General features: G+C 55.3%; 4 protein-coding genes and 1 long non-coding RNA gene across 16 annotated transcripts; 3 read left to right on the top strand and 2 right to left on the bottom strand.

Moving 5' to 3' along the window:
• Nucleotides 1-10,762: 10,762 nt before the first annotated feature.
• TPM2 (tropomyosin 2) lies at nucleotides 10,763-40,201 on the bottom strand. 9 transcript variants are annotated; one of them, XM_005288848.5, is made up of 9 exons: nucleotides 39,997-40,201; nucleotides 38,813-38,938; nucleotides 22,810-22,943; nucleotides 19,094-19,211; nucleotides 18,431-18,501; nucleotides 17,901-17,976; nucleotides 16,719-16,781; nucleotides 15,253-15,322; nucleotides 10,763-11,065 (listed from the first exon to the last, which is right to left on the bottom strand). In XM_005288848.5, the coding sequence occupies exons 1-9, from the start codon at nucleotides 40,108-40,110 to the stop codon at nucleotides 10,983-10,985; spliced, it is 855 nt and encodes a 284-aa protein (XP_005288905.1). In that variant the 5' UTR covers nucleotides 40,111-40,201; the 3' UTR covers nucleotides 10,763-10,982. The 9 variants fall into 9 exon arrangements, with proteins under 9 accessions (XP_005288905.1, XP_005288906.1, XP_005288911.1 ...); XM_005288849.5 differs by lacking the exon at nucleotides 17,901-17,976 and adding an exon at nucleotides 17,001-17,076 and having other exon boundaries at nucleotides 39,997-40,195; XM_005288852.5 differs by lacking the exon at nucleotides 10,763-11,065 and adding an exon at nucleotides 13,432-14,695 and having other exon boundaries at nucleotides 39,997-40,196.
• A 38,016-nt stretch (nucleotides 40,202-78,217) lies between these two features.
• On the bottom strand, nucleotides 78,218-221,895 carry TLN1 (talin 1). 3 transcript variants are annotated; one of them, XM_065598567.1, is made up of 58 exons: nucleotides 221,759-221,895; nucleotides 166,674-166,837; nucleotides 148,174-148,271; nucleotides 147,604-147,733; nucleotides 146,765-146,917; nucleotides 146,345-146,487; nucleotides 144,603-144,730; nucleotides 144,120-144,180; nucleotides 143,506-143,610; nucleotides 143,082-143,237; nucleotides 142,545-142,646; nucleotides 141,767-141,843; nucleotides 135,828-136,008; nucleotides 134,774-134,887; nucleotides 134,126-134,234; nucleotides 133,425-133,633; nucleotides 133,218-133,316; nucleotides 132,925-132,975; nucleotides 131,441-131,608; nucleotides 130,331-130,625; nucleotides 129,439-129,605; nucleotides 127,189-127,317; nucleotides 126,525-126,638; nucleotides 123,775-123,888; nucleotides 123,376-123,510; nucleotides 123,134-123,262; nucleotides 122,805-122,907; nucleotides 122,121-122,329; nucleotides 121,567-121,686; nucleotides 120,786-120,983; nucleotides 119,069-119,208; nucleotides 116,385-116,478; nucleotides 115,761-115,850; nucleotides 114,548-114,670; nucleotides 113,923-114,066; nucleotides 112,559-112,720; nucleotides 109,655-109,795; nucleotides 109,133-109,314; nucleotides 108,204-108,336; nucleotides 107,207-107,308; nucleotides 106,849-107,019; nucleotides 105,795-105,944; nucleotides 104,189-104,290; nucleotides 103,877-103,996; nucleotides 103,420-103,566; nucleotides 102,675-102,841; nucleotides 100,987-101,170; nucleotides 100,697-100,822; nucleotides 98,314-98,430; nucleotides 97,561-97,746; nucleotides 96,767-96,874; nucleotides 92,461-92,566; nucleotides 89,174-89,298; nucleotides 88,638-88,763; nucleotides 82,702-82,764; nucleotides 82,007-82,189; nucleotides 80,566-80,694; nucleotides 78,218-79,400 (listed from the first exon to the last, which is right to left on the bottom strand). In XM_065598567.1, the coding sequence occupies exons 2-58, from the start codon at nucleotides 166,801-166,803 to the stop codon at nucleotides 79,269-79,271; spliced, it is 7,680 nt and encodes a 2,559-aa protein (XP_065454639.1). In that variant the 5' UTR covers nucleotides 166,804-166,837; nucleotides 221,759-221,895; the 3' UTR covers nucleotides 78,218-79,268. The 3 variants fall into 3 exon arrangements, with proteins under 3 accessions (XP_065454639.1, XP_065454640.1, XP_065454641.1); XM_065598568.1 differs by lacking the exon at nucleotides 221,759-221,895 and adding an exon at nucleotides 169,800-169,932; XM_065598569.1 differs by lacking the exon at nucleotides 132,925-132,975.
• LOC135984164 (uncharacterized) lies at nucleotides 92,947-95,583 on the top strand. The gene is made up of 3 exons (XR_010602063.1): nucleotides 92,947-93,006; nucleotides 94,958-95,062; nucleotides 95,447-95,583. It is a non-coding gene; the product is annotated as an uncharacterized LOC135984164 (long non-coding RNA).
• A 6,599-nt stretch (nucleotides 221,896-228,494) lies between the features above and the next one.
• Nucleotides 228,495-236,007, top strand: CREB3 (cAMP responsive element binding protein 3). 2 transcript variants are annotated; one of them, XM_065598565.1, is made up of 10 exons: nucleotides 228,495-228,635; nucleotides 230,905-231,042; nucleotides 231,149-231,446; nucleotides 231,628-231,737; nucleotides 231,923-232,015; nucleotides 233,128-233,234; nucleotides 233,863-233,931; nucleotides 234,140-234,224; nucleotides 234,355-234,439; nucleotides 234,750-236,007. In XM_065598565.1, the coding sequence occupies exons 2-10, from the start codon at nucleotides 230,905-230,907 to the stop codon at nucleotides 235,151-235,153; spliced, it is 1,389 nt and encodes a 462-aa protein (XP_065454637.1). In that variant the 5' UTR covers nucleotides 228,495-228,635; the 3' UTR covers nucleotides 235,154-236,007. The 2 variants fall into 2 exon arrangements, with proteins under 2 accessions (XP_065454637.1, XP_065454638.1); XM_065598566.1 differs by lacking the exon at nucleotides 231,923-232,015.
• Nucleotides 236,008-250,275: 14,268 nt separating this feature from the next.
• Nucleotides 250,276-252,978, top strand: LOC135984163 (uncharacterized). The gene is made up of 2 exons (XM_065598564.1): nucleotides 250,276-251,252; nucleotides 252,247-252,978. The coding sequence occupies exons 1-2, from the start codon at nucleotides 250,676-250,678 to the stop codon at nucleotides 252,720-252,722; spliced, it is 1,053 nt and encodes a 350-aa protein (XP_065454636.1). The 5' UTR covers nucleotides 250,276-250,675; the 3' UTR covers nucleotides 252,723-252,978.
• Nucleotides 252,979-257,932: the final 4,954 nt, after the last annotated feature.

The following is a 257,932-nucleotide window of genomic DNA, read 5'->3' as shown; positions in this document are numbered from 1 at the left end:
GTGGGGACTAAGGCCGGTGGGGGGAGTCTGGGGTCAGTCCTGGGGACGAAGGCCGGTGGGGGGAGTCTGGGGTCAGTCGTGGGGACGAAGGCGGGGGGTGAGTCTGGGGTCAGTCGTGGGGACAAAGGGGGGGGGGGGAGTCTGGGGTCAGTCGTGGGGACGAAGGCGGGGGGGGGGAGTCTGGGGTCAGTCGTGGGGACGAAGGCCGGTGGGGGGAGTCTGGGGTCAGTCGTGGGGACGAAGGCGGGGGGGAGTCTGGGGTCAGTCGTGGGGATGAAGGCGGGGGGGGGGGAGTCTGGGGTCAGTCCTGGGGACAAAGGCTGAGGGGGGAGTCTGGGGTCAGTCGTGGGGACGAAGGCGGGGGGGGGGGGAGTCTGGGGTCAGTCGTGGGGACGAAGGCGGGGGGGGGGAGTCTGGGGTCAGTCGTGGGGACTAAGGCCGGTGGGGGGAGTCTGGGGTCAGTCGTGGGGACTAAGGCCGGTGGGGGGAGTCTGGGGTCAGTCCTGGGGACGAAGGCCGGTGGGGGGAGTCTGGGGTCAGTCGTGGGGACGAAGGCGGGGGGGGGAGTCTGGGGTCAGTCGTGGGGACGAAGGCGGGGGGGAGTCTGGGGTCAGTCGTGGGGACGAAGGCGGGGGGGGGAGTCTGGGGTCAGTCGTGGGGATGAAGGCGGGGGGGAGTCTGGGGTCAGTCCTGGGGACAAAGGCTGAGGGGGGAGTCTGGGGTCAGTCGTGGGGACAAAGGGGGGGGTGAGTCTGGGGTCAGTCGTGGGGATGAAGGCAGGGGGGGAGTCTGGGGGTCAGTCGTGGGGACGAAGGCGGGGGGGGGTCTGGGGTCAGTCGTGGGACGAAGGCGGGGGGGAGTCTGGGGTCAGTCGTGGGGATGAAGGCGGGGGGGGGGGAGTCTGGGGTCAGTCCTGGGGACAAAGGCTGAGGGGGGAGTCTGGGGTCAGTCGTGGGGACGAAGGCCGGGGAAGCTGGGGTCAGTCGTGGGGATGAAGGCGGGGGGGGGGGGGGGAGTCTGGGTCAGTCGTGGGACGAAGGCGGGGGGGGGGGAGTCTGGGGTCAGTCGTGGGGACTAAGGCCGGTGGGGGGAGTCTGGGGTCAGTCCTGGGGACGAGGCCGGTGGGGGGAGTCTGGGGTCAGTCGTGGGGACGAAGGCGGGGGGGGGAGTCTGGGGTCAGTCGTGGGACGAAGGCGGGGGGGAGTCTGGGTCAGTCGTGGGGACGAAGGCGGGGGGGGGAAGTCTGGGGTCAGTCGTGGGGATGAAGGCGGGGGGGAGTCTGGGGTCAGTCCTGGGGACAAAGGCTGAGGGGGGAGTCTGGGGTCAGTCGTGGGGACAAAGGGGGGGGTGAGTCTGGGTCAGTCGTGGGGATGAAGGCAGGGGGGGAGTCTGGGGTCAGTCGTGGGGACGAAGGCGGGGGGGGGGTCTGGGGTCAGTCGTGGGATGAAGGGGGGGGTGAGTCTGGGGTCAGTCGTGGGGATGAAGGCGGGGGGGGGGGGGAGTCTGGGGTCAGTCCTGGGGACAAAGGCTGAGGGGGGAGTCTGGGGTCAGTCGTGGGGACGAAGGCCGGGGAAGGCTGGGGTCAGTCGTGGGGATGAAGGCGGGGGGGGGGGGGGGAGTCTGGGGTCAGTCGTGGGGACGAAGGCGGGGGGGGAGTCTGGGGTCAGTCCTGGGGACTAAGGCCGGTGGGGGGAGTCTGGGGTCAGTCCTGGGGACTAAGGCCGGTGGGGGGAGTCTGGGGTCAGTCGTGGGGATGAAGGCGGGGGGGGGAGTCTGGGGTCAGTCGTGGGGACAAAGGCTGAGGGGGGAGTCTGGGGTCAGTCGTGGGGACAAAGGGGAGGGTGAGTCTGGGGTCAGTCATGGGGACGAAGGGGGGGGTGAGTCTGGGGTCAGTCGTGGGGACGAAGGCGGGGGGGGGGAGTCTGGGGTCAGTCCTGGGGACTAAGGCCAGTGGGGGGAGTCTGGGGTCAGTGGTGGGGACGAAGGCTGGGGTCAGTCGGGGGGACAAAGGCTGAGGGGGGACAAGGGAGTTGGGTCAGGCCTTTTGGATCCTCCCCCCCCAGAGCAGAGTGCTGAAGCCCCCTCCCTGAGCTCAGGGGAAAGGCAGGGTGGGAGCTCCAGGAATGAACTCGGCCTGCCAGGAAGCCGGGACTCCAGCCCTGCCACAGGGCACAGAGTTCAGCCAAGCCGAACCATGTGCTGAGCACAGAGGATGCACCTGTTTCCTGAGGTGGGTGGGTCTGATCAGCCGCTTGGGCCAGGCCTTGCCGCTCTAACACCTCAGGGCTGACCCTGCCATGGACCTCACAACCGAATCGGACGTAACCCAGCAAGGGGGCCAGCCAAGAAAGGAGGGAAGCAGCATTTAAACCAACATGGCTGCCCTTCCCCCTTTTACAGGGAGATGATTTCCCAGCCTGATACACATGCCTGGCAGGGAGCTTCCCTGAGATTGCCCCGACTCCTCCATTCCCCCAAGTTACCCCATCCTATCAGCCTAAAAAAACCACACCCCCAAACGCCAAAAATTTTACAGACAAAAAGCGCTGGTGTGAACAGCGTTTTATCGGCAGGAGAACTCTCTCCCGCCAACAAACAGCGGCTACGCTGCACACCTTTTAGTGGCATGGATGTAGCAAAACAGCTGTGTTGCTAAAAGGTGCATAGTGTAGACATAGCCTGTGTTTACTGTCTGCCTTAGCCTGGAGGCTAAACCTGCTCCCTGCTCTGCCCCACCCAGAGGGCCACAGCTTCCCTTATAGACTGTTAATTGCTGTCTGCCCTGCCTGGAGACTCTGGGCTAAAGACTGCTTACTGCTCTGCTGTGCTCAAGGGGCTAGAGCTCCAGACTGTTAATGGTTGTTTGCCTCTGCGAGGAGGCTGCGAGCTATAAACTGGCCCCACCAGCAGGACCAGAGCCCGAGTGCTGCTGCCTGATGCAGTGAGGTGGGGTGGCCTCCCTCCCCCCTTGAGAGCGAGAGACCACTACAGTCCTGGTGAATTGGTACAGCCTGGATGGGGTGGTGAATGCAGTCTTCTCCCTGGAGCTTGGGTCCTGTGGAATTTGCCAGTACCCTTTGGTGAGATCCAGGGTGTTCATATACTGGGCATCACTGAGTCGGTCTAGCTGCTCATTGATCTGCTAGGAAGCAGTTGTGCAGAAAAGGACCTAGGGGTTACAGTGGACGAGAAGCTGGATATGAGTCAACAGTGTGCCCTTGTTGCCAAGAAGGCTAATGGCATTTTGGGCTGTATAAGTAGGGGCATTGCCAGCAGATCAAGGGACGTGATCATTCCCCTCTATTCGACATTGGTGAGGCCTCATCTGGAGTACTGTGTCCAGTTTTGGGCCCCACGCTACAAGAAGAATGTGGAAAAATTGGAAAGAGTCCAGCGGAGGGCAACAAAAATGATTAGGGGGCTGGGGCACATGACTTATGAGGAGAGGCTGAGGGAACTGGGATTGTTTAGTCTGCAGAAGAGAAGAATGAGGGGGGATTTGATAGCTGCTTTCAACTACCTGAAAGGGGGTTCCAAAGAGGATGGATCTAGACTGTTCTCAGTGGTACCTGATGACAGAACAAGGAGTAATGGTCTCAAGTTGCAGTGGGGGAGGTTTAGGTTGGATATTAGGAAAAACTTTTTCACTAGGAGGGTGGTGAAGCACTGGAATGGGTTACCTAGGGAGGTGGTGGAATCTCCTTCCTTAGAAGTTTTTAAGGTCAGGCTTGACAAAGCCCTGGCTGGGATGATTTAGTTGGGAATTGGTTCTGCTTTGAGCAGGGGGTTGGACTAGATGACCTCCAGAGGTCCCTTCCAACCCTATGATTCTATGATCCATGTCATCGGGTAAGCATCAAATGTAGAGATGGTGTTGACTCTTTGGAAACTGATGCAGAACCTAAGGTCTCATCTGGTCTCATTAGGGACCAGAATGATGGGACTGTGCCACTCACTTTGGGATCTCTTGACTATGCCTACTTCCACCATTGCCTAGACCTCCTTGTCAACTACTTTGGGTGTTTGGCGCAGCAATGGCCTTGTGGTCTCTCGGACAACTTCTCCTGAGTTCGTCAATATTCTGTGTTGTACAAGTGTAGTCTGTCCTGGCTGGGCCATGAAGGTTTTAGGGAATGCCTTCAGCAGGCTCCTGACTTGCTTCTGTTGCGCCTCGGTCAGGGTATCTGCCAGTTGTGGCCCTTCAGAGTCCATTAGGTCAGGAAGTTGGGGCCCTAAGTCTGGCTCCAAGGGATATGGAGCGATCAGCAGTCCCTCGCGTTCCTGCCATGCCTTTAACAGATATGACAGATTTACCATGTCATTTTCCGCAAATGATCTCATAAGGCCCCTGCCAGCGTGCTAGAAGTTTCGATTCCTCGGAGGATAGGAGGAGGAGAACCCTTTCATCAGGCTCAAAAGCCCCTTCCCTGGGCTTCATTGTTAGAAGTTCACTCCTGTGCTTTCTGAGCACAGTGGAGGTTCTCCTTCGATCTCCGGCACTGGCCAAGCACCCCTGAAGTGGCAGGACATACTGGAGGACATGATGGGGACAGTGTTGGTTCCCAGTTCTCCCCCATAGGGTCTAGCAGTCCCCTTGGCTGCTGGCCCTTTAACAGCTCAAAGGGGGAGAACTTTGTCGAAAATTGGGGTACCTTTTAGATGGCCAGTGACAGGGGTGGGATAAGTTGGTCTCAGTAGTGAAGTTCTTTCAGAGGGAACTTCTGCAGCATCTCCTTAAGCATCTGATTAAAACGCTCCACAAGCCTGTCTCTGTGGATGGTACACAGATGTTTTCAACTTTATCTCCAGCAGGTGACCGACCTGTCGAAGAAGCTTTGATGTAAAGTTGGTGCCCTGATCAGTCAGGACTTCCCGGGGGAGGCCTACCTGGGCAAATATTATCAAGAATTCTGCAGCAATGGTTCATGTGTTGTGATGTTTTGGAGAGGGACTGCTTCTGGGAAGTGGGTGGCATAATCTAAAACCTAGATATACCTGAATCTCACGACACTCTTCGTGATGGGCCCCCAAGAGGTCCATGGCGATCCTCTCAAACAGGGTGCCAATCACCAGCAAGAAAACGAGGGGTGCCTTCTGTACTACCCAGGGGCTGCAAGCTGGCATTCGGGACAGGAGTCGCAGAAATCTTTCACCTCCTGGTGCACCCCGGGCCAGAAGAACCAGGCCACAACTCTCACTAGTGTTTTCTCATGACCCAGTGGACGACTGCTGGAACATCATGGATGAGTTGCAAGATTGCATGTTAGTGCCACGAGGGTACCACGAGCTGAGCTCAGGTTGTGTGTGTTCACGGATCACAGTTGATCCGGTAAAGGTGGTCACTGGTCAGTTTGAAGTGGACGGTACATCGTTATCCAATTGGAACTATGTCACAGTCCCATTGATGCAAGCCAACTGTTTGTAGGCCTGACTAAGTGTTGGATCCTCACTTTGGTCCTGGTTGACGTCTGCCCCCAAACTAAGGGCCTCTTCCGGAGGGTCGCAGTCAGGGTCTCTGTTTCGTTGGCCATTCAGGTCGGGATTCTCGGGCGCCTCGTCCGCTTCCTCAAAGGGCTCTCCCTCAAAGGCTACTTCTGGATGATGGGACCCCAGGTTTGCAGCATGCAGGACCTCCACAAATCCCCTCTAGTCACAGCCCAAGATAACAGGGTATGCTAGCCTTGGTGCCGGCCTACCGTCATGGTTCGTGCCTCCCCTTTCACCATCATGGTGACCTGAGTCTTGGGGTAGGGCTTCACCTCCCTGTGGCTGCATTGCAGCCGAATGACTCCCAGTGGTGGATCTGGGGGCTGGATGAGGTCCTGGTGGTCTGCCTGCATCCAGAGTCAATGAGGGCGGACACTCAGACTCCGTACATGTCAAGGGGGACTATCCGCTTACCCGGAGGGCTGCTTACGGGCCTGAGACTCCCCAGAGCAGACCCAGCTGAAACTACAGTCCATTGTAGGGCACTCGCATCAAAGGTGCCGAATCAGCTGCAGGTGAAACAAGGGCCAATTTTGGGGTGCCTGGGCCCATCTGTAGAGTTGGGTGAGGGCATTGGCTCACCTGCAGTCTGGGGCTTCCTCACCATGTCTGGGTCCTCAGGTATTCCCTGAGATGCATGGGGTGGATATTGAGGATTGACGGTGTTGCATCCTTCAGGGTGTCTTGGGCTAGGCCTAGGTTAGTTCCTTTGGCTCTAGGTCCTCTTTTCCCTGGCGTCTTTTCACAGTCTCCATGGCCAAAATTCTGCTGTTGCTTCTCGGCAAGCCATTTGATCAATTTCTTTACCTCCATCCTTTCCAGACCAGGTGGGAGCGCGTCCGATTTAATGCTGTCCTAAGCTCGTCCCCTTATCTCAGGGGATGGATGATGCCCACATTCTCCACCAAGTATAGTGGTCTCGTGCTCAATTGGGGAAGGGAGGCCACCCCACTTCGCCGCATGAGGCAGCAGCACTTGGGCTCAGGTCCTGCTAGTGGGGCCGAGCCGTAAGCAGTTTATAGCTCGCAACCTCCTCGCAGAGGCGAACAACCATTAACCGTATGGAGCTCTCGCTCCCTTGGGCAGCGCAGAGCAGTAAAGAGTCTTTAGCCCGGTGTCTCTGAGCTAGGGCTCTGACCCTCTAGGAAGAGCGGAGCATGAACAGTCTTTAGCCTATAGCCTCCAGGAGCGGGGCAGACAGCAATTAACAATCTATACAGGAAGCTCTGGTCCACTGGGCGGGACAGAGCAGGGAGCAGGCTTTAGCCTAACCTGACTACGGCAGCCAGCAAACACACAGTCTGGGCCCACAGTCTCCTAGCTCGGGCATAACACGAATAATGCACAGGCCTTCTGGCTTAGGGGTGAATAGGCCAGCACCCGAGGGGCCTGGGCCCACCACACTCCACTGGGTCACAGCCCAGGGCCCAAACAGTGGTGAATGGTTCTGTCGGAGAAAAACACAGTTCTCACTCTTGTTGGGTGAAGCAAAGTCAGATACTTTATCTCTAGTAATTGCGTGGAGGGAGAGAGTGCACTAGGACACAGAGTTTCCCCCTTCTAGGCAGGTCTCTCTATAGGTAAACAGCAAGCATTTAAGTGGGAATCCTACATCTGGTTTCCCTGGGCTACTTCCTACCACAGTGTGGGGCGGGGCGGGTGCCTGTAGTCTCAGGGTCCTCTGTCTCCTCAGGGTACAATGCGGATGGCACTCCCAGCAACTCATCTCCAGGGAGGGTGACCAGACAGCTAATGTGAAAAATCAAGACAAGGGGTGGGGGTAATAGGCGCCTATAAAAAAAATGCCCCCAATATCAGGACTGTCCCTATAAAATAGGGACATATGGTCACCCTATCTCCAGGGTCGGTGTTCCCCAGGGGCACAGTGTAGTGTAGTGCACAGGTTCAGCTCTGCAGCAGGGTGGAGACATCTGCCTCCTTCCCTGGCTCCCACTCAACTGAGCTGCAGGGCCCTCCCTTTATACTTCCTGTCGCGTCGCAGTACTTCCTGCGCAGGGGGTGGGGCAGTTTTGGCTCCGCCCAGCAGGGGGAGTGTAGTGGACTCTCACTTTCAAGGCCAGAGGGAGGCCACTCTGCCGCACTACAAGGACACACCAGACCCTGCCAGTACAACAGATGCCAAACCTGCAGACATATCACCATGGCTACAATCATGAACACCCGCCCAACACACCTTTCCAGCTCTATGGGTCCGACAAGCCTATCCCAACATGTGGTGTACCTTATCCAGTGCCCCAATAACAACTATGTGGGTGAAACCAGAGAATCACTCTGCTCTCGAATGAACCCTCACAGGAAAATGATATGGTTGAACATGTTTCACAAAGTGATCACTCAGGCCTTAGCCTCAAAGGAAACCTGCACAATACTTTCAAAAGATGAGCCTGAGAGCTTAAATTCATAACTTTGCAAGCCCCTAAAAATCATGGACTGACCAAAGACACTGGATTTATGGCTTATTACAACAATCTGTAACCCACTAACAACACCCCCCCCCCATAGGCCGCACACACAACTTTCTTCTGATCTCCCCCTTTCCTTTCCCTCCAGGATTGGTCCCTTGAAATATGTTACTACTTATGCTAAACAATTTCTTCCACCTTATATTTAGCTGTGAGTTTCCCAGACTTGAGGAAACTGTAACTGCGAAAGCTTGTCTCTCTCACCAACAGAAGTTGGTCCAATAAAAGATATTACCTCACCCATCTTGTCTTGCCCAGCTTTGCAATACTTGACCAAAGGTGTGAGGGAGGGTCACGTGGTTTCTGCCGAAAGCTAAGCACTAGCTGATCATTGTGGTTATTGCCAGACGTTTCCATGGGAAGTATTTTATGAGCTCTGTAAAATGTAGGCTCTGAGGTTCCAAACAACTAGAGCTGAAGCAGGTGACCTGAGGTATGTGACAAATGAAGGGGGGGAGCTTCCTTTTATGGACACCCAGCCAGCCAGTTAGCTATAAAATCCCTCTTGGTAGCTGGTCTCTACTTGCTTTACCTGTAAAGGGTTAAAAAGTCTCACTGCTCTGCATAGGTAAAAGGAAGTGAGTGGGCACCTGGCCAAAGAGCCAATGGAAGGGTAGAATTTTTTTAAATTGAAACAAGACTCCCCTTTTGTGTGTCTGGTGTTGTTCTCTGGAGCGAGGAGACGCAGAGCAGGAACAGGGCTGAATTATGCTGTAGGAAGCCTTAAGCCAGGTATGAAAAACCATCAGATCATACCTAGAGACTACTTATCTGAAACCCCAGATATGTAAGTAAATCAAAGAATGTCTAGGAAGATGCGATTAGGGTTATTTCTTTTATTTCTTATTGGCTTGTGGCCTCCTCTGTGCTAACCCCCAAATGCTTTTGTTTTGCTTGTAACCTTTATGCTGGACCTCAAGAAAACCATTCTTGATGCTTAATTATATTTGCTCTTTTAAAATATAGCAATAGCGCACGTTCCAGATGTATTTTCTTTCTTTTTGTTTTTAATCAAATTTACCTTTTTAGGAACAGGATTGGGGTTTTCTGTCCTAAGAGGTTTGTGCGTATGTTGTTTAATTAGCTGGTAGCAACAGCTGAGTTCCTTTGTTTTTCTTTCTCAGCTCTTTCCCGGAGGGGGGGTGAAAGGGCTTGAGGGTACCCCACAGGAAGGAATTCCCAAGTGCACCTTCCTGGGTTCTCAAAAGAGGGTTTTTGCACTTGGGTGGCAGCAGCATCTACCCAGCCAAGGTCAGAGAGAAGCTTTAACCTTGGGAGTTTAACACACGCCTGGAGTGGCCAGTATTAATTTTCAGAATCTTTGCGGGCCCCCACCTTCTGCACTCGAAGTGGCAGAGTGGGGAATCAGCCTTGACAGGCGGGTTAGGGCTCAGCTAACTCCACCAAGAGTGAGAACAGCATCTGTCCAGCCAGCCCGGTCCTGGGTTTCCATCTGGCCCAAACACAGGCCTGAGCAGTGACAAAACCAAAAGAACCCCAAGAAAAGACCCTGAGAGCTGCGCTGAAGTGAATGAAATGCCCGGGTTAGGAAACGAGCCCAAACCGCTGGGACAGTCCGAGCGAGGAAGCAAGGGCACAAGGCATTAGCATTATGGAGGGGACATGCAGCCAGTATGCGTCTCATGGAAAGCGGACCCAATTCTCTGGCCTGGACAGGCGCTGTGGGGACTGATTGGGGGGTTAGAAATACTTTAATAGACAGGACAGGCACTTGTTAATAAGTACAGGCCACAGACTGGGTTTTATTGTTTTTCTTTTACCTGTAACCTTATGTTCCCAAAGCCTTTTACTTGCTTGTATTTGAATCTTTATCTCAAGCTCCATTGAATAAACTTCAATCTGGTTTTACTAGAGCCACGCCCCAGTGCTTTGTGCTAAGGCATGTGTTGAACTGGGTGAAGCCAGTGACCTGGGCTGCCCTGCTTCCACAGAGGCAGTGGATCGGTGGATGTTGCAGGTGTCCAGAAGACAAGGAAGTGGGTATGTGACTGTAACAAGGTGGGCTGGGTAAATTGCTAGCCTGCAGCAGGAAAGAGTGGGGCTTGCAGTATCCCAGAGTGGATCACCTGTATTGCCTGCAGCCTGTAGCTTTGGGAGAACTTCCCCTGGTGGGCACAGACAAGATGCCCTCACACCATAAGCAGGTGGTAGCAAGTCACCCTGGACTCCTTCATTAACCCTGAAAAGCGTCACACTGGCTCCAGCTCCCTGCACAGAATGATTGTGAAAGCACAGACCTGCAGAATTATGTCAGCCTCTCAGCAAATCCAGACTCAGCGACCGTGCACTGGGGGTGGGCGGGGGAGGCACAAAGCACAAAAAGCGAGGAGCGACAGGGCAGCCAAGGGGACAGAGAGATTCTAGCCCAATGTCCCACATGTGACGGAACAAGATAAATTTATTTCCTCGAACTACCAGGAATCCTAAGTGATGTCTCTTCAGAGCGAGAAGGAAAAGCTCCCTGCCTTTGGGAGATGGAGAGAGATGGCTCCGTGCCACGGAGGTCCCTGTTCTAGAGCAGGGACAGGCAGCAATGACAAATTGACGCAAGAGATCAAACCCCAAAGACAGGAAAGCCCTGATGTGGGCAAGTCCCCCCTCCCCTCAGCAACAGAGACCGGAGGGGGCTGGCTCCTATACTTTGGCAACATCTGTCTACCCAGTCAGGCCAAGAGCCCCATTGAAATGAGCTGGTGGGGGCAGAGGCTCCCGGCTGTGGACAGCTTCTCCCCACCCTGACCCCCCTTGACTAAGGACCAGACATCTGTCCATCTTGTTAAACTTGCTTTAATATTTGGACATGAAGACAAGACAGAGCCGATCTGGCTGTGCACAGACAAGATGCCCCAGGGCCAGGGTATGGGCCGCAGGGTTTCCCTTCTCATGGATGTGTGGCTTTGGCCATGACGCAGTTCCCTTGGTGACCTCCAGAGGATGCCAATGGGGTTCAGGTGCAGGGGCAGGCGGATAGAGTGGGGCTTGTCAAGAGGCTCAGAGGTTGTTCAGCTCCAGCAGGGTCTGGTCTAGAACTTGGTGAATGCCAACGTTCTCCTCTTTGGCACTGGCCAGATTCTCTGTAAACGCAAGGGACATCCAGACACACATCCAGACAGACAGACGCAGATGCCAGCCACACGTGATCAGCCACACAGACAGACACAGATCACACACACACACACACACAGACAGACCCGCCCATGCACAGGGACAGACAGACAGAGCCAGACAGGATCAAACCCAGACACACAGACACAAGCACACAAATGGACATTTCAGTGTCGCTGGGGAACAGCGTTTCCACACAGCACCATAACGTACCCCAGCTCCAAGCCAAGGCCCTACAGGGACACGGCCCGACCTCACAGAGCAGCAATAGCTCAGAGGCCAGGTAGGGCGCCTGGACCAGTCAGATCCTTGCAGCCTAACTTCACACCCATTGCGTCTGCCTGTGCTCCCTGCAGGGTGCTCCTGCCCATGGGGCTGTCAGATGGCACAGCCCCATTTCCGCAGCCATGTGCTTCCAGCAGAGCCAGGTCCATCCCCAGCGAGTCCTGCCCAGCCACTCATGAAAACCTGGGCGGATGAAAGGTGCATAGCACTGACCAGCTGCTCCGAGACTCAGCGGGGAGCGGTGATCCATGGAGAGCAGGAGCAAGGCAGCAGCTCAGGAGGAGAGAGGACAGCACAGAGGGAAGAGAAACCAGCACTAACGAAACCGCAGGAGCCAGTTCTTCTAGCCTTCGTGTACAACAGGGAAACCTGCTCCCAGCCAGCACTTCTGCGCTGTCCCCTACAGCACTTCTGCTGGAATGAGACTCGCCATGACACCCTCAGCTGGGAGACACCGGGTCTGGGAGTGGAGTAGCTGAGAGCTCCCCCTTCCAGTGCCTCTGTCCTGCTGCCTACCAGAGCCCTTGCTGGGACAGGTATTTCCATGAGGTCACCTGCAGCCAACGCTGCTGCCCTGCTGCCTAGAGCACCTGCTGGGAGAGGCTGGGGCCGGAGTAGCTGGGCTCCCGCCCTGTTCCTGACAGTTCCTGGAGCTGGAGAAGCTGGACCTGTGAGAGCAGTCTCCAGACAGCCTTTGCCTGCAGCAGTTGGGTGGTTTAGGAAGTTCCTGGTAGAGCCGGTAGGAGGCTGGCTGTCCCCTTCCCTTGGGGAGCTCTATGCTCTAGGGAGGGAGTAGGCAGGGTTCATGTGGCTCAGCCCATCACATGGGCACTCCCTCCCCAGCCTGGGCAGCTGGCACCGGCTCAGCAGTGCCCCCGTGGGGAAGGTGGGGGCTCTGGCTATTACAGGGGTTGTGACGGCAGCAGGCTCTGCCCCTGGGCAAATCAACCAGCTCCCCAGCTGTTCAGAGCAGGCTGGTCACTCTGCACTGCAAGGCCAGGGGGTGGGGTCCATGTGCCATGTACCCAGCAGCAGGGAGAGGGCAGGGACTCCCCAGGGCCCAGGCCCACCCGGCCTGGTGGAGCCTGTTCCCAGGACTCAGGGCTGCAGGGAATGTCCTGGGCAACGGAGGGGGCGGGTGATGGGGCTGGAACACTCCAAGAGACACAGGCTACGGGACATAAGCATGGGCTGAGGCTGGCTCAGTTGTTAAGTTCGTTAAGGATGACCCGCAGTTCGTTAGTGAGAATACGGTTTTTCTCCGCCTCCTGCTGGGAGCGCGCTATAGAAAACAGACGTCAGCGGCAGCAGAGGGAGAGAGAGAGAGAAAGGAGAGAGTTAGTGCAAAGAGAAAGTCAGGTGAGCACAGAGACGCTCTCAGTGGACGCTGAGCCCTGGGGGGCGCACGTCCCGCAGCCTGTCTGCCCAGTGCAGGAAGGAGAAATGAACTCAGGTCTACAGGAAGAAGGGGAGCAGGCCCTGGCCTGGCTAGGGGATGGAGCAGCATGGAGGGATTCGAGAAGGAAAGAGGACATGGGTCCAGGGGATGGGGAGATTTGTATCACAAACTGGGGTGAGTTCTGACCCGGAAACATAATGCTCTTTGAAGGGGAAAGCCAATCACCGTTCCAGGAAGGAAAGTGCTGCCCCACTCAGCTAAACACAAGCCAGGAAGCCAGGTCAGGGCTGTGAAATGGTGTGTGCGCTGGGGCAAGTCCAGGCAACGAAAGAGAGACAGGGTCAGATCTAGCTCAGTTCAGGCTGGGACCTGGAGCCCGAAAGGAGGCCAAGGACCAGGCGAACTTTCCTCGCAAATGGAGCTAGCTGTGCGCTTGTCCCTCTCCCTCCCCCGGTGTACAAAGGGGGAAGGTCGCCCTGACAGGCATGGCTGAGCTCAAGGGTCTGCCCCGGTTTCCCCCGTAGGGTCCAAGTGGCGGTGGATGTCTGCGCTGTAGAGCACACCTGGCGGGAGAACCCCCCATAAAGGCATGAAAATGAGAGTGAAGGTGAAAAACCAAAGCAGCATGAAGAAAACAAAGGAGAAACCAAGGAGAGAAAATGTTTTATTGAGACCAACGCATTGACCCAGAAGGACAGAAAAGAAAGTAAGTCATGAAATGTGAACTCAAGAGTAACATGCGAAGGACAGGAAGAACGCAGCACAGGGACAGGGGGAAGCAGTAAGGGCTGCCAAGCCTCCGTTTTCCTTCTAGCCCATGAGAGTGACCCTCTCCTTTCCTCCTGCCCTCAGCTTTGGAGGGGCTGTTTCCAGCCGGGGGGAATCCCCTCCAGGGGGGTGTCAATGGGGAGCGGAGCCCAGGCAGATTTGGCCACGCTGCCCCTCCCAATCCCAGCACTAGCTGCTCCCTTCTTGTTCCCAGCAGCTGGGCTAAATGCGCCTGCCTCTTGGGACCCAACGTAAGTAAAGCTCCCCTTTGCACCAGGGCACTCCCCTCCGTCTCCTCCCCGAGGGTCCTGGCCCCACACCTGCCATCTTCCCCAGGCGTGTTAGAACTCGGCAGCCCTTTGACACAAAGCATGCCCCATGGAGCAGGCGAGGCAGAGGGGAGCCAGATGGCCAGTAGCATGGAGAGCCCTGGCCTCTTCTCCTGGGCTGCAACAGGAGCTTTTCTCTATTTTACCTTCGGCACCAACTGCTCTTAAGGAAAGAGAGAAATCCAAATCTGCAGCCGTCCCCCTGCCCATGCCCACGGAGCAAGGATCAGCCGAGGCCAGCAGACAGAGACCCAGCGTGTGGGGTGAGATGGGACCATGCACCTTCCATCCTCAGACCCCACCCCCAGGCGAGGGGTCAGTCCCTGAAGGCTCACCCCCTGCGTAACTGGACACTTCGCTGCAGCTCGGCAGATCAGGCTAGCTGGCCACACGCAGCACCTGGGCAAGGCCTATGCGTGGCACATTGCAGACAGGCTGATCCTGGACCAGGGATGCTCCCCAGTCTGGGTTATGGGCTGGTCAGTGCTCAGGGACCCTCCTCTCCTGCAGCTTTCACTGAGCAAACCACAGCCACCCAGCAGCACTGGGCTTGTGGGGACGAAGAAGGGATGGACAGACAGACAGACAGGCAGTGGAGAGCAGAGACCAAGGGATAGACGGACGGGCAGGCAGGCAGGGGCAGCCATGGCGACTGAGGTCACAAGCAGGCAGGGTGGGAGGGGGCGGGCAGACAGCATGAGTGGAGTGCCATGGTGCTGGGACCGCTCGGGGGGCTCAGAGGGAGGTGATGTCGTTAAGTGCATTGTCCAGCTCCTCGCTGATTGCCTTATACTTCATCTTCTGAGCGTACACTTCGTCTGCAGGCAGGAGGGAGTGCGGGGGGCGGCCCGTGGCAGAGAGCAGAGCAAGGCAGTGAGGGGGAGGGAGAAAGAGAGAGAGTGAATGTGAGAGAGAGAGAGAGAGAGAGAGACCTTGCTGCCATGGGAGGGTGCCAGGTAAGACTCACACAGGTGCATGGGCCTCTGATAGGCCAGGCTGGTTCCTCCCACCCCTGCCCTTACCTCGTTGCTCCTTGGCCCCTTCTCACCAAGGACTCTCCTGGCCCGGCCTGAGCTCCCTGGCCACTCTTCATCCCCTGCCTGCCCCCTGTCATGGGACCCCTCCTGGCCCATGCCCATTGCACGGTGATCCTGCCTCCCCTCCCTTCAGACTGGGATTCCCACGCAGGGGGGCAGCTTGTTCTGTGATACCCACCCGGGCTCCCTGTCCCGCCCTCCTCTCCGGATCCCAGCACTCAGCCACAGCCCCACGGCCGGAGGTTTCGGCTGGGCAGACCCTGAGGCACGTCCTGGGCCTCTTAGGCTGTCTGCGCTCTGTGAGGAGGGGGGCCAAAGGGCAGGCAGGGTCTCTGTACCTTCTAAGTCGTCAATGGTTTTCTCCAGCTTGGCTACGGATCGCTCAGCAAACTCTGCTCGGGTCTCGGCCTAGGGGCAGGAAACGGGGTGTTAGCTATGGTACCGACTGTCTGATGGAGAACTGGTCAGGAGGTAGCATCTCCTAGGCCAGGACTCTCCACGGGCAAAGGAGGGCCAGAGGCTACCCCGCTTGGCCCCATGGAGGGCCCCTTACTGGAGCTGGGACATGGCGAGCAGCCGAACCTCCTGTTGGACTCACCCCCCAGCATTTCCGCAGGGCTCAGCTGTCTGCTGTGTTGTATCTGAAGTTGCAGCAGATCTGGCCGACCTGTCAGCTGCTCTGCAGCGACTCCAGCTCCACAACACGGGGCCAGGCCATGGCTGGAGGAGCACCAGCATTCAGAGCCATGCGTGGGTCCAAAGCAGAATCTGCCTTTGGGCTGCTAATTTCAGCTCCGCTCCAGAAATGACTGTGTCTGCCCGCCCCCACCCAAGCACCCTGGGGCCCTCACGGTCTGAGTTTGGCCCCTTAAGTGCATCAGAAACACGTAGCTGGGCAGGGGAAGGGCGGTGGGGATGGCTCGTGTTTTGGGGCAGGGTGTTAGGGGAAGCCGGCTGTCTGCACAGTCCGGGGATCCTGTCCAGGCGGATGGTGGTTTTAGCCATTCAGAGGAGCGGGCAGTAGACTCAGCGTGGGTCAAGGACTAACCCAGGGATTGTGCCCACAGAACAGGCACCAACTCTACAATGTGCCAGGGGGTGCTCGGCCCCGGCTCTGCCCCAGGCCCTGCCCCCACTCCACCCCTCCCACAAGGCCCAGGGCCCCACCTCCACCTGGCCTCTTACCGCCCCCCGCCCCGCCTCTTACCGCCCCTGCCCCGCCCCTGCCCCTTACCACCCCCCCACTCCACCCCTCCCACAAGGCCCAAGGCCCCACCTCCACCCCGCCTCTTACCAACCCTGCTCAGCCCCTGCCCCGCCTCTTACCACCCCCCCCGCAAGGCCCAAGGCTCCACCCCCTGCCCCGCCTCCGCCCCTGCCCCCACCTCTTCCCACCCAGTTCCACCCACTCCCCCCGAGCACGCTGCATCCTCGCTTCTCCCCCCTCTCCCCCAGAGCCTCCTGCATGCAGTGAAACATCAGTTCGCAGTAGGAGGAGGTGCGGGGAGGGAGGGGGAGGCGCTGATCCATGGGGTCCGCTAATGGGAGGGAGGCCCTGGGGGGGGGGGGGGGGGGAGAGCTGATGGGGGGCTGCCGGTTGGTGCTCAGGGCCCACCATTTCCCCCCGTGGGTGCTCCAGTCCCAGAGCACCCACAGAGTTGGCGCCTATGGCCCACAGCCAGCACAGCCCATGGCCAGGCCCACTCTGAAGGGTGGCAGCAAACCTGTGCACCCTGGGAGGACGGGGCGATTACACAAGGTCTCTGACTTCCTGTCAGGATCTCTGATTCTGGGCGTCTCTCACCTCCTTCAGTTTGTCTGTTAGCAGCTTGATCTCCTCCTCGTACTTATCTTCCTTGGTGGAGTACTGTGAAGAAAGACACGCCTGAGTCGCTGCACAGTCCCTGTGGCAACCACTGGGTCCCTCTCTTATAGCGACAGGCTGGCGGGCCCACCCCGACGTGCCCCACCGTTGGCCAGATCCCAGGGCCTCTCCCAGGAGAGCAGAACTCTGCCCCGCTCACTTCTTGGGCCCTGCTCCTTGCCAGCCCCTGGGGGCTGGGGGCTGCACTCCTCCGGTTCCTACCTTATCGGCCTGGGCCTCCAGGGACTTCAAGTTGTTGGTGACAATTTTCAGCTCTTCCTCTAGGTCCCCGCATTTACTATTCCCAGCAGGCCAGGGCGCGCGGAAGAGAGAAGGGAGAGGAAGGGGGGAGGAATGAAGGAAAGGAGAGAGAGAAAAAGCTCAGGAGAGAGAAACAGCAATTCAGATGGAGAGGATGCAACAGCCAGCCTGGCCCAGGACCTCAGACAAGCCACCATCCCCGCTGCCCTACCCCGGTGGTAGTCACGCAGCTCCTAGGAGCATCCGGCTGAATGGCTGGGATGTGAGAGGCAGGCTCGGACACCCAGACTGTGCCCAGGCAGTGAAGGGGTAGAGTGAATCACCGGCCTGAGCAGGTAACTGGATCTAAAGAAGGGTCAAAAGTCCAGACCAGAGATGCCAGAGTGACAGGACCAGTCAGCCCAATTTGCCTCTGCCAGCCCCTCGCGGGACCATGAGAGCTCCTCCTGCACAGTGGAAAGTAATTGGGACAGAGACTCTTGCAGTACCGAGAGACAGATGTAGACAGGGAGTGGGAGAGGTCTCACTCCCCACCAGGGCCTGCCTCACACCTGCAGGGCCTACCCTGGGGCCTCGGGCCGCGGCCAATGCTCAGCTCGCCCTGTGGCACAAGGAGCGGCCCTGCAACGCAGGCAGCCAGCGAGAGGTGAGCATTGGCTCCCTCCAACCCCAGTGCATCGAGCCCCATCTGTCTCAGCCCGGGCCCAGACCCAAAGCCGCCCAGGATGGCGAGGGAAGAAGGAGAGGGCTCAGAGTAGTCTCATAGGAATGATGGAAAGGAGACAGCACGTCCAGAGGGTCGGAGAGGCAGAGAGGGACAGAGAGGAAGCTGCGAGTCTCCCCAGTCCCCTGCCCCAGTACCTCTTCCTCTGAGGCCATCAGGGATTTGAGGGTCTGGTCCATGGTGCGCAGCTCCTCTTCCAGCTGTCTCACTCGGCTGGGGGGAGCGAGAGGGGGCATCCCAGGGGGAGCATTCAGCCATGGGAAACCGAGCAGAGAACAAGATCAACCATTCCCACTCCTTGCGCCCCTACCCCCCCGGGCCCGGTGGGGACAGCGACGGGGCAGGAGCGGCTGCATTCAGCCTGACTAGAGACAGAGAGCCAGGGGCCCCCCTAGGATCAGACCAGCTGCTCCTCAGCTCCATGGGAACTTCACGGCGCTGCGCCTGGATTCTGTGCCTCTAACGGGGTCAATGGCGCCCCTGCTGGAGAACCAAGGGAAGGCCTCACCCCAGCCATGGACTCTGGCTACCCACTGAGTGCTCCCCGAGGGCTGGATCCCAGCTCAGCCTCATGGGGGGGGAGGGGGAGAGGGGAAGAGAAGCAGGACGTAGGGGTCCGAGAAACCCCGTCCCTGTGCCCTCCCGGGGGGGTAGAGACAGCACTCACCTTTCTGCAACCTCCGCCCTTTCCTCCGAGCGCTCCAGCTCCCCCTCAATGATCACCAGCTTACGGGCAACCTGGCAGGCCCAGCAGAGGAGAGACTGTCAGCTTGGCACAGGGCGGCAGCCGCGGGGACACAGCTCAGCAGCAACCCCCCACCACAGGGGTGGCCGCAGATAAAGGCCGGGGGGGGTGGGGCAGCAGGCAGAGGACTAGCAGGGAGATGGATGGTGGCCCCCAGGTGTAGTGGTGCTGGGAGGCGGAGGACATGGCACGTGGGGTGCTGCCCAATGTGGCAGCAGGCAGAGAGCCTGGTGGGGGGCGCCCCCAGGGTGGCAGTGGCAGCAGGCAGAGGAGACGCCCCCCAGAGACAGTGGCAGCAGGTGGGGGAGGGGTGCCCCCCAGAGCCAAGAGGGCAGAGGGTGGCGGGAGGGCAGGGCCTCAGCAGCAGGACCCACTATCTCGTGCTCCATTCTCCCAGGACCTCTCCTACGAAGGGGGGTGTTGCTAGGAGCTGCCAGCCCCCCCGAGGGCTAGCCCCCCCCCTCCATGGCAGCACTCCAGTGCCCGAGCGCGTCCTTGGTGTGAGCCAGACAGAGCCACGGATGCTCCTGGCGGTGTCAGCAAGAACCCCAGGGATGATGGTCGTTGGGAAGGGCTGGTTCTCACCTCCTCGTATTTGCGGTCGGCCTCCTCAGCTATGTGCTTGGCCTCTTTCAGCTGCATCTCCTGGAGCTCCATTTTCTCCTCATCCTTCATGGCCCGGTTCTCAATGACTTTCATGCCTCTGAAGAAAACCCAAACCACAGTGTTACGGCCACGATCTAGACTGGCCCAAAATGCAGCCATGATCTAGAGCACCCAACTTGCCTCGCAGCAAGCTAGAGCGCCCCAGCTCTGCCCCACGCTGGAGTACCCCACACCTGCTCCCTCTCCTTTTGCAGCCCTGAGCCCCCCCCCTTCCGGTGAATTAAACCATTCCCATGTTCTAGATCATCTTCCGGTCTCGGCCATTAGCCTCATGCTGTTATCCCAGTGCCCATCCTGCCACATCCCTCACCCTCTCTCAGATCACGGCCACATGGAGTCAGATGCTCCTAGCAGCCCCCTTCAGCCCCATCCTAGCTCACACTCAGTGCTAGTTCTGCGCCCTCTGTCCTGCCACCCATCACCACAGCATCTGAGCGCCTCCTGCAGAGTCAGTAGCATGGGCCCCTCTGGGACAATGCAGATGATGGAGCCCAGCCCAAAGCCTGGGAGAGCTGGGGACAGAGCGTTCTCCATCAAGGGGAGCCAGCTACGGAAAAACCTCCCAGTGGAGATCAGGGAAATTCAGTCTGACCATCTTCAGGACACCCTTACACCCTCCTCTCCCGCACCGAACCAGTGATATTCACAGCTCTGACACCCCGTCTGCCCAAATAGCCCCCACATAGTACACAAAAGCCTACAGCAAAGGATCAAATCACCAAATGGAGGGACAGGAGCAGGGGCCCCCTATGCACATGGCCAGCAGTAGCCCTCAGCTGCGAGCCTCTGAGCCGGGTCGACACGCCTGGGCTCACGGGGCCCCTGCTGCACTTGGAAGTTGCAGCTCGGGCTGTAGCGTGGGCTTGAAGCCCAGCCCTGTCCTAGGCTTCAGAGCCCGAGCTCCAGCTCGAGCCACATCGACCAGCTAGTGCTAGCAGGCAGCGCGGACCCCGCCAGCCCAGGTCTGCCGACCCGGTTCAGCAGCTCGCGGCTGTGGGCAATGCAGACAGTTGCCTGGACCATGGAGAGGGCAGGCAGCCAAGGGAGCTACAGTGACCCAGCCTCGGGTGAGGAACACAAGGGTCGTTGGGCCCAGGCCCTCAGCCAGGAGGAAGGGACAGAGATTCCTAGTGAGCTGGAGGTGAAATAAGACATTTTAGACAGATACTCCCTGGTTCCCCCAGCTTAACGAGGAGTTAAACAGGACCCCAAGGCTTTGCACGACTCTGCCAAATGGAAGGTGGGGACAAATTCTTTCCAACAGCATCACTTTGGTCTTGTTTGGGGTCTCCAGCTGCAAGCCAACTGCCCTCCATCCAAGAGCCGATCTCTGGGACGTACGGCGAGTGACATCTTAGTCGTGGTGGTGGCTGCATCGGCGGTGAACGAGATTGATAGTTGAGTGTTGTTGGCAACTGAGCCCTGGTGTCTCCCTCTGTCTCCCAGTAGAGTCACATAGACATTGAGGAGAAGCCGGTGTTGCATGGATCCCTGCGGGACCCAGCAGATGAGAGCCTTCGGCGCTACCCATCATCACTCCCCCAGTTCTGCTGGAGAGGAGCAATCACCCACTGGAGTGCTGTGCCATCGGCTGCTCTGTCAGGTAGGTGAATTAGTACCTGTGGTCCACTGCGGTGCAGCAGCAGGAGCATGGAGACCTTACCTGCGTCCGTTGCCCAAGGCCGTCTCTCGGTGCCACTAGAGCGGTCTCTGTGTTGGGCACTAGCCTGAACCCAGAATCTAGAGCATCCACGGTCACGGCGCAGGTTGGACCATTGATTATTTTACCCGGGAATGGGAGGCTGGAGAGGTCTTCAGGGTTGACTGGTGGCTTCTGGAGGACAGGGCAGACTCCTGGGCTTTCCAGGAGACTGCCCTGCGCTACACTAGTGCTGCATTCGCACACCTGACCAGCTCCCTGCTTTCCACGCTGGTTTCCCATAGAATAGCGAGTCACGGCTTTGGTCCTTATGTCCAAGATGCTCAATGGCCTGGGCCCAGCATATCTAAAAGGGCCTGAAGCTCCAGGACGAAGCCCTGGTCACCAGTTCCGCTCCTCGGCACAAGGGGACTCTCCCCCGGAGGGTACAGCGCATCTGGGTGCGAGACAGAGCTTTCCAGGGCCAGCTGAGCCAGGAACGAACTCCCGGAGGGGCCTAGTACCATCACAAACTCCCTACCTTCCAGTCCCAGGGCCAGCATGCTTCTCCAGCTATCCTTTGCTGACATAGACACAGGGCAGCGTGGACGTGTTCAAAAACCTAATAGCCCTATCAAAATCAACCCTCCACTGCACACCAGGGTCCTCACCTGGGGAGAGGACAGGCGCGTGTGACAGATGTTAGCCACAGGGCTTAACGCGCAGCTGGAAGGTCCCCAGAGACCTCAGCGATCAGCATGGGGAAAGAAAGAGAGTTTCAGGGCTGATGAGCCCTGCCTGAGACAACGAGTATCACCTGCCGCAGGACTGTCACTTACCCCCTGGGGAAGGCCTAGGGTTAGGGTTAGGGTTAGGCCCACAGGCTGGGTAAATATGCTGAACTCTCGACACTCTGCCACGAATGGCGGAGCCCACTCAGGGGTCACTAGGAAGTTGCATAGAGCACGGGGGAAACTGTTTGTTATCTGCTCAGCGCCTTACAGCCACAACCAGCATCACCCAGCGGGAACGCGCTTCCTTTCAGGATCATTTCTGGGAGCTATTTCTGTCCTCTGCGTCTCCCTTCTCCAGCCTTGTTTGCCATCCACTCCCTTTCACTACCTTTGTGTGTGTGTCTCCCCATTACCTCCCTTCTGCCCCCTTCTGAAGGCCAAACGATTAGCAACTGACTAGTTAATTAGGACATTGCAAAAGTGTTATCATTAGGCTTTAGAGTCAACACCTTGACAAGGTCCCCGGGGAGCGGGGCAGTTCACAGCTCCAGTCTCAGTCGCTGTCTCTGTGACACTTGAAGTCTGGAGAGCTAAACTCTAGCTTTTGAAAAGCCCCATGAAATCTCAGTGCTGGCTGAACCTGCTCCAGGGGCCACGTGACCCAGCCGAGCAAGAGAGAAGGGCCCTGAGGTGCCCCTCTTTGACAGCAGTAACTGGCACCTTCAACAGTCCAACTCACTGCTCCTGGCAACCTAGAGCACAGCCGGCCTCGGACAGGCTGCTGCAGCCTGATCTCCTGCCCCAAACTGCCCCCATCCAGGGGTGCCAAAATGGGGGAGGGGGGCCTAGGGGGCCATGGCTATGCACTTCCACAAAGTGAGAGAGTCGGGGGAGGGGGCTGAAAGGAGTGGAGAGGAGCAAGTGGGGAGCGGGGCCTCAGGGGAAGGGGCGGTGCAAGGGCAGGGCCTCGGGGGGAAAAGTGCCTGTGGGCCCTCCACCTTTAGGGCACTTCCACTGCTCCTGCCCCCATCCCTCCCTGACATGGGGCTCAGCATGGGGCCCAGCTGCCCGTTGCTGTCGTGACACCAGCAGGACCCCAGTTCCATGGGATGGGGGCTTGGAGCAATCCCACAGGGCCCTGGAAGAGGAGCCCAGCACCCCATGGGGGCAAGAGGCCACATCCAGGCCAAACCCCCCCCGCCTCCCCCCCGCTGCCAGGCCACATTCCCCTCCGCACTCCTTCCTTCCCACCAACCACACACCTCTCGCTCTCATCAGCCGCTTTCTCCGCCTCCTCCAGCTTCTGCAGCGCAGTGGCCAGGCGCTCCTGGGCTCGGTCCAGCTCCTCTTCCACCAGCTGGATACGGCGGTTCAGGGAGGCCACATCAGACTCAGCCTGAGGGAGAAGCAGCACCAGAGTCAATCCCACCCCACAGCTGGAAAAGGGCACGAGCCCCTCAGCACTGGGACCTGTGCAGAGGCCATAGGAACTGCTGCCTGGATCAGCCAGGGTCCGTCCCGCACAGCAGCCAGCCTCTGACAGCAGCAGATGCTTCAAAAGTTCGCGCAAGATGCTCACAGTAGGGAGAGGTGGAATAATCCGCCCCCACACGACGTCTCATCCTGGTCTCAAATACTTCGAGATTGGCTCAAGCCCCTGAAGCATGAGGTTGAATATCCTTGCCAGAATTTATGCTAGCAGTAACTAGGATAGCCCTGAATATTCTTATCTATATAAGGATCCAATCCTTCTTTGAATTGGGCTACATTTTGGCCTGAATGTCTTGTGGCAGTGAGTTCCACAGTATAATTGTCTCGTGGCAGTGAGTTCCACAGGATAATTAGGAATTGTGTGACAAAGCGTTTCCTTCTGTTACTTTTTAATTTGCCACCTTTAAATTTCTTTCACTGTCCCGGGGTTCTGGGGCAGCAGAAGTTCCCAGTCTACATTCTCTAGACCAGCGGCTCTCAAACGTTTGTACGGGTGACTCCTTTCACACAGCAAGCCTGAGTCTGCCCCCTTATAAATTAAAATCACTTTTTTTATATTTCACTCTATTATAAATGCTGGAAGTGAAGCGGGATTTGGTGGATGCTGACAGCTTGTGACCCCCACATAATAACCTCGTGAGCCTCTGAGGGATTACGCCCCCGGTTTGAGAACCCCTGCTCTAGACCACTGATTGTTTTAGATGCTTTTGTCATGTCCCCCTCTCATTTGTCTCTCTACGGTAACAATCTTGATCAGTTCACTCTCTCCTCAAGGAGCTTTTCCAGGCCCCTGATCATTCTCATCACCCTTCTCTGAACCCCTCTAATGCTGCAATATCCTTTCTGAGACAGGGTGTCCAGGGGAGGCCGGACCATCGATTTATATAAAGCCATTCAAAATTCTCCATCCTATTCTGAATTCCTGACCTCTCATCTGGGTTTTGGACCACACAGTCTAGCCAGGGCCTGACTCCAGTGACTCCTGCACCTCTCCCCAGAGTCCAGCTCAGCACCGCCCCAAGGAACCACCCCCAGTGGACCCTGCACCGTTCTCCCAGACATAGGCGCTGACTTCTAGTTTTCCTGGGGGGGAGGGGCTTTCGGGGGGGCTCTCCATCCCCGCTCCGACCCAAGGCCCTGCCCCCATTCTGTCCCTTTCCCCAAGGCGCCACCCTCACTCCACCTCTTCCTGCCCCGCTCCGCCCCCCTCCCCTGAGCTCCCGCCCTTGCTCCGTCTCTTCCCGCCTTGCTCCACCCCGAGGCCAACACCCACCTGCTGCTCACTGCTCTCCGCCCTCCCCCAAGCCTCTTCCCCAGCCATCAAACAGCTGTTTGGCAGCGCTCCTGATTAGCTCATTGGGGTGCTGCCAAACCGCCGACTAGCGCTGGCGGCACTGCACAGCTGAGCACCCACGGAGTCGGCACCTACGCTCCCAGAGCCCAGCCCAGTCCTAACAACGGATCGACAGACGGCTGGATGGACAGATAGACACATACCCCCATCCCAAGCCAAAGCCCAGTCATTCTGGCAAGCGAGCAGACAGACTTGTGTGAGCAGGGCCGGAGCTGGCACGCGCGGCCGACGCTGGCTCTGAGATCGGGGGCTAGCCAGAGCTGCTAACTGGGCTGCAGTGTCCACACCGCTCGTTTTAGTGCACTACCTCGGGCCCCATCCGCGCGTGGCTGTCCCGGGCTCGGAGGCTGGCTCCCCACTGCAGTGCGGACACAGCCCAGGAGCCCCGCACACTCCCCTCCAAGCCAGAGCCCAGCCTGGTCAGTCCTGGCTGACCCCCTCACCGGCCGCTGAGTCCGGCGAGTAGGGTGACCAGATGTCCCAATTTTATAGGGACAGTCCTGATGTTTGGGTCTTTTTCTTATATAGGCTCCTATTACCCCCCACCCCGTCCCGATTTTTCACATTTGCTGTCTGGTCATCCTACCAGCGAGGGTGGTGTGGGGCAGCATTTGGGTTTGCAGAGCGGTGAGTAAAGGAGCAGGAATGCCCGGCACAGATTCGCTCCCAAAAAGGAGATTGGAACAACTTGTGGATTTCCTGTTTACTGAAGCCAGCGAGGCTGTCCATGCGGGGTCCCCTCCCCCGCCCCGGCTCCCTACGCCAGCCAGGCAGGGCGGAGGCAGCACTGGTCAGGCTGGGGAGGGGACCTCGAGGCTGGGGGGGCCTGCGGATACCCCCTAAGCCCAGTCACTCTCTCCCACCTCTGACCAGCGATTGGCTGGGCTCCGTTACAAGGAAAGGGAGCCGCTCTGGCTGGTACCTTCTCCCGGCCCCTCCTCAGCCTGGGGGGCTCAGAGCTGGGCCAGGCCTGAGCCCTCCCTGATTTACAGTCCCCAGGGGAGGAATCCAGCAAAGCGCCTCTATGGGGCTGGCCCGCAGCCAAGGCCAGGCTGCAAGGAGCCCCAAGGGCCAGAAACCAGCATGTTCCCAGGCTCCAAGCACCACCCCTTCCCCAGGACTGGGTTCCCTGGGGCGAAGGGGAGGGGGGGAGGCGAGCCAGGGCTGAGGACACTGGGGAAAGGGGGGGCAGGGAGAGGGATGAGAGCAGAGACAGTGGTGGGGCAGGGGAAGAGAGGCCAGAGACAGCTCTTGGCAGGGGGTGTGGGGAGTGCAGGCGCTCCGGGAGCCGGAGTCGTGGACTGGGAGCCAGACTCTCGCCAGCCCCATGTCAGCTCCCCTAGCCCCACACCAGCCTCCCATGCCATATGCCAGCTCCCCCAGCCCCAGGCTAGCTCTGCCAGCTCCCCCAGCTCCATACCACTCCCCCCTTCCCTCCCCACAGCATCTGACCAGCTTTTCTTTCCATTTGGTAATTCTCGCATTGCTCCTACTCTCACAGGCCTGAGCTCAGCCCCGGAAATGCCTCCAGCGGGTGCAGCAGCCCCCAAGGGCTGAACTCTCTGGGGGTGGGGGGGTGGGGAGAGGAGAGCGTGGCTAGGTGATGAGGCCAGGCTGAGAGCAGGGCCCAGGGCCCTGTCCCAGCACAGGCCACTAGACACCGTCACCCCGCACTGTCTGGCTACTGAGTGCCCTGCGCAGGAGGCTGGGATCTGTGCACCGGGCCCCAGAAAGCAGATCACACAGAACAGGGGTGAGCCTGCAGAGTTAGGGACCCCCTCATGCCATGATGACCCTGCCCTACATCCCCTTCCCTGTCCTCCCACGCCTGCAGGAAACACACACCCCCCCCGGCAGGGATGCCAGGACTAGGAGTGCTGGGGGGGGCCGCACCCCCAACTTGAAGTGGTTTCCATCCATACAGGATTACAGTTTGGTCCAATGGCTCTCAGCACCCACACGATGCAAAGCATTCCAGCAGCCCTGCCCTCAGGGACGGACAAACCCCCCAGGAACCTTGCCCTCGCCCCAGTTACAGCCAGACCCAGACCTGCCCTTCGTTGGCTGTAATTCTGCAGTGCCATCTCCTCCCAGGCCAGACACCAAGGCAGCAGGGAAAGGGGCTGGGCTTGGCTTTAGAAGGGGCTTTGGGCAGAAGGCCCCAGGAAGCACACATTGGGCTGCTTTCCTACCCCAACCCTCTCCCCGTGGAGCACTGTGCTGCCATGCCGGGGTCCGGGCTGGGTTCGCTGGCTCCACATCATGCCACAAGGACTGGGAAGGCTAACAAGAAACAGTCCCTGCTAGGCACAAGGCACAGCAGTGATGGGATTCCAGTGAGGGCCCCCCCAGCACCAGCAGAAGGCGTTAGCCAGGCCGCAGAAAGCTACCTGACCCCACAGAGCCTGCAATAATGTCCTTGGCCTATGTTGGTTACAGGGACACGGGGGATGGGCAAAGCCCCCTTCTCCCAGCTGGGGCCCCCTTCCCCTCCGGCCATGCTCACACCCCGGCAGGCCAGGGTTTCCCTGCAGGATGGTCACTAGAGCAGAGGAAGCTGGAACGGGGCAGGGCTTAGCACACACTAGTAAGGAGATCAGAGGAGACAACCCTTGGCCCACCCACCACCTGGCCAGGTCCAGCCCTTGGGACGCACAAGCCAGGACCTGGCCCTTCCACACTGAGGTCTCAGGTCCCTTCCCTCCTGGAGTCAGGGCAGGAAGCCACACAGCGTAACTGCTCTATGGAGAGTTTCCGCTGGTTCCTGGACCTCAGCCAGGCCCGGCGCTGGAGTGACCTGCCAGGCTCTCTGGTGGAGATCAGGTTACTGGGCAGGGTGGCCCGGCTTCCCCTGCAGCCAATGAGCACCAAAGAGTGAGTGGGACCGGGGCTGCGGGAACAATCGGAAGCTCCTGGCAGAGTCTGCTCCAACCAGCCTCAGGTACACGCTCCAGCCAACACAGCCAGGAACAGGAGCAATTGGGCCTGCCAGTGCCGCCCCAGGCAAACAGCCTCTAGCCCAGCCACACCCAGCCAGGGAATGCCCTCCTCCCCCGCCGCCCACGCTGAACTCCTCCTAGAGCCAGATTGGATCAGCAAGGCCCAGTCCTGCATGTCAAGTTCCCTGCTGGGACCCCCTCCCAGGGGGGCTCTGCCCAAGATACCCATAACCCCCCTATAGGGCTCTCTCTGCCCGAGATACCCACCTATAGGGCTTTCTCCTCCCTTCCTCATTCTACTTATGGCAGGAGCAGCTTTCCTGAAGAAGGCCTCTGCGGTACGGCCTGAAGCAGGCCAGACTCCTGATTAGCCAGACTTCCTCTGGGAATACGAGCTCCCCATGTGATGCCGTGGCAAAAAAGGCTACAGCAATCCCTGGATGTATAAGCAAGGGCTAGCAAAGGGAGTAGGGAGATGGCATTAGCCAGACCATTCCTGGATCCCATGGCCAGTTTCGGGGGCCACACTTTGCTGACAAATTGGGAAGGTTCAGAACAAACCTACGAGGATGATGCGAGGTCAGGAAAGCTAGCCTGACACGAGAGACTGAAGAAGCTCAATCTAAGAGAAAGTCAAGAGGCGACTTGATCATGGTCTACAGCTACCTACACGGGACAGGGTTGTCTGGTAGCACAGGGCTCCTTCACCTAGCAGACAAAGGCAGAGGGAAAGCCAGCGGTTGGAAGCTGAAACGAGACACAATCAGACTAGAATTAAGCTGGGGTTTTAACTGTAAGGGCTCGGTGGGTTCTCTCTCCCAGACCCGCCCCACTGGAAGGGACGGGCTGGAGGTGGCAATCACTGGCTGACATTCTCTGGCCTGTGCTGTGAAGGGGGTGAAACTGGATGCTCATAAGGTCCTCTTTGGGTCCCCACATCTCTGACTGTCTGAGTCTAACCCTCTCCTGGCAGGCAGCACTCCACTCCCCAGCAGTGGGGATACCATGGAAATTATTTGAGGCACCTGTCGCTCTGGCATCCGGATGGGCATTACAAATGGAGCCCCTTTTCCGCACACACCCTACTACCCTTACAGGGCGGGGCTGGGGAGAGCGCTCCCAGGGCCTCCAGCCAGCGGAGGCCTGGACACCTGCGTCTCACAGCCTGCTCTGGAACCGGCCAGGCTTGGCCACAGACATATTTCCAGTGGTGAGGATCCCAGAGGCAAGGACGACACCCTGAGAGTGGCCGACAACCCTCCTGCAAGTCCCACCCTGGGGACAGGCAGCCTGAGTTTTCCTGTTGAACACAGGTGGCCCATGGCAGAGAGGGGGCCTCTGAGATCACTGGGGCCTAGGCCAGCTGCTTTTGGGTCCTTGGGGGTCTTTCTGAGCAGAACCAGTCGCAAGCTACCCCTTCCCCCAGGGCTTGTCCCTACAGCTGAGTCTGCAGCACCGAGGGGGTGGTGGAGTCGAAGGCTGCTGGGAGAACCAGCAGGGGCAGCTGGTCTGTTCACTGCTGTGAAGGGACAGAGAATCAGAGACTATCAGGGGTGGACGGGACCTCAGGGGGTATCTAGTCCAACTCCCTGCTCAAAGCAGGGCCAATCCCAACTACATCATCCCAGAGCTGACAACCAGCCTAACGCCATTCCCAGGGATGAGGCCTAACTGATCTGGGTCGAGCACAGGGCCCTGGAGCTGGTCCACTCCCACCCGACTCAGGGCTGGGTCAGGCAGTTACACCAGCATCCTGGGACGGCTTCCCAGGCCAGATCCAGCCCAACAGGCTTTCAGAGCTGCCTGCCCCTTGCCCCCCTGAGGCGGCCCAGCACTGCTCACTGCCTATCCCCAGCCCCACAGGGCCTCTCGAATCCCTGCTCGAGTGACTGGCTGTGACTCCGCCAGGGAGCACAGCGGGACTGTCCCGAACCCGGAGCCCGTCTCGGGGGAGGCGGTCGACACTGAGACCCGGTCGGGTCAGCTTGGGTTAATCAGGGCGACACAGGCGCAGCGCAGCGTGGGAGAAGGCAGCTCCTGCACCCTCCCTACCTCATTGCCAATCATCCATCCCCCACTCCCACCAGCAATGCCTCTTGCTCTTCCCCTCACCTCCTCTGCCCCCGGGCAAGGGGAAGCCCAGTGAGCCCAGAGGGAGGGAGGGATAGATGGGGACACAGCTTCGCATCCTGTGTACCATCCCGGCGGGGCCAGGACAGCAGAGGCTGCAGCTTCAGCCTGGAGCAGGAGATGTTCCCTCCCCGACAGAGAACCCACTGCACCTCCAGCCAGACCCAGAGCACGGCCACTTCTGGACTTGGGGCTCTGCAACTGACCGAGGTGAGCCCGTGGCTGCACGGCCCAGGCAGTGAGTCAAAGCTGCCGGAATGGGCACCCCGTCCGCCAAGATGGTCAGCTGGGGCAGCCAGCGGTAGGCCTGAAACTGACGCCACGGTGATGGGGACCCCAGAAGCACCCGGGGGCAAGAAGGGCTTCATCCCTGCTGGGGGGCACTTTCCCAGCTGGGTCTGGCCACTGGCCTTCCGAGATGCAGGCACAGCCGAAGCTGGACAGAGAAACTGAGCCACACAGGGGCTGCTGAACCCACAGCCAGGTCAGGGGGCGCATGGGTGGGGCTGGGCCTTCCTGGCAGCCAGCTGCATCCAGGTGCCACGAGTCTGGCGCTTGGGTTGTTCTCGGCTGTGGCCCTGCCCTGGCATCACCATAGGGACAGGCACCAGATACCCACCTACTAGACCACACACCTGGGACCGGCCTGCTCCAGCCCGTTACCATGGGGAAAATCCCCCTCCCCCCACCTCTGTGTAACCCCTAGACCTGAATAACAGCACCAGGCCCCATCTCCCAGCTACTTCCCAGACCCCTCCCCCCAATCCCAACCTTTCCCCAGTCTGCTCCCCGCCTTCCCCAGCTAAACCCCAGCAGCCTCCACCCTGGCCCCTCACTGGGTGCACCCCGGACCCCCATCCCAGCTCCCCCTGCTGCAGCCCAGGCCCTACAGCCAGCTGGTTCGTTCTGCCTGGAGCAGGTGAGGGGAGCCCTGGCTGAAGAACTGGGAGGAAGTGGATCGGAGCCCCTGGCCGCCCTTTTCTTTTCCTCTTGCTCTGCCCCACCCTCCTGTGAGGGATGAATGGAGAAACCTCCAGCGCTGCCTCTGAAACCCTTCAGCACCCACCCCGGAGCCCAGAGGTGATCCCTGCTGGGGGGCCGTGTTTGCATCGTACCCAGAGAATTTAATCCACACACGCTGGGGGCTCCTGGGCAGCCTGGGTCTGATCACTGCCGTGCCCAGGGCTGGGGTCACCACAGAGCCAGCTTGGGGGAGACGAGGAGAGCAGGGGGACAGGCGGGTGGTGGGAGGCTGGGACGGGGCCAGATGGGGGGTGAGAGCAAGGAGATGCTCCCTGGATGGGGAGTCCAGCATCAGGCAAGGAGGGTGCAAGGTGAGCCCAGCTTGGGGGGGGCTGACGGGGCCTGCCAGGCCCTGCCAGCCACAGGGAGCGGAAGGGACGTCAAACCCAGGCTGGCACCCAGACCCCTGTGGGAGCAGGGCAGGAAGGGCATTGGGAGGAGCTGGCTGGGACCCTCCAGCCCCGGAGCACCTTACCCGCTCCCTGGCCTGTCTCTCAGCATCCACCTCCCGCTGCAGCTGCTCCGCGCGCTCCTCTGCCTCGTCCGCCACCTGCTGCAGGGTCTGGATCTTCTTCTTCACCGCATCAATGGAGGTGCTCCCGGCCATCTTCCCCCGGGGCACGAGGCCTGAGGGTGCTGCTGGGGACCTGAGCAGGACTTGCCTGGGGCAGGGTCTGGGGCGAGCTTCAATGCAGCCTGGTTCCAACCCACTGGGTCCTGCTGGCTGCCCCTAGCCAGCTCTGGGCTGCAGCCTGAGCTCGCCGGGTCCCTGGCTCTGCCGGTGACAGCTCCGCACCCAGCTTCGGCCCTTTGTGGGACTGCCACTCCCGCTCCAGCAGGAAGAGCTCAGGATGCGAACTCTCCCCTCCCCGCCTTCATCCCCTTTCCTGCTCCTCCTCCCCCTCTCCTGCATCTCCTCCTCAGGAAACTGAGTGTCAGAGCTTGCACACTTCCCTCCTCTTAAAGAGGCAGCACCAGGCATCCAAGCTGCTTTTCCCACTGCCGCTACAGGGCTCCTCCAGGGAACCAGCCCAGGGAGCACTGCAGCGGGGTGGGCCCACAAGCGCCTGCTCTGGGTGCCTGTGTGTCGGGGAGCAGCCTGGCCTGCAGAGCCCAGAGAGAAGAGCCCCAGCAGGGGCTTTCCTGTGTCTCTTTCAGGTGGGGCTGAGCTGAGAGGCCCCTTTTTGCATTTGCCACTGCTGTAGCCACGGGCATGGCTTCGGGACCCTGCTTCTGCTCTCCACGGACCCAGGGGGCTGGGGAATTGGGAGGGCTCCTTCCTGCCCCCTGCTGGGTCCTGCACACAATGCTGAGTCCTGGGGGGTGCGGAAGGGGGAGCGGGGACGTGGCGAGAACAAAGTTTCCCATAAACGTATGTTCATGAGTCAGGGTTTGTGATGTGTAAGAGGAGCGAAGCCCGGGCAGGGGGGGCTGGAATGGAGGCCCAGGCGCAGAACAAGGGAGACACATCAAGGGAGCTCCTGGCAGAAGCAGCACCTCCTTCCCCTCATCCAGGCGGTTATCGCTAGAATCTTTCTGAAAGGTCTCTAGCTCGCCCACAAGTGAGGGGCTGAATGCAGGAGTCACCGGGTCAGATCTCTGGCCTGGCGGGTCCTCATGGGCCCTATGAAATCATTGCAGAGCCTCGCCATCCGACCAGGGGCTCTGCCCTTAGCCATGAGAGGGGCTGCTGAGGCTGCAGCCCCACTGGGGTTCTCACAGACACTCGCCTTCCTTTCTCCCTGGGAGCTGGGCACCCTTGGATGGAGCTGTCAGGCTGCAGTGGGTCAAGTCCAAGAGCCAGAGCCAAGATGCATGGCTGCTCCAAACACCAATGGAAGGGAAGGGGGGCTGGGAGTTTCAAGCCCCATTTGCCCCAGGTTCCAGAACTATTTCAGCATCTCTTCACAGCGGAACAACTGTGGCAGAACCCAGCGACAGGCAGGAACCACAGGGCATGCAGGTGTGAGCCACGCTACAGCCTGCTGCATGCAATGAATCCTAGAGCACAGCTGGGCCTTTAGGGTCAGCAGCCAGATATGAATGACTTAAGCTTCTGCCTGTGCTCGGAGCGCATCTCCATGGGAAAGGGTCTCCAAGCCCCAGGGTCCTGACACCATCCATCCCATTGCCTGGGATCTACAAGCCCCTTGGACAGACCTGATGATTTCATGTCTGCAGCCTCGGTCTCTACTCTGCACCGGATATAAGAAATCGCACACACAACTCCCCAGTGCTCAGACACACTTGCTATCTTCATCCCTGCTTATCTTGGAGTGCAACACAGATGCTATCTGGTGTCGGGGATATGCCCTGGTGTCCCATGCTCTGGGACACGGTCTGATCCGTTACAAGGGGAGCCCTCAATCCCTCCTTAATGAGCAGTGACAGACAGCAGGCAGCTCCGGCTGCACTTCACGCCTGCATTTAAAGAACACAGCCCGCACAGGGATTCCTGGGCTCTATATGCAACAGCTGAGCCCAGCCGCTGACCCAAGGCAGCGCTTGAGGGACCCCAGCAGGGCCTATGTCTTCACTGCGGAGAAGAAGTCTGTTTCCCTTGGGTACAACCACAGAGCCTTGGCTCCGCTCTGGTTTTACAGCAGGCTAGCTCACGCATTGTCACCCGGTCCTCAGCAGGGAAGGCAAGGCCTGTGCAGAGCCCAGCTGCAGCCGCAGGACAGGGCAGGGAGTCAGGCCCTGGCTGTCAGGAATGGGGCAGGTTCAGGGGCCAGAGAGACAGTTCTTTGAGCAGTTGCTCTGCTAAGTGGCCTCTGTTCTAGCCACACCCTGGGACGCCAGCCAGCTCCCTCCCACTGGCTCAGGGAATCACCAAATAAGAGCAAAGTCTGGGCTAGGAGGTGGGCTGGGGCGGATCCTGTCACAGCCTCACAGGGAGCTTTCAGGATCACAGTCCTGGAATCCAGCAGCTTCTTTCTCGGCACTCTCTCTGCATGCCCCAGAGACACACACCAGCCCTGCTACTGCGGCTCCTGGCACAGCCCACGTATGGGCACCCAGACCAGCGCCTGCCCCAGGGACTGGGAAGTGGAAGAAACTGGAGCAGCAGTTGGGTGCCTCCCACACGGCCAGTTCCACTGCAGGGTATTGGGCTCGCAGTGTTAACTACAGAACAGGCAGGAATAATTCCCTCCACTGCCAGAGTCACTGGGTGAGGTTCCCTGGCCCATGCTATGCAGGAGGTCAGCCTATAAAATCTATGAATCAGTGCTCCTGCCCTGCACCCACAGCGCCTCCTGCTGGGAGAGGCTGGCACTGGAGAAGCCAGGCACCTCCCCCCCATGGCCAGCACCCCTACACCGAGCTCTGACACACCCCACTCTTGGGATTGGAGAAGTCAGTCCCCCCTCCCTCCATGGCCAGCACCCCTACACCGAGCTCTGACGCGCCCCGCTCTTGGGATTGGAGAAGTCAGTCCCACCCCCATGGCCAGCACCCCTACACCGAGCTCTGACGTGCCCCGCTCTTGGGATTGGAGAAGTCAGTCCCACCCCCATGGCCAGCACCCCTACACTGAGCTCTGACACACCCCGCTCTTGGGATTGCGAGGACCCGTGAATCCCTGAGCCTGCCACACTTGGCTTTATGCTGGAAGCTGACACCCCTTGGCGGGTGTGCGGGACGGGGCTCACATTAACACCCGTTAGCACAGACCCTTGTTACATTAGCATGTTGTAGCCCCATCTGCAAGCAAGCCACACTCCCGTCTCCAGACAGGCTTGTCAGCTCAGGCTGTGGGCCAGGGGCACGTTCCCGTTGTCCCCAGACGAGCACTAGAGAGGGTTAGTTATTTTAATGTATTTGTTGATATTTCTACAGAGAGCAGCTGCCTCTCTGGCTATCGGGGCCCAGGGAGCTTGGAGCAGCCCTGCATGGGTCAGGCGCTCCTGTCTTGCCCTGCTAGACTCACAGGAATGGAGCATCTCCCCATCTCTGGAGGCGCTGGCTCCTAGATTCTCAGCCTGGAGGTTTATTCTCCTCCTTTCCCAGGTGCCCTCCAGCTCCTGCTGCATCTGCCCCACCAGCTCCTAGCACCGTCCTGCCCTGGGATTCACTCGCTGGCAATTAGGCAATGAGAGATCCTGGAAACAAGCTCCAGCAGCCACGGAACAGGGTGCTCCCCTGGAATGGGGCTCCCCCAGAACAGAGCTCCTCAGGGGCTCACAGAGAGAGACCCTGTTCAGGCAGGTTTGGTCCCTGCACTTCATTGTCCAGGGTTCTGGCCAGTCCTGAGCAGTGGGGTCCCCAGCCGGGTTGGTCCATCTCTAGCACCCATCCCCACAGGGCCTCCACTCTTCAGCTCACTCCCAGCAACTTTTTCCCAACATTTCTTTCTGTTTTTCCTTTTCTGAATGGGACCCCATTCCTCCTGGTCTCTCCCCCAGGTCCCCGAGCAATTCTCCTCCCTCCTGGGGGGTCACATCTCTCAGATATGTGGAGAGAGGTCATAGGACCCCACCTCGCCCCCGCTGTCAAACTATGTAGGTTTGTCCAGCCCCCCTCGAGCCTTCCTGTTACTCTTCTCTGAGCTCCCTCCAGTTTGCCAGCACTGAGCACAATATTCCAGAGGTGGTCACAAATCAGAGCCACATAATGAAGGACTCCTCCCCCCCGGAGCGTGCACTGCACATCACACTGCCAACTACACTGCAAACTCCGCATCCACCCAGCCTATATAAGAAAAAGACCCAAATATTGGGACTGTCCCTATAAAATCGGGACATCTGGTCACCCTAGTTGGACCCCCCCGCCCACAGCCATTTGTACTCCACGCTATAATCTACATGCAAATTTGCACCACTTCAGTTAAAGCAGTGCTAACCCCTCGGTGGACACTTAGGCCACATTTACACGGAACCCCCCCCCCAAACTCTGCAGCGGGAAATCTCAGAGTCCCGGAGCACAGCCCCACTGCTCACTAGAAATGGCAGCGTAGATGTTCCCACTCGTCCCGGAGTTTGGGCTCTGAAACACGGCGAGGGGGTAGTGCTCAGAGCCCAGGCTCCAGCCTCCGGGGGAACGGCTCCACCGCTATTTGTAGTGCTGTGCCGTGAGCCCCGGGAGTTTGAGTCTGTAGATCTGGGTTCGAGACGCGCTGTCGTAGGGCTTTATAGAGTGGAGACTTACTTTAAAAACTGCTCTTAATCTACGCCAGCCGAACTGAAACAAGCCTGTTTGGAACCAGAGTGTCTGTGCACTCGTTGCTTCACTGGCTTAACTAAATCAGCATTCAGAAAAGCCCCAGGCCCCAGGCAGACCCATGTCCCGGAGGCCCCTTCCCTCTTCTCTGCCAGAAGAACAACTGATTAATAGCTTCCTAGAGTTTCAGGGTCCCCTGTGATCACCTAGGCTGCCCCCCTGTGGAACCAGGCCGGAGAACTGCCCTGCATTAATTCCCATTGGAACTACAGCAGATCAACATCGTGTCTTGATTTTAAAACTGCCAGGAATGGAGAAGCCGCCCCGACCCTAGGTCAGTTGTTCCAGTGGTTAGCGACTGTCACTGTGCGCAATCTGCGCCTTGGTTCTAGTCTGAACCGGGCTAGTTTCGGCTTCCAGCCTTTGGGTCGGGTTAGACCTTTGTCTGCTAGAGCCGGACAAGCCCATTAGCAAATATTCGTTACACACTGGGATCAGGTCACCCCATCACTTTCCCTTTAAGCGAAGCAGATCGAGCGCCTGGAGTCTCTCGGTCAGGCAGGATTCCCAGTCCTTTCATGCTGCACAGCCGGGCTCCGGCTGCCCAAAGCCCAGGGGAGCCTCTGCCAAGAGCCACCAGGGTGAACTCCAGGCTCTGGCGAAATCAAGGGCAAAACTCCCATGGATTCACTGGGCCCAGGATCTCACCCCAGCACCCAGGGCAGCTGCCTCAGGGTAAAGGGAGGCAGAGGCCAAGAGGAGCTTCTCCTCGTCTCAAGTGCCTGGCGGCAGATTTCGCCCCCAGTTACGCTGGGCTCTGATGCAGGGTCTGGCTCATGCTCCAAATGGAGCAGACGTTAGGCCTGGAGAGCAGAGCGTCCCAGAGCAGCCAGCGAACAGGGAGGAGGGAGGAGGGAACAGCCTCGCTCCACACCGCCTTTACACCTGGAGCGCTTGCTGAGAATGGGGCCTCTAGGCCAGCACCCTGCAGCCCTCCTGGAGAACTGGCACCAGTGCCTGGCCTGTACGGACTCTGCCAGCTGGTGCTGGTTCGAGTGACAGGAGTAGGTGCAGGGCACTTGTGCGTTGGGTGGGGCGGCTCTATGTTTTTTGCCGCCCCAGCACGGCAGTCAGGCGGCCTTTGGCGGCACGCCTGTGGGCAGTCCGCTGGTCACACTGATTCGGCGGCGTGTCTGTGGGTGATCTGCCGGTCCCACGCCTTTGGCGTACCCGCCGCCGAATTGCCACCGAAGCCACGGGACCGGTGGACCTCCCGCAGGCACGCCGCTGAAGGCTGCCTGACTGCTGCCCTCACGGCGACCGGCACGCTGCCCCCCGCGGCGTGCCGCCCCAGGCAAGCCTTGCTGAGCTGGTGTCTGGAGCCGCCCCTGGCGCTGGGATTGTAAGCTTCGTGAGGCAAGGTCCGTCTCCCTGTATGTTTATGACTAGGGGCTCTACTGGACTATCAATATATTTGTGGGATGGGAGGGTCCTTCTGCCTGAATTCAACCAGGGCTTTTTGCTGCCCCTGGGAGGGGGGAGGGGACGTATCGCACTCCCACAGCCTTGTCCTTGTCCGGACTCCCCTGTCCTTGGTGGCCGCCTCGGAGATTTGACACATCTCCCCCATTTAGCTCCACAGACCAGCTGGGACTGAATTTTTGCTCTTGATCCTAAAAAGCTTGGCCCTTCCCCCGCTGGCTGTGCTCCAGATGGCTCCCTTCAGCTTCTCCTCCACTTGTCGGGGGTGGTTTTCATCAAAGAAGGGCTGGCTATGAAAAGGAGGATTTATTTATAGGGTGTCAAATACCCTGGGTGGCACAGCAGGTCACTACACCCCATTCCACTCCCTGGAGCAGCCGGGGGCTGCACACAGCTGTTCCTCACTGTGCCCTGCCCGGACACAATGTCTTCCCCCAGGCAGGAGCTGCTGTCTCAGGAGAGAGAGAAAACCACTCCAGGCCTGTCCTTCCGAGGGGCCTGGGATGGAGCCCTCAGCCCCTGGAGCTCATGGAGGAAAAGGATTTCCCCAAGCACAGCTACAACCTCCTTCCTTCCAGCCAGCCACCCTCCCGCCTCCCCCAGCCTCCCTGGCCCAGGGTTTCTTTCAGATGCACAGACACCTGTTGTGCCTGCTCCCTGCCCCTGGCTCCCTGCTCTCCTTGGCTTTCCCAGAACAGGCTAACAAGCGTCCTGGAATTTCTCTTGATGTCTGAACTTTATGGGAGGCCGATGAGCTGGTCTATGCCCAGCAGATACCAATGGCCCTTTTGAAGATACTCAGTGTTGGCTGGTGCAGTCACAGCTCCAGTCCTGGCAGGGCCGTATCACTACTAGAGAGGTGGGTCCAGTCCACTGCAACAGCAGAGCTGCTCTGGGGCCTGCAGAGCTCCCCGTGTACCTAGTGTTCTCAGCAATGCCCCCCAGCCAAGAGCAAACTCCAGACAGCTTCTCACCTCCCGCAGGTCAGAGTTCACTGCCCACCTCAAACTGCACCGCCTTCCCCCTCCTGACTGTGCCCTTACCTCCCTATCGCCTGCCAGACTGCACCCCAAACTGTCTCCCCGTCGTCCGTCGCTCGCCAGACTGCACCCCAAACTCTCCCCGTCCTCCGTCGCCCGCCAGACTGCACCCCAAACTGTCTCCCCGTCGTCCGTCGCTCGCCAGACTGCACCCCAAACTGTCTCCCCCGTCCTCCGTCGCCCGCCAGACTGCACCCCAAACTGTCTCCCCGTCCTCCGTCGCCCGCCTGACTGCACCCCAAACTGTCTCCCCCGTCCTCCGTCGCCCGCCAGACTGCACCCCAAACTGTCTCCCCGTCCTCCGTTGCCCGCCAGACTGCACCCCAAACTGTCTCCCCGTCGTCCGTCGCCCGCCAGACTGCACCCACCCTCGCCTCCTCCCTCATCAGACTGCACCCCCTTGCCCCATCCCTCCCATCGGGCTGCACCTCCCCACTCCAGGGGTCAGACCCCTATTGTCCATTTTCTAGTGTTTAGTCCAGTTTAGTGTAAGTGTCCCAAGGGATGGGATTTCGACTGCTTCCACCAGGAGAGGTTTCCCAATGAGGCTCCCACCCCTTAATCCCCCAGTGACAGGGCCCCCACCCCTCCCACAGGAGATGCTTCTCCCGTCTCATGGGGAGAGGGGCTGGCAGTGGGTACGTACATCTGCTGCCTTCTTCTCCGCCTGCTCCAGCTTCTCCTGGGCCTCTTTGACGGACTCGGAGTATTTATCCACCTCATCCTCAGTCCCCTTCAGCTTCTTCTGCAGGGCCTGCTGCTCCTCCTCCAGCTGGGAAGGGGGATCAGAGCAGGGGGGTTAGGGGCCCGGACAGAGGTTCGGCAGGGGCCAGGCAGCATGCTAGACAACAGGAAAGGGGCAAGGCGAGCTTGGGGGGTGTCCCAGAGCGGCTGGCCCGGACACAGCGCTCGATCCTTGGAACCCGAGGCCAGCGGGACAGTGCTTGCTCCCAGGAATGGCTCCTTGGGCTTCCAAGGACCAGGGGAGCCCAGAGCAGCCTCTGCCCGGTCCTGGGCACAGCCGTGGGGGAGTGATGAACCCGCTGCGTGGAGGGGAGAACCCCAGACTCAGCTCGAGATTCTGGCTCCATCCCAAGGGCCTGAGCTGCTGAGGCAGGCAGCGTCCAAGGGGGTGGGGCAGAGACGGTCCCTACCCCAATGTCTGGATGTACAGGGGGGGCAGGATGCCTGTTTGCAATGGGCCCCCTACAAGTCTAGCTCCAAGAGGGGCCAACATGGTACCTGGTCAGGGGATGGAACTGGGGGTCACTGGAGTGGTTCCCAACAGTGTGTAGTGACCCCCAACTTGGTCCTCACTCTATCAATGGGGGTGTAAGGGGGAGGTGTCCTGAGGGATGGGGGTATCGGTCTTCACCCTGCTTAATCTGTCACTGGATGGGGATACTGGGCAGGGTTAATCCTAGCTGGGGGGGCTGGGCAGGGGGCTGCCTGGAAACTAGGGCACTGCTGGGGGGGGGCATTGGAGGGAGCTGCCTAGGTGTGTGCTGGGGGGCTTCCCAGGGACTCGGGGTGGGGGGGAGGGAAGGAGCTGGGGGGTGGCTGCCTAGGGACTCAGAGAGGTTGTGCCCAGGTGTAGGGTGGCCTGGGGGGACTGGGGGGGGGGTACGGACAGGGTGCTGGGAGGGGCCCCGCTGGGGGTTGATGCCCAGGGACTTGGGGGTATGGGGGGTCCCGGGTCTGTCTGGGAACTTGGGGGGCCGCTGGGTGGGGAGGGGGCTTCCTGGGGACTGAGGGGTGCAAGGGGGACTGCCTGGGGACTCGGGGGGGCGCTGGCAGGGGGCTTCCGGACCCCCCCCCCCCCACACACACCTGCTTGCAGCGATCCTCCGCCTGCTTCTTGTCCGCCTCCGCCTGCTCGGCGCGGTCGATCGCGTTCTCCTTGTCCAACTTCAGCATCTGCATCTTCTTCTTGATGGCGTCCATGGCTGCGGCGCGGGGCGGAGACCGGGCTGGGAGCGGGGCTGGAGCGGGGCTGGAGCGGGCTCTGGGGCCCGGGCGCCGCCGCCGCGCCTAAAAGCCGGGGAGGGGACGGGAGGAGCCGCGGGACCCGGACCCTCCCCCGCCGGCCGCCGAGCACCTTTTAGGGACAGGCTCGCGAGCCGAGCCGCAGGGAGGGGCGGGATCGGCGAGCAGCGGCAGCACCCCGGGAGGGACCGGCCCGGCTGCGCCCCCAGGGACCCGGAACCGGAGACCCCCCCTTGCGCCCCCACCCCAGGGACCCCACTCCCACTGTGCTCCCCTGAGAGACCCCAAACTCCACAGGGATCCCCAACCCCACTGAATCACATTGATCTCCCCAGAGACCCCCAACCCCCCTCTCCAGAGGGACCCCCAAACACCAGAGACCCCCCATCCCCAGAGACTCTGGCTGCTACCCCCAGAGATTTCCATTTCCCAGATACACGGGAAACTAGTTAAACACAAATCAAAAGGAAAAGTCACATGAGTGAAATGCCTGGAAGCTGCTTGGAAACTTTTAAAAAATACCATAATAGAGGCTCAAATTAAATGTAAACCCCACATCAATAAAATGCCACGGTGGCTAAGCAAAGAGGCAGTTAAAGGCAAAAAGGCAACTTTTAAAAATTGGAAGCCAAATCCTACTGAGGAAAATAGAAAGGAGCATAAACTCTGGCAAGTGAAGTGTAGAAGTATAATTAGGCAGGGCAATAAAGAATTTAAAGAGCAACTAGCAAAAGACACAAAAACTAACAGCAAAATGTTTTTAATTATATCAGAAGTAGGAGCTGCCAAACACTCAGTGGGGCACTGAACAATGGGGATGCCAAAGGCGCACTCACAGAAGACAAGGCTGTTGTGGAGAAACTAAATGAATTCTTTGCATTAGTCTTCATTACAAAGGAGCAAAGAGTCCTGTGGCACCTTATAGACTAACAGACGTATTGGAGCATGAGCTTTCGTGGGTGAATACCCACTTCGTCGGATGCATGCATGTATTCACCCACGAAAGCTCATGCTCCAATACGTCTGTTAGTCTATAGGGTGCCAGACTCTTTGCTGTTTTTACAGATCCAGACTAACACGGCTACCCCTCTGATACATTACAAAGGATGTGAGCCATACTTTTAGGTGATAAATCTGAGGAACTGTTCCAGATTGAGATGTCAGTATATTTGGAATAAATTGATAAATTAAACAGTAATAAATCACCAGGACCAGATGGGATTCATGGAAGAGTTCTGAAGGAACTAAAATATGAAATTGCTGCACTAAGAACTGTGGTATGTAACCTTATCATTTAAATCAGCCTCGGTACCAGATGATTGGAGAATAGCTAATGTGATGCCAATTTTTAAAAAAGGTTCCAGAGAGGATCCTGGTAATTACAGGCCAGTAACCCTAACCTCAGTACCGGGCAAATCGATTGAAACTATAGTAGAGAACAGAATTGTCAGACACATTGTTTAGCATGATTTGTCAGGGAAGCGTCAACACAGCTTTTGAAAAGGGAAATCATGCCTCACCAAGCTATTTGAATTCTTTCAACAAACATGTGGACAAGGGGCATCCAGTGGATACAGTGTACTTAGATTTTCAGAAAGCCTTTGACAAGGTCCCTCATCAAAGACTCTTACGCAAAGTAAGCTGTCATGGGATAAGAGGGAAGGTCCTCTCATGGATCAGTGACTGGTTAAGACAGGAAACAAAGGGTAAATGGTCAGTTTTCGGAATGGAGGGAGGTAAATAGTGGTGTCTCCCAGAGGTCTGTACTGGGACCAGTCCTATTCAACATATTCATAAATGGTCTTGAAAAAAGGGTAAACAGTGAGGTGGCAAAGTTTGCGGATGATACAAAAACTACTCAAGATAGTTAAGTCAAGGCTAAATCACAGAATGATAGAAGATTAGGGTTGGAAGAGACCTCAGGAGGTATCTAGTCCAACCCCCTGCTCAAAGCAGGACCAATCCCCAACTAAATCATCCCAGCCACCCATTCCACCACCATCCCATTCCACCGCCTCCCTAGGTAACCCATTCCAGTGCTTCACCACCCTCCTAGTGAAATACTGTTTGCTAATATCTAGGGTGACCAGATGTCCCGATTTTATAGGGACAGTCCCGATTTTGGGGTCTTTTTCTTATATAGGCTCCTATTACCCCCCACCCATCCTGATTTTTCATACTTGCTGTCTAGTCACCCTACTAATATCCAACCTAGACCTCCCACACTGCAACTTGAGACCATTGCTTCTTGTTCTGTCATCTGCCACCACTGAGAACAGCTGAGATCCATCCTCTTTGGAACCCCCCCTCAGGTAGTTGAAAGCAGCTATCAAATCCCCCCTCATTCTTCTCTTCTGCAGACTAAATAACCCCAGTTCCCTCAGCCTTCCCTTGTAAGTCGTGCCCCAGCCCCCTAATAATTTTTGTTGCCCTCCGCTGGACTCTCTCCAATTTGTCCACATCCCCTCTGTAATGGGTGGGGGGACCAAAACTCCGGGTGTGGCCTCATCACTGCTGAATAGAGGGGAATAATCACTTCCCTCAATCTGTTGGCAATGCTCCTACTTATACAGCCCAAAATGCCATTGGCCTTCTGGGCAACAAGAGCACACTGTCGACTCATATCCAGCTTCTCGTCCACTGTAATCCCCAGGTCCTTTTCTGCAGAACTGCTGCCTAGCCAGTCGGTCCCCAGCCTGTAGCGGTGCATGGGATTCTTCCGTCCTAAGTGCAGGACTCTGCACTTGTCTTTGTTGAACCTCATCAGATTTCATTTGGCCCAATCCTCCAATCTGTCTAGGTCACTCTGGACCCTATCCCTACCCTCCAGTGTATCTACCTCTCCCCTCAGCTCAGTGTCATCTGAGAACTTGCTGAGAGTGCAATTCATCCCATCATCCAGATCATTAATAAAGATGTTGAACAAAACCGGCCCCAGGACTGATCCCTGGGGCACTCCGCTTGATACCAACTGCCAGCTAGACATCGAGCCATTGATCACTACCCATTGAGTCCGACAATCTAGCCAGCTTTCTATCCACCTTATAGTCCATTTATCCAATCCATACTTCTTTAACTTGCTGTCAAGAATACTGCGGGAGACCGTATCAAAAGCTTTGCTAAAGTCAAGATATATCACATCCACCGCTTTCCCCATATCCACAGAGCCAGTTATCTCATCATAGAAGGCAATCAGGTTGGTCAGGCATGACTTGCCCTTGGTGAATCCATGTTGACTGTTCCTGATCACCTTCCTCTCCTCCAAGTGCTTCAAAATGAATTCCTTGAGGACCTGCTCCATGATTTTGCCGTGGACTGAAGTGAGGCTGACCGGTCTGTAGTTCACCGGGTTCTCTTTCTTCCCTTTTTAAAAGATGGGCACTACATTAGCCTTTTTCCAGTCGTCCGGGACCTCCCCCGATCGCCACGAATTTTCAAAGATAATGGCCAATGTCTCTGCAATCACATCAGCCAACTCCCTCAGCACTCTTGGATGCATTAGATCTGGACCCATGGACTTATGCATGTCCAGCTTTTCTAAATAGTCCTTAACCTGTTCTTTCTCCACAGAGGGCTGGTCACCTCCTCCCCATACTGTGCTGCCCAGTGCAGCAGTCTGGGAGCTGACTTTTTCTGTGACGACCGAGGCAAAAAAAGCATTGAGTACTTCAGCTTTTTCCAAATTATGTGTCACTAGGTTGCCTCCCCCATTCAGTAAGGGGCCCACACTTTCTCTGAGCTTCTTCTTGTTGCTAACATACCTGTAGAAACCCTTCTTGTTACTCTTAACATCTCTTGCTAGCTGCAACTCCAATCGTGCCTTGGCCTTCCTGATTACACACCTGCATGCTTCAGCTATATCTTTATACTCCTCCCTAGTCATCTGTCCACATTTCCACTTCTTGTAAGCTTCCTTTTTGAGTTTAAGCTCACCGAAGAGTTCACTATTAAGCCAAGCTGGTCGCCTGCCATATTTGCTACTTTTTCTGCACATCGGGATGGTTTGTTCCTGCGCCCTCAATAAGGCTTCTTTAAAATACAGCCAGCTCTCCTGGACTCCTTTCCCCCTCCTATTAGCCTCCCAGAGGATCCCGCCCATCAGTTCCCTGAGGGAGTCAGTCTGCTTTTCTGAAGTTCAGGGTCCATATTTTGCTACTCTCCTTTCTTCCTTTTGTCAGGATCCTGAACTCGACCATCTCATGGTCACTGCTGCCCAGGTTGCCACCAACTTCTACTTCCCTTCCCAATTCTTTCCTGTTTGTAAGCAGCAGTTCAAGAGGAGCACGGCCCCTAGTCAATTCCTCCAACACTTGCACCACGAAGTTGTCCCCAACACTCTCCAAAAACTTCCTGGATTGTCTGTGCACTGCTGTATTGCTCTCCCAGCAGATGTCAGGGTGATTGAAGTCCCCCATGAGAACCAGGGCCTGTGATCTGGAAACTTCAGTTAGTTGTCCGAAGAAAGCCTCGTCTACCTCATCCTCCTGGTCTGGTGGTCTATAGCAGACGCCCACCACAACATCACCCTTGTTGCTCTTGCCTCTAAACTTAACCCAAAGACTCTCAACAGACTTTGCTCCAGTATCAAACTGGAGCTCTGAGCAATCATACCACTCTCTTACATACAATGCAATTCCTCCACTCTTCCTCCCATACCTGTCCTTCCTAAACAGTTTATACCCTGACTGCGAAGAGTTACAAAACGACTTCCCAAAACTGCATGACTGGGCAAGAAAATGGCAGATGAAATTCAATGTTGATAAATGCAAAGTAAAGCACATTGGAAAACATAATCTCAAGCATATCTACACAATGATGGGATCTAAATGAGTTGTTACCACTCAAGAAAGAGATCTTGGAGTCATCATGGACAGTTCTCTGAAAACATCCACTCAGTGTGCAGTAGCAGTCAAAAAATCTAACAGAATGTTAGGAACTATTAGGAAAGGAATAGATAATAAGACAGAAAATATCATGCCACTAGCTAAATCCATGTTATATCCACACCTTGAATACTGTGCACAGTTCTGGTTGCTCCATCTCAAACTATATATATTAGAAATAGAAAAGTAAAGAGAAGGGCAATAAAAGTATGGAACATCTTCCATATGAGGAGAAATGAAAAAGACTGGAACTTTTCAGCTTGGAAAAGAGATGACTAATGGGGGTATATGAGAGAAGGCTATAAAATAATGACTGGTGTGGAGAAAGTGAATAAGGAAGTGTTATTTACCCCTTCACATAACACAAGAACCAGAGGTCACCTAGTGAAATTAATAGGCAGCAGGTTTAAAACAAACAAAAGGAAGTACTTTTTCACACAATGTACAGTCAATCTGTGGAACTCACTGCCAGGGGATGTTGTGAAGGCCAAAAATATAACTGGATTAAAAAAAGAACTAGATCAGTTCCTGGAGGTCCATCAATGACTATTAGCCAAGATGCTCAGGGTTGTAATTCCATGCTTTGAGTGTCCCTAAAGCTCTGACGGCCAGATCCTGGGAATGGGCAATAGGTGATGGATCACTTGGTGATCACCTGTTCTGTTCGTTCCCTCTGGGGCACCTGGCATTGGCCACAGTTGGCAGGCAGGATACTGGGCTAGATGGACCTTTGGTCTGACCCAGTCTGGTCGTTCTTATTTTATTTTAATTTGTATGAGGTCTGTTGCCATAGTGATGTTCTTCTCTAACCCACTAGCAGAACCTGACCATGCCCCTTGACATCCCACTCCTGCTCTTCAGCCTGGTTGCCCACTTCTCACACCCTTCACTAGCTCCCTCCTGAATCCCAGCCTCTGACTCTCAGAGCCCAGCTTCTCATTCTCTCCTTCACACCCCTTGCCTCCCTCCAGCCCAGGTCACTAGGCTGAGCTCCCCACACAGCCCCTTCCACAGCACCACACGGCCCTACATGCCAGAGACTCCTCAGCCCCCTCCAAGGAGAAGCAACACCGGGGCTCGTGTCCTGGGGAGGGGGGGGGCAGCAGGGGTCATTGTTGCTGTGTTTCCATGAGGGGGCCGGGCCCTGTTTACATCTGGCAGAGTCTATGCTGATGGTGTCACAAGGGGCAGAAGCCAGTGTGGCCCACAAAGCTCACTGCACAGCGCTCCGTGGCTGCATTCTGCCGTGGACACGCTTCCCAAGGCAATGCAGACGCCGCGGCTGGGGTTCAAGGCACCCAGGATACATTCTGCTCAAAATCAAGAATATGCAACAGGCTACACATGTAAAACCCTCAGATACAAAAGCCTCTAAAAATCACACACACTGAACAGTTCATAAACGTGTCCAGTGTGAGCCAGGACAAGCAAGCGCTCGGGCTGGGTGAGCGAGCAAGGAGGGGCTGGGGCAACAGCAAGAGTGGAGGAGCTGGGCAGGAGGCTGAGGGGCAGGACCTGATTGGGCTGAAGGGTTATGGCAGCCCTGGAGCTGTTGCTGGTAGAGCGGGCTGAGTGGGGGTTACTGGAGGGCTGGAGAGGACAGCCAGGGTGCAGCCCTTGGGGATGGGAGTGGGGTGGTGATGCAGTAGACGCAGCTAAAGTGGGCGGGGAGAGGAGCTGTGATGGGGTTAGGTCTATAACTGGTGTTTGTGAGCATAGAACAGGAACAGCCCTGTCAGGTTCCCTCCAGCCCATCTCCAGGGCCAGGGCAGGAGTCTTCCCTTCAATCCATTTTCCAGGGCTCTGGCCCGTCCTATGCTGTGGGGTGCCCCAGCTGGATCCATCCCCCACCCCACAGGGAGCAAGGGGCTCCTGACCCCTCCCGGAAGATGATTCCTTAGCCTGATACATGTCGCTGCTGGGGAACGTGACCTAAGATTCTGCCTACACGTCCACTATTCACTTTTAATTTCAATTTAATTTCATTACGACCCCTTGTACCAACCGTGCCTCACCCTTCCCAAGGTCCCTGCCCCTCTGCTACAGAGTAACCCCGTCCCCATCCCTTCAGTCAGTTCAGCTATTGGTATTTACCTGCCCACGGCCTGTGCAAGGAGTACCCTCCCAAACCAGCATACCAGGCTCCACCCCTTACCGCCTTCCAATGCCCCCTAAGAAGTCACGTCTGCCACGAGGGCTGCGGGGGAAGGAATTAAAATTAAATTATCCACTGAGCAGCACATAAGCCACTCCAGTCACTGCACTGTCTGATGTGCAGCCCATCCGGCCCAGCCCACCCAAACCCACCTGGGGTGTGCTCTCCCCTGCTTGGGCTAAAGGCCAGTTCCTACGGGCGATAGGGCAGGGCCTCCTCTTGCTCAGTGCGTTGGGAGGCACCTGGCACAGAGACGGAAATCCAGGATTGGTTCCAGCCCCAGCATCATGTTAGTTGCTGGTCCCTCGCCAGGTGTTAGCACACTTCTGGTACGGAGAAGCCTGGAACCGAACACTGTTTTCAGGGCAATCATCACAAAACTGCATGGCCGGGGGCTAGCATGCTGCAGACTCCTGGCTCATTTGCTGTCCCCTCTGCCCAGGCACACAGAGAGGGGTGGGCAAGAGAGACGTTGCTTTCCTGACTGATTTACTGGCACGCAGTCACCCAGCGATCTGCCCCCATTTCTCACCTTGCCAGGTCCCTTTGGATCATTTCTCTCTTCTCGGTGCTGGTCACTGCTCAGCCCTGGTTACCAGCATCCGTAAACTCCATTGTGGTGGTGGGTCCCCACTGTCCCAGGTCATTGTTACACACGCGGCAGGTGTGGCTGGCTGCCAGCGCTGCAGAGGTAGCGGGGAGCTGCGTTTTGAGGCGAGATGCGGGGGGGGGGGGGGTACAGGACAATGGAAGATGGGGTGATAGTGAAAGAAGCCTGAGCTAGTGCTGGGTCCATGCACAGTGCAGACTCGAGGCTGACCGGTTACTGTGCTCAGAGCAAGCAAGCAGGCAGGAGGAGGGGGTTGTAAATAGGGAAGCTTCACGCCACATCACACATTTACGGTCAGATGGTGAGGGAAATGATCCAGGCTATTGCTGTGCGAAAGGAGGAAGCTGTCTCCTCCGGAGCTCTGCAAAGAAAGAAGCGTTGGGGCGGGCAGGCGAGCAGAGGAGCTGGTTTTAAGACGGGGATGGAGAGTGAACTGGAGCAGACAGTGAGAGCAGTGCAAGGAGCAATGGGGATGGACAGACACATCAGCTCTGGCAGCTCCCTTCTGATGCCCAGGGAGTTACAAAGACCAGGGGCTCAGGCTGGAACTTGTCACGCAGCAGGAGCCCTGAGGATCACACTGAAATAATGCGATCGCTCTCTCTCATTAACACCCACGCCACTGGAGTGCCCAGAGCAGGTGCACGAGAGAGCTGGGACCGTAGGGATATTGCCACCACTGGCGTCTCGCTATACAGCAGCCTGCCCGGAGCAGAGCCCCCACGACTCCGGCTGCTGCAGGGCTGGAACTGCAGGGTTATTCTCAGCACAGGAGCCCCAGAAACCGAGCTTTAAACGGCACCACATTTGTCTGGAAGCTCCAGCTGGCTGTGGTGATCATGGGGTTGCAAGGGCAGTTGGGATTTCTGATCCTGGCACATTCCTGCTCTGGCTGTAGCAGCCATTCACAGGCTGGAGTAAAAGCTGCTCTGAAGGCCAGTCAAAGGGGATAATTGAGAATGACCTGGGGGGTCCTTCCCCCCATGGACAGAGCCTGCTACCCCAGCCCCTGCCAGCCAGGGAGAAGTCAGAAGCCGGGCTGGGATCCTACCCCTTCCGTCACAGCGCCACCAGAGGCAGGAGCTTGCAACCTACTGGTCTTCAAAATAATCAGTACCCTGAGGTTGAAAGGGACTGATGGGGGCTCCGTGCATGCACCCACCCCCACTCAGTGCAAACACGTATGCGCACAGCCTCCCTCCCCACACATACTCCAAACAGTGCAGCACAATTCAAAGCTTCACTCTTCAGAGAGAAACGGGACCAAGGTTTCCAGCAGCGGGGCCTAAAGTGAGGCTGCATGGCCCATATTTAGGTGCCTGACAGCAGGTGATCAATAGGGACTTAGGAGCCTAACCTGCGGCACCTGGATTGGAACATCTTGGCCACTGCAGCTATTCAAACCCACCCACAATTCACATTCACTCGAGTGCGGGAGCTTTATGGGGATTCAGCTCTAGCCAGAATGCAGCATTTGCAATGGATGGAAGGGCAGCTTGTAGCAAAGTATTGTCTTGTTTCCTGGCTGCAGGGTTCTTGTAGCCATGTTGGCCTCAGGATACTAGAGACATCAGAGAGACAAGGTGAGTGAGGTCATATCTTTTACTGGACCAACTGACCTCACAGCCTCCTTGTCGTCTTTACTGTCGTATTTATTCCTGTTTCCTTACGGTGCCCGGCCCCATAATCTCTGGGTTCGCTGGACAGAGCCGAGTGACACTCGGTGCCTGTGGGTGGAGAGTGGCTGGAAAGGACAAACGGTTCGCGGAGAGCGGCAGGGGGACCTGGAGCAGCCTGTGGAGAGCCTGGACAGAGCAGACACTCCTACAGCATTGGGAAGCCGGTGGATTTCTGGGGTGCTGAGCGCCAGAGGGGACTGTGCCCTGGCCCTGCTTCCCTTGAATGTCCCAACTGCTCATTTGGCCAGACCCGTTCTGTGCTGCCCATTCGCCTGGTGTGACGAACTGGGACTGTTCTTGCTGGGGTGTGTGAATGCTGACAGGGGAGTGTGACTAGGATGGTCTGCATCGGGGGATGGGAGCCGGCCCAAGGGAACATACCTGAGCTTGTAACATGAGAACCCAGGAGGGGGTTGGAGGTCAGATGACTCCGGGGCCCGGGAAACTGAACAAAGGCTGTGGGAGGGGTCGCGGAAGGCAGAGTGCTGGAAGGAGGCTGGAAGGAGGCTGGAGAGATGGCTGGGAGGCAGAGATGGCTCTGACCCCCCAAGGGGGTGGGCTGGCATGCCCTGGGACCCCAAGCTGGACCTAACTGAGGGGGGCCCTGTTGTCTGTGCCTGCAAGACCTGTCTTGGACTGTATTCCTGTCATCCAAATAAACCTTCTGCTTTACTGGCTGGCTGAGAGTCATGGTGAATCGCAGGAAGCCGGGGGTGCAGGGCCCTGAGTTCCCCAATACTCCGTGACAACTGGTGGCAGCGGTGGGATCTACTGCACCCCGTGGACGGCGCTTCCTGCAGTAAGTGACTGGGGAGCAGTAAAACGAAGGGGGATGGACGGGAACCAGGCCTGCTGAAGAGTGGGAGAGAGACGGTTATTACCCCTGGGAGTGTGTGACCAGCGAGAAGGACTTTTGCAGTAACAGGGTCCCCCGGGGGGATCGCAGCGAGTGGTCCCAGGGGCGGAGGAGTCTGCAGCTCGACCCTGGCAGAGAGGTGGTGACCTCGAGAAGGGCTGGCACACTAGGGGTCCCCCTGGGAACTGTGGGGAGCTGTGAGCACACAGGCCGGTGAGTGGCCAGCAGGAAGATGTATGCCAAGCGGCTTAAGAGCGACCTGGTGGAGCTGTGCAAGCAGAGGCAGCTGCGCATTGGGAGGCTCACCAAAGAACAGCTCATTGCCCAGCTGGAGGCGGAAGATCGTGCGAATGAACTGATCCCTGTGTCTCAGGGAAGCAGCCTGGCAAATGCAGCGCAGGCACCAGTGTCTGTCCCAGCTGGGAGTGGTCAGCCGGCTGCTGAGGGCTTCCCGAGACCCCTCCTTCCTATACCTAGGGGAAGGGTGGGGAGGAGCCCAGCAAATACCGAAGGCGCCGTGACCCCCCCGGCCAGCAGGGGGTCCCCCCGGCGAAGCTCGCCGGCCAGCAGAGGATCCTCCCGGCGACGTTCGGCATCCGGGGAGCGGAATTGGCTGGAATGGGAGAAAGAGCTAAAACTGAGAGAGCTGGAGGATCGTGAACGACAGAGACAGCATGAACGGGAGGAGAATGAGAGACAGAGACAGCATGAAGAGCGACAGCGTCAGCATGACCTGGAACTGGCGAGATTGAAGGGCAGCGAACCCCCGGCTGCGGTGAGTGAGGGGGGACCCAGGACTGCACGGAGCTTTGATAAGTGCATCATGGCCCCATACAAGGAGGGGGAGGACATGGATGACTTCCTGGAGGCCTTTGAGACGGCCTGCGAGCTGCACCGGGTGGATCCCGCGGACAGACTCCGGGTCCTTACCCCCTTACTGGACCCCAAAGCCGTGGCATTGTACCGCCAACTGGGAGAGGCAGAGAAAGGGGACTACGAACTATTCAAAAGGGCCCTGCTACGAGAGTTTGGGCTGACTCCTGAGATGTACCGGGAAAGGTTCCGGGGTCAAGATAAAACCCCTGAGATCTCATATTTGCAACTAGCCGTCCGCATGGAAAGATACGCCAGCAAGTGGGCTGGTGGGGCCCAGACGAAGGAGGACCTGATTAAACTGCTGGTACTGGAGCAACTGTATGAGCGGTGCCCATCCGACCTGAGGCTGTGGTTGGTGGACAGAAAGCCAGAGAACCCGCGACACGCCGGGCAGCTGGCTGATGAGTTTGTAAAGAGCCGGTCAGGGGGTGGCAGGGAGGAGCCCCAAAGGAACAGGCCCGCCGCGATGCAGAGAGAGAGTCACCCTGGGACCTCCCAAAGAGGGAATATGGGGAATCCCCCCCCACGGGGAATGCCCAGCGTCAGGGACAACCGACCGGCTCGAGGGGACCCACAGGACATGAGCTGCTATTACTGCGGCCGAAGAGGCCACGTTCGGGCCCAGTGCCCCAAGCTCAAGGACAGACTGAGCAGACCGAACCCGCATAGGGTTAACTTGGTAGAGGCCCAGACGGACGAGGGGCAGGCTTCTCACGCAAGAGGGGCTGGCAGCTTATCAACTGCTCAAGAGAGAGAAGGGCCCCAGGCCAGCTCCTCTAGGGGGCTGGATGCCCCAGACTCAGGGTTTTTGGTTTATACGGTGGGCGCGGGGCTGTCCCTCCGGAGAGAGTACCTTGTTCCCCTGGAGGTGGATGGGAGGAAGGTCAATGGATACTGGGATACGGGCGCAGAGGTGACGCTGGCCCGGCCCGAGGTGGTGGCCCCAGATCAGGTGGTGCCCCACTCCTACCTGACCCTGACGGGGGTGGGCGGAACACCAGTCAAAGTGCCCGTGGCAAGGGTACACCTGAAGTGGGGGGCCAAGGAGGGCCCCAAGGATGTGGGGGTACACCCGTATCTGCCCACTGAGGTATTGATGGGGGGGGACCTGGAGAACTGGCCAAGCAACCCCCAAAAGGCACTGGTTGTGACCCGCAGTCAGAGCCGGCGAGGGGCCCTGCGCCCTGGCCTTGGGGGGGGTGCCTTGCCTGAGGCGCAGGACCCTAACCTGGTGGGGAGGGAACGCCCAGGGACGCGGCTCAGGGAGGCTGCAGCTTCGGACCCAGCGGGCGAGAAAGAGCAGGTGGCCATCCCTGTCCCAGCTGCTGAGTTCCAGGCCGAGTTACAGAGAGACCCCTCCTTGCGGAAGATAAGGGACCTGGCCGACCTCAATGCGGTACAGACCATGGAACGAGGTGGCCGGAAAAGGTTCCTGTGGGAGAAGGGGTTCCTGTACCGAGAATGGGCTCCCCCAGGGAAAATGGAGTCAGGGGGGATCAGGAGGCAGCTGGTGGTACCCCAGAAGTATCGCCGCCAGCTGCTGTGCCGGGCCCATGACATTCCCCTCTCAGGGCACCAGGGAACCTGGCGTACCCAGCAGAGGCTGCTACGGAGCTTTTACTGGCCTGGGGTCTTTGTTACTGTCCGACAGTACTGCGGATCCTGTGACCCCTGTCAGAGGGGGAGGAAGGCCTGGGACAAGGGGAAAAGAGCTTTAGGACCCTTGCCCAGCATAAAGGATCCTTTCCAGAGGGTGGCCAAGGTTAAAAGGGCGGCTCTAAACCAAGAGAGCCCAAAGCACAGACCTCCAGACTGGAGCGCTGGGAGAAGACCACAGCCCAGTTGGAACCCCAGAGGTATGGGGGTGGGAAAAGGGCACAGGCCGCATAAACCTTCCCACATGCGAACTGCGAGTGCCATCAAGCACCCCCGACCTAAGGGGGGGCGTGGAACGGAAGGGGCCTGGTGTAATTCTCACCAAGGAACTGGAGGGATGCGGGGGCATCCATGGGAACGGGGGTAGGTTCGAACTTCCCCGGGTCACTGGCTAAAGTGACCCTGCTCAGTTCGGTCTCGAAGGGGGGAGAGATGTGACGAACTGGGACTGTTCTTGCTGGGGTGTGTGAATGCTGACAGGGGAGTGTGACTAGGATGGTCTGCATCGGGGGATGGGAGCCGGCCCAAGGGAACATACCTGAGCTTGTAACATGAGAACCCAGGAGGGGGTTGGAGGTCAGATGACTCCGGGGCCCGGGAAACTGAACAAAGGCTGTGGGAGGGGTCGCGGAAGGCAGAGTGCTGGAAGGAGGCTGGAAGGAGGCTGGAGAGATGGCTGGGAGGCAGAGATGGCTCTGACCCCCCAAGGGGGTGGGCTGGCATGCCCTGGGACCCCAAGCTGGACCTAACTGAGGGGGGCCCTGTTGTCTGTGCCTGCAAGACCTGTCTTGGACTGTATTCCTGTCATCCAAATAAACCTTCTGCTTTACTGGCTGGCTGAGAGTCATGGTGAATCGCAGGAAGCCGGGGGTGCAGGGCCCTGAGTTCCCCAATACTCCGTGACACCTGGGTCACCCGCTCTGCCTCCGGCTCCACACACTTTGCCCTTGGTGCCGTGAGCGGCACAAAGATCGCGAGGCCAGCGGGAGCCCGGCTCACGTCTGAGGCATGTGTCTATTACCTGCATGACGCAGCGTCAGGGCAGAGCAGATTGCTGGGGACAGCTGGGGAGCGCTTGGCATTCCTGACCAAGAGGAGAAAAATCCCTCCTGCAGCCAGGCCCCTGGAGAGCGTCCCTCAGCTCTGACAGGCAGGAGCCCACGTCAGGCCTGCTGTGCCTCCCAGGGACCAAACTGGGGCAGGTCGGGGGGGGGAGAGGAGCCTTAGCTCCCCGCCTGCGCCCCACCTTGCCTGTGGTCACCTCCCCCCGCCTGGCCCTGGCTGCAATGCTCAGAGCAGAGGCACACGGTGGCAGCCTGTCAGAGGCTCCCTTGACCGGTTTAGATGAGAACAGTCGCCATCCCCCTCTCCCTGGTATGCAGACCATTGACTAAGTGACTACTATGCCGGCTCCGGGCAGCTTCAGCTTCTGCTGCCTGTGCACCAGCTGCGTGGCAGAGTTACCGTCTCCTCGTTAGGTCTGGGAGGCCAGACCACCCCCTGCTCCTCTCCCCCGGAGGGTGTTAGACGGACTCCTCAGGGCTCGCCCCTCGCAGCAAGCCATTGCTGGCCCCATTCCCTGTCTCCCTGTGCTGGGGGGGCAGCGTGTCTCCTTGGGGGCTCCTCGGGCAGGACCAGCCAAGCCCTCCAGCTGGCCGGCGCTGCTCTCTGACGGACAGATCTCTGGCCCCGGTTGGGCTTTGTTGACTGAGTTGTTTCTCCAGGCCCAGATTTAGCTGCCTTGGCTCTGCAGGCCCCCATCCCCGGCTGCAAGTCAGCTGAGTGCGGACGGCGGAAAGACGAGTCTTTCACTGCCAGGGGGCTGTTTCAATCCTCGGTTATGTCTAAATTAGAGTTCTGGCCTCTGGGCAAGTCCGGGAGCCACCTGCAGCAGCAGCAGCTCCCGTTCAGCTGGGCATTTCATGGGCATGTTCTCGCCCCTTGCCTTCCCTTCACCCCCTTCTTCCGCTCCGGCCTCTTTCTGCACCACCCTGTATGCCTGGGACACCAGCCTCCCCCCTCACCTCCTCCCCACCAGCCACTCGCTCCTGCAGCATCATGGTCTACCAACCGGGTGGGACTCAAGGACCTGGACTGGCGGGGGGGAGGGGCGAGGATACTACGAGGATACACTAGTCAGCCCTTCCCTAGATCATATGCTGTGTAGGGCAGAGACCTGGCTCCTTGGGGCTAGGAAGGTGTCTAGCATGGCCTTGGTTGCACTGCAAGTGATAATTAATTAATGCAGCTTGCTCCGGGGCAGTGCTCCTGCCCAGCTCTCTGGCTGGACACAGTCCCCCTCCTGCCTGGGAAAGGGCCCAGAGCAAGGCGAACACTAACCCTGCACCTCCACACCCAGGAGTTCACACCTGCCAGGGCAAACGGGAGACAGGTCTGCTGGCTGCAAGCTGCCCACCAGACACCCCTGGACCAGGCAAGGGCTGGGGTCGCGGTGTGTGGCCATTACGGGCAGGTGGATTGGAGCTAATCTGTGCCTGATGGGCACAGCGAGGGAGGCCCTGGGGTCAGAGTGGAGGAGAGTTGGCAGATAGGAAGTTGGGGGGGGGGGGCCAGAGGGGGGATGGCAGGGGGGGAGATGGGGGATGGTGGGGGTTCCAGGGGTCAGAGCAGAAGGGGGCTGCGGGGGGAGATGGGGGTCGGTGTGAAGGACACGAGGAGGGTGCAGAGGGCGGGCGGCAGACCGACAATGTGGAGGGCGTCCAGAGACGAGTGGCAGAAATATTCCGGGGGCTGGGACCTGCGTTCCGAGGCAAGATGAAAAGAGCTAAATCTGTCCAGCTTAGCTAAACCGTGGCTAAGGGGGGTGAGACCAGCCTGCAAACGTGGGGAAGGTGCAAGGCCCGAGGGGGGAGGGCAGATGCGGGGGATACTTGGGCCTGGGCTGGAGTCAGCAGGAGATACCTGAGCAGCTGGCACAAAGAGCTCCCCAGCGGTGCCATGTACCAGACTGGGGAGCAGCCTCCTGGGGGAACGGGTGGGTGCGCCGGCTCGGGGCGGCAGGTCTCTGGGGGAGAACGGGTGGGTGCACCGGCTCAGGGCGGCAGGTCTCCGGGGGGGGGAACGGGTGGGTGTGCCGGCTTGGGGCGGCGTGTCGCCTGGGGGAACGGGTGGGTGCACCGGCTCAGAGCCGCGCGTCTCCGAGGGGAACGGGGGGCTGTGCCGGTTCGGGGCGGCGGGTGTCCGGGAGGAACGGGGGGCTGTGCTGGCTCGGAGCGGCGGGTGTCCGTGGGGGGGGGGGAGCGAGGGGACAGCACTGGGGACTCCTCTTCCCCTCTGGGGTGTGGGGAAATCATCTTGTGGGGGGTGGCTCGGTCGCTGGGGGATCATTGCCCAGACTGAAGGGGGAAGGGCTGCTGGCAGGAGTCCCGCTGCTGGGCCCTGGATTGCTGCACTGGACGGGACCATGGCAGGCGTGCTGTGGGAGCGCTCCCACCCAGCACTAGCCACGCTGGGCTCTCAGCCGCCTGCAGGACGGGTGGAAACATCCCCCAGCCCCGTCTGCCTCAGCGCCCTGATCCCGCGCCAATCAGCTGCCATCCCTGTCCCCAGGGAGCTAACCACAGCCAGGCCTCCCAGCTCTCTGGGCAGCCTGGCGGGCCAGTACCCCAGCAGGGACGGAGCCCTGTCCCACTCCAGTGAGTGGCTGGGTTCGACACTGCAAAGGCCAGGTTGGGTGGGCAGAGCCATCCTGCTGGCCTTAACACCACGAATCTAGGCCTTGGTGTGGCTGAGCGTGGCCTGTTGGCTGGTTTGTGACCAGCGGGGGCGTATCAGTGGGAATGGGGGTCAATGGGAGGAGTGCGCCAGGTGACCAGCTGGAGGGGTAAAAATGGGAGGGGGGGCCCCAGTGACCAGTCGGGGGGGAGGTGGGCTGGCGACCAGCGGGGGGTGGGGGGTGGCAGTGTCTATGGGGGGGTGACCTGCGGGGGGGGTGTAGATGGGAGGGGTACAGTGACCAGCGGGGGGTATTAATGGGAGGGGTGGGCCAGTGAACAGCATGGGGGGTGTCAATGGGGGGGGGGCGGTGACCAGCAAGGATGGGGTGTAAATGGGAGGGGGTGGTGACTAGTGGCGGGGTGGGCCAGTGACCAGCGGGGGTGTGTTAATGGGAGCGGGGCAGTGACAAGTGGGGGGCTGTCAATGGGAGGGGTGGGCCAGTGACCAGCGGGGAGGGGTCTATGGGGGGTGACCAATGGGGGTGGGGGTAAATGGGAGGGGGGCAGTGACTAGCGGGGGAGGCCTATGGGGGGTGACAAGCGGGGGGGGTGTTAATGGGAGGGGGGCAGTGACCAGCGGGGGAGGTCTATGGGGGGTGACAAGCGGGGGGGTGTTAATGGGAGGGGGGCAGTGACAAGTGGGTGGCTGTCAATGGGAGGGATAGGCCGATGACCGGGGGGGTATCACCCCCAAGGGCCTTGGCTCAGCTCATGGGGTACAGCCCAGCTGCCCTGGGTGCTCACTGCCAGCTGCCCCCTTTGCAGGCCCTGCCCTTCCTCCTGCCATCCTCCCTGTACCCCCGGGTCTCCCTCTCCACAGCTCCCCCCTCCCCAGGGCCCGAGCCGCCTCCCTATCTCCTTACATTTCCCATCCAGCGGCTACCTGCGGCGGTCCCCCCGCCATGCCGCACCCCCCGCCCGCCCGCCCTCCAGCAGCAGCAGGGGACAGACAGGCCAGAGCCATTTGGGGAACTTCCTGCCTCCTGTTCCCTCTCATTCCCCAGTGACGGGGTGGGAACAGGTGCTGGGCAGCGCTGCCCTTTCTCCGCAGCTGCCGGCCGCCAGGTTGGCCCCTGGGCGCTATTTCTAGGCGTGAGATCAGTGCAGGCAGCCAGGGCAGCTCCGGCCCCACATTCCGGGCCCCTCGCAGGCCACGTGGGTCGCGCGCAGCACTGGTCCCGGCTGGCTCGGACCTGCACTTTATATAGACAGTTCGTCCTGAGCTTCACAACAGGCCAGTTGGGGGGGCTGCCTGCTCCTCTCCAACCCCCCCCCCACAGAGAGAGGGGCCCGAGTGGGGCCCGCCTGCTCCCCTCCCCCCACAGAGAGAGGGGCCCGAGTGGGGCCCGCCTGCTCCCCTCCCCACAGAGAGAGAGGGGCCCGAGTGGGGCCTGCCTGCTCCCCTCCCCCCCACAGAGACTGAGGGGCCCAAGCGGGGCCTACCTACTCCCCCCCCCCGACAGAGAGAGAGGGGCCCGAGTGGGGCCCGCCTGCTCCCCTCCCCCAGAGACTGAGGGGCCCAAGTGGGGCCCGCCTGCTCCCCTCCCCCCGCAGAGAGAGAGGAGCCCGAGCGGGGCCCGCCTGCTCCCCTCCCCCCACAGAGAGAGGGGCCCGAGTGGGGCCCGCCTGCTCCCCTCCCCCCGCAGAGAGAGAGGGGCCCGAGCGGGGCCCGCCTGCTCCCCTCCCCCCACAGAGAGAGGGGCCCGAGTGGGGCCCGCCTGCTCCCCTCCCCCCGCAGAGAGAGAGGAGCCCGAGCGGGGCCCGCCTGCTCCCCTCCCCCAGAGACTGAGGGGCCCGAGCGGGGCCTGCCTGCTCCCCCCCCCACAGAGACTGAGGGGCCCGAGCGGGGCCTGCCTGCTCCCCCCCCCCACAGAGACTGAGGGGCCCGAGCGGGGCCTGCCTGCTCCCCCCCCCCACAGAGACTGAGGGGCCCGAGCGGGGCCTGCCTGCTCCCCCCCCCCACAGAGACCGAGGGGCCCGAGCGGGGCCCGCCTGCTCCCCTCCCCCCACAGAGAGAGGGGCCCGAGTGGGGCCCGCCTGCTCCCCTCCCCCCGCAGAGAGAGAGGGGCCCGAGCGGGGCCCGCCTGCTCCCCTCCCCCCACAGAGAGAGGGGCCCGAGTGGGGCCCGCCTGCTCCCCTCCCCCCGCAGAGAGAGAGGAGCCCGAGCGGGGCCCGCCTGCTCCCCTCCCCCAGAGACTGAGGGGCCCGAGCGGGGCCTGCCTGCTCCCCCCCCCCACAGAGACTGAGGGGCCCGAGCGGGGCCTGCCTGCTCCCCCCCCCCCCCAGAGACTGAGGGGCCCGAGCGGGGCTTGCCTGCTCCCCCCCCCCCACAGAGACCGAGGGGCCCGAGCGGGGCCCGCCTGCTCCCCTACCCCCACAGAGAGAGGGGCCCAAGTGGGGCCCGCCTGCTCCCCTCCCCCCACAGAGAGAGGGGCCCAAGTGGGGCCCGCCTGCTCCCTTCCCCCCCATGCGGGGAGGAGCTGGAAAACAAGGGCCCAGCGCCTTTGAAATTAAACACATGGGGAGATTGATGAGCCTGGGCTGTGCCGAGTCCAAAGATGGTGCTGCTGCATGGGGCGGGGCCGGGGCCGCAGGAATGCAGTGCCGGAGTCCAGCTCGGGATCCTGGCAGCCGCTCTCCCTCAGGGCTGGACACTGGGGTGATGGGCACATAGGGAAGGCAGAGACAAGGGAGATGGTCCCCAGCACTGCAGGCAGCTGGGGAGAGGAAGCTGGGGAGAGGGGCCCTGAGGGAGCCTGTAGCCCCCCACATTCCTGTTGGGGAGGGGACCAGGGTGAGGATGGGCCTCCAGTCCCAGCTCCCCCGGTTTGAGCGTGGGAGGCTGCCGGGCAGGGAGCGATTACGCCCTCCTCGCACTTACCTCACGCTTATTCACGGCCTTTCCGCTGGCACAGGCACCTGCTCACGCGCCTTCCCGGCTCTCCCTGCACCAGGCAGGGCTGGCACTGAGCTGGGGGCCCAGCCCCCTAGGTGCGCACCCCTGGGTCCCTGGGATCTCTGCAAGGCAGCTGGCTGCCAGCCAGCGAGGTGCAGGGCCTTGCACCAGGCCTGGCTGTGAGGCTGGGCAAAGTGGGGGGCACTGGACATGGGCTGCTGTGCACAGCCTCAGCTGGGGCTGTCGAGACCCCCCACACCCACCCCAGGTAGAGCTGCAGACAGCACGGGCTGGTGCACGGAGGGGGGGGGGGGGAGGAGGGGCAGGCAGGCCCCACTCGGGCCCCTCTGTGTGTGTGTGTGGGAGCAGGCAGGCCCCGCTCGGGCCCCTCTCTCTGTGGGGGGAGGGGAGCAGGCGGGCCCCACTCGGGCCCCTCGCTCTCGGTGTGTGTGGGAGCAGGCGGGCCCCACTCGGGCCTCTCGCTCTCTCTGTCGGGGGAGGGGAGCAGGCGGGCCCCGCTCGGGCCCCTCGCTCTCGGTGTGTGTGGGAGCAGGTGGGCCCCGCTCGGGCCCCTCGCTCTCGGTGTGTGTGGGAGCAGGCGGGCCCCGCTCGGGCCTCTCGCTCTCTCTGTCGGGGGAGGGGAGCAGGCGGGCCCCGCTCGGGCCCCTCGCTCTCGGTGTGTGTGGGAGCAGGTGGGCCCCACTCGGGCCCCTCTCTCTGTGTGTGTGGGAGCAGGCGGGCCCCGCTCGGGCCTCTCGCTCTCTCTGTCGGGGGAGGGGAGCAGGCGGGCCCCGCTCGGGCCCCTCGCTCTCTGTGTGTGTGGGAGCAGGCGGGCCCCGCTCGGGCCTCTCGCTCTCTCTGTCGGGGGAGGGGAGCAGGCGGGCCCCGCTCGGGCCCCTCGCTCTCTGTGTGTGTGGGAGCAGGCGGGCCCTGCTCAGGCCCCTCTCTCTGTGGGGGGGGGGGGGGAGCAGGCGGGCCCCGCTCAGGCCCCTCTCTCTCTGCGGGGGGAGGGGAGGAGGCGGGTCCCGCTTGGGCCCCTCTCTCTCTGCGGGGGGAGGGAGGAGGTGGGCCCTGTTTGGGCCCCTCTCTCTATGGGGAGCAGGTGGTCAGAGTCACCTGGGGTGAGGGAGGTGGAAGATGAGTGGGTGTCCAGCGGAGATATGTCTAGCGTGCCAGCATCAGGGTGGGTATCGACACTCCCAGCACAGTCAGTTGGAATTGCAGTGAGTGGGCCATGGCAAAGGCTGCCCTGTTCTGCCTCTGGCCCCAGCTGCTGGGCTCAGCTCACTTACCCCCATAGTCTAGGAAAACAGGGTTGTAAGGAACAACCAGCCTGGCTTAGTCAAGAACAAATCATGCCAAACCAACCTTGTTTCCTTCCTGGACGGGGCACAGGCCCGTGGCTAGGGGTGTGTGCTGGTTATGCACCCCAGCCAGCCCTGGGAGGGTTAATGACACCCTGAGACACCAATTAGGTGAGCAGGCATCACCTGCGCAGGGTTAAGCCGCACTAAAAGCAGGAAGCTGAGGGCTGCAGGGAAAGGGGCCTGTAGTCACTCCCTGGGAGGAGGCTGGCTGGCTGTCGGGGGTGAGCCCAGGGGAAGAGTAAGCATTGGGTACCTGCCCCGGAGTAGGGCATCTGAGCTGAGGGTAGGATGGGTGCAGTAGCCACGGGGGTGGCGTAAGCTCCAGGGGTAAACCCAGAAGCAGGAACGAGCATATAGGGAGGCTTGGTAAGAAGGAGCCAAGGGAAATGGGGACAGAGGAACTGAACTGTTGGGGACAGGTCCCTGGGCTGGAACCTGGTGTCATGGGTGGACCTGGGTTCCCCTGGCAGCCACTGATATAATGGCACAGAGCCCGAGCTGAGGCCAGACGTCACCTGGAGCCGGCATGTGGACAGGGGTCCATGTTACCAGAAGCAAGGCTATTGCAAAGCGAGCAAGGAAGAGCAAGGGGGAACCCGATGTAGCGAGAGCTCCATTCCCCGACCGAGCTGCAAGGAGGAGCTAGTGGTGAGTGGCAGTGCTGTTACCTCCCATCTCCAGCTTCCCCAGTGCCTTGATTGTAATAAGGCTTTTGATGCAGGCCCATGTGACATTCTCATAAGTAAAGTAGGAAAATGTGGTTTAGAGGAAATTACTATAAGATGGGTGCAGTTATCAGTGGTATGCCGTCAAACTGGTGGGGTCCCAGGGGGTCAGTCCTGGGGCTGGTACTAGTCAGTATTTTCATGAATGACTTGGATAATGGCATGGAGAGTCTGCTCAGAAAATGTGTAATGACACCAGGCTGGGAGGGGTTGCAAGCACTTTGGAGGACAGAATTAAAATTCAAAACAACCTTGACAAACTAGAGACTTGGTCTAAAATCAGTTGGTTTGGCAAAATGTGCAGATGATACAAAAATTATTCAGGATAGTTAAGTCCAAAGCAGACTGCGAAACGTTACAAAGGGATCTTACAAAACTGGGTGACTGGGCAAGAAAATGGCAGATGAAATTCATTGTTGATAGATGCAAAGTAATGCACATGGGAAAACATAATCCCAACTATCCATATGAAATGATGGGGTCTAAATTAGCTGTTACCACTCAAGAAAGATCTTGGAGTCACTGTGGATAGTTCTCTGAAAACATCTGCTCGATGTGCAGTAGCAGTCAAAAAAACTAACAAAGTCATTAGGAAAGGAATGGATAATAAGACAGAAAATATTATAATGCCACTAGATAAATCCATGATAAACCCATATCTTGAATAGTGTGTGCAGTTCTAGTCATCCTATCACAGAAAAGATATATTAGAATTGGAAAAGGTACAGAAAAGGACAACAAAAATAATTGGGATCTGAAACAGCTTCCATATGAGGAGAGAGAAAAAAGATTGGGATGGTTCAGCTTGGAAAAGAGATGACTAAGTGGGGATATGATAGAGCAGGGATCGGCAACCTTTGCCACGCGGCCCTCCAGGGTAAGCACCTGGCAGGCTGGGCTGGTTTGTTTACCTGCCGCGTCCGCAGGTTCGGCTGATCGCAGCTCCCACTTCTCCGCGGTTCGCCGCTCCAGGCCAATGAGGCCCCTCAACTTCATTCTCCGCGTGTCCCTGAGTCTCTGATTGCCAGATGCTAGGACTGGACGACAGTGGGTGGATCACCTGATTCCCTGTTCTGTTCATTCCCTATGAAGTACCTGGCATTGGCACTGTCGGAAGACAGGATGCTGGGCTAGGTGGACCTTGGTTTGACCCAGTGTGGCCGATTTTATGTTCTTATAAAGAGGACAGTGATCAGTTGTTCTCCATGTCCACTGAAGGTAGGACAGAAGCAATGGCTTAATCTGTAGCAAGGGAGATGTAGGTTAGATATTGGAAAAGCTTTCTAACTCTCAGGGCAGTTCAGCTCTGGAACAGGCTTCTGCTGGAGGCTGTGGAATCCGTCCCTGGGGTTTTAGGGGCCTGATGCTGGCCCAGACGCACAGGGAAAGAACTGGCAGAGGCAGCGAGTGCTGCTGGCCTGCTGTTGTCAAGCTGCCATGTTCTGCGTGTGGGGATTTCCAGGCTGCCGGCCCCAGGGGCAGAGTCATAGAATCAATCATAGAATTACAGAATATCAGGGTTGGGAGGGACCTCAGGAGGTATCTAGTCCAACCCCCTGCTCAAAGCAGGACCAATCCCAACTAAATCATCCTAAAGCTCCAGCCAGGGCTGCAGGGATGCAAACGGACAGGCCACTGGGCTGGGCTAGATCCTCTCTGGGGAGGGGGTCCGGCCTGGAAAGAGGCGTCTGGCACCGTTGATGTTATCCGGGTGTCTGGGATCAGCACTTTGGGCTCCTTTGGTGAGTGGAGGGAGGTGTATTGGCTGGAGTCTCACCTATTCCCTCCCTAACAGCCTCAGTCCTGCCTAGCTGCAGTTTGCAGGGGGTGCGAGACACCCTTGCTCGCTGGCCAACCTCTTCCTCCCCCAGAGCAGGGATATTTTGGGACCCCTGACAGGGCTCAGGCTCTATTCCAGGCAGCAAGTGCAAAGTCCCCAGAGTTTAGAGAACCCGGGATGGTTGCAGCAGCCCTGTCAGGCCTCCCCACAATGCACTGTGCTGGGAGACTCCGTAACAACAGAGATCTTCCCTGCCATGCTCGCCCTGGCCACGGGCTGCTGCCCCCATCATCCACATCAGCATGAGGGTCTGGCAACGTGGCTGGCCGAACAGGGTGCAGGGCATGCCTGGCATACTTTCCATGCTGTCCAAGCACAGGTGATCATTCATGCCCCTCCACCCACTCTGCATAAGGACAGTCTCCTATAAACCCGCCCCTGGTGCTGTGTGGGGGAAGAGCGCCCAGGGGTGGGGGAGTGGGAATGTGATGGGGGAGCAGGGATCGGGTGCATTTCCCCCACACACACCAGGGAGAGGATTTCAGTGGGGGGCCCCCATTCTCAGCTGTAAGGTGGCTCCCATGTGCCGTGCGAACAAGCCAGACCCCCGAGGCTGCATGGCACAAGCAGAGCACTCGGGCCAGGCCTGGACAGAGTCCTGGAAGCACCGTGCAGGGGACTGCAGGGCCGGCATCTGTCACCACGTGTCCCATGCAGGAAGGGGAGGGCTGGGCAGGGCAGCCCGGGCCAAACCCCTAGCTCCTGCTGCTATAAAGGAGACAGCTCTGGCTGGGGCAGGGCAGGACTAGCTAGAAAACTGGTGGTAAGGGCAGTACTGCTAACCCAAAATGTGCACCAATCAGGAGATGGGCTTTAAAATCATGAGATCCTATAAAGTACTAGATGGGGGACTCTATTGCCTTCTGCTTTTTGAGCCTTTGGGGGGCCCTGGGGTCCCATTTTGAAGCTTTCTCCATGGCCACGGGGGCTAGAAACTTACTTTTTCTTTAAGAACAAAGGCTGAAATCATCACAGACCCACAGACTCCAGGAGTTGGGGCTTTATGGAAAACAATAATTATTATGAGAATTGGCAACACTGCGGAAGTGCAAGGCTAGGGGGAAGCCTTGTTTGTCGCTGTGGGGTGGGAGCTGGAGGGCAGAGGGCACAGCTCCCCTACAGGGCTGGGGGTGGCTGTTAAACTGGCATCTGTAGTGCAGCGAGGAGCCCTCAGGTGCTGCTTAGGGGGATGTGGAGGAGCTGTGTCTAGGATACGCACAGAGGGGGCGGATGACCAGGGCACTAACCTGGGCCTTGGGAGACGTGGGTTCCAGTCCCCGGGCTGCCAGACTCCCTGTGTGACATCGGGCAGGGCCCTTCGTCTCTGACCCAGGTTCCGTCTGTACAATGGGGTAGCAGCCCTGCTGGCTGGGGGAGGGGGACAGGCAATCACAGGGAGGCGTGCGGACACCATAGTGCTGCGGCACGATGAGCAGCAGAGCTAGCGTGAGTCCCGGGGGGCGGGTTAGGAGACGCACCCGTGGAACGAGTTACAGCCGGCACCGGGGCACGGGGTGCTGCAGGGAGCAGGTGGCGTGTGCTCTAGGACGAGCAGCTCTCTCTCTAGCCCTGGGGGAGGCAGTTCAGGGAGAGGGGCCTGGGAGATCCCTGGGGGGCACATTAAAGTGAACAAGGAGGAGTCGGGGAGCACCTGTGGGGAGGGTTTTGGCTGAGCGTGGGGGGCACATGAAGGATGCTGCTCTCTAGGCTCCAGTGCTGTGTGCATCACTGTAGAGCCCTGGGGGGCTCGCCTGGGTGACAGGAGGGAGGGGGCCAGGAGCTGTGAGAAACACCCTTTTGTTTCAGGCCAAGGGGAGGGCTGGTTTGGGGAGCACCCCAGAATTCACAGGGAGGACACCCCCTCACCAGGGTGATCAGCTGGAGAGAATTTCGAGTGAGGACACACTTGAGCCGTGTAGAGTCAGCCCCAGCGTGTGACTTTAGGGTAAGTGCTGGGGGGACCTGAGAACGCAGGGAGGCTTCACTGAGAAAGCTGGCAAATCTGGGGGAGACCTGCCTGGGTGAGGAGCCGCCAGCTGGGGGGGGGCATGCAGGGTGCAGCCGTGTACCATGAGCACTGGTGTGTGCGCTTGGCTCCATGGGTGCGAAGCCTGGAGAGCAGCACCCGGGGCTGCCAGTTAAAGGGAATCCCTAGGGGGTATATCTAGGGGGATGCACGGCACGTGCTTACTAGGAAGAGCTTCTTCACAATGCTGCTGTTAACTGCCTGCCTTCTCCCATCATGTGCACATACGAAATTCCACCCTAGCAGCCCAGCTCTGTGTGTGTGTGTGGGGGAGGGGGCTCAAGTTTAAGGGGATCCCAAATCCTAAATGAACCCTGATTGCCTCCCACTGGGCCCAACTGCCCTGGTTACCTTCCACAACCCTTAGGAAAACAGGAGCTAGCTCCAGGCACAAACGCTGCCCTCACCTGTAACCCAACGTGGCTAACTGGGGTAGCTTAGGAAGAAGTGATCACAACTTGGTCACATTTGTTATGTGCAAACAGAATAAAGTCCAAACCATTATTTATTTATCCACGCCCTCTCCCTCACACACCCACATCAGCTTTGTGACACTGACCCTTTAAAAGCATGAAGACAATTATGAGCCAAATCAGTTGGGAGAGACTTTAGACAGAAACAATGCAAATGATACACCTCTACCTCGATAGAACGCGGTCCTTGGGAGCCAAAAATCTTACCCTGTTATAGGTGAAACTAGGGTGACCAGACAGCAAGTGTGAAAAATCAGGACAGGGGGTGGGGGGTAATAGGAGCCTATATATGAAAAAGACCCAAAAATCAGGACTGTCCCTATAAAAACGGGACATCTGGTCACCCTAGGTGAAACCGCGTTATATATAACTTGCGTTATATCGAGCCGCCGGAGTTTGCAGCCCCGCCTCCCGGAGCACTGCTTTACCGCGTTATATCAGAATTCATGTTCTATCGGGTCGCGTTCTATCGGGGTAGAGGTGTAGTTGGGAATTGTTTAAGAACATTTTACTATATGCCCTGAAGCCACAGTCAAGAAAGAAGACTGTACTGGTTTCAAACACACAAACTCAGCATGGCTTAGAGGGGAAGTGAACGCAGCTATAAAAAAATATATATATAACAAATAGAAGAAAGGGAAAATTGACAGTCATGAATATAAAGCAGAAGTTAGTAATTGTAAAAACTTGATAAGGGAGCAAAAAGACAAAGTGAAATCTGTGTCCATCAGCGTTAAGGACAATAAGGAGTTTAAGTTATTCGAGACAAAAAGAATGCGGACAATGGTAGTGGTTTCATTATTAGATGGAAATGGTAGAATTGTCACTAATACAGAAATTGCAGAGGCATTCAATAAAAATGGATGATGTGGCTATATCACATGATGGTTATGAAACACTTTCTATTCCAACAGTAATTCAGGAGGCTGTAGACAACAGTTACTAAAATCAGACATTTTAAAATCAGCAGGTCTGGATAACTTGCCTCCAAGAGTTTTAAAAGAGCTGGCCGAGAAACTCACTGGACTGTTGATTTTCAATAACTCTTGGAACACTGAGAAAATTCCAAAAGATTGGTAGAAAGCTCCTATTGTGCCAATATTTGAAAAGGGTAAAAGGGATGACCCAGGTAATTACAGGCCTGGCAACCGGATATTGATCCTGGGCAAAATAATAGAATGGCTGATACAGGATTTGATTAATAAAGAATTAAAGGAAGGTAATCTAGTTAGTGCCACTCAACAGGGGATCATGGAAAATAGCTCCTGTCAAACCAACATGAGATCTTTTTTGACGTGATTACATGTTTGGTTGATAAAGGAGGTAGGTCTCAAACTGTAACCAGGGAATCAGTGTTCCTAGTGCGGTCCCACAGGGACTGGTTCTTGGCCTTACACTAGTTATGTTTTGTACCAGGTACAAATATTAAAATCATCACTGATAAAGTTTGCAGATGGCCCAAAATGTGGGGGCCGGTAAATAGTGAAGACAGGTCACTGACACAAAGTGATTGGATTGCTCGGTAAGCTGGGAACAAGCAAAGAGTGTGATTTGCTACCACTAATTGCACAGATCTAGGATCAAAGAATGTAGGCCACACTTACAGGCTGGGGGACTCTGTCCTGGGAAGCAGTGACTCTGAAAAGAATTTGGGGTGGATAATAACTGGACAAGAGCTCCCTGTGTGACACCGTGGCCAAAAGGCTGCTGCGATCCTTGGCGGTTGTTCTTCTGGGGTTGAACCAAGACCAGTGGGAGGTTGTCACCACCTGCCCTGCACCTCTGGGTGCCTTCAATGCTGTGCTGCCATGGCCCACAGCTTGGACACCAGCAGCCAGCCAATGTCCCTGCATGGTCACACCCTGGCTCCACTGCCCAGGTACCGTTTGCAGAGTGACACTGAGACGCTTCCAGTCCCAGGATTCCCCTAAACCAGGGGTGGGGCAAACCTTTTGGTGAGAGAGCCACCTCTGGGTATGGAAATTGTATGGTGGGCCATGAATGCTCACGAAATTGGGGTTGGGGTGCAGAAGCAGGTGAAGGCTCTGGCTGGGAGTGCGGGCTCTGGGGTGGGGCCAGAAATGAGGAGTTCAGGGTGTGGGAGGGGGCTCTTGGCTGGGGCAGGGGGTTGGGGGTTAGGAGGGGGTTAGGGGTGCAGGCTCTGGGTGGCGCTTATCTCAAGCAGCTCCTGGAAGCAGTGGCATGTCTCTTCTCCGGCTCCTACGCAGAGGTGTGACCAGGTGGCTCTGCGCGCTGCCCCAGCTGCAGGCACCGCCCCATCAGCTCCCATTCGCCGCAGCTCCCAGCCAACGGGAGCTGCGTGGGTGGTGCTTGGGGCGGGGGCAGCGCACGGAGCCACCTGGCTGCCCCTAAACGTAGGAGCCGGAGGGGGGGACATATTGCTGCTTCTGGGAGCCTCGGCACGTGCACATAGAGCTGGAGTGCAGGAGCAGGGCAAGCCCCAGACCCCACTCCCCAGCAGGATGTGCCCCACGGGCTGTAGTTTGCCCACCCACCTTAAACGGTCTCCCAGCCTCCTCCAGGAGCACGCAGAAGTTAGTAAATTTGCTGCTGCTTTGAAGAGGCAGAAACAGAAGGTTGTTCTCTTGACTGGAGTTATCCAATCCTGTCAAAGCCGTGCGGTGGGTCAGATACAAAGTCAAACAGGTTCATTCAATTAAGAAGTGAGTTGAGGTATAAATGCTAAAGGTAGAAAGGGTTACAAACAAAAGCAAAAAGATGCTGGGAGAGCTAAGGCAAGCTCGAGGAAACTACCGTGAGCAATTCTCCTTTGCCAGCAATGGCGGACTAGCTTTTAGGCGAGGTCCTCCCAGAGTCCAAGGAGCTGGTTTTCCTCATCTCCTCAGATGAAAGATCACGTAGGGGTTCGTTCCAGTGAACCTTTGCAATGTATCCTTTGAAACGTATCCCCGCTACATTCCTTTTCCCTGCCAGGCTGTCTAGTGGAGACTGCAGGCTGTCTTCTCCCCACGTGTGATTTTTTACAATGGACACAAGCTGTTCCTACAATAGCCCATGGAATTTGGTCACCCTGTGCTGGAGGTATTGGCCTCTTTCCTTTGTCTGGAGAAAACCTATTTATGGACTCCAACATGCCTGACTGAAGCACCGTTGAGTCACATAATTTCAGCCCAGCTGCATACTGCTTGGTATGCACATCCAGCAAGAATGTTAATGAGCAGTGAGTTAGGAGTTTTCCAGTGACGTAACACCTTTTAGATCCAGAGTATAACAACAGAGAGTTGGGTACACAGAGCAGGTTCGGGCAGCTGGAACTCACTGCTACATACCAGGGAGCCCCTAGCCTTCGGCATAGGCCTGCTCTTAGGGTCACAGATGTGTAGTGTGTGTGTGAGAGAGAGAGAGAGAGAGCCACCTCTGTATTTGGCACCGGTGAGACCAGTGATGGGATACTGTGTCCGGCACGGGTGGGGTGCCCACACTTCAAGATGGATGTTGATAAATTGGAGAGATTCAGCAAAGAGCCGCGAGAATGATTAAAGGATGAGAAAACCTGCCTTATAGTGAGAGGAGCCAGGAGCTCCATCTATTGACCTTAACAGAGAGAAGGTTAAGGGGTGACTTCATCACCCGAGCTGGGGAACAAATATTTGCTAAGAGGGCTCATCAGTCCAGCACATATCGGTATAACAAGATCCAGTGGCTGGAAAAAAACTGTTACTATTCCTTCCATAACTGTAGTTCTTTGAGATGTGTTGCTCATGTCCATTCCAATATAACCGGGTGTCGCATGCATCGTCACTGGAATGTTTTTCCCTCAGTGGTGTCTGTTGGGTCGGCTCTGGTGCCTCCTGGCGCCCTCATGGTGCGGTATATAAGTGCTGCCCCGCCACCCTCTCCGTTCCTTCTTATTGGCTATTCCGCGAGAGGGGCAGGAGGACAGGTTCTGGAATGGACACGAGCAACATCTCAAAGAACAACAGTTATGGAAATGTTAGTAACAGTCTTTTCTTCTTAAAGTGCTTGCTCATGTCCATTCCAATGTAGGTGATTCCCAAGCAATTGGTCAGGAGGTAGGATTGGAGTTTCGCTGAGAAGCAGACTGTAGCAACACTCGTCCGAAGCCTGCATCAGCTCTAGCGTGCTGGTGATGGCGTAGTGTGCGGTGAACATGTGGATTGATGACCAGGTCACTGCTCTGCAAATGTCCTGGATTGGGGACCTGCACCACAAATGCCGCCACCAATGCTGGCGACCTCGTGGAGTGAGCGGCCACGCAAGGAGGTGGGATTTTTGCCAGGTCATAACAAGTGTGGATGCAGGATGTAATCCAAGAGGAAATTCTCTGGGCAGAGACTGGACTGCCTCCCATCCTGTCCGTGATGGCTACAAACAGTTGGGTGGCCTGTCTAAAGGGCTATAGAAAGCCAGCGCATGTCTCATGTCCAGCACGTTGAGCCTCAGTTCCTCCCTGCTAGCATGTGGTTTCGGATAGAAGGCTGGGAGAAAGATGTCCTGGCTACTATGAAATTGTGAGACAACCTTTGGAAGGAAAGAAGGGTGTGGTTGGAGCCACATCTTGTCCTTGAAGAAGACCATATACTGTCTCTCAGAGGTGAGGGCCCGGATCCCTGAAACCCTTTTGGCCGAAGTGATGGCCACAAGGAAAACCACCTTCAAGGACAGATAGAGCAAGGAGCACGTTGCCAATGCCTCAAATGGAGGGCCTGTCAGCCTTGCCAGTACCAAATTCAGGTCCCAAGGGGGCAGAGGCTGGTGTACTAGTTGTCACGGAGTGTGGGGGAGTCAGGGCCCTGCACCCCTCTTCCTGAGATTCACTGTGACTCTCAACCAGCCAGTAAAGCAGAAGGTTTATTTAAGGACAGGAACACAGTCTCAAGCAGAGCGTGTAGGTACGACCAGACCCCCTCAATTAGGTCCCTCTGGGAGGTTCAGGGAACTTAGACCCCAGCTTGGGGTTCCCTGCGTTGCACCACCCAGCCCCCCTTGGGAGGTCAGAGCCATCTCTGCCTCCCAGCCATCTCATCAGCCAGCTTCCAACACTCTGCCTTCAGCGACCCCTCCCACAGCCTTTGTTCAGTTTCCCGGGCCAAGGCGTCACCTGGCCTCCAACCCCTTTCTGGGTTCTCATGTTACACGCTCAGGTATTTTCCTTCGGGCAGTCTCCCATCCCCCAATGCAGACTATCCTAGCCACACTCCCCTGTCAGCATTCACAGACCACAGTAAGAACAGTCCCAGTTCGTCACACTAGTGAGTACAGATATTCCAAACCCTTCAAGAAACGGCAGATTGGGTTTGAAAATACGGCCCAGCCATACGCTCCAGGGTGAAATGCAGAGATCGCGGCTAAATGAACCAATGGCAGAAGTGTGATCACCTTGTCCAGAGAATGTCGGTCCGGTACGTACACCGACACCCACCATAATTGGAGTGGCCTCAGACCGAGTCATGTGTGTTGCACCACCTAAGTACAAGACACAATGTGCCCCAGAAGCTCCAAGCATTTTCCTGCTATGGTGATGAGGAAATCTCGAAGGCTGTTTCTGAGAGATTCAATGACTCTGAATCAGCTTTCCAGGAGGAAGGTTCTGGCCTGGTTTGAGTTGAGAACTGCCCCTATGAACTCTATTCTCTGAACCGGTGAACAGGTGGACTTTTTCTTATTTATCAACAGCTCCAGGTTCTGAAAGGCTGACTATCCGTTCTACGTGCGCCTTCGCCTGACCCCTGGATCGACCTTTGATCAGCCAGTTGCCCAGGTAGGAGTATACCTGCACCCCTCGGCTCCTGAGGCAGGCTACCACGACTGCCAGGCACTTCGTGAACACCCATGGGGCTGCTGACAGGCTGAAGGGTAGAACTGTGAATGGATAGTGTTTGTGGCCTACTATGAACTGTAGGTATTTTCTGTGTGTCCCTGAAAGATGGCGATGTTCTTTAAGTCGAGGGCGGTGTACCAGTCCCCCGGATGCAGAGAGGGAATAATTGAGGCCAGGAAGACCATGCCGAACTTCATCCTTTTCATGGGTCTGTTGAGGTTTCGCAGGTCCAAGATTGATTGAAGGTCGCCATTGGCTTTTGGGATTAGGAACACCCAGCTCCTTGATTCCCGTGGAACCTCCTTCACTGCTCCCGCCCGTAGGAGTGACTGCACCTCCCAGGCCAGAAGACTCTCGTGAGAAGGGGCCCTGGAGAGGGACAGGGAGGGAGGGTGGGAAAGAGGGAAACAACGGAACTGGAGGGTGTATCTGACTTCTACCGTGCGAAGTACCCAGCGGTCCGTAGTAATGCGAGCCCACGCACAATAGAAGTGGGACAACTGGTCCATGAATGTAGGGGAGATAGGATCCGGAAACTGTCCTGGTATACCATCCTCGGGCATACCTCAAAATGCCTGTTTTGAGCCTGTTGCATTCCTCAAAGGGGCCTGTGTCTGGGACGATGCAGAGTGAGGCGGACGCCTCCTCTTGCAGCCTGTTTTTCCTGCTGCCATACTCGTGTCTTGGTGGGTGGGGTTGTGCGGTTGAGGCTTATAATGTTTCTCGCTGGGGCTGGCTTATGCCGACCCAAGGACTTCGAAGTAGCCCTTGAGTCCTTCAGCCTGTGGAGCTTTGAGTCCATTTGCTCCAAGACAAGGGAGCCCCCTTCGAATGGCAGGTCAGGAAGGGCTGTTGGACCTCGTAGGGCAGCCCTGAAGCCGTGAGCTCCGTCTCATCACCACCGCTGAGGCCCATGCATCTAAAGCTGCCTGGAGGGACGCTTTAGCAACTACCTTCCCCTGCTCAACTAGAGCTGCAAACTTGCCCCTGGACTCCAGAGGCAGGAGTTCCTTGAACTTTTCCGTGGCTGACAAGGTGTTAACGCCAGAGCAGTCTAGAAGGGCCGGATGGAGAGCTATTCTCACCGGAGGCCCCTGGTTGCGTATACCTTTCTGACAAATAAATCCTTGGCTTTTGGGGATGGACCTTGTTGCCCCATCTCTCCCTCTTGTTGGCTGGAGAAACAACCAATGAGCCAGGTGGTGGGGGGCTCTATAGAAACTCATAGCTCTTGCTAGGGACAATGTATTTTCTCTCCATCCGCTTAGCCACAGGCCAGAGATATGCAGAGGTCTGCTAAAGCACTTTAATCGGTCCCAGAATCGCGTCATTTAAGGGCAAGGCCGCCCGCGATGGCCCTGAGGGTGCCCATATGTTCACTAGGGAATGTGAGCACTCCACTACCTCTTCGGCTTGTGGTCCCAGATTCTGGGCCACCCCGCATAGAAGTTCTTGATGTGCCTCATCACAGGCACTGACTTCGCAAAGTGCCGGGGGTACTCACCCCCAGGCTCCATCCCCACTCCACCCCGCCCCACCTCGTCCCACCCCCTCCCAGAGTGCACCGCATCCTCACTCCTCCCCTCTCCCTCCCACCCTCCTGCACGCTGCGAAACAGCTGATTGTGCAGGTGGGAGGCACGGGGAGGCGCTGATCCCACAGTCATCCTATGTAGGCACTAGAGTGGTCCCTGCCATTGCCTCGTCCAGGGAGGAAGATGACAAGGTTTGTATTGGCACCGGGTTATGGACTGCCTCCTCTGCAGATGGGTCCCTTGGTGGTATGTCCTGCCCCTCACGACCCACTTCGGCCTGGGGACGATCCCTGTTCTGAGGGGGATGGTGGGGGAGCTTGGCTCGCTGATGCTGCCGAAAAGGAATGCCACGATTGACACCGCAGAAACTGCTGGAGCCCCCAAGGATTACACATTGGCCAATGCCTTGGCATCTGCCGTTGTACTGGTGGCTGTGGTGTTGGCACCATACTTTGCACTAAATCCATTGCCTGGTATCTGTGGTCGGATCGATGTTTACTCCTATCGGAGGCATAGGATTCTACCTCTGAGTCTGTCTCAGGAGAAACACTTCTGGATGAGCACGGTGGAGCTGTGCGGATCGGGGCTGCGCAGGAGAGCAGCTATGCCGCGCCATCATCGCCGGCTTGCCCCTTGCAGGTGCTTGCTTTGGTGCCGAGGTACCCATGGTGCCGGAGCTGCTGCTGACAGCTCATGGCCAGCTGGAGATGGTGGCATCGGGAGGAAAAGGAGGTTCCTCACTACCTCAGACACCTCCATGGCGTGGCCAGGGTGGCACCGGACTTGACAATACCCTTCCAGGGGCCGGCGTCAACGGTTCTGTGTGCGCCGAAGGTGCTTCCGAGTGGCCTGGCCTGGGTCGTGTTCTCTCTGTGATCCTATGACTCCCTGGTCTTGGGGTTGGTGAGTGTCCCCAGTCCATCTGCCATTGTTCCTTCTTTGGCACCAGTGATGGTAAACAGTGCGAAGGAGTCAGTGCTGGAGTTGTCTCCCCATGCACCAGAGAAGAACGATGGTAACCTTTGGCATGGAGTCTTTCTTTGGGGCCGGGGAGGCAGAGCAGCGCAGTGCCTCTCTCAATGACAGCAGGGTGTTTTTGACCGAGACCAAAGTGCTCGGTTCCACTTCCCCCCTGCAGCTCCGAGGGGGTGTGTGTGAAGTGCTGCCTCCATCAGAAGGAATTTTAATGTTGTCCCTCTACTTTTTGATCTTGGGCCTGAAGTTCTCGCAAATGCGACACCGTTCTTGTACGTGTCTCTCCCCCCCACCCTCCGCCCCCCAGGCACTTAGGCAACTATCAGGCAGCTCACTGACTGGAATGGGTTTGACAAGCTACACACCGTTTGAAGCTCTGGGACCGAGGAACACCCTGGAGCCCAGGATGGACTAGCCACACGGAGCGGGGAACCTACTAACTATGTCCTAACTGAACTCTAAGATAATAACTGTGTACAATTTATTTACAGAAAGTCCACTGAGAACAACACTTGCAAGCGCAAGAGACCAGCAATGTTCCAGTGACCGTCACGGGCAGTACGGAACTGAGGCGGCGGCAGGTCCCTATATACCATGCCATGAGGGTACCCATCCAGGGGACCCCAGAGCCAACCCCATGGGATAGCATGAGGGAAAAATGTTCTGGAGAGGGAGCATGCGTACACACACCAGGGTGGAATGGACATGAGCAGGCTAGGCACCGGAGCTAGGTCTCTGGGAGGGCTGCAGGGTCCTGGCCTTGTGACCTTGTTCCTAGCGAGCGCTCCAGGTGTAAACGCAGTGTGGAGCGAGGCTGTTCCCTCCTCTCTGTTCACTGGCGGCTCTGGGATGCTCTGCTCTCCAGGCCTAACGTCTGCTCCATTTGGAGCATGAGCCAGACCCTGCATCCGAGCCCAGCGTAACTGGGGGCGAAATCTGCAGCCAGGCACTTGAGACGAGGAGAAGCTCCTCTTGGCCTCTGCCTCCCTTTACCCTGGGGCAGCTGCCCTGGGTGCTGGGGTGAGATCCTGGGCCCAGTGAATCCATGGGAGTTTTGCCCTTGATTTCGCCAGAGCCTGGAGTTCACCCTGGTGGCTCTTGGCAGAGGCTCCCCTGGGCTTTGGGCAGCCGGAGCCCGGCTGTGCAGCATGAAAGGACTGGGAATCCTGCCTGACCGAGAGACTCCAGGCACTCGATCTGCTTCGCTTAAAGGGAAAGTGATGGAGTGACCTGATCCCAGTGTGTAACGAATATTTGCTAATGGGCTCGTCCGGCTCTAGCAGACAAAGGTCTAACCCGACCCAAAGGGTGGAAGCCGAAACTAGCCCGGTTCAGACTAGAAACAAAGCACAGATTGCGCTCAGTGACAGTCGCTAACCCCTGGAACAACTGACCTTATCTGCTCTAGTTCAAACAAATTAATTGGGGGCAGTCACACAGCCTGTGTTCGTCTAGGGCTGAGACCAGACGATCAGGGATCCATTCTGGACTTAGACGCTAGGAAACTGGGTAGCGACAAAGAAGGGCCCAGTGAGGCTACGACCCATGGCAGCCTGTGCGTGAGCCTCCAGCCCGGGCAGACAGACTAACCGGGCTCAAGCCAGCGTGCAAAAATAGCTACGTGGGCGTTGCAGCGCCAGCGAAGGCTCAGGCTCAGGCTCGCCACCAATGACCACCTGCTAGTGCAAGCTGCTCTACCCGGGTTGGGTCCCAGCGGCAGGGCAGCTCCCTGGGGTGTCACCCCCCCAACAGAGCATACCACGTCCCCACGGTCTGGCCATGCAGCCGGATGCTCCTGCCCTAGGCACTGGGCACACGGCCAGCTCAGAGGGTGACTCCCCAGGTCGGCGGTACCACCTGGTGGCCAGGCCTGGTGTCCTAGGCTGGGCAGGACGCCCAGTCAGGATCCAGGCCCCTCACTGCAGGGTCCGGCTGCACTTGGGCCTGCGCCCTCCAGCAGCAAGTCCAGCCCCGCTCCTGCCCAGCCGGAGGGGGTGGGAGGGCAGGAGTGCAAACCCCCAGTAGGTGTGTGCACGGAGCTGCCGGGGGCTCCGGTTCAGCTCAGCAGGTAGAGCAGGGCCATGGAGTGCATGGGGGAGGCGCTGCAGTGAAGGGGGAGCACCTGGGAGACGCAGGTACAGGGAGCAGCCCCTAGGGGAATGGCTGTGGGGTTTGGGGTCTGGCGAGTACCCAGCTGAGCAGCTGATGGGACAGGTGCTGGAGGGGAGGGGGCAAGTTCCAGGTGAGCACAGGGGCAGTTTAGGGCCAGGATTCTGGGAGCTGTCTGTGAGACTTAGTGGGACGGGTATGGGGTGATGCTGGAGAAGGACCCACATGTTCAAATGTGACTTGGGTCAGGCCCTGCCTTGGACCAAGGGCGGGTCCCTGCCTAGAGCAGGCTGCAGCGCTGGGACTGCACCCGTGTGGGGAAGTGGGGGGGGGGCAAGGCAGGGATGTGGGAGCCCAGTGTCTGCTCCTTGCTATTCCTTTGAGTGGGGTGCTGCCTGGGAGCTCAGGGGGGAAAGAGGGAGGGCAAAGGTGGCAGCCCTGCCCTGGGATCTGGGCACTTTGGCCTCGCCCCTCTCCCCGCACAGTCTGAAGGGAGATGGGGAAGGCCCCAGCTGGTGCAGGCTTGGAACCCACAGGCCAAGCTCAGCCCAGCCCCTGGGAGAAGAATGAATATTAGGCTGGTGGCAGGAGAACCTCCCAAGCAGCAGGACCTCGCAGTGGGGGGCCCCCATACCCTGTTTCCCCGAAAATAAGACAGTGTCTTATATTAATTTTTGCTCCCAAAGATGCGCTAGGTCTTATTTTCAGGGGATGTCTTATTTTTCAGAAATGAAAAATGCCTTATTATCGGTGGATGCCTTATTATCGGGGAGGTCTTATTATCGGGGGGATGCCTTATATTACAACGAGAGGCAAAACTGTAAGTAGGCCTTATTTTCGGAGGATGTCTTATTTTCGGGGAAACAGGGTAGCAGTGATGGGCCAATGCCCAACAAGCAGGCAGGCTGCTCCGAGGGGCTGGTGCTGAGAGCAGAGTCTGCTGCCTTCCCCTGCTTCCTTGGCTGAGAGCAGCCGGCCGGGGGCTTCAGGGGCAGCACGGGCCCAGCTGTGTGACAGGGAGTGAAATTCAGGCCCTGCTCTGCGAAAACCGAACAGCTGCTGCTGGTTCCGGTGGGCTCGAGCCCCAGCTGCCTGGGCGAGGGGGCAGGTGTTCCCGCTGCTGCAGCCACCTGCTCACTTTCCCAGGAAAGCTGTGTCATGGGGCTGCTCGTGGGACCAGCCCACGCCTGCTGCCCTGCTCTAACCCTTAGGCCAGGCCCATTCCCTGGGGCTGGCGCTGCCCAGCAGTGATGCCACTCCGCAGTCACTGCCCAGGAGGCCTCGCCCTCCCCCTCCCCCTCCCCCCAAAGCCTGCTGGTCCCCCTCAGCCTGCTTCCCAGGGAGCTCCCTGCTCTGGAGGACTTACTCCTGCCCAGCTCCCCGGGGCACTGCCCACTCCTAGCTGCAGCGCCCCAGTTCAGTGACATCTGCCCATCACCTTTTGCCTTCCACCCTTCACGTCTAGACAGCGCCAAACTCTGCCCGGCTCCCTCCCTTTTCCAGTCTTGGCAGATTATCAACGGTGTCCTGCCTCTGCCGGCCCCTGCTTCCCCAGGCCGGGCAGGCCTGGGCCCACTGAGCTTTTCAGAGGGGAAGGTTTATAATGGGGTAGGTTGAGCACCAAAGGGTCTGAAAACTCTGCCACCTCCATGCTTTGGGTCTAAAAGCAGTGGGGAAGGAGGGGGCTCCAGCAGAGAGGAGGGTCTGGGAGAGGCCCCTGGGATCTCACACACATGGAGGGAGCAGCTGCCCCGAGCCAGCCCCCCCAGCAGGCCACTGGGGTCTCTCCCAGCAGCCTGGGGAGAGCGGACACAGCTGAGTGTGGCCACTAATGCAGACCAAAGAAGCAGGAAAGCCGGTTTTATTGATGAAGAATCCTTTGCAAGGAGCCGTCCCGTTCCCCACCCCGGGAGTGGCAGGGCAGCCGCTTTCCCTTCACGTTTAACAGTGGAAGCTCAGAGTATCAAAATAAGAGGTGAGAAGCCTCAGCGAGTGCAGGGGGGGTTCAGGATCCCAGAGCGGAGGAGGGGTGGGGGATGTAGGGCTCCAGGGCCCAGGGCAGGAGATGCCGGGGAAGGGGGGTTAGTGGCTGGGGGAGCAGGCGAGTTCAATACTTCAGAAATTCAACACTACAAAAATACTGGAGCTCTCGGACGCACGACGCAGGCACTTGGGAACGAGGAGCAGCAGGGGGCGCTGGCTGGGGGCTGCTCCAGGGGCAGGCAGGTCCCTGCAGGTAGGAGGCACAATGGGGCAGGGGGGTAAACCTAGAGATTAACCCCTCGCACCCTGGAGCAGAGGCACTGGGCGACAGGGAAGGCGCAGCCAGCAATAAGGCATCAGAGGTGAGGGTGGGTTGGTGCAAGAGTCACCAGGGAAGCAGTTTCTGTCCCCCCCATTGCACGACTGGCCCCGGGGCAGAGCCGGGTGAGAACCCGCCTCCAAGCTCGACGCCCAGAGACGTGGAACCCACAAAGGCACAAAGGAAAACGCCTGAAAGGTGTGTGGGGGGAGGGGGAGCTTGGGGGGTGGGGCAGCCCCAGGTCCATGGGGCTTGAGGCAGCTGCATAGGTGAGCCCCAGCCCAGGCCTGCAGAGCTCCAGCCTCCTCGTACCCCGCGGAGCACCCGGCGCTGTGGCCGTGCCCAAGCAGAGTGGAGAAGCGTGTGCCCGTGGCGCGCTGGCTGCGCGGTGAAGCAGAGAGTTGCTGGTGCAGCACCCGCTGGGGGCAGCGGTGGGCAGTGTCAGGTTAGTCCCCAGTGCGCTGGGCAGCAGGCGAGTCTGGGTGATCCAGACAATCCCTGCTCAGGGCAGGCCTGTCTTAAATAGGCGGCGGCGGCAGCAGTCTCTGTGGTGAGATGGGGGGGGGCAGGCTCAGCTCATGGCCACGCTCCCCTCAGTTCTGCCCCTCGTCCCGCAGCTCCGAGGGCAGGAACTTGTACTGCTGCTGCCGGATCATAGCCAGCTTCTTCCGGGCCTCCTCCAGCTCCCGCTCCTTCCGCAGCATCTCCTCCTGCGCTGCAATGATCTGCCAGGGAGAGACTCTGGTGAGAGCCCGCCCTGCCCATGGGTCCTGGGGCCCCGCGAGCGCCGGCTGCCGGGTCCTGGGGCCCCGCGAGCGCCGGCTGCCGGGTCCTGGGGCCCCGCGAGCGCCGGCTGCCGGGTCCTGGGGCCCCGCGAGCGCCGGCTGCCGGGTCCCGTGGGGCCCCGCGAGCGCCGGCTGCCGGGTCCCGTGGGGCCCCGCGAGCGCCAGCTGCCGGGTCCCGTGGGGCCCCGCGAGCGCCAGCTGCCGGGTCCCGCCCTCCCCCAGGTTACGGACAGCTGGCGTCAGCCACCCTAGAGAGGTGGGAATGTTGGCTCGCAGCGAACCAGCTCCAGCCGAGGGCAGCAGGCTGGATTCTTATTCCCTCATCCTGACCCTAGCATCAGATGCAGGGCTACGCAGTATTCCCAGGTTTACACTGAACCTCTGACTCCCCCACCTGTCCCTGTGCCCCATGGCCGGAGTCCCCCATGGGGACAAACATACACTCCATGTCTCGGGCATCCTGTAAGAGCTGAGAAGTGGGACTCTCCCCACAGAGCTGCCTTCAAGCCCAGAGTCTCTCCTCGCGGGCCCCGCAGAGCTGGGCCCTGTTATGTACCTACCACGACTATCCAGCTACACCAGTCCCTGCTAACACTCTGGCAGGGATATTAAACCTCATGCTCAGGGCTGGAGCCAGACTAACGGTTAGAGCCCAACAGGAGGTCTGATGTGGGGCAGATTATCCTACTGCAGGCGTCTTGCACCCGCCTCTGAAGTGTCTGGTGCTGCTGTTCCAGGCACGACAGGACCCCGGGCCACACCCTGTCTGGCACTTGGCAATTCCTATCCTGACATCCAATGCCATGTCTCACCCCAGCCCCATTCTCAGCACCCCCCGGGGGTGCAGGCAGCGTCTCACCGCAGCAGAGACGTTTCCAAGGGGGAAGGCAGAGGTTTGAGCAGCTCTTGGCCCGGAGGCTGCGAGGGAAGCACATTTTCTGGCTGTATCCACTTAACTAAGCAGCAGTGACACAGTTAAGGGATAAGGTAGAGTTGTCGTTAGGTTTCAGAGGCAACACGCCCTGGAAGGAAGGGGCATTTCCTCTGCTCAGGGCTGCTGTTTCAAGCTGCCTGCAGCCTCCAGGCGTGACCCCCTGCTCCTCACCTGTGCGATTCCCCCGACCATTTTCTCCTTCACCACCACCGTCTCATTCTCCTGGTCCTGGAAGGCGGCTGCTTTCTGGGCTGCCTTCACCAGATGGTCGGATGCCCTCTTCACGGCGTTGCCAGCAGCCTGGGCAGAGAGAAAGGGAACGTGGCGCAGACTCAGCAAGGGGCGCGGTTCTGTGACCTGCGAGGGGGCAGCCACTGCCCAGGATGGCAATAGCAGGGCTTACTGGGCTCCAGGGGGAAGGTTGGGGTAGGCTGGCAAGGGGCCACGACGGGGGCCAAGGGCTGGTGGGGGCTCCAGGCCCCAGTAAGGGGCAATAGGACCTGTGCTGGTGGCTGAGAGGACGGGGGCAGCTGGTGGGATGTAGTGACTGCAGGGGGTGGGGAGATGCGAGGCTGGGGACTCCCTGCAAGTGCAGGGTCAGGGCACAAGGCGGCGGCCTGGGCTGCAGCCGTGAAGGGGACTCTTCTCTTGTACCCGCACCCCCGAGCTGCGGGTCGTGCAGGTGTTGGGAGCTGCCGGGGATTCCTGTATGTGGCCAGCAGTGCAGAGGCAGCAGAAATGCTGCTCAGGGCCCAGGGAGGGACAGACCCAGAGCCCAAGCCAGGTAGAACTGGGCTCCCAGTGGGGGCAGGGCAGGACAGGACAAAGGCCTCTGTACCCTGGGAGCGGGCTGGGGTCACAGGGCTGCCAAGAAGGCCTCTGAGCCGGACGACAGGCACCCCGTGCCCCAGCGCTAGGGCCCCACTGCTCCTTAACGCCTCGAGCGCCAGAGCCAGGAGCTGCCTGTGAGCAAGCACCAGAGTCAGGGGTCTCACTCGCCCTCCCCAGGGGGCGTGCCAGAGCCTGTGTCCCCCCCCACACAGCTAACCTTTTCAGTGCCACAGCCTGAGGGTTTGCACCCTTCCCCTGAGTTAACCTCGCGTCCTGTGCTTGCTGGAGCAGATTTGCTCCCAAGTCACCCAGTCGTCATTAACCCTTAGGGTTCTAGACAGCGTGGGGTAAAGCAGGCATCACCCCAGCACTGGTAACCCTGGAGTCCGTGCTGTGGAGCAGGTGATCCGGCGCACAGTTGCTGGCAGCAGCCTTGGATTTGGTGCCCTGGGGGTGTTAATTCCCCCAGGATTAATCGTGCTTTATAAATACACGGGCAAGCCGGGTACAGTGCAGCAGGGCTGATATTTCACACCCCACTCCTGGGGGGGAGGCACAAGACCCTGACTGGGGGGGGGGGGGGGGGGGGGGGGGTAGCTCCACTCACCCCACACTCTGCGGTGGGAAGGGCCCTGCCAGCACCAGAACGCCAGCCCGGCTTGGGATGCCCCATCCTGTGCTGCGCATGCGCCCCAGCTCCGGAGCGCACCCCCTGCTGTCCCTAGGGGAGCCAGCCCCCCCCCCCCCCCCCCCCCGCCCCAAACCCGACCCAGGGACTCACCTGCAGTCGCTTCATGGCCTCAGAGTCCTGGTCAGCCTTCACCTTACAGGCCACCAGGAGCTGCGCTGTGGAGGCGGCCACCTGCTTGGCGGAGGAGATGAGTTTCTCCTCGCTGGCGTGGCCCTGCACTGCTGCGTTCGCAGCCTCACACAGATTGTTGGTGGCAGCAGCCACCATGCGGGCCTGGCAGGGAGAAGGAGATGGGGGTGAGTGGGGAGGGGCCTGGAAGGGCGAGATCCTAGGGGAGGGGGGGAGAGCAAGGAAGGGGTGGGGCATGTGGAAGGGTGAGGTCCTGCGGGGGGTGGGGATGGGGCACATGGAAGGGTGAAGTCCGTGGGGGAGGCGGGGCATGGGATGGGGCATGTGGGGGGCAAGGTCCTGGGGAGGCACGTGGAAGGGCGAGGCCCTGGGGGGGGAGGGGGGAGCGTGGAGGGGGCCAGGAGGGAAGGCGATGCCCAGGGTGGGGGGCAGATGGGAGGGAGGGAGAGGAGCCACCTCTGTGCCCTGCTGCAGCTGGTGTGAGGAAGGAAGGGGAGCGAGGGGCAGGATCTCACGGGAAGAGGCTCCCTACAGAGAGGGTGACGGCCCCCCCAGTCCCAGGGAGGGGGGACATCAAGCAGGGAGGAACCTTCCCCCCACTCCGGGGCAGGGCCTGGGCACAGTGACTCCGATACTAAAGGGCCTTTGATACTCACGGCTGAAATGAGCCCCTGGGACCACTGGCCGTCGTCCACTGCATTGGCGGGGATGGCACCCACCTGCGGGAGCAAGGACAGGGTGAGTGAGCCCGTGGTAATGGTGCGGGGCCCAGCGAGCGGCTGCAGGGAGCACGCAGCCCTTCTCTGTCCCTGGCCCCGGGACCCCACGGGCACGGCAGCCCTGGGCCTTGTCCTGTGCTCCAGAGCATACAGCACCCAGGGGGGGTACCTCTGCGGCAGGGCACCCCACAGCTACCTGCCCCCTACCACTGAAGGCAATGGGCCTGGACAGCGACTCAGAGCCAGACGCTCCAAGGCCAGATGGGACTATTGTGAACATCTTGTCTGATCTGGATACCACAGGCCCTAGGACCGGTCCGAGCCCCCTGCACGGCACGGGGCCCTAGGACCGGTCTGAGCCCCCTGCACGGCCCAGGACCGGTCCGAGCCCCCTGCACGGCCCAGGGCCCTTACCGGACTTCCTTGGATTAATTTCTGCTCCAAGGCCAGGGCTTGAACGAGAGCAGATTCTTTAGAAAAACACTCAACCTTGATTTCAAAAGTTTCCAGCAATGGAGAATCCACCACAGCTTGGGGTAAGTTGTTCCAGTGGTAACTACCCACACCGGCACCTTATTGCTGGCTTCAACTTCCATCCACTAAATCTTTTGTCTGCTAGACTGAAGAGCCCTCTGTGACACCCTGGCACTCCCTTATTCACCACTGTCAGGTAATTAGGATATGTTTTGCACAAACTATGCCTTGTGAGGTCTCATTCTAAAAGTCTTGATCTGCTAGACAGTAATATCTCACTGGATTGTATGTGCCATCATCGTATGTGAAGTTTGGCTATGTATGCGTTACTGAAACATGTTGTGCGGTTGAAAACACCCACAAGCAGCCTTTCAGGTATAATAGTAAAAAGGCCAAACAATGTTAATGGGGTTAATGGTGTAAAACTCTAATTAGGAAGGCCATAAAAGAATTTGAAGAACAGCTAGCCAAAGACTCAAAAAATAATAGCAAAATTTTTTTAAGTGAATCAGAAGCAGGAAGCCTGCTCAACAACCAGTGGGGCCACTGGACGATCGAGATGCTAAAGGAGCACTCAAGGACGATAAGGCCATTGCGGAGAAACTAAATGGATTCTTTGCATCAGTCTTCACAGCTGAGGATGTGAGGGACATTCCCAAACCTGAGCCATTCTTTTTAGGTGAGAAATCTGAGGAACTGCCCCTGATTGAGGTGTCATTAGAGGAGATTTTGGAGCAAATTGATAAACTAAACAGTAATAAGTAGGGCTGCTGATTAATCGCAGTTAACTCACGCGATTAACTCAAAAAAATTAATTGCTATTAAAAAAATTAATCTTGATTAATCGTACTTTTAATCGCACTGTTAAACAATAGAATACCAATAGCAATTTATTAAATATTTTTGGATGTTTTTCTACATTTTCAAATATACTGATTTCAATTACAACACAGTATACAAAGTGTACAGTGTTCACTTTATATTATTTTTATTACAAATATTTGCACTGTAAAAATGATAAACAAGGAAATAGTATTTTTCAATTCACTTCATACAAGTACTGTAGTGCAATCTCTGTCGTGAAAGTGCAACTTACAAATGTAGATTTTTTTTGTTACATAACTGGACTCAAAAAAAACAAAACAAAGTAAAACTTCAGAGCCTACAAGTCCACTCAGTCCTACTTCTTGTTCAGCCAATCGCTAAGACAAATAAGTTTGTTTCCATTCACAGGAGATAATGCTGCCTGTTTCCTATTTATAACGTCGCCTGAAAGTGAGAACAGGCATTCACATGGCACTTTTGTAGCTGGTATTGCAAGGTATTTACATGCCAGATATGCTAAACCTTTGTATGCCCCTTCATGCTTCGGCCACCATTCCAGAGGACATGCTTCCATGCTGATGACGCTCTTTAAAAAAATAATGCATTAATTAAATTTGTGACTGAATTCCTTGGGGGAGAATTGTATTTCTCCTGCTCTGTTTAACCCATATTCTGCCATATATTTCATGTTATAGCAGTCTCGGATGATGACCCAGCACATGTTGTTCATTTTAAGAACACTTTCACTGCAGATCTGACAAAAGAAGGCACCAATGTGAGATTTCTAAAGATAGCTACAGCCCTCGACCCAAGGTTTAAGAATCTGAAGTGCCTTCCAAAAATCTAAGCGGGACGAGGTGTGGAGCATGCTTTCAGAAGTCTTAAAAGAGCAACACTCCAATGTGGAAACTATAGAACTGAACCACCAAAAAAAGAAAATCAACCTTCTGCTGGTGGCATCGGACTCAGATGATGAAAATGAACATGCATTGGTCCGCACTGCTCTGGATCATTATCGAGCAGAAACTATCATAGGCATAGATGCATGTCCTTTGGAATGGGGTTGAAGCATCAAGGGACATATGAATCCTTAGCACATCTGACACGTAAATATCTTGTGATGCTGGCTACAACAGTGCCATGAGAATGCCTGTTCTCACTTTCAGGTGACATTGTAAACAAGAAGCAGGCAGCATTATCTCCTGCAAATGAGAACAAACTTGTCTGAGTGATTGGCTGAATGAGAAGTAGGACTGAGTGGATTTGTAGGCGCTGAAGTTTTACATTGTTTTATTTTGAATGCAGTTATTTTTGTACATAATTCTACATTTGTAAGTTTAACTTTCATGATAAAGAGATTGCAGCACATTATTTGTATTAGGTAAATTGAAAAATACTATATCTTCTGTTTTTTACTGTGCAAATATTTGTAATAAAAAATAATATTAAGTGAGCACTGTACCCTTTGTATTCTGTGTGGTAATTGAAATCAATATATTTGAAAATGTAGAAAACATCCAAAAATATATAATTAAATGGTATTCTGTTATTCTTTGACAGTGCAATTAATCATGCAATTAATTGCAATTAATTTTTGAATCACATGATTAATCGCGATTACTTTTTTTAATCGCTTGACAGCCCTAGTAATAAGTCACCAGGACCAGGTGGTATCACCCAAGAGTTCTGAAGGAACTCAGATGTGAAACCAAGAACTACTAAGTTAGTTTGTAACCTAACACTTAAATCAGCTTCTGTACCAGATGACTGGAGGATAGCTAATGTGACGCCAATTTTTAAAAAGGGCTCCAGAGGTGATCCTGGCAATTACAGGCTGGAAAGCCTGATCTCCGTACCAAGGAAACTGGTTGAAACCATAGTAAAGAACAGAATTGTCGGACACATAGATGAGCATAATTTGTTGGGGAAGAATCAACATAGTTTTTGTAAAGGGAAATCATGCCTCACCGATCTACTAGAATTCTTTGAGGAAGTCAACAAGCATGTGGACAAGGGGGATCCAGTGGATACAGTGTACTTAGATTTTCAGAAAGCCTTTGACAAGGTCCCTCACCAAAGGCTCTTAAGCAAAGTAAGCTGTCATGGGATAAGAGGGAAGGTCCTCTCATGGACTGGTAACTGGTTAAAAGATAGGAAACAAAGGGTAGCAATAAACGGTCAGTTTTCAGAAAGGAGAGAGGTAAATAGTGGTGTACCCTGAGGGGTCTATATTGGGACCAGTCCTATTCAACATATTCATAAATGATCTGGAAAAAGTAGTTAACAGTGAGGTGGCAAAATCTACAGATGATACAAAACTATTCAAGTCCCAGGTAGACTGCGATGGGCTACAAAAGGATCTCTCAAAACTGGGTGACTGGGTAACAAAATGGCAGATGACATTCAATGTTGATAAATGCAAAGCAATGCACATTGGAAAACATAATCCCAACTATTCATATAAAATGATGGGGTCTAAATTAGCTGTTACCTCTCAAGAAAAAGATCTTGGAGTCATTGTGGATAGTTCTCTGAAGACATCCACTCAATGTGCAGCGGCCGGCAAAAAAGCGAACAGAATGTTGGGAATCATTAATAAAGGGATAGATAATAAGACAGAAAATATCATATTGCCTCTATATAAATCCATGGTACGCCAACATCTTGAATACTGCATGCAGATGTGGTCACCCCATCTCAAAAAAAAAGGTATATTGGAACTGGAAAAGGTTCAGAAAAGGGCAACAAAAATGATTAGGGGTGTGGAACGGCTTCCATATGAGGAGAGATAAATAAGATTGGGACTTTTCAGCTTGGAAAAGAGACGAAAAAGGGGGGGGATATGATTGAGGTCTATAAAATCATGACTGGTGTAGAGAAAGTAAATAAGGAAGTATTATTTACTCTTCCTCATAACACAAGAACCAAGGGTCACCACATGAAATTAATAGGCAGCAGGTTTAAAACAAACAAAAGTATTTCTTCATAACACACAGTCAACCTGTGGAACTCCTTGCCAGAGGATGCTGTGAAGGTCTAGACTAAAACAGGGTTCAAAAAAGAACTAGATAAGTTCATGGAGGATAAGTCCATCAATGGCTATTAGCCAGGATGGGAAGGAATGGTGTCCCTAGCCTCTGTTTGCCAGAAGCTGGGAATCAGTGACCGGGGATGGATCTTGATAAACTTGATGATTACCTGTTCTGTTCATTTCCTCTGGGGCACCTGGCACCGTCCACTGTCAGAAGGCAGAATACTGGGCTAGATGGACCTTTGGTCTGGCCCAGTATGACCATTTAGATGTTCTTATTGAGGAAATACACACTCACAAGGATCACTCCAGGAACTGCATACAACAGAAACCTCTCAGAGACAGCACTACACAATGGGAACTGTCGACCCAGGTCACAGCGGAAGATCTTTCCAGCAAGTTGGAAAAAGATATAAAAGGAGGGAATGACATCATGACGGGACCTCCCCCCACACCCCAGAAGAGAACACCTGGAAACACCCAGGGAACAAAGACTGAACTGGGGGAGGTGCTGGTCCCAGGCAGGAAAGAAGGAAGCCTGTTGATGTAGAAAACCTTGGTGGACTGTTTATGCTATGTAACAGGATTTGAATTAAGCAGTGTCTCACCCTATCTAGTATATTAGGCTTAGATTGTGGTTTTATTTTATTTCTTATGGTAATCTACTTTGATCTGTTTGATCACTTCAAAGCTCTCTTTCTGTAGCTAATAAATCTCTTTTATATTTTACCTAAAACACTGTGTGTTGTTTGAAGTGCAAAAGGGATAAATCTCAGCTCACGAAGAAGAGCTAGTGCACATCCACTTTCTTTTGTAGAAGTGGTGGACTGGGTAATAAATTCATACTGGTCGGGTTTTGACCAGAGCCAGACGGTACAGCTCTGGGGTCCTAGGCTGAAGAGCTGGGGGGTATTTTGGCTGTAGCCTCTCCATTGTGGGTTCATGAGTAGCTGGCTAGAGCCTGCATGAACACAGCTTGTGGATGTTGGTGAGAGTCCAAGCTTGGAGGGCTTTGCAGTTTGTCACAAGGTCACAGTGCAAGAGGGAACCCAGACTGGTAAGACAGAGGGCTCAGCTATACTCCAGTTCCAGGTGGCACCCTGGGAGGACCTGTCACACCCTCTATGATCAAATATTTGTTCTTCCTGGAGGTATTGACACTGTGGGTAAGTCACTGTAACCTTGTTGAGAGGCTAAACAGACAGCTCTCTGAGCAGGTCTTCTACTCCTCTGATCATTCGCGTGGCTCTTCTCTGAGCCCTCTGCAATTTATCAACATCCTTCTTGAACTGTGGGCACCAGAGCTGGGCACAGGATCAGTACTGGTCTCACCACTGCTGTGTGCAGAGGTAAAATTCTCTCCCTGCTGCCCTATTTGTATACCCAAGGATCGCACTAACCCTTCGTGCCCCAGCATTGTGCTGTGATTGTGCTTAGAGAGGATGTTTGTGCAATACCCAGAGCGGGGCTCAGAGCCTGGCCCGGCTCCTCCAGTAGCAAGTGCCACAGCTCTCATGGCCTCTCCCCTGCCCGGCGGTGTTACCTTTCCTTGAGCCACCAGCTCTCTCTGGGCCGCTGAGGCTGCCTTCACCAGGGCACTGGTTGCAGCAGCGATGGATTTCGCAGCCTCCAAGATTTGCTCCTCAAAGTTGAGACTCTCGTCCGCCTGCTGCAAATGGAGACAGAGGGTGTGAGCCCTGGTGGGAGAGGAGTGGAGCGCCGGGGACAGGTGGGAGGAGAGCTGTGCTGAGAAGTGGCAGAGAGCAGGCATGCGTGCAACATGGATGGATGGAGGGGAACCTGGGAGAAGGAACAGGCAGCACTGTGCCCCAGGGAGGGAGCCCTGTGGTGCCGGGCGAGGGGGGAGCAGGAGCGAGTGACACTGGAGAGCTCTCCCTGGGGAGGGGGTGAGCCCAGCTCTCCCCGCAGTGAAGGCCTTGGAGCCACAGAGGTTGATGGGGGAGCCCTCGGCCCGGTCAGGGCACAGCAGCCTCCAGAGGGCCTGGCAGGGCCTGGCGAGGCCCCAGGACCAGATCCTGGTCTGCCAAGCTGGGCGCAGGTGGGGGCAGGGCAGCCTACCTTGGGTTTGGCCCTCGGCTTCAGCTGCTCCAGTTTCTTGGCTGCAGCCTCAATGGCAGCTGCTGCTCCCAGCAGCTCATTCTCAGCAATGACGGTGGGATCCTCTGGGTCGACCCACTCGGTCCCTGTGGTGGGGAGAACCGAGACGTGGGCCTGAGACACCAGTCCCAAGAACACAAGCCAGATCGCACAACGCCAGGGTCTGGAGATAGGACCCCAGAATCCTGGCTCCCAGCCCCCCTGCTCTAACCCACTAGATCCCACTGCCCTCCCAGAGCTGGGGAGGGCATCACAGGAACAGAACAATGGCCAGACTGGGTCAGGCCAAAGGCCCATCTAGCCCAGTCTCCTGTCTGCCGACAGTGGCCAAGGCCAGGTGCTCCAGAGGGAATGAACAGAACAGGGAATCATCCGGTGATCATCCCCTGTCGTCCATTCCCGGCTTCTGGCAAACAGAGGTAGGGACACCATCCCTGCCCATCCTGGCTAATAGCCATTGATGGACCTGTCCTGCATGAACTTATCCAGTTCTTTATTGAACCCACTTATACTTTTGGCCTTCACAACATCCCCTGACAAAGAGTTCCAGAGGTTGATGGTGTGTTGTGTGAAGAGATACTTCCTTATGTTTGTTTTAAACCTATTGTCTATTAATTTCATTTGATGACCCCTAGTTCTTGTGGAGAGAGGAACACTTACTCAGTTGCTTTCAGTTAAGCTTGCAGTTTCTGGGTCTGTGTTTGTGGCTGACAAGCGTGTCTGGCACAACCAGGAAGGGCTCTGGAGTCCCGAGGTGGCAGAGAAGGCAGGGGCAGAAGTAGTCTTGGAACACTGTTGGCAGCCCCAAGGGGTTTCTGTGATCCAACCCGTCACACCCACAATTAACCTTTTGCCATTGTGAAAACTGACCATTTATTCCTACCCTTTGTTTCCTGTCTTTTAACCAGTTACTGATCCACGAGAGGCCCTTCCCTCTTACCCCATGACAGCTTACTTTGCTTAAGAGCTTTTGTCAAAGGCTTTCTGAAAGTCCAAACCACACTATCAACTGGATCCCCTTTGTCCATGTTTGTTTGACCCCCCTCAAAGAATTCTAATAGATTGGTGAGGCATGACTTCCCTTTACAAAAGTCAAGTGGACTCTTCCCCAACGTATTGTGTTAATCTATGTGCCTGATAAGTCTGTTCTTTACTGTAGTTTCAGCCAATTTGCCTGGTACTGAAGTCAGGCTTACCGGCCTATAATTGCCGGGATTGACTCTGGAGTCTTTTTTAAAAATTGGTGTCACATTAGCTATCTCCCAGTCATTTGGTACAGAGACTGATTGAAGTGATAGGTTACATACCACAGTTGTTAGTTCTGCAATTTCATATTTGAGTTCCTTCAGAACTCTTGGGTGATACCATCTGTCCTGGGGACCTTTTACTGTTTAATTTATCAATTGACAGTCTGTATCCCCATGTTTACCCTTTTTACAAAGCTATCATGGATTTTGTACAAAGTATGCCTTGTAAGATATCATTTGAAAACTCATAATTTGCTGATCATTATTGTCCTGGTAAAATATGAACGTCAACATTGTATGTAAAGTTATAAGGTTCTAGTGTTTAACATTATTGAGACATATTCCAAGTTTAGAAAAGCAGGCACAAAACAGTTCCTCAAAGACAAAGGGCAAACTGATGCTTCAGCCAGGTGTCAACAAAATCAAATGGACTATCACCTGGTTAAGTGGCCATTCCTTTGAGGAAAAAAGAGTGTGAGCAAGAAATTTAAATTGGCAAATAAGTTGCCATCTCCCCAGACTTTCTGTGCCCTGAACCCCAGCTGGAGATGATTCTCAAAGAAGAGAAAAAGATATAAAAATGGGGAACAGATACCCCAAATCATCTCTCCTGATCCCTCTAGTCATTGTATTGATAACACTTGAAGGACAAAGGAAGCACCATTGGACTGGGGGAGGGATTCTAACTGAAAGATTCTGCCACTAAAACTGCTGAAATGGGGTGAGAAAGACTTTTTGCTTTGAATTTACTTAGCTTGTTAAGTTAGGTGTTAATTACATTGTACCATTTATTTCTTTGTAACCAATCCTGACTTTTATGCCTCATCCCTTGTAATTACTAAAAATCTATCTTTCTGTAAAGTATCAGAGGGGGAGCCGTGTTTGTTGCTTTTTACAGATCCAGACTAAGAGTCCTGTGGCACCTTATAGACTAACAGATGTATTGAAGCATAAGCTTTCGTGGGTGAATATCCACTTCATCAGACGCAAGCTTATGCTCCAATACTTGTTAGTCTATAAGGTGCCACAGGACTCTTTGTTGCTTTCTGTAGTTAATAAACTCATTTTATTGTTTTATCTAAACCAGCGTGTTTGGATTGAAGTGTTTGGGAAACACCATTTGTGATAACAGGATGTGTGCACATCATTTTCTATTCATGAAATAAGACTTTCTATGAGCTCGTGTTGTCCAGAAGCAGAGAGCTGGGCAGTACAAGCTGCACATTTCTGGGGGAAAGTCTGGGACTGGGAGTTTGCTAGTGTTGCCCTGCAGAGTAATTCACGGGTGGCTGGCTATCGCACTCACACAGTAGAGCTGGGAGTGGTTTATGTGCTGGAGGCTGTGTGTGAACACACCAGCAGTGGTTGCTCTCACAGCGAAGCAGTGTAAAAGGCACCCAGGCTGGAGAATTGAAGAGACACAGCTATTCAATAGTCCAGATTGTACCTTGGGGATGTCATCCGACTCCTCATTCTGGGACAGTTCCTCAGATCTGTCACCTAAAAAGAATGGCTCAGGTGTGGGAATCTCCCTCCCACCCTCTGCAGTGACGACCAATACAGGGAATTCATTCAGCTTTTCCGCAACGGCCTTGTCTTCTGTGAGTGCTCCTTAGCACCTCGCTCGTCCAGTGGCCCCGCTGATGGTTTAGCAGCTTCCTGCTTCTGATGTATTGACATTTTTGTTTTGTTTTGCTGCTAGTCTTTGTGCTCTTAACTAGTTTTTCTTCAAACTCTTTCTTGGCCTGCCCTGTTGTACTTCTACACCTGACTTGCCGGAGTGATGCTCCTTTCTATTGTCCTCGCTAGGTTTGGACTCTCAGTTTTTAAAGGGCACCTTTTTGCCTCTAATCGCCTCTTTTACTCTGTCGTTTAGCCATGGTGGCCTTCTTCGGCTCCTCTTACTGACGCCCAGCTCCCTCCCAAGCCCTGGTTCAGAGTCCCAGCTGAGATCCTAGCCGCTGAGCAAAGACTGACCACAGCTCCGGAGCTGGACTTTACCTTTCATGGCTTCGGCAGCCTGGATGAGCTCGGTGACGGAGCCAGCCACCCGCTTGGAATAGCCAGCCAGCTGCTGCTTCAGCTCGTGACTTGGCTTCTGCAGAATCTGGGGAGGGAGAGGTCTGTGAGCAGAGGCAGGCGGTGTCCCCAGAGAGCCCCCCGGGGACATGGCTGGCAATATCTGGCATAACTCCATCCAGACCTTTCACAAACCTAGGGCTGTGCCAACTCCCACCCTCCCTACCCGCAGGATAATACCATTGGGAACAGGAACGGGCAGCCCAGGGGCCCATCTATCCCTGTCTCTGGTCTCTAACAGTGCCCAGGACCAGCTGCCACAAGAACCTCTCAGTGGCCATTCTGGAATGACAGGCCTGTAGGCAAGTTTCCCCTACTCCTGGCAGGTGGGGCTGGCTTGGGCACTGAGGTATCATGGCCATTGTTTTAACCCTTTCTACAGTGACTTTAGTTGGTCTCATTCTCCACAGAAAGCTGATCGTTTCCTGAACCCTGCTGAGCTGCTGGTCTCAGTGACACCTTGTGGCGGTGAGTTCCGCAGGTTAAGGTGATGCCCCCTTCCTCCACGGTGGAATTACCCAATCCAGAATCCCTTCCTCCGGGAGTCATTTCACCTCCCCGGCCCTGGGTTCCTGGAGCTGAGACCTTGTTCCCTCCCCCATCCCGGTCTGTCTGCATGCCAGGGAAGGCTGACGGTCCCATACCCGGAGGCACTGAGGTCTGGCCAGGCAGGTGCCGAGCTGCCACATTGCAGGAGATGCTAGGCTTCGGCACTGCAGCCAGGGCCCAGCTCTTCACATGCCCAGCCTGGCTCTGCAGCTGCTGGGCCAAACCGTGGGCAGACGCTGCACTGCGAAGGGCTGGGCGCTGGCCAGCCACACACCCGTGGTTAATGCACATGGCCAGGTGGCTCAGCAAGTGCTGTCACCAAGGGAGGGATCTCTGAGGGGCGACGTCCTGGAGAATAGGGCTCACAGAGCCCTGCAGTGACCCCCACGCAGACACTGGAGCATGTGCGCGTGCACACACACACACACACACACAGCATGTCCCTGCCCCCGGGTGACCCAGCGCACACATGTGCGCACACAGACCATGCCCCAGGCCCATGGCACCTGGAGCATGTGCACACGCATGCACACACAGCACCCTCCCAGACCCACGTCACAGGGAGTGCGTGCACACACAGCACACGCCTAGGCCTATGTCACTGGGAGCATGTGTGGACACACATAAATAGTGCGCACACATTGAGCACACCCCTACCCCTGTCACGCAGAATGTGTGCACATCAGTATGCATGTGCACAGAGAGCACACCCCTGGCACGTGCTCTCACATGCACCGGCAACACAGCCCTAGTCCCGGTCACCTAAAGCATGTGTTGTGTCCCACAGCCCGCCCCACTCCCACCCACCCCAGCTGTGGCACTCGGTGTGAGCCTACTGCCATTTGGGCACACGCACACACGTGGGCAGTGACCAAGGCTCATGCTGGGGCAGACACACGGGGTCACTCCAAGCACCACTGTACTCACCGGCTGAAAGGGTGGAAAGAACAGAATATAGAAAAGAAGAGAGTAAAGCAGTGAACAGCCTGCAGGGGCAGTGCCAGTCAAAGGTCCCGGGGGGCTCTGAACATGCATGTGGAGCCTGAGGGGCAAGGGCTGGGATTGCCAAGGGAGGAAGTTGTGTGTGCAGCGGAAGTCAGGGAGAGTTCTGTGTCACGGATGAGCCATTCGGACCATCTAGTCTGACTTTCTGCACCGTGAGCACCAGAGGGAACCCCCCCGGGATTCCTGCATCAAGCACACTTCCTGCTTGAGCTGCAGTGTGCCTTGGGTGGGGCGGGGGGGCGGCTTTGTGTGCAGCCTCGGCAGCTAAGGGATGGAGAATACACCACGGCCCTAGGACACTTGTTCCAGTAGCTCCTTATGCTCACTGCACCTTATTTCAAGTCTGAATGAGTCTAGATTCAGCTTCCAGTCACTGAAGGTGGTTCGCCTTCATTAGACTGAGGAACCCCTGGCTAACAACCATCTCCTCCCCAGGCAGGTAACTGGACAACGGTCAAGTCATCTCTCACGGAAACTAAACAGATTAGGCTTCTTCAGCCTCTCAGTCCAGGTTCCAGACCCACGCAGGGTTCCAAGAGGGTCTGAGAGTGACAAAGGCAGTAGCAGAGGCAGCAGCAGGTGTCCTGAAGACCCGGTTCCCCGTCCAGCCATAGGTCTTCACAACCTGACTCCCCATTGATAGATCTGAAGCGGTGGGAGTTGGCACTGAAAGCAAAGGACCCGCTTGCGGCCCAGTCAGCACAGAGCTGTGGCCCATGTAACATCCTCAGGGCCTCCAACGAGTGCAACTTACCAACTGATCCTGACTGCTCTGGATAAACGACCAGTCCCCAGCAGCATTTGCCAAGCCCCTATTTTGGGGCAGCTCCTATTTTACCAGTCCTGATTTTATATTTTCTTCCAGATCACTGATACAGGCATTGAATGGCACTGAGGCAAGAACAGATCCCGGCAGGACCCACTAGAAACTCCCTCACTGGATGACATTTCATGTTTCCTGAACTGATAGGTCAGTAGACCACTTCTTAAAGCAATTTCAGAGGGTGTAACAGGGTGCTTGGAGGATTGGGCGGCCTAGTGGTTGACGCGCCTGCCTTCCAGCCCCTTGCTTCCCTGGCCAAGGTGTCTCAGTCCTTAAAGGACCCGGGTGCTCCCTCTCCACTGGGTCCCAGCCCAGGGCCACGCGTGAAGCTGTCCCCAAACAGGGAGCTCCCAGCAGAGAGTCCACTGCCCTGGGCTACTCCCTACCGCTGCGGTCTCTCTAGTCCAAACCATTTTAGAGGCTTAACTCAAGTAGCGCTCCCCCATGGACCTTGGGAGTCCTGCCATGGCCTCAGGTTCCTCCGGGCAGAGGCCTGTAAGTTTGCCAGGTTCTCTTTTTCTTCCCCTCCAGGCCTGGTGTTGGCTGCAGCTACAGTGGGGCAGGCCTAGCTGGGCCCACAGGCTCGCCCGCTTTTTCTGTGCTCGTGGGAGGTTTCGCAGCTTCATCACACGTGGGCTACACTGATGGTGCATAGCGCTGGTTTTTAATCCGAACATTGTGTGGGCCTAAGTCCAGCACCTTGGAGAAGTCTCAGTGCGTTAACTTACAGTTACCTTTAGCATCCAAACTTGTGACCTCAAAAAACACAAGTCTGTCTGACCAGACCTATCTGCCATAAAACCATGTTGATTGGTGTTAATCATGCTATGGTCCTTCAGTTCTTTACTGACTGTAACCCGTATCAGCCGTCTCATGATTTTTGCCCAGGATCAATGTCAGCCTATGGTTACCTGGGTCATCCTATTTACTCTTCTTAAATCCTAGCACAACACTGTCTGTTTTCCAGTCCTTTAAAAAGCGACAGAGTCCGGTGGCACCTTATAGACTAACAGACGTATTGGAGCATGAGCTTTCGTGGGTGAATACCCACTTTGGTGCTTCCGAGATTTGAGAAACAACATTCATGGTTCAGAAAACTCCTCAGCCAATTCTTTAATACTCTTGGACACAAGTTATCTGTCCCTGATGATTTAGAAATGTTTAACTAGAGTAGCTGCTGCTTAACATCCTCTCTAACTATTGATGGAACAGAAACTATTTCATTGTTACTCTCATGTACGACTAGAACATCCTGCTTTTTCCCAAATACCGAACAGGAACAGCCACTGAATACTTCTGCCTTTTCTGCATCGTGATAGATTGTTATGAGACAAGGATGGTAAAATGACCTAGACCCCTGCTAGGATTCTGTTTGTTCCTGGTATTTTTTTTTTTTAAATATTTTTTTTTATTTCTACTGGACATAAGCTTTTCATGATACTGTTAGCTTCCTTTATCAATTGTCTGCCTTTCCTCACTGCTACCACGAGCTCTCCATGGGGATGATTCATAGATTCACAGAGTTTAAGGGTCCATTAGATCATCTAGCCTGGCCTACTGTATATCACAGACCAGAGAATTTCACCTAGGTACCCCGGCACTGAGCCCAGTGACTTGTGTTTGACTAAAGCATAACCTGTGGAGGGTGAGGACAGAGTTCTGGGTGTACGAGGAGAGAGCTCCACAGGAGGAGGGGTGGGGAGAGTCTAGGCGGGGATGGGGGGGGAAGGATCCCAGAAGAAGGTGCTACAGAGTGACCCCTGCATCCACGGGGCAGCGGAGCATCGTGTGCCTGGGCTCCCCTGGAATGCTGCCAGGAGATGGAAGCTGGGAGGGGGTGGGGTCACTCACCACCAGCACGTGCTCCAGCAGCTCCAGGTACCCGTTGGCACACTCCTTCCCGTAGCGCAGCGCCCGCAGCCGCACGTCCGCGTTCACCTCAGGGTGGTAGGCGGCCTCCTGAAAGCCGGAAAGAGTGAGCATTGCTGAGCCCTGCTCCACAGGCAGCACCGGCCACACAACCCTGCCCATCACCTAGGCCACTGCCATGGCACCCACACCTTCCAGTGCCTGAAGGACCCACTGCCCCCTAGTGCCCCCCCTGCAGCCTATCGCCCCCCTGCCCTGCCCTCCGGTGCCCCCCCTGCAGCCTATCGCCCCCCTGCCCTGCCCTCCGGTGCCCCCCCTGCAGCCTATCGCCCCCCTGCCCTGCCCTCCGGTGCCCCCCCTGCAGCCTATCGCCCCCCTGCCCTGCCCTCCGGTGCCCCCCCTGCAGCCTATCGCCCCCCTGCCCTGCCCTCCGGTGCCCCCCCTGCAGCCTATCGCCCCCCTGCCCTGCCCTCCGGTGCCCCCCCTGCAGCCTATCGCCCTCCTGCCCTGCCCTCCGGTGCCCCCCCTGCAGCCTATCGCCCTCCTGCCCTGCCCCCTCGGTACTTCCCTGCAGCCTATCGCCCCCCTGCCCTGCCCTCCGGTGCGCCTCCTGCCCTGCCCCCCGGTGCCCCCCCTGCAGCCTATCGCCTTCCTGTCCTGCCCTCCATTCCTTCCCCCGGAGCCTATCGCCCACCTGCCCCCGGGTGCCTCCGCTGCAGCCTATCGCCCTCCTGCCCTGCCCCCTGGCAGCCCAGTGCCCCGTGTCCCTGCTGTACCTTGCAGGAGCGCAGCATGTCAGCGATAGCGCGGCGGCTCAGGTTGGCTGTGGCGATTACGTCCTCTTGCCGACATGAGTTGCCAGCGGCCACGGCCTTGGCTGTCGCCATGGTGATGCCTTTGGTCATGCGGATAAAATCCTCTGGCGTCGAGGGCTTGGCTGGAGGCACCTGGGCACAGAAAACCTGAGACACAAGAGGTGGGGATGAGACCAGGACGGGTGGTGGCGGGGGGGCAGGAGCAGGCTGGGACCGGGGGCACAAAATTAAGGCTGTGCAGGTACCGCAGCGTGGTCACTGCCTGACTTCAGGGTGCATCGCCGGCAGTGTCAGCTCGACCGAGACTGACACGCGACTTCCTGATCCTGGGAGGTAGGCGGCTTCCTGAAAGCCAGAAAGAGTGAGCAGTGCTGGTCCTTGGAGGCAGGCTCTGCTGGCACGCAGAGGGGTCGCGTGGTGTGTGCGCACGTGTGCGCTGCCAGCACACAGAGGGGCTGTGTGCCCCCAGGAGGGTGGGGGGGCAGGTGCTGCTGGCATGCAGAGGGGCTGTGTGCCCTGCGGGGGGAGAGAAAGGTGCTGCCGATGGGCAGAGGGGCCGCGTGCCACCCCCCCAAGGGGGGAGCAGGTGCTGCCGGCGTGCTGAAGGGCTCCGTGCCATTTCACTTCACCCTTGGGCTGGGTGCTGGGTGCAGAGGCAGCTGGTGAGGAAGGGGCAGCTCCTAGCAGAGGGGCGCTGGCCTGGCCCGTGCTCACCGCCAGCTCCTGGCGGATGTGCTCTATCGTGGCCTCCAGCGCACGGGTCCCCTTTGTGGCCTCGTCCTCCACGGCCTTCACCGTCTTCAGCAGGGAGGTGACGTTGGTGACCATCACCTGGCAGACAGAGAGGAAGGCTCAGTCACCCGGTCTGGGGAGCGCTGGGAACTGACAGCCCCAGGCCCTGTCCCCAATCCGCCTGCCACAGCCCATGCCTCATATCCCTCCGCCCCCAGCTCTCCTCTGCAGCCCATATCCCTCCGCCCCCAGCTCTCCTCTGCCTGCCACAGCCCATATCCTTCCGCCCCCAGCTCTCCTCCGCCCGCCACAGCCCATGCCTCATATCCCTCCGCCTCCAGCTCTCCTGCGCCCGCCACAGCCCATATCCTTCCACTCTGCCCACAGCTCTCCTGCACCCTCTGCCCGCCACAGCCCATATCCCTCTGTCCCCAGCTCTCCTCCGCCCGCCACAGCCCATATCCCTCTGCCCCCAGCTCTCCTGCACCCTCTGCCCGCCACAGCCCCTATCCCTCTGTCCCCAGCTCTCCTCCGCCCGCCACAGCCCACATCCTTCTGCTCCGCCCCCAGCTCTCCTCCGCCCTCAGCCAGCCACAGCCCATATCCCTCCGCCCCCAGCTCTCCTCCACCCGCCACAGCCCACATCCTTACGCTCTGCCCCCAGCTCTCCTACGCCCTCTGCCCGCCACAGCCCATATCCCTCCGCCCCCAGCTCTCCTCTGCAGCCCATATCCCTCCGCCCCCAGCTCTCCTCTGCCTGCCACAGCCCATATCCTTCCGCCCCCAGCTCTCCTCCGCCCGCCACAGCCCATGCCTCATATCCCTCCGCCTCCAGCTCTCCTGCGCCCGCCACAGCCCATATCCTTCCACTCTGCCCACAGCTCTCCTGCACCCTCTGCCCGCCACAGCCCATATCCCTCTGTCCCCAGCTCTCCTCCGCCCGCCACAGCCCATATCCCTCTGCCCCCAGCTCTCCTGCACCCTCTGCCCGCCACAGCCCCTATCCCTCTGTCCCCAGCTCTCCTCCGCCCGCCACAGCCCACATCCTTCTGCTCCGCCCCCAGCTCTCCTCCGCCCTCAGCCAGCCACAGCCCATATCCCTCCGCCCCCAGCTCTCCTCCACCCGCCACAGCCCACATCCTTACGCTCTGCCCCCAGCTCTCCTACGCCCTCTGCCCGCCACAGCCCATATCCCTCCGCCCCCAGCTCTCCTCTGCCCGCCACAGCCCATATCCTTCTGCTCTGCCCCCAGCTCTCCTCCGCCCTCTGCCCGCCACAGCCCATATCCCTCTGTCCCCAGCTCTCCTCCGCCCTCTGCCCGCCACAGCCCATATCCCTCTGTCCCCAGCTCTCCTCCACAGCCCATATCCCTCTGTCCCCAGCTCTCCTCTGCCCGCCACAGCCCACATCCTTCCGCTCCACCCCCAGCTCTCCTCCGCCCTCTGCCAGCCACAGCCCACATCCCTCTGCCTCCAGCTCTTCTCTGCAGCCCATATCCCTCCACCCCCAGCTCTCCTCTGCCCGCCACAGCCCATGCCTCATATCCCTCCGCTCTGCCCCAGCTCTCCTCCGCCCTCTGCCAGCCACAGCCCACATCCCTCTGCCTCCAGCTCTTCTCTGCAGCCCATATCCCTCTGTCCCCAGCTCTCCTCTGCCCGCCACAGCCCATGCCCCATATCCTTCCGCTCCGCCCCCAGCTCTCCTCCACCCTCTGCCTGCCACAGCCCATATCCCTCTGCCCCCAGCTCTCCCCCGCCCTCTGCCAGCCACAGCCCACATCCCTCCGCCCCGAGCTCTCCTCTGCAGCCCATATCCCTCCACCCCCAGCGCTCCTCTGCCCGCCATAGCCCATGCCCCATATCCCTCCGCTCTGCCCCATCTCTCCTCCGCCCTCTGCCCGCCACAGCCCACATCCCTCTGCCCCCAGCTCCCCTCCGCCCCGAGCTCTCCTCTGCCCGCCACAGCCTATGCCCCCTATCCTTCCGCTCCGCCCCCAGCTCTCCTCCACCCTCTGCCTGCCACAGCCCACATCCCTCCGCCCCCAAGCTCTCCGCCGCAGCCCATATCCCTCCGCCCCCAGCTCTCCTCTGCCCACCACAGGCCCACATCCCTCCGCTCCGCCCCCAGCTCCTACGCCCTCTGCAGCCCATATCCCTCTGCCTCCAGCTCTCTCTGCCCGCCCCAGCCCATACCCCATATCCCTCCGCTCTGCCCCCAGCACCCTCCCCCACATCGTTTCCCCCAGTGACGTCCTCCTCCCCAGCACCACCCCCTACCACCTGCTTTCCTTCCCTTGTGCACCCTGTTCCCTCCCCTCCTGCTATGCGCCCAGCTCCGCTTTTCCCCCAGCTGCCCACACACTGACCTTGGCCGAGTTCTTCAGCTGGTAGACGGAGGGGTCGTCCCCGGCTTTGCCGGCCGCCGCCTTGGTGGCACTAATCAGGTCCCCAAGCGCCTTGGCCACATCCTTGACTGCATTGATCAGAACCACCTGCGAAGGAGTAGGGCCAGGTCAGCGGCTTGGCTGGTGCCCCGCAGTGACGGACAGGGAGGGGGCAGGTTGAGAAGGGAGCAAGCTGAGTGTGCCGGGGCACCAAGGCCAGGCCCCACCCCAGCCCAAACGCCGTGTGGTCCCAGATCCCAGCCCCATCTGACCTGAGTCTCAGGGTCCTCGGAGCCCAGGCTGGCAGCGCCCAGCTTCACCACTTCTGCGAGGCGGGTGATGGTGGCCACGGAAGACTGGGCAGCCTGGGCCAGCTTCTCCTGGCTGGCAGTGGCGTTCTGCACCAACACTTTGGTGTCCTCCACCAGCGCCTTGGCTGTCTTCAGGATGCCCTCCCTGTGGGAGACCCAGGGGTCAGAGAGCAACAGCCTGTACCCGTCCTCTGCGGGTGAATCACAGAATCTCAGGGTTGGAAGGGACCTCAGGAGGTATCTAGTCCAACCCCCTGCTCAAAGCAGAACCAATTCCCAACTAAATCATCCCAGCCAGGGCTTTGTCAAGCCAGGCCTTAAAAACCTCTAAGGAAGGAGACTCCACCACCTCCCTAGGTAACCCATTCCAGTGCTTCACCACCCTCCTAGTGAAAAAGTTTTTCCTAATATCCAACCTAAACCTCCCCCCCTGCAACTTGAGACCATTACTCCTTGTTCTGTCATCAGGTACCACCGAGAACAGTCCAGCTCCATCCTCTTTGGAACCCCACTTCAGGTAGTTGAAAGCAGCTATCAAATCCCCCCTCATTCTTCTCTTCTGCAGACTAAACAATCCCAGTTCCCTCAGCCTCTCCTCATAAGTCATGCGCTCCAGCCCCCTAATCATTTTTGTTGCCCTCCGCTGGACTCTTTCCAATTTTTCCACATCCTTCTTGTAGTGTGGGGCCCAAAACTGGACACACTACTCCAGATGAGGCCTCACCAATGTCGAATAGAGGGGAATGATCACGTCCCTCGATCTGCTGGCAATGCCCCTACTTATACAGCCCAAAATGCCGTTAGCCTTCTTGGCAACAAGGGCACACTGTTGACTCGTATCCAACTTCTTGTCCACTGTAACCCCATGGTCCTTTTCTGCAGAACTGCTACCTAGCCACTCGGTCCCTAGTCTGTAGCAGTGCATGGGATTCTTCCGTCCTAAGTTCAGGACTCTGCACTTGTCCTTGTTGAACCTCATCAGATTTCTTTTGGCCCAATCCTCTAACTTGTCTAGGTCTCTCTGTATCCTATCCCTACCCTCCAGCGTATCTACCACTCCTCCCAGTTTAGTGTCATCTGCAAACTTGCTGAGAGTCCAGTCCACGCCATCCTCCAGATCATTAATGAAGATATTGAACAAAACCGGCCCCAGGACCGACCCTTGGGGCACTCCAATTGATACTGGCTGCCAACTAGACATGGAGCCATTGATCACTATGGGTGTGTGCGACACAGAGAGGTGGGGCCAGAGACTGCCCCCCATGGCCTGCCCCAGCCTTTCTGGGGGGGAAAGGGGGTCACAGAAAGCACGGCCTGCCCTGTGTGTGCATGTGTTACAGCTGGTAGGGGAGTGCGGGTGGGGGAGAGAACACAACCACGCAGCCCGCACCCGCTGTGTGTGAGTGTGTGTGTCAGAGTGTGTGAGAGAGTCAAAAACAATGTGTGTGTGGGGAGGGGCCCGAGAGTTGTGCCCGGCCTGCCACTTGCATCCCCCCTTCCGTGGGGGTGGAGTCAGACAGCATGGCGGGCACCCAGCCCCGCCCTCTGGGCAGAGCCATGCCCAAGGGACATGTGAAAGGTGGATGCTATAGCCAGCCCCTGGCGGCTGTGTTTGGATCGCCCAGCAGGCTCCCCGTCCACCCTGGTACCGGTGGTCGGCGAAGGTCTCGGCATTCTCCCGGTTCAGTGTCCCCGCAGTGGCGAACATGATGGTGGTGTCGAGGTCGGCGATGATCCCAGAGACGGCGCTGGCTGCAGTGATGCAGGCCTGGGTCCCGCGGTTCCCGGCCTGCAGGGCTGCCAACACGTGGGACACCTGTGGGGAGGAGGCTGGGATGACCCTGAGACCGATGGTGAGGGCAGAAACCCGCTCAGTGCTGTCCCTGTCACAGCCCATCACTGTTACTGCACCAGCAGGCACCACTCCGGCAGATATAACCACGGCTGCGCCCTCCCACCACTTGGCAGCAGCTGAAGCCGCTGGGCATCCATGCTCTGCCACGCAAACTAGACCCAGTGCTGGTCTGGAAGGGCAGCAAGCAGCTGGCACATACCAGGGACCAGAAAGGGACTCTCATGGACAGAAAACATGAGGGAGTCCAGAAAGCAATGCAGAGGAGCTGGGGGCACACGCCAGGTGGGGGCACATGCCAGGTGGGTACAGCAGGCATGGGGTGGGGGCATGCGCCAGGCAGAGGGCTCTGGCGGGTATAGCAGGCATGGGGTGGGGGCATATTCCAGGCACAGGGATCTAGCGGGTATATAGCAGGCACAAAGGGGCTGGGGGGTACATGCTGGTCCAACTCCACGCTCCGTCCTCCCACTAGTTTTTCTGCCCATGGCCCCTTCCTCTCCTCCCTGCCAGCCACTCCACGCTCACTCCTGCCCAATCACCTTCTCGGACACTTTGCGCGCACACTCGATCAGCTCCTTCTTCGTGTAGGCGTCGCTGGGGCTGCACTGCAGGGCTCCAGCCTTTGTCACCAGCGCAGCGCAGCCGTGGCCCAGCTCCTGCACCCGGTTCTTGATGTGGGAGCCAATCTAGGAACCAGCATAGGGTGAGGTGACCCAGAGCAGAGTCAGCACCGCCCTCCACAGGGGAGCTGACACACCCTCGATATCCAATGGGAAATCCCAACTCCCTCCCCCCCCCCCCCCCCCGGGACCCCGCCCTTCTCCAACCCCCAATGGGAGATCCCAGCGCTGCCCATTCCAACGCTCCCCCTGCCCCAGTCTCCAATGGGAGATCCCAGTGCTGCCCATTACCCCCTCTCCAGTCCCCAGTGGGAGATCCCAGTGCTGCCCCCCGCCCCAGTGGGAGGCCCCCGCGCTGCCCCCCAGTGCCCCTCACCTCGTCGTTCTCGGCGGTGATGGCAGCAGGCTTGGCTTGGTGAGCCAGCTGCCCGTAGTCGCTGGTGAGCTGGTTGGCCAGCGTGCCCAGCTCGTCCGGGTTGGTGGTGGATTTGGTGACCTGTAGGCAGAGGGGGAGTGAGAAGGACCCATCACACCCAGGAACCACTAGGCCTGCCAGCCCTCGCGCCCCTGGAGAAGGCCTTGCAGGGTCTCGGGCGGCAAGGCTGCACGCGGCCACCACCATCCTCCCCAGACACAGAGGGGGTGTAATGGGGAGGCCCAGAAGTCACTGTCTGCCCCCAACACTCACCATCTCCTGTACCGTCACTGCAATGGCCTTGGCTGTCTTGACCATGGTGGTCTGGTAATCCACAAAGGTCCCCTCCGGCTCCCCCATGGGTCCCTCATCCAGCTGCCAGAGAGAGAGAGAGCCATTAACGGGAGTCAGCCTGCTCCCAACCTCCACGAGCCTCCCACAGTGCCCCAGCCTGGGCCTGCCACCACATTTCCCCAAAGGCTCCCCTGAACATGCCCTTCCCGGACTGTGCCACTGGGTACTGTGGGCAGCCTGCTCTGGACAGCGGCGCGCGTGGCCCTCCCTGCCCCTCCTCATTCCCAACCACGCTCAGCGCCAGGGTCACAGCCGAGTCTGAGGTTCGTAGGTTCCAAGGCCAGACGGGACCATTGTGATCATTCAGTCAGACGTCCAGCAGGGTACAGGCCAGAGGCCTGCCCCGAAACAATTCCCAGAGCCCATCGCCTAGAAAACCATCTGATCTTGAGTTAACGGTTGTCGATGGTTGAGTTAACGGTTGTCGATGGATGTCCCCTGGGTAAGTTGTTCCAATGATTAATTACTCTCCCCGTTAAAAATGTAGCCCTCATTTCCAGTCTGAATTTGTCTTGCTTCAACTTCCAGACACTGGATCGTGTTAGACTTTTCCTGGCTAGACTGAAGAGGCCATTAGCAAATTTCTGTTCCCCATGTAGGGATCCAGTCACCCCTTCACCTTCTCTTTGTTCAGTAAACAGAGTGAGTCCTGGAGCCTTTCACTACGGGTATGTGTGCATAGCCCGCGGGAGCAGCCTCCCTGCCTGGGGGACAGATTTGGGTTGGCAGGGCTCGTGGTAGTGCTCTAGACCAGAGCGTCTCAAACCAGGGGGTGCAGAATGTATTCGGGGGGGGGGGGGGGGGCAGGAGAAGCCGTGCTGCCTTCAGAGCTGGGTGGCTGGAGAGCGGCAGCTGCTGGCCAGGCACCCAACTCTGAGCAGTGGAGAAGGGTGGCAATACCATAGCATGCCACCCGTACGTCTGCGCTGCTGCTGGCAGTGACGCTGCCTTCAGAGCTGGGCGCTCTCCGCTCTGCCTTCAGAACAGGGCAGCCGGGTATGTACTTGTGTGGCAGGAGCGGGTGGAAATTACTACAGACGGAAAGAAGGGGGCACAATCCAATCAATCTGAGAACTGCTGCTCTAGGCAGAGCTGCGTGGACAGACTCTGAAGCTGTGGCGTGGGCCCCCCTGCCCCCCTAGGACTCAAAGCCCAAGCTCCTGCCCCAGCTTGAAGTGCTGCCTCCACAGCGATTTGTCGGGTGCAAGGGCGAGCCCCACTAGCCCACATCTGTTGACCCGGCTGGGACACTTCTGCCGCGGGCTGTGTAGACGTACACTAAGGTACGTTTTCCAGTCCTTTAACTGCTCTCATGGCTCTGCTCGGGAAGGAGTGGTGCCTGGGATGAGCCCATCTCGTTCCACGGGATGGAGGAGGCAGGGACCCCAAATATACCCAGCACTTCATCCCTGAGCCTGTGGGCTGAAGTCCCTGGATTCTAGGGCACAAGATGGCAGCCATCAGGAAACAGCACCCGCCCCTGCCCAGGCCAACCCCTCCCCGCCCATGCGATGCTCCCCCTTGCCTGGTTTATGGCCTGGGTGATGGAGTCCACCATGCCCCCGACGACCCCGGCAGCGCTGGCAGCCTCATTGAGAGTGGTGGTCAGGTCCTCCACAGCTTCCTTCATCATCTGCACAGCCTCCTCCAGTGCCTCCTGCGTGTGTGCGGCTTGCTGCAAGCACAGGCCTGCGTCAGGCCCAGGCAGCCACCGGCAGGACACGGTGGCGGATGAGAGCCGGCGACCGGGAGCACTTGGGCCTGTGCTCACGGAACCCTCCTCGGTCACCTCACGTGCACACGACCCACCATCGTGTTACACACGCTCGTCGCTGGGGACACACCTACAATGCCCTGCTGTGGGCCGCCCTGCACAAGCGCACACCACCCCCGCACAGGTTCTCACCTGGCACACGTCCCTGAAATCACACACCAGTGCAGCGTGTGAGCCTCGCACGGGCCAGGAAGGATTAACAAGCCGTGGTGCGCTCCACCGACCCTGTCCCTCGCCCCCACATGAACGGTCAGGCGTGGAGGGGGCAGTAAAAGGGGGGAGCTGGCTCTAACGGCTGGGCAGTGACCGGGAAGAAGAGCAGAGCAGTCTGGCTGGGTCAGCAGCTGGGTGAAGGGCCGGTCTGCAAGAGGTAGGGCTGACCCCGCCGGTTCGTCCGCTTTGCTGTCAGGAACCCACTGGCGGGCTGCAGCTGGGCCTGCCTGAAAGGATGCGGCTGAAAGCTGGGGATTTCTTTGGTTTGTGTTTATGATGGACTCTGCCAGAGCGGGCTGGCTCCCTGCACCCGGGCCAGGGCGAAACTACGGTGCTGAAGTGTCCACTGGGGAAACCGAGGCACGGCTCTGCAGTGGTGCACTGTACCGTGAGGGGGTGCACAGGGATGGCATCTCTGCTACACACGCACACACACGCTGTACGGGACCCTGCTGCAGGTGTGCACACCGCCCTCACACACATGCACACAACTGGAGACGGGCTGCACCCCCCCTACACTCAGACATGCTGCCCAACACCCTGCTTTGGGCAGCCCCCTTTCTGCTCTGCACGGAGTGCTCCCCGCACGCACCTTGGGGTTCCCGCCGGCCTCCTTGGCCGTGTACAGCATCTGCAGGGCAGACTCAGACAGCGTCTTGGTCTGGTCCAGGAGGTTCATCTGCTGCTGGTGGTTGAGCGTCTTGGAGGCAGCACCGACAGCGGCCAGAATGAGCGGCTCGAAGTACTGAGCCATCTGGGACACCTGGGGACGAGCAGCATTAGTCCCAGGGCGGCCTGAGGCTAGTCCTCCTCGCCAGGCACCCCAACACAGGCCCCATCCCCCATATCCGGCAGACACAGTACGTCCTGCCCCACAGCACCCCGGCCCCACAGCACCCCAGCCCCACAGCACGTCCTGCCCCACAGCACGTCCTGCCCCAGTCCGTTACCTTGTGTCCCAGCTGCGAGGCCTCCGCCCTGGCGGCGCTGGCCACAGGCTCTATCAGATTGCTGATCTCCTGAACAGCAGTGATCATCTGGTTGTGCAAAGCCTGCGGGGGGGAGACACTGAGAAATAAGGCTGCCCCATGGCCCGGATCCCGGGGGCTGGAGTCACAGGGCCTGGCCAGAGGACCTAGAAGGGGAAGGGGGATGAAAGCCCAGGCCACAGGCCTGCCCCAGGAGAAGCAGGTGGCAGCGATTTGGTCACCGGACTATCCCAGCAGGACTGGTTTGGGGGCTGAGAAATTAGATCCCCCACTAGGGGCCTGTCTAAACCCCATCCTTTGGCATGTCAGGGCAGCCAGGCTGGTGCTGGCCACTGCCTGCCCTACACAATGGAACCTCGCTTCACGTCATCACTGGGGCGCACGAGAGCGTGACCACGTGCCCCACACAGGAGGGGGCAGTTGGTCCCCACAGTCACTTGGACAGGGACCCAAGAGAAGGGCAGGTCCCCATGGGATCCACTCTGCAGGGTGCCCAGCACCAGTCATGCAGGGCGGGGAGTCAGGCAGGGGCTGCGGGGAACTGGTGTGTGATGCCAAACCCCAGCATCTCTCATGGAGCAAAGAGGGGCTCAGCCAGGAAGATCCCGGGATCTGCGGGTGCAGGCGCAGGGCAGGGTTCCAGGAGTGCTGGGGGAGCAGAGACCCATAGGGGTAAGGCAGTTTCCAGACTCCGTGCTGATTTTAACAGCGCTTTGGTCAGTTTCCCCAGGCGTCAGGCTCCTGCTGGGAAGGGAGCCCCTGAATTTGGGGGGTGAGGCTGCGCAGGGAGCTCTCTCTAGAGTGCCGCCCCCAGCCCCAAGCATGGCAGCCACTTGTCTCTGGCTTTTCCCCTAAGAGCTGGGACAGAGGCCCCCTGGTCGAGAGGGGCTGGGAGCAGCCTGTGCTGGGGGAGCGTAGAGCCCCCAGGCAAAGAGCCCATGCTGCCCCCCAGACTCACCTCCTGGGAGATGCCCTCTCGGGGGGCCAGCTGCTGGCTGATGGCAGCCAGGGAGGCCTGGTCCACATCCCGCATGCACTTGTTCAGCACTTCGATGGCCTCGTCGCACTCCCGCTGCCCAGGAGCCTTATCCCTGTGTGACAGCCCACTGTCAGCAACGCCCGGGCCGGGACGCAGCCTTGACTTCCCCCTGGGCAGTGTGCAGGCACCAGGGCCCCCAGGGAACCCACGGCCCAGGGGAAGGCCAGGCTAGTGCCCCAGGCTGTTCACCCCTTCACTGCCTCCTCCCAGAGCCGCAGGGAGCCCAGCCCCAGGCCTGCGTCTGGGCAGCTGCCCGTCCTGAACCAAGACAAATGGCCCTGGCCTTGCTGCGCGGGAGCAGGAACAGGAGCGTGGGACTGGAGGTGTTCATGGTTCTCCTCCAGCTCCATCCCACCATGCACCACTGCACTTCACTCTGACTGGTCTCCCCATCTCTGGGCCAGCACGCCGCCATCCTCCTCCCTTGCCCAGTGGCTGCTGTGACACTGCCAATCACACCCTGCCATCTCCCTGCCCCTCCCGCACAGATCCCTGCCTCAGCGCCTGGAAGGCCTTGTTCCCACCCAGGCAGGCGCTGCCCAGCCCTGCACAACCGGCCGCCACGAAGACGCCCAGCAGGGAAATGGCTTGTGAAGACGTTCAGTCCTGGGCTGGGCTCCAGCAGTAATGCCCAGTGAGATGAACGTGGCTGCTGCCCGTTCTGGAGCCCAGCTGCCTGCAGACCCAGGCAGACGTCCCTGTGGACCTCCCACCTGTGGCATGTTTCCAAGACAGGCTCGAGGCTTTGCCTGTAAATGAGATCTGAGCAGCTCCGGGCAGCGGTCTGGGGGGACGACCGACAGCGCTGGGCAGCCGAAAGGAGACCCCAGCCATCGGCCTGCACTCACCGCATGTTGGTGATCAGCTTCTTGATGGAATCGGAGACGGTGCGGGAGTGACCAGCCAGCACCGACCACTTGGGCGGGTCCTTGGGGTTGACAGCCAGAGAGCGAGCCGTCTGGATGAGGCCTGCCGAGCTCTCCAGCATGGTCTTGGCAGAGGTGACGATGGGCTCCATGGCTCTGCGCCCCTGCCAGGGAGAGACGATGGCCTCTGTGACCCAGAGGCACTGCCTACTCCCTGAGACCAAGGCCCCCTGTCTTCAGCAACCTCCCTCCCCCTCCGATTCCCCCCATATCTGACTTCATCACCCTCTCCCCATATCCCCTCCAGTTCTCTGAGACCTGCCGCATCCCCCCGCCCACATACCTGATCCAGGAAGCCACCCCAATCCCACCCCCAGGGCCTAGGGCTCTCGCCTGGGCCATGCTTCCCTCCTCCGCAGTCTGAGCTAGGAAGGAGCAGTCCTGGACACTCCCCCGGTGCCCTGTGCAGGGCACGCTCCATGCCCGCCCCGTGGCAGCTCTCACCTCAGGGCTGATCTGGGCTGGGATGGTGGCGAACTCCGGGTTGGAGGCGAAGGCCGTCAGGTTATCCACGGCCTCAATGAGGGGGGCGGTGGCTGCCCGGCATCGCTCCCGGTTGTCCTCGTTAAAGGCTCCGTCCAGCGCCTGAGGCAACGGGAGAGACCAGCTGGTTACTGCAATGGGCCCAGTCGCCAGCCCTGCTGCACCCCCAGCTGCCCCCTCCCCAGTGCGGTCGCTGGGGACCCCCTGAGCAGCCAGCCCAAAGGATGAAAACCTGAGAGTCTCTGGATAAAGTTGAGAAGTGGGAGCAACAAGGGTGATGTCGTGGTTGGTGTCTGCTATAGACCACCAGACCAGGGGGATGAGGTGGACGAGGCTTTCTTCTGGCAACTAGCAGAAGTTGCTAGATCGCAGGCCCTGGTTCTCATGGGAGACTTTAATCACCCTGATATCTGCTGGGAGAGCAATACAGCGGTGCACAGACAATCCAGGAAGTTTTTGGAAAGTGTAGGGGACAATTTCCTGGTGCAAGTGCTGGAGGAACCAACTAGGGGCAAAGCTTTTCTTGACCTGCTGCTCACAAACAGGGAAGAACTAGTAGGGGAAGCAAAAGTGGATGGGAACCTGGGAGGCAGTGACCATGAGATGGTCGAGTTCAGGATCCTGACACAAGGAAGAAAGGAGAGCAGCAGAATACGGACTCTGGACTTCAGAAAAGCAGACTTTGACTCCCTCAGGGAACAGATGGGCAGGATCCCCTGGGAGAATAACATGAAGGGCAAAGGGGTCCAGGAGAGCTGGCTGTATTTTAAAGAATCCTTATTGAGGTTGCAGGAACAAACCATCCCGATGTGTAGAAAGAATAGTAAATATGGCAGGCGACCAGCTTGGCTAAACAGTGAAATCCTTGCTGATCTTAAACGCAAAAAAGAAGCTTACAAGAAGTGGAAGATTGGACAAATGACCAGGGAGGAGTATAAAAATATTGCTCAGGCATGCAAGAGTGAAATCAGGAAGGCCAAATCACACTTGGAGTTGCAGCTAGCAAGAGATGTTAAGAGTAACAAGAAGGGTTTCTTCAGGTATGTTAGCAACAAGAAGAAAATCAAGGAAAGTGTGGGCCCCTTACTGAATGAGGGAGGCAACCTAGTGACCGAGGATGTGGAAAAAGCTAATGTACTCAAATGATTTTTTTGCCTCTGTCTTCACGAACAAGGTCAGCTCCCAGACTGCTGCACTGGGCAGTACAGTATGGGGAGAAGGTGACCAGCCCTCTGTGGAGAAAGAAGTGGTTTGGGACTATTTAGAAAAACTGGACGTGCACAAGTCCATGGGGCCGAATGTGCTGCATCCGAGGGTGCTAAAGGAGTTGGCGGATGTGATTGCAGAGCATTGGCCATTATCTTTGAAAACTCCTGGCGATCGGGGAAGGTCCCGGATGACTGGAAAAAGGCTAATGTAGTGCCCATCTTTAAAAAAGGGAAGAAGGAGGATCCGGGGAACTACAGGCCAGTCAGCCTCACCTCAGTCCCTGGAAAAATCATGGAGCAGGTCCTCAAGGAATCAATTATGAAACATTTAGAGGAGAGGAAAGTGATCAGGAACAGTCAGCATGGATTCACCAAGGGCAAGTCGTGCCTGACTAACCTAATTGCCTTCTATGATGAGATAACTGGCTCTGTGGATGAGGGGAAAGCAGTGGATGTGTTATTTCTTGACTTTAGCAAAGCTTTTGATATTGTCTCCCACAGTATTCTTGCCGCCAAGTTAAAGAAGTATGGGCTGGATGAATGGACTGTAAGGTGGATAGAAAGCTGGCTAGATCGTCGGGCTCAACGGGTAGTGATCAATGGCTCCATGTCTAGTTGGCAGCCGGTTTCAAGCGGAGTGCCCCAAGGGTCGGTCCTGGGGCCGGTTTTGTTTAATATCTTTATTAATGATCTGGAGGATGGTGTGGACTGCACTCTCAGCAAGTTTGCAGATGACACTAAACTAGGAGGCGTGGTAGATACACTAGAGGGTAGGGAGCGGATACAGAGGGACCTAGACAAATTAGAGGATTGGGCCGAAAAAAACCTGATGAGGTTCAACAAGGACAAGTGCAGAGTCCTGCACTTAGGACGGAAGAATCCCATGCACTGCTACAGACTAGGGACCGAATGGCTAGGTAGCAGTTCTGCAGAAAAGGACCTAGGGGTCACAGTGGACGAGAAGCTGGATATGAGTCAACAGTGTGCCCTTGTTGCCAAGAAGGCTAACGGCATTTGGGTCTGTATAAGTAGGGGCATTGCCAGCAGATCGAGGGACGTGATCATTCCCCTCTAGTCGACATTGGTGAGGCCTCATCTGGAGTACTGTGTCCAGTTTTGGGCCCACACTACAAGAAGGATGTGGAAAAATTGGAAAGAGTCCAGCGGAGGGCAACAAAAATGATTAGGGGTCTGGAGCACATGACTTATGAGGAGAGGCTGAGAGAACTGGGATTGTTTAGTCTCCAGAAGAGAAGAATGAGGGGGGATTTGATAGCAGCCTTCAACTACCTGAAGGGGGGCTCCAAAGAGGATGGAGCTCGGCTGTTCTCAGTGGTACCTGATGACAGAACAAGGAGCAATGGTCTCAAGTTGCAGTGGGGGAGGTCCAGGTTGGATATCAGGAAACACTATTTCACTAGGAGGGTGGTGAAGCACTGGAATGGGTTACCTAGGGAGGTGATGGAGTCTCCTTCCTTGGAGGTTTTTAAGGCCCGGCTTGACAAAGCCCTGGCTGGATGATTTAGTTGGGAATTGGTCCTGCTTTGAGGAGGGGGTTGGACTAGATGACCTCTTGAGGTCCCTTCCAACCCTGATATTCTATGATTCTATGATGCTTCTCTCCCAGGCCGCACGTTGCGTGGGGGCAGAGAGGTACCTTGATGGTCTTGACCAGGTTGGCCGTGCTGTTGGCCACCTCCTTGGCGGACTGGACGAACTGGCGCTTGGCGACGGGGTTCGCGGTGCGGGAGGAGGCCAGGCGGCAGGTGTTGCACAGGGCCGAGGTGTGCTTGGCTACGATGGTGGCCGCCGACAGCACCTGCAGAGAGGGACAGGGGTCACAGGCTGTCCTGTCCAGCCCTAGATCCCAGCTCCGACCCCCTGCACCCCCGCCTGCTCTCCCCCCGCCGTCCTGTCCAGCCCTAGATCCCAGCTCTGACCCCCTGCACCCCCCTCCTGCTCTCCCCCCCACAGAGCGGGGGCAGGGGTCACCTGCCATCCTGTCCAGCCCTAGATCCCAGTTCCGACCCCCTGCACTCCCCAGCCTGCTCTCCCCCCCCGCCGTCCTGTCCAGCCCTAGATCCCAGCTCTGACCCCCTGCACCCCCCTCCTGCTCTCCCCCCCACAGAGCGGGGCAGGGGGTCACCTGCCATCCTGTCTAGCCCTAGATCCCAGTTCCGACCCCCTGCCTCACCACCGCCTGCTCTCCCCCCCCGCGGTTGTCCAGCCCTAGATCCCAGCTTCAACCCCCCACACGCCCCTCCTGCTCTCCCCCAACAGACTGGGGCAGGGGTCACACGCTGTGCTGTCCAGCCCTAGATCCCAGCTCCGACCCCCTGCACTCCCCTCCTGCTCTCCCCCCACAGAGCGGGGCAGGGTCACCCGCCATCCTGTCCAGCCCTAGATCCCAGCTCCAACCCCCTGCACTCCCCTCCTGCTCTCCCCCCCGCCATCCTGTCCAGCCCTAGATCCCAGTTCTGACCCCCTGCACCCCCCACCTGCTCTCCCCCCCGCCGTCCTGTCCAGCCCTAGATCCCAGCTCCGACCCCTCCTGCCACTGGGGGAGACGGGCCTCCCTGTATTCCCCGCCTCACCCCTGCCCATCCCCCTGCGCCCTGCTCCTCCCCAGAGCAGGGACTCCCTGCACCCTGCTCCCCCACCCCCACAGAGCAGAACCAGAGAGGTCACCCAGCACCAGCTCCTGGACCAGCCCCACACAAAGTAGGGCCAGGAGGTGCCTGGAGAGCCCATGGCCACAGCCCCATCCAACCCCCCAGCGACAGACAGGGCCCGGCTCAGCCAGCAGGGACCCACGGCCAGCACCTATAGCAGGAAGCGCCTGGAGCTGCGTCATTAGCCAGCTTGGCTCTGGCCCCAGCCTCCCAGCTGCAACCCCCCAGGGCTGGTGCCACGCCATGCCCAGGACTCAGCCCTTCCAGCTGCTCCCACCTTCCCCGCCTGTGAGCGCAGGAGGGAGCCTGGTGCCCAGACAGCCTGCTCCTTCCCAGCGCCCTCACCCACCTGGGACTGCGTGCAGGCCGGGTCCACCAGGTTCTGGCAGGCCATCTGGATCGCTTGGTTGGCTCTGGCAAACTGGGTGGGGTCCACTAGGCCCTGCTGTCCGGCCTGGCTGTTCGGGTCCGAAACAGCCACCAGATAGGCAGCCTGGGAGCACCAGAGAGGGGAGAAGTTGGGAACAGCACCAGGGCCAGACAGGCCTAGGAGTGGGGGCTGAGGCAGCGCGGGGAGGGGCTCTTGGGGATGGCACAGAGGGGAGGGGAGGGGTGGGGGGGGCGAGGCAGCGCAGGGAGGGGCTCTTGGGGACCGCCTGGTGGGGGTCATGCAGCAGGGGAGGGGCTCCGGGCAATGGTCCAGAGGGGAGGGGTGAGGCAGCAAGGGGAGGAGCTCTGGGGGATGGCACAGAGGGGACGGGTGGGGGGGCGAGGCAGCAGGGGGGAAGGGCTCTGGGGGGGTGAGGCAGTGCAGGGAGGGGCTCGGGAGTGGCACGGAGGGGACAGGTTTGGGGACGCCGGTGGCAGAGTAGGGAAGGGCTCGGGGTACGCAGCGGCAGTGCAGGGACAGGGTCTCTGGCAGCCGGCCCCAGGGCAGTTGTGAGGGGCTGAGGCCAAAGGCCGGGCTCTCTCACCTGAGCAGCGGCTTCTGTGAACCCACAGAGCGCCTTGGAGGCTGTGCTGACTGACTCCCCGAACTCGGACAGTTTGCTGTTCTTGGCATGCTGGGAAATTCCAGCCATGGCTTCGCCCAGGACCTGCAGGAGAGAGAGGTGTCCAGAGACAGAAACCCCACAGTGCCCCCGCGAGCGAGCCTGAGATGGCTTGGCGGGGTGGATGGAGAGACAGACAGACACGCTGCCCCCTGCTGTGTCAAAGATTTAGCCGCATGCACATTGTCCAGCCTCTCAGCACCACCCACCTTGATTCCTGCAGCCTCTCTCCACTCACATTGCTCATACCATGGCCCTGTTCTGGCTACCGCCCCCCTCTGCTCCCCATCTCAAGGGCATCAAGTTCAGGCTTCCAGGCCCTTCACGGCTCATCTAGCCCCACTCACCCACTCTTCTGCCTGTGAGCCAGCAACCTGGCTGCTCCTCCCACAAACCTCTCCGCTGCCCTGGGAGGCCAGACCGTCTCCCCTTGTGCCCTGATGGGAACCAGCCTGCTAATGCGGGGCTGTGACGGGCCCAGGAGGAGAGAGAGGCCTTTAGCACAAACTTCTGTGCAGAGGTCTTATCCCTCCCTGCACTGCAGGGTACCAGGCACACTGTGGGCATTTCAGGGAACAGCAGGGACAAGATGCCCTGGATAGAGACGTGCAGTCCACCTAGAGGAAAATGCGTCCCTGCCCCGGAGCTCAGCCAGGCCATGGGACCAGCAGCCCAGACCCTGTGTTCAGCAGGGTGGAAGGGGTCCGGGCACCCAGGAGCACAGGGCAGGAGAGACCCCAGACACCGACAGAGACTGGCACGAGGAGAACAGGAGAAAAAGCCAGCCCTGCACTGCGGCTGGCCCAGGCCACGAAGGGCCAGAATCCTGGAGGGGTTGGTCTCTGCACAAGAACCCGAGCCCCTGGAGCATTCCCTGGGCTGCCAGGGACAGGCAGAGCGAGCACGGGCGAAATGGCAGATGCCTGGACATAGGGTGAGAGCAAGTCACTGCACCTGGCAAGCTGAAGGGAGCAGGAAACCTGCTGGGAGCAACCAACACAAAGGGCCTTCCCAAATACCCACCGTCCAGCTCCAAGCCCCAGCTCCCCCCGAATCACCTGTCCACCCCCCACACCCCGATCCAGCTCCATCCACGCACCATGTGCCCCCTGTGCCTCCATGTCCCCAACCTCACCTTGGAGTTCTCCATGACGCTGTCCAGGCAGTTGAAGTAGGACATGTCGTTGACAGCCTGGGTGGGGTTCTCCAGCAGCTCCCGCACCGTCTGCAGGGGGAGACATGTCAGAGCGAGCAGCAGGGGGACAGAACAGAGAAGCTGAACGTCCCCCCTCGTCCTCCATTCCTGACTGTTCAGAGCCCCAGCCAGGCCCCCCCAATGTGATCACTAGTACAACCTCTTCCAGCAGGAAGGACTCAGGGATCCCATGCTCCGCGCCACCCCCAGCTCTCCCAGCGCGTCCCCCGCCTCAGGCATCCCCCCGCCACCCCCAGCGCGTCCCCCCTGCCTCGGGCGTCCCCGCCACCCCTGCTCTCCCAGCGCGTCCCCCACCTCGGGCGGCCCCCCCACCCCCAACTCTCCCCTTGCCTTGGGCCCCCCCCCCCTCAGCTCTCCCCCCGCCTCAGGCGACCCCCCCACCCCCGCTCTCCCAGCGCGTCCCCTGCCTCAGGCGACCCCCCCACCCCCAGCTCTCCCAGCGTGTCCCCCCGCCTCAGGCGCCCCCCCCCACCCCCGCTCTCCCAGTACGTTCCCTGCCTCGGGCGGCCCCCCCGCCACCCCCAGTCTCAGGCGGCTCCTCACCTCCAGCTCCCGCAAGGCGTTGTCACACTCCTTCTGGCCCGGAGCCTGCTGGGTGCACATTGTGATCAGCTGGTTAATGCTGTCGGTCACGGCTCTGCAAAAACAGAGAGACACACACTCAGGGGCCGCCTCAGCACCATCAGCAGGGGGCACTGCAGATTGGGGGGCAGGAATCCTCGCAGCAGGAGGCACTGCAGATTGGGGGGCAGGAATCCTCGCAGCAGGGGGCACTACAGCACCACAGTGAAGAGACTGGATCGGGGTGAGCCCAGGGCAGCTCCAGACCTGACTGAGCCCCACGGATGTCAGGCCTGGCCTCGGCCTCACACAGAGGGGCCCATCCCTGAAAATCCTTCGCTGTTTGCTAAGCTTTGCGTTGTCCAGTCCCCAGCACCAAGCGCATCGCAGACAGAACCTGCCTTCGGGAGACACACCAGTTCCCTTTCTGCCAGCCGCCTCGCAGTAAAAGTCATCACCTTGTGAGCTGCTCTGCGGAGAGCAAACTGGCCGTGGCCACGTACGTCAGAGCAGACCTGGCTGAGGCGGGACTGCTCCATCGAACTCACATCTCTGGCACACGGGGTCTGGCATTTCAGAGCGGTGAATGTGTGCAAAGCCATGGCCTACCCAACATGTTCTTCCTAAGCTCCCCCAACCAGAGATCTGGGGCTACAGAGTCAGAGCAAAGTGGAGTTGAGCTTTTGGACTGAGCTTCGCTCCATGACCTTCACCTCACCCATGATCCAGAACAAGGGGGTACTTTTCATTCTGCCAGATGGAAGCAAGACTGCTCCCTGAACCGCACCGGGCCCACCAGCACAGGCCATCATCCACTTCCCACATCGTCAGCATTGGCCAGTCCTTCCCAAAGCTGGAGTAACCATCCCTACTGTGAGCACCAATTAAACCCTCACTGGATGAGCAAACTGGCCCAGCTGGACGCAATTCTCCGACTGCTACAACACTGGGATCCCGCACGGCGTCTCTACCGAAGCAGCTTACTGCGGTTCACAAAACCACTGACAAGCTGCCACCAAGTCCCTCCTACGAGGTCGTTACAAGACCCACACTCCCTGCCTGGGTGAGGAGTGTGCAGAACTCCTCAAGCAACATGAAGCAAGTGGCGATTCAGATATCCCCACGCATCTTTAGATGATGTGAACGTTCCTAGCAGAGCAAGGTGAGAGCAGGGTACCATGGGATGGAACACGTGATGTCCAGCTGCAAAGGGCACCATGAGAGAGGCTGGCGCTGCTCAGAACCCTCCAGCTAAATGCCACCACCCAGTCTCTCCAGACAGCTTTGCACACCCCGCCGAGCTGGATAAGGACAGGAAGGCTGAAGGAGGTGAAGGAACAATGGCGGCAATACAAACAGCACTACCGCAAACCGAAGGCGACTCCCAGCCTTTCACCGCAGCAGAAAGAGAATGGGTGATCCCAAACAATGCAAACAGGTACATCTCTCCTGAACTCCTGGAGAACCTGGGGAAAGCTATGGCGAGCCAGCTTCATATCTAGAGTCAGTCAGCAGAACAAAACACTTGAAAACTGGAGCAGAAGAAAAGCAACAGCCTTGCCAACACCGGAGAAAGATCCCTGCCTTGCCACCACTTACTGCCCCGCCTCTGCTAAGCCGCAGGTACAAATATCCTTCACAGAACTGCCCCCACCCTCGCTATCCTGGGTGCAGATCAAGCAGGCTTCAGCTCAAATTGCCGTGCCGGTGATGAAGTGCTGGCACTCAGCACCGGCACGGAGAATGGCTTCCAGGCCCGGCAGAAGACAGGTGCGGTGTGATTCCTAGATTTTCCTGCTGCCTAGGACAGGATCTGGCACACAGGCCTCCTGTGCAAACTGTCACTAGTCCTACAGAAGTGGGTTGTGTGACTGTGGGCCTGTTGCTGTGAGGCAGTCGGTTTCAAGATTCACTTGGACAAAAACACAGCTTCTGGGAGTCCAATAATGGTCTGTCCTCAGGGCCCAAGTCTAGCACCGACACTTCAGTGACCGTCCCAGCACCACCCCACGGCATTGTATTCACAGAGAACACAGCCGTCTGGCAGTGCCGGACAGGGACTGCAGGCGTCTAGAAGTCCTAAACGCTAACATAACAGGGAGGCCTAGGGTTGTGGAAGGGGGAGACAACCTACTACCAAAAAGACAGTTTCAAGCTGCTTCCACCTACACCAAAACAGCCAACGAACGGCTTCCTGGAGGGGGACAGGCTGGTCTATGACCCAGAGCCTGTGTATCTAGGTGTTACGATGGCCTGAACCAGGACTGTCAAGGAAAAGCTCACCGAGACTCACTGAAAATACAAGAAACAAACTGATGAGCAGCCAGTTGGTCTATGCGGGAAGCCCAGGTGCAGCCCCTGCCTTGTGCTGTCCCGGAGCAGAGTTCTGCTCCCCGCCGTGGCACTAGCCGACACACTGATGAATGAAGCCAGCAGGCTGCAACTGTCGGCAAGGGCTGCCTGGTCTCTCGTAGCCTTGTACGATCCCTTCTCCCAGCGATTCAATGGCTCAGACAGACTGACTGTCTATGTAGATGCAAATGCAATATATACACACAGGGTGCCTGATTGCCCAGCCAGAGGGCCCTGGCTCTGCGGGCACTCGCCTGTCTCCCTCCCTATGGGGCTGGACAGCCGGGCACCAGACTGTGAATGGCATCTCCTACCGTGCAGCGGCCGCCAGCTGGTTCTTGAGGTTGGGGGCAGTGGGGTCTGCGGAGAGCGCCTTAGCTGCCAGGAGCAGCTTGCTGGAGGACATAGAGATGCTCTTCAAGTTCGACACCACCTGTGCTTGGTCCTCCTTATTCTGCAACCAGCCAAGAGACCCACCAGTCACCCTTGCAGGTCACTCAGAGCCAGCCCTGCTCAGCCACACCTCCTGCCCCTGCCCACACCCCCAGGAACCCCTGCCCGGCTCAACCCACCAGCTGCCCTACCCAATTCAAGCAGAACTTGCTAATGCCCTCTACCACCAGCCAGCCACCCCCTTCCCAACTCCGCAAACAGCCCAACCGCCAGCTCAGCTAACCCACCAGTCACACCGCCATCCGGCCCAGGGACTAAATAGACAGCCAAGCACTGCATCAGCCTCTCACACCAACCCCCCAGCCATCCCACCTACGGCCAAATGGCTCTTCAGCCAGGCACTGGAGAGCCAGCCAACCCCGCAGCCAGTCACTGCATCAACCACCCACGCCAACCCCCGAGCCAGCCAGCCAGCCACTCCCGCCAACCCCCCAGCCAGCCAGCCAGCCACTCCCGCCAACCCCCCAGCCAGCCACTCCCGCCAACCCCCCAGCCAGCCAGCCAGCCACTCCCGCCAACCCCCGAGCCAGCCACTCACGCCAACCCCCCAGCCAGCCACTCCCGCCAACCCCCCAACCAGCCAGCCACCCACGCCAACCCCCCAGCCAGCCAGCCACCCACGCCAACCCCCCAACCAGCCAGCCACCCACGCCAACCCCCGAGCCAGCCAGCCACTCCCGCCAACCCCCGAGCCAGCCACTCACGCCAACCCCCCAGCCAGCCACTCCCGCCAACCCCCCAACCAGCCAGCCACCCACGCCAACCCCCCAACCAGCCAGCCACCCACGCCAACCCCCCAACCAGCCAGCCACCCACGCCAACCCCCGAGCCAGCCAGCCACTCCCGCCAACCCCCCAGCCAGCCAGCCACTCACGCCAACCCCCCAGCCAGCCAGCCACTCCCGCCAACCCCCGAGCCAGCCAGCCACTCCCGCCAACCCCCCAGCCAGCCAGCCACTCCCGCCAACCCCCGAGCCAGCCAGCCACTCCCGCCAACCCCCCAGCCATCCCACCTACGGCCAAATGGCTCTTCAGCCAGCCACTGGAGAGCCAGCCAACCCCGCAGCCAGTCACTGCATCAACCACTCACGCCAACCCCCGAGCCAGCCAGCCACTCACGCCAACCCCCCAGCCAGCCACTCACGCCAACCCCCCAGCCAGCCAAAGACTGTATCAGCTGCTCACGCCAATCCCCTACCCAGCTAGCCACCTATGCCAAACCGCCAGCCATCCCACCTACCTGCCAAATGGCTCTTCAGCCAGGCACTGGAGAGCCAGCCAACCCCCCAGTCAGCCACTGCACCAGCCAACCCCCAGCCTTCCCACCTATCTGCCGAACACTCTTCAGCCATCCAGCCCAGGCACTGACTAGCCAGCCAACCACCCCCGGTCACTGTAACAGCCGCTTACACCCCAGCCACCCACTGCCAATCAGCACAGCCAGCCAGCCGCTCACCCCAGCACCCAGCCCACCCCAGCCAGACACCTACTGTACCAATTGCTCCCACAACCCCTCCGCCAACCAACCCACCCATTAAACTCCCGCTGGGCCGGTCAGCAGCAAGGCGCCTGCTCTTACCGGGGACTGGCCAGCCATCTCCACGCCGGCCTCCAGGAACTCATTGAAGTCCTGCCCGAATTTGCCGGAGGACCTGGCCAGGTCCTGGGGGGTGCCCCGGGAGGCCTGCACCAACTCGTTGGCAGACTGGTTCAGCCCAGCTGCTGCCTGGTTCAGCTGGCTCTGTGCCTCCTGGAAGCTCTTGGTGCTGGGTGGGAGCTGGGAGCAGAGACAGAGGTGTTGGGGGGGACGACACACAGGAGGGGGAGGTCACAGCCACAGGTATCCAAGCCCTGCTCCCTCTGGGCAGTGCAGGGAGTCCTAGAGATGGGGCACACCTCGATTCCAACAGCAGGGGTTGGCGGCAGCACAGACAGCTGGCCAGTGCCCACGCGCTGCCACCGCCTGGCGTGCCAGGAGCATGTAGCTGTGCTGGGCAAAGCAGCCTCGCCGCTCAGACGACTGAGCAGTGCCTGGCCGGGGGGTCTCAGCAGGGCACGTTGCTCCTAGTTCAGGGAGCTTCCCGCTGAAAACATCCCCTGAAACGTGGCCTAGGGCAGCGTTGGCTGGTGCGAGGGGCCCCACCCCGCAGGACCTGGGCTGGGCACTTCAGACCGCAAGCTTCTTGGTCGCTGTGGAGGGGAAGTGGAGCTGAACCTCGGGGAACGCGTGTCAGAGCGAGCAGCCAGCTCCCCCCGTGGGGCGGGGGCCCCTCCTGGACTGGCCTGCAGGGAAGGATCACACCCAGCCCCATGGCAGGAGGGATGCAAGGAGCATCTCCAGCTCATCTGGCTGCACTCACCGACTCGGCCAGCAGCTTCTTGCTGGCCTCGCTCACGGTGCGAATGGCAGCGTCCACGTCCCGCTGACCTGGGAGGCAGTTCACGCAGCGGTTCAGGGCCTGAGACACGGCCTTGGCCACCTGCCAGGAGACAGGGACAGTCAATTGCACATGCGCATGCCTGCTCCTCCCTGGTACCCCCCTTCTCCGCAGACCTGTCCCTCGAGGGTGAGTGGTGGGCACCTTCCCTCAGCCCCACTGCTGGGGACAGGGAAACCCTCAAGCCCACCAGTGCCTGGGGATTGGGGCTGGAGGGGCTTGCTGGGGGCCCAGGACTCCCCTGGGCCAGGCGCTACTGGCTCTCGGGGTCGCCCGGCTTGGGGGAATGCTGGGGGCCGGGCTGGGGGCCCTGCACTCCCCTGGGTCAGGCGCTGCTGGCTCTCAGGGTCGCCCAGCTTGGGGGAATGCTGGGGGCCGGGCTGGGGGTCCCGCACTCACCTGGGCCAGGCGCTGCTGGCTCTCGGGGTGGGCGGGCTGGGGGGGATGCTGGGGGCTGCTGGGGGCCCCGCACTCACCTGGGCCAGGCGCTGCTGGCTCTCAGGGTCGCCCGGCTTGCCCACGCCCTTGCGCGCCTCCTCGATGAGGTTTCCGGCTTTATCCATGACGTCGCCAGCGCACTCCAGCATGGCACTCTGCACTTGGGGGTCGGACGTGTTGGCTGCGACGCCGCGGGCAGCCTGGCTGAGCGAGCGCAGGGCCTGGGCCACATCCCGGGCAGCGATCCCTGGGAGAGACGCGAGGCATTGACCCAGCGTGCAGAGAGCCTCCCTGACCCACAGCCACCAGCGGACCCCTCCCCTGCTCAGACATCCCTTGTGCAGGCAAGGATCGGCCCCTGCCCTAGGCGGCCCAGAGCTGGACAAGCCTTCCCATTTCCAGGCCACGGGGCCAGCCCTCCCTCCCTCCCTCCCCCATTTCTTCCATCCGGGCCCACAGGGCCGGCCCCTTTCCCCTGCCTCCCCCATCCGGGGGGCTGGATGGTACAGTATTCCTGCCCACAAGCACTGGTCACAGCCATCACATTTACCTTCCTGCTGTCACCCTACGCTGCCACGACAGGCTGTCACCCCCAACGTGAGCCATCGAGGGCACATGTGCACAGCACCCATCACTGGGGCAGGGCTGTACAGGGCCACGAACACAAGGCAGGCCTGGGCCTGCTCCCCTGCCCCCAGGCGTGGAGGGCTCTGCCCTGGTACCTGTATAGTTCTCGTTGCCCTGGGCCACCTCCCCCAGCAGCTGGGCGATGGCGGAACTGACGGCCTTTGTGCTGTTCCCCAGGTCCTGGGCGCACTTCTCCATCTGGGGACAACCAGAGAGGGTTCACCCATCACCCCACAGGTCACCCCCTCCTACTCCTCACCCCAGCCCCTTACCCCCACTCCTTACGCCAACCCCCACGCACCCACCCTCCTACCCCCCTCCTCACCCCAACTGCCCATCAATCCCACCACCATCTCACAGCCCACCTGCTGTCCCTCCTCCTGCCTGGCCACCCACACACCCATCTACCTCCCGGGGCCCTTACCGTCTCCCCTGGCAGGGGCTTGAGTTTTCCGTCTCTGGCAGCAGCCTTGGCTTCCTGCAGGTCTCGTTCCAAGCTCTGCACCATGCTGAGCGCCGTGTCTATCTCCAGGGGCCCACAGGTCTCCTGAGCCTGCAGCAGGAGAAAGGAACTGAGCGACATGGGCAGCAAACCCCGCTCCTGGCAGCTCTACTCTCCTTTCTCGGCTAGTGCCCTCCGGGGCAGGCCAGGGCGGAGCCACTTACCTTCTGGGCAGCTGTCCGGAGCTCGGCCAGGGCTGCGGCCAGATTCTTGGCACACTGGCTGAGCTGCATGGCAGAGGCCTGGTCCGTGATGGTGGGGACAGTGGCTTTGGCTGCAGCAACCATCTTCCCACCAGGCTGTGGGGTGGAAAGGATAAGCCATGAGAACAGGACAGGACAGGAGGCAGCACTCCCATCCCATGCCCAGCAGAGCCCCTGCACTCTGGAGGGGCAGGCAGGGAGATCCCAAACCCAGGGGACGGAATCCACATGTCCTAAGCAGACAAAGCCACTCAGCTTGCCACCAGCAGAGGGTGAGGCCAGCCTGCACCAGAGACGAGGTGAGGGGAGTGCCAGGGCACAGGTCCCCATGCCAGCTGCAGGGGGGAGCCCGGCTGGTACCTGCAGGAAGTTCTGGCTGGCCGAGATGAGCGCGAGCTGAGCGCTGGGGCTATCTGGCTGGGACTGGCTTCCTCGCACGCCCTGTACCAGCATTGGGATCTGATCCGCCACCACCTGCAACCAGACAGGAGAGTGAGTCAATGGGGAGCCCAGAGTGAAACGCACCGCACGGTCAGGGAGTGGGCCCTACGACAGGCCTGGGGCAGAGCTGGGCTCCCTGAGCTCCTGCTCAGAACAGGCCATACAGACGGGTGAACTGGTGCAGAGCTGGGACAGACTGTGCAGAGAGCAGAGTCGGATTCCCATGTCCTTCCCCAGCCAGGAGAGGCCACTCCAAGAGCAGGGACTCACAGCTGAAGGCCAGGAAGGGACCAGCAGATCCCCTAGTCTGACCTGCTGCGTGGCACAGGCCCTTGAATGCCACCCTGGCCCCCCGCCCAGAGCCCCAGAACTTGTGTGTGACTGAAACAGCTTCCGGGAAAGGCAGCCAGGCTGGATCAAGAGACAGAGAATCCAGCACTGCCCACTGTGGGAGTTTCTCCCAGGGTCAGTCACCCTCGCTGTTAAACATTTGGGCCTTATTTCTAATCTGAATGTGTCTGGCTTCAGCTGCCAGCCAGTGGTTCGTGCTCTGCCTGTCTCCGCTAGGAGCCTTTTCTCCCCGGGGAAGGTAGTTACACACTGCAAGCAAGTCACCCCGTGACCTTTCAGCAGACTGAGCTCTTTGAGTCTCTAACTGGTCCCAGGATACGGAGTTGGTCACACCAGCGCCACACACAGAGGTAAATTCACCTCCCTGCTCCCCTGCTCATACATCCCAGGATCACAATAGCCCTTTGTGCCACAGCATGGCCCTGGGAGCTCATGGGCAATTGTCCACTGGGACACCAAAATCCTTCGCAGAGCCACTGGTTTCCAGGGTACAGCCCCTGGCTCTCGGAGGCATGGCTACACTCCTTGCTCCTGGATGGAGAACTTGGCATTTGACTGCATTAAAGCACATTTTCTTTGAGTGGGCCCAGCTTATGAAGTGACCCAGATCACTCTGTATGGCTGCCCCGTCCTCCTCATTATTTACCACTCCGTCAACCTGTGTCATCTGCAAATTTTATCAGCAGTGATTTTATATTTACTGACAGATCATTAATAAAAATATCCAATAGTGTTGGGCCTAGAACTGATCCCCACAGAACCCCACCAGAAACTCCCCCATTCAATGAGCGTTCACCATTGACAACTACTCCTTGAAATCCACCCATTAGCCAGACCTTAGTCCTTTTAACATGTACTTTAAAAATTAGCCCTGTTGTATCAGTAATCAGAATGTCATGTGGTACAAAGTCAGACCCTTACAGAAGTCTCAGTATATTACATCTACACAGTTACCTCTCTCAATCACACTTGTAATCCCAAACAAACAATGAAATTGGGTTTGTTTGACAAGACCTGTTCTCCACAAACCCAAGCTAGCTAACGTTAATTATGTTCCTGCCATTCAATTCTTTATCAGTTGACTCCCTTATCACTTTTCCACCATTTTGCCCAGGATTGAGGTCAGACTAACCAGCTAATAGCTACCGGGGTCATCCCACTTGACTAGAGCTCTGAAATTTCCCCAGTATTCCAAGGTTTATTACAAATCAAATCAGCAAGGTCAGAGATCTCCTTCTAGGACGCTTGGGTGCACGTTATCTGAACCTGCGGATTTCAACAGGTTCGTCCCTAGTGGATGTCGTCGAACATCCTCCTTAGTTATTAAAGGATTGGAAAGTACTTCCTCATCCTCGTGTGATACAAGTGCATTGGCCTGTTTCTTACCAGATACAGAATGTCTCCCTCTTCTGCATCATTCACTGTTTCACTATCTCCATTTACTAATGGGACTATGCCACTGCTAGGCTTTATTTTGCTTCCGATACATGAAAAAAATCTTTCTTACTGTCAGCCCTGCCACCCATGGATTTCTCTTTCTTTAGCTTCCCTTATCAATGTTGTGCACTTTACAATTTCCTATTTATACTGATTGCTATCTACTTCTCTTTTCTTCCAGTTGTTAATATATACATATTATTTCTAGTTGCTGCCTTCATTGCCCCCTTAACCAGGACAGCCTTTTAACCCAAGCTGTCTTATTTCATGTTTACGGAATTGTGGCTTTTTGGTTATCTAATAATGCCCCCCAGCCAACCAGCAAGAGGGTGCTTGAGAGCAGGGTCCGCCCCCCTCCCTGCCAACCTGGGAGAAGCCATTCTGAGAGCAGGGATACCCCCCACAACCCTGGAGAAGTTCCTCCCACCCTGAGAGGGGGCACACCAAGAGCAGGTACCCCCCAATCCCTCCAAACTGGGAGAGGCTGCTCCCATCCCCCCTGCCAACCTGGGAAAGGTCACTCAGAGTAGGGATCCCTGCCCACATTGGGAGAGGCCACTCCCACCCACCCCCACGTGGGAGAAGCCACTCGGGGACCCCTAAGCAGCCCCCAGGCCTGGGCCGCAGGACTAAGATCCTGGCACCGCATGCTACCTCCCACAGTCGGCAGTGAAATGCTTTCCATGGGGCACTGCAGCTCCCCATCCCCCGGGGGCTTCTCCCGTGCCCAGCTCTGACGCCAGGTGGAGCACGGGCTCAGTGTGCGCCAATGTCTGGCGGGGGCAGAGCAGCAGGCAGGGGAAGGGCTCGGTGGGGTGACCCTGCACTGCGACTGCTGGGACGGGGCGGCCCAGGGGGATCGGGAACACCCTGCTCCTTACCTTGCAGCTCTGCACCAGCTGCTGCTGCGCAGCTGGGTTCTTGTTGGAGGCGGCGGCATGCTGCGCGGCGGCAATGGTCTGCGTGGCAGAGGCTGCAGCCTGCTTGGCTGTGTGCTGGCAGGGAGGAAGCAGCAGGTCCGTCAGAGCTGCCTGATGCCCAGGCTGCAGGGCACAGGGAAGGGGGCAGCCCACCCAGCAACCCCAGCCCAGGGCTCCCTCCTGCAGCTGGCCCTCTGCCCCTGGGGCTCTCGCCTGACACTGGGGAGCAGGAACCGCACTGTGCAGCTCTGGGGGCCTGGCCAGCACAGACCCTGCCCTCTGGGGACACCACACCCCAGCCAGCTGTGGGTGAGACGCAGGCACCGGCAGAGCAGCCTATTCACAGAGCCACCCCAGGCCCTCTGGGCAGGGAGCCAAGAACCCATCCCAGTGTGCGGTGGGGCAGGAGGGGTTTCTCTGTGGGGTGTGTCGAGAGAAGGTGACTCTGTGCTCCAGAAAGCTGGGGGCTCCCGGACGCCAGAAGTCGCTGCCTCTGCTCCTTTGGCAGCCCCTCGACCTCCTGATCCTTCCACACAGAAACACCCCCCCCCCCCGCAGGCTCACTCGTCACCTGACCCTTCTGCCACAGCCCCCTCCCCTCCCCTCCCTGCCCCAGGCAGCTCACCTCCAACTTATGCACAAGCTTTTTCTTGATGGCATTCTGAGCTGCGGCATTGGTCGCTATGCGGAGCCCCTCAGCCGCTTCCCGGAGCCGCTGCTGCTGCTCCTCGCTGTCTGGGTGGGCTGCAGCCCCCTGGGCAGAGCAGGAAAACCTTTCAAGTCAGATGCCTCCTAGACTGCACCCAGCAATCTCCCCCACCCTGACAGCAGCTGCTGTATCTCACCCTTAGCACCAGAGTCCCCCCGCTCGGCTCATTACAGCACAAGAGCGGGGTCTGCAATCCGAGCCCCAGAGGAGCACGATGCTTCTCCTAAAGAGGTCAGTAGTGAAAGAAGTAACGGCACTGCTGTGCAAATGCCATTATTAGGTTTCAGAGTCAACACGCCTACTGAGATGCATGGAACCAGTGCTCCGAGCCTGGCACAGAGAACCTCATGGACTGAGAAACAGGAATGAGCTCCTGCCTAAGGGTAACGGGGGGCTGCAGTTTCACAGCCTTGGGATCCCCGCCAAGGTACAGTCTACAAAGAGAATACACCTGTATGTGTTCATATGAAATACTGACATGTGAGTACGCCCCCAAATCTATTTCTTAAAAATACCCTTGTCAAGTGAGCTCTAATACAACAGAAGTAAAGTGAAGTGTGACAATGTAAAGGCAAGTTAAGAACAAGTTCAAACATGTTTTGGTTCGAACTGGTCTTTACAAGTGTTTTAAAGTTTAAAAAAATGCTCTGTATATTAATAGTTATTAATATGGTATTTATGCAAATGTTAATTAAAATAATGCTTAACGTTAAATAGGCAATAAAAGGTAAAAAATGTAATTATATTAGCAAAAACAAATATAGTAAAAAGTAAATAGAAGAACAGGAGTACTTGTGTCACCTTAGAGACTAACAAATTTATTAGAGCATAAGCTTTCGTGGACTACAGCCCACTTCTTCGGATGCATATAGAATGGAACATATAATGAGGAGATATATATACACACATACAGAGAGCATAGACAGGTGGGAGTTGTCTTACCAACTCTGAGAGGCCAATTAATTAAGAGAAAAAAAAAAAACTTTTGAAGTGATAATCAAGCTAGCCGAGTACAGACAGTGTGATAAGAAGTGTGAGAGTACTTACAAGGGGAGATAGAGTCAATGTTTGTAATGGCTCAGCCATTCCCAGTCCTTATTCAAACCGGAGTTGATTGTGTCTAGTTTGCATATCAATTCTAGCTCTGCAGTCTTTCTTGGAGTCTCTGGAGTCAAAAACAGACTCCAAAGAGAGACTGCAGAGCTAGAATTGATATGCAAACTAGACACAATCAACTCCGGTTTGAATAAGGACTGGGAATGGCTGAGCCATTACAAACATTGACTCTATCTCCCCTTGTAAGTACTCTCACACTTCTTATCAAACTGTCTGTACTCGGCTAGCTTGATTATCACTTCAAAAGTTTTTTTTCTCTTAATTAATTGGCCTCTCAGAGTTGGTAAGACAACTCCCACCTGTTTATGCTCTCTGTATGTGTGTATATATATCTCCTCATTATATGTTCCATTCTATATGCATCCGAAGAAGTGGGCTGTAGTCCACGAAAGCTTATGCTCTAATAAATTTGTTAGTCTCTAAGGTGACACAAGTACTCCTGTTCTTCTTTTTGCGGATACAGACTAACACGGCTGTTACTCTGTAAAAAGTAAATGTAATGGTAATTAATTAAAGTAAGTTATAATTAATTATATGCTAATTTTAGATTAGGCACATCCATCTGCCATCAAAGCAATATTAAAAAAATTCTACCCATTCTCCTCATTTAGGGGCTAAAATGTGAGTACAAGGTTATACCGTGAGGCCTGCCTGCTTACCTACCTACCTAACAGAAAACAGCTTTTAACTTTATCACTCACTGTCTCTCACAGCCGCCCCCCAAATGTCTGTAGCTCAAACCTTGAAACATTCAGTTTAGTTTAATTTTAAATGACTAATTACAGACATTACAGGGGGCGCTCAGGCCTGCCCAGAACAGGTCCTGGTGTACTCGCCCCTCTGCCCTATATGCTGAATGCCTGACAGGGCCTGCCCTGCCCTCCCCAGGCCGCGACATGCCTGCCCTCAGCCCGAGAGCCGCACTTCTGCTCTCTGCTACTCCTGGCACCAGGTTGGGGCTGCCTGCCCTGCACAGACCAGGAGCCACACTGGGTTTCCAAAGGAAGCTCGAATCCTGCCCCCCCACCCCTCGCCCGGAGTGCTGCAGACCTTCGCTGCCTCCACCATCTTGGCTGTGGCGTCGGCCAGCATCTTGGCGGCACTTAGCAGCTTGCGCGAGTTCTCCAGGTCCGTCTCCCCCTCGGCGTCAGCTTTGATGGCATTTACGAGGTCAGAGGTTGCCTGAGCCAGAATACGAGCCTGGCGCACCATTTCCCCTGAGGGCCAAAGGAAGAGCTGCCTGTCAGCGAGCCCTGGACATCGCCCACCTGCACACCACATGAGACTGCAGAGGGGTCAGCCGGCGCCCTCCACCCCGCCCTGAGACCGTGGCAGGGTCAGTCGGCGCCCCCCCCTGCACCCCTCACAGCAGGGCCAGCTGGCACCCCCCACCGGCACCCCCTGGGACAGTGGCAGGGTCAGTTGGCGCCGCACCCTGCACCCCTCGCAGCAGGGCCAGCTGGCACCCCCCACCCGCACCCCCTGGGACCGTGGCAGGGTCAGTCGGCGCCCCCCCCCCCGCACCCCTCGCAGCAGGGCCAGCTGGCACCCCCCACCCGCACCCCCTGGGACCGTGGCAGGGTCAGTCGGCGCCTCCCCCGCAGCAGGGCCAGCTGGCACCCCCCACCCGCACCCCCTGGGACCGTGGCAGGGTCAGTCGGCGCCCCCCCCTGCACCCCTCGCAGCAGGGCCAGCTGGCACCCCCCACCTGCACCCTCACTGGGAGCTCTTCATGTCCCTGCACCCCACTCCTAGGCCATGGCAAGGTCAGTGCAGGCCTGGCAGAGACGGACCCTTCACCTTGTGAGATCACAGCATGGAGCAGGCTCTATGCCAGCAGCCCATGCGGGCCACCACCCTAGAAGATGCTGTTACCCTGTGATGGCCCCTCCCCAGCCCCCCCCCCCCCCGCCCTGTGGTTCTCCAGGCCCCCGCCCCTCACCCGCGTCGCCCATGGAGCTGAAGATATTCTCGGTGACGTTGAGGATGGTGTCAGTGGCCTGGTCGTAGCGCCCGATGGGCTGCCCGCCGGTGGCGTGCTGTTTGATGTGCTGCAGCAGGTCGTTCAGGGCCTGCGTCACTGCTGTGGCTGCCACCCCCACCTGCTTCAGCAGCTGGTCATCATTGGTGGCTGCCTGGGAGGCCTCCACGCAGCCTTCCGCCGACTTCGCCACCAGCTTGCCAGCCTCAATCAGCTGCTCCTGGCACACAGGGGAGCTGATCGTGGGAGCCACCACCTGCAGGAGAAGGGGGAGACCACCAGCGCCGTTACTGACCCCGGCCCCACGTCACCAGCACTGCAGCACACACAGGGTTAATACTGCCCCCCCTGGGTCCAGCACTGCAGCACTCACAGGGTTAATACTGCCCCGCTGGGTCCAGCACTGCAGCGCACACAGGGTTAATACTGCCCCGCTGGGTCCAGCACTGCAGCGCACACAGGGTTAATACTGCCCCCCTGGGTCCAGCACTGCAGCGCACACAGGGTTAATACTGCCCCGCTGGGTCCAGCACTGCAGCACACACAGGGTTAATACTGCCCCGCTGGGTCCAGCACTGCAGCACACACAGGGTTAATACTGCCCCGCTGGGTCCAGCACTGCAGCGCAGAGAGGGTTAATGCCCCCGGCCCCAAGGGGGTTCATTCAGAAAGGGCTTGGGGCCCCGGGACAGTTACAGACCCAACAAAGGCCACGGGGCAGGGAGCTCTGCCAGCCCTGCAAACCCAGGGCCAGCGGACAGAGCAGGAGCTCAGTGCATCAGCCCCAGGTCCCCCTCCCTCCCATGAAAGCGGGGCAGCAGGAGGGGCCGGAGGTACCCAGGGCCCAGCCCAGTTAGAGCGAGCAGCTGTCGGACACCGGGAACTGGCCCTGGGAGCAGCTCCCCTGGGCTGCCCCAGCTGGGTATTCTGAGCAGCCCTGCAGAGCATGGAGCTGTCGCCTTTCGTCCTGTGCCGGCTCTGCAGCGCTGAACGGAGGGTGCTGGGCGCAGAGCAGGGGTGGTGTGCGGGCAGGGGAGGGATCAGCCACCTGGCTCCTGAGCCGGCTCTTACCTTGGTGCAGGCCACCAGCTGGGAGGTGGAGAGGGCGCACTGCGTGGCAGCCGCGATCACCTGGGTTTGCAGCGCCGAGTCCTCTGTCTTCTGGGCCACATTCTTGGCTTTCAGGACCAGCGCAGCGGCTGCGCTGGCCACTGCCTTAGCCAGCTGCATGAGCATGTCCTGGGGGGAGGCAGAGGGTCAGTGCAGGCCCCGGCGCACGGAGCTGCAGGCCAGCTGGCAGGCCCACCCAGAACCTCGTGAAATATTCAACAGGGAAACAGGAGCTCGTAGGACCGTCTCATGTAACCAGCCCTGGGGAGGGCTCAGAGCCAGCAACGCCTGCGGGCAACAACGGGCACTGCCCGCTGCAGGCCACAGCCAGTACTGAGACCGCACACGCCGCAGGCTCCGAGCAAGTGTCGCCACACGACGGGCACCACCAGCCACACTGCAGGCAGCCTGCCCCTCAGCAGAACCACGGCTCTGACAGCACACAACAGACAACCACCGACACAACCCGCTGCAATCGACAATCCACATTCCCCCAGAGCGCTCCGCACGCGGCACATGGCAGCCGGCAGGCACGGGCCACGAGGCCCTGTCCTTGCACACATGGCCAGCCCTACCACACCGCACACTGCCCTGGCAGTCCACCTCCCTCACCCAGAGCCCCTGCTACAGATGCTCCGGACCCGGCCGGCCGGCCTTCCCTCCCTTGCTCCTCAATCTGCTGCAATCAGAGGCCGCTTTCCCCCGACCCATCACCGGTTCCAGCCACAATCACAAGCCAGGAGAAGATATGCACCAAGCTCATTAGTTCCCAGTCCCAATCACACCCAGATTAACCGACTGCAGCAGCAGCGACCCCGGCAGGAGAGTGCGGGAGGCAGGAAGTGGATACACTCGGGTCTGGCTGCTGAGAAGCAGAGCCTGGCAGACGGAGGTCAGGCTGGGGGCTCGGGCTCTGCTCCCCTTGGTGTCTGTCTGAACAGCTACATGCCAGTCACTGCGCCTGACCCAACCCCTCGGCCTGCAGCACAGACGAGAGCCTCAGGGCCTAGAACGGGAAGTCCTGAGAGCGGCTCAGACAGGCCAGTCCCATCACTCTCAGCCCCTTATTCCCTACTGGCTGCCTCTCTCTAGCGCGTCCCTTCATGGACTCCTGCAGCCCTCTCCTTCCTCTCAGCTCCTCCCCTTGCCTCAGCTCCATCTCCCCTCTGCTCTGCGCCAGTCCCACTGGCCGGGCGCCCCCAAGAGCACTACACATCTGTGCGGCCCCCATGCCGGCGTGAGCCCGGGCAGGAGGGCTCTGCTGGCTCAGGGACAGTCAGTGCTGGGGGAAGGGGGGGTCCACTGGAGCAGAGTGACCTGAGTGCATGAACTTCCGAGATTCAGCTACAGGAAAAGCAGATTTTGACAAGTTCCCTTCCCAAAGAACCCAGCTGATTGTGTTCCCGAGAGGAGGGCTGGGAGCCCCTGGACTCCCCCCTCTTTACCGTCTTTGGCTCTGAGGTGGGCAGGGTCCGAGCGCGGCGGCTCTCTGGGATCTGCACGGGAATCCACAAGAGAAGAAGCGTTACTCCGTGGAGGCTCTGGCTGGGGGCAGGAGTGGCCCTGCCCCCCGTGTCTGGCACAGCAGTCGTCCACAGGGCCCGGGCTGGGGCAGCCCACACCGCCTGCCCCAGCCTCCGTGCTGGGAGAAGGGACCCGCAGGACAATCCTGCGAAAAGGACCTGCTCCCATTAGCGTCCATCCACCCCGTCCCTCCCCTGGCCAGGGCTGCGCTCACCTGGAACCGAGGATCCGTGTCGCTCTCTCCAATCTGCTGCAGCAGCTCCCCGCTTGTCTGGCCCACGGAGCCGGCCGCCTGCAGCAGGTTCTGTCGCGGCTGCAGGGAACCAGGGCAAACACATGATCAGGCCTCGGAGCCCCTCCCCGCTGCTCCCCTGGCCCGTCGCCCCCTCTGTCCCTCTTTCCTCCCCTGCCCCACGCTCACCTCGACACTGGCTGGCTGTGCCGTTTTCAGCAGGTCTGAGACAGCGCTCGCCAGGTTCTTGGCAGCCTGCAGGAGCTGTCGCCCATTCCCCCCTTCATCCTCCATGAGCGCGGCCAGCAGCTTCACGCCCTTGGACATCTCGGTCAGGTTGGAGGAGATGGTGGTGACGGCGCAGCCCACGGCCGTGTAATCCGTGTCGGCCGGGTCCCCTGCGCAGGGAGGAGACAGGAGTAGTGGGAGCAGCAAGGGCAGCAAGTAGCCCCCACAGCCCAAGGAGACGGAAGCGCCAAGCCTGCCCCAGCCCAGTGACTGCTTGGCCCGACTCCCCTGCCCGTCCTGGAGCCCAGGGGGCACAGCCCAGGCCTGGGGGTGCGATGGGCTGGGAGGCCGGTGCCACGGTGGGAACTGTGTGATACACTCACATTCAGAGGGAGAGCAGCAACGCAGAGTGGGGGTGAGGCAGGGGGAGCCCAGCTCCTTGGGACCAAGAGGGGCATGGGGCAGAGAGCACTGGCGGCAGGGCAGGGGGCTAGGATTTCTGCTGCGTGGGGGCAGTGTCCGGGGTCCAGCCAGCACTGGGCCTTGCTGGGGGAAGGGGCAACAGTCTCTACCCCAGGGTCCAATCTTGGGTCACACCAGTCGCAGAGGTCCCAGCACTAGGCAGGGGCAGGGCGCCCCTGCAGCCCAGCCCCAGGACACACCTGCAGTCAGGTTCACCACGGAGGCAGTGCCGGCAGTGATGGCGTCCACCTGCGAATGGATCTCGTGCTTCGACTCGTCCATCTTGTTCTTGCGCCAGGCTTTGGAAGCCTGAAAGAGTGAGAGCAGAGTCAGGCCCGGGACCCCTCAGCCCCATCTGTGAGCAGGGGGGGGGGCTGCTGTGAGGGGGGGGGTGCCTCCTCAGCCCCTCCCTGAGCTCAAAAGAGAACCAGCCCAGTTCATGCAGGACAGGTCCATCAATGGCTATTAGCCAGGCTGGGCAGGGATGGTGTCCGTAGCCTGTTTCCAGAAGCTGGGAGTGGGCGACAGGGGATGGGTCAGTCGATGATTCCATTCTGTTCATTCCCTCAGGGGCCCCTGGCATTGGCCATTGTCGGCAGACAGGATACTGGGCTGGATGGACCATTGGTCTGACCCAGTCCGGCCGTTCTGATGTTTGGGGTCTGGGGCCCCTAGTCCTGCCCCTCATGGGACAGAACTCCTCAGGGCGGGAGTCACTCCCAGAGACCTGGCCCCCTCATCCCTGGGGGACAGAACCTCCCAGAACAAGGTCCTCCCCAACAACTCCATACCCTCCCCCCACTGCCTCCCGCCAGGCTGGGGAAGGGAGAGGGCATTCGAACACTCACGGCGTCCTGCCCAAGGGGCGGCAGCGTCTCAAAGTCGTCCAGGGTGGCCTGCGCCGCGTGCACGGCCTGCATGCTGGAGTTGATGGTGCCAGTCAGGGCCTGCTGAGCTGAGGTCTGCAACACACGAGGGGGAACAGGGCTAAGGGCCCTGCAGGGGCTGAGCGCCCGGTCTGGTCCCTGCCCCGCCCAGCACTAGGTGGGGGCTACGCTGACCCATGCAGAGGGGCAGGAAAGCGGTTGCCGATGCTGAGGCTTTGGGCAGGTGTTTCTGCAGAGAGGACACAGCCAGAACTGTATCCAATGCACGGCATGACAGCCACTCCACAGCGATGGGGAGGGAACATGGCCTGCCCAGAGCCGTCCAGCTGGGAGCCCAATGAGACCTTCCCAGATCAAGTCAGCACCTCTCGCCAAGCCCTGGGCAAAGCCCAGAGCCAGGGCCCCTACCTGGACAGACCTAACAAGGAAAGATCTGGAGCTGTGTTTGACACCTGCCCGGAGGGCGACGTCTGGGACCACAGGCAGCTCAGGGCAAGCCACGTCTTGGGCCAAAGGAGATGCACGAGGCCGGTGTCGGCAAGTCTGTCCCCTGCCTCGCCCACCCCACCCTCCATGAGCACAGCACCAGCTGAGCAAGGCCCCGGCTGGGGGGGGGGGGGGGGGGGCGAGAAATGCTGCCCCACCCGGAGCACAAGTGGGGTGAGGCTGGAAAAGCCCCTTGCCGCACATACCGCTGCAGGGGCCGCCGGCCTGGGCAGGGCCAGACTCCACAGGGGCTGACAAGCGGCTGGCAACGCTGAGCTGGAAGTGTTGCACAGCTGCCGGGAGCTCAGGCTGAAAGGAGGACCCAAGTCACCATGGACAGGGGATCCAAGAGTGGCTCGGAGGGAATGGGGCAGGGAAAGGGGTCTGCACTGGGGAGGTCTGTGAGAACGCACAAGGGCAGCGTGCCAATTAACACCCAGCCCAGGGGAGAACGGCCCATCCCTACACGTTCCCCACGACTCAGCCAAAGGCGGGCAGAGCCGGCTGTCTGCGGCAGAGCAGCTCTTACCAGGGGGGGCATGTGCCCTCGGTGCATCTGGCCACTGGTGATCTGCTGCTGCGCCTGTGGCATTGTGCCAACCTGGAAGTTCTCTGGCCCGCCGGCCCCTGAGCGCATGATGGCTGGCAGGGCTACTGAGCCGTGCTCCACCTTGCCCACGCGGTTAAACTGCTGCTGCAGAACAGTCGACCTGCAAGAGAACCAGCACCGCCGGCTACAGCTCAGCTCTCAGGGGTTCAAGGATTCCACGGCCCAAAAGGGCCACGGCACTCAGCAGGACTCTCCCTCGAGCTAGAGCAGGTCTTTCAGAAAAACATCCCATCGCTTTCAGTATTGTCAGGGATGGAGAGCCCAGCGCGACCCTCTGTAGATGGCTCCAATAGCTAATGACCTTCCATCAAACTTTACCCTTTCGTTTTACTCTGCATGCGTCTGGCTTCAACTCCCAGCCACTGGATTGAGTTACACCTTCCTCTGCTAGACTGAAGAGCCACTATTACAAAAGCGGTTACCTACCTTTCCGTAACTGGTGTTCTTTGAGATGTGTTGCTCATGCCCATTGCATTTTAGGTGTGCGCGGCTGTCGGACATTTCTACCTTAGCGGTATCCGTAGGGCTGGCTGAGGTGCCCACCGGAGTGCCGTGCTCATGTGTTGGTATATCAGGCGCCGCCGGCTCTGTGCCCTCTCAGTTCCTTCTTACCGGCGACTCCAACAGAGGGGCAGGAGGGCGGGTCATGGAATGGACATGAGCAACACATCTCGGAGAACAACAGTTATGAAAGGTCGGTAACCGTTTTTCCTTCTTCGCGTACGTGCTCATGTCGATTCCATTCTAGGTGACTTTCAAGAAGTATCCTCGGAGGTGGGCTTGGAGCTCACAGCTAGCAGCTTGCCACACTGCTCTACTGAAGCCAGCATCGTCCCGGGCCTGCTGGGTAAGCGCGCAATGGGACGTGAATGTGTGGATGGACGACCAGGTGGCCACCCTACAGATGTCCTGGATTGGCACTTGGGCTAGGAAAGCTGCCCACGAGGCCTGTGCCCTGGTTAAATGGGTGGTTACAATCACTAGACGGGGTACCTTCGCCTGATCGTAGCAGCAGCAAATTCAAGCAGTAATCCAAGAAAAAATTCTTTGAGCAGACACTGGACGACCTTTCATCAATGCACTGCTGGGTGTAACCTGACGATATTATGTCGAGTACCCAACAGTCGCAACCAGGCCGCCCAGAAAGGGCACAGACTGTTGAGGAAAGAGTAGTAGGGTGGCTCCTGGGATGTGACTGGGGCGCTGTCCTCGAGCGCATCCTCAAAATGCCTGTTCCTGGCTTCCTAGGCCTCTGGAAGGGCCAGGCTGGGAAGATGAACGTGAAGATGACAGGTGTTGCTGCTTAGATCCCTTGTCTCTGGCCTTTCTTCTGTAGGTGCTCAGTTGCGGAGTCCCCCAAGACCTAGACTGCAGGAGTGGAGGAGGCGGAGGACAGAACGGCTTCCTGGCCTGGGGAGGAGTGTGCAGGCCTAAGGAGCGGAGGGTGGCCCAGGAGTCTTTAAGGCCATGGAGCCGTGTGTCCATGAGCTCGAAGAGGAGCCCAGCCCCCTCAAATGGGAGGTCCTGAATAGTGACCTGCATCTCCCGGGATAACCCGGAGGACTGTAACCTGGAGCCGTGCCTCATCACTACTGCAGAAGCGCCAACCCTGGCCACCGAATCTGTCGCGTCCCAGGCCATCTGGAGGGCACCTCTCGCTACTGTTTTGCCCTCGTCCACCAAGGCGGCGAACTCCTGGGCTCGGTCCTGTGGGAGGCCTCCTTGAACTTGCTGATGGAGTCCCACGGATTAAAATTGTACCTGCCTAACAGGGCTGGGAGTTAGACACCCAAAATTGGAGGCTGGCCATTGAATAAATTTTCCTGCCAAACAAGTCCAGTCTCTTGGAGTCTTTGTTTTTCGGTGTGCCACTCACCTGTCCCTGCCTGTCCCTCTCATTGATAGCGGACACAATCAACGACCCTGCTGGAGGAGGCGTGTAGAGATATTCGAATCCCTTTGCAGGGGCATCGTATGTAGAATGGAAGAGGGGGTCAGCCACGGCGACTTCGCACTCTGAAGGACCCCTGGGTGGACGGGCAGCGCGATCCAGGCCAGGTTGGTGGAGGGTATAACATTAAAAAAGGTTGTCCAACTCCTCCACTAGCTCCTCAATTTCCAGGTTCAGATTGGCAGCCACCCTTTTAAGGAGGGCCTGGTGCTCCTGGAACTCGTCGGGGTGGCTGCCTGTTTGGGAGGGGCCCGTCACCGCTTTGTCCAGAGACGACAACAACGACTGCACCGCAGGGGGAGGGGCGGGTTACCCTTAGGCGTTGGAGCCTGCTGTGCTGTCCCCGCGTCGGATTCGGCACCACGCTCCAACTGTGGTGCTGTGGCGGTTTGTCTGAGGTGGCCAGGGAGGAACGGTGGGAGAATGCCCCACAGATTCCAGTACAGCCACGGAGCGGGCCACTGCCCCTGCTGCCACGCCGCCGCCACGGATGCTGTGCCAGTCTCGCGGGTCGGCGCTGATTCACCCTTCCTCAGCAAGGGACTGAACTCCTGCTCCGACTCAGAACACTGCTCCTCCGGTTCCGAGGGCAGAGCCGTGGAGGCCTGAGTCTGCCGACTGATCCTCGTCGGTGACCGGTGAGAAGAGGGCGAGGATCCGTGCCTGCTCGACAAGCGGTACTGGGGAGGCGGAGACCAGTGCCATGAACTGGAGCAATCCTGCCCCGGTGGGGACCGAGGGCTGGGAGAACGTCTAGGTGATGTTGACCTGCGCCATGGCGATCTCTGGCAGGAAGCTTGCCGTTACCGAGGGTATAGGGACCAGTGCCTCGACGCCGATGTCCCAAGCCTGGTAGGGGGAGAGTATGGCGTCAGGGACCTGGGTCTTATGACTGGAGACCGAGGTCATGGTGCCGGGGCCCTAGGTGGGGCGATGGGGATCTACACCTGCAGTGGGTTCTGAGAATACTCCACTGCCCTATAGGATAGTCCCAGGACTGGTTTGTCCTTAGATGTTGGGGTCTTAGCAGAGTCCGGCGCCTGGTGCAACGTCTGCGGTGCCAGCCAGTCTGTTTCTTCTTTAGCCCATGGGCACTTCGGGCAGCAAAGGCTCTAAGAGATGCTGGGGTCCCCTGCCACTCCCGGGAGTCAGAGGTGGATCCCTGGCTGGGCTCGGGGGTCGGACAGCAGCTATACCCACGTGAAGCTCAAGGGCGAACACGTGGCCTGACATCAGCCCTTTGCCTGAAGCCCCCTTCCCCTCTGGTGCTGGGGAGCTCTTCTTCTTTTGCTGCTTCTTAGGCACGGGCGAGAGGGAACAGTGCCGGGCGGAGCACTCCACACCGATGCCAAAGGTAGGAGTGGAGTTCGAGCGGGAGGGCTCCGATGCAGGACGAAGCACAGCCTCCACGAGGAGGGCCCTCAAGCAGATATCCCGCTCCTTCTGGGTTCTAGGATGAAAGTTCTTACAGATCCTGCACTTGTCCTCTCTATGGGACGCCCCCAAACAGCTGTTGTGGGGGGTCACTGATCGGCATTGGCCTACTGCATGAGAAGCACGCTTCGAAGTGGGGGCAAGAGGCGGCGGATGCCCCACTCCGGTGCAAAGTTCCAGCCAAGACTAACTACCAAACTAACCTAGCACTTAACTTAATGGCTAACTAAATACCTACAAACCATACACAAAGAAGATAGACAATGGGTTGTAAAGAGCCATTAACAACCAACCACGGGTAAGAAGAAATGAGAGGGCGGAGGGCCTGCAGCGCCTGATATACCAGCGAACGAGCGCGGCACTCAAGGGGGTGCCACAGCTGATCCGACGGATACCGCTAAGGCAAAAATTTCCAACAACGCTGCACGTGGGCGCGCACCCAGAATGCAATCGACATGAGCAAGCACCCAAAGAATGTTTGTTCCCCACACAGGTACTTACAGCCTGGGATCAAGTCACCCCTTAACCTTCTCTTTAAGCTAAGCAGACGGAGCTCTGAGTCGATCGCTATAGGGCAGGTTTTCTAATCCTTACATCATTTCTGTGGCTCTTCTGTAAACACTCTCCAGGTTATCAACATCTGCCTTGGATTGTGGACACCAGAACAACACAGCATTCCCGCATAGTCGCGCTAGTGCCAAATACCGAGGTAAAATAACCGCGCTGCTCCCAGGGGAGATTTTCCTGGCTATGCAGCCCAGGGTTGCGTTAGCTCTTTTGGCCCCAGTGTCACACTGGAAGATCCTGTTCAGCTAATTATCCACCAAGACCCCCGAGTCCCTGCTTCCCAGGACACAGTCCCCTATCTTAGGAGTGTGACCTACAGTCTTTGTTCCTAGATGTAGATATGACAAAGTGGGAATATTCTGTGACATTTTTATGAGTCCTGTTTGTGCCTCAGCTTCCCGTGTGCTGCATTGTTCCCCCGCGGGTGGAAAAGGGCTGTTTGCTCTCAGAACAGGCTGAGGACACAGGTGGTTGTTGCCGAGCTGTCTGGGCCCGGTCCCCACGTCAATGCAGCATCTGAGAAGACAATGGCAAATCCAATCGCTCAGACATTGACACCGAGCGACCAAAGCCCCAGGGGGATCAGGATTTCCCACCTCTCAGCAGGGAGACTGAGCACCATTCCCCAGCTGGAGAACAAGGGACTGGGGAGGAATGAGATGAGGGATCAGAGCTGGCAGGAGCCGGGACTCTCACCTGGAGTCTGACAAAGGAGATCAAAAGAAATGGGTTCCCTACAGCCTGGCTGGGCACTGGGCTGGCCAGACTGGATGATGCTCTAACCGTCAGTTCTCTGGGCTACCCTAAGGGCTCCCTGTGCTGTGTCCAGGTGACGGACAGACCCAACTGTTCCGGCAGCGCTGGGTGAGGGTCACTGCAGATGCTGGGCGAGGTGCATTAATCCCTGCGGAGTGGACAAGTCTCCATCAGGGTCCGTCTCAGTGGGACTCACTGACCAGAGCTCACGGAGTGGAGCGGGGGCTGCAGGCCCAGAGGCCCAGTCTCAGGAGGTGGTGAAACCGCATGGCTGACCCTGGAGGAAGAGTGAGACCCTCGGGGGTCTGGCCCGTTGACGGGTTCCTCCTAGAGACTGTTCCAAAGCCGGGGCCGTAGCACCGACCCTGCGGGTCAGTGACAGTACACATGTACATTTAGCTGTATTAAAACCCATGCTGTTTGCTTGTGCTCAGTTACCAAGTGATCTGGATCGCTCCATATGAGTGACCTCTCCTCTAGGTTATTTACTGCTCCCCCCATTTTGTGACATCTGCAAACTTTATCAGGGATGATTTTATGTTTTGTTGCAGGTCATTGGTAAAAATGTGAACTAGCATAGGGCAAAGCCCTGGTCCCTGTGAGACCCACTAGAAACACACTTGCTCAATGAAGATTCTGTATTTTGAGATCTACCAGCCAGTTTTTTGTCCATTGAACGTTAGCCGTGTTAACTTTGTATTGCTCTCGTTTTTTTTAAATCAAAATGTGTTGCAGCACCAAGACAAACGCCCTATGGGAGTCTAAGGGCATCTCATCGACACGGTCACCTTTGCCACGCAGGCTTTTAATCTCATCTAAACAAGATGTCGAGTTAGTCAGACAGGAGCTATGACCCTCCTTTAACTCTTTAGTACTCGAGTCCTGTACCAGCCACTCCATTACCTTGCCCAGGTTCGAGGTCAGGCCCACGGGCTGGTAATCGCAGCTCTGCGGAGGAGGGGGGGGGGGCGTTCTCCTGTCCCGCTCCCCACGGCTCAAGAAGCTGGCAGCCCTCCCATGCAGTCCCCCGCTCACACTCACTGCTGAACAGCCGACACATCCGTCGGTTTAGTGCTCTAACCCCCAGCCCACCGAGGGACTGAGCTCCCCCTTCCCTGGAACCCTCCCCGCCGGCTGCCCAGAGCCATACTTCTTTGGGGACACAGAGTCTTCCAGCATGGTGGACTCTTCATCCCCCTCCAGCCCGAAGTGGTCTTTGCTCTTTTTCTGTGGGACACAGAGAGAGAGAGAGTCCATTAGTCAGCATCAACCCCAAGGGAGTCCCCCAGAGGAGGGTACGGAGACACGGCCTTGGGACAGGCCCAGCATGGCTTCCTGTGCCCCCAGGGCTACTCCAGGAGCGGAGCCCTGCCGGGGGCTGGTTGAGGAGGGGCCAGGAAGATACTGGGATCACCCCTGTGACTGCAGGGGGGAGGGTAGGTGCAGGGGAAGCTGCTGCCCTCCCTGCTTGATCCCATGCAGCAGGCGCCGGGGGGGGGGGGGGGGGGAGAAACAGCCACAGCTCTGCTATTCCTGACTCCTGAGCTCTAAACCGGGCACCTCCATGCTACCCCCTGGCTGGGCCGGCCTCAACCCCCCCCACCTGCCCTCTTTGCTCCCGCAGCAGAACGGGAGCCATTCCCTGGTAGTTCAGCACAGCCTGTACAGCTGCCCCCCCATGGCAGCTCTGCCCCCTGCTGGCCACGCTCTGCTCTCCTCTCCCGCACTGCCCCACCCCCTGCGACCCCTCCCGCAGAGCCCCACCCCCCGTGTGACCCCTCCCCTGCACAGCCCCACCCCCTGCGACCCCTCTCCCGCACAGCCTCACCCCCACGCGTGACCCCTCTCCCGCACAGCCTCACCCCCCGCGTGACCCCTCTCCCGCACAGCCTCACCCCCCGCGTGACCCCTCTCCCGCACAGCCTCACCTTTTTCAGGATGATGTCAATGTAGCCAGCGATAAGCTGGGCGATCTGCTCCCCCTCCGTCGTCTGCACTGAGTAGTACCCGTCCTGGTAATCCCCGAAATCCTACAGCAACAGGACACTGGGCAGCACCGGAGCCGGCACCTGCTGCCCTGCGCAGCTTGCACCTGAGCTCCATGCCCAAGGCACTGCTCTGCCCCCAGGGAACGCGTGTGCCTCAAGGGGAGGGGACCCAGAAGGCAAGGAGAGGTGTGGGAGGCACGGCGTGGCCAGAGGTGTTGGGGAGGGGCAAGAGTTCAGGTCTTCCCCAATGCTCTCTAGCACAGGAGGCTGGTGTGGTCAGGGAGGGGCAGGCTGGAGGCAGTGATGGAACAGGAGAGTCAGTGGGGAAGGGTGCTGAGGGGCAGGCCCTTACCAGGGTAAATCCCTTGGGAGAGACACCCCAGCCCCAGAGGGTTGTGTGGTCTGGAAGGGGCAGGCTGGAGGCAGTGGGGGGAGGGGGGGGAACAGGCTGGAGGGTGCTGGGGGATAGGCCCTTACCAGGGTGAAGCTCTTGGGCGAGGCAGCCCAGCGTTTGATGTTGGTGAGGTTCCACTCCTGAATCACCTCCTTGGTTTTCTCGTCCACACGCATCACACACTCTTTGGTGATCCCCAGCAACCGCGGCACCAGCTTGTTCTTTCCCTTCATCTTCTCCTAGCACCAGGACAGTGAAGGGTTACAGCTGCCCCAAAGCCAAGCCACTGGCAGGGCAATGTCCCATCAGCGAGGGGATAGCCCCATGGGCCCCACCCCGCTGGATGATGCCCAGTGATGAAGGAAAGGAGAGAACACGTGAGCAGAGGGGAGGGGAGGGGAGCCCTGAAGGTGGGAGGGGAGGGGTGAGGGGGGGTCACCTGGACACCGATAGCTGGAGGGGTGGCAGGGACAGGAGGCCGGGGCGCGTGGGGAGCCGCTGGCTCACCTTGACCAGGAAAAAGGAGACTCCGTAGGTTTTCAGGGAGCGGGCGAGTTTCACGTAGCGAACTTTGGCCTCAATCTCGCTCATGTTGCTGCAGTTCTTGTGAGCCTGAGAGAGCAGAGCCCATCACCCCAACGTCATGGCTCCTTCCAGGGTACCCCCTGCCTGTCGTCCCCTCTCCTCCCCCCACTCCTGGCCACCCCATCACGGCCCTCCCAGCAACCAGGGCCCCACCCGACCCTGCCAAACACCACCCTTGTCCAACTCTGCCTTCCGCCAGCCCTCCATGAACCTCCCGACAGCAGCTGTGCTCGCCAGCCTGAACCACTACCCAGCCTCTCCTACGGTGTATCCCCCTCCCAGCGGGCGTACCCCCGCCCCTCCCCCCGTTACGGGCTCTCCCAGGAACTACCAGGCCTTCCTCCCAGCCACAGCCACACATCACATGACCGAAGCTCCACATGCCCCATCTGAGTGGCCGCCCCAGGCTGCTGGCTCCTCTCCTGGGCCTGGGCCCTGCAGCCTTGGGAGAGGCGAGGGCCTGGCTGTGCACAGGCCAGGTGAACAGATCCCAGGCCAGGCCCAGGCAGCAGCCTGCCCCCGCCCTGCACACTCACCATGAAGATCTTGCGCTCGCCTTTCTGCTTGATGTACTCCTTGGGCAGGAAGTCCTTCAGGCTGCAGGGAGAGCAGAACCAGCTGTTACCGGCAGAGCCTGGTGCAGGCCCGCCGACCCCCAGCACGGGCCTGGGACAAGCCCCAGTGCCAAGTCCTGACATCAGCCCATGCAGGAGCCCCAGGCAGGGCATGAGCAGGGAGTGAGCCCTTGGGGTATGGCGGACATGGGAGAGGCTGGAGAGAGGAACCAGGGTCCTGCAGCTCAGGGCTCTGTCAGGACCCTCATCCCCGAAGCAGACCCCTCCACACTGCAAAGGTACCCCGAGCCCGAACGGCTGCAGCCCCAGTACCCGAGAGAGGGCTCCCTGGAACGGGGCGTGGCAGGGAGCAGGCCGGGGGCTCCGCCCTCACAGTAGCACTGAGCCGAGTGCCGCATTGGGGGACGGGGGCGACGCCTCTGTGGGGCTCCTTGGGACACTCACTCCAGAAAGCCCGGCTTGTGCTTCTGCTCATTGTGGGGTCCAAACTGGATCTGACACTGGAACCCAGCAAACTCGCAGGCCTTGTCGAAGGAGACAGGGTGGGAGCCATTCAGGATGTCGTCACGAGCCTGCGGGAGAGAAGGGTGAGTCTGGGCCGGGGGAGGGGGAGCCACACACTGGCAGGGGGTGGGGAGAAAGGAGAGGGGATGGGGGTCACACGCTGGCTGTGGGGGGGAGGGAGGAGAGCCACACGCTGGCCGGGGGGCGGAGGAAGGAGAAGGGATAGGGGTTGCATGCTGGCTGGGGGGCGGAGGAAGGAGAGGGGATGGGGATCGCACGCTGGCTGGGGGGCGGAGGAAGGAGAGGGGATGAGGGGTCGCACACTGGCAGGGGGTGGGGAGGAAGGAGAAGGGATGGGGGGGTCACACGCTGGCTGTGGGGGGAGGGAGGAGAGCCACACACTGGCTGGGGGGCGGAGGAAGGAGAAGGGATGAGGGTCGCACGCTGGCTGGGTAGGAAGGAGAAGGGATGGGGGTCGCACGCTGGCAGGAGGGTGGGGAGGAAGGCGAGGGGATGGGGGGTCGCACGCTGGGTGGGTAGGAAGGAGAAGGGATGGGGGTCGCACGCTGGCAGGAGGGTGGGGAGGAAGGAGACGGGATGGGGGTCCCAGGCTGGCTGGGGGCAGAGTTCCTGCCCTCTGGTTTAATGTGACCATGTGCTGAGAGCGTGTGGAGCCTGTCCCTGCCCGGCGCTCTCTGAAGATGACCGTTTGCTGCCTTGGGGCTAACCTGCTTTGCGGTTTTGCCAGGGGACGGGGCTTGGCCTTACACAGAGCGTGGGGGGGGGGGAGGGGGAAGACGCATTGCTAGCCGCTCAAACACGTCTCCTTGGGACTAAGTGGCGGCAGCCCCTGAGGGACAGGGGGTGCCAGACCAGGGCAGCCCATCTCCCATCCGCACCCCCCCAAGCCGACACTGCTACTCCCCCAGGGAAAGGGTTAGAAGGGAGCAGGAAGCTGTGCTGGGGCCCCTGGAGCACAGCAGGGCGGGGCTGGAGGGGACCCCGAGAGCTCAGCCAGTCCAGCCCACTGTGCTGCGGGAGGATTAACGGATACCAAACCATCCCTGACGGGGTTTGTCCTGTCCGCTCCCAAAACCCTGCAATGACGGGGACCCCACGGCCTCCTTAGGTCACCTACTGAACCATCCTGTGGGGAGAGAGCTGGGGGGCCTAACGTCCAGACTCAGGCCACGTCCACACTGGCCACTGTCAGATCACTTATGATGTCACCTGGAGAGCAGTGACACAACAATTCCCCCCCCCCCCCTCCTCCCAAGTGGTGGTAGCTGTGTCGGGTGAGAGCGTCTCCCGCCGACCGAGCGCTGGGCACACGAGGGGGTGTTTTTCACATGCTGAGTGACATGACTTTTGCTGACATAAGTGCTAGTGTAGACAGGGCCTAAATCTCTCCTGCGCCAAACTAAGCCAAGTCCCTCTTAGTCTCCTGTCAGCGGCCATGGAGCACAATCGGCCAGCAGAGCGCCGGCTCCCAGCCATGGAGAGCTGCCCTGCACCAGGTAACAGCGCGCAATCCACACTGCAACGCCCCAGAGCATTGTGGCCAGGACACCAGCCCTGAGCAGCATGGGGCTGAGGCTGGAGAGGACCGGCATGGCCTGGGGAGCGGGGAAAGGGTCACGAGCTAAGCTGCGGTGGCAGGGGGCAGGCTGGGGGACGGGTACCTGCACGTAGAGCAGGTTGAGCTGCACAGGGTCCCTGGAGTCCACGTTCTGGTCGGAGTAGAAGAACTTGCGTCGCAGCAGCAGCGTCTCGCTGTCGTCGATGCCTTGCTCGCGCAGCGTTCGCCCGTGATCCAGCCAGTTCACTGCCGAGAGCACAGAATGTGAGCAGGGCCGAACGCCGGCCCGCAGCTAGTCCCTGCCCAGGGCACGGGGCTGGGAGGGACAGACTGACTGACCGACCTAGGGCACTGAGAGACACTATGCAGGGGCGACCCCCCACTCCCACCGCGACCTCCCTCCATCCACAGCACCGGCCACCCCCGGGACTGACCTCCCCCCACGGCGCCCGCTTGCCCACTCGCTGCCTGCAGTGCGGGCTGGCCCCACCCCTCCTGCCCCCAGCATAGGGCAGGTCCGTACACTCATCGTCCGTGTGCAACTTCTGCTTGAGTTTCTCCATCTTCTTCTCATCCCGCAGCAAGGTTTTGTCCTTCTTGAGGGTGCCGGTGATCTCCTCCTTCTTCTCCTCCATCATCTCCCGCACCAGTGAGTACTCGTCGTGATTGGTGATGCCTGCAGGGGCAGACAGCGCAGTGCCCGTCACAGCCTGCCTGGCCGCCACAGGCTGGGGAGTCCCCCGAGAACACGGAGCTCCCCCTGCCCAGCTCAGCATCCCTGCAATACTCCCTATGGGGCACGGACACCGCCTGCCTGGGCAGTGCCCCTGAATGACAGCACCCCCTACCTGAATGCTGGCACTGCCCCCCACTCTCCCCGACCCCCCACAGCCAGGCAATGTCCCCTCCCCATCCTCTTGCCCCCGCACCCCCCCAGGCTGGGCAACGCTCCTTCTCCACCCTCACCCCAGGCCGGGCAATGCTCCTTCCCCATCCTCTCGCCCGGCAATGCCCCCTCCCCATCCTCTTGCCCCCGCACCCCCCCAGGCTGGGCAACGCTCCTTCTCCACCCTCACCCCATGCCAGGCAATGCCCCCTCCCCATCCTCTCGCCCGGCAATGTCCCCTCCCCATCCTCTTGCCCCCGCACCCCCCCAGGCTGGGCAACGCTCCTTCTCCACCCTCACCCCATGCCGGGCAATGCTCCCTCCCCATCCTCTCGCCCGGCAATGCCCCCTCCCCATCCTCTCGCCCCCCCCACAGCTAGGCAACATCCCCTCATTCCCCCCCACCTCCCCAAGCCAGACATCGCCCCCTCCCATCCTGCCCCCGGCTCTGGCCTGGGCGGTGCTCCGTCCCTTACCAATCCGGGCACAGATTGTCATGAGTATGTCTGTGACCGTTTTGGAGTCGTCCACCATGACTGTTTTAACCGTCCCATCCAGCATGCGAATCTTGAGCGGCCGTTGCTTCTTCTTGTACTCCATGGTGTCCTGCAGCACAGGCACTCAGTGTTAGCGCCGGTGTCCGGGCACGCCCGCAGGGGCATGCGGTCCCCACGCCCTCCCCTCTGTACCAGGGAATCCCGCCCACCCCTGAGGAACAGCCATGCCAGGGAGACGGGAGGGAGTACCCAGGGCTATGGAGCAGGCTGCACCAGGCACTGCAGAGCATAGAATCATAGACTATCAGGGTTGGAAGGGACCTCGGGAGGTATCTAGTCCAACCCCCTGCTCAAAGCAGGACCAAACCCCAACTAAATCATCCCAGCCAGGGCTTTGTCAAGCCGGGCCTTAAAAACCTCTAAGGAAGCACGAGTAACCCTGCCCTGGGGCTGGGAGCAGTAGAGGCACGTACTGCACTGCAGGGCACGTCATAGTGCAGAGCTTGGGGAGGGATGCATGGGGACTCGGGGCGGGGACTGGGCACTTACCCCATTGCGGAGCATGTAGTAGTCCAGAGCCTTCCCAGCTTCCAGCCAAATCCCCTTCTTCGGGTCCTCATCCGAAAGGAACAGCCCAAAATCACTGGCTGAAAAACAGAGCAGACTCTCCCAGCACAGGCCCATGATCCTGGGTCCCCATTCTCCCAGCATGGGCCCCTCAGCTCCCTGGCCCAGCCAGCCCAGGCCCCTGGCCCCAAGAGCAGAGTTTCCTAACATTACAGAGGTGCAGGGATGGATGGAGAGGCTGTTCTGGGGGGGGGCAGAGGAGAGACCGGGGGAGGTGAAGGAGCTTTTGGCAGAATGAGGAGGCCGAGGGGGACAGGGTGAGGAGATGCAGGAGGATGGAGTTGTGTAGAGCTTTGGAGCCTCCCACCTGAATGTCTAACATGCAGCTACACGGTTCAGAGAGATGGAGAATAAGGTGCGTGCTGAGGTGTCCAGGCAATGGAGGGAGGAGGGGAGGCAGCCAGACCCTCAACCACTACGAACAGAGGTAAAAACTTGCACTGAATTTTGAAGGTGCGTAGACATGGAGAGAACTCCCTCCACTGCACGGCACGTTGGGGAAGAGAGAGCAGGACCACCCTCCGACTAGCATGCAAGTCCCACACACGGCATCTCCCTCTCACTGAGTTCTGTGTCAAGGACGGATGGACGCTGCATTAGCGAATTGCCCAGCTTCCCCACTCTAGCTTTGGCTGCTGGTAGCTGATTATACAGAGTCATCTCCTCAATTGCTCTCCAATAGTATCAGGAGTTCCTGAGGCATCAGCATTTTGCTCATCTAGTCTAGTGGCTGTTGCATCGTTCCTCTGACAGGATCCCAAATGGCATGAAAGTCACCAGGATCTGTCTTGTCTTCATCTATTTTCTCAAAGAAAACCCCACCGAAGAAAACGTAGTAGTGCCGAGCACCAGGAACTCAGCCAGGAAGAGCCCCGACCATGGGTAGCGAGGAGCTGCCTAGAGCAAGACAGCGAGAGGGAAGCTGGGCACTTCGACCCCAAGCTGACTGAATTAAACACAGCGAGGAACAGACCGTCTCAGAACACTGCTGCACAAAGGGCTCAGATTGCAGGGGAACAAATGCCGGGAAGTTCAGAAATCTAGTGAGTACCCTGCACTGGGAAGCAGGAATAAAGCCCACCAGCGGGGAAGGTGGCAGGGAACCCGAAATGACAGCATAATTAAGGCACAATAGCCTGTGATTTCTCTTCCCGTACCAGAAACAGGAACTACCTAGGAATACACAGCCAGGAAATACTGGCCAGGAAAGAGATGGCATCAGGAAAGCGGTAACAAATCCAGACTGTGGCAAAAGCTTATTCTCAAAATTAACTGGACAGGAATCATGTGGCCTGTGCACCAGCTAAAGGGAAATGACAAAGGGTGAGCAATTGAATGAGTTACAAAGCAAGGAATGTTAGAGACGAGTGTGGGAGGGGGGGGCTCTTCAAATCTGTCAGACAAAAAAGAACAATCAAGGATGGCATGGTGTGCTGCTCAGTGCAGGTGGTGAGCTTGTAACGGTAGATGAGAGGAAGGCAGAGTTGCTCAATGCCTACTTTGCTTCAGTCTTCTCACAAAAAATAACAGGTGACCAGACGACCAGCAAAGTTATCACAGACAATCAAGGGGAAAGGATGCAGATCAGGACAAGTAAAGAACACGTCAGATCTTCTGACCAATCTGAATGAATTCAAATCAGCGGGGCTGGATGCTATTCACCTCCAGGTACTGAACGAATTAGCTGAAGAACTCTCGGAGCCACTGGCAACGATATTTACAAGCTCATGGCTGACAGGAGAGGTCCCGGAAGCCTGGAGAAGTGTAACGTAGGGCCCATCTTTAAAAGAAGGGGAACAGGAGGAGCTGGGAACAATCGACCAGTCAGCCTGACCTCGATACCTGAGAAGCTACTAGAGCCATGCATAGAACATTCAATTTGCAAATACCGGGAGGACGGAGGGTGATCACTAGCAGCCAGCATGGATTTACCTACAACACATCATGCCAAACCAGCTTGATTTCTTTGTTTGACAGGGTAACTGGTTTGGTGGCTGGGGGAATGCAGTGGACATAGTATAACTGGACTTCAGCAAGTCTTTTGACACCGTCCCAGGTGACATTCTGATAGCTAAGCTGGAGAAATGCGGGCTCGACAGAACTACTACTAAGTAGATACATAATTGGTTAAACAACCACAAAGAAAGATTAGCTATTAATGGAATGATGTCAGGAGGTCTCTAGTGGGATTCCACAGGGATCTGTTCTGGGTCCAGGGTTTAACAGCTTTATTAATGACCTGGATGTAGGAAGAGAGCATCCTGATCAAATTTTCAGATGACACAAAGCTAGGGCAGGTTGCCAACACTTAGGAGGATAGAGCTAAAATTCAGAGGGATCTTGATTAACTGGAGAAGTGGGCTATAAATAACACAATGAAATTTAATAAAGACAAATGTGAGGTGCTTCATGTAGGGAAGAGAAACCGAGTGCGCAAATACAGACTGGGGGACAACTGGCTGGGCAGCAGCACTGCAGAGAAGGATGTGGGAGCTGCGGTGGATCACAACCTCCACACAAGTCAGCAATGCGATGCTGTGGCAAAAAAGCAAATGCAGTTTTCAATTGGATTAACAGAGGCATAGCATGCAAGTCGCAGGAAGTGACAGTATCGCTCTATTCAGTGCTGCTAGGCTGGAGTACTGTGTCCAGTTTTGGTCATCACTGTGTAGAAAGGATGTAGAGAAACTGGAAAGGATCCAGAGGCAAGTGACAAGGATGATCAAAGGGATGGAATGCAGCTATATGAGCAAAGGCTGAAGGAACTGGGTATGTTTAGTATGGATAAGAGGAGATTAAGAAGGACATGACAGTGGTCTTCAGATAGAGAAAAGGGGACAGGACAGGACAAGACAAGACACCATGGGTTCAAACTACAGCAGAGCAGCTTTCGATTAAATCTCAGGATACACCCCCTACCTGTCAGAACAGGACGCCAATGGAACAGATGCCTACAGAGGTTGTGGAAGCGCCTTTGCTGGAAGTTTTCAAAAGGAGGCCGGACCCGTCTGTCTGGGATGGTTTAGATACAACAAACCCTGTACCTTGCCCGGGCGTTGGATGAGATGACCCTGGCGGCCCCTACTAACGCCAAAGTTGTGTGAACTGGGCAGAGGCACCTCGAGGTACTGCAGGGTTAAGGCCAGGTCAAATTATCAGCTGCAGCAGGAGTGAAGCCCTGTCCTGGGTGGCCCTCTGAAGGGACAGGCACCTGTGTCAGGTGCTGCTAAGGAGAACAAGCCAAGCCAGACCCACCCGTGAATGGCTGATTGGACAAGCAGCTGGCAGCCAGCTCAGGAACACCTGCGCCTCAAAGAATTCGGATGGTTCAGGCCGGAGCCTAGAACAGAGAAAGGAAACTACAAGGAGCTAGGTAAGCAGCTACTCCCAGGGGCTCCCGGGGAAAGGAACAGCCCCAGGACACAGATGGGATGCTTCAGAGGACAGCACTACAGAGCTCTCCAGGCTTGCCTGAGGCCACAGGGGAGGGTCTGCAGAGCCCAGGGAGCGGAGAAGCCTGGGGACTGACAGCAGAAAGAGAAGGCGTTTCCCTACCACGTCTGGCAGTTAATACAATAAACTAGAGCCCTTGTATATATTGTTCACTGTGTACAAGCCTCACTGAGCTTACTAAAAGTTCACTAGGGGAAACTGAGGCAGAGATGTAACTCTGGTTCCACACTGGATGCCAGGGAGCCCTCCAGCAGGGAGTGTTCACCGTTACAACATGTTCTAGGAGTGGGACCCAAGACCCACTCCCAGCAAGGCCGATGACGACGCAGAGCGATGCTTACAACTGTCTGAAGTGCGAGATGGCCGATATCCCCAACGACAACTCTGGCTGGGCGGAAAGCCCGGCCGCCATGACAGCAACCAGACAGGCTCAGCCCTTGCACACAGAAAAGGAACAGGTGTCAGATGGTTCCGCCAACTGGGAGCGGGTACTGTGGGCAGGTCTGCCCGTGGGTGTCAGAGACCATGGGGATTACTAGCTGGCATAGAGCACTAGGCACCTGGGAGGGCTGGGTTCCGAAGGACACTGGGTCTCAGATACCAGAGACCACAATGGCCGATACAGCAGGGCATGAGGCTTGGAAAGGCCGACGGGGTTAACAGAGTCGAAAACACTTCCATTAGAAGAGGGGCCTGTTACTGGAGGGGAAAGAAAGCAGGGTCCCTGGATTGAAGAAACTCATGGTCCCAGGGTTCCCAGGAAATGTAAGTGATAAGAACATTGCTGAGGGAAGCAAAGAGACATGAGGAGAAATCTATGGCTGGCAGAGTTAAGAACAGTAAGAAGGATTTTTTAAAAGTATATTCAGAACAAAAAAAACCCTAACAGTGGTATTGGTCCATTACTAGATGGAAATGGTAGAATTATCAATACTAGCAATGCAGAATGCAGAAAAGGCAGAAGTGTTCAATAAATATTTCTGTTTATATTTGGTAAAAAACAATATCGTCATATAACAACACTCTTTCCATTGCACTAGTATCTCAGGAGGACGTTAAACAGCACCTGCTAAAGTTAGACGACTTCTTTAAATCAGCAGGTCTGAAGAACTTGCATCCAGGAGTTTTAAAAGAGCTGGCTGAGGAGCTCACTGGACCATTAATGTTGATTTTTCAATAAGTCTTGGAACACAGGGGAAGTTCAAGAAGTCTCAAAGAAAGCAAATGTGTCAATATTTTAAAAGGGTAAATGGGATGACATGGGTAATTATAGGGCTGTTAGTCTGACATCAATCTCAGGCAAAATAATGAAGTGGCCGATATGGGACTCATTAATAAAAAATTAAAGGAATATAACAATTGCCAATCAACATGGGTTTATAGAAAATAGATCTTGCCAAAGTAATGATCTTTTTTATGAAATTACAATTTTGGTTGATAAAAGGTAATAGTGCTGATGTAATAGATTTCTGGAAGGCATTTGAGTTGGTACCACAACATTTTGATTAAAATACTAGAATATAAAATTAGCATGGCACATATTAAATGGATTTAAAGCTGGCTAATTGATAGGTCTCAAAATGCAATTGTAAACATGGAATCATCATCAAATGGGGTCATATATGGATCAGTTCTTAGCCTTATAGTATTGAATATTTTTATGAATGACCTGGAAGAAAACAACATCCTAACTGATAAACATTACAGATGACATCACAAAAATTGGGGGAGTGGTAAATAATGAAGAGGACAGGTCACTAACACAAAGCAATCTGGATCACTTGGTAAGATGGGCACAGGCAAACAGTATGCGTCTTAATATGGCTAAATGTATACATCTAGAAACAAAGCACGCACGCCATGCTTACAGGATGGGGCCCTCTACCCTGGGAAGCGGTGACTCAAAAAAAGATTTTGGGGTTGTGATGGATACGACTCTGTGGCCAAAAGGGCCTAATGCAATCCTGGGATGCACAAACGGGGGAATCTCAAGTAGGGGCAGAGAGGTTATTTTACCTCTGTATTTAGCTCTGGCGCAACCACTGCTGGAATCCTGTGTCCAGTTCTGGTGTCCACCATTCAAGAAGCATGTTGAAAAAATTGAGAGGGTTCAGAGAAGAGCCACAAAAATGATTTAAGGATTAGAAACCTGCCTTGTAGTGATAGACTCAAGGAGCACAATCCACTCAGCTTAACGAAGAGACGGTTAAGGGGTGACGTGATCAGTCTAAGTATCTACACGCAGAACTCATGTTTAATAATGGGCTCTTCAGTCTAGCAGAGAAACATGATCCAGTGGCGGGAAGTTAGACTCAGATTTTAAGGCCAGAAGGGACCATCATGATCATCTAGTCTGACCTCCTGCACATTGCAGGCCACAGAACCTCACCCACCCACTCCTGTAATAAACCCCTCACCTCTGGCTGAGTCACTAACGTCCTCAAAACTTGATGTAAAGACTTCAAGTTTCAGAGAATCCATCATTTACTCTAGTTTAAACCATCAAGTGACCTGTGCCCCATGCTGAAAAGGAAAGCGAAAAAGGCCCAGCGTCTCTGCCAATCTGACCTGGGGGAAAACTCCTTACTGAGCCCAAATACAGCAATTAGATTCTGAGCATATGGGCAAGACCCACCAGGAAAAAAAATTCTCTGTATTAATTCAGGGCCCTACCCATCTAGAGTCCCATCTCTAGCTGTTGGAGATATTTGCCAACAGCAGTCACCGATGGGCCACATCTCATAATCCCATGCAGTCCATAAACTTATCAAACTCAGTCCTGGCAGTTCGGTTTTCTGCCCCTACACCCTTCCCAGGGGAGCAGTTCCAGAAGTGCACTTCCCTGATGGTTAGAAACCTTTATAGAATCATAGAATATCACGGTTGGAAGGGACCTCAGGAGGTCATCTAGTCCAACTCCCTGCTCAAAGCAGGACCAATTCCCAACTAAATCATCCCAGCCAGGGCTTTTTCAAGCCTGACCTTAAAAAACCTCTAAGGAAGGAGATTCCACTACCTCCCTAGGGAACCCATTCCAGTGCTTCACCACCCTCCTAGTGAAAAAGTTTTCCCTAATATCCAACCTAAACCTCTCCTGCTGCAACTTGAGACCATTACTCCTTGTTCTGTCATCTGGTACCACTGAGAACAGTCTAGATCCATCTTCTTTGGAACCCCCCTTCAGGTAGTTGAAAGCAGCTATCAAATCCCCCCTCATTCTTCTCTTCCGCAGACTAAACAATCCCAGTTCCCTCAGCCTCTCCTCATAAGTCATGCTCCAGACCCCTAATCATTTTTGTTGCCCTCCGCTGGACTCTTTCCAATTTTTCCACATCCTTCTTGTAGTGTGGGGCCCAAAACTGGACACAGTACACCAGATGAGGCCTCACCAATGTCGAATAGAGGGGAATGATCACGTCCCTCGATCTGCTGGCAATGCCCCTACTTATACAGCCCAAAATGCCGTTAGCCTTCTTGGCAACAAGGGCACACTGTCGACTCATATCCAGCTTCTCGTCCACTGTAACCCCTAGGTCCTTTTCTGCAGAACTGCTTCCTAGCCATTCGGTCCCTAGTCTGTAACAGTGAATGGGATTCGTCCGTCCTAAATTTGTCTAATTTCAAGCCTGAACTTGTTGATGGCCAGTTTATACAGTTTGTTCTTGTGTCCACATTGGCACTTAACTTAAATAACTCCTCTCCCTCCTTGGTGTTTATCCCTCTGAGGTATTTATAGACAATAATCATATCTCCCCTCAGCCTTCGTTTGATTAGGCTAAACAAGCCAAGCTCCTTGAGTCTCCTCTCATAACATAGGTTTTCCTTTCCTCAGATCATCCTAGTAGCCCTTCTCTGCAACTGTTCCATGCTTTAGAGAGATTAATTCAAACTGGGAGACCAGTATTGCACACACTATTCCACATGAGGTCTCACCCATGCCTTGTATAATGGAAGTAACACTTCCCTATCACTACTGGAAATACCTCGCCTGATACATCCTAGGACTGCATTCACCATTTTCAAGGCCACATCACACTGGCAGCTCATGGTCATCCTATGACAGACCAATACACCCAGGTCTTTCTCCTCATCTCCCCAACAGCATGACCTTGCACTTTGCACTATTAAATTTCACCCCATTTCTATTACTTACATTTTCAAAGTTTTCAAGGTTATCTAGATCTTCTTGTATGATATTTTGGTCCTTCTCCATATCCCTCCCAATTTTGTTTCATTTGCAAATTCTAGTAGCACATTCCCAATTATTGCGACAAGGTCATTAATAAAAATGTTGGATAAGATTTATCCCAAGACTGATCCCTGAGGAACTCCACTAGTAATCTCTCTTCAGCCTGACAGTTCACCTTTCAGTAGGACCTGTTGTAGTCTCCCTTTTAACCAGTTCCTTATCCACCTTTCAATTCTCATATTAATCTCCATCTTCTCCAATTTAACTAATAATTTCCCATGTGGAACTGTATCAAATGCCTTACTGAAATCCAGGTAGATTAGACCTACTGCATTTCCTTTGTTGAAAACATTGGTTATCGTCTCAAAGAAAAGATCACCAGCAGCATGGTATTTTGGGTAAGCTCCAACCTAATACTGGCCTGGGTATGTGGCTGGCCATTTGGGAATCAGAAGAAAATTTTGTATAGTGAGAAGAGTGTTAAATAACTTCTCACTGTACTGGACCTAGGTGCTGATTGGGAGCCAGAGAACTGGAATGCAATAAAAGGGGCTGGGTGATTTTTTTTTTTTTTTTTTTTGGCTTTTTGATAACCAGTGGAGGGGGGAAAAGGGGGGTCAGAAGCACAGTCTGTGACTGGTTGGCAAGTTTACTTCAGTGTTACCCACCAGTCTTTGGGAGAATCTACTCTCCCTTTTGCAGCCTGCCCTGACCTTGGCATTTTCAGTGAGGGCTGCCCCAGGCACCATGGGTCACAACATCTTAGGCCTTTGGAGAACATTAGTCTTTGAAGCCTTTTCACAGATTTGTAGACTGTAAAGCTAGAAGGGACCATTAAGGCCATCCCATCTGAGTTCCTGCAGAATCCAGGCCAGAGCACCTCACCTTCATGCATCTAGCCAACTGCTTGTGGTCGAGCTCAGGCGGATCCTTAGGAAAGAGATGCCCAATCTTAATTTAAAGACTAAGTGACAGAGAATCTACCACATTCCTTGGTAAGTCGTGTCAATGGTTAATTATCCTCATTGTTCAAATTTTGTACCTTATTTCTAGTCTGAATTTATCTAGTTTCAGCTTCCAGCCATTGGGTCTCATTATACTTTTGTCTGCTAGATCAAAGAGCCCTCTGTCAGAAATCTTCTCCCTGTGCACATACTTGTAGACTGTGATCAAACCACTTCTTAACCTTCTCTTTGTTAAAATAAATATTTGAGCTTCTTCAATCTCCTGCTGCGAGGAGGGTTTTCCAGACCTCCGATCATGCTTGAAGCTCTTTTCTGAACGGTTTCCAATTTGTCAACATTCTTTGAAAAGTGTGGAAACGAGAACTGGACACAGTATTATAGGGACGTGGGAGCACCACTGTAGTTGCAGTTGCATCATGACATCTGTTTAAAGGTCAACTGTTCTAAGTCCTCTAAAGTCAACATGCTTAGTCAGATTTCTCTGAAATTCGGCGTGCCTCACAAGGCTACAGGGTAGGTCAGTGACCCACAGGTGGAGACATTTGAACCAGGTGTTCTGGATATATAACCCCCTCCCCAAGCCATTTTTTAAAAAGCCCCCCCACCCCCCTCGACCAACTATTGATGAGCTGTAGGTCAAAATGGTCTCACTCTGTTGAGCCTTACCCAAGGTAGTACTTAGCGCTCTCTGCCTCTTGGGGGGACTCCAGTCGGGAACAGTATATAAGAAAATGTTCATTGTTACTAGGGCTGTCATTAATCGCAGTAAACTCAAGCAGTTAACTCAAAAAAATTAATCGTGATTAATCGCACTCATAACAGACTACCAATTGAAATTTATTCGATTTTTTTATGTCTTTCTATATTTTCAATATGGACTTCAATTACAACAGAATACAAAGTGCATAGTGCTCACTTTATTATTTTTATTACAAATATATGCACTGTAAAAATGATAAACAAAAGAAACAGTATTTTTCAATTCACCTCATACAGGTACTGTAGTGCAATCTTTTTATCATGAAAGTGCAATTTACAAATGCAGGGGTTTTTTTGGTTATATAACTGCACGCAAGAACAAAACCGTGTAAAACTTTAGAGCCTACAAGTCCATTCAGTCCTACTTATTCTGCCAATCGCTCAGACAAACAAGTTTGGTTATATTGACGGGAGAGTCTGTTGCCTGTTTCTTATTTACAATGTCACTTGAAAGTGAGAACAGGCATCCGCCTGGCACTTTTGTAGCCGGTGTTGCAAGGTATTTACATGCCAGATCTGCTAAACATCTGTATGCCCCTTTATGCTTCGGCCACCATTCCAGAGGACATGCTTCCATGCCGACGATGCTCGTTAAAAAAATAATGTGTCAATTAAATTTGTGACTGTACTCCTTGGGGGAAGAATTGTATGTCTCCTGCTCTGTGTTTTACCCTCATTCTGCATATATTTCATGTTATAGCAGTCTCAGATGATGACCCAAAACACGTTCATTTTTAAGAACACTTTCACAGCAGATTTGACAAAACGCAAAGAAGGTACCGATGTGAGATTTCTAAAGATAGCTACAGCCCTCGAACCAAGGTTCAAGAATCTGAAGTGTCATCCAAAATCTGAGAGGGACGAGGTGTGGAGCGTGCTTTTAGAAGTCTTAAAAGAGCAACACTCGGATGTGGAAACTACAGAACCCGAACCACCAAAAAACAAAATCAACCTTCTGCTGGTGGCATCTGACTCAGATGATGAAAATGAACATGCATCGGTCTGCACTGCTTTGGGTCATTATCAAGCAGAACCCGTCATCAGCATGGATGCACGTCCTCTGGAATGGTGGTTGAAACATGAAGGGACATATGAATCTTTAGCGCATCTGGCACGTAAATATCTTGCAACGCCAGCTACAACAGTGCCATGCGAACGCCTGTTCTCACTTTCAGGTGACATTGTAAACAAGAAGCCGGCAGCATTATCTCCTGCAAATTGTAACCAACCTTGTTTGTCTTAGCAACTGGCTGACAAAGAAGTAGGACTAAGTGGACTTGCAGGCCCTAAAGTTTTACATTGTTTTATTTTTGAATGCAGTTTGTTTGTTTTTTCACATAATTCTATATTTTTAAGTTCAACTTTCATGATAAAGAGATTGCACTACAATACTTGTAATGAGGTAAATTGAAAAATACAATTTTTTTGTTTTTTACAATGCAAATATTTGTAATAAAAAATAAATATAAAGTGAGCACTGTACACTTTGTATTCTGTGTTGCAACTGAAATTAATATATTTGAAAATGTAGTAAACATCCAAAAATATTTAAATTAAATGGTATTCTATTGACAGCCCTAATGTGCCAATTCAGAAAAACAACTAAAGGGTTTCCATTCCTACCATTTTATATGCTTCAAAAGCTAGGGTCTTGCACATGCTCTAAAATCCAAACAGTTCCTCTGGTTGCTTTGAAATGTGGTGTACCTCAGGGGAATGTTAGTGATCCAAATCTGGGATCATTTCACTCAAAGGTAGGGAGGCCATTTGTCCAGTTTAAACACTGAAAGTCCTAGATTTGTGGAGCATTGTCCCGGTCTGGTAGGACTTAGCTGGAGATTGCTACAATTTGCAAGTTATGGGTGGCAACTTTATGGGGCGGGGGGCGGAAGAGAGAGAGAGAGAGAATGTAAACAAAGTCTTTTTGGGAAAAGATTAGACATGTGAATGTTCCTGGGAAGGGTATTTTGGAGCAAAAAAATGGTGGAATGGGGGAGAGGGGTTGAGGCTGCAGGAAGGAGGGTTGAGGGGCGGGGCAGAAAGGGGGATGGATGGTAAGGGAGGGAAGAGAGGTTGAAGGCTCTGGTGAGGGAGGCATGGCACCTCCCGGATTTGCAAGTGCACACTGACAAATTGGGAATTTTTTGTAATATTTTTATGAAGCCTGTGTGTGCCTCAGTTTCCCCTATATGCTGCATTGTTACCCAACGGGGTGAAAAAGGGCTATTTGCTCTCAGGGCAGGTGAACAGACATAGGTGTGGGAGTAGCTGTCTGGGCCTTAATCCCCACATCAGTAGAGCATCGGAGAAGACAAAAACAAATCTAATCATCGAGATATTGGCACCTAGCAACCAACAAGTCAGAGAGAGGAAGATTTCCCCACCCTTCCCCAAGCTGAACAACAATCAAAGGACTGGAGAGGAATGAGGTGGGGGATCAGAGCTGGCAGTTGGGAGGAGTTGGGCTCTCACCAGCAGTCTGACCAAGGAGGTCAGACAGAGACAGACAGGGCTTGAACCAAGGGGGTCACTACAGCCTGGCTGGGCTCTGGGCTGGCCAGACAGGATGATGCTCTAAGCGTCAATTCTCTGGGCTAAGCTAAGGGCTCCCTGTGCTTTGTCCAGGTGACAGACAGACCCAACTGTTCCGGCAGCGCTGTGTGAGTATCACTGCAGATGCTGGGCGAGGTGCATTAATCCCGGAGCAGTGGACAAGTCTCAATAAGGGACACTCTCAGTTGGATTTGCTGACTGGATCTGACGGGGCGAAGACAACAAATCCTGCATCTTGGCAGGGGTTAGACCAGATGACCCTTGCAGTCCCTTCTAATCTTATGGTTCTATGATGAACAGGAGTGCTGCAAGCCCAAAGGTCCAGTCTAAGAGCTGAAGAATGGCCACACTGGGTCAGACCAAAGGCCCATTTAGCCCAGTATCCTGTCTGCTGACAGTGGCCAGTGCCAGGTGCCTCAGAGGGAATGAGCAGAACAGGGAATCATCAAGTGACCCATCCCCTGTCGCCCATTCCCAGCTTCTGGCAAACAGAGGCTACTGACACCATCCCTGCCCGTCCTGGCTAATAGCCATTGATGGACCCGTCCTCCATGAACGTATCTAATTTTTTTTTAACCCTGTTACAGTTTTGGCCTTCACAACATCTTTTGGCAAGGAATTCCACAGCTTGACTGTGCATTGAGTGAAAAAATACTTCCTTATGTTTGTTTTAAACCTGCTGCCTGTTCATTTCATTTGGTGACCCCTAGTTCTTGTGTTATGAGTAAATAACACTTCCTTATTTAATTTCTCCACACCAGTCATGATTTTATAGACCTCAATCATATCCGCCCCCTTAGTCATCTTTTCCAAGATGAAGAGTCCCAATTTTATTAATTTCTTCCCATATGCCAGCCGCTCCATACGCCTAATCATTTTTGTTGCCCTTTTCTGAACCTTTGCCAATTCCAATATATCTTTTTTGAGATGGGGCAACTACATCTTCACACAGTATTCAAGGTGTGGGCGTACCATGGATTTATATAGAGGCAACATGATATTTTCTGTCTTATTATCTATCCCTTTCTTAATGGCTCCTAACATTCTGTTTGCTTTTTTGACTGCCGCTTCACACTGAGTGGATGTTTTCAGAGAACTATCCACAAGGACTCCAAGATCGTTCTTGAGTGGTAATAGCTAATTTAGACCCAATTATTTTATATGAATAGTTGGGATTATGTTTTCCAATGTGCATTACTTTGCATTTATCAATACTGAATTTAATCTGCCATTTTGTTGTCTAGTCACCCAGTTTTGAGAGATCCTTTTGTAGCGCTTCGCAGTCTGCTTTGGACTTAACTATCTTGAGTAGGTTTGTATCATCTACAAATTTTGCCACCTCACTGTTTACCCCTTTTTCCAGGTCATTTATGAATATGTTGAATAGGACTGGTTCCAGTACAGACCCCTGCGGGACACCACCTCTCTCCAGTCTGAAAACTGACCATTTATTCCTACCCTTTGTTTCCCATCTTTTAACCAGTTACTGATTCCTGAAAAGCACCGCCCCTCTTATCCCGTGGCAGCTTACTTTGCTTAAGAGCCTTTGGTAAGGGACCTTGTCTTTCTGAAAATTTAAGTACACTATATCCACTGGATCCCCTTGTCCACATGCTTGTTGACCCCCCCCAAAGAATTTTAGCAGATTGGTGAGGCGTGATTTCCCTTTACAAAAACCATGTTGACTCTTCCCCAACAAATTATGTTCATCTATGTGTCTGACAATTCTGTTCTTTACTATAGTTTCAACCAATTTCCCCGGTTCTGAAGTCAGACTTACCGGCCTGTAATTGCCGGGATCCTCTCCAGAGCCCTTTTTAAAAATTGGCATCACAGTAGCTAACCTCCCGTCATCTGGTACAGAAGCTGACTTAAATGATAGGCTACAAACCACAGTTAGTAGTTCTTGTGACACTGCACTCCATATTTTTATAAAAGTATGTTTGTAAGTGTGGATATGATGTAACTAGAATATGCTTTATGCAAAGGGTCTCTTGTAAGGTATCATTACAAAGCTTATAATCTACTGAGTATGGTCATCCTATTTGTATGAATGTATCATTCTTGTATCTGAATCTAGGAATATGAAATATAACTCTGAGGTCCTATTGTAATGATGCAAAGTGTGGGCCATTAATGGTGGCTTAGAATCTTGATGGCTCCCATCAACTAGGACAATTGGTTGTAAATGGCTGTTTATTTGTAAGCCTTCCTGTATACCTGGGTGCCAGCCAGTGAGTAATGAAGTCTCACAGGACATGTGAACATGTCACGATACTGGAATCCATCTTAAACCTGGTGTTTTTCCATTTAGAAGGAGGGGTGGAAACCCAGAGAGAGACAAAGGATTCCCGCCTTGTGCCAAAGCTATAAAAGGGGGTGGAACAGAACAAAGGCGGCCAGTCATGAGAAATCCCCTTTATCACCACCTGAGCTGGAACTAACAAGAATTGTACTGGGGAAAGGATTGCACCCAGACTAAGAGATGTTCACAGACTAGACTCCTTCTGAGGGTGAGATTTCCCTGTATTCAGTTTCTTAAATGTACTAGGCTTAGACTTGCCGGTTTTGTTTTATTTTGCTTGGTAACTTCCTTTGTTCTGTCTGTTATTACTTGAAATCACTTAAATCCTACTTTTTATACTTAATAAAATCACTGTTGTGTATTATTAAATCCAGAGTAAGTGATTAATACCTGGGGGAGCAAACAGCTGGGGAGGGATAGCTCAATGGTTTGAGCATTGGTCTGCTAAACCCAGGGTTGTGAGTTCAATCCTTGAGAGGGCCATTTAGGGATCTGGGGCAAAAATCTGTGTGAGGATTGGTCCTGCTTTGAGCAGGGGGTTGGACTAAATACCTCCTGAGGTCCCTTCCAACCCTGATATTCTATGATTCTATAGCTATCAGTGTTATAGAGGGCAGACAGTTTATGAGTTTACCCTGTATAAGCTTTATAAAGAGTAAAACGGATTTATTTGGGGTTTGGATTCCATTGGGAGCTGGAGATAGGAGCACTTAAGCTGTTTTCAGTTAAGTCTGCAGCTTTGGGGGTCTGTGTTGCAGCAGGCTTGCGTGTCTGGCTCAACAAGGCAGGGTTCTGGAAGACCAAACTGGCAGAGAAAACGGGCTCAGAGGTAGTCTCAGCACATCAGGTGACAGTCCCAAGGGGGTCTCTGTGACCGAACCCGTCACAGTTCTGCAATTTCACATTTGAGTTCCTTCAGAACTCTTGGGTGAATACCACCTGGTCCTGGTGACTTATTCCTGTTTAGTTCATTAATTTGTTCCAAAACCTCCTCTAATGACACTTCAATCAGGAGCAGTTCCTCAGATTTGTCACCTAAAAAGAATGGCTCAGGTTTGGGAATCTCCCTCACATCCTCAGCCGTGAAGACTGATGCAAAGAATTAATTTAGTTTCTCTGCAATGGCCTTATCGCCCTTGAGTGTTCCTTTAGCATCCCAATCGTCCAGTGGCCTCACTGGTTGTTTAGCAGGCTTCCTGCTTCTGATGTACTTAATTTTTATTTATATTTTGCTAGTCTTTTGCTATCTGTTCTTCAAATTCTTTTTTTGGCCTTCCTCATTATATTTTTATACTTCATTTGCCAGAGTTTATGCTCCTTTCTATTTTCCTCAATATGATTTAACTTCTACTTTTTAAAGGATGGCTTTTTGTCTCCCACTGCTTCTTTTACTTTGTTGTTTAGCCATGGTGGCACTTTTTTGGTTCATAGAATCATAGAATATCAGGGTTGGAAGGGACCTCAGGAGGTCAACTAGTCCAACCCCCTGCTCAAAGCAGGACCAACCCCAACTAAATCATTCTGATTCTCTTACTGTGTTCTTTAATTTGGGGTACACATTTAAGTTGAGCCTCTATTGTGGGGTCTTTTAAAAGTTTCCATGTAGCTTGCAGGGATTTCACTTTTGGCGCTGTACCTTTGAATTTCTGTTTAACTAACTCATTTTTGTGTAGCTCCCCTTTCTGAAATGAAATGCTACAGTGTTGGGCTGCTGTGGTGTTTTTTCGCCACAGGGATGTTAAATTGAATTACATTATGGTCATTATTACCAACCGGTCCAGCTATATTCACCTCTTGGACCAGACCTTGTGCTCCACTTAGGACTAAGCATTGCCTCTCCTCTGGTGGGTTCCAGGACTAGCTGCTCCAAGAAGCCGTCATTTAAGGTGTCAAGAAACTTTATCTCTGCATCCCGTCCTGAGGTGACATGTACCCAGTCAATATGGGGATATCTGAAACCCCCAATTTTATTGAGTTTTATATTTTTATAGCCTTTCTAATCTCCCTGAGCATTTCACAGTCACTATCACCATCCTGCTGAGGTGGTCGGTAATATATCCCTACTGCTACATTCTTCTTACTAGAGCGTGGAATTACTCTCCAGAGAGATTCTGTGGTACAGTTTGGTTCATTTAAGATTTTTTACTTTGTTTGATTCTACGCTTTCGTTCACATATAGTGCCCCTCCCCCACTAGCACGACCTGTTCTGTCCTTCCGATATATTTTGTTCCCTGGTATTACTGTATCCCACTGATACGTTTCTCTGATGCTTGTTATATCAAAATCCTCATTTAATACAAGGCATTCTAGTTCACCCATTTTATTATTTAGACTCCTAGCCTTTGTAAAAAAGCACTTTAAAAACTTGTCACTTTTTAGCTGTCTGCTATTACATGATGTAATTGAATGGGGCTTTTTTTCATTTGACTGTTTCTCATCAGATCCTAGCTGTATTTTATCATCTTCCATCCTCTCCTCCTTACTAGGACATAGAGAATCTCCATTAATAGATCCTCCTCTAAGGGATGTCTTTGTCTACACCACGTGCTCCTCTGCACCTGTCGGCTTTCCCCCAGCCCTTAGTTTAAAAACTGCTCAATGACCTTTTTAATTTTAAGTGCCAGCAATCTGGTTCCATTTTGGTTTAGGAGGAGTCCATCCTTCCTGTATAGGCTCCTCTTTTCCCAAAAGTTTCCCCAGTTCCTAATAAGCCTAAATCGCTCCTCCCTACACCATCGTCTCATCCACGCGTTGAGAATGTACGAGGCGGTGAAGCTGTGTAGCTTACCCTGGAGGAAGAGCGAGACCCCTACAGGGTCAGGCTCACTGATGGGCTCTAGCACCAATCTGTGACACACCCCAACCCCTGCGACCCTAGCTCTGCCAGTGCACCCCAACGCCCATGCTCTCAACAGCTCTGCCAGTGGATCCCAGTCCTCCCATACCCAGCCTTCCTACACTTCAACATAATTCTGCTTTTACATAGTTGCCATTCACTCTAGACACTGGTGGGAGCTGGGTTATAGGACAGGTGCGGGGGAGGAACCGTAATAGAAACATTTGTATGTGAGGGAGTGAAGACCTCAGGGAGATGCTTTCCCCGCTTGCAGCTGGGAGGCCTGGGTAGAGAAGTGGGGAAGGGGCCAGGTGGGAGCATGACTGGGTCAGAGGAATGGCTGAAGGGGGGGGGGGGGCTGAAACAAGGCTGGTGGGGCCCAGCTGATGTGTGTATTTGTGAGGCTCAGCATGCTAATCGCAGGACATGATACGTACGACTGTCTAAACAGGACTATGAGCCGCTAACAACAACATCTTTTCCTGTTAAAAACTCAATGGCAAAAAGCGCTGTTAACGCAGAATGATGGTTGCTTGGTGGTGTCTCATCCCCTGCAGAATACTGAGCTGAGCTACCGCAGACCCTCTGAAAACCAGGAAATGCAGTTTGCCCCCTTGACTAATACCCCCGCAGCTGCTGAAACGTACAAGCTCTTCACCTCCTTTTACAGCCCATTCGTTCTCAGCCACAGGATTCCCTTGAGCACTATTAAGGGACGAAATGTGGGGGCAGGGGAAGGTTTCCTGTGCCACTTCCCCCTCTGTCCCCTTGGTGCTGGCGGTGGCCAATGGGAATTATTTGGATACCCTCTGTCATGGAGTCACAGGTCCAGTGCTCTCTCTGAGGTCCTGTAATCGTCCCAGAGAGCACCCCTTTAGAGTGTGAACCGCCTGTGGGTCCCACTCTCTTGCTGGGGTAAGCCCCTGGGCTTCACCATTGCTTTTGGCCATAAAAATCCAGTAACGTTCTCACTCGTGCCACGTGGGATACATGCAGAAAGGGGAACGAACCTGCCCAAAGCTGCCGAGCCAGGACTAGACCTCAGCGGTTGCAAACGCTAAACCTCAGGATACAGGGCACAGCATTGACAGGAATCTGAAGGGCGTCAAGCCCCAGAAAGACTTGGCATTATTTGGGGTGGTATCTGGGGGCATAACGAGGAACGGGTGGAGTTAAGGGGAAATCCAGCTGGAGCAGCCGCAAGATGCGTCAAGCTGAGGATTGGTCTCCCAGCTGGGAAGGGAGCCCCACTGCTGGGGATAAGTAACCCCTGGGCAAAGTGATGGTTCTGGCTGGGGACAGGGACCTGATGGGAGTTTTCCATCTCTACCCCCTGCGCCTCTGGGGGTCCTGTCACTTACGCTGCCCCATTTGTGCCTCAGGCACGCGCTCCCGGATGATCCGACAGGCGTCGTACACCATGGTGGAGGGTTCAAACTGCATGGTCTTCACCACATTGCCAATGCTGATCTTCAGCGATAGGGCAACCATGGTGGCGGCTGGACGGTCCCCACTCCTGCTTCACCTGCCAAAGAAAAGTCACAGCCGATCAGTCCCCATTACTGCTACCCAGACCAATTCCAACCCTCACAACGGTTCTGGGGACTGCCCCGTCCCCCCAGAAAGCCAGGTACAGGATGCTATAATCCCACAGGCTCAAGGAGAAGAGCTCTGTCTCACTGCACAGACCCCTGCAGCACCAGGGTGCAGTAAACAAAGGATCACCTCCTACTTTTCCCTTCCCCCTCCTGGGGTGACCTTTTGCTTCCTGTCCTCTGGGGAATGGCTCCCTAACTACAGGCAATGGTTGTGCCCTTCATTTAAGGGCCTGTGGAAAGGGTTTGCTTTTCCCTCCAGGGGCAGAGGGTCCTGTGAGCTGCTCACACCCCAGGAGACTCTCTCTAGGACACAGCTGGCAGCCTGGGTAAAGGATCCAGCCCTTCTCCAATTCATGCCAGGGCCCAGAGAGCCCTGTACGCCTTGGCGGGGCGAGGGCAGCATGCTCGGAAGGTCCTTCACAACCATACGGACGGCATGGTTTTAGCAGAAGCCCCAAATCTGCAGCAGTACCACGGGGCAGCTTTGCCCGAGAGCTGCTGGGGCCATCTGTCCCAGTCAGGATCATCCCCTCTACCATACAGATGGACGCACAGAGTTCAAGGAAGGGTAAGGAACTTGTCCCCAAGATCACCAAGTGAGCCATGGACAGTGACTGTCACGTCTGTGCGGGGAAGGAGATGACTATAGCGGTTACTTGGTAGTGACGCTGTCATCCTGGAGGAAGCGACTGCACAGGGAGCACAGGCCGATAAGATGGGGAGGGTGAGAGGGAACAAATTATAAATAAAAGCTGCCATGACACAGAAGCCACAAGAGGAAAACCAAGCTCAAACCACGCGCCAGCAGGGCCCTGCCTGTGCTGCCCTGTCTTCCTTCTCAGGGGTTTCTCAAAGGTCTCCCCATGACATCCACCTGTGCTAAGGAGTCATAAACAAGAGGGTTGTGGCCTCACACCCGTTCCCTGGAGCACGTGCAACATGCAGCCACATCTCCCAGAAAGAAAGGACCCAGAGAGAGAGACAAGCCTGTCTGCTCAGAGATGGGATGGGAGGGAGTGATAAGAGAGAGCTGGTTAACATGGCGCCCCACGTACCCTCTCGGCTAACATGGGAACAAGGGGTCAGTCACCAAAACTAAACGGAGATGAATTTAAAACGGAGCAAGGAAAATGATTTTTATACAATGCATAGTTTACCTGTGGAACTCTCTGCCACAAGAGCTCATTGAGCCAAGAGAACGAGAACAGCCAGTTACATTCAATAGGATCAAAATAACGAGCTGTAACACCCCCACCCCCCCGACTCAAGGCATGAGGCACCCTAACGGCCAGGTTAAAGGGACACTTCCCCACAGGCTGCGTTATTCCACAGTTGTTCCAACCCAGCCCTAGACTGGGGGGATGGGATGGGACCTTCCCCTCTAAGGCACTGGTCTGACCCCTCTCAGGGCAGCCAGCCGCTTGGCATGGGGGCTAGGGCAGCACCCAGCAGTGGGGAAAGCCAAGGAGTTGAGGAATTAACGGTCAGAGTCTCAGAGCCAGAGGAGAGCTGCTAATGGCAACAGAGAGAGTTAGAAAAGGGGAAACATCTTGGGTGTGAAAAGGAAGCACAGACCCCTCAGATCTCCTCACTGCCCCTCCCCCAGAGAACCCCGCCCCCCCCCCCCCCACACACACACACCTCCAGATCCTGGGAGCTACCCCCAAATCTACACACACAAATCCTGGGGAGACACCCATTGCTCCCGCCTCCGCCACAGGACACCACACAGGGCTCAGCTATATTCTGTATGTCGACACCGACGCTGCCTCCTCCCTGCCCATCTTGACCGTGTTCACTTCCCCCCAGGCCAGGCACTTCCCCAGAGGCAGCAGTTGCCTGGAGCCAGACTCCCTCCAGGGGCTCAGCCCAGGCCACGGGGCTTGCTCCATTAGCAGGGTCTGTGTTTCTCCCTGCCAGGGTGGGGCATCAGACCCAGCCGCTGTGGGGGGTGGGAAGGGGGAGGAGGGGGGAGCAGGCAGCCGGGCGGCGGCCTGATGGGCAGTGACGGGGGCTGCGAGAGCGAGGGGAGAGCGGTGAGGGCTGGAAGAGCTAGGAGCTGAACCTGCTGTCGGTGACTGCAGGTGCCTGCAAGGGAGCAGGCCGGTCAGAGAGCTTGTGTGAGGGGCTGAGGGGAGGGCGATCTGGGCCTGGCTTGGGGCAGGAAGGACAGCCCAGCAAGGCCCCATCTCCAGCAGATGGGGACCCAGTGATTCCATTGCGCACGGGGGGCAGACGAGACAGGAATGAAGCACTCTGGGGATCCTACAGGCTGTCCCAGAAGCTACAGGGCCATACAGAGGGTACTCAACCTGCAGGGGCCATCAGGGCAGAAAAATAACCTACCCTAGAGCCTCCCCCGCGGGTGGTGCAAGCCCTGGGGACTAAACTGTCCTCTCCTGCCAGAGACCCCGCCAGGGTGACCATCACTAGAGGCTGCTGTGAGATGCAACACTGGGTGCCAAGCCTCTACCCATCATGGGAAGCAGGCATCAGCCAGTGCCACTGAGCCAGGCTGTCCCAGACTGGAGGCTCCAGACCCTGCCAGGGCTGCTCCACCCCCACTTCCTTAGTGGGAGCTCGAGCACATTGTGAGCTCAGAGACCCCCCAGAGACCCCCTGCCCAGCTGGAGGCTGGAAGCCACTTTCCCTCCTGGCCGCCACAGAGCGTGTCAAGTTCACCAGGCCCCAACCAGTCAGAAAGCAGGAGGGAAGAGCCCCCAGGCCTCAGCAGCACCCCTCACCTCTGCAGGGCGGGTGTCAGGGAGGGTTTTCAAGGCGTGCAGCTGGTGATAGTACGACATGCTGACACCACTCCCACGACACACTTGTGTACCTTCCGCCCTCAGTAACCCGCAGACCCACGAGTCAGCGTCCCACCCTGCTCACCTCTCCTTGGCCACAGTCAGGCTCGCCCGCCCTAGCTGCAAGGAGCTCGCTGAATCAGTGTGGAGGAAGCTGCAGGCCCCCGTGGTTTGCCAGCACAGGCGCTGAGCAGTGTCAACAGCCTGCAAACAAACCCTACCCCCTCCACTCTGATATGCAGCTGCCGATTTCCTGCCACAAGCAGATGTTGAATTCTGGGTAAGTTCCAGCTCTTCTGAGCGCAACATGCTGCCTGCAAGCAATCATCTGCATTAGCAGGTGAGAGGAGCTGCGGCTCAAACCTCCCCCAACCCTGGGGGGGGTACTGGGGGCCAGACTGGGGATGGAGTGAAACATGGTACCCTGCCCACAAACGGCACCCTGCAGCCACCCAGGGCAGACAGGACACACTTGCTCACAGGGAAGTGGGTCACCCTCATGCAGACATGAACACTTGGTTCTGCCTGAAGGCTGATGGTTTCACACACAACAGTGAAAGGTATTATAGGGTTTTAAATGACTGCCCATCACCACAGTACCTAAGCGCTGGCCACTGCAGAGACAGCCACGATCCCTGCCCCAAAAAGCTCACGGCACAAAGGAAGGGATGGGGCAGAGCGTAGTGACGGCCTGGGCCTGGCAGATCGACGGCTCTGCAAAGACTTTGCGCAGGAACTGCCCCAGCCCCACTGCCCGGCCGAGGACACAAGCAGTCACCTGTGCTGCTACAGTGCAGGTGTCAAAGGTGCATCACGGCAAGCCAGGGTCATATGGGAACCTTAACAGTGGAATTTCCTGACTTCTGCCTGGCTTGGCTCTCAGCTTCCTTCACCAAAGGAGTGAGTGGAGGAATGGGGGGACGCATGGAAATCCACCAGACTGGACCCGATGCTGAGACACCCCAGTATGATCACTGTGCGTGCTGCACCCATTCCAGCCTGAGCCAATCTCCACACGAAGGGGCACTCAGCCCCCCAGGTAGCGCAGGCAGCATCAGAACCAAACCCCACCCGGCGCCCGTTTCAGGCAGCGCGGGGGAAGTCTGAGGGCAGGGACTGCGTCCGCGTGTACATGCAGCCTCTAGCCCAGAGGGACACTGGGCACCGTAGTGAACAAGAGTGAGAACGGATCTCTGCGACACACTGACAGCACCTCGAATTCACAACAGCTCGGCAGCACCCCCTCTCGCCCCAAGGGACACTTTGCCATCTGCTGAGTTCACTCTCCCCACCTGTGGTGGGGACGCCACAGACGCAGCCAGAAAACCGCTCTCATCGGGGAAGTGGGGGTGGATAAACCAATTCTGCAGAGTTTAAGCTTTCATGAAAGTTTGTTTCTAGCCTTCCAGTGTGACTTTGCTATGGGTCAGGGCTGGGAGGCCGCAGGCAGGCAGCTCCGCCTTCTCTGCATCTCAGAGCTTCCGGAGCAGCTGAGAGGAAAATGAACAAGAGAGTTTGGTTTCTCAGCTACTGTGGTGGCAGGGACACTGGCACCCCAAGTTCCAGGGCTACCAGGGAGCTCTCAGCTGTGTATATACACACACATTATATATATATATATATATACATATATACACACACACACACACACACACACACACACACACACTTACACTTTTTTTTTTTTTTTTTTTAAACCATGTCATCCACTGCTCCCTTGGAGAGCCACCCAGCCACAGCCCTGTTGCAACTCCCAGACAGCCTGCCCTGCCGCCCACTGAATTACACAGCCCCCTGTAATCCCACAGCCCTGCTGTAAACCCCTAACCCCCAGCCTTCCCTCCCTCTGCAATCCCACAGCCCTGCTATAAACCCCTAACCCCCAGCCTTCCCTCCCTCCACCCTGAGCTACACAGCCCCCTGTAATCCCACAGCCCCCTGTAAACCCCAACCCCCAGCCTTCCCTCCCTCTGCCCTGAGCTGCACAGCCCCCTGTAACCAAAACCCTATTCCTCAGCAGAAGGAGAGCGCCTTTTTAGCCACACTCCAAAGCACAGTACAGGCCCTTTGGTGCAGACCCTGCTCTGGCCCCCAGACAGCAATGCTGTCAGTCCCAGGCAGGTTTGGGTTATTTATTTGCAAATCCCTTTCTCAAGCGGAACATTGCTCAGAGGAGTTGTCTGCTGTGCATGCATGCTGAGCGGAGCAGACTCCATACATGTTTACACTGCAGTGGGAGATGTGACTGCACCACACGCAGACAGACCCGAGCTAAAGCAGTGAACCCGTAGCAGCACAGGTTCACTGTGGGCTAGCCGCCCGAGTTCGTACCTAGAGCCCTGGGTGGCCTTGTGTAGCCGGCACCCAAGCCCGTGTGGCAACAGCAAGGGGGGCACGGCCCAGAGAACAGTGGAACTCTGTGCACATGGGAGTAATGGCTACTGCTGCCTCTCATCCCACCTGCTGGAGTACAACTGGGTGGGGCACAGAAAAAGCACACAGCGAAGTGACACAGGACAGGAAGTGAAGGAGAATCCTGTATCCAAATCACACTTCCATGGGGATTTGGGGAGACAAAATGGAATCTCAGCAGCTGGGATCAGGCCAGGACATTCAGGGGAGTGATTCCTATTCCCAGGGCAATACCACGAGATCTGGACCGGGACTTCAGACAGCACCTCCAGCAGAAGCCTATAGCCACACCACTCCTTGCAACACCCGATCCGTGCTGCTGGTCTCCCATCTAGATACTGGCATGCGCTCACCTGCTTAGCTTAAATGGCAGGGCACAAACCCTAGTGACGCTCTGACACCCCCGCAGAGAGCAGCGGCCTCCTCCCACTCCCCACACAGGGGTCCCTAGCTAATCCAGTTCCCAGGAGAGCAGCCAGAGCCTTTTGGGCCGTGATGCACTATCCTTTGTGCAGACCCAGAAACATGCCGTGTTACTGCTCACACCTGCAGCTCAAACCATCGTAAGCCATGTCTCAAAGAGCGATGAGGAAAAGTCATGCCTGACCCTGGGGAAGGAAGACAGCCCTGCACTATGGTCAGGGATGGGCACTGCTGACAAACGCAGCCAGGGGATCAAACCCCAAACACAGTATAGCCCCATCTCCACAGGTCAGACCCCACCCCCATCCCCCAACAGACACCGGCGGGTTCACGGGTAAGCGTTGGTAACGCTGCCCAGTCCGTCAGTCTCTGAGCTGAATGCTCTACATTTGGCCAGTGAGCCCTACCCTCTGGAGAACCAGGTCTCCTCCCGGTCTCAATCTCAGACTTGTAAGGGACCCCACTGTGTCCACGGAGCATTGGCGCTTCTTCCAGTCCTTTGACAGGCTGCCTCTGAGAAACACGCACAAAGCCAGTGGCCGAGCACCATTTGCCGACTGGCACGGAGCAGCCAGAGGCAGAACCTGCCCCAGTTGGGAGTGGCAGGAGTCTCAGAGCTTGAAAGAAAAAATAAAAAGAGCAACGTCACTTCCAATTGATACCATGTCCAACATGCTGCAGTGCGCCTGAATCCTGCAAAAACAGCACAGCAGGCAGTGCCCAACGCCTCTGCTGGGACCGGACGGGACACGGGGCCCCTCTTTCCTCCCTCCCCAGTTAGTTCCTAGGAGTAAGCCGTGACCCTGCTTTCTTCCACAGAGGCACCCACATGATTCACTGCTGTGACCTCCACAAGAAACCAGCCAGCCAACGCCCCATTACAAACACATCAGTTTAACCACCGTGCTACGTATTCTGTATGCTAGGAACGTAGCCAGACGCGCCCATGGTGCTGGGCGCTGCACAGGCTGACAGTAAGCGACTGTCCCTGCCCCCCCAGAGACCAGACAGAGGCAGCAGTGGCACAGCCAGGGGCTGGTCTTCCCACAGTAGGGAAGCTGGAAAGAGCCCAAGGCCAGTGCCAGTGCCCTGCCTGCCCCCTGGACCATGCTACCTTTTAAGTTATCTGGACCATCACCGTCCCCAGTGCTCACCAGGCACGTGGAGGACCCACCCCCTTTACTCGCATCCTTGCCCATTTGTCACACCCATTTGTACTGGCTTTCCATTTAGACGGAGCTCCCTGGATGCACCGCACCTGATCCAGGCCTCTGGCTGCTGCTAGATACAAACACTGCACTGCCAACTCAGCATTTCCTCCTCTCCGGAGCCCTCGCTCACATCCCCCAGAAAGCCAAAGAGAACAGGAGTGAGTCCAATGGCCTGCAGGCCTTGGAGACATGACCCTCTGTCTTCCTGCTCCTCCCTGCCTGCCAGTGTGAACCCTCAGCTGGTGTTTCAGTGTCAGATGCTCTTGCACCCCAATCCAGCAGGCCAGGTGTGGCCTCTATTGAAGAAGTGCTGCCCGGGACCCAAGGGCTGGAGGGCTGCAGCAAGGTGCCTCTCCCTCTATCCCCCCCCCACCCCCCGTCTTGCCTAAAGCAATGAAGCTAAATGCAAAATGCCACCTAACAGTGAAGCTGGGAATGGCAAAAACGGCGGTTGCCACAGCAATGACCAACTCCCACGCGCCGGGCATGCAGCTTCGGACATCCCTGGTCAGAAGCGTGCTGGGAGAGGTTACACCAGTCTGGCTGGAGATGGGAGCCTGGACAGGCTAACCCAAGCAGAGGCATTTGGTCTAACCCCAGCCCCTCAGAAAGGTCCCTCCTCTCCTAACAGGGCCATGGCATGGATAGGAGCTCAGAGAAAACCTAACAGGAGGAGACTAAAAACCCATCACAGGCAACCCGACCCCCAGCTTGTCACAGCAACACCCAGCCGCGCAGCAAGGAGCCCCATCAGAAACCCAGGCTACAATACATGGGGCGGAGGGCAGCCTGCTTACCCTCTGTGCCATGGGGAATGGGCTGAGTGCTTCCAGGCCCAGTCACTGCCCCAGGCAAGGCAAGGCCAGGCCAGGCACTCGAACTCCCAAATGTTTATTTCGCTCCTGGGAGCAGAATCCTGGCCAGGCGGCTGAACTCTCGGCCAGGACCAAGGCCTGCAAGCTCCTAGAGCAACAGCAAAGAAACTCCCCTGCCCAGAGTGGGGCTCAGAGTCCCACCCTGACTTTTAGAGGGGCGGGGTAGAATCTGGGTGTAACAGCAGCTGGCACTGACTGGGCAGTAAAGTGAGGAACCGGCCTGAGCAGAAAGGAGGAAGGCGAGGGGGCCAGGCGGAGGCTGAGGAGGGCCGGGTCTGGAGCAGCAAATCACACTCCCCCGGTATGATCATGGTCAGGGAATTCCCTTCTACTTTGGTTTCCCGGGGACCCCCATGGCTGAGAGACCCGGGGTGGGGTTCTGAGCAGCTCTCCCCTCTCCTGCCCTCCCACATGGAGACATTCCAGCGCTGCATTCCTGAGCACTGCTGCAATGTTTCTGGGAGAGCCTTGCTGGGCGGCCCAGGGCTCCCCATTGGCTCGCCGCAGGTCTGATGAGGCAGGAACCCTAGTTCAGAGGAATGTCAGCAGGGAGGGAGAGAAGAATACGGAGGGAGTGTGTGCGCACATCCCTTCCCAAATCACAAACTCCGCCAGCCCTCCCCAACCCCTGCAGCACCTCCCCAACCACAGCACTCCCCTCAAACCCCTCCACACACCCCCACAACCCCTGCAGCACCTCCCCCACCACAGCACTCCCCCCAAACCCCTCCACACACCCCCACGGCACCCCCATAACCACACACACCCTGCAGCACCTCCCCCCTACCCCAGCGCTTCTCCCAAACCCCTCCACACACTCCCACGGCACCCCCATAACCACACACACCCTGCAGCACCTCCCCCCTACCCCAGCGCTTCTCCCAAACCCCCACAACCCCTGCAGCACCTCCCCCACCACAGCACTCCCCCCCCAAACCCCTCCATACACCCCACGGCACCCCCATAACCACACACACCCTGCAGCACCTCCCCACACCGCAGCGCTTCTCCCAAACCCCCACACACCCTGCAGCACCTCCCCCCACCGCAGCGCTTCCCCCAAACCCTTCCACACACCCCACGGCACCCCCATAACCACACACCCCCTGCAGCACCTCCCCCCAACGCGCTTCTCCCAAACCCCTGCAGCACCTCCCCCACCACAGCACTCCCCCCCCAAACCCCTCCACACCCCACAGCACCCCCATAACCACACACCCCCTGCAGCACCTCCCCCCACTGCAGTGCTCCTCCCAAACCCCTCCCCACGGCACCTCCACAACCCCTGCAGCACCTCCCCCACCACAGCACTCCCCCCAAACACCCCACGGCAACCCCATAACCACACACACCCTGCAGCACCTCCCCTCCCCAAATCACTCCCCCACCCTCCACACACCCCACAGTACCCACCGACACCCCCTCCCAAATCACACAACCCTGCCCCAAGGCCAGAAGGGATCATCATGATCATGTAATTTGATCTCTTGCACATCACAGGCCACAGAAACTCACCCACCCAACTTCTGCATAGGCCCAGAACCTCTGGTTCAGTTACTGAAGACCTCAAAATTTGATTTAAAGGCTTCAAGTTAGGGAGAGTCCACCATTTACTGTAGTGCAATCCAGCAAGTCTCTGCGCCCTATGCTGCAGAGGAAGGCGAAACCCCCCCCCAGGGATTCTGACAATCTGATCTGGGGGTAAATTCTTTCCTGACACCAAATATGGAGATGTTAGACTCTGAGCACCACCAAGCAGACACCTGGGGAAGAATTCTCTGTAGTAACTCAGAGCCCTCCCCACTTAGCAAATAGCATCCCATATCTCCAATGGCCAGAGAACAGCAGTCGCAGCTAGGCCATATGCCATATAGGAGCTCATCATACCGTTCCCTCCATAAACATAGCTTGAAGTCTTAAAATAAGTTAGGTCTTTTGCCCCCACTACTTGCCTTGGGAGGCTGTCCCAGAACTGCACCCCCATGAGGGTTAGAAAAATTTCATGCCTAAACTTATTGATGGCCAGTTTATACCAATTTGTTCTTGTGTCAACACTGGCACTTAAATAACTCCTGTCTCCCTCAGTGTTTACCTTGCCGATGTATTTAGAGAGAGCAATCCTATCTCCCCTCAGCCTTTGTTTGGTTAGGCTAATCAAGCCAACATCCCTAAGTCTCGTTCTGTAAGGTAAAAAGAACAGGAGTACTTGTGGCACCGTAGGCCTGGTCCACACTAACCCCCCACTTCGGACTAAGGTACGCAAATTCAGCTACGTTAATAACGTAGCTGAATTCGAAGTACCTTAGTCCGAACTTACCGCGGGTCCAGACGCGGCAGGGAGGCTCCCCGTCGATGCCGCGTACTCCTCTCGCCGAGCTGGAGTACCGGCGTCGACGGCGAGCACTTCCGGGATCGATCCCAGAACATCGATTGCCTGCCGCTGGACCCGGAGGTAAGTGTAGACGTACCCTTAGAGACTAACAAATTTATTTGAGTATAAGCTTTCGTGGCTACAGCCCACTTCATTGGATGCATAGAATGGAACACACAGAAAGAAGATATTTATACATACAGAGAACATGAAAAGGTGGAAGTAGCCAGACCAACTGTAAGAGACCAATCAACTGAGACGAGCTATCATCAGCAGGAGAAAAAAAACCTTTGAAGTGATAATCGTGTTTTTTTTCCTCCTGCTGATGATAGCTCATCTCAATTGATTGGTCTCTTACAGTTGGCGAAGGACAGCGAGGGAGCTGACCCGACCAGTTAAGGAAGAGGCACCCCGGGTTAAACTAGCAGCACCAAGCCCTAAAGTTCGGGTGACTGGGCCACCAGGAGGGCCCAGGTGGAAAAAGAGAGAGGCTGAAGGCCCATCAGAGGCCACAAAGAGTTGGAGCACTGAGGGAGAAGAGGATCGTGATGTTAGACTGCCCAAACCAAGAGACCGGGGAACGCCTAGGGCTCCATGCAGATGTTATGCCTGCGGGGAGTGGGGACACATAGCTGCACAGTGTCCCAATGCTGAGGAGTCTATGCAGTGTAACCTGGGGAACTAGGAAGATCCATGCTCCCTAATCCACCTTGTGGGGGTCTCACTAACCCCACATATGTATACCAGACCAGTGAAACTAAACGGGGTAGGGACCACGGCACTGGTTGATTTGGGGAGTGCTATCACGCTTATCTCAGGGAAGCTTGTGGAGTGTAGCCAGCTGCTGCAGGCTAAACGTACGGGGATAACATGTGTCCATGGGACAGTTAGTTACTACCCCACCATCCCAGTAAAAATCGAGATCCAAGGGAACACTACTGTGGTAGCAGCAGGTGTAGTCCCTAAACTCCCATACCCGGTGCTCATAGGGAGGGACTTCCCAGGGTTTAGAAACTTACTCCCAGTAGGGGGATTGGAGAAAGATGGGGACCCTAAACTTGATGAGGCATCCACAGCAGACTGTCAACCCCCAATCTTCTCTGAAATATCCCCAGATTTGTTCTCCACTCCCAGACAGGGTAGAAAGACAAAAAGGGAAAGGAGGGCAGCTAAGGCCTTGGGAACCCGAATACTGACTCAAAGCCAGAGGGTTGCTCTTGTAGGTAGGCAGACCCGCGCAGCTGAAAAGGAGGCCACGCAGGAGGGAGAAGCACCTGAGTCTGACCCCCACCCTAATGCTTCTGAACCAGTAGAGGCAACAGAGACTGGGCCCCTAGATCTTGGGCAGATTAGCCCTGGGAGAGGAAATTTTGGACGGGATCAGGCAGAAGACCCAAGGTATGACAACATTAGGAAGGAGGTGACTGAAATAGATGGGGTCCCCGGGGAAGGGAAAACCCAGGGACCAGGACCCTACTTCATAATGAACAAGGATCTCTTATACCGGGTCGCCCCAGTACAGGGGCAGAAGGTACAGCAGATCCTAGTACCTCAAAAACACCAGAATGCTGTATTAAGTCTTGCTCATAGTCATCTTTTGGGGGGGGCATGAGTCCTACGACGGTTCTTCTGGCCCGGAGTACATGAAGAAGTGCGGAGGTACTGTGCCTCCTGCCCGGAGTGTCAGCTGCACAGTCCCCATCCCCACTTGAGGGCACCTTTAGTACCCCTTCCCATCATAGAGGTCCCCTTCGAGCTAATAGCCATAGACCTAGTGGGACCCCTGCAGAACACGGCCTCTAAAACTATAGCCAAAGAGCTGGTGGGGATCTTTGCCCGAATGGGGCTACCAAAGGAGATATTAACTGACCAAGGAACCCCATTTATGTCGAAGCTGATGAAGGACCTCTGTACGCTGCTCCATATACATACCCTGAGAATTTCGGTCTACCATCCACAGACTGATGGGTTGGTAGAAAGGTTTAACCGAACCCTCAAGGCTATGATAAGGAAGGTGGTAAGTCGGGACGGAAAGGATTGGGACACCCTACTACGCTACCTTATGTTCGCTATCCGGGAGGTACCTCAGGCCTCAACTGGGTTTTCCCCCTTCAAGTTATTATACCGGCGTCACCCCTGCAGCATACTAGATATCGCCAAAGAGATCTGGGAAGAGGAACCCAATGAGGGGAGAAATATAATAGAGCATGTAATGCAGATGCGAGACCGGATAGCCCGGGTTACCCCTATTACACGGGAACATTTGGAGAAGGCCCAGGAGGCCCAGCGAATCCATTACAATCGCCAGGCAAAAGTGCGACAGTTCCAACCAGGGGATCGGGTTATGGTGTTGGTACCCACGGCAGAAAGCAAGCTTCTGGCCCAATGGCATGGGCCCTATGAGGTGGTTGAACCCGTGGGGGAAGTAACCTACAAGGTGCGGCAGCCAGGACGCAGAAAACAAGAACAGATTTATCATGTTAACCTTCTGAAACCCTGGCATGCACAAGAGGCATGCACAACGGTCCAAAAAGACCTAACCCAGGAAAACAAGCCTTCCAAACAGGTGAGAGTGTCTCCCGATTTAACACCAGACCAGAAGAATGAGGTGTCTGAGATGATCTTCCGGAACCAAGATGTGTTTGACAAAACCGGGTCGAACAACCGAGACATATCACCACATCGTCACGAACCCTGGGGCCAGAGTAATAATGAGGCCCATCGGGTGCCAGCGGCAAAAAGGGAGGAAATAAAAGCAGAAGTAAAAAAAATGCTGGAGTTGGGGACCATCGAAGAATCCCACAGTCAGTGGTCCAGCCCAGTCGTGCTGGCGCCCAAACCTGATGGCACCACAAGATTTTGCAACGACTTCCCGCGACTAAACGAAGTATTCCAGTTCGACGCGTACCCCATACCTCGCATAGATGAGCTAGTGGACCGTCTGGGTAATGCCCGGTACTTGACTACCCTAGACTTGACAAAGGGGTACTGGCAGATTCCCCTTGCGGAAGACGCAAAGGAAAAGACTGCGTTCTCTACACCAGAGGGTCTTTTTCAATATACTGTCCTCCCTTTTGGACTACATGGGGCCCCAGCTACCTTCCAGCGCCTCATGGACAAGCTATTACGCCCGCATAACAGTTATGCTGCTGCCTACTTGGACGATGTGGTCATTCATACCCCAGACTGGGAAACCCACCTGGAGAAGGTGGAGGCAGTCCTCGATACCTTCAGGTGAGCTGGCCTTACAGCAAACCCTGCCAAGTGCGCTGTAGGGTTTACAGAGGCCAAATATCATGGCTACATTGTGGGAAAAGGTCTGGTAAAACTCCAAGTGAACAAGTTAGAGGCCATCCAAAATTGGCCCCGACCAAGTCGCAAGAAACAAGTCTGGGCGTTCCTAGGTGTGGTGGGGTATTACCGACGATTTATCCCCCACTTTGCCACATGGGCAAGTCCCCTGACAGACCTAGTGAAACCCTGTGGACCTGATCTGGTGAGATGGTCTGACGCAGCAGAGGAAGCATTCACAGACCTACGGACTGCCCTCTGTAGTAACCCCGTACTGATAGCCCCTGGTTTCACCAAGGAGTTTATCCTGCAGACGGATGCATCGGAAATAGGGTTGGGGGCCGTTCTATCACAGATGGTCGGGGAGGAGGAACACCCAATTCTATACCTCAGTTGGAAACTCCTTCCAAGGGAACAAAAATATGCAGTGGTGGAGAGAGAATGCCTCGCTGTAAAATGGGCCATGGAAACATTGCGCTACTAGCTCGGGTGCAGATTTGTCCTCGTGACCGACCATGCCCCTCTTGAATGGATGCAGCGAAACAAGGAGAAGAACACAAGGGTGACCAGATGGTTCTTATCCCTCCAACCTTTCCGGTTCCGTGTGCAACACAGAGCAGGGAGCCGTCATGGCAACGCCGATGGCTTGTCACGTGTGCACTGTCTGGCGTCCCAAGCTGCCCAACCCCTTGGCGTTGAGCAGGGGGGAGGGATATGTGACAGACCCAGACCAGTGGGATACAGGAGTCTGGTAGAGGGCAAATATACTGGTCACTGGATGAGTAGTTTTCTATTTCCTGAGTGACCAGAAAAGGGGCTGCACTAGAGTAATCAGGAACCTGCTAGAACCAGTTAAGGCAGGCAGGCTAATTAGGACACCTGGAGCCAATTAAGAAGAAGCTGCTAGAATCAATTAAGGCAGGCTAATCAGGGCACCTGGGTTTTAAAAAGGAGCTCACTTCAGTTTGTGGTGGGAGTGTGAGAAGCTGGGAGCAAGAGGCGCAAGGAGCTGAGAGGGTGAGCTGCAGGAGGACTGAGGAGCACAAGCGTTATCAGACACCAGGAGGAAGGTCCTGTGGTGAGAATAAGGAAGGTGTTTGGAGAAGGCCATGGGGAAGTAGCCCAGGGAGTTGTAGCTGTCATGCAGCTGTTACAGGAGGCACTATAGACAGCTGCAGTGCACAGGGCCCTGGGCTGGAACCCGGAGTAGAGGGCGGGCCCGGGTTCCGCCCAAACCTCCCAATTGACCTGGACTGTGGGCTCTTCCAGAGGGGAAGGTCTCTGGGCTGTTCCCCAACCCACATGGTGAATCTCTGAGGCAAGAAAATCCATCAATAAGCGCAGGACCCACCAAGATAGAGGAGGAACTTTGTCACATTGGATACAACTGAGGTCAAACAAACAGGCCTGTACTTTTCTAGATCACTTTCCCCCTCCTTTCTTAAATACAAGTACTACATTTACAATTCTCCAGGCATAAGGTATGAGCCCCAGGTTTACAGACTCATAAAAAATCCTTGCTCTTGGGCTTGCAGTTTCATGTGCCAGTTGGAATGGAACGGTGCTCAGCATGAAGTTATAGCTAGGGTAAGAAAGTTATTGCCTAAGGATCTGTTGATTGGGAAAGATATTAAAGCTTTGTTCAGTCCAGGTAGCCAGTCACAGGACAGGCATGAGCTTAAACCTGTGTCTATTGTGAGCAATGATTTGCCTGGGGAGAGTTGCTCCAAATGTTTGTCTGTGCAAAAAATCAGTTTGTCTGTGAATGAAGTTTCTGAATGTCTGTCTAATGTCTCAGAAGTGAATCTGGAATTAGATAAAGAGCAGAAAGATCTCATTGGTCAGGAAAATGTTTCTCAGGAGCAGATTAAAGTGGAAGATCAGGTTAAAGCCCTAATTGAGGAAGAAAAGGGTAGATTTTTAATGGGTAATGGATTATTGGCAAGTACAGCTTGTAAAAGGGAACCTGAAAAGGGTAACTATGATTTGCTGGAAGTAGCTCGTGGCCATGTGCCTCGTAAGGAAGCTGCCCCACTCTCCCGGTATTTGTCTGTAACCTGCCCTTTGTGCTGGGACAAGGGAGAGGAGGACAAAAAGTTTAGAGGAGCCTAGGCAGCCTTGTGAGCTGATGGCTTTATCTAGTCAGCAGCTTGGGAAGGCAAGGAGAGTGAGTGGAAGAGGAGTGTCCCTATCCCTTACCTGTGCGGAGAATTGAGAGTGAAAGGAATGTGCCTGTGTCTGTCAGGGGTATTGACTTGGCCCTTGGGGGGAGCAACCCAAGTCTTCACACAGTTGTCTGTGAACAGCCCTGTGTGCTGGGACAAGGGAAATGAGATCCCGAGCTGTGTGTCTGGTAAAGGGGAAGGTCTCTGAAGCAGACAGAAGGGGCCTTTCAGCCTGTGATAGTTGAGAATAGTGCAGTTGTCTCAGAGTTGGTTCTGGATTCAACTAAAGCCCAGGAAGGGAATGGTCCTAAGTTTGTGTCTGCTGGTGAGAATGGCACCGTAACTAGGTTGCATCCAGTTAGTGTCCTAGCAAAATCCCAGAGACCAGACAATTCTGGTGCTTGTATTTTGCCTGTTGCTAATGTGTGGCTGGAAAAGGGTGTAGCAACTCTGGTCAGGGTGATACTCTAGCCAGGGCACAAGGAAAGCATAAAGGTGATCTGATTGTGTTACCTACTGACAGTTTGGATGAATTGATACTCTCAGAAGTTTCCCACCAAAGGCAGCATTGTTACAGCATCCCAGAACGGTGTTTTTTGCAACAGCGTTACACTGTTGACTCATATTTAGCTTGTGATCCACTATGACCCCCGGATTCCTTTCTGCAGGACTCCTTCTTAGGCAACAGAGGGTCCTGTGGCACCTTTAAGACTAACAGAAGTATTGGGAGCATAAGCTTTCATGGGTAAGAACATCACTTCAGATGCAAGTCATCTTTTTAGGGGGAAGTCATTTCCCATGCAAGTCATTTCCCATTTTGTATGTGTGCAACTGATTGTTCTGTCCTAGAGTGGAGTACTTTGCATTTGTCCTTATTGAATTTCATCCTATTTACTTCAGACCATTCCAGTTTGTCCAGATCATTTTGAATTTTCATCCTATCCTCCAAAACACTTGCAACCCCTCCCAGCTTGGCATCGTCCACAAATTTTATAAGTGTACTCAATATGCCATTATCTAAATCATTGATGAAGATATTGAACAGGACTGGATGCAGAATTGATCCATTTGGGACCCCACTCAATGTATCCTTCCAGCTTGACTGTGGACCACTGACGACTACTCTCTGGGAATGGTTTTCCAACCAGTTATGCACGCACCTTATAGTAACTCCATCTAAACTATATTTCTCTAGTTTATGAGAAGATCATGCGAGACAGTAATAAAAGCCTTACTAAAGTCAAGATATATGTCTACTGCCTCCCCCCTATCCACAAGGCTTCTTGTCCTGTACAAAAAAGTTATTAGGTTGGTATGACATGATTGATTTGTTCTTGACAAATCCATACCGATTGTTACTTATCACCTTATTATCTTCTAGGTGTTTGCAAACTGATTGTTTGATTATTTGCTCCATTATCTGAGTACTCAAGTTAAGCTGCCTGGTCTGTAATTCCCCAAGTTGTCCTTATCCTTTTTATAGATTGGTACTATATTTGTTCTTTTCCAATCCACTGGAATCTCTCCCATTTTCCATGAGTTTTCTAAGATAAATCACTCAGATATCTCTTTTTATTTATTTACTATGGGTTTTAATTTCCTTTCAAAGGTCCATCTCCGCTTGGCTTGTGGCAGTTCACTGTTTCTGACCTCCGAGACGTAGCTTTCCTTGATGATCTATTCCTTCTTTCATCCCTTGTAGGCTCGCTCCAAATAACCTATTGGAGATGCTTGTTCATCTAGTTTGGTCTGCAACCTTCCCCTACAAATTTTCTCCCCTTGCTCAGAGTGCAGCTTCTGCAACTTTGACTTAAAGTAATTCCAAGCCTCCTACACATTCAGATCCTTGAGTTCTTCAGTCCAGTCCACTTCCATAACTCCCTTAATTCTTTAAAGTTTGCCCTTTTGGAACTAAGGACCCTAGTTGCAGACCTGTTTACCCTTTTGTTTAGTTTAAAGTGAACTGACTCATGATCTCTCAAGCCAAGGCTGTCCTCTACAACCAATTCTTCTATGAGGTCCTCGCTACTTCCCAATACTGAATCTAAAATAGCTTCACCTCTTGTTAGTTTGGTGACTGTCTACTCTCACATCCAGGAATATCTGGGCCTTACTATTCTTGTCCTCCAATCTATATGTGGGGAATTAGTCCCGTATAATCACACAATTCCCAGTAGTATTTATTTCATTAATATATTTTTTAAATCTATCCATATCGAATCCCAGGCGTCTGTAGCTAAGTTCCCTCTAAGCTGTGTGGTCACGCAGCTGCCTATTAAGCCCTGTCCCTTCCTGCCGTCCCGGCGGGGAAAGACGCTCCTCCCAGCGCAGACCCGCCCCGGCTGGGGGAGAGGAGCCCCTCCCTCGGCCCAGCCCTGCCGCAGCTGCCATGGCCGAGGAGAGGCTCCTCTCCCCTGACCCCGAGCTGCTGCGGCGAGAGAGGGTGGGGGGGGGGGGGGAGTCCTCTCCCCCCACCGCCACCCAAGGGCGGCCTGCACCTCAAACCCCTCATTCCCAGCCTCACCCTAGAGCCCGCAACCACAGCCAGAGCCCTCATCCCCCCACAACCCAACCCCCACTCTGCCCTAACCCCTCGGCCCCCCCCACCCCACTCTGAACCCCTCGGCCCCACCACCATCACATGAACTTTGTTATGTGCACCAATATGGAGGGGATAACAAAATTCATTCCACACATGGATGTAAAAAATTAGAGGGAACACTGATCTGTAGCAGTCTCCAAGCACTATCCCAGTGGAGCATACGTTACCTTTCTTCCCCAAAGCGAATTTGACCAAACAGATTCTGTTTTATCCATTCCAGCACTTCTAATTCCTTTAGAGTCTACTTAATCATTAATATCCAATACTACTCCACTTCTGAACAGCACATACTCTTCAATGCCTGTATTCCAGTCACGACTACTATTCCACCATGTTTTCATTATCACTATAATACCTGGTTTCACTTCCTGCACCAGCAGTTCCTCCATTTTGATACCCAGGTTCCTTACACTGTACAGACATCTTAGTAGTTCCTGCTTGGCTTCAACTAAGATGTCTGTATTGTGGCAACCCCATGCAACCCCCCCCCCCACCCTTTCATCTCACTCCTGCCACACACATGTATCCTCTGAAGCATGGGCACAGTAATGCACACTGGAAAACATAACTGACACATGGCTAGAAAGGGTTAAACATCCTGCAAAACAAATAGCCCACAGAAGACATGTGGGAAGGTAATGTTTGTGTTTTTGTGTATTTACATATATAAGTAGGATTGACGTGTAATCAACAGTCCCTGTCTGTGCTGTATTCTGATATCATTTAAATGAATTGTAAACACGGGATCTCTCAGTATTCATCTCTTTGAAATGTCCTGTGACTGGTGGAGGAAAAAGCAAATGGCCTTATGGTAATTCGTATAGCTAAGTACCGGTAATGGACCTCCTTCAAAAGTCATCCTAATCACCTTTTGCACTCTCGTCTAGATTCCTACGTGTCAAAGAGGACATGACATTGTATAAAATCCTTGGTCCTGATTCTGGCCTCTCAGATCTGCTTAGGCTTCATCGGGGAAGTTTGAGTCACAAGACTGAGGTCCCAGTTATGCTGGTGCGCCCTGAATACACTGGTCTACAATTTTTGAGAAGTCGTCTGCTTCAGAGATAAAATGTGCTATGTATTTTGATGTGCTGAATTCAAATATGACAATTACAACAACTGATTGGCTACTGTTTCTAAGATATTTAAGTTTTTACATTTTATGTCTATGTATATTGTGTAGATAGAGTTTTAATCAAATTGTAAACCTAGGTCTTTTCATGTGTTTATGGTTGCTTTACATAATAGTTCACCTGTCCTGTTTATGTAACACTTTAAAAATCAGCAAAAGGGTTATAAAAATAAAATTTATTATGAAACAAAAGGCAAAAAACTATTATGTACATAATTTAGTCCTATTCAGTGTCTACTCGGCGCTTCTTGGTTTGTCTCTTGTATTCATTAAATGGAGCATCTCTTGTCACTGTCCAGCAATAGTCTGCAAGCATTGATGGGCTCCATTTGCCCTGATAGCGTTTCTCCATTGTTGCAATGTCCTGGTGAAATCGCTCGCCGTGCTCATCACTCACTGCACCGCAGTTCGGTGGAAAAAAATGTATCTTTAGTGACATGTTGCAACCAAGGCTTTTGTACGCCTTGAGGAGGTTTTCCACCAACAACCTGTAGTTGTCTGCCTTGTTGTTTCCAAGAAAATTTATTGCCACTAACTGGAAGGCTTTCCATGCCGTCTTTTCCTTGCCACGCAGTGCATGGTCAAATGCATCATCTCGAAGAAGTTCACGAATCTGAGGACCAACAAAGACACCTTCCTTTATCTTAGCTTTACTTAACCTTGGAAATTTTCCACGGAGGTACTTGAAAGCTGCTTGTGTTTTGTCAATGGCCTCGACAAAGTTCATCAGACCCAGCTTGATGTGTAAGGGTGGTAACAAAATCTTCCTTGATTCAACAAGTGGTGGATGCTGAACACTTTTCCTCCCAGGCTCCAATGACTGTCGGAGTAGCCAATCTTTCTTGATGTAGTGGGAATCTCTTGCACGACTATCCCATTCGCAGAGAAAACAGCAGTACTTTGTGTATCCAGTCTGCAGACCAAACAAGAGAGCAAGAACCTTCAAATCGCTACAAAGCTGCCACTGATGTTGGTTATAGTTTATGCACCTCAAAAGTTGTTTCATGTTGTCATAGGTTTTCTTCATATGGACTGCATGACCAACTGGAATAGATGGCAAAACAGCTTTAAGACTAGTCTTCGATGAATCAATGAACAGTCTCCACTCATCTGGATCATGAACGATGTTGAGGGCTGCCATCACACCATCGATGTTGTTGCAAGCTACAAGATCACCTTCCATGAAGAAGAATGGGACAAAATCCTTTTGACTGTCACGGAACATGGAAACCCTAACATCACCTGCCAGGGGATTCCACTGCTGTAGTCTGGAGCCCAACAGCTCTGCCTTACTCTTGGGTAGTTCCAAATCCCTGACAAGGTCATTCAGTTCACCTTGTGTTATGAGGTGTGGTTCAGAGGAGGAGGATGGGAGAAAATGTGGGTCCTGTGACATTGATGGTTCAGGACCAGAAGTTTCATCCTCTTCCTCAAGTGAGAATGATTCTGGTGCATCAGGAACCGGCAGTCCTTCTCCGTGGGGTACTGGGCATATAGCTGATGGAATGTTTGGATAATGCACAGTCCACTTTTTCTTCTTTGACACACCTTTCCCAACTGGAGGCACCATGCAGAAGTAACAATTGCTGGTATGATCTCTCCAAATCATTGGCACTGCAAAAGACAGATTTCCTTTTCCTGTTCAACCACTGGCGAAGATTTGTTGCACAAGTGTTCCAGCATATGTGTGGGGCCCACCTCTTGTCCTGATCTCCAATTTTGCAGCCAAAATAAAGGTGATAGGCTTTCTTAACCATAGTGGTTATACTGCGCTTTTGTGATGCAAAAGTCACTTCACCACAAACATAGCAGAAGTTATCTGCACTGTTCACACAAGTACGAGGCATCTCTGCTCACTTTGGCTAAACAGAAATGTGTCCCTTTGCAAAATCAAACACTGACAAATAAGAGCATGACACTGTACGATTTCTAGAGCTGAAATAGGGCAATTTGTTCAGCAGAGGGATGTAAGCTTCTTTATGATTGCATCATCCATGACTTCTAGGAATAACATGATGCAATTCATATCATGTATGACGCAATACCAGCTTCAGATTGCATCATTCATTGTTTTGCCTAAAAAGCAAGTACTGTCCAAACCCAGTCATAGATTTATTCATAGATCCAGTCAAAGATGGATTTTAGTCATTTCTGGTTTAAATTGAGATCCCTTCCCTTTATAACTCACTTCTCCTCCGCCATTCCCAAGTCAAGGGTCATATATACTGACCCAATAGCATATCTTGAAAACTAGAGCCAATCAACAATTTTAAGCATCATTTTTGTTCTCAGTGACCCAGAATTAGTAAAGTTTGACAACATTTATTTCAGAAGCATTTTAGCTGTAGAGCAGTGATATGAGATTCGGACATTGGACTATGACCTATGAACTGAATTCCGAAGGAACTCTTTGCAACTACACAGCTCCCCATCTCTGCTGTGAACCTGCACCTCAATGGATTGAACTCATGTCTATATGTTGTGACAGACCCAGACCAGTGGGGTGCAGGAGTCTGGTAGAGGGCAAATATACTGGTCACTGGATGAGTAGTTTTCTGTTCCCTGAGTGACCAGAGCAGGGGCTGCACTAGAGTAATCAGGAACCTGCTAGAACCAGTTAAGGCAGGCAGGCTAATTAGGACACCTGGAGCCAATTAAGAAGAAGCTGCTAGAATCAATTAAGGCAGGCTAATCAGGGCATCTGGGTTTTAAAAAGGAGCTCATTTCAGTTTGTGGTGAGAGTGTGAGGAGCTGGGAGCATGAGGCGCAAGGAACTGAGAGTGAGAGGGTGTGCTGCTGGAGGACTGAGGAGCACAAGTGTTATCAGACACCAGGAGGAAGGTCCTGTGGTGAGAATAAGGAAGGTGTTGGGAGGAGGCCATGGGGAAGTAGCCCAGGGAGTTGTAGCTGTCATGCAGCTGTTACAGGGGCACTATAGACAACTGCAGTGCACAGGGCCCTGGGCTGGAATCCGGAGTAGAGGGCGGGCCCAGGTTCCCCCCCAAACCTCCCAATTGACCTGGACTGTGGGCTCTTCCAGAGGGGAAGGTCTCTGGGCTGTTCCCCAACCCACATGGTGAATCTCTGAGGCAAGAAAATCCGCCAATAAGCGCAGGACCCACCAAGATAGGGAGGAACTTTGTCACAATGTGTATACATCTTTTAACCACACTTTTGTTTTTTAATACATTTAGTTTAGTTAATAAGAATTGCCTGTAGCGTGTATTTGGGCAAGATCTGAAACATTCATTAACCTGGGAGGTGATGTCCGATCCTTTGGGATTGGTAGAACCTGTTCTTTTATACGATATAAGATTTACAGAAATTTTAATCATATTTGACGTGGGTACCCGAATCACTTTAAGGGAACTGCGTTGTTTGGACTTCTGAGTAACCAGTGAGGTACTACAGAAGCTGTTTTGTGCTGGTTTGGTGAATTTAAGTATTGGAATATCCACCAGCTTTTTGGGGACTGTCTGCCCCATTCTTTGCAGTTCACCTTAATTGAGTGACCACAGCTGTCTCCCCACTAGGACCCTTGTCACAGTCGTGCTTGGATGCACATTATCACAGGTGAATTGGGTTTTGGGATCAGAAGCGCACGCTTGTCAACATTTCATTTTGACATTTGAGAGTTTAAGGGTTAAAAATCAGTTACTGTGAGTGACCCATGATCAAGATCCTGACAGAAAAAGCCTGGAAGAATTGTGCTCACAGAGAGGGTTGTCTTTTAAGCAAAAGACTCCAGAGCAGGAACTGAAAAATCTGTTAATAGCCAGTGATAAGGAAGCAGACCCAGCGAAAACGCTCGCAGTGAGAAACCAGCACCTAGAACTGGAACATCAGCTGTTTTTTGCTTATGCGGAAGGAGAAGCTACTGAGAGCGCGCCTGTGTTTGGAACATGAACCAATGGCCGATATTCGACTGCAGGAAGTAGAAGCGAAGGCAAAAGTGGACAGACATAAGCTCCAGCTCATGAGAATAAAGGAACAGGAACTGAATCATCCTGAAGAAACCAGCTCCTCTCCACAGCAAAGATGGGGACAGAATCTATCCAGTTTGTAACAATGTTGGTCTGTTGTTTGACTCTAAGCAGTTGTCTGTGTGTAACCAAGTTTACCCCAACACTGCCACCTTTTATGTAAATGCTTCTGCTGTGAGCTCTGGTGAAGGTAACCCCATAACTTGCGCAGAGAATGTAAAAGTCAATGGCAAAAGCGGTTTAGGGGAAATTACAGCTTCTAACATCACTCTGGTTAAAGCAGATCTTGTCAAAGAGGAAGATTATTTACCAAATCAGAGTGTGAATATTGTAATCCTCTGAGTTTACTGTACATGTGCCTTTAGCCAGAATCCATCTTGAATGGAATGGTGTTAAACATGAAGTTATCGCTGGTCATCATCATGTTCCTATTACGCCTCTGTTGTTTAGAGCAGTGACGAAGCTCTTCCACTCCTGTCCGTTTCTGGCAAGTCTTTCAATGGTTCCCCAGCTGTGCCCCGCGTTTTTCGGCTCGGCTTCCACAGCTCTTCGCCAGGTTGTTTTCGGACAGCCTCGTTTTTGCTTGCGTTCAGGTGTTCATCTTATTGCTACTCTGGTGATGGATTCACATGACTGATCCATCTCTAACGCCTCCTGGAAACGATGATACTCAGATCCTTTTGGCTGCACTGTGTCAATAGATCTTAGTTTGAGATTGTTCTGGGCCAAAAGATAAAGGATTTTTCCGAGGCAGGTTGTATGGAATGAAGACAGTTTGGACAGGTCATACTTTCTCATTCCCCAGCATTCTGCACTATAAAGTTTACCTGCTGCGTGCACAGGTTCGGCTGATCGCTGCTCCCACTGGCCGCGGTTCGCTGCTCCAAGCCAGTGGGAGCTGCGGGAAGCGGCGCGGGCTGAGGGCTGTGCTGACTGCCCTTCCTGCAGCCCCCATTGGCCTGGGACAGTGAACCGCGGCCAGTGGGAGCTGCGATCGGCCAAACCTGTGGACGCGGCAGGTAAACAAACCATCCCAGACCGCCAGGGGCTTTCCCTGAGAGGCCGTGTGCCAAAGGTTGCTGATCCCTGGTATAAGTTATCAGGTAATATGTACGTGCTTGCTCTGTTACTAAAAAAAAAAAAAAAAAAAAAAAAAAAAAAGGTACTTCTGGCACATTAGAGACTAAAAAAAGATATTTAGGCATAAGCTTTCGTGGGCTAAAACCCACTTCATCGGATGCATGCAATGGAAATACAGTAGGAAGATATACATACACAGGGAAGATGGAAAAATGGGTGTTGCCATACCAACTCTAAGGAGACTAATCAATTAAGGTGGGCTATTATCAGCAGGAGAAAAATAACGTTTGTAGTGATAATTAGGATGGCTCATTTCAAACAGTTGACAATAAGGTGTGAGTAACAGTAGGGGGAAATTAGCATGGGGAAATAGTTTTTACTTTGTATAATGACACATCCGCTCCCAGTCTTTATTCAAGCCTAATTTAATTGTGTCCAGTTTGCAAATTAATTCCAGTTCGGCAATTTCTCACTGGAATCTATTTATGAAGTTTTTTTGTTAGAGAATTGCAATTTTTAGGTCTGTAATTGAGTGACCAGGGAGGTTGAAGTGTTCTCCAACTGGTTTTTGAATGTTATAATTCCTGACGTCTGATTTGTGTCCATTTATTCTTTTGCATAGACACTGTCCGGTTTGGCCAATGTACATGGCAGAGCGGCATTTCTGGCACATGATGGCATATACCACATAGGTAGATGTGCAGGTGATCGAGCCTCTGATGGTGTGACTGATGTGATTAGGTCCTACAATGGTGTCCCTTGAATAGGTATGTGGACAGAGTTGGCAACAGGCTTTGTTGCAAGGATAGGTTCCTGGATTGGTGTTTTTGTTGTGTGATTGCTGGTGAGTTTTTGCCTCAGGTTGGGGGGCTGTCTGTAAGCAAAGACTGGCTTGTCTCCCAAGATCTGAGAGAGTGAGGGATCGTCCTTCAGGATAGGTTGTAGATCCTTGATGATGCGCAGGAGAAGTTTTAGTTGGGGGATGAAGGTGATGGTTAGTGGCATTCTGTTACTTTCTTTGTTGGGCCTGTCCTGGAGTAGGTGACTTCTGGGTATTCTTCTGGCTCTGTCAATCTGTTTCTTCACTTCAGCAGGTGGATATTGTAGTTTTAAGAACACTTGATAGAGATCTTGTAAGTGTTTGTCTCTGTCTGAGGGATTGGAGCAAACGCAGTTGTATCTTAGAGCTTGGCTGAAGACAATGGATTGTGTGATGTGGTCTGGATGAAAGCTGGAGACATGTAGGTAAGTATAGTGGTCAGTAGGTTTCCGATATAGGGTGGTGTTTATGTGACTATTGCTTATTAGCACTGTAGTGTCCAGGAAGTGGATCTCTTGTGTGGACTGGTCCAGGCTGAGGTTGATGGTGGGATGGAAATTGTTGAAGTCATGGTGGAATTCCTCAAGGGCTTCTTTTCCATGGGTTCAGATGATGAAGATGTCATCACTGTAGCGCGAGTAGAGTAGAGGAGTTAGGGGACGAGAGCTAAGGATGCATCGTTCTAAGTCAGCCATAAAAATGTTGGCATACTGTGGGGCCATGCGGGTACCCATAGCAGTGCCACTGACTTGAAGGTATACATAGTCCCCAAACGTGAAATAGTTGTTCTGTTACTGGAAGTCATAGATTCAAGGACTGGAAGGGACCTCGAGAGGTCATAGAGTCCAGTCCCCTGCCCTCATGGCAGGACCAAATACTGTCTAGACCATCCCTAATAGACATTTATCCAGCCTATTCTTAAATATCTCTAGAGATGGAGATTCCACAACCTCCCTAGGCAATTTATTCCAGTATTTAACCACCCTGACAATTAGGAACTTTTTCCTAATGTCCAACCTAGACCTCCTTTGCTGCAGTTTAAGCCCATTGCTTCTTGTTCTATCCTTAGAGGCGAAGATGAACACGTTTTCTCCCTCCTCCTTATGACACCCTTTTAGATACCTGAAAACTGCTATCATGTCCCCCCTCAGTCTTCTCTTTTCCAAACTAAACAAACCTAATACTTTCAGCCTTCATAGGTCATGTTCTCAAGACCTTTAATCATTCTTGTTGCTCTTCTCTGGACCCTTTCCAATTTCTCCACATCTTTCTTGAAATGCGGTGCCCAGAACTGGACACAATACTCCAGCTGAGGCCTAACCAGAGCAGAGTAGAGCGGAAGAATGACTTCTCGTGTCTTGCTCACAACACACCTGTTAATACATCCCAGAATCATGTTTGCTTTTTTTGCAACAGCATCACACTGTTGACTCATATTTAGCTTATGAAAGAGGAGAAATGCATTAACGAGTGTGAAATATTAGTTTCCAACACAAGGTGTTGTCTCCTGCCCAACAAAAGGTCCATAAACACTATAGGAACCATTGTAGAACGTTAGAGGACAAAATCCTTTGACTGCTGCTCCTCCTCCACCCCCAACCCAGGAAGGGAAGACAAGTAATTGAATTCCTTCCAACAGCTGAGTTTGCAACTGGAAGCAGAAAGGCATAAAAAGCTCCAACAAGAAGGAACTGTATCTTTTATGCTGGTTGGATCCTGAGGGGCCAGGATTACTAAACCTAAGATCCCCAGTGCTTGGTCTGAATCAGCCCTACAGGACATACAGAGCTAACTTATCACAGAAGTTTCTATGACTTTTTGAAACTTAAGATTGAAACTCATTTGTACGCATCTATATTTACCTGTGTTAACCTTGTAAATAACTCTCGTTTCCTTTTCCTAGTTAACAAAGCTTGAGATAGTTTAATATAGGATTGGCTACCAGTGTGGTCTTTGGTGCAATTGACCTGGGATACGTGACTGATGCTTTAGGACTAGGAGTAACCTGAAGATTGTGATTTTTGGTGTAAGGAACTGTCTGTCACAAAAGCAAGCTCACCAGGTGACAAGTTAGATTGGAGTACTCAAGATTGGATGTCTTTTCTAAAAAATGTGCTCTAGGAATTATTTTGGGGGAGTTCTCTGGCCTATGTTATGCATGAGGTCAGACTAGATCATCACAATGGTCTCTTTTGACCTAGGAATGTGTGATTCATACGGAGCCTACACACCCAAGTCTAATTTCAGAGCTGGCCATAAAGCTCCTTCCAGCCTGAGCAGCCACATGAGAACACAGTCACTTCCAAGTTGAGGTCAGAGAAGGCCATGGTGTTTAATGCCCATTCCTCTTCAGTCTTCATTAAAAAGGCTACTCAGCACAATGAATATTAACAAGAGGGAAGAAATGCAAGCCAAAATAGGGAAAGAACAGGTTAAAGAATATTTAGATAAGTTAGATGTATTCAAGTTGGCAGGACCTGATGATATTCATCCTAGGGTACTTGAACTAGCTGAAGCAGTCTCAGAAACTTTAGCAATTATCTTCAAGAACTCATGAAGGATGGGTGAGAACCTAGAGAAGAGCAAAGAGTAATTCTATATTTAAAAAGGGGGAACATATTGGACCAGGCGAATTATAGACCAATTAGCCTAAATTTGACACCTGGAAAGATACTAGAAAACAACAATTATAAGGAACAGCCAGCAAGAACAAGTCATGCCAGACCAACCTAATTTCTTTCTGTGACAGTTCTTAGCCCAGTGGATGGGAGGAAGCACTAAACATGATCTATCTTGATTTTAGTAAGGCTTTTGGCACCATTCCATGTGACATTCTCATAAGGGAAATATGGTCTAGATGAAATGACTGTAAGGTGGGTGCACAACAGGCTGAAAGACCTATTTGAAAAGAGTAGCCAAACTCAAAGGGCGTGTCTAGTGGGGTCCCACACCACTCAATGTTTTTATTAATGACTTGATAATGTAATAGGGGATATATTTATAAAATACACAGATGACACCAAGTTGGGAGAGTTGGAAGCACTTTGGATGACAGGATTAGAATTCAAAATGACCTTGACAAATTGGAGAATTGGTCTGAATTCAACAAGATGAAATTCAATAAAGACAAGTGCAAAGCACTTCACTTTTAGGAAAGAAAAGAAAAAAATCAATTGCACAACTACAAATTGGGAAAGAACTAGCTCGGTGGTAGTACTGCTAAAAGAATCCGGGGTCTAGAGTAGTTCATATATTGAATGTCAAGTATCAGAGGGGTAGCCGTGTTAGTCTGAATCTGTAAAAAGCAACAGAGGGTCCTGTGGCACCTTTGAGACTAACAGAAGTACTGGGAGCATAAGCTTTCGTGGGTAAGAACCTCACTTCTTCAGATGCAAGAAGTGCATCTGAAGAAGTGAGGTTCTTACCCACGAAAGCTTATGCTCCCAGTACTTCTGTTAGTCTCAAAGGTGCCACAGGACCCTCTGTTGCTTTTTACATATATTGAATGTGGGTCAAGAATCAGAGCCTACCGCAAAACCAGTCTCCCGGCAACCTAATGAGCCCAGGCGGCCTGCAATAGACTGCCTGATTGGCTACACCACCGGATTGGATGGAAGTGTCAGCAGACCCACTCTTAAACCAAGCAGCAGCAACTTAGCAGCTCTTCAAAGCATTTTTGCCTACAGCTCTGATAGCTCTTGCTTCTTCCCAGCCTTGTTCCAGCCCTGCTGCTGCCTTGAACCCAGCCTTGCCTCTGCATTGCCTCACACCAGGTAACCTGGTTCTGACCCTAGGCTCTGACTCCTGGCTCCGGCTGTGACCCTTGGCTCTGGCCCGACTCAGATTCCTGGTTATCGACTCCTGTGCCAACCAGTAGGCCTGACAGCCCATGTCCCAGGCATATGACAATTGTGAAAAAAGCCAATATTCTGGGGTGTGTTAACAGGAGCGTTGTAAGACAGACACGGGAGGTAATTGTCCCGCTCTCCTTGCCGCTGGTAAGGCCTCAGCTGGAGAGCTGCGTCCAGCTTTGGACACCACACTTTAGGAAAGGTGGGGACAAGCTGGCAAAAATCCAGGAGAGCAAGAAAAATTATAAAAGGTTTAGAAAACCTGATTTATGAGGAAAGTAACTTTACATCTGTGCCACTGTAGCGCATGTGGTGAAGACGCTCTATGCCGACAGGAGAGAGTTCTCCAGTCAGCATTTAAAAAAAAAAAAAAAACCACCCCTGCAAGCAGCATAAGCTATGTTGGCATGAGAGCTTCGGTTGGAGAGCTGTACACACTAGTGCTTATGTAAATTAAGTTGTCAAGGGATAAGAGGGAAGATCCTTTCATGGACTGAGAACTGGTTAAAAGACAGGGAACAAAGGGTAGGAATTAATGGTAAATTCTCAGAATGGAGAGGGGTAACTAGTGGTGTTCCCCAAAGGTCAGTCCTAGGACCAATCCTACTCAATTTATTCATAAATGATCTGGAGAAAGGTTAAACAGTGAGGTGGCAAAGTTTGTAGATGATACTAAACTGCTCAAGATTTTTAAGACCAAAGCAGACTGTGAAGAACTTCAAAAATCTCACAAAACTAAGTGATTGGGCAACAAAATGGCAAAGGAAATTTAATGTGGATAAATGAAAAGTAATACACATTGGAAAAAATAACCCCAACTACACATACAATATGATGGGGGCTAATTTAGCTACAACTAATCAGGAAAAAGACCTTGGAGTTATCATGGATAGTTCTCTGAAGACGTCCACACAGTGTGCAGCAGCAGTCAAAAAAGCAAACAGGATATTAGGAATCATTCAAAAAGGGATAGAGAATAAGACAGAGAATATCTTATTGCCCTTATATAAATCAATGGTACGCCCACATCTTGAATGCTGCGTACAGATGTGGTCTCATCTCAAAAAAGATATACTGGCACTAGAAAAGGTTCAGAGAAGGGCAACTAAAATGAGGAGGGGTCTGGAACGGGTCCCATATGAGGAGAGATTAAAGAGACTAGGACTTTTCAGCTTGGAAAAGTGGAGACTAAGGTGGGATATGACAGAGGTTTATCGAATCATGAGTGATGTGGAGAAAGTGGATAAGGAAAAGTTATTTACTTGTTCCCATAATATAAGAACTAGGGACCGCCAAATGAAATTAATGGGCAGCAGGTTTAAAACAAATAAAAGGAAGTTCTTCTTCACACAGCGCACAGTCAACCTGTGGAACTCCTTACCTGAGGAGGTTGTGAAGGCTAGGACTATAACAGGGTTTAAAAGAGGACTGGATAAATTCATGGAGGTTAAGTCCATTAATGGCTATTAGCCAGGATGGGTAAGGAATGGTGTCCCTAGCCTCTGTCTGTCAGAGGGTGGAGATGGATGGCAGGAGAGAGATCACCTGATCATTACCTGTTAGGTTCACTCCCTCTGGGGCACCTGGCATTGGCCACTGTCGGTAGACAGGATACTGGGCTGGATGGATCTTTGGTCTGACCCAGTACGGCCGTTCTTATGTCGCTCAGGGGGTGGAATATTCACACCCCAGAGTGACAAGTTTTGCCAACACAGGCGGTAGTGTAGACAGAGCCTTAGAAAGATTTTCCCCAATATCTAACCTAACGGGTAGTGAAGTTCTAAAATAGGCTTGCAAGGGAAGTTGTGGAATCCCCATCACTGGAGGTTTTAAAGAGCAGGTCGGACAAACATCAGCTTTGGTCTAGGTTCACGTGGTCTCTCCTTGCAAGGGGGCTGGACCTCTCGAGGTCCCTTCCAGCCCTACATTTCTATAATTCTAGGAGGACTAAAAAACCGGAGGACAACAGGAAGACCAACAGAAACAAATCCCGATTTGCTGTGCAGGGACAGTGGCATTACAGCGGCACCAACGATGTCCAGAACCCAGCCATTCCTCTCTCGACTCTGCCAGCCTAAATGCCCAAGAGCAATAATTCCCATAACGACAATGGTACAGACACCTCGCACAGACACCCCTACCACTTCTGCTGCATGTGTCTTCAACAATACAAGCTCACTAACAGCTGAGGAGCGCAGATAATGTATGGACCCCCAGGAAGCCCATCATGTTCCTGGGGTTTTTAGTGAGGTGGAGTGGCCTCCCATTGAGCCAGAGGGGGAGGGACCACTCTGAGCACATGTGGGTGGAGCCAGGCAGTGCCCGCCCCTCCCTGGAAGTCAGGGGGCAGGGCAGGAAGTATAAAGGGTAGGACCTGGAGCTCAGTTGGGCTGCAGCCAAGGAGACAGAGGCTTTCTGCCTGCTCCCGAGCTGGGAGACCATAGAGGAGCACCATTCAGCTGAGGACTGGCCAGAGCTCTTAGAGCCGCCAGCCAACCGAGGCACTGGGGAGTCACTGGCTACCTACCCCGAAGAAACAGAGGACCCCCATGGATCCAGGTGCACCCCGAGGGGAGGGGAGGGAGGAAGTAGCCCAGGGACAGCCAACCCCCATCTAGCTGTGTTGCTGCCAGAAACCCAGTCATCATGTTGCGGCTGGATTCCCTGCTGACCCAGTAGCAAAACAGTCTGCCACTATCAGGGCCCTGGGCTGGGACCCAGTGGAGTTGGGTAGATCCAGATCCCCCTACCCACTGCCATCCCACCCCTGGGGTGGAAGCCTCCCCACCTTAGGCCACAAGGCCTGCATTTGTCTACCGTCTACCTGAGCCAAGACATCAGGCAATAGACTGCTTACAGCTCTGCCCTGCGTCAGAAGTCAGAGAAATCCCCTCCCCAGCCCATAGACTGTTTGGTGCGGTGTCCTGCCAACGGCCTGAGCCATACGCTCTGCCAGCTCTGCCATGCCTAAGGGCCAGAGCCTTAAACTATTTATGCCTCTGCTAATTCCCTGACCGTGGGCGACGCTCGCTGATGTAGTGAGGTGGAGTACCAATGTGGACACAAGAACAAATGGATATAAACTGGACATTAGGAAGTTTAGACTTGAAATTAGACATCAGAGGAGTGAAGTTCTGGAACAGCCTTCCAAGGGGAGTAGTGGGGGCAAAAGATATTTGGCTTCAAGACTAAGCTTGGTAAGTTTATGGAGGGGATGGGATGATGGGATAGCCTAATTTTGGCAATTAATTGATCTTCGATTATTAGCAGGTAAATATGCCCAATGGTCTGTGATGGGATGTTCGATGGGGTGGGATCTGAGTTACTACAGAGAATTCTTTCCTGGGTGCTGGCTGGTGAGTCTTGCCCACATGCTCGGGGTTTAACTGATCACCATATTTGGGGTCGGGAAGGAATTTTCCCCCAGGGCAGATTGGCAGAGGCCCTGGAGGTTTTTCGCCTTCCTCTGCAGCGTGGGGCACAGATCACTTGCTGGAGGATTCTCTGCCCCTTGAGGTCTTTAAACCATGATTTGAGGATTTCAATAGCTCAGACCTAGGTCAGGGGTTTGTTACAGGAGTGGGTGGGTGAGATTCTGTGGCCTGCGTTGTGCAGGAGATCAGACTAGATGATCATAATGGTCCCTTCTGACCTTAAAGTCTATGAATCTATGAGTAGCCTCCCACTGAGCCAGAGAGGGAGGACCCACTGCTAACCCACTACAGGTTGCACTGCACCATTGCCAGAGGCAGAAAAGACAATACCTGCCTGTAGCTGGGGGTGCCTAAGGCTCTCGTATCTCAGCGCTGAGAATGCTGTCAATGTCTAGGCACCTGGAGTGTGAGGGACTGATGCACAGAACCAAAGAACCAAGCAAGTGCAGAAGAGCGTGTGCTGCCAGCAGGGAACAGGCTCCCAGGAAAAGGAGGAGTGGCTATCCCCAAGAGCTCTGGGGGAGGAGAAGGAGCAATATAATGTTTCTGCTCCCAGGCAAACAGGCCCAACAGCTCCGAGGCCAGAGGGCAGAGAACTGGGAGAGCAAAGCATCGGTGAAGGCAGAGAATTCCTTCAGGGAGACAAAAAGAACAGGAGTACTTGTGGCACCTTAGAGATTAACACATTTATTTGAGCATAAGCTTTCGTGGGCTATAGACCACTTCTTCGGATGCATAGAATGGAACATCTATTGAGGAGATCTATATATGCACACATACAGAGAGCATGAAAAGATGGGAGTTGTCTTACCAACTCTGAGGGGCCAATTAAGACAAAAAAAACTTTTGAAGTGATAATCAAGACAGGGAGACATTCCATTTCACCACGACCAATAAAAATTGCTAACAGGTGATTTAAATCCCTAGTCCAGGCCTTCCTGGAGCTCTTCAACATCCACTCTGTTCAGGAGCCATCTCTATTGCTCTCTGACTGCCCAGAACTGACAAGCTCTGCAGGTCATGCCATAAAAATCAACTAACTGTAACGTTCCCCTCCAGTGTTATCCAGACCGGTGATCTGCTAGGCCACTCCAATCCTTGACTCTGGGAGCCAGCCTGGCCCTGCTCTGCTGTGAGAACCCCCACTCCTGGGTTGGTCACGCACAACCTCTGGCGTGTAAGCTGCTCCCAGCTACTTGTAAGTGAATGACACTAGCCAATGTCTCCAGTCCCAGACACAACACTGTCTTGCAGTGTGCGGTGGGCGCTGAAGCCTATATGAGTTCATCAATTTAACAAGAAATTGATATGTACCAGGCTTGTTATCCCAAGGGGAGCCTCTGACACGCTTCATACCAAACGCCCTGCTTCAGGTAGGGCAAACAAACATTTATTAACTATAAAGACAGATTTTAAGTGATTATAAGTAAAGCACAACAAGTCAGATTTAGTCAAATGAAATAAAAGCAAAATGCATTCTAAGCTGATCTTAACACTTTCAATGCCCTTACAAATTTAGATGCTTCTCACCACAGGCTGGCTGGTTGCCCTTCAGCCAGGCTCTCCCCTTTGATTGGCGCTTCAGTCGCTTGGTGGTGATGTCTGTAGATGGAGGTGGAAGAGACAGAGCATGGCAAATGTCTCCCTTTTATCATGTCCTTTCTTCCCTCTTGGCTTTGCCCCCCCACGCCCCTCAGAGTCAGGTGAGCATTACCTCATCGCAGTCCCAAACTGACCAAAGGAAGAGGGGTGACTCCCTGGAGAGTCTAACAGATTCTTTTGTTGCTTCCTAGGCCAGCGTCCTTTGTTCCTATGAGGCTGGGTTGGGTTTGTCCCATACCTGCCCTGATGAGGTGTGAACTGCCCCTCTGCTCCTGGAGAGTTTTTGTCTGGGCTTGCTTTAAGCTATGAGGATACATTTTCAGCCTCTTAACTACATACATGAAATTATAACCCATAACATTACTATAACATCACTGTTAACAACAATGCTCAGTACATCATGAGCCTTCCGAAGATACCCGACTTGAGAAACTTTGCATTGGATACCACACAATCATTTTACAAGGATGAACATGGAGGTGCTGGGTATTCCCCTGAGGTACAGAGTGTCACACTAACATGTAAGACTTGAGCTGGATCAGATACGCATATGCTTTTATGCTAAGAGCATAACCTTCAGCATAGCACCAAACAAGCAGTTAAGACATGACAGAACACCACACCTGGGATCTCTCTCTCCAGACATACCTAAGCCAGCAGGCTCTCTACCACTTCCTGCAAGTGAGGAAAGATTTAAAAATGTAAGGCATTAACTTGTAGCTTTGGCCCAAGATGGGTGACTGAATGTGAGACATGATACAACGATGCACCCAAAGAAGGAATGACTTTGATCAAAACACAGAATGAGTTTTACATACCCAGGGACTCTATAGAGAGGCTCTACAGCTACAAAAGCAACTGAAGGAGGTTTCACCGAGACTTGATCGATTCTACCACTACAATTTGCCACGGAAATCAGGCTTGCTCTAGCTAACAAAACTGGAACCATCCCAGGATAAATGGACATGTGCTGAGCCCTGAAGAGGGAGGAAAGACTAAAACCTGGTGGAGGGAACATAATCCTGAGCTCCTTTCTTCTCTCCTAGCACTTATTAAAATTGAAGTTCTAGAAATTAGAACTCCAATGTGACACTGTACCTCAAAATAGCACCCTGGAACCCCCATATTCACCACTGTGATAGGATTGATATGTTCGGTACAAAGTATGCCTTGTGAGGTATCATTTGAGAAGTCATGATCTGTTGAGCATTATTATCCTGTTGAATTGGGTGTGCTACCATTCTATCTGAAGGTATGAAGTATTGCAATAGGTTTGATACTGAAGTATGTAATAAGTGAGAAGTGCCCACAGCTAGCCTTTCAGTGGCAACAAAGGAGCAACTGACAAGGCAGATTTACATCAGCACCAGCCCAACAGGCACTGATGGCCCATCAAGAAGAATCCACTCTCCCAGAGACTCCTCAGTGGGATGATTTAGTTGGGGTAGGTCCTGCTTTGAGCAGGGGGTTGGACTAGATGACCTCCTGAGGTCTCTTCCGACCCAAATTTTCTATGATTCTATGAATGGGGGCTACCTAACCCGCATGTCACAGCAAGGGTCTTTCTAGCACCTGGAGAGAAAGTATAAATGAGGGTCGATGGTATCACGACAGGGCCTCTCTCCTCCCCCATCTCAACACCTGGAAGATGATTTGGAAGACAAAGACTGAACTGGGGAGATTGGTACCAGGCTGAGAAGGAAATTCTGCCTGTGTAATAAGAACTGTCAACTGCCTGGAACATCCAGTGGGGTGAGAAATTGCTTGGTTCAAATCTTGCTTAGTCTGTAGAATTTAGACCGATTTTATTTATGTAACCAATTTTAGTCTATACTTATAATCACAATCTTTCTGTAGTTATTCGGTTTTATATTTTACAGTAACTCCTCACTTAACATTGTAGTTATGTTCCTGAAAAATGCAACTTTAAGCAAAACCATGTTAAGCGAATCCAATTTCCCCATAAGAATTAATGTAAATAGGGGGAGTTAGGTTCCAGGGAAATTTTCTTCACCAGCCTATATATACACACATATATACAGTATAAGTTTTAAACAAACAATTTAATACTGTACACAGCAATGATGATTGTGAAGCTTGGTTGAGGTGGTGGAGTCAGAGGGTGGGATATTTCCCAGGGAATGCCTTACTGCTAAATGATGAACTAGCACTTGGCTGAGCCCTCAAGGGTTAACACGTTGTTGTTAATGTAGCCTCATACTCTACAAGACAGCAGGAATGGAGGGAGGGGAGACAGAACGGCAGACAGAGACACACACCCTGTGTGTGGGGGAGAGAGAGAGAGATGCGCATTGCCCCTTTAAATACACTGACCCCGCTCTAAGTACATTGCCTTTTTAAGCAGATCAGCAAGTTGAGAGAGCAGCTGCTGTCAGCGAGCTCCCTTCATCCTGAGCCATCGTGTCCCGCCCCGCCCCCTGCTCTGTGGAGATGGGGTACAGGAGCAGAGGGGCAGGAGTGGGGGGAGTGGGTACCCTGACATTAGCACCCCTCTTCCCAACCCCCTGCACAGCAAGCAGGAGGCTCCCGGGAACATCTCCAAGGCAGAGGGCTGGAGCAGCACACAGCAGTGGGGGGAGGGACAGCTGAACTGCCTGGCAATTGATAGCCTGCTGGGTGGTTACCGCACAGGGAACTTAGGGGAGCTGCCGGCTCACCCTGGTTCCAAGCCCCCGCCAGCCAGCTCCAACGGGCTGCTCTTCCTGCAAGCAGTGGACAAAGCAGGCGGCTGCCAAATAACGTTATAAGGGAGCATTGTGCAACTTTAAACAAGCACGTCCTCTAATTGATCAGCAACGTAACAACAAAACAACTTTAACCGGAACAACTTTAAGTGAGGAGTTACTGTACCTAAAACAGTGTGGTGTTTGGTTGACGTGCTTAGAAAATCTCAGCTCAGGTTAACAAGAGCGGTTGCACTTCCCTACCTTTTGGGGTGGTTAACTAATTAATGAGCTTGCACTGTCTAAGGGAGTCTTGAGCAGTGTAAGATGGTATATTTCTGCGGTGAGTTGCTGGTGCCTCTCTGTATAATTTATGACTGGCTTAGAGAGCACTGAGGCAACTTAGCTGGGTGTGGGTCTCCACATGCTGCTTGTCAGTGGCATTGCATTGAGAGAGACAGTCCAGGCTGGAGTGTTAAGGGGACACAGCGTTCCCACAGTCCCAGGTTGTACCCTGGGGATCCCATCACATCCAGCCTATCTTTATGAAGCAACTGGTGTCACAGTTCATAGCATCAAAATCGTGGGAAACTGTAGAAGTAAAAGAAAAGAGGACAGTTGAACTTTGAATTTTGTCATTTTTTAAAAGTCCTGATGGGTTTGGCCAAAAGTTTGTAATGGGCTAGGTGCTGAAAGAAAAAACCTGGTAAAAGGGCAGATAAAAGCATAAGAGGCCTAGCTAGTTAGCAGGCTGTTTGTGTTTTACTGACAAAACTGCACGCTTTTCATTGGGGACAATGTTTGCAACTATTTCATGTTTGAGAAGTAACAATGCTTCTGAAGCGAGTCACAAATCATGGGGCTTGTTTCCTTGCATCAAACCTGCGTTTTTGAGGGCCTGAAGCCTGTATTGCAACTGCATCAAGGGTGAAGTGGCTGGGGGCCAGAGCGATGTTGCTGGCTCATAGGCCGCGGCTGGGCTGGGACACAGCAGCAGAGTTAAGGTTGTTTGAGGAGCACTAACTACAACTTTCTCATTGTCAGACACTTGGGTGCAATAAAACGTTTAGTGAATTTCTTAAACTTCTTTAAAATCTTTGGTTCTGGAATTTCCTTAATTTTGTTTTTGCAATGAAACGTGAAGTTTTGCCAGATGGCTAGTTACACAGTGAATATGAAGACTTTAGAACCCTGAAGTGTATGATATGAGCAAGGCCAATGAATGACTGGGTATAGTCTACGTATCTCAGTAAAGGGGAAAAAAGCAGGATTAACGAACTGCTGGCTACTTTGGGCATTGCCACTTCCACCTTCCCCAACTGACTGATAGGATGTTCTGCGGCTGCTCACTCGACTGTTCTTAGGTATAGTCTTTTCCATTTGGAAAGCACCTAGAACATTTCAGGGCTTCTGGGAACAAAATCTTAACGTGGTGGATATATTTTTAGTCGTCTGCTTTAGGAGACAAGGACACTGGGGTAGGGTTTGCATGAAAAAAAATAAACTAACATTGTAGTTGGATTGTCTGTCTTTAGGCACACCCAGCTCCATTGCACAATAAATGAATACAAACCGTCAAGTCATTTATTTCACTATTTTAGTGTATTACTAACTCCATGGAAGGCAAAATACCAGATTATCTTATGAAAACCCTGAATTACTCGGAAAAGACACAGCTCTGGAACGTTCTTTCCCAACTCTTGTTTGGATGGGTGAAAAAAAGAACAAATGGCTAGAACTCTCTTTACAGGAAGTTATCTGACAGATTGCACATTTACAGACTGAATAGCTTGGCTCCCTTGTCTAACCAGAACTTTTTATAAGCACGGCAGACACATACTCAGCAAACATAGACATGGCTTGTAACTGCCAAGAACTACACACTTGTCAGTAGAGCCACAATGTTTATAGCCTCCGTAGACAGAGCGGTAGAAGGTAAAAATACAATGAACACCTCCATTTTATGTGCATGGTACACCACAAGCAAAAAGACTCAAACTAATAGCAAAAAAAATGGTATGTACATCAGAAGCAGGAAGCCTGGCAAAACTAGTGGGGCCACTGGACGAGCAAGGTGTCCAAAGAGCACTCAGGGAAGACAAGGCCGTTGCAGAGAAGCTGAATGAATTCTTTGCATCCGTCTCCACTGCAGAGCAGGGGGGGAGAATCCCACACCTGAGCCATTCTTTAGGTAACAAATCTGAGGCACTGTCCCAGACTGAGTTGTCAGAGGATGTTTGGGAACAAATTGATAAATTAAACAGTAATAAGTGTGACATCCTGGCACACCCTTAAGGATTCACCACTGTCATATAATTAGGATGTGTTTTGCACAAGGTATTCCTTGTGAGGTGGTATTCTAAAAGTCTGATTTACTAGACATTACGAGATATTATTATTAATCCAACGAGATCTTAGTCTTTCAGGTACATCAATAAAAAGGCCAAACAATGTTAATGGCTCATGGAGGAAATGCACACAAGCCGAAGGATCACCCCAGGAACTGCATACAATAGAAACCTCTCAGAGATAGCACTACACATTGAGAACCCTTTGACCCAGGTCACAGCAAAAGAGCTTTCCAGCAAGGGGAAGATGATATAAAAGGGGGAAATGGCATCATGATGGGATCTCACTCTCTCTACAACACCACACCTGGAAACACCTGAGGAACAAAGTCTGAACTGAGAAAACTGATGGTCCAGGCTAAAATGATTTCCATCCTGTATAAAATCCTGGGAAACCCAAGCTGCAAAGCAAAGGCAGCGTGTGCCTTAAGAATCTGCCAGCCTGTTTATCGCTCAGGGTGAGAATTTGCTAATTCACATCCTACCTATCCAGTATGTAAAGCTCAGTTTGCGGATTTGTTTATTTACTAGGCAATCTATTTTTATCTGTTTGCTATCACTTAATCTATAAGAGAAGTGTTATTTACTCCTTCACATAACACAAGAACCTGGGGTCATGCAATGAAATTAACAGGCAGCAGGTTGAAAACAAACAAGGAAATATTTCACACAATGCCCAGTCACCCTGTGGAATTTGTTACTAGGGGATGTTGTGGAGGCCAAAACTATAACTGGGTTCAAAAAAGAAAAGTTCATGGAAGACAGGTCCATCAATGGCTATTAGCCAAGACGGTCAGGGATGCAATCCCGTGCTCTGGGTGACCCTAGCCTCTGATTGCAAGAAGCTGGGAGTGGCTGACAGGGAATGGATCATTGGATGATTGCTGTGCTGTTCATTCCCCCAGGACACCTGGCATTGGCCACTGGCAGCAGATAGGATACTCGCTAGGTGGACCATTGGTCTGGACCAGGACAGTCGACCTTATGTCCTTACAGAAACCCTGCATCAATTTAGCAGAGTTTGTAACTGTCAAAGTGCAAGCGCTTTCACCACTGCAGCACCTAGAACCTCTGTGCAGATTCAAGGAACTTACTACTTGCAGCTCAGAACTTTAAAGCTGAGACAGCAGAACTGGAATTTTCCTGAACTGGAGCCATTTGCCTCATCAATCTTGCCAGGCTCTTTCTGTGGCTAGTCTGGCTCCCGGCATATCACAGGCCAGAGAATTTTACCTAGCTACCGCTCTATTAAACCCAATAACTCATGTTTGGCTAAAGCAGCTCTTCCAGAAAGGCATCCCATCTGGATTTGAAGAGAGAATCCACTAAGAGATCGAGAATCCACTTACGATGGTAGTTTACTCCTGGGGGAATTCTGCGCCACTGCGCAATGCAAAATTTTGCAGAAATTAATGTTGTGCGTGCAGAATTTCCTTTCCCCCCCGCTGAAATCGGCTGCAGAGATGTTGGCTGCCACTAAGGGGCCGTTGAACCCAGCGGAGCCCAGCTCGCAAATAGAAGACAAGGGCAGCGATTGGTGGGGGGAGGGAACTGGAAGGTTCCCAGCAGCTGCAGTTCCCAGCACGCCCTGAAGGAAGGAGGCAGCGCTCAGGAAATGCCATGCAAGCCTGGGACCCAGCATCAGGTTGTTTCTCCCTCTGGATCCCTGGGCTCTGGGGGGTAGAGGGTGAGTGTGTCTGGGCTGGGGGATCCCTGTAGCTGACCTCCGAGAAGTCAGGGGTGCGAGTGTCTGGAGTGGAGGGGACCACGGCTGGACTCTGGGGGGGAAGGGTTTGGGTGTATTGGCTGGGGGGGGCACCATGGCTGGGCTCTCGGAAGGGTTGTGGGTGTCTGGCCCCTTGGCTGGGCTCGGGGGGGGGGGGGTAGGAGGAGAGAAGAGGACAAGGAAACAGGAACTGGGTTGTCGAAGGGGTTTCTTTAACTTTCTATTCATGGGTAGGGCCCTACCAAATTCACCGCCATGAAAAATGTGTCACGGATTGTGAAATCTGGTCTCCCCCCAAGAAATCTGGTGTTTTCTGTGCCTTTACCCTATACTATGCAGATTTCACAGGGGAGACCAGTGTTTCTCAAATTGGGGGTCCTGACCCAAAAGGTAGTTGTGGGGGGTCACAAGGTTATTTGGGGGGGGGTTCAAGGTATTGCCACCCTTACTTCTGTGCTGCCTTCAGAGCTGGGTGGCCTGAGAGCAGTGGCTGTTGGCTGTCCCGCCAGCAACAGCACAGAAGTAAGGGTGGCAATATCGCAACCCGCCCTACAATAATCTTGCAACCCCTCCCACACAACTCCTTTTTGGGTGAGGACGCCTATAATTACACCATGAAATTTCAGCTTTAAATAGCTGAAATCGTAAAATTTATTATTTTTTAAATACTATGACCGTGAAATTGATCAAAATGGACTGTGAATTTGGTAGGGCCCTAATCATAGGGGAATTGTGTGTGTGTCTCTATATTGTTACAAACATACTTGGTGACAGGTATTTTGAAATAAATTACCAAAATAATTGACACTGGCATGATTATATAGTGTTATTTTGACAAATAAAATATGCAGAATTTTAAAATATTGTGCACATAATTTTTAGTTTTTGGCGCAGAATTTTTAATTTTTTGGTGCAGAATGCCCCCAGGAGTAGTAGTTGGTTCCAATGGTTAGTCTCACTGTGAAAATACTGTACCTTAGTTCTGTTGCATTCTCTCCCCATGTAGGATGACCAGACAGCAAATGTGAAAAATCGGGGTGGGGGTGGGGGGGTAATAGGAGCCTATATAACAAAAAGCCCCAAATATCAGGACTGTCCCTATAAAATCGGGACATCTGGTCACCATATTCCTATGCCAGGACTTGCAGAAGTTATAACAATGTGGACACGCACTATTGAGCATGACCTCAAAACATTTCTAGATTGTCTTCTCTGCTTTATTAGCAAAGGCAGTGCTATGCACCAGCTCTCACTCCAGACTGACTGTGTGTGTGTGTGTGTGTGTGTGTGTGTGTCTCTCTCTCTCTCTCTCTCTCTCTCAGACGCTGGCTTTGAGTTAACAGGGACAAAGACATCAGTCACTTTCTCAAAGAGTAAAAAGCTATTTCTCTATATCTTGTGTCTGAAAGTGATTACCCCATAAACCCGCCCCATAAACGCACCCCACCTGCCCCAGAGATGAGGTGAGGTGGCATGGGGGAAGGCGGCAATATAACAAGGAGATGGAGAGAACAGGGCTTACCCTCTGCATGGAGCGGACATTGCATCTATTTTGTGCATTTGACACCTATATCCAAAACTGATGTGTGCAAACATGGACTCATCCATGGGACAGGGCTCAGCTGTGCACCAGGCATCCCCAAAGGGGTCTTGCAAGGGACTCTTCCAGGTTAGTACCACCCTCTCCTCCTTGTGGGACAGTGCTCAGCCCTGGGGGTCATATCCTGTTTGGGCTCCTCCACGGACACTCAGATACCCAGTGTCACTGCTGGTGTCATTATCAGTGAAGAAGTCCCGACAGCCTGTGTCCTGGCCCTGCCCCAGCACCCTGAGGCCAGCCGTCCCACCGCTTGGGCAGCCCTTAAAGGGGTTTATGGCAAGCAAGATGGCCAGAGGGAAGGTCAATAGCTACTTCATTTACTTATATCTCATTCAAAAGACAAACGAAAATGGCAGAGAGCAGGTCCCGGGCTAGTCTGTGCAAGGACCTGTTCCAATGGCTGCTACTCCACTCTGACCTCTTTTGGCTGTTACACTTGTCCTGACTTAAACTGAGCTCTTTAAAGCAGGGACGGTCTCACTGTCTGTGCAGCGGCCAGCCCAATGGGTCCCTGATCACAGCTGTGGGTGCTAGTCCACCACGACTAACCCTAAAAGCAGAAGTGCCTGTGTGAGGGTGTATACACACGCACGCGTTAGAAAAAGGACTATCAAGCCCTGTGCCTATTGCCACCCTCAGCTGTCTCCCCCACTGCCCCTCTTCCGAGTACACGTTCCAGGCCACAGACTGTATCTTTGTACTGTGTTCAGCACCTCGGCCCCACTCCCAACTGGGGTGTCTTAGTGCCCCACAGTACAAGCAGCCCAAGTACATTCATGCCACACTCCCAGCTCCCCTTCATTTAGGTGCCTGGCCATTTCTGAGCAGCACAAGTGACCGCTCAGAACCGCTTCTCCTGCCACCCCCACGTACCAGACCCCTCCCCCAGCTCCCCCACATAGAGCGGCTTTGGGCCTCACTTTAGGAGACACGCAGGGAGCCTGCGCTTTGCTGACAGGCTCACATTCCAGTGGCAGCTCCAATAGTATGTGTGGTTGGAGCCAGAGACGTCAGGGAGATGGATAATCATAGGGGCTCTCTACAGATGCAGCTTCCCAACCAGCTCCTAGGGTGCAGAGCCCCCAGCAGTTGTGCCCCATGCTTCCTCCCAACGGGCTGTACACACAGCCATGGGTCAGCATGCAGCCGGGGAGAGATGAGCATCCCAAGGGTCTATGCAAATGGTGGGGGGGGGAAGGGGAGAGCAGAGCACAGGAGTCCTTGATAGTGGCTTGAAAGGGCTAAGGCATTCTGCTGAAGAGAAAAGTATAATTGGACAGGTAAGGCTGCTGAGCGGTCCCGTGTCTGTCAGCGCCCTGCCCTGCCCACGGAAAGCGCAGGAAACCCAGGACACAGCGAGGCATAGGGGAGTGGGGTTCACAGGGCCTGAGAGCGCATGTGGCTGAAGCAGCATCTGCTGCCCACCGCTGGCAGGAACTAGCTAGCACACAGTCACAAGAGGGGCAGTCCAGGACTGGGGTGTACTAGAGCCCCCCACTCAGAACAGCATGGGGGAGCTCAGGAAGCACATGACAAATGGGGATCCCCACCCCCTTCCAACACCAGGGCACCTAGGAGCTGCACTAGGCTCATGCTGTCCAGCAAACTAAAGAACATAAGAACGGCCGTATTGGGTCAGACCAAAGATCCATCTAGCCCAGTATCCTGTCTACCGACAGTGGCCAATGCCAGGGGCCCCAGAGGGAGTGAACCTAACAGGTAATGATTAAGTGATCTCTCTCCTGCCATCCATCTCCACCCTCTGACAGACAAAGGCTAGGGACACCATTCCTTACCCATCCTGGCTAATAGCCATTAATGGACTTAACCACCATGAATTTATCCAGCTCTCTTTTAAACGCTGTTATAGTCCTAGCCTTCACAACCTCCTCAGGTAAGGAGTTCCATAAGTTGACTGTGCGCTGTGTGAAGAAGAACTTCCTTTTATTTGTTTTAAACCTGCTGCCCATTAATTTCATTTGGTGGCTCCTAGTTCTTACATTATGGGAACAAGTAAATCACTTTTCCTTATCCACTTTCTCCACATCCCTCATGATTTTATAGACCTCTATCATATCCCCCCTTAGTCTCCTCTTTTCCAAGCTGAAGAGTCCTAGCCTCTTTAATCTCTCCTCATATGAGACCCATTCCAACCCCCTAATCATTTCAGTTGCCCTTCTCTGAACCTTTTCTAATGCCAGTATATCTTTTTTGAGATGAGTAGACCACATCTGTGCACAGTATTCAAGAATGGGCGTACCATGGATTTATAGAAGGGCAATAATATATTCTCCATCTTATTCTCTATCCCTCCCCCCCCCCTTTTTTTTTAAAGCCAAAACGCTAACAAGGCACGCACAAAGCAGCAGTCAGGGCGAGTTGCAAACAAGCAGAGGGGTCTGCGCCTTGCCTCACCTCAGCCAGACGGAATCCCACAGGCCTGGCTTGGGCATTTCTGTCACTTAGCCATGCCACTCTGCCCCCTTAGCCATTGCTTCACTCTCAGGCCTGCTCTACACCGGGGGAGGGGGGGGGAAATCGATCTAAGATACATGAATAACGTAGCTGAAGTCGACGTATCTTAGATCTACTCACCGCGGTGTCTTCACTACAGTGAGTCGACTGCTGCCGCTCCCCCGTCGACTCCGCCTGTGCCTCTTGCGGCGGCAAGTACAGGAGTTGACGGGGGAGCGCTTGGGGGTCACTTTATCGCGCCTAGACTAGACACGATAAATCGACCCCCGCTGGATCGATCGCTGCCCGCCGATCCGGCCGGTAGTATAGAAATACCCTCAGAATCTGCTCTGCAAGCCTGGCAGCGGGCTGTGGGAGACAGAGCCCTGTGCATACACTGGGCCAGGAGTCAGGCCGGCCAGGGAAGAAGTGAGCGGCCATTTCCCCTACAGGCCATCACAATGAAGCTCTTAGCAGCAGCAGGTGTCACTTACCACTCCCCTGGCTAAGGGGGCACAGGTCTCTGGTATTAGACACTCAGCATGCTAGGGGTCCCTAGACGAGTCCCTCCCACTGACAGGCCTGGCTACCTACCTGCCTCTCTCCCAGCTCCACCCTCACTCAGCGCTTGGCCAGCTGGGCCCAACAGAGTGTTTCAAAGCACACCTCCTCCTTAGCTTCAGGCGGCAAGGGGTGCATCCTGCTGAAAGGGGCCTCCCACCCAGGACCCCACTCAGCCACTGGGGCAGCTGGAGAGGTGGCCTGCTGCGAAGGGGTGTCTTTGGCTCCGAGCACATGCTGCCCAGAGGCAATGGCCTTACAAGAGCAGGGATAGGCAACCTATGGCACGCATGCGAGCTGATTTTCAGTGGCACTCACACTGCCCGGGTCCTGGCCACTGGTCCGGGGGGCTCTGCATTTTAATTTAATTATAAATGAAGCTTCTTAAACATTTTAAAAACCTTATTTACTTTACATACAACAGTTTAGTATATATTATAGACTTACAAAAAACACCTTCTAAAAACATTAAAATGTATTACTGGCACGCAAAACCTTAAAGTAGAGTGAATTAATGAAGACAGCACTTCTGAAAGGTTGCCGACCCCTGCTCTAGAGGGATCTGTTTTCCCTCTGCTATTGAAATCCTTTCTGTTTCCTCTCACCCTTCCAGGTTCCTCCAGCCCCTTTTATCAGGAAACCAGCCGACTCACCAACATTAATGACTGAAAAAATGTCCCCTCCCCCTACTCCCTTCCCCAGCAAGGACAAGAAAGGGGGAGAGGAGACAAGGAGTAAACAATGACTGCTACCAAATATGGAATTAACAGGCAGCGATGAAGCCACAGTCCAAGCATTTAAACATCCTGCTGGGCAGATTTAAAGGGCCAAGGAAGCAGCCTACTGGCTAGGGAGCCAGGCCCCAGGGAGCTCATGGGCAGCTGAGCGAGGCGCCATGGCAGGGGACGGAGGAGACTGCAGAGCGGAACTGGAAAGTCATGAGATCAATTACAGAAGGAACAGAGTCAAAAATTTCCTCTCACTAAGTGCCCCACCCAGACATCCCATGGCAGGGGGTTCCTGGGCTCTCCATGGGGCACTCTGCTCCCCACACCCAGGCAGCGACAGCCTTCTTCTTTAGAATGATGCCCCCCCAAGTGTCCGTCCGTCTCTGAAAACGGCCCCTGGGAGCAGCCAGCAGTCACAGGCTGTGGGTGCAGGACAGCTCACAGCCTTTTCTCCTTGCGACTGCAGCACAGGAACCAGCACTGCATTTCCCCTTTTCTGGGTCACAGCTGCATTCTGTCCGGGGTGACACCAGCTCTGGCCAGAGCACCCACTTCAGACCACAAGCCTGACAGACACACCCCAGCTGATGGGGGAGAACTGGAGTTATGTGCCCTCTCCTCTGGGCACAATCAGCCTTTTGTCCTGGGCTGTCAGAGCTCCAGCCAGCCCCACTGCCAGGCAGAGTCCGGCAGTGATCCCCCCTTGCACACCGAGACCAGGGAAGGCCAGCATGGCTCCCGCTGTGGAAGTGAATCCCAGCCCCTCACTCTGCGGGGTAAGCTCTAACACCAGCACTGAGAGCCAGACTCAGCCTCCTGGGCTCAGAAGGGCAGGAATCCAGCCAGCAATCCTGTCCCATGGCTAGGGAAAGGGGAGGGAAGTTCTAACGTCCCCTCCTCCCCCCAGCTCCCTGGTGCCAGCTCCAAAGCAGAGGGGTGGGGGGGGAGAAGACTGGCACTCAGACACCAGAGCCAGGACACTGGAGGAGAGCCCAGAAATCGGGGTCCTACTCCGGGCTCTGCTACGGACTCCCAGTGTGACCTGGGGCCAGTCACATAAGCCAGCCACGGGGCTAGTACCTCACACACAGGAGAAGACAACTCTGTTGGTGGTAGCGAGATACGCACAAACAACGGCGAGGGGACTGCAGAGTACCCAGATCATTTACAGCGCTTGGATCATATTCCAAAATGACCTGTTTCTGGCACACACACACCCCCGCAGCCACCTTCCCTCAGGCCCCCAGCCCTCCAAAGGCCCAAAGGGAAACGCTGCCAGGCAGGAAGGGGGCACTGACAGCACTAGCTATAAATAGCCCCCGAGGCGCCAGTGCACCACGCACAGGACAGGAGCTGGGCCTCCTGCGGAGCTGGGCAGCTATAATTTAGTTGGGGATTGGTCCTGCTTTGAGCAGGGGGTTGGACGAGATGACCTCCTGAGGCGTCTTCCACCCCTAATCTTCTATGAATTGGCTCCAAACAGCACAGGGTGTCAGACCCCAAGAAAAGCAAACACCAAGAGCGGCCTGAGCCCCGAAGGGATGTCCCATTAGAGCAGCCCTACAGGCAAGACAAGACCCTGCCCACCGGAGCCCCACCTCCCAGGTTCTCCTTGCTCTTTCCATCAGGCCAGCTCCCCTTATTGGGGAATGGGGGATCAAAGCCACACCAGACAACTGGCTGGGTATTTATAACAGCTGCCATCCCCATCTGGGACCAAGCGCAACAGAGACCTTTCTGCATCCTGCTTCCCCAAGATGGCATTTCTGAGCCAGAGGGGGGAGTCCAGGCTCTCCCTGCCTGCGCCCCATGTGTGAGACCCCGGCCTCACCAGGATCAGAGCACCTAGGTGGTCTCCAACCCCAGGGTGAGACTCTTCGCTTCCCACCACCACCTGAGGCTGCATCCACCCACGTGACGGGACCTGCCACGCAGGTTTAGACCTATGGCCAGCCTAGCACCAAGAGGGGTGGGGGGCTTCTGAGGAAGGCAGCCCCTCTGACATGCAGCTGTGTGCTACCAAAGAGGGATGCTACTTCCTCCTGACCCTGGGTTAGGCCAGCCTGCGCACCCAAGCCGGATGGAGGTCAGAGCTGCTCTCCCGCTGTATCCTGCTGAGTGCCCACACAGATGCTGCTATTGTTCTTTATGGAAATTAACCCTTCCCATCCCAGACACAGACCTGCTGCCACTGCCATCCCTGGATTTCACACTTGTGACTCTGAACTCATGGCACCAGCAAGATACGTGACCACCCTGGGAAGGCCCTTAGCCCAACGATGGGCCCTCTCCTCATCTTCAGCAGGCTTGGGGCCGAGCCTCTCTCTAGCAGCCGCTAAGGCTTCCCCAGTAACAGGGGGAATTTCTTCAGGTTTGAGCCATCAGCCTCCCTCCTCCCCACTCTTCTGGTTCCTGCTGCGTTTCCAGGAGGGAATGGGCACCAGCACTAACATGGGATCTCTCGTGGGCCCACAGGTGCTGACTGTATGGGCTTGTGTCAATGTGTAGCCAAGATGGGACTATCTAGGGAGCTCTGGACCCCCAGCATGCCAGAAGCAGGGGCAGGCTGCTCTCCTTGACAGTCCTGCAGAGGAAGGAGAATAGCTTCCCCCAAGACTTTACAGGAGGGGAAGCAGCTGTCGAACATGCTCAGTGCAGCCCTCAGTCTCACAGGAGCGAGCAGGGCCTTTGTTTTGATCCCACAGCAGAGTAGATGTGAACTTCGGAGAGTCCCTTGGAGGGGACACTGAGGTTAACAGGGATGGGAGTCCCTTCCTTCCCAGCCCGTTTTGGCAGCTGATCTATTAGGCTGAACCCCCTCCAAAACTAAGATCTCCGTTCCCAAAGTGCAATTTTCAAGGTGCACGTGGAACCCAGTTTCCACCTGAATATCTGGATATTTGTCCAAGGAGCTGAGTGGCTATTTGGAAAACGCACCAAGAGGAGCAGGCATCCTGGAGTCCTGGCACAAGGGCAAAAGGTGCTTCTCCTGCTGGGGTTAGGAACCTCTAGAGGTGCTTGGTGCCGTGACAAGCTATAGCGATGGGCAGTGATGGAAGCTCATCCTTCCCTCATCTCCATCACATCCAGGATCACTCTGCAAACCAGCTGAACACAGAGCCTGCCTGGAAGATGCAAATAGTCATGCACCAAATCTCATCAGCTGGAAATTAAACTAATTGCATGCATCCTCTCTGAACACGTGATCACTAAATTCAATTCAAATAGCGTACGCTCTGGTGTGGCATGCTCCATCACAAACTCTCATGATGCTGACCAGGACTAACCAGTCAGCATAGTCACGATGAAGCCCTGAACTATGGATTGCCTACACTGCGATGGGAGGTGTGACCGCAGCATGTGTAGACACACCCAAACTGGCTTGAAGCTAGCTACCCTGAATACTAACAGCAGTGAAGTTCAGCGCAGCTGCGCAAGCCCGCCCGTGACCCTGGGTACTTACTCCGGTGGCTAGCCCACCCCGAAGTCCGCGCTGCCAGTTTTGGTGGTACTGGTCCTTGTGATACCTTGATCACAGCTAGCTCAGGTATGCCTACATGTGCAGCGTAGGCATTTCCAAAGTGACAATGCTGAACATGCCTTGCCCTGGATAGCAGTCAGCTCACTCAATTTCACAGGTATGCTGTGATGCAGAGAGCCCCTCTCCCACTTCTGCACTAGCCCTGGTGCTAGGAATAGTGGGCATGCCCGCGTACACCAGCCACCAGTGTTTATCACCACACTGCCTGATGCTGCTTGGATTGGTAAAAACGCCTGTTGTTCCCATTAGCACGTGCACTTCCACCAGTGGCGCTGTAACCCTGCTAGCTTCCCCATAACTGCCAGTGCAGACAACGGCTAAGGATGCCTGAAATAGTACAGGGGGCCCCTGCAGGACCAGCCTTATAGAGTGCCCTGAGGGAGCTGGGGGGCAGATTGTGCCTACGTGTGACGGCAGTTCTGCTCCTAAGGGAAGTGCAGCTCTGGAGACTTTGAGCAGGGTGATAGCAGCAGCTGGCTGAACTGACCACGTCCGTGTACAACAAAGAAGAGCAAACGTTTGCAAGTTTGCCTCTGCTATTCCAGCCAGCATCTTCCTGGGCAGGAGCCGGTTAGTGACAGAGTGACATGTCTGCCCTGGCCCTCCCATGTGGAAATAACATCCACCACGCTGGCAACCTCAGGCCCTTCCTTTGAGAGGCACGTCACCCAGCCCCAGGGCCCAGAGTCTAACATTCAGAGTAACTAACAAGCTAGAGACCCTGTCAAATCCTGTGCAGCAAATCAAGGCTATAAGGGCACATTTGGGAGGCGTAATTGGCTCCTCAGCTTGGGGCATCCACCACCTTCCTTTCAGGGAGACTCCCACCGTTAAGTTTTAATATCTCAATTCATCACCAAACCCTCTCACCCCACACCTCCATCGAAACAGCAGCGTGTAGAGGTGATGCTGTCCCTCAGGGGCTCTGTACAACAGGGACCCCGCAGTCTCTCCAGGGCAGTCTGGGTCCCTCCCTGCTGCTCTTTGTGCAGAGATAAGTTTCCCTACCTCACCACTGAGAAAGCGGCTCCAGGGGCCTGGGGACATCCCCAGGGAGTCACCAGCTGATGCAGCCAAGCAAGCTGCCTTCAGCAAAGAAACTGTAGCTCTCAGAAGCGTACTGCTGCCAAGAGAGGGTGTGGAGTCCCCATGGCGGGAGAAATCGGTGCCCGAGAGGAGACACTTGCCAGCAGGGATGGATTCAGGACGAACTCACTCCAGCACTAAAGCCCCGTTGGAAGTGGGTGCCCCATTAAAGCTCCCACCCTGCAATCCCTGGCAGGAAGTGATGACAGTGCTCAGAAAGATACAGGTTCGTTAGCTCAGTAACCCAATGTATCCATGCCAGCAGCAGGTCAGGCATGCCACAGGCAGGGGTGAACCAACAGGCCATCCAGCCTGTCACCAGGAGATTCCTGCAGGTGAGAGATTTCCTGGGAGGTGTGGAGTAAACCCCAGTGGTTTTACAGCTCAGCAGCTGGAATGTGCCCAGGAAGCCTTATCCAGTGCAGAGCTATGAACTCAGGGGGAGGGAGCGAGGAACCTGGAGGAAGAGTCACAGGGCGCGAGAATGACTAAAGATGGAAAGTGCCTAGCTCACCAGGGCTGCCTGGCCCTGCTGCCCAATTAGATCATTCGTGCACATCCATTAATCACATCTTTAGCCAGAAACAGTTACATCGCTCAAGTGCTCAGAACAACGACCAGCTGGAGCTGAGTCCAGGGATGGAGAGGCAGAGCCCACTACCACCTTCGGAACCATGGACCCACACCACTTCTCCCTACTCTACACCCCCTCCCAAGAAAAAACAACACTGCTCCCTCCCTGAGTACTCAAGGGTCATTCAGAAATGATGCCCCCTCACAAGAGAAGGTGCAGAGTCGGAGGGCAAAGCAACCCAGACGCTGTTTCTGAGATTGGCCCAGCTGAACCGGGCAATGCCCCTCCCCACAGCATGCATACACCCCCACCCACACATGCTGGAGACCATCAGCTACCCACATACACACACCATTAGAACGGACCTGAAGTACCACACACCCAGGCCTCACCCCAGAGAGCTGCAGTAGCAGCAGCTTCAATTCAGCCAGCAGGGGAACCAAGACAGAAGGGCAACCCAATGTTTCCATCCAACAGATTAAAGCTGGGTCAGGACGCAGATACACGCGCGGCATCCAGTAACCAGTTCTCAGCTGAACGCCACAGAGAAACGGGACAGAGTCATCTCACCCACGTGCAATGGGCATTAATGTTAACAGACATTCCTTGAGGCACAGTGCCCCGCCACAACCTGCCCACACATTCCTACTGCCAGCAGCTCTGGGAAGGGTTCTGCACTTTGCATGCCAAAGTTAGTACGAGTTTCCCCAGAACTCCGCTTCCATTTCCCCCCCCAACCCGCCCCAAAGGAGCCTCCCATAAGCATCCACACTGTGCATGCCAAGGCAAGCTGCAGGACTCCCTCTGAGGACAGCTATCGCCTCCCAGGCCATTTCAGCTGCCCTATCCCCTCCCCTTCTGGCACTCTGCAGCAGACAAACCTGTTCCACAAAACCCTGCCCTACAGGCATGGAATCAGCAGCATGAGGGAGACAGACGCTCCAGGCGACACTTCCAGTGGAGCTGCCTTCACAAGCCTGTGCAGAAGCCAGTACAGGGAGGAGAGGGTAACTTCTGCAGCCCCCTGGACTGTGCTCCCAGAAGAGGGATGGGGGGGTTGGGGAGCCAGATGTTACTGAGCTTTAGCCGGAGCTGCAGACAGATGAATGAGGCAGCCTGTGTGTTGCATTTCCTGGCAGGAGGCAGCAAGCCCCACCCCACCCCAGCACACACAACCAGAGTCCAGCTCCTCATAGCCCCATCTCCTCCAGCCTGAGTAACAGTGAGCAGAGCCTGACTCAGCCCAGCGGAGCAGGAAGCAGACAGGGAGGGGGAATAAACCCCAATCCGCCTCCTACAGCCCAGGGGAAGCCTTGGCCTTTCCCTGGACAGCGGATTCAGCAGTCTGGTGGGCCCCCCAGGAGCATGGCCCCTGCGAGAACCTGACACAGAAGGGAAGCTGTCTGACAGGGCTTTGGAGCTGTGCTCCGGCTCCGCTCCAGCTGCAGCTCCACGCCAAAGCCCTGCCACCACATACCCAACACTGCCACTACTGCAGCCAGAGAGAGGGGGACAGGGACAGGCTGCACAACTAAGGGAAGCCAGCAACAAAGCCAATGCAGAGGGTTAACGGATCCACGGAGAGAGGGATAAGGAGCAGTGTAGGAGCACAACCCCTTGCCCCAGGTGCAGCTAGTCCTAGCACATGTTACAGCTGGACTCTATCTGGAAGCATCTTTCAGATTCATCTCTGGCTAGAAGGGGACTGATCAACTCAAAGCTCCCCTCCTCCTCACCACCAGCTCCTGGCAGAAAGGAGCTGCACCACCACCACCCCGGCCAACTGGCTGCTCCAAGGGGACATCCCCACTACTCTGCTATTCCCCCAGGCTCCTTTTCTGGGTCCCCCTCATTGCAGATACCACTGTCACACTGCTGGTCGGGGAAGTTTGAGTGGCACAGCCAGAGCTATCAGACTTACCACCCAGCTGACCCCTGTCCACAGGAACCCAAAGAGCAGCGCTGAAACTGCCCCAGGGCTTTGTTAATCTCACTCTGAGGTTGCTTGGGGGAACTACCAGGCCTTGGCTACACTCGGGAATTCACAGCGCTGCTCTCACAGCGCTGTATGTACTCCACCTCTCCGAGGGGAGTAGCGTGCAGCGCTGCAGGCTCTGATTACACCGGCGCTTTGCAGCGCTGCACTCGGGGGGGGTGGGGGGGCATTTTCACACCCCTGAGTGCAGCAAGTTGCAGCGCTGTACAGCGCCAGTGTAGCCAAGGCCGCGGAGGCGCAAGAGCTGCCTGTCTGCAGTCTCAGGCACCCAAGGGCATTGGGAGAAGGGCTAGAATTTGAGGGACGGGGGTGTAAATGAAAGCTCAGATTCTGCAGAAACTGAAGAGGCTTGAGACCTCGACCTTTGCAAGTTTCCTACTAACCACTACATCCTGCAGCAAGGCCTGTTAATGCAAATGTTACTGTAATTAACAGATGGTAAGAGAACTGGACTCAGTCTGAGCAACTGAGCAGAGCCAGACAGAGCCACCACTAAGTAAGGGCTGGGGTGGAAAGCAGAGAAACTTCACTCTACAGCCAACCTGCAGCTGCCTGCCACCCCCATGCTGCTGCCTGCTCATCCCACAGGGAGAAGGAAGCAAACTATGGTTGAGAAGCTAAAAGAGGAAGCAACAGCTTCAACTTCAAACGCGTAGTGAGTGCCCACACCAGGCGGCAGAGTGCTGGGGAAGAGGAGGCATAGGCGGCCAGCCCCACACTGGGGCCAGAGGCCCCTTTGCTCAGTGTTCATGCAACCGTCAGAGAATTTCTGGCGCGGTCCAGAAGCAGAAGTGACAAGCAGGGAGGATGGTTTCTGCTGAAGGCATTTGTCCCGCTGTGCTGTGTCAGTAAAACGAGCCAATCCCAGGCGCCAGGCTGTTAAATCCGTTAGTGACACAGCCTGGCAGACAGGTAGTCTGGGAGCTGCAACAGCAGGGAAAAGCAGCGTGGGGGGTAGATGCCCCACACCAGCTCCCACCCCCTCAGCCTGCAAGTCACTGAGTCCCTTGGTCTGTCTCAGCTGCCTGCCAAGCTCAGGGCTCGCACAGCCACTGATTTATCATCATCCCCCTGCACCGCAAGCCTCCTGCGCTCTGCAAACCTCACCTCGGACACACACACACACACCACCCACGCCTGGCCTCCCCCCCTCCGGAGCCTGGCCTCACCCCCCGTCCCCATGCCTGGCCTCTCCCCACCCCGAGCCTGGCCTCCCCACCCCACCCCCACCCCGAGCCTGGCCTCCCCACCCCGGGCTCCCCCCTCCCCTCCCCACCCCCACCCCCACCTCGAGCCTGGCCTCCCCCCCCCGAGCCTGGGCTCCCCCCAGAGCCTCCCCTCCCCACCCCCCTATGCCTGACCTCCCCCCACCCACGCCTCCCCTCCCCACCCACGCACGCCTGAACTCCCTCCCACCCCTGGCCTCCTCCCCCTGCCCAGGCTCCCGCGCGGCCGGTCTCCCGCCGCCCCGCGCCCGGACCCCGCCGGGCCTACCTGGGGCGCAGCCGGGTCCCGCTGCTCCGGACGCGACTCGCGGGGAGGGAAAGACGGAGCGACGCCCCCCGCCCTTAGGGAGACGCTCTGTGCTGACGCTCTGTGGTAGCGCCGCGCCTGCGCACTCACGCCGCCACGTCCCACCCCAGAGTGTAGCCAGCCCGGCGCCATCTTGGTTGTGGGCAAGGCCCCGCCCCGCGGGTGGGGGGCCAGGCAGCGCCACAGACCCGCCCTCCGGGAGGCGACGGGGTCCTAGCGCCGGGCTCTGCAGGGCGGAGCCGCGGCGCCCCCATTGGTTTTGTCCCAATGACCCCGAAGAGACCCCGGCCCGGCCCCACCTAGTTCACCCCATCTCACTCCATCCTGCCCCACCCCGCACAGCCCCACCCCGCTCACCCCCGCCCAGCTCCACCCAGCTCACCCCACCCCACCCCACACCGCATAGCCTGCCCCTGCTCTGCCTCGCCTCACCCTGCCCCACCCAGCTCATACTGCCCCACCCTGTAGAGCCTGCCCCCGCTCACCCCCGCCCAGCCCTGCACAGCCTGCCCCTGCTCTGCCTCGCCCCACCCAGCCCTGCCCTTCCCACCAAGCACATCCTGCCCTGCCCCACCCAGTACAGCCACCCCTGACCCATCCTGCCCTCCCGTCCCAGCACGGCCAGCCACCGCCGCACCTCATCCTGCCAGCACAGCCAGTCCCGCCCCAATGCGTCCTGCCCTGCACCACCCACCCCTTCTCGCCCCGCCCACCCCATCCCCACCCCAACCCGCATAGCTTGCCCCTGCTCTGCCTTGCCTCGCCCTGCCCCACCCCGTCCCTGCCCCCACCCCGCACAGCCTGCCCCTGCTCTGCCTGGCCTCGCCCTGCCCCCCCCACCCTGTCCCTGCCCCCACCCCGCACAGCCTGCCCCTGCTCTGCCTCGCCTCACCCCCGCCCAGGTCCACCCCGCTCACCCGACCCCATCCTGCTCAACCCCGCCCGGCTCATCCTGCCCCACCCACCCCGCACCTCATCCTGCCAGCACAGCCAGTCCCGCCCCAATGCGTCCTGCCCTGCACCACCCAGCATGGCTACTCCCACCCCGTCCTGCCCTGCATGACCAGCTCCTGGCCCACTTCGTTCTGCCCCATGGCCAGCCCCTGCCCTGCTTTAGACTCATAGACTTTAAGGTCAGAAGGGACCATCGTGATCATCTAGTCTGACCTTCTGTACATCCCAGGCCACAGATGTAGATAAATCTCTGATAATTTTCACATGACTCTACATTGTGCCTCTTCATATAACCTTGTGGTGGGTCTACCCATGTGTGACCTCTGTTTTCATGGGACTTTGTATCAAAACCTCATTTAGAAACTTTGCATTGCCCTTGGTATAATATTATAGCCCCTCAGGATAGAATAAGATAGAAAAAAAAAATTCTTTTTGCTAGCAGTAAAACAAGAGCTCTCCCCCCCCCCCCCCCCCTCTTAATCAATTGCCCTGTTGAATGAATGAGGTGTGGATGAGCAAGGCATGGAAGGCAGCACCTCCAGACAGCCTCAACTGTTGGAGAGGGGCTGGGAGCCAAACCCAAGGACAATAAAACGTGTCAAGTGGGCTCATTAAAGACAAGCAGACATACTGACGGCCTCGGGGGTTAGAAGCAAGCACCTTCTTTTGGAAACACCCTCTTTGCAGCATTGGGACAACACTCAAAAGAAAGCAGCACAAAGGACCAATGGACACAGACACAGAGTTTGAATCTGGTCTAGATTTGCATAAGAGGAAAGCTGCTATAAAAGTGAGGTGTCTTGCAGAGGACCCCGGGTCTCGTCTTGTCAACATGGGAGCATCGATCCGGATCGGCAGAAGCCCGGTTCCACCCCCTCCCCCATCTAACTCACCTGGCCAGTGAAGTTAAGGGGAGCAACTAATTGGTAACAACAAGACGGAGTGTGTTTGTGTGTGTAAGTGTAATATATTATATGCATATAATACAGTGTTAATGAATACATGTATCACTAATAAATGTGGCGTTTTGTCTTATTCCCCCTGAAAAGATCCTGTGCAGTACTTTAAGTACAACACAGAACCTCACCCACCCACTGCTGAAATAGACCCCTAAGCTCTGGCTGAGTTACTGAAGTCTTCAAATCATGGTTTAAAGACTTGAAGTTACTGAGAATTCACCGGTTTCAGAGTAGCAGCCGTGTTAGTCTGTATCCGCAAAAAGAAGAACAGGAGTACTTGTGGCACCTTAGAGACTAACAAATTTATTAGAGCATAAGCTTTCGTGGACTACATCCGAAGAAGTGGGCTGTAGTCCACGAAAGCTTATGCTCTAATAAATTTGTTAGTCTCTAAGGTGCCACAAGTACTCCTGTTCTTCTTTTTGAGAATTCACCATTTACTCTGGTTCAAACCAGCAAATGACCCGTGCCCCAGACTGCAGAGGAAGGTGAAAAATCCCCAGGGTCTCTGCCAATCTGACCTGGGAGAAAATTCCTTCCTGACCCCAAATATGATGATCAGTTAGACCCTGAGCCTATGGGCAAGACCCACCAGAAGGTACCTGGGAAAGAATTCTCTGTAGTAACTGAGAGCCCTCCCTATCTAGTGCCTTGTCCTGTCCCATCCCGCCCAGCACAGCCAGCCCCTGTCCTGCCTTGCCTAGCCCCCGCCCAGCCAGCCCCTGCCACGCTTCATCCTGCCCGTCCCAGGCAGCCTCTACCCTGCCCCACACAGCACAGCCAGCCTCTGCCCCGCCTTGTCCTGCTCTGCCCAGTAAGGCCAGCCCCTGATTTCTGGTAGGAGAAGCAGAAAAAAATACACTATATACGTATAGCAGTGGCTATTCGAGAAGGGAAGTAGAGGGAAATAAGATCTACAGCTGTACCGGAGAGCGAGTATCAAGGGAAAAAACGGAAAGGAAATATGATTGGTGAAAAAGGGAAGTGATCAAAAAGCTGTGTTAGAGGAAAGCAGATCCTGAGAATAGTAAGTGAGAAGCCCACCCAAGTACATGAAGGGAGAGAACGACTGTTTGAACGTCTATTGACAGAACACAGTTCCAAGGTGACAAATGGACAAACCCCACTGTGGGGAAGGGAGAGCTCAGTGGTTTGAGCATTGGCCTGCTAAACCCAGGATTGTGAGTTTAATCCTTGAGGGGGCTATTTAGGGATCTGGGGCAAAAATCTGTCTGGGGATTGGTCCTGCCCTGAGCAGGGGGTTGGACTAGATACCTCCTGAGGTCCCCTCCAACACTGATATTCTATGATACACTAGGTATAGCCCAGGAACAGCAAATCAAAGGATCACTTCCAGCAGGAGAGAAGCAAAGAACAGGACAAGAGTGGAGCTGGACTTACTGACAAGGAGAAGACAAGCTGATTCTCCTCTGAAGTGATCTAGTATATTGCACATTAATCTTTTGCTCTTGTTAATAACGCATTTGGTGCTAACTGCACGCTCCCAAAGCATAGTGAGTTGGTAACCTCTAGTTTATTAGTATCAGTTGTGAGTCTTTGGTAATGTTCTGTATTATTTATGCTCCTGGGGTTCGCCCTTATCATAGAATCATAGAATATCAGGGTTGGAAGGGACCTCAAGAGGTCATCTAGTCCAACCCCCTGCTCAAAGCAGGACCAATTCCCAACTAAATCATCCCAGCCAGGGCTTTGTCAAGCCGGGCCTTAAAAACCTCCAAGGAAGGAGACTCCACCACCTCCCTAGGTAACCCATTCCAGTGCTTCACCACCCTCCTAGTGAAATAGTTTTTCCTAATATCCAACCTGGACCTCCCCCACTGCAACTTGAGACCATTGCTCCTTGTTCTGTCATCTGCCACCACTGAGAACAGCCGAGCTCCATCCTCTTTGGAACCCCCTTTCAGGTAGTTGAAGGCTGCTATCAAATCCCCCCTCATTCTTCTCTTCTGGAGACTAAACAATCCCAGTTCCCTCAGCCTCTCCTCATAAGTCATGTGCTCCAGACCCCTAATAATTTTTGTTGCCCTCCGTTGGACTCTTTCCAATTTTTCCACATCCTTCTTGTAGTGTGGGGCCCAAAACTGGACACAGTATTCCAGATGAGGCCTCACCAATGTCGAATAAAGGGGAACGATCACGTTCCTCGATCTGCTGGCAATGCCCCTACTTATACAGCCCAAAATGCCGTTAGCCTTCTTGGCAACAAGGGCACACTGTTGACTCATATCCAGCTTCTCGTCCACTGTGACCCCTAGGTCCTTTTCTGCAGAACTGCTACCTAGCCATTCGGTCCCTAGTCTGTAGCAGTGCATGGGATTCTTCCGTCCTAAGTGCAGGACTCTGCACTTGTCCTTGTTGAACCTCATCAGGTTTATACTTATAAAGTTCTAAACATTTAAAATGACCCCTTTTGTCTTGGTTACCCTCTGCCTCTGCTCACAGCTAGCCGAGCCTTGCCGGGTCACCACACTATCACTGTGCCAGCCTGCCCAGCCAGCTCCCATCACTCCCCACGGGCTGCCCCACAATGTCTCAGCCCAGCCCAAGAGTTCCCAGCCGTCCCACCTTTGCTGGGCTCAGCCCCAGGCCCTATCTCCACCCTGCCTGGGCCGGCTTCTCATCACCCTGTCTCCCGTCTGAGCAGTCAACACGGCACAGTGCAACTGCCCATGGAGCTTCACTAGTGGGCCTGCAACCTGCTCCCTTTCCACTGCCTCGAGTGCCTCCTCAGGCCTGGCCTCCTCAAACTCCCTCCTTTGTCGGCTCCTCACTTTTCCAGGGAGGTAGGAATTGCCTTCTGCACCAGACCAGGGGGCCGTATAGCTCAGTGTCTGATCTCCGACAGTCCTAGGCAAGGGGTAAGAACCCTACAGCACCGGACTAACTCACCCACAGAGGAAGTTTTCTCCTCACCCATCATTTAGGTGACTCCGCTCTGAAGCAAGGGTTATTAGCTTTTATTGTGTTTACCTGATTAAGATCAATGCTGAATATTTTTTGCTATCCATATAAATATCTTCACTGAATGTTGCTAAGCTCTTGGCCTTGGTGATGCTGTCTAGCAGAGTTCCACAGGAAAAAGTGTTTCCTCCTCTCAGCTTCATGTGTGCAGCTTTTCAGTTCCACGGGAAGTCCCCTTCTCCCCATCAAACGAACAATGTGAACAGCAGTGCCGGATCCCCCTTGTCCCCATGAGACCAGCAGTGTGAACGGCAGTGCCCGATCCCCCTTGTCCCCATGAGACCAGCAGGGTGAACGGCAGTGCCCGATCCCCCTTGTCCCCATGAGACCAGCAGTGTGAACGGCAGTGCCCGATCCCCCTTGTCCCCATGAGACCAGCAGTGTGAACGGCAGTGCCCGATCCCCCTTGTCCCCATGAGACCAGCAGTGTGAACGGCAGTGCCGGATCCCCCTTGTCCCCATGAGACCAGCAGTGTGAACGGCAGTGCCGGATCCCCCTTGTCCCCATGAGACCAGCAGAGTGAACGGCAGTGCCCGATCCCCCTTGTCCCCATGAGACCAGCAGGGTGAACGGCAGTGCCTGATCCCCCTTGTCCCCATGAGACCAGCAGTGTGAACGGCAGTGCCGGATCCCCCTTGTCCCCATGAGACCAGCAGTGTGAACGGCAGTGCCGGATCCCCCTTGTCCCCATGAGACCAGCAGAGTGAACGGCAGTGCCGGATCCCCCTTGTCCCCATGAGACCAGCAGAGTGAACGGCAGTGCCTGATCCCCCTTGTCCCCATGAGACCAGCAGGGTGAACGGCAGTGCCTGATCCCCCTTGTCCCCATGAGACCAGCAGGGTGAACGGCAGTGCCGGATCCCCCTTGTCCCCATGAGACCAGCAGTGTGAACGGCAGTGCCGGATCCCCCTTGTCCCCATGAGACCAGCAGTGTGAACGGCAGTGCCGGATCCCCCTTGTCCCCATGAGACCAGCAGTGTGAAAGGCAGTGCCGGATCCCCCTTGTCCCCATGAGACCAGCAGTGTGAACGGCAGTGCCGGATCCCCCTTGTCCCCATGAGACCAGCAGTGTGAACGGCAGTGCCCGATCCCCCTTGTCCCCATGAGACCAGCAGTGTGAACGGCAGTGCCCGATCCCCCTTGTCCCCATGAGACCAGCAGTGTGAACGGCAGTGCCGGATCCCCCTTGTCCCCATGAGACCAGCAGGGTGAACGGCAGTGCCCGATCCCCCTTGTCCCCATGAGACCAGCAGTGTGAACGGCAGTGCCCGATCCCCCTTGTCCCCGAGCTATGAACTAGGTGTATGATAGTGCCCAATCTCCCTCCTCTTTCCCCCTCCTGCACATCTGTCACTCACACCCCTCGGCCCCGCCCCATCCAGCGGCCCCGTCACTCACACCCTTTGGCCCCTCCCCCTCCTGCACCTCTGTCACTCACACCTCTCAGCCCCTCCCCCTCCTGCACCCATCATTCGCACCCCTCGGCCCTGCCCCCTCCTGCACCTCTGTCACTCACACCCTTCGACCTTGCCTCCACCACTGCACCCATCACTCACACCCCTAAGCCCCTCCCCCTCCTGCACCCATCACTCACACCCCTAAGCCCCTCCCACTCCTGCACCTCTGTCACTCACACCCCTCAGCCCCTCCCCCTCCTGCACCCATCACTCACACCCATTGGCCCCGCCCCCTCCTGCATCTCTGTCACTCACACTCGTCGGCCCCGCCCCCTCCAGCGGCCCCGTCACTCAGGCGCGGGCTGAGGGCGGGCTCTTCAGTGCTGTCTGAGTGACATTATTTCCGGCCAATGGGGGCCCGAGTCAGCCCCAAGCGCACCAATGAGCGGGCTTGCGGCGCAGGGGCTGCTGGGAGTTGTGGGCTCGGTGACGTCATTCTTGATGTGTTGGAAGCGGCTCCGCTGAGCGGAAGGTGTCGAGTGAGGTACGGGGGTCCCGGGCGGGCGGGGGTCGGCAGCGCCCGGGCTGGGGTGCGACTGCAGCCCCCCCCGCCGGGAGAGAACCCAGGAGTCCGGGCTCCCAGCCCCCCCCCCCCCGAGCCAGGGAGAGAACCCAGGAGCCCTGGCTCCCAGCCCCCCCCCCCTCCGAGCCAGGGAGAGAACCCAGGAGTCCGGGGTCCCAGCCCCCCCCCCCCAGAGCCAGGGAGAGAACCCAGGAGCCCTGGCTCCCAGCCCCCCCCCTCCCAGAGCCAGGGAGAGAACCCAGGAGCCCTGGCTCCCAGCCCCCCCCCCCCTCCGAGCCAGGGAGAGAACCCAGGAGTCCTGGCTCCCTGCCCCCCCCCCCCCTCCGAGCCAGGGAGAGAACCCAGGAGTCCTGGCTCCCAGCCCCCCCCTCCCAGAGCCAGGGAGAGAACCCAGGAGTCCTGGCTCCCAGCCCCCTCCCCCCCAGAGCCAGGGAGAGAACCCAGGAGCCCTGGCTCCCAGCCCCCCCCCTCCCAGAGCCAGGGAGAGAACCCAGGAGTCCTGGCTCCCAGGCCCCTCCCCTCTTCTGCTTTAAAGCCGCTTAGCTGATATTGCAGGATTTTGGCATGGTCCTGAGCTGTCATTGCAAGGTGGCATGGCATGGCGAGGCAAAGAAACTTAAACCAGAGTTAGGCTGAATCTGTTTCTGACCCCCAGGGCCTGATGGTCCCTGGGGCCTGCGGGCTGTGTATATTGCAGCCTTAGAGGGGTGGGATCACTCTGTGCAGTGCAGGGTGTAGCTCTGTTTAGGGCTCAGCATTGCAGAGGGAAGCAGCGCAGGGTGGCTGCAGAAAGCACACATGGTAACCAAGGATCTGTGTAGCCCATTCCATGGCCGGGGGTGATCACTGGGGCAGTGGGTTGTTGCCATGGAATTGGTCACTGGATGCCCACAGAGAACTAGTCCGATTCGCCATCCCTGCACATGAGCTGCCTGTCCGCAGCTCCCCAGAGCTCAGAACTGGCCAGGAGAGGGGTGTGTCTTGGGGCTGCATGACTGGCCCCTTGAGGGCCCAGATATAGGGACCTATGGCAGTAGTTCTCAACTTTTGTACTGGTCACCCCTTTCACAGAGGAAGCCTCTGAGCGTGACCCCCGTTATAAATATAGTAAAAAATGTTTTTAATTTAACACCATTATAAAGGCTGTGGCAAAGCGGGGTTTGGGGGGGGAGACCGACAGCTCGCAACCCCCCATGTAATAACCCCCGGACCCCTGCAGTAAGGCGATGGGGGGCCTAGCCCTGCCACAGGTTCTGCCTCTAGGCACGCTTCTGCAGCTGTGCCTTCTGACGCAGCAGGGCAGAGCTGGCTCCCAGCCTCACTGTTCCTCAGTCAGGCTTGCAGGGGCAGCGAGTGGCAGCGCGTCACCACCATTCAGCGTTGTCTGACGTGCCCAGTCGCTGATGTCTTGGCTGCTGGGTTTGTGCACGTGTGCGTGTGTGTGTGTACACACGTGTGTTGGGGGAGGTGTTGCTCTGTGTGCAGAGCAGCTTTTATAACCCTTCCTTCCGAATCGCCCGCAGTGGCCCAGCTCCTCCCCACCGGGGGACCTGTTCAGTGCGTGATTCCCAGCCAGATGTTCCCTGTGCTCGCTAGAACAATGTGGCCCCTGCATCCCCCTTCCTCTCACCACCTTGCTTCCTGCTCCTTTGAGGGAGCGGACGGAGTGATCCACCAGGGGTGCCCCACGGACCAACTTCCTGTTTCCGAGCAGCTGCTGCGGTGCTGCGACTCGGGCTCCTGGGATCTGCCCTCCAGCTTGGCCACAAGCTGATGCCCCTGATCTGAGGCCTCCAAGGAGTGCCGGCCTAGTGGCATCAGGCCAGGGTGCAGAGACTCTTCTGGCTCTAGGGAAACCTGCACGAGCCAGTCTCGTCTCGGGGCTGGGTGAGACGACTCCCCTGGGCCCTGCCCAGCCAGCTGCGCCTTGTTGCAGCGCTCTCACACTGTGAGGTGCCTTGGCCGCATCGCCTGCTTTCGTTGCCCTGCTTGTGGGCTGCTGGGCCCAGACAGTGCCTGGCCAGACAGAGGTGCGCCGGGAGCCTTGCTGCAGGAGTCTCCGGGGCCTGGCTTTGTATGTGTTGTACCCTTCCCTGTGGAGCTCCTGGCAGCTACACCCGTAGCGATGTGAGTGCCCAGGCAGAGGGGCCGGAGGGAGGTCCTGTCCCTCTCCTGGATGCGAGGGTGGGTCTCTCCCACAGCCCCTCATGGCTCTGTCTGTCTCACTCAGATGTCGTGCCCAGAAGAGGTGGTTGCCTTGGCAGACGAGGAGCTGCTCAGCTTCCTCCTGGAAGATGATGCTCCATGTGCAGAGTTCTCGGGGGACAAAGCCAACCTGCCGGGAGACTGGGGTCTGCTGGAGCCCGAGGTGAGACTGCTGTCCGGTGCAGAGCACAGAGAAGTGAGCTGGGCTGGGCCGTGGGAGGGGGCTTTCAAGCCTCCATCCTCTGCTTAGCAGCAACTCTTCTCTGCAGCTCCTGAATAACAAGGAAGTGGAGGACTTTCTCAGCTCCCTGCTGAGCCCCTTTGTAGAGGGGCCGAGTGCCTTGCAGGGTCACTCGCCTCTCGACAGCGATAGCGGCATCTCCGAGGACCAGAATCCCTTCCCCAGCCCCAGCAGCTGGGATGCGTCTCCGGCCAGGGACCTCGCCTCCAGCCCTTTGAGCTCTGACATTGTGCAGGTCGAACACAGCTACTCCCTCCATCAGGACAGGGCGGCGCTGGAGAGCGTGAGAGCTGAGACCGCAGAAGGAGACATCTCCATTGACCTGGGTAAGGGGTAGGCCTGGGGAATCCCTCTTCCGTAGCTTGAGCCCATGGAAGGGAAGCAGCCCAGCTGTCTATCGGGTGGAGGAAGAAGGCCGGGATGGGGAAGACGGGTCTGGCTGGCCTGCTGGGGCCGGCTGGCAGAGGCTGTACAGTGGGTGGCGTCTGACTCTTGTTCCTCTCCCAGATATGTGGGGGGACTCGGGAAGTGCAGAGGAGACGCTGATCGATGAGCAGAGTTCCAGCTTCCCGGTTGCTGTGCCCATGGATGACTTCATGCCTGGGACCCCCATACAGGTACTGAGGCCCGTGCCCCAGGGACAGGCCCCACTGCTAACGCTGGTGGGCCCCTGCCTTCCCTCCTCACTTGCACCTCCATTCCCTGCTCAGGTGCTGACCCCCATCCTGCCCCGGGGGCTTCCCTCGCTAGTTCGGGGGGGGGGGGGTCTCCAGGCTCAGCAGCGGGTTGGTTTGTGTTGTAGTTCGATTTCCCGGAACTGATCCTGACAGAAGAGGAGAAACAGCTTCTGGAAAGAGAGGGTGTCTCCTTGCCGTCCCACCTGCCCCTGACCAAGGTGAGTTCACCCCTCCCCCCACTCTAGTGCATGGCCCCTCCCCTCACTCATTCCCAGGCCAGAGACTGATAGAAGTGATGAAGGGGGGGCCTCATTACCACAGTCCAGGGCCGGTGTCTTGCTCAGAGGTTCAGCCCCTAGCTCCGCGAATGGGGATGGTGCTGGATTCCTGCCCTGGACCCTGCTTGCGGGGCTCCATCTTCCATAGCGCCACTGGCCAGACCCCAGCTAGGTGATCTGCAGCCACTGCCCCTCTATCTGATAGAAGGAGGAAGGTGTGGCCAGCCGTTGCCCCTCCCCCGCACGTTGGCTGCTGTGGAGGGATGGGGGTTCTGTGCTGCTGCAGAGAGTTCCCCAGCAGCAGGAAGACGAGTGAAGTGAGTCTTGACAGTCCTCAGCTGCCCACGGGGGCCTGAAGAGCAGCCATGAAACTGGCCAGTCTTGTTAGTTTGCTGTGCCTGTCTGCACGCTCCGGAGGGCTGTGCTGTATGGGGCCGTGTGCTGCAGGGATGCTGGCTCAGGCCCTCTCCTCCTGCCAAGGAGTTTGGCCTGGTCTCCTAGGGCCAGTGGCTCTTTCAGGCCCTGTTTTCAAGCCCTCTGGCTGGGCTGGGTTCTGGTCAGCCCGCCTGGTGTAAGCTGGAGGCCAGGCCCAGGCGTGTGTGCCCGCTGTGGGGGCTGTGGGCTGATGGGGGAGGAAGCAGGTGTGGGGGCACATGCAGAGACTGGAACTGCAGAAGGTGCTGTCAGAGCTGGGGCTCCTCTGCCTTTTGTCTCCCAGCGGTGCTGATAGTGCCCCTTGATTTCCTGATGCACTAGAAGGCAGCAGGTCTCGTGGACAGGCCATAGGTCACCTTGCCTTCTGGGCCAGGGCCTGCAGCTGGGTTCCTAGTGACATCTCAGGCAAAGCATGTGAGAAATACCTGGAGTAACCTCTGCCCTCCCCAGGCCCTTCCTGCCCCTGGCCCGATGGCAGGTACCCGCCAGCTGCTGCTCCCTGGGCGGGGTCAGGGCTGGGTTCCGGGCAGGGGTGTCGCTATGAGCGTAATGGGGGGGCTCTCGCCCCAGAGTGTGGAGGCCCAGGCGTGGCCTGTAACCCGAGCTGGCTGTTTTAGGCTGAGGAGCGGCTTCTGAAGAGAATCCGTCGCAAGATCCGGAACAAGCAGTCGGCCCTGGACAGTCGGCGCAGGAAGAAGGTCTATGTGGATGGCTTGGAGAGCAGGTACCATGGGCACAGCAGTGGGTTTCGCATCCCCCCAGGATGTCAGGGAGCGATAGGCCCAGCAGAGGGCGTCGCTCCTCCCGTGGGTCTGGGGAGCGCCCCCTGCCAGAGTGCTGGGGTAGTGAACCCTCTGGCACAAGGAGAAGGGCAGGACACCAAGCACTTGCACTCCAAGCGCTGGAGGCAGCTGCCAGCTCCCGGGCCCAGAGGAGCAGAAGCCGATAGGCAGGGCCTGTTTGTAACGTGCTCTGGCGGAGCTGCAAAGCTCTGATCAAGGTCTGAGACCCGCCAGCGAATGAGCCCTTCCCCCTCCCATGGGAGCCACGTTCTGCCAGACACTCCTGCCGAGCTGCTCCTGCCGCGAGAGACCCCAGCAACCCCGTCTGCTTGCCCTGCAACTGTACCGCAAATCGGCGGCAGCCCATGGCCCTGCCTCCTAGCCGTGTCAGAGCAGTTTGGCTGTCCGTGGCTGTGCGAGGGACAGATGAGGTCACACCTGCCCCCCACCCTCAGGACATTCTGCACCTGGCACTGGGCAGGGTCTAGGGACTCCCTCCTGAGCCAGCAGCGCGGTTTCCCATGAGGGTCAGTCTGACTCTTTCCTCTCTCCCCATCGCTGCTTGGGAAGGGTCGTCACCTGCACGGCGCAGAACCACGAGCTGCAGAAGAAGGTGCAGCTGCTGCAGAAGGAGAATATGTGAGTTCCTGACACTCCAGACATGGAAACCTGGGGGGGGAGGGGGCACTGTCTCCCTGTGCCCCTCCAGTCAGCACTGACATGCCAGGGGAGCGAAGCCTGTTCCCCAGCATCCTGATCCCAGGCTGGAGGGATGCGGGGCTCGGTGGCGGGATGGGCAGCCTGGGATCAGGGGCTGCACTCACCTGCGTTTCACACTTTGCCCTAGGTCATTGCTCGAGCAGCTACGGAGGCTCCAGGCCTTGGTGAGACAGTCCTCGACCAAAACTACCACCGCCAGCACCTGCGTCATGGTGAGTGGCCCCGTAGCCGGGCATTGGCCCCAAGATCTGTGCTGGCCACGTGGGTGGTGCTGGGGAGCCTCCTTGGCTGGCGGGGCCGGAGTCACGCGCCGGTGCTGATGGCTCGGTTGTCTCTCTCCAGGTCCTGCTCCTGTCCTTCTGCCTCATTCTCTCGCCCAGTCTCTACCCGCTGGGAGCCAGAGTACAGCAGGAGGGGTTCCGAGGAGGTGAGTGACTGACCGGCTGCACGGGGGTGAGCAGGAGGGGCAGGATTGTGCCCGACAGTGAACTCTTCTGGGGTGAACGTTCCAGGTGATACGGCCCCAGCAGAGATGTGGTTTCCCAGACGTGGGCTCACGCCTTGTGGGAGCGGGGCCTGTTTGTGGGTTGCTCGGCTGTCCTGTCCCATTGCAAGCTGCTGCCAAAGATGCTCTCCACTGCCCCGTGCAGACTAGGGCCAGGAGAACCTGGGGCCAGCCCCCACCCTGGCGCGTGACGCTCTTGGCGACGCCAGGCTGACTCTCCTCTCTCTTGCAGTGCTGTCTCGGCAGATCCGTGAGTACCCGAGTGATGCGGCCCAGTTTCAGCCAGCAGCTGCCCAGCAGGTGGAGGGGCCTGAAACACAGAGGGAGCGCACAATGGAGGGACTGGCTCTGGAATCTGAGACGGCCCTGCTGCCGGGCAGCCTCAATCACTCCCGGGACGGGGGACAGAGCCCACCCAAAGCGGAGCATGGCTCTGCCATCAACAGCAACTCCTCCTCCGACCCTCCGCCAGGAGCCAGCTCTGAGCTGGGTCCCCCACAGCAGCAGCCAGAGCAGCTTCCCGGGAAGGGCCCCCTGCACTCTGCGGAGCTGGCAGCCTGGGGGACTAAGAAGCAGGAGTGGGTGGAGCGCACCACCAGCGTCGTGATCCAGCAGCACCGTGCAGATGAGATGTGAGCGCCGGGCGCCTCTCGCTGCCTGGCTGTGAACGTGCTGGCGTCTGGGGCTCTGCCAGGACAGCTCCGACTGATCCTTATTGACACAAATGCTTCTAAACGCCCCTGAGCAGATTGTCTCCCCACCCGCCACACCTGAACTGGGGGTCAACTGGGCTCAGGGGTAGCTGCAGCGTGGAGGTGGGCACAGCATGGAGAGTTGATGCCCTGCAACCCCTTCCCTCTCCAGCTCAAGCGCCTGCGTTATTTAGTTCCCTGCAGCTGGACTGAGTGGGAAAACACTTTGATTGGGCCGGGCCCCTGGGTCCGGGTGCCCTTAGCAAGTCTCGCAGCTCCAAGCGACCTGTCCCTTCCAGCAACACAATGATTCCCCATCCCTCAGCTGGGCACGCCAAGCCCCTATGCCCCGGGCTGCCGGCTGGATGTGGTTCTAAACTTCTCTCATCGACTTCCCTGCTGCTGGTCTTGGCGAGGCTGGGGGCAGCTGCAGGCAGAGGGTCCCTGCCCAGTGCTATGTGCTGCCTTCCTGCTGGCCAAGGGGGTGCTGGTCATGATCCCACGGAGGGGAGGGCGCTGCACTGCTGTAGGGGTGGAGATGCAGAGCCCCCTGCGGGGTAGCCTCTGTAACAGGGCTGGTGGGGCTTGGGGCCCATGGCAATGGGGAGGGCCAGGTCAGCTGGGCCTCCTCTGTAAGTTGACCTCTGGCCTGCAGTCCTGGGCAGGGGCCGGTGTAACGCAGCTGAGCCATGGGATGAGAACTGCCAGCTGAGCCAGCAACAGCCAGGGTCTCCCTCCCACCTGGCCCCTAACTGCTACAGTAATGGCTCTATTATAATAAAGTATAAATAAAATGGATCCTCTGCTGGGCTGTCCCCTGTGTGCAGGTGTCCGTCTAGCCCCACAGCTGCCTCCCAGCCATGCAAGGGGGGCGCGTCACGATGCTCCCAGGCCGAGACTTGACCCCTATTGACCTGGGGCCTGTTCCTGTCCTGCTCCCTCTCCAGGGCAGGGGGGTGCTGCGCGTGTCGCCCAAACCAGCCTCCTGCAGGCAGCCTTTGCTCTTCCCCGGGGAACCTGCTTCCCCTCTGTGCGCACGGTCCCAGGAAGCCAGGCTGAGCCTGGTGCAGCCTGGCTGGAGAGAGGGGCCTGGCGGGGGGGGAAGTGGGGCTGCCCTATAGCGCCAGCCTCAAGGAGTTTATCCAACAGAAGGCTCAGGGGTGGTGATCACACGGGTGGTATCAGTGGGGGAAGAGGAACACGATAAGTCAGGGCCCTTCACTCCAGCCAGCACTGCAGCGGGACCATTCACACTAGACCGAAGGTGTAAATGGTGACAGAGCGAGGAACCACTGCAGCAATTTCATACCTGGGTCGTGGTGGATTCTCCATCGCTGGAAGTTCTTCAGCCACCAGGGGATGTTTTTCTAAAGGTTCTGTTCAAACCGGGATTTATTCGGGGCAGTCCTGTGGTCAGAGCAGTGCTGCAGCCACCTGAGGCACCTGCCCTGCCCCCTTTGCCCCTGGGTGTGCACCTGGGGGGATGGCAGCTGCTCCTCCAACCCCCCTCTGGGTTAGTGCCCCAGGAACTGACCTCGCCACTGCTGGCAGGGCTCAGCTAGGCCCCTGCTCCGCTGCAGGCACCCCATGAATGCCCCTAAACTGGCTCTGCCCTGGGGAGTCTGGTAAGGGGATGGCAGAAGGGGACCCTGAGGGGGTGGATTTCCTTCCTATACACACTGCAGGGTCCCTTTTAGGAGAACTCTCCACCCAATGCGCATCACCTAGATAAACCTCCCAAATGCACCACACCACTTCCCTGGCCTGTCCCTGCCCAACAGATGCCCTGGCAGAGGGGTGCCACCTTTCCCCTCTTCGGCTCCTTTCCCCAGGACTTTTCCAAACTGCTGGGTAGGGGCTTGGTCAGTTTTTGGCCGGCAGGGAGCCCCGCTCTGGGGAGCTGCCCGTGCTCCGGCGGCTGTAGGGCTCTTTCCCCGGCTTTTCGCCAGCAGTTTCCTCGCTGCCTAGCACGTTCCCATAAGGCATCGCTGCAGCAGGGAGCAGCCTGGCATGCCCTAGCTTTGTCCCTGGGGTGAGGGTTGGGAAAGGCTCCGTACCACTGGAGCCCCTGGCTTCCCTCCCTGCTGTCTTGCTTCCTTCTGGTGGGGTGGGTCTACTCCAGCCCACTGGGCTCTGGTCCTGCCTTCCCTAACCGCACACATCGTCTAGCCCAGACTTGTCCCTCCAGGGCTAGTGCCTCCTGCCCGCGGTGGGGGTTCTGCATTACCTGCCTGGGGCCCGGCCCTGCCAAACACCAACCGGGGGCCCCAGGGTCAGGGGCAGCCAGTGGCCTTAAGCTGTCCCATGGCCTCTGAGCTGCTCGTCTCTGGTCAGGCCCTTCGCAAGCAGCCCCTTCGCAGCAGCTGAGCCTTGGCTAGGGGGTCCTAGCTGCTCCCGCCATGGTGACCCATGCTTGGGCCAGGAGAGCAGCCAGGTTACTGCTGCTCCTGCCACTCACAACCAGCAGGCCTGGCTCGGCCCAGGGTGCCCAGAGGGGGCAGGAGGCCCCTAAAGGACCTGCCTAGCCAGTGGCAGACTCAGCTACTTCAACACTGATGCAGTAATGTGTGTGTGTGGGGGGGAGCTGGCCTGCTTATGCCACAGCAGCCAGAACCCCCTCCTACCCCATGGGGTCATCCAGCCAGTCAGACAATCCTGGCCATGGGAGTGGGGAGCACTGGGTCTTTTGGGGGGGGCGGGGGGGGACAACTGGCTGGCACCCACACAAACACACACAGCTCCACCAAAACAATACCCAGCAGCCCCCAGGGAAACCCACCCCCTGCACAGCTGGCTCCAGGCTGGCTTTGCATGGGGCCTGTGTTTTGAGTTGTGGTGGGGTGCTAATCTCACTCCAGCAGGCGCTTGACTGCTTCTGGTCCTGCATGAAAGGCACTGTCACACGCTCAGCTTCAGTGAGGTATCACCCAACCCCAGCATAACACTCGTTGGCTCTGCCTGGCCCTTCCATCCTCTACTCCACTAACAAGTACGCCCATATTCACCACACCTCTGCCTGCTCAGAATGGAAGACAAACAGTCCACACCTTAAATATGTGACACACATTGTCTAAGGAACCTCTATCCTCCCTTCCCTCCTCCCCCCAGAACAGGAAATAGAAGGTTTTAAAAACATTATTTTAGGCTCCTGCTACTCCCATAGGCAGGACCCTCCCATGATTTGCAGGTGGCTAGAGCTTCCGGCTCTGTCTGCTCCAGGGAGCCCCCAAGGGCTGACAGACAAAGAGTAACACACTAGAGTGGACCACTAGCCTATTGCCTGCATCCTGCAGGGAACTAAGTGCCAGAGAGGAGGAAGGGCTGAATGTTTAAAGAAGCTGTCTAGGAATCCCTCGTTCAGAGACCCAGAAAAGTGAAGGATCTAAAGGTCAAACTCCAGATCCTCAGAGAAGTCCAACAGAACTTTGATCCCAAAGTAGAATCTGTGCGTTTGTCGGCCTGAGGACGTAGCTGTATGTCACTGTATGTCAGGATATCCCATCTTATTCCTGCGGGCTAATATCTCCTGTTCTCAGGAGCGCAAGTAGGGCGGGACCCTCCAGTACGCAGTACCAGCAAGAGAGATTTAGCAGAACGCTGTTAGGGAGGGCATTCGTTCTTTAACTGGGTTTAATGGTACAACAATACATATGCTAACAACCTTAAACAAAGGCTGTTAGCATCTGTATTGTGCTGTTACATTGGTCAGGAGTCCTCAAGAGGGGAGAGTGGGGGGATGGAAGGTGTTTAACCAGTGTTTTTGATTCTGTTTCTCCCCATTGGTCTGAATTATCCATGACGTCCATACTGCATCACATCAAGTTCAGATCATTAGAGGAATGCCTCTGCTTGCACTGGCCAGAGGATGTTTGGATTCTGATGTCAGCCCAGTTCTGCAGCCTGACGGGAATCAGGTGTTGCCCCAGCGTACAAAGAATTCTTCTTTGCAGCCAAACTAGTCTAACATGCAGTTTGTTAACTGGAACTGGAGCAGCAAAACAAAGAAAACAAATGCCTCATTTTCCAGCTTTGTGGGTCAGAGAACTAGAAGTGAAGATTATAATGCCGGACACTGACGCCCTTAAACCAGCTGCCTCAGGAATCTGCCAAGAACTTTGCTGACAATATGTTCCTCATCTTAGCAACGGCGCTAAGAGTTATCACACGTCTGCCCCCCTTTATTCGAATGAAGTTCCTTCTGATCTGACAGCTCAGGCATCAGTTTTGTCCAGAACAATTTACAAACTTGGAACCTAATCCTGTAACCCCTTAATCATTTGATCAATCCCATTGAAGACAGTGAGACTATTTGCATGACTATGGACCACTTTTGTGGGCTGGTAAGAGTTTCAGGAGTCTGTTCCTGTAAAGGAAGTTGAATCCACCATTGAAATACAATGGTAGGGACAATAGTTAGTTAAGGATACAGTTCTACTTAAAATTTGTCTTTTTGATAAGTCATACATATGCTGAAAAAACAACAAGGAGTCTGGTGGCACCTTAAAGACTAACAGATTTATTTGGGCATAAGCTTTCGTGAGTAAAAACCTCACTTCTTCGGATGCATGCAAGAAGTGAGGTTTTTACTCACAAAAGCTTATGCCCAAATAAATCTGTTAGTCTTTAAGGTGCCACCAGACTCCTTGTTGTTTTTGTAGATACAGACTAACACGGCTCCCCCCTGATCCTTGACACATATGCTGAAATGGCTCCTCACCCAACTCCCATATTCCACATAAACAGACTGAATTCTACGTATGAGGGGGGAAGTGAGTAGTTAAACATGTTGATGTTTGTATATACAAAGGGGGTGTTGGAGGGGACGGGGAGAGCGTGGGGGCCCCGGGCTGGGGCAGGGAGGAGTCACATGAAGGGTCATGTGGGGAGATCAGGTGCCCCCTCGTGTCCCTCTCATGAGTGCAGTACCGGCAAGAAATGATTTCTACTTGCACCACTGGCCTGTTCTGGTCCTGTTCACAGCCCTAAAAGCTGTGAGATGAAAGGCAGTGATGAGCTACCAAAAAATTAACAACCGGTTCCCTCCTCCTCACCCCACGAGGGGGTCGTGGCCCCCCCACCCCCCAGGACTCCTGCCCCATCCAACCCCCCACGTTCCTTGATGCCCCCCTGGGACCCCTTCCCTGTTCCCTGACTGCCCCCTGCCGCCCCATCCAACCCCTCCTCTCATTCCTGATGGCCCCCCGGGACCCCTGCCCCATCCAACCACCCCTTCTCCCTGTCCCCTGACTGCCCCCCCATCCAACCCCTGCTCCTTCCTGACTGCCCCCCCCCCCGGGACCCCTGCCCCCATTCAATCCCCCTGTTCCCTGCCCTCTGACTGCCCCAACCCCTATCCACCCCCCCCCACCCCCGAACTCCCCTGCCCTCTTCCAACCCCTGCTCCCTGCCCCCTTACCGCACTGGAGGCCGGGCCGGGGCCGCTTGGCCGGGCCGAAGTCTCTGGGCCGGGCCGGGCCGGGCCAGGGCTCCCTGGAGCCCTCCTCACGCCCCCCCCCCCCGGCCCCAGCTTACCCTGCGCTTGTTTCTGAACCCTCCCAGGCGAACATCTGATTCACAGGAAGCAGGGGAGGGGAAGGGGGTCAGAGCGTTCAGGGGAGGAGCCGAGGAAGCAGAGGTGAGCTGGGGTGGGGGGGCGGGGGAGCAACCGTTCTAAAAGGGCTTCTACATTTAACAACTGGTTCCTGTGAACCGGCTCCAGCTCACCACTGATGAAAGGTGTTGGATGTGGTCACAGCATGTACAGACTACGGACACCTATACGGAAAGCTACAAGCACTTAACACAGTATGACTCCGAAATATGAAACAAGTTGTGTTAAGAGGGAGGAATTCCAATTAGCAGTAAGGGTTAACAGAGAAACACAACCCTTGAAATGAATCAAACAGACAAATCTCCAGTAAAAGGAATGTGTTACACACCAGCAGCACCTACTGGCTACCAACAGATGGAGCAGAGAAACTAAGACCAGAAATCTGAGCACCCCTTTGACAAATGTCCAATAAGAAATTAGAAGGTTGCAGCTTCCAACAGGCCCTGAACCAGGGTACATCACAAGAGGTCCTGCTGGCCGCTGTCTCTCCTGCCTCAGGCCCCATGTCCTTCCCAGACCCAGTGCCCCTTTCCTTGGGGTGCTGCCCACACTCTGGGTCTCCCTTCCCAGCAGAAACCCCCTCCCCCTATGCCCACCTTGCCTCAGGGGCTACTGCCAGTCGTCATCTTGCCCCCGTTCTCTGGGCAGACGCAGTCTGTCATGGCCACTCATCACTGGCAAGGGGGTCGGACCTGCTGCCTCTGCCCATCCCCGGGCCGCACCTCCCAGCCCAGTACCTCCTTAGGCCTTAGCCTGGGGAGTTGCCAGGCTGGAGCTCCCCAGCTCCTCTTGCCCTTCCCCAGCACTGCTCTGCTTCAGGTGCCCTGTGCTCCCAGGCAGCCAGGTCCTTCCCACTCCCAGCTGGAGTGAGACTCCCGGTCTCCTGGCTCACAGCCCTTTTATCAGGGCCAGCTGTGCCCTGATTGAGTTAGCCACACCTGGGGCCAGGTACCCAGCCAGCCTCCCTTTTCTCATTGGGTCCCAGCCACAGCCTCTCCCAGGGCTGCTTTTAACCCTGCTCTCCTGGAGCGGGGCAGCCCTAGGTACCTGACCACACTTGTTCTCCCAGGTCTTTTACTGTGCACCGTCTTTCTCCCAGTCTTCCCACAACAAACCTTCCTACACCCAGCTCCTACCAGCCGGCCTCGACTAATCCCAGCAGGTTCTAAATGGCTTTGGGGGACCTGATTAGCCTGTTTCCTTTGAGTGCTCTAATCAGTTCTTAATTGGTTCCAGGTGTCCTGGGAGTCTGCCTGACTTAACTGCTTCTAGCACCTTCGTGACTGCTCTGGGGCAGCCCCTGCCCTGGTCACTCAGGAAACAGAAAAACTATTCATCCAGCGTCCAGTGTGTTTTCCTTCGACCAGACCCCTGCACCCAACCGGTCTGGGTCTGTCACACCTGAGATTGAATCTGAAAAAATGACCTCAGCTGCTGCTGGGTGCACATCCCAGATCCAATTTCATGCCACCATAAGTGCTACTAGGTAGCTGTCACGACAGCTCCATAGTGAGATATTCTTGTAGCTGCACTAACTCCCAGTTGTGCTACACAATGCGCCATCCCCACTCTTCCTGTTCGTTCCTTTTTGGACCCTCTGTATACATTTGACAAAAACAACTCCACTTTTCATCAATATTTGGTACTCTTCATTTTTAATACCTGCTGTCTCTTTTTTTACCCCTACGTTTATACAATAACTCTAAATTCACGTTTGGACATGAGGGTTTCCATCTGTAACTAATTTTCCCCTGGCTCAAAGTTTTGACTTCATTCAGTCTTTCCTTGTCTTTCCCGCATCCACACTTTCACGCGAACCGCACCTGGAGGTCGAACATCGTGTGCTATAGTTCACCTACTGAATTCTCAACAAGCCTCATAAATTAGTGTGGCACTTTCTCACTGCAGTTCCCATTAACTTTGGCCCCAGAAAGTTAAATCCAGTCGTTTCATTCGTAGTGTAATTAGCATTTCACTAGAAGCTCATGGTAGTGTGCATATGGGTGTTGTAATAAATGCACAGCACGCAATTCGTAGTGCTTGGGCTTGTGTTAAATGTATTGTTTCAGGTTCTGATTTGGATCCTGACCTAAAAGATTTGGCAGGCAGAGTCAGTAACTGGTCTGATTAAGGCTCTGCATAGCGTCAGCAGGGTTTGCTAATCCACCCTTCTGTTAGTCCCAGCAAGAATTTTAAGCGGGTTAATCCTTCCTGTACATTTATGTTTCACATGGGATCTTTGCAAAGTAATCTAGGATCAAATATGACACCTAAGAATTTGAACCTTGTGTCTGTTTGTTCTCTGTCCAGGTACCGTTTACATTCCTTTGTAACTTTCCTTTTTGTACAGATAAGTCCCTTGGTTTTAGCAACAGAGAACTTCAAGCCCCGGCATTTCCCCAGCCGGAGGTCTCTAGTAGAGCTTTGCTGATTCTCTTTTCTGCCACCTCAGTATTCCCGCTCTGAACCCACAGAGCCCAGTCACCTGTGAACAGAGCGACACCTGCCCCAGCACTCACCTTGTTTTGGGAAGTCGTTCATCAGGGTATAAAGTAAGGTTGGACTGATAACACTTCCCTGTGCTGGAGCATGTTTAATAGTACGCGTATTTGAGGTAATTTTCCCAACTCTGTCCTTCATAGAATCATAGAAGATCAGGTTTGGAAGGGGCCTCAGGAGGTCATGTAGTCCCACCCCCTGCTCAAAGCAGGCCTTCTACTCAGAAATTCTCTTATCCACTCAGACATTCTTCCCTCTCTCCCTAGTGCACCCACTTTGTCCAATAAGCCTTCCCTCCACAGCGTATCGTACGCCTTTTCAACAGCTAGAATAACAGCTCTCATGAAACCCTCAAGCCTCAGACTTTTTCATATTTCAGTTTCTAATTTAACACTGTGATCAGTGATGCAGCTGCCTCTCCTAAAACCATTTTGCACCTTGTCCATACCACTATGGTTTTCCAGACACTCACTGTTCTCTCCAGCCTGTCACCCAGACAGGGCGCAAGGCTCTTGGTCTAAAAGTTTGCCTGGTTTTCGTATTGGATTTACTACCTACCTCATGTTTCCACCTACCAGTGTCACTCCTTTTCCCATATGGTGTTAAATAATTCCCGGAGAACCCTCACACTGCTGCAGAGAGATGTTTAAACAACATGTTACATATGTAACCCTTCTGCCCATCTAAGTTGGCAGCAACAAGGGCCGGGTTCTGTATCTAGGGGTTCCGTTTCAATAACGCAATGCAAAACCGGCTCGAGCCCCCACCCAGTGACCTGGGACAATTACATACCACCCCCTGGGCGTCTCTAGGAGGCAATACTTCCCCTCTCGCAAGCACGGAGTCTGAGTGTAACAGAAAATGTTTAATAACATGAGGTAAATGACATCAGCATTAAATTGGGAAAACACCACAAAGAGGATTCACAACACAAACCATGAGCAAAAAACCCACCCCAGCAAGTTGGGCTGTGTCCTTTCCCTTGGGTTCTTGAAACCAGCAACCCAAGGATCACCAAAGTCCAAAAGTCCAACAACCCCCCAAAGTCTCTCTCCCTGGTCAGTGCAGCCCCAGAGTTCGGGGGGGGGGGGCACGCAGGGTGTTAAGGGGCACCTTACGTGATCCGAGGCCGATGGGTTCTGCCACAGCCTTCACCACGAGCTGCTCCACTCCACCAGCTGTCCCGTGAGCTGCTCCCCGCCGTCCCACGAACTGCTCTGGCAGCTGCTCCACTCTGCTCCGCTCACTGACCTGTGAGCCGCTCAGCCCTGCTCCACTTCAGCCGTCCCTTGGGCCGCTCCCACAAGGCTCCGCTCTGCTCGCTGCTCCTCCAGCCGCTCCGCTCCCTGACCTGTGAGTCGCTCAGCTCCACTCCAACTGTCCCACAAGGCTCCGCTCTGCTCTCTGCTCCTCCAGCCACTCCGCTCCGCTCACTGATCTGTGAGTCGCTCAGCTCCACTCCAACCATCCCGCAAGGCTCCACTCTGCTAGCTGCTCCGCCAGCCGCTTAGCAATATATCTTCAGGCTCCCCCACTAGTTAACACAGCCTCAGTGATCTCAGCTCTTTTGTGATTTCAGCTCTTAGCGATTTCAGCTCATAGTAGGGGAGCCCCGGTGCTATCGCACCATTGGCCCAAAGTGAATTCAGCTCAGCACCCTGTAACTAGACTTCTAATGGAATCAAAGTGAGCTCTGATATTCAACATTGGAGAGTGGAAGTAGTGCAACTGGTGTTTCACCCCCCCCGAGAGGGGCCCATACCATCAGATACAAATACCTATCCCATCCTCTCTTCCTTCACTGGGTTGTGTAACCCATGCCCCTTGTCAAGCAAGTGCTACTTAGGTAATGGTGAAGGACTCACTCAGTCCTTCTGTCATACAACAGTTCCACTGGCCTTGATTCACAGAATCAGGGTAACAAACTTTATTCTTCCTGCCCCAATAACAGAGAAAACTGGGGATCCCACACCAGCCAAAGTAACCACTTTCAGTTGCTGTTGTCTCGTGCCAGGCGAGTGGGTGTGCCTATGCAAACAAGATCAGCCCCTGGAGTTCTTTTGCACACTCGCCACAATTCACCACCAGATGTCAGGGTAGAGCTCATCCGGACTCTGCTTGCACATATGTTAGCTTTCCCTGGCGATGTATTCTTGCTGATATCAATAGCTTTCTCAAGTTCTCGCACACAAAACCATTAATTCAGTAGAGTATCTTCATGTTTACCACACCTACATAACAGATCATGAGTCTCTTCGATGAATTGTCTTTTAATCAAGTGGAAAACTTCACTTTGGTTTTCATCATTACTCACCCCTTGGGAAGTTTCTGCTAACACGTCTGTCTGCTCTCTCGTGATCAGACCTTCGAACTATGTTTTCAGTCCCAATCAGACCAGAGATGTGGCTACTCACTCTGAATTCCATTCATTCTTCTAATTTGCCTGTATGTTCTGATGTCTCGGTACCTTTGTTTATCCACCCACAGTACTTCCTCCAACTCTCTTTCTTTGATTTATTTTATAATTCTTTGTGCTATTGCTTTACTTCTTTTATACTTCATTAGGTCTTCACTATAAACTGTATTTTTGCGTTTGTATAGGCTTTGTTCCTTTCTTTTACTGTCATTTTGCATTCCTCATTCCACCAGGGAAGTGAGTTTTTAGTTTTGGGTACTTCAATATCCTAGGTATGGCTACTGTAGCTGCTATTACTCCCTTTGTTACATTGTCATGGAAATTCTCTGCCTCATCACTCACACAATAATTAGTCACAAATGGAATAGATTTACTTCTAAGTAGCTACCAGTTAGCTTTTTTAAAATGCCAGGTAGGTAATTTTCTATTACCTTCATCCTTACCTTGCCCTTGAAAAGCAGTAATTACAGGGAGACAATCACTCCCCATTTCTTCTTTCTTATATATTTTCCCAGTTTCATTTATGTGCAATATCTGCTGTTATAATTCCCAGGGCTAAGTAGGAAAAACTACTATCTGCTGCATTAAATCTAGCTGGGGTTTAAAACCACTAGACTGTTTTAATCAATCAACTTTTCTAAGCATGCGGCATTTTATCAGGTCACTGACTGGAAGTCAGCGGCACTGCTATGGGTACCCGCATGGCCCCACAATATGCCAACATTTTTATGGCTGACCTAGAACAATGCTTCCTTAGCTCTCGTCCCCTAACGCCCCTACTCTACTTGCGCTACATTGATGACATCTTCATCCTCTGGACTCATGGGAAGGAGGCCCTTGAGGAATTCCACCAGGATTTCAACAATTTCCACCCCACCATCAACCTCAGCCTGGATCAGTCCACACAAGAGATCCACTTCCTGGACACTACAGTGCAAATAAGCGATAGTCACATAAACACCACCCTATATCGGAAACCTACTGACCGCTACACTTACCTACATGCCTCCAGCTTTCGTCCAGGACACATCACATGATCCATTGTCTACAGCCAAGATCTAAGATACAACCGCATTTGCTCCAATCCCTCAGACAGGGACAGACACCTACAGGATCTCTATCAAGCATTCTTACAACTACAGTACCCACCTGGGGAAGTGAGGAAACAGATTGACAGAGCGAGACGGGTACCCAGCAGTCACCTACTACAGGACAGGCCCAACAAGGAAAATAACAGAACACCACTGGCCATCACATACAGCCCCCAGCTAAAACCTTTCCAGCACATCATCAACAACCTACAACCTATCCTGGAAAATGATCCCTCACTCTCACAGACCTTGGGAGGCAGGCCAGTCCTCGCTTACAGACAGCCCCCCCAACCTGAAGCAAATACTCACCAGCAACGACACACCACACCACAGAAACACTAACACAGGAACCAATCCCTGTAACAAACCCCGTTGCCTACTCTGTCCCCATATCTACTTTAGCAACACCATCATAGGACCCAGCCACACCATCAGAGGCTCATTCACTTGCACATCTACTAATGTTATATATGCCATCATGTGCCAGCAATGCCCCTCTGCCAAGTACATTGACCAAACCAGACAGTCTCTACGTAAAAGGATAAATGGACACAAATCAGACATCAGGAATGGTAACATACAAAAGCCAGTAGGAGAACACTCCAATCTCCCTGGACACTCAATAACAGATTTAAAAGTTGCCATCCTTCAACAAAAAAACTTCAAAAACAGACTTCAAAGAGAAACTGCTGAGCTACAGTTCATTTGCAAACTTAACAATAGGGACTGGGAGTGGCTCACTACAAAAGCAATTTCCCCTCTCTTGGTATTGACACCTCCTCATCAATTATTGGGAGTGGACCACATCCACCCTGACTGAATTGGCCTTGTCAACACTGGCTCTCCACTTGTAAGGTAACTCCCTTCTCGTCATGTGTCAATATATATTGATGCCTGTATCTGTAACTTTCACTCCATGCATCTGAAGAAGTGGGTTTTTTTACCCACGAAAGCTTATGCCCAAATAAATCTGTTAGTCTTTAAGGTGCCACCAGACTCCTCGTTGTTTTTGTGGCTACAGACTAACACGGCTACCCCCTGATACTTGGTACCATTTTATCAGTTGTCTTACTTCCCCACAAGTTATTATGATTATTTAGATCACCACATACAATATATGGTCTTTTAGCATCTTCCCTATTTCTTGTTGCATCAAACTTTCTAATTTCCCACATGGGTTATAGTTACTATAAATCCTTAAAGAAAAATTACTTTTCTGCATTGGCATCTCAACAGCATTATATTCTAGGCTTATTCTTCATTCTCTACTGCTATGTAGTTTAATCTTTCCCTTATGAAAGTACAAATGCCACCTCCTCTTCCTAGTTTTTAGTCTTGCCTACAGGCAGTATACCCTGGAATTTTAAAAGAAAACTTTTCAACCAGCCCTGTTTCCTGGATACACATGACATCTGGTTTAGATTTCATTCCCAGGATATTTTCTTTTAGTCTTGACTGTGTGCTATCAGCCTGTGCTATCATTCCAACAAAAGACAAGACAGATCCTCATACTGGTCAGATTTCACCATTAACTTCATTCAAAGTTGCATGGAGATGGTGCATTGACAAGTGACTAATATACAAGGATTTTTCCACTGCCTTAGCTGTAATTTTCATTTTTTCTGATTTTTCCCCAGTTTGTGATATACAATTTATCACAAACACAATAAACCTCTCTTTTATCATGACTAGTATATCACCGCCTATTCCTGCCGCAGTTTATCATGTTCTTTATAGAATGAGGCGGTGTATGCGGTCCCCCTTTCCCTGTGCTGTCTCTTCCCTCTCCCCGGTACTTTGAGAGTCTCTTTACAGCTTCCACAGAGCATATGTTATTAACAAGTGTTGTCTTTTGTATCTTTTTAGTTTGCCTGGCTGCAATACACCCTCTATACGCTGGACTGGGATTACTGCCGCAGTTACTACATTTAACCTCTTTTCAGAGTAGCAGCCGTGTTAGTCTGTATCAGCAAAAACAATGAGGAGTCCTTGTGGCACCTTAGAGACTAACACATTTATTTGGGCATAAGCTTTCGTGGGCTACAGCCCACTTCATCGGATGCGCAGAGTGGAAAATACAGTAGCAGGTATATGTACACAGTACATGAGAAGATGGGAGTTGCCTTACGAAGTGGGGGCAGGGGGGGGTCAGTGCTAACGAGACAATTCAATTAAAGTGGGCTATTCTCAACAGTAGAATTCCAAGGGAGGAAAAATCACTTTTGTAGTGGTAATGAGGGTGGCCCATGTAGTAAGAGGAGGCCCCGAGACACAAACCCTTGGTATCAGAGGCCTGGTATGAGGCCTGAGGCCTGAACTGAAGTAATGGTCACGACGTTGCTAACATAAAGCAAAGTTAGGCTCTGAGCTAGAGGCAGGCCCGGCTCACAGACATTGGCAGGAGGAAGGCAGCTAAAAGCACGTGTGCCAGGATGGCACCAGAACAACCTGGTACGAACACGTCCCACAGAGATAACAAGGAACAAGCAGACCCAGCCTAAAGACAGGGTCAGAAGGACAATATGATGGATAGACTTGTTTGTTCGAACCAACCTGTAGCAGCAGAAAGGCAGCACCCTAATGTGTAGAGGGGCTGTACTTCAGTGCGTTCAATGATGCATAACCTGTTTGTATCTGTATAAGAATGCATCCCTGAGCGGACATCTTTGTCTGGCCTAGGGGGCAGTGGCACTGCCCCTGGCTGAGCCGGTCCATTGTCAGGGAGCACATCTGTACTAGCAGAACTGTAGACATCTGATCCAGGGAGCTAGAGACTGTGTTTTGTTTGGCAATAAACCTGCCGGGTGCCTTCGTACCTTATCAGAGTCTGTGGTCATTGGGCGGTTCGCTCAAGATCTGCTGTGCCCGCGATCTGTGCAGAGCCGGGGCAGCACACAGGGAGAACACACATGCACGCAGCCAACTGTTATCACATTGAAAAGAGCAGAGCACCACACCGGTGACGTCTGACGACAGCCCATTACAAACAGTTGACAAGAAGGTGTGAGTAACAGTAGGGGGAAATTAGTTTTTGTAATGACCCATCCACTCCCAGTCTTTATTCAGGCCTCATTTGATGGAGTCCAGTTTGTAAATTTGCGTGTTTTCACTGTTATTTCTTGTAACCCTTTGTCACTTCCTTCCTTTCACTTAGCAGCACTTAACTTATGTCTATTGTTCATACATTTATTCTTACTCTAATTCAGCTCAGCTCTGTGTTTGCAGGGCAGGGTGTATTTACCCAGTTACGTTACTAAGCTGTGTTGTGCTTTTGCATGCCCTTAGGCAAACCAGTCTTATAGTCTCTGAGCTGTCCAAGCGAGGGCTGGACGCTGCAGAGCACACCGTGTGGGGAAAGATCGGGAGTGTGTCAGGTGCCCCTTTGCTGGTTGGGAGACAGTGGGGCTGTAGCCAGGTTGCTGGGCTCAGAACTGCTGGAGCAGAGCTGTCTAAGGCCTGGTCTACACTAGGCGTTTATGTCGAAGTTAGCGCCGTTAAATCGAATTAACCCTGCACCCGTCCACACTGCGATGCTATTTAGTTCGACATAGAGGTCTCTTTAATTCGACTTCTGTACTCCTCCCCGACGAGGGGAGTAGCGCTAAATTCGACATGGCCATGTCGAATTAGGCTAGGTGTGGATGGAAATCGACGCTAATAGCTCCGGGAGCTATCCCACAGTGCACCACTCTGTTGACGCTCTGGACAGCAGTGCGAGCTCGGATGCTCTGACCAGCCACACAGGAAAAGCCCCGGGAAAATTTGAATTTGAATTCCTTTTCCTGTCTGGCCAGTTTGAATCTCATTTCCTGTCTGGACATCGTGGCGAGCACAGCAGCACTGGCAACGATGCAGAGCTCTCCAGCAGTGATGGCCGTGCAGTCTGGGAATAGAAAGAGAGCCCCAGCATGGACTGATCGTGAAGTCTTGGATCTCATCGCTGTGTGGGGCGATGAGTCCGTGCTTTCCGAGCTGCGATCCAAAAGAAGGAATGCAAAGATCTACGAGAAGATCTCTAAAGACATGGCAGAGAGAGGATACAGCCGGGATGCAACGCAGTGCCGCGTGAAAATCAAGGAGCTGAGACAAGGCTACCAGAAGACCAAAGAGGCAAACGGACGCTCCGGATCCCATCCCCAGACATCCCGTTTCTACGAGGCACTGCATTCCATCCTCGGTGCTGCCGCCACCACTACCCCACCAGTGACCGTGGACTCTGAGGATGGGATACTGTCCACGGCCGGTTCCTCAGACATGTTAGGGGACGGGGAAGATGAGGAAGGAGATGAGGAGGGCGAGGCAGTTGGCAGCTCTCACAACGCTGATTTCCCCGACAGCCAGGATCTCTTCATCACCCTTACAGAGATCCCCTACGAAGCGTCCCCAGCCATTACCCCGGACACAGAATCTGGTGAAGGATCAGCCAGTAAGTGTTGTAAACATCTAAACATTTATTTTTAACAAAACAGGAATATTAACAATTAAAAGAATGGGTTGTTCATGATTAGTGTGCCCTAGGCGCTTAACGGTTTAGTAAGGGGCAGTGCAAGTTTTGAAAAGAAATCTAGCAATGTCCGGTTTTCAGTGATTGTCCTGCACAAGCCGCTCTACTGTGTATTCCCTGCTACTGCAGCTACAGTAAAATGCGGTCTATATGTGCGGGGATAGAGCAGTAATCCTCCTGGGACATCTCGATGAAGCTCTCCTGGAGGTAACTTGAAAGCCGTTGCATGAGGTTCTTGGGGAGAGCGGCCTTATTGGGTCCTCCGAAGTACGACACGTTGCCGCGCCACGAGATTATCAGGTACTCGGGGATCATTGCTCTGCACAGCAGGGCGGCATACGGCCCTGGTCTTTGGAGGCTTTCCCGGAGCATTCTCTCTTTGTCGCTCTCGGAGATCCTCATCAGGGTGATGTCGGCCATGGTGACCTGCTTTTAATTAGGTAGGGGAATGTTAGTGTTGGGACTGCTTTCCCGTTCCTTTACAGAACTGTCACCGCTGGTTTGCAGCCACGCGGTGGAGGCGGGAGAGGGGCAGCCGAAAGGGATCATTCCCGGGGACAGCCGCGAGGGGGTGGGACAGGGGCAGAGTTCCCGCTTGCCGGATTGCTGGCAGCAGGGACTGACATTGATTTAAATGTGAAATGAGGCCAGTGGTAATATAAAAGTTTTAAACTGCCACAAGTGTACGGCTTACCATGTCTGCCTGCAACAGAAATTCCGTTGTGCTGCCTCGCTTCTCAAATGTGCTGTTCAAGACCCCAGGCACAGAATGCGAAGGCCGAGAATTCGACCTTGTGCTGAGTGCGCATGTGAAAGGTGCTGTGCATGGTCTTGTTCACAGAGAAAGACTATGTTCTTTGTTCACAACTACATTTATCTTTCAGAGGAATTCACTCCCTTTTTCCCATTTCCACAGCCCCGTCTGCGACTGTCTCACAACCTAGCCTGGAATCACACTCCCAGAGGCTAGCGCGGATTAGGCGTAGGAAGAAGAGGACACGGGAGGACATGTTCTCTGAGCTTATGGCCTCTTCCCAAGCCCAGGCAGCACAGCAGACCCAGTGGCGGGAGAACTTGACCCGAATGCACCAAGCCAACATGGATCGGGAGGAGAGGTGGCGGCAGGAAGACCAGCAGGCGACTCAAACGCTGCTTGGACTACTGAGGGAGCAAACGGACACGCTCCGGCGCCTTGTGGATGTTCTGCAGGAACGGAGGCAGGAGGACAGAGCCCCGCTGCAGTCCATCTCTAACCGCCCTCCCCCGCCACCAAGTCCCATACCCACCTCACCCAAAGGGCAAAGAAGGAGAGGCGGCAGAGTCCCTGCTAACTCTCACTCCACCCCTGCAGAGAGCTCTAGTAGCAGAAGGCTCTCATTTCCCAAAATTTGAAAAGTTCTTTCCTTCCCGCCTGACACAAGCCCACGTCCAAGTTTCACCTCCCAATGCCATGTGTAGTTGATAATAAAAAATTCGTTTCTGTTAACTACTGTTTCAATCATGTTCTTTTGGAGGAGGAGGGGAAAGGGGGTTGGAAATTGGACAGGACAGTCTCCTTTGGCAGGGTACATAGTCGGGGGCAGGCACAGCAGCAGGGCACATACACAGTGCAGTGATGCAGTGACTAGTTACCCTGGTTAGTCTGGGAGGTTGTTTTGATGTAATGTTGGGGGGGGGGTGGGTGGGTTGCTCTGTGACTTTGTGGCGGGGGAGGGCAGTTACAGATCTTAAGCGCCGGTCCTTAGACAGGATCACAGAGCCACACAGCATGGGATCTGTAACCGTCCTCCCCCTGCCACAAAGTCAAATAGACCTCCCATACACACAGTCCCGATCAGGAGGGGTGACAGGCTCCGTTGAAACAAGCATCCCACCGCAGCGGAGCCTGTCAATCCTTGAGTTTAGAAGCTGCATTCGCATCACAACACTAGACCCGCCCCGCACCACAGTCTGCGTCCCAGTTTTAAAAAATTCCCGCTAAAACAGTATTAAAGAAAACGGTGTGCTTTAACAAAGTAGAACTATTTTTATTTCGACACGTGTGTTGGAGGGGGGGTGAAGGGGGTATGTAACTGGATAGGATAGTCAACATTACCTGGGTAAAGAAACGGGGGCAGGTTTAGCTTCTCAGTACACAAACTATAAAATCACAGGTTACCCTGCTCACTCAGGAACTTTGCTTTCAAAGCCTCCCGGATGCACAGCGCTTCCCGCTGGTCTCTTCTAATCGCCCGGCTGTCTGGCTGTGAGTAATCACCAGCCAGGCTATTTTCCTCAACCTCCCACCCCGCCATAAAGGTCTCCCCCTTGCTCTCACAGAGATTGTGGAGCACACAGCAAGCTGCTATAACAATGGGGATATTGGTTTCGCTGAGATCACAGCGAGTCAGTAAGCTTCTCCATCTCCCCTTGAGACGGCCAAAAGCACACTCCACCACCATTCTGCACTTGCTCAGCCGGTAGTTGAAGAGTTCTTTTTCAGTGTCCAGGGCGCCAGTATAGGGCTTCATGAGCCAGGGCATTAGCGGGTAGGCTGGGTCCCCGAGGATGACTATAGGCATCTCCACATCCCCAACAGTTATTTTGTGGTCCGGGAAGTAAATACCTTGTTGCAGCCGTCTAAACAGACCAGAGTTCCTGAAAACACGAGCGTCATGAACCTTGCCTGGCCATCCCACGTAGATGTTGGTAAAACGTCCCCTGTGGTCCACCAGTGCTTGCAGCACCATGGAAAAGTATCCCTTTCGGTTAATGTACTGGGTGGCCTGGTGGTCCGGTGCCAGGATAGGGATGTGAGTTCCATCTATGGCCCCACCGCAGTTTGGGAATCCCATCGCTGCGAAGCCATCTATGATCGCCTCCACGTTTCCCAGGGTCACTACCTTTGGCAGCAGTACATCAACGATTGCCTTCGCTACTTGCATCACAACAACCCCCACGGTAGATTTGCCCACCCCAAACTGGTTCGCGACTGACCGGTAGCTGTCTGGCGTTGCAAGCTTCCAGAGGGCTATGGCCACTCACTTCTGGACAGTCAGGGCTGCTCGCATCCGGGTGTCACTGCGCTTCAGGGCAGGGGACAGCAACTCACAAAGTTCCAGGAAAGTTCCCTTCCGCATGCGAAAGTTTCGCAGCCACTGGGATTCATCCCAGACCTGCAGCACTATGCGGTCCCACCACTCAGTGCTTGTCTCCCGTGCCCAGAATCGCCGTTCCACGGCATCAACATGACCCATTGCCACTGTGATGTCCTCGGCGCTGGGTCGCCTGCTTTCTGACAGGTCTGTGCTACTCTCAGACTTCAGGACATCACCGCGGTGCCGTAGCCTCCTTGCCTGACTTTTCTGCATCTGCCTCAGGGAAACCTTTATGATAAGCTGCGAGACGTTGAGAGCGGCCACAACTGCAGCGATGGTCGCAGCGGGCTCCATGCTCGGAGTACAGTGGCGTCCGCGCTGTCAATGACTGGAAAAGCGCGCGAACTGTTTTCCCGCCGGCGCTTTCAGGGAGGGAGGGCGGGAGTGATGGACGGATGACGACAGTTTCCCAAAAGCACCCTCGACTCATTTTGTTACCCAGAAGGCATTGCCGGCTACACCCAGAATTCCAATGGGCAGAGGGGACTGCGGGAACTGTGGGATAGCTGACCACAGTGCACCGCTTCGAATGTCGACGCTATCACCGTTAGTGTGGACGCACAAAGTCGAATTACTGTCCTTAGTGTGGACACACACGTTCGACTTTGCAATATCGATTACAAAAATTCGATGCAAGTAAAATCGAACTACTCTCGTAGTGTAGACAAGGCCTAAGACATAGACACTCAGGGTGTGATGTGCATGCTGGGGAGGCTGATTGTGAGTGTCCCAGGCTAGGAGCTACAGCAGCACAACATTGTGAGGCTCACAGGGCAAGAAGTGACAACTCTTCACCTGTCTGGATTGCACCAGACGCCGTAACAACTCCCCACCCAGCTCTGCTCCTTTGGGACGCCAGCACCTGCCGCTGTGTCCAGCCTCTTTCTCCGGCTCAGCAGACTGGCAGATGTTCCTAGATCATGGCTGAAAGGCTGTGCAGGGAGCAGGGCTCAGGGATTCGTTGTAGATACTGCACTGGCTTATGAAATGTTTGACCTTGCTCGTGTTGGGCCAATATAGGACATCTTGGACCTGCAGAGACTTGCTTCAGCCCCACGATGGCTCAAGGTTGAAACATGAGCCCTGCAGGATTAAGGTTTCTGGAGCCTGTGACCTCACGTCCGTCACAGATGACACCCATTTTGCTGTCCCTTCTCCTCTGTATGTCCTCTGTCTGCTGTGAGTGTCTGACGTGCAACAGCTATTTGGGGAGGGGTTGGTGGCTACAGAAGCGGCTTATGCAGGAATTCTGCTTCCTTAACCTGTTCAAGTTACTGATGAACTTCCTGTTCTTGGCAGGTGCCGAAGATTTCGTCAGCTCAGCTGTCACTGTTTTGCAGCCTGTCTGCTCTGGACAGCCTGTCTGCAATGAACATCAGAGACCCTCGCTGGCACGGTGCGCCCAACCCTGGTGCTGAGTGTGACACTGTCCTGGAGCTGATAACAATGGCTTTTTGAAGATGCATTTCACAGGTTTGCAGTCATGAATTGCAAGGCTAGCAGGGATCTCTGTGATCACCTGGTCTGAACTCCAGCATTACGCTGGCCAGAGACCTGCCCTGAATCAATTCCTGTTTGAACTAGAGCAGATCTGGTAGACAAACACCCGTCTTGAATCATAGAATCATAGAATATCAGAGTTGGAAGGGACCTCAAGAGGTCATCTAGTCCAACCCCCTGCTCAAAGCAGGACCAATTCCCAGCTAAATCATCCCAGCCAGGGCTTTGTCAAGCCGGGCCTTAAAAACCTCCAAGGAAGGAGACTCCACCACCTCCCTAGGTAACACATTCCAGTGTTTCACCACCCTCCTAGTGAAATAGTTTTTCCTGATATCCAACCTGGACCTCCCCCATCGCAACTTGAGACCATTGCTCCTTGTTCTGTCATCTGCCACCACTGAGAACAGCCGAGCTCCATCCTCTTTGGAACCCCCCTTCAGGTAGTTGAAGGCTGCTATCAAATCCCCCCTCATTCTTCTCTTCTGGAGACTAAACAATCCCAGTTCTCTCAGCCTCTCCTCATAAGTCATGTGCTCCAGACCCCTAATCATTTTTGTTGCCCTCCGCTGGACTCTTTCCAATTTTTCCACATCCTTCTTGTAGTGTGGGGCCCAAAACTGGACACAGTATTCCAGATGAGGCCTCACCAATGTCGAATAAAGGGGAACGATCACGTTCCTCGATCTGCTGGCAATGCCCCTACTTATACAGCCCAAAATGCCGTTAGCCTTCTTGGCAACAAGAGCACACTGTTGACTCATATCCAGCTTCTCGTCCACTGTGACCCCTAGGTCCTTTTCAGCAGAACTGCTACCTAGCCATTCGGTCCCTAGTCTGTAGCAGTGCATGGGATTCTTCCGTCCTAAGTGCAGGACTCTGCACTTGTCCTTGTTGAACCTCATCAGGTTTTTTTCTGCCCAATCCTCTAATTTGTCTAGGTCCCTCTGTATCCGATCCCTACCCTCTAGTGTATCTACCACGCCTCCTAGTTTAGTGTCATCTGCAAACTTGCTGAGAGTGCAGTCCACACCATCCTCCAGATCATTAATAAAGATATTAAACAAAACCGGCCCCAGGACCGACCCTTGGGGCACTCCACTTGAAACCAGCTGCCAACTAGACATGGAGCCATTGATCACTACCCGTTGAGCCCGACGATTTAGCCAGCTTTCTATCCACCTTACAGTCCATTCATCCAGCCCATACTTCTTTAACTTGGTGACAAGAATACTGTGGGAGACAGTATCAAAAGCTTTGCTAAAGTCAAGAAATAACACATCCACTGCTTTCCCCTCATCCACAGAGCCAGTTATCTCATCATAGAAGGCAATTAGGTTAGTCAGGCACGACTTCCCCTTCGTGAATCCATGCTGACTGTTCCTGATCACTTTCCTTTCCTCTAAATGTTTCATAATTGATTCCTTGAGGACCTGCTCCATAATTTTTCCAGGGACTGAGGTGAGGCTGACTGGCCTGTAGTTCCCCGGATCCTCCTTCTTCCCTTTTTTAAAGATGGGCACTACATTAGCCTTTTTCCAGTCATTTGGGACCTCCCCCGATCGCCATGAGTTTTCAAAAATAATGGCTAATGGCTCTGCAATCTCACCCGCCAACTCCTTTAGCACCCTCGGATGCAGCGCATCCGGCCCCATGGACTTGTGCACGTCCAGTTTTTCTAAATAGTCCCGAACCACTTCTTTCTCCACAGAGGGCTGGTCACCTTCTCCCCATGCTGTACTGCCCAGTGCAGCAATCTGGGAGCTGACCTTGTGCGTGAAGACAGAGGCAAAAAAATCATTGAGTACATTAGCTTTTTCCACATCCTCGGTCACTAGGTTGCCTCCCTCATTCAGTAAGGGGCCCACACTTTCCTTGATTTTCTTCTTGTTGCTAACATACCTGAAGAAACCCTTCTTGTTACTCTTAACATCTCTTGCTAACTGCAACTCCAAGTGTGATTTGGCC

Source organism: Chrysemys picta, chromosome 6 (genome assembly GCF_011386835.1).
Source record: "Chrysemys picta bellii isolate R12L10 chromosome 6, ASM1138683v2, whole genome shotgun sequence".
In the NCBI taxonomy this organism is placed as follows: domain Eukaryota; kingdom Metazoa; phylum Chordata; order Testudines; family Emydidae; genus Chrysemys; species Chrysemys picta.
Note: the sequence above shows the minus strand (reverse complement) of the source record. Positions and strands in the feature narration are given on the sequence as shown.

What these genes read in the sequence shown, in the direction of transcription:
- LOC135984163 (XM_065598564.1), top strand. Translation starts at nt 250,676, where the DNA reads ATGCAGAGCTCTCCAGCAGTGATGGCCGTGCAGTCTGGGAATAGAAAG. An exon ending in ATCTGGTGAAGGATCAGCCA is followed by an intron (nt 251,253 to 252,246) that starts GTAAGTGTTGTA and finishes CCATTTCCACAG; the next exon opens with CCCCGTCTGCGACTGTCTCA.
- TPM2 (XM_005288848.5), bottom strand. Translation starts at nt 40,110, where the DNA reads ATGGACGCCATCAAGAAGAAGATGCAGATGCTGAAGTTGGACAAGGAG. An exon ending in GCGGCTGATGAGAGCGAGAG is followed by an intron (nt 19,212 to 22,809) that starts GTGTGTGGTTGG and finishes GGTTTTCTTCAG; the next exon opens with AGGCATGAAAGTCATTGAGA. An exon ending in AGGGCGGAGGTTGCAGAAAG is followed by an intron (nt 17,977 to 18,430) that starts GTGAGTGCTGTC and finishes CGCTCCCCCCAG; the next exon opens with CCGAGTGAGACAGCTGGAAG.
- CREB3 (XM_065598565.1), top strand. Translation starts at nt 230,905, where the DNA reads ATGTCGTGCCCAGAAGAGGTGGTTGCCTTGGCAGACGAGGAGCTGCTC. An exon ending in TGCCTGGGACCCCCATACAG is followed by an intron (nt 231,738 to 231,922) that starts GTACTGAGGCCC and finishes TTTGTGTTGTAG; the next exon opens with TTCGATTTCCCGGAACTGAT. An exon ending in CTGCTGCAGAAGGAGAATAT is followed by an intron (nt 233,932 to 234,139) that starts GTGAGTTCCTGA and finishes ACTTTGCCCTAG; the next exon opens with GTCATTGCTCGAGCAGCTAC.
- TLN1 (XM_065598567.1), bottom strand. Translation starts at nt 166,803, where the DNA reads ATGGTTGCCCTATCGCTGAAGATCAGCATTGGCAATGTGGTGAAGACC. An exon ending in TCCGGACAGCTGCCCAGAAG is followed by an intron (nt 123,263 to 123,375) that starts GTAAGTGGCTCC and finishes CTCCTGCTGCAG; the next exon opens with GCTCAGGAGACCTGTGGGCC. An exon ending in CAGCCCAGATCAGCCCTGAG is followed by an intron (nt 109,315 to 109,654) that starts GTGAGAGCTGCC and finishes TCTCCCTGGCAG; the next exon opens with GGGCGCAGAGCCATGGAGCC.